Genomic DNA, 269,037 nt, shown 5'->3' with positions numbered 1-269,037 from the left:
AGAAGAAGCAGAGGACCACATCAGTGAGCTAGAAGACAAGGTAGGAAAAAATACCCAAGAAGAGCAGCTTCTAGAAAAAAAATTAAAAAGCAGGAGGAGAGCCTGAGAGAACTCTGGGACAACATGAAACAAAACAACATCCACATAATAGGGGTGCCAGAAGGATAGGAAACTGAGCAAGGAATAGAAAACTTATTTGAAAAAATAATGACAGAAAACTTCCCTGATATAGGGAAGAAAAAACTCACACAAATCCATGAAGCTCACAGAGTCCCAAACAAAATGAACCCCAAAAGACTGACACCAAAGCACATTATAATTAAATTGGCAAACACCAATGACAAAGCAAGAATCTTAAAAGCAGCCAGAGAGAGACAGAAAGTAACCTACAAAGGATCCCCCATCAGACCAGCGACTGATTTCTCAACAGAAACACATCAAACAAGAAGGGAATGAAATGAAATATATAAAGTCATGCAAAGGAAGGGTCTGAATCCAAGAATACTGTACCCAGCAAGGCTATCAATCAGAATTGAGGGTGAAATCAGGTGCTTCACAGACAAAAAAGGACTTCGGGAGTTTATTACCACCAAACCAGCAATGCAAGAAATGCTAAAGAGTCTGCTGTAAAAAGAAAAAATAGGAAAAAAAGAAGGAAGACAGTGGTAAAGAATAAAAATGGCGACTAACAAGTATCTATCAATAATAACTTTAAATGTAAATGGATTAAATGCCCCAATCAAAAGACATAGGGTAACTGAGTGGATAAGAAAACATAACCCATATATCTGCTGTCTACAGGAAACCCACCTCAGAAAAAAAGACGCACACAGACTGATGGTGAAGGGATGGAAAAAGGTTTTTCAGGCGAATGGAAATGAAAAAAAAAAAAAAAGCCCGGGTAGCAATACTTATATCTGGCAAATTAGATCTCAAATTGAAGGACATAAAATGAGATGAAGAAGGCCATTTCATAATACTAAAGGGAGCAATCCAACAAGAAGAAATAACTCTGGTAAACATATACACACCCAGATGAGTGGATTAGAAAACTGTGGTACATATACACAATGGAATACTATGCTGCAGAAAAAAAAAAAAAAAAAAAAAAAAAAAAAAAAAAAAAAAAAGGAACTCTTGCCTTTTGCAACAGCATGGATGGAACTGGAGAGCATTATGCTAAGTGAAATAAGCCAGTCAGAGAAAGATAAATACCACATGATCTCACTCATTTGTGGATTATAGAGAACAACATAGACTGATAAAAATAAACAGATCCAAAGACTGAGAAACAGCGATCAGGCTATCAATCCCCAGAAGGAAAGTAGGGGAGGGCGGGGGTAAGGGGAAGAGATCAACTGAAGGACTTGTATACATGTATATAAGCCAAACCAATGGACATGGACAACAGAGGGATGGGAGCATGAGTGTGAGGGGCGGGGCGGGGGGGGGGGGGAGATGAGGACACATCTGTAATACCTTAACTAATAAAAAAAAAAACATATACGCACCCAATATAGGAGCATCCAAATACATAAGAAATCTTCTGGAGGAGATCAAGGGAGAGATTGACAGCAATACAATCATAGTAGAAGACTTTAACACCCCATTATCACCATTGGACAAATCCTCTAAACAAAAAATAAGCAAAGAAACATCAATCCTAAATGTCTCACTAGATCAGATGGAATTAATTGACATCTTCAGAACATTTCACCCCAAAGCCACAGAATATACATTCTTCTCAAGAGCACATGGGTAATTTTCAAAGTTAGACCATATATTGGGTCACAGACAAGTCTCTTCAAATTCAAGAAAATTGAAATCATATCAAGCATCTTCTCAGATCATGATGGCATAAAACTGGGAATCAATTACAATAAAAACAATCCAAAAAAATCAAACACATGGGGACTAAATAGCACGCTATTAAACAATGATTGGGTTACCAAAGAGATCAAATAAGAAATAAAAAACATCATGGCACCAAATGACAATGAAAACACAACAATCCAAAACTTATGGTACACAGCAAAAGCAGTCCTGAGAGGGAAGTTCATAGCTCTACAAGCCTACTGCAAGAAACAAGAAACAATGAGAATAAATCGCCTAACCCTACAACTCGAAGAGTTAGAAAGAGAGCAATAAGAAAACCCCAGTGTAAGCAGAAGGAAGGAAATAATAAAGATCACAGCAGAGATAAACGACATACAGACCAAAAAAACAATACAAAAGATCAACAAAACCAAGAGCAGGTTCTTTGAAAGGATAAACAAGATTGATGAACCTCTAGCCAGGCTCACCAAGAAACAGAGAGAGAGGACCCAAATAAACAAAATCAGAAATGAAAGAGGAGAAATAACAACAACAGACCCCACGGAAATACACAGGATTGTTAGAAATTACTATGAACAACTCTACTCCAACAAACTAGACAACTTGGAGGAAATGGACATATTCCTAGAAAAATACAACATTCCAAAACTTAATCAGGAAGAATCTAAAAATCTCAATAGGCCAATAACTATGGTTGAAATTGAAGCAGTCATCAAAAAGCTTCCAGCAAACAAAAGCCCAGGGCCAGACGGCTTCACAGGGGAGTTTTACCAAACATTCAAGGAAGAACTAAAACTTATCCTCCTCAGACTATTCCAAAAAATTCAAGAGGAAGGAACACTTCCAAGCTCGTTCTATGAAGCCAGCATCACCCTAATACCAAAACCAGACAAAGACAACACAATGAAAGAGAATCACAGGCCAATATCCCTCATGAACATAGATGCCAAAATCCTCAATAAAATCCTAGCAAATTGGATCCAGCAGTACATCAGAAAGATCATACACCATGACCAAGTAGGATTTATCCCAGGGATGCAAGGATGGTACAATATCCGCAAATCAATAAACGTAATACATCACATAAACAAATTGAGAAATAAAAACCATAGTCATATCAATTGATGCAGAAAAAGCATTTGACAAAATCCAACACCCTTTCTTGATAAAAACTCTCAGCAAGATAGGAATATAAGGATCATACCTCAACATAATAAAAGCCCTATATGACAAACCCACAGCCAACATCATAATCAATGGACAAAAACTATCACCATTTCCCCTAAGAACAGGAGCAAGACAGGGATGCCCCCTCTCACCACTCCTGTTCAACATAGTACTGGAAGTACTAGCCTTTGTGATCATACAAGAAGAAGAAATAAAAGGCATCCCAATTGGAAAAGAAGAAGTAAAACTGTCCTTATTTGCAGATGACATGATACTGTACATAGAGAACCCTAAAGACTCCATCAAAAAATTATTAGACTTAATAAATGAATTTGGCAACTTAGCAGGATACAAAATTAATACCAAGAAATCTATGGCATTTCTTTACACCAATAGTTTACTTACATAAAGTGATACTAAAAAAGCAATCCCATTTACCACCGCATCAAAAAAATTAAGATACCTAGGAATCAACTTAACTAAGGAGGTAAAAGACTTATACGTGAAAAACTACAGGACATGGAAAAAAGAGATAGAGGAAAACTTAAACAGATGGAAGAACATACCATGTTCATGGATTGGTAGAATCAACATCATCAAAATGTCCATACTACACAAAGCAATCTATAGATTCAATGCAATCCCCATTAAACTACCAATGGCATATTTCACAGATCTAGAACGAACGTTCCAAAAATTCATCTGGAATAAAAAAGGACTTCAAATAGCTGCAGCAATCCTGAGAAAGAAGAACAAAGTAGGTGAGATCTCAATACCAGATATCAAACTGTATTACAAAGTCACTGTACTTAAAACAGCTTGGTACTGGCACAAGAACAGACATATAGATCAATGGAATAGAATAGAGAACCCAGAAATCGACCCAAACGACTATGCCCAATTAATATTCGACAAAGGAGGCAAGAGCATACAATGGAGTCAAGACAGTCCCTTCAATAAATGGTGTTGGGAAAATTGGGCAGACACATGCAAAAGGATGAAACTAGACCACCAACTCACATCATACACAAAAATAAACTCAAAATGGATAAAAGACTTAAACCTAAGAAGGGAAACCATAAAAATACTAGAGGAATCCACAGGCAGTGAAATCGCAAACATATGCCGAAAGGAATTTCTTCTCTGATAATGCTCCTAGAGCAATGGGAACTAAAGAGAAAATAAAGAAATGGGACTACATCAAAATAAAAAGCTTTTGCACAGCAAAGGAAACCATCAACAAAAGAACAAGAAGACCCACTGCATGGGAGAACATATTTGCCAATGATATCACCGATAAGGGTTTAATCTCCAACATTTACAGGGAACTCATGCAACTTAACAATAGAGAGATAAGCAATCCAATCAAAAAATGGGCAACGGACCTAGATAGACACTTTTTGAAAGAGGACATGCAGAAGGCCGAAAGACATATGAAAACCTGCTCAATCACTAATTATACGAGAGATGCAAATCAAAATGACAATGCGTTATCATCTCACACCTGACAAAATGGCTATCATCAACAAATCAACAAACAACAAGTGTTGGAGAGGATGTGGAGAAAACGGAACCCTTCTGCACTGCTGGTGGGAATGCAGACTGGTGCAGCCATTGTGGAGAACAGTATGGAGTTTCCTCAAAAAACTAAAAATGGAACTCCCATTTGACCCAGTGATCCCACTTCTAGGAATATATCCCAAGAAGCCAGAAACACCAATCAGAAAGGATATATGCACTCCTATGTTCATAGCAGCACAATTCACCATAGCTAAGATTTGGAAACAGCCTAAGTGCCCATCAACAGATGAGTGGATTTAAAAACTGTGGTACATCTACACAACGGAATTCTATGCTGCAGTAAAAAAGAAGGAACTCCTGCCTTTTGCAACAGCATGGATGGAACTGGAGAGCATTATGCTAAGTGAAAAAAGCCAGTCAGAGAAAGAAAAATACCTCATGATTTCACTCATTTGTGGAATATAGAGAACAACATAGATTGATGAACAGGGACAGGTCCAAAGACAGAGAAACAGTGATCAGACTATTAATCCCCAGAGGGAAAGTAGGGGAGGGAGGGGGAAAGGGGAAGAGATCAACCAAAGGACTTGTATGCATGCATATAAGCCAAACCAATGTACATGGACAACAGGGTGATGAGAGCATAAGTGTGTGTGTGTGTGGGGGGGGGGGGATTTAATGGCAGGGATGAGGACACATTTGTAATGCCTTAACTAATAAAGAGTTTTAAAAAATAATAAATAATAATAATAAAATGCCAACATCATATTTCACGGATCTAGAACAAATACTCCAAAAACGTATGTGGAACCAAAAAAGACCTGTATAGCTGTAGCAATCTTGAGAAAGAAGAACAAAGTTGGAGGGATTACAATACCCGATATCAAGTTATACTACAAAGCCACTGTAGTCAACACAGCCTGGTGCTTGCATAAGAACAGGCATATAAATTAATGGACCACAACAGAGACCCTAGAAATCAACCCAAGTCATTATGCTCAATTAATATTTGACAAAAGAGGCAAGAGCGTACCATGGAATAAAGACAGTCTCTTCAATAAATGGTGCTGGGAAAATTAGACAGGTACCTGCAAAAAATGAAAATAGACCACCAACTTATAACATATACAAGAATAGACTCTAAAAGGATAGAATACTTAAATGTAAATTGTAAAACCATAAAACTCCTAGAAGAAACCATAGGCAGGAAAGTCTCAGATAGCTTTTGTGGCAATATATTTGTGGATACATCTCCTAGGGCAAGGGAAACAATGGAGAAAATAAACAAATAGGACGACATCAAAATAAAAAGCTTTACACAGCAAAAGAAACCATCAACAAAATGAAAAGGGAGCCCACTGTATTGGCAAACATACTTGCCAATGATGCATCTGATAAGAGGTCAATTTCCAAAATATACATGGAACTCATACAACTTAACAAAAGAAAGACAAACAATCCAATTAAAAAATGGCCAAAGGACCAAAATAGACCCTTCTCTAAAGTGGACATATAGATGGGCAAGAGACATAGGAAAAAACGCTCAAAGTCACCAGTCATCAGAAATATGCAAATTAAAATGATGAGGCATCAGCTCACACCTGTCAGAATGGCTGTCATCAACAAATGACAAGTGCTGGCAAGCATGTGGAGAAAAGAAAACCCTATACAGTGCTGGTGGAAATGAAGACTGGTAAAGCCACTACATAAAACAGTATGGATTTTCCTACAAAACTTAAAAATGGAACTCCCATTTGACCCAGTAATCCCATTTCTAGGAATATATCCTAAGAAACCTGAAATACTAATCAGAAAGAATATATGCATCCCTGTATTCATAGAAGCATAATTTACAATAGCTAAGATCTGGAAACAACCAAGTGCCCATCAGCAGATGAGTGGATTAAAAAAGCTGTGGTACATTTACATCATGGAATATTACAGGTATGTAGCAATAAAAAGAAGGATCTCTTACTCTTTGAGATAGCATGGACAGGCCTAGAGAGTATCACGCTAAGAAAAAGAAGCCAGTTAGAAATAGACAATTATCATCTGATCTCACTCATATGTAGAATCTAATGAACACAATAAACTGATTAACAAAATAGATGCAGAGTCATAGAAGCATGGAACAGACTGATGAATTTCAGAGGGAAGGCATGGATGGGTGGGTGGGTAGCAAGAGATTAACCAAAAAACTTATTTGCATTTATACATAACCCATGGACACAGACAATAGTGTGTTTAAGGCCTTAGGGGAGTGGTTGCGGGGTGGAGGGTATCAACGGAGAGAAGAGGAGGACCTCTGTAATACTTTCAATAATAAAGATAAATTTCAAAAAATCACATTCTAGAGCAGTGATGGCGAACCTTTTGAGCTCGGCATGTCAGCATTTTGAAAAACCCTAACTTAACTCTGGTGCCATGTCACATATAGAAATTTTTTGATATTTGCAACTATAGTAAAACAAAGACTTATATTATTGATATTTAGTTTATATATTTAAATGCCATTTAACAAAGAAAAATCAACCAAAAAAGTGAGTTCGCGTGTCACCTCTGACACGCATGTCATAGGTTCGCCATCACTGTTCTAGAGCAACCAATGAGTCAAACAATATATATTAAAAGGGAATTAGAGAATACCTTACAAAATGAAAGAAAAACCCAACAGACCAAAACTTATGAGGTACAGAAAAATAAGTATTAGAGGGAAAGTTTAAGGTTGAGTGTTTAGGGTTTTCTTATATAATATAAATAGAGGCCCAGTGCACAAATTCATGCACCAGTGGGGTCCCTTGGCCAGGCCTGCAGGATTGGGCTGAAACTAGCTCTTCAACATCCCTTAAGGGGTCGCTTCCTCCCTTCCACTCTCTCTAAAAAATAAAATCAATGCAAAAATTTCCTCAGGTGAGGATTAACGACAACAACAAAATCAGAGTTGATTTTTTAGGTTTTTTTTGTACACTAACAATGATAAATCTAAAAATAAAACTTAGAAAACAAATAAACTAACCAAATACTTAGGAATAAATTTAACAAAATAAATGAATGATTTGCACACTAGAAAACATCATTAAAGGAAAAGAACCTCCAAATAAAAAAAATACACCCTATGTTCATGGATTGGAAGACTTAATAAAATGGCAGTAATTCCCAAATTGATCTACAGATTAAACATACTACCTATAAAAATCTCAGGTTCTTTTTTGAAGAAATTGGCAAGGTGGTCTTAAAAATCAAATGGAAACAAAAATCACCGATAATAGAAAAAACAATTTTGAAATAGAAAAACAAGGTAGGAGGACTCACACCAATGTCAAAAGTTACTATAAAGCTAGAGTGTTATTGCGGTGTTTTACTAACATAAAAATCCTATCTAATAAAAGAGAAACATGGTAATTAGCCGTACATCCGCTACACTTCCCATTGGCTAATCAGGGCGATATGCAAATTAACTGCCAGCCAAGATGACAGCCAGCAGCCAGGCAGCTTGAAGCTAACATGAGGCTGGCTTGCTTCAGTGATGGAGGAAACCAACGTTCCCCGCCTGCTGCTGCCGGCCTCTGAGCTTGCAGTTTGAAACATTGTTACAAATATAGAAGCTAAACAAAACCCCAGAAACCTGCTTTCAGCCAGCTGGGATCTCAGAGCTGGAGTTGATACAGTGTTTCGATTATGGAACCCAAACAAACCAGATACCTGCTTTCAGCAGCAGAGGCCTCAGAGCTGGATCCAGAGCTAAAGCTGGCCCAGAATAAAAAGAAAAAGAAAAAAAGGAGTGGTTGGGAGCTTCCGTCACCCTCCAGCCTGAAAACAGCCCTCAGCCCATCACCCAGACTGGCCAGGCACCCCAGTGGGGACCCCACCCTGAAGGGTGTGTGACCAGATGCAAACAGCCATCATCCTCTCACCCAGGCTGGCCAGGCACCCCAGTGGGGACCCCCACCCTGATCCAGGGCACCCTTCAGGGCAAACCAGCCAGCCCCCACCCATGCACCAGGCCTCTATGCTATATAGTAAAAGGGTAATATGCCTCCCAGCACCGGGATCAGCGGAGCAGCGAGGCCTCCCAGCACCAGGATCAGGAGCCAGTGCCCAAACCCCCTGATCGCCCTGAGGCTCTGTGTGCAGGGCCAAAACCTCCCTATCCGCCCTGCTCTGTTCGTGACAGGGGAAGGCGCCCCAACCCCCTGATCAGCCCTGCTCTGTGCCTGATAGGGGGTAGCTCCCCAACCCCCTGATCGCCCTGAAGCTCTGTGTGTGACATGGTGCAGTGCCCCAACCCCCTGATCGGCCCTGCTCTGTGGGTGATAGAGGGTGGCGCCCCAACCCCACCCCCCCCCACGGGCCCTGCTCTGTGTGTGATGGGGTAGAGCCATAACCTCCCCATCGGCCCTGCCCTGAGTGTGACAGTGGCAGCGCCCCAACCCCCTGATTGGCCCTGCTCTGTGGGTGATAGAGGGTGGCATCCCAACCTCCTGATCCACCGTGCTCTGTGTGTGACAGGGGGCGGTGCCCCAACTCCCCTATCGGCCCTACTCTGTGAGTGACAGGGGAGAGCTCCTCAACCACCTGATCGGCCCTGCTCTGTGCATGACAGCGGGGAGCTCCCCAACCCCCTGATGGGCCCTGCTCTGTGAGTTACAGGGGGAAGCACCCCAACCCCCTGATGGGCCCTGCTCTGTGCGTGACAGGGGGTGGTGCCGCAACCTCCCCATTGACCCTACCTTGAGTGTGACAGGGGACGGTGCCCCAACCTCCCAATTGGCCCTACCCTGAGCGTGACTGAGGGTGGCATCACAACCTCCTGATCTGCCCTGCTCTGTGCATGACAGGGGGCAGCACCCCAACTCTCCAATCGGCCCTGCTCTGAGCCCAACCAGGGGCTGCACCTAGGGATTAGGCCTGCCCTCTGCCACCCCGGAGCAGGCCTAAGCCAGCAGGTCGTTATCTCCCGAGGGGTCCCAGATTGCGAGCTGGGGGACTCCCCTAACCCCCGAGTGCACAAATTTTTGTGCACTGGGCCTCTAGTCCTATCTATTAAAAGAGAAACATGGTAATTAGCCATGCCTCCACTACCCTTCCCATTGGCTAATCAGGGTGATATGCAAATTAACTGCCAGCCAAGATGGCGGCTGGCAGCTAGGCTACTGACACAAACAGGAGGCTTGCTTGCTCCAGTGATGGAGGAAGCCAGGTTCCCCGCCTGCCACTGCTGGGCTCTGAGCTGCTAAGAAACATTGTTACAAATATAAAAGCTAAACAAAACCCCAGAATCCTGCTTTCAGCCGGCCAGGATCTCAGAGCTGGAGTTGCAACAAAGTTTCAAATACAGAAAGTAAACAAAGCCAGAAACCTGCTTTGAGCAGTGAGGTCTCACAGCTAAAGCCAGCTCTCAGCTCCAGTGACAGCCATAAATCCAAGAATTAAAAAAAAAAAAGGAAAAAAGGAGAGGTTGGTAGCTTCAGTCACCCACCAGCCTGAAAACAGCCCTCAGTCCCTCACCCAGACTGGCCAGGCACCCAAGCGGGAACCCCACCCTGATCCAGGACACCCTTCAGGGCAAACCAGCCGGCCCCGACCTGTGCACCAGGCCTCTATCCTATATAGTAAAAGGGTAATATGCCTCCCAGCACCGGGATCAGAGGAGCCAAGAGGCCTCCCAGCACGGGGAGCAGCATGACAGGGGCCAGCGCCCAAACCCCCTGATCGCCCTGCGGCTCTGTGTGTGACAGGGGGAAGGGCCACAACCTCCCTATCCGCCCTGCTCTGTTCATGACAGGGGAAGGCGCCCCAACCCCCTGATCGGCCCTGCTCTGTGTGTGACAGGGTGTGGTGCCCCTACCCCCCCATGGGCCCTGCCCTGAGTGTGACAGGGGGGAGTACCCCAATCCCCCAATTGGCCCTACCCTGAGTGTGACTGAGGGTGGCATCACAACCTCCTGATCAGCCCTGCTCTGTGCATGACAGGGGGGAGCTCCCCAACCCCCTGATCGGCCCTGCCCTGTGTGTGACAGGGTATGGAGCCCCAACCCCCCTGATGGGCCCTGCTCTGTGTGTGACTTGGGGCAGTGACCCAACCCCCTGATCGGCCGGCTCTGTATGTGACAGGGGTGGCACCACAACCCCGTGATCCGCCCTGCTCTGTGCGTGACAGGGGGTGGTGCCACAACCTCCCCATCGACCCTGCCTTCAGTGTGACAGGGGGAGGCACCCCAACCCCCAACCGGCCCTACCCTGAGCGTGACTGAGGGTGGCATCGCAACCTCCTGATCCGCCCTGCTCTGTGCATGACAGGGGGCGGCCCCCCAACTCCCCAATCAGCCCTGCTCTGAGCCCGACCAGGAGCTGCGGGGCAGGCATCTAGGGATTGGGCCTGCCCTCTGCCACCCGGGAGTGGGCCTAAGCAAGCAGGTCGTTATCTCCCAATGGGTCCCAGACTGTGAGAGGGCACAAGTGGGGCTGAGGGACACCCCGCCTGCCGCCAGTGCACAAATTTTTGTTCACCAGGCCTCTAGTCCTATCTAATAAAAGAGTAATATGCAAATTGACCATCACTCCAACATACAAGATGGCCGCTCCCATGTGGTCAAAGATGGCTACCCCCATGTGGACACAAGATGGCCAGCAGGGGAGGGAAGTTGCAGGGGGACCAGGACAGTAGGGAGAGGGCTGTTGGGGGGGAACAGGCCTGCAGGGGAAGGCAGTTGGGAGGGACCAGGCCAGCAGGTGGAGGAAAGTTGGGGGGAACCAGTCCAGCAGGGGGAGGGGAGTTGGGGGGGACCAGGCCAGCAGGGGAGGGCAGTTGGGGGTGACCAGGTCAGCAGGGGAGGGCAGCAAGAGAGGACCAGACCAGCACGGGAGGGCAGTTGGGGGCAATCAGGCCAGCAGGGGAGCAGTTAGGTGTTGATCAGGCTGGCAGGGGAGTGGTTAGGGGGTGATCAGGCTGGCATCCAGGTGAGCAGTTGGGAGCCAGCAGTCCTGAATTGTGAGAGGGTTGTCTGACTGCCCATTTAGGCCCGATCCCACACCGGGAAGTTGGACATCCCTCAAGGTGTTCAAGATTGGAGAGACTGCAGGCTGGGCTGAGGGACATACCCTCCCTGCCCCCCCCCGCCCCCACCCCCATATAAATTTTGTGCACTGGGCCTCTAATAGACATATAAGCGAATAGAATAGATTTGACACTCCAAGAATCAACTCATACATTATGGTCAACTAATTTTTGACAATGGTGACAATTCAATGAGGAAAACAATAGTATTTTTTAACCTTTAAAAAAAATTTATTTTTCAACTAGATACCCAGTGCATGAAAATTCATGCACTGGGGAGGGAGGGTTCCTCAGCCCAGCCTGCCCCCTCTCACAGTCCAGGAGCCCTCAGGAGTGGGGAAGGAAATGTCCCATCACACCTCTGCTGCTTCCATTGCCAGCAGAGCAAGCCTTGGCCGACCCTGGTTAGCTGAGCATTGGGTGGCCCTGTGTGGCTGTGCAGCCGCCATCTGAGGCTTGCCTGCACCTCTGGATGCCCTGGGCAGCTGGGGGGCTGAGGGGACTGGGGGTCTCTGGAGGCAGGCACATGGCAAGGCCAGGCCCACCTGCCACCCAGGTAGGGCTGAGGGGACTAGGCGCCACCACCTTGTGTCTGTGGGCACCGCCATCTTTGAGGGCATGGGAATCAATTAGCATATTCCCTCCTTATTGGCTGTGGGCGCCACCATCTTTGCAACAGCATGAGGGTCAATTAGCATATTCCTTCTTTATTAGATAGGATAACAGTTTACAGTCAAAATTTTATTTTTCTTATAAGTACCGCACACTAACCGATTGCGCCACTGGAGCTCCCAAAATTTTATTTTTCAATTACATTTTACACTCAATATTTTGTATTAGTTTTAGATGTACAGCATAGTGGTTAGACAATCACATACTTTACAAAGTGATCCCCCCAATATTTCAAGTACCCACCTGGCACCATAGACAGTAATTTATAATATCATTGAGTATATTCCTGATTCTGTAGTTTTTACATCCCCATGCAAGGGGGGGGGGGGGGGAGGGTTAGGGATGGGTGGAAAAAAGTGAAGCAATTAGGAAGTACAAATTGGAAGTAACAATATAGTCTTTTTGACAAAAAGTTTTGGAATATCTGGATACCCACAAGTTAAAGTTGAACCCCTGAAAAGCTAAAGGAGGATTATATGAAACCAGGATTATATGAAATGCTGAAAGGTATCCTTTAAGAAGAGGAAGAGGAAGAAAAAGGTAAAGATACAAATTATGAACAACAAATATGCATCTATCAACAAGTGAATCTAAGAATCAAGTGAATAAATAATCTGATGAACAGAATGAACTGGTGATTATAATAGAATCAGGGACATAGAAAGGGAATGGACTGACTATTCTTGGGGGGGAAAAGGGGTGTGGGAGATGCGGGAAGAGACTGGACAAAAATCGTGCACCTATGGATGAGGACAGTGGGTGGGGAGTGAGGGCGGAGGGTGGGGCGGGAACTGGGAGGAGGGGAGTTATGGGGGGGGGGGGAAAGAGGAACAAATGTAATAATCTGAACAATAAAGATTTAATTAAATAAAAAAAAATAAAGTTGAACCTTTATCTTACAGTATATATGATAATTAACTTAAAATAGATCAATAACTAAATGTAAGAAATCCTATCTAATAAAGAGGGAATATGCTAATTGACCCTCACGCTGCCACAAGATGATGGCGCCCACAGCCAATAAAGAGGAAATATGGTAGTTGACTGCCATGCCCTCAAAGATGGCAGCGCCCAAGCTACAAGATGGGGGTGCCCAGTTTCCTCAGACCCCAAGCCGCCCAGAGCTGGCCTGAGGTGCAGGTAAGCCTTGGATGGTGGCTATCCAGCCACTTAGGGCCGCCTGAGGATCAAGTAAGCAGTGCCAGCCAAGGCTAGCACTGCTGGCAGTGGCAGCAGCAGAGGTGTGATGGGGCGTCGACTTCCCCTGATCGCCGGGTCACCTCCCACCCCTGAGGGTTCCCGGACTGTGAGAGGTGGCAGGCCAGGCTGAGGGACCCCCCCTCCAGTGCATGAGTTTTCATGCACTGGGCTTTGAGTAAAACTATAAAATTCTTAGAAAATAACATAGCTGTAAATTGTGACCTTGGCTTAGGTATGATTAAAAACACAAGCAACTAAAGAAAAAATTATCCAAATAAATGGAACTTCATCAAAATGTAAAAGAAAATTTGTGTTTCAAAAGGTGCTATCAAAAAGTGAAAAGGTGGGTGGCAAAGGAAATGAAGGAGAAAATAAATAAATCATACTAATTCAAAACAAAAAGCTTCTGAATGGCAAAATATACCATCAACAAAATAAAAAGAGAGCCTACTGCATGGGAGAACATATTTGCCACTGATACATCTGATAAGGGGTTAATATCCAAAATATATAAAGTATTCATACAACTGAACAAAAGGAAGACAAACAATCCAATGAAAAAATAGGCAGAGGACCTAAACAGACACTTCTCCAAAGAAGACATACAAATGGCCAAGAGACATGAAAAAAAAAATGCTCAACATCACTAATCATCAAAGATACAAATTAAAACAATGAGGTACCACCTCACACCTGTCAGAATGGCTGTCACCAACAAATCAACAAACAACAAGTGTTGGAAAGCATATGGAGAAAAAGAAACCCTAGTACACTGCTGGTGGGAATGCAGACTGGTGCAGCCACTGTGGAAAACAGTATGGAGGTTCATCAAAAAATTAAAAGTGGAACTCCCATTTGAGCTAGTGATTCCACTTTTAGGAATATATCATAAGAAACACAAGACACCAATGAGAAAGAATATATACACTCAAAGTTCATAGCAGTGCAATTTACAATAACTAAGATTTGGAAACAGCCCAAGTGTAACCAGACATCCAAGGGGTCTGGGCTGCCTGTCACTACTTGAGCCAATTAAACAGAAACAGGGTTGCATCATATATGAACATTTATTCCAATAATGCCAGCAGTATGGGAGAACAGCAAGTCATCCACAAAACTTTGCTCTGTATCCCACCATAAGCCAGCTGCTTATATTGGGTAGAAGGACAAAGATTACATGGGATAGTAAGAATTATAGGTAGATTCATAAAGAAAAAGAAAGGAACCCAAGGTCCTAGAGGTGTTTGCGTATTTGTGACTTAGCAAAAGTGGCTGCGAAGAATCATGGATAAAAGACATCCATTGTGGATGGCCTGGAGTTTCTGATCAAAACATTCTAGGCCTTCCTTTTGCAAGTTATCTGGGGTCCTTGAATAGGGAAAAAAGGCCAAAGTTCTAATATATTCCCTCTGTTTCCCCCAGCCTTCTGCCCCAGATCTTTTCTTTTTTTTTTTTTTAATATATTTTATTGATTTTTTACAGAGAGGAAGGGAGAGGGATAGAGAATTAGAAACATCAATGAGAGAGAAACATCGATCAGCTGCCTCCTGCACACTCCCCACTGGGGATGTGTCCTCAACCAAGGTACATGCCCTTGACCAGAATCGAACCCGGGACCCTCGAGTCCGCGGTCGAAGCCCTATCCACTGAGCCAAACAGGTCAGGGCAACCCCAGATCTTTTATTGTCAGGTTTTCACCGTCTTCCAGGATCTAACTTCGGAACTGCAACTACTATTCTTGGGAAAATATTTAGAATTTATGGCCAGGTCGTTCGAGGTTTCGTTGTCATCATCATAATCAACATTTTATTCAACAAATGGTTATTAAGCATATACTATATGTTCCAGGCATTGCTCTAGTTTTGGGGATAGAGTGATGAATATGACAAACAAGGTTTCTGTGCTCATGAAACATAAAACTAGTTGGACCTAGTTGGGTCCCAGATGGTTTGGCTCAGTGGATAGAGCGTCGGCCTGTGACTGAAGGGTCCCAGGTTCCATCCCAGTCAGGGGCTCATGCCCCGGTTGGGCTCTGCCCCCAGATGGAGGCAGCGGGTCAATGATTCTCTCTCATCATTGATGTTTCTGTCTCTCCCTTTCCCTTCTTCTCTGAAATCAATAAAAATATATAAAAATAAAATAAAATGTTATATATTACAAAAATAATACCTAGTTGGTAAGAGACAAACATATAAACAAGGAAACATTAGGTAGTATTAAGTGCTGTAAAAGGTAGTGTAATAAGAAATGACCATTTTAGACCAGTGATACTTTTAAAAATATATTTTTATTGATTTCAGAGAGGAGGGGAGAAGGAGAGAGATGGAGGCATTAGTGATGAGAGAGAGTCATTGATCATCTGCCTCCTGCACACTCAACACTGGGGACTGGGCCCACTACTTGGGAGTGTGCCCTGATTCGGAGACTTGAACCATGACCTCCTGGTTCATAGGTCGATGCTCAACTACTGAGCCATGACATCCCGGCAGGCTAGTGATACTTCTGCTCAAAGGAAGCCTTGTTTAAACTCAGGTCTGAATGACAATAAGGAACTTGATAGCACAAGATTTCCATAGAAGAGTCCATCACTGTTCTGCCTGCCACTAAAATGGGGATAATTTTTTTCTTTTTTAAAAATAATCTTTTATTGGCCCTTTCTCCAGGGAGCATGACCATGCCTTTTCCTTCCCTCTCTATTTCCCTTTCTCCTCCCCTCCCCCTGATTCCCCTTCCCTAGGCACCATTAGCTTCCTCACTCCCAAGCTCCAAGGGCCCTTCCTTTACCTCTAGAACTTGTTCCCTCAGTCCATTTCTTCTAGGAATTACTTTTTCTATCTCTGTAATTTACAAAATAAATGTTCTCTTACAAAATAAATAAATAAATAAATAAATAAAGAAAGAAAGAAAGAAAGAAAGAAAGAAAGAAAGAAAGAAAGAAAGAAAGAAAGAAAGAAAGAAAGAATTACAGGTATGGGCCCTAACCGGTTTGGCTCAGTGGCTAGAGTGCCGGCCTGCGGACTGAAAGGTTCCAGGTTCGATTCCAGTCAAGGGCATGTACCTTTGTTGCAGGCACCTCCCCAGTTGGAGGTGTGCAGGAGGCAGCTGATTGATGTTTCTAACTCTCTATCCCTCTCCCTTCCTCTCTGTAAAAATTCAATAAAAATATATACTTTTTTAAAAAAATACAGGTATGGAAAGGTAGGCACGGGATCATCATTACAAGTTACAAGTCATGAGGACTGGGGGGTGGAGGGGTGGGGAGGGTTGCAAAGGACAGGCACCTCCAGATAATAGGGCTGGGGGTGTAAAGAGCAGGTGCCTCTAAAACTACATTATTTCATTCAGGAAGTTGTAAATCTTTACATGATAGGCAGTTCTCAGAACTGGAGGATGGACTGCATTCCAATGTTAGCTCCCATGTCCCAGAGTGTACAATTCCCAGCCAGGTGAAAATGTGCTTTCTTTAACCAGAAAAGGACAATCATGGTTAACAAAGCATGATTAGTATTTTTTATAATTGTAGCTGATCCCCAATGATCTATTTCTGCCCCTAACACAAGTGCCCATCAGCAGATGAGTGGAAAAAAAGCTGTGGTACATTTACACAATGGAATACCATGGGCTGTAAAAAAAAAAAAAAAAAAAAAAAAAAAAAAGGAACTCTTGTCATTTGCAACAGCATGGATGGATCTGTCAAGTACTATGTTAAGGGAAATAAGCCAGTCAGAGAAAGATAAGTATCACATGATCTCACTCATATGTGGAATCAAATGAACAAAACAAGCTGATGAACACAATAGATCCAGAGACATAGAAGCATGGAAAAGCCTGATGAATTTCAGAGGGAAGGCAAAGATGGATGGATGGGTGGGGAGAGATTAACCAAAGAATTTATTAGCACTTATGCATAATACATGGACAGACACTAGTCTGGTGGAGTCCTGGGAGAGGCAGGTGTGTGGTGAAGGAGATCAATGTGGGGAAAGGGGACACCAAGGGGGACATCTGTAAAAAAATAACCCTATATAATAAAAGGTTAATATGCAAATAGACCAAACAGCGGAACAACCAGAACAACTGAACAACCAGTGCTATGATGTGCACTGACCACCAGGGAGCGTGTGCAGAACTTGATGGGCATTGGCCGGGGTGGGATGGTGGAGCATATGAATGGGGGTGCCAAACCAAGGCAGGGTGCCATTCGCTGTTATCAGGGCAAGCCTCTGGTGGTTAATGAAAATTCTTAGATCCCATGTGCTGTGGTCCTGCCTGGCATTCACACCCACTGCTGGCACTGGAGCTGCTGCTCACACTTGCTGATGGTGCCAGAGCCACCACTTGCACCCACTGCCAGCGCTGGCCCCACTCATACCCACAGTCAGCGCCGGAGCTGCCACTCGCACCTGCTGTCTGTGCCCGGCACCAGTCCCGGTCACTCAGCGCCATCAGCTGGTGCGAGTGGAAGCTGCCGGCCCTGATTGACCCTGAGGGCTTCTCCACCTCCCCCTGCTCCTGAGGGGCGATCAGGGCAGCAGCTGCCACTCGCACTCACTGACAATGCTGACCCCACTTGCACCCGCTGCTGGTGCTGGCCCCAATCGCTCCATGCCATCAGGGCCAGTGCTGTCAGCATATGGGAGAGGAGCGGGGGTGCCTGGCAGACAGAGGACAGGGGTTGCAGTGGAAGGAGCCAGGTGGGGCGCAGAGGATGGGCTGAGACCCGCCCCTGTGCCTACCACAGCCTTGTGGCCCACAGTTCCTTTCAAGGTGCACGAATTCATGCACTGGGCCCCTAGTAATAATAATAATAATAATAATAATAAAGTTTTGTTTTGGGTCAAAAAATCCACTTTTACTTACTTTTTTAAACATTTTATTTAAAATAACAAGTGGTAAAAGAAAATTACTAATTATAGTGCAAAATAATCCATTACTGAAATTTGTTTTAAGAAAGAATGGCTTTGAGAAACCAAGATGGTGGCATAGGTAAACACCGGAAATTGCTGCCTCGCAAAAACCACTTCAAAAATACAACTAAATGACAAAATGGACATCATCTAGAGCCACAGGAAGCCTGGCTGAGTGGAAATTCTACAACTAGAAGGAAAGAGAAAAGCACACTGAGACTCAGAGGTATGGAAGTAAAGTGCAGAGGTACAGAGGCGCACGTGGAAAGGGCTGGCAACTGAGGACGTGGCTGTCTTGTTCAATTGGGAGGGAGTCTCAAGCTCCTGACTGCTCTGAACTCCAGTTCCGGGTGAGTGTCTGGGGACCCAGACTCATACGGGGAGAAACTGGACTCTCTGGCATCGGTCAGAACTTGAGGGCAGCTTTCTCAGAGGTGCTTGCAGCGATTACTGGGACAGTGAGATGTGGGGCCACTTAGGGTAGGACTGAGGAGCAGCCATAGCTGTTTGCTCTGCCCTGTTGATTCCCTGAGACCCTGCCCCACCCAAGTTGTGCACAGAGGCTTTTGCATATGAAAGGCCTGGCCCTCTGAAAATTACCTAACAAACTGCAGCTAGGTCAGAGAGACCCAGAACTTCCAAAAGAAGGTCCAAGGCCCCACAGCAGCTTGCATTGTTTCACAGTTGGGCCTCATCTGAGCACCTCCAAACCTCAAACAAAAAAGAAAAATCTGCAGATCTCTCCATAGCTCCTGCTGGGTAGCCTCAGACAGAGGCTAAATTAGCACCTCATTAGAGATCCAAGAGCCAGTGTACCCAGTGGTCAGAGTAGGACCATCTAGATTACAACTCCTCAGATCCATAAGGGACACAATCAGGGGGCAGACTCAGTGAGAACCAAAGTCCCACTGAAGTAAGTCTTGCTCCAGAAGGGTGTCTCCAGTACAGAAGTTCTCCCACTGTAGACACAGCTAATTCTCATAGCCAATTGGCCTGGAGGTCAATTCCTCCCAGCAATACCTACAACCAGGGGTCCTCAAACTACAGCCAGTGGGCCACATGCGGCCTGCCGAAAACATTTATCGGGCCTGCCGGGTGTTTTGGCCGCCACTGTGTGCATAGGAATTTGTTCATAATTTTTTTTAAACTATAGTCTAGCCCTCCAATGGTCTGAGGGACAGTGAACTGGCCCCCTGTTTAAAAAGTTTGAGGACCCCTGCCTACAACAATCAAAGCTTAACCACAACAAGACTGCACAAAGCCCACAAAGTGGTGCACCAAGAGTATCCACCACAGGTAATTGGGGAGGCTGAGCCACTGGGCCCTATAGGACACCTAGCACAGAAAGCCACTCTATCAACACAGGGAAGCATAAAAAATGCAGAGACAAAGAAACAGGTCACAAATGACAGAAATGGAGGAAAGAAAACTACTGGATATAGAGTTCAAACCATACTTCTAAGGTTTTTCAAGAATTTTCTAGAAACCGCCGATAAATTTAGTGAGACCCTCAAGAAATCTAATGAGACCCTCGATGTTGTGATAAAGGACCAACTAGAAATTAAGCATACACTGACTGAAATAAAGAACATTATACAGACTCCCAACAACAGACCAGAGGAGCGCAAGAATCAAGTCAAAGATTTGAAATACGAAGAAACAAAAAACACCCAAACAGAAAAACAAAAAGAAAAAAGCATCCGAAAATAGGAAGATAGTGTAAGGAGCCTCTGGGACAACTTCAAGCATACCAACATCCAAATTATGGGAGTGCCAGAAGAAGAGAGAGAGCAAGATATTGAAAACCTATTTGAAGAAATAATGACAGAAAACTTCCCCTACCTGGTGATAGAAATAGACTTACAAGTCCAGGAAGCACAGAGAACCCCAAACAAAAGGAATCCAAAGAGGACCACACCAAGACACATCATCATTAAAATGCCAAGAGCAAAAGACAAAGAGAGAATCTTAAAAGCAGCAAGAGAAAAACAGTCAGTTATGTACAAGGAAGTACCCATACGACTGTCAGCTGATTTCTCAACAGAAACTATGCAGGCCAGAAGGGAGTGGCAAGAAATATTCAAAGTGATGAATAGCAAGAACCTACAACCAAGATTACTTTACCCAGCAAAGCTATCATTCAGAAGTGAAGGTCAGATAAAGAGCTTCACTGATAAGAAAAAGCTAAAGGAGTTCATCACCACCAAACCAGTATTATATGAAATGCTGAAAGGTATCCTTTAAGAAGAGGAAGAAGAAGAAAAAGGTAAAGATACAAATTATGAACAACAAATACACATCTATCAACAAGTGAATATAAAAATCAAGTGAATAAATAATTTGATGAACAGAATAAACTGGTCAATATAATAGAATCAGGGGCATAGAAAGGGAGTGGACTGACTATTTTTAGGGAGGAAAGGGTTGTGGAGGGTGAGAGAAGAGACTGGACAAAAATTGTACACCTAAGGATGAGGACAGTTGTGGGGGGAGGGGATAAGAGTTGAGGGTGGGGTGAGAACCAGATGGAGGGAGCTATGGGGGAAAAAAGGGAACAACTGTAATAATCTGAACAATAAATATTTAATTAAAAAAAGAAATAATGGCTTTCTTTTATTAAAAATTTGAATTGTACATAGATTTTCAGGAATTCAACCATTGAATAAAGTTGAATTTCATTACACTGTTGAAGAAGTTACTCTGTCAGTGCTCTGATTCATATGGGTGATTTGAAAGAAATTATTGCAGCTATGATAGTAATCACAACAATGTGAAATGTATTGAGCCCAAGTGCCATAGCCTCTTCTAAAGTTTTTAAATCTATTGATTTATTGAGACCCAATGCTATTAGATATGTTTGTTGCTATTTCCATTTTACAGTTGAAGAAACAGTGCCAAAGATTACACAGGTTTTAGTGACTATAACCAAGAGGTCTCATGAGCTTTGTGCAATGGGATTAAGGATAGTGAATAACACCTCATTTATTTGACACCAATAATAGATTTTCCCTAAGTTAATTCTTAACATGAATGCAACTTAATTACTGAAAGTTTTGGGGTGTAATTATATTTTGATGAAAATGCATCTGAAATTTGTTGCACATGTCCCTAGCTTAATAAACAAAAAAATATTATACAGATAAAAAAAAAGTGAAAAAGCAACTTATTTAAATGAGAAAAAATATTTACAAATCATGTATGTATTATTGGTGTAGCATATAGAACATACAGATAACTATGGCAACTCAACAATAAACACAATCCTGAATAGATATCACTTCAAAGAAGATACACAAATGGCCAATAAGCATAGTGATTATCTCAATATTGTTCTTCACTGGTGCATTATATATCAAAACCACAATGAGATACCACTGCACATCCTCTAAGATAGTTATAATAAACAATAATATGTTGATGAGGATGTGGTAAAGTTAGAATCCTCATACATTGCTAATAAAATGATTCAGAATGTAAAATGGTTTGGCTGCTTCAGAAAGCAGTTCCTCAAAAATGCAAACATGGAATTACCGTATGACCCAGGAATCCATTTTTAGATATAGATCAGAAGAATTGAAATCAGGAACCTGAACAAACACTTGTATGTGAGTGTTCATAGCAGCATTATTCACAATAACCAAAAGGTGGAAACAACCCAAGTTTCCATCCACACAAATAGATAAACAAAAATGCTAGATCCATGCAATGGCATATTATCCTAACTAATAAAAGAGTAATGTGCAAATCAACCATCACTCTGTCACTTCATCACAAAGATGGCTGTGGCCACGGAGTTGGAGCAAGCAGGAGGTTTGGGTTGCCCCCTGGCGATGGAGGAAGCCAAGCTTCCTGCCTGCCCTGGCCGGCACTAGACTCTGCTCAAGACTACCAAGTTTCAATTATAGAAGATAAATAAATCCCAGATACCTGCTACCAGCCAGCTGTGGAAAAAGGAGAGGCTGGGAACTTGGGTCACGGTGGGGCATGGCCAGCCTGAAAATGGCCATCAGCACCTCACCCAGGCTGGCCAGGCACCACAGTAGGGACTCACACTCTGACGGGGCTGTGGCCATCCTGAAAACAGGCCTCAGCCCCTCACCCAAGCTGGCCACACCCTCATGGGGTGAGGGTCCCCACTGGGAGGCTTCACCAACCTGCAAACAGCCATCAGCCCCTCAACCAGGCTGGCCAGGTACCCCAGTGGGACCCTCCCCCCCACTCTGAAGGGGCTGTGGCCAGCCTGCAAACAGCCATCAGCCCCTCACCCAGGTTGGCCAGGGCCCCCAGCAGGGACCTCCACCCTGAAAGGGGTGGGGCCAGCCTGAAAACAGCCCTCAGCCCCTCACCCAGGCTGGCCACACCTCCATGGGATGAGGGTCCCCACGGGGGCTTGGCCAACCTGCAAACAACCATCAGCCCCTCACCCAGGCTGGCCATGCACCCCAGTGGGACCCCCACTCTGTTCTGGGACACCATTCAGGGCAGACCAGCTGGCCCCCACCTGTGCACCAGGCCTCTGTCCTATATAATAAAAGGGTAATATGCAAATTGACCCTAACAGCAGAATGACTGGGAATGACTGGTCACTATGACACACACTGCCCATCAGGGGCAGATGCTCAATGCAGGAGCTGCCCCCTGTTGGTCAGTGTGCTCCCACAGGGGGAACTCTGCTCAGCCACAAGCCTGGCTGATGGCTGCCAGCACAGCAGTGGTGGTGGGAGCCTCTCCTGCCTCCTCAGCAGCGTTAAGGATGTCCGACTGCAGCTTAGGCCTGTTCCCAGCTGGCAAGTGGAAATCCCCCGAAGGCTCCCGGCTGCCAGAGGGATGTTTGACTGCCAGCTTAGGCCCGATCCCCCAGGGAGCAGGCCTAAGCCAGCAGGTGGACATCCCCAAGGGGTCCCAGACTGTGAAAGGGCACAGGCCGTACTGAAGGACCCCCCCCTCCCCCCGCCGCCTGCCCAAGTGCAGAAAATTTTGTGCACTGAGCCTCTAGTTTATTCATAAAAAGAAATAAAGTACTGATTCATGCCACAGCATGGATAAACCTTGAAAACAAGCTAAGTGAAAGAAGCTAGAAATAAGAAAACCCACATATTGTATGATTCCATTTATATGAAATGTCCAGAAGAAGCAAATCCATAGACATAAAGTAGAATAATGGTTATCATTTGTTTTGAGGGCGAGAGTTATGAGGAGTGATTGCAAATGTATACAGGGTTTCTGTTGGGGGTAATAAAATAATCTAGAATTAGATAGTAATGATTGTTGCACAACTTTGTGAATATAGTAAAAACCAATGAATTGTATGCTCCAAAGGGTGAAATTTATGGTATGTGAATTATATATTAACTAGAGGCCTGATGCATGAAATTTGTGCAAAAGTAGGCCTTCACAGCCACAGTGCTGCCTGGATCCCTCCCTTGCAGCTGCCTGGATCCCTCTGTCACAGCTGCAGCCAGCTGCCTCTATCCCATGACTGCAGCCCCGGTTTCCTCTAGAATGTCATCCGGAAAGACATCAGGTTTAATTAGCATTTTATGCTTTTATTATTATAGATTTTTTTCAAGTATATGATAAATGTTGTGAGTTCTTCATGTATGTACTAGCACATATTGCAAGGGGGAATTATGGGAAAAGGAGCACACTGGTGAAATTTCTCTCATATATATATATTAAAGCCTACGTCACCGAACAACCGGAACAACCAGAACGGCCAGTTGACCAGTTGCTATGACACGCACTGACCACCAGGGGCAGATGCTCAATGCAGAAGCTGTCCTCTGGTGGTCAGTGCACTCCAACAGCCAACCTCCCACGGCTGACCAACCACCCATCATCCCTCCCCCGGGCCGGCCCCCATCAGCCCCTGGAGTTAAACTATTCATAGATGACCTGCTTCTGGGTCAGGGTTTCATATGTATCAGAGCAGCTCCCTCACTGCGATCTATTGAAAGTCAGCCCTTGATACAAGGGTTTGTCTCACTCCTACCCTCTCCTTTCCCTGGGGGCTGCCCACCTGCCACAGTGGTGGTGCAGTGGTGAGGGGAGGAGAAGATAGGGAGGCAGGGAACCACACGGTGGAGGGGTGTCGTCAGCAGCTTCAGTGTCTGGTGCCTTTTCCTTCCATGCCTGGCCCAGTGACTGTCACCTCCTCTCCCAACCCTGCCAGGGACTTTGAACCCTGGGCTGGGATGGGGAACTGGGGGTGGGTGGTGGCAGATGTAGCCCCTTTCCCAGGGGTGCCAAGGGCCAGATCCCTCCTCTAGGCCAGCGGCCAACCTCCCGTGGTTCCTCATTCCCACCAGCCAACATCCCACTGTCCCTCCCCTAGTCCTTCCCCCCAGCCACAGGGCCCGATAGGCCCTGATCACTGGCCAGGCTTCGGGACCCCACCCATGCATGACTTCATGCACTGGGCTTTTAGTTGTATTATTTTGACATCCAATATAATAAAAGCCTAATATGCTAAGTGTCTGGTTGTCTGGTTGTCCATTCAACCAATCAAAGCATAATATGCTAATGATATGCTAAGTTGCTCAACCGCTCACTATAACATGCACTGACCATCAGGAGGCAGAGAGTCGACCAGTCAACCAGTCACTATGACGGCCACTGACCACCAGGGGACAGACGCTCCAACCGGTAGGTTAGCTTGCTGCTGGGGTCTGGCTGATCATGACTGAGCAAGATGGGCTAGACATGCCTTGGAGCCCTCCCTCGGTCCCTTCCCAGCTGGCCAACCTCCCACATCCCTCCCTGGCCCCGTGCACCAGTGAGGTCCCTTGGCCTGGCCTGAGCCCTCTCACAATCTGGGCTGAGGGATGCCCGCCCTCCTGAGTGCACAAATTTCATGCACCAGGTTTCTAGTATAAGATAACATACTACAGTTTCTGAGCATCAATTTTGAATTTTTTTGCAATTTAGCACATGGACAATATTTATAAATATCCTCAAATATTTGAAAATCATACCTGATTTCAATTTGGGGGATAGAGGAGGGTAAAGTTCAAACTTTAATTACTCTTTTATAATATGTGTTCATGATCTAATTATTTGTGTGCTTGTACATATAGGTTTCTAAAATTTATCTGTTATACCTGTCAATTGTGCTGGTCATTGCCTTAATGACTGTTTTTATTTAGTGTATGTGTACATTCTTAACTATTTTATATACTTGCTGGATTATGTTCCTTTAACTTTTATTTTTTCTAATATCAGTACTGTCACTTGAACTTTGTTTTTTTATTCTTTCCCTGATACATCCTTTTCCTATTCTTTACTATTAACTCTTTTATGTAATTTTGATTATGGCATATCTCCTATATTATTAGTAAGTACTAGAAGCCTTGTGCACCAGTGGGGTCCCTCAGCCTTGCCTGCAGGATGGGGCCAAAACAAGCTCTCTGACATCCCCTGGGGAGTTCCAGATTGTGAGAGGGTACAGGCCAGTCTGAGGGACCCCACCAGTGCATGATTGCATGATCGGGGTTGGGGAGGTTGGCCAGCCAGGGAGTGACTGTGGGAGGGTTCCAGGGCATGTCCGGCCAGTCTCACTCAGTCCTGATCAGCCAGACCCCAGCAGTGAGCTAACCTACCAGTCGGAGTCCCTGATGGTCAGTGCACATCATAGCGACTGGTCGATTGGTTGACTGTCTTCCCCCTCGTGGTCAGTGCACATCATAGTGAGCAGTTGAGTGACCTTAGCATATCATTAGCATATTACACTTTGATTTGTTGAATGGACGACCGGACAACTGGACACTTGGCATATTAGGCGTTTATTATATAGGATAATTTTAATAGTTGTAATACTAACATTTAGTGAATGTTTATCATATAATAAGCACAGATATAATAGCTTTACATGCGTTCTTGGACATTAACTGTTGTTAACCCAAATTAATTGTATAGCATTTCAGGTACAAGTAGACAAAACTCATAAGGTGGCTCTCCTCCTTTTAGTTGTATTGCAGTCCTGGCTCCTTATTGTGGCTAATTCATGTGTGGCTTCATCTTCATGGTCTTGATTGCTTGACCATGTACCTGCAATACCAACAAGAAAGGATGAAAGAATAAGAAGTTTAGGACTCAGTTCTTTTCCATATGTGTATAACCTAAAATGTACACACATCATTTCTGCACACCTCTTATGAGTCAGATGTGAAGCGCACAGTTTCACCTAACTATAAAGGGAGCCTGGAACTAGTCTTTCTCTTGGAAGGCTATGAGTCTAGTTAAAAATGTATTCTATTATTACAGGAAAAAGGGAGAACAGATATTGACGAACTCATAGATATTTCTATTAATCTTTTTTTTCCTTTCACTTTTATTAAGATAAATTGATATACAGCATTGTATAAGTCTAAGCGCACAACAAAGTGACTTGACTATGTCTCTATTAATCTTAACAATAATCACATATTTATTATCCTCTTTAATCCATTAGGAAACTGAGATACAAAGATGTTTAGAAACTTGCCCAAGATGCTGTTAATATGGTAGTAAGTGATGCTTTTCAGATGTGAAATAATACAGTTGGCTGACAAAACTTCCACTTTTTAAAATATATATTTTTATGTTTTTAATGATTTTAGAGAGAGGAAGGGAGAGGGATAGAGAGATAAAAACATCAATGACTAGAGAGGATCATTGATTTGCCGTCTTCTGTACGCTCCCTAGTGGGAATTTAACCCACAACCCGGGCATGTGCCCTTACTGAGAATCAAATCCTGACCTTCAGGTTCATGGGTCAACATTCAACTATTGAACCACACAGGCCGGGCAAAGCTTCCACTCAACCAATATGTCACTTCTATTTGTTTAATGATTATTCTCTTATGTTTCTACAATACTTAAATTTACATTTAAATTAATCCTAAATTCAGTTTAAACACATAAAATTAGTAATATTTTTTCCTCCCTAATATCTGGAATTCTGCTTTTATTTTTATTGGAATTTATACAACTATTATTATTATTATTATTATTATTATTATTAGTCATATAAAATTAACATGAGTAGTAGCAGCTATTTCTCCTCTGAAATCTTTGCTAACCAATTTTCTTGTATCAAAATACTTACCTTTGGATTCATTCTTCCTTTTATTATTATTTTTTTTTTCTGTAATGGTCCTTGAGCAATAAAATGTCTATATCCTTAAAAGTCTGAAACGTTACTTTATTTCATTTTTCTCAGAAACAACATATTATATGGATACTAGAAAACTCATTTAAGGCATCTCATGTCAATTTAATTTTGATCAATTGTAGGAAATGTTTCTTCTCTATCTGGTAACTTAAGAGAATTGCCTTTGTTTCATTTCCCTTGATGTGGTGATATTGATGATGGGTGTATGTATACAAATTATTCTTTATCATTCAGGGGTGGGCAAACTTTTTGACTCAAGGGCCACAATGGGTTCTTAAACTGGACCGGAGGGCCGGAACAAAAGCATGGATGGAGTGTTTGTGAGAACTAATATAAATTCAAAGTAAACATCATTACATAAAAGGTTACGGTCTTTTTTTTTTTTTAGTTTTATTCATTTCAAACGGGCCGGATCTGGCCCGCGGGCCGTAGTTTGCCCACGGCTGCTAGATGATATATTTTTAATTTATACACTCTGCCTCATACTGTTTATCAAATTCCTATTCACTCTTAATATAAAAAAACAAGTTATTTTGCATTCAATCTCCTAAAATTTCATTTTTATTTATTTTTTAAAATATATTTTTTATTGATTTCAGAGAAGAAGGGAGAGGGAGAGAGAGATAAAAACATCGATGATGAGAGAGAATCATTGATCTGCTACCTCCTGCACGCCCCCCACTGGGGATCGAGCCCTCAGCCAGGTCATTTGTCCCGGACAGGAATTGAACTGGGGACCCTTCAGTCTGCAGGCCGATGCATTATTCACTGAGCCAAACCAGCTAGGGCTAAAATTTCATTTTTATATAGTAGAACTTTTGAATTTTTCCCCATTTTTCTTAAATTTTAATTATATGTTTTAATTCTTTATCTTTTGTGTTACATATCCTCAGTTTGATTCTATGACTCACTAATCCTATTAAAATTTTTTTTATTGATTTTAGAGAGAGAGAGGATGAGAAACAGAGAGAGAGATCGATTTGTTATTCTATTTATTTATGCATCATTGGTTGATTCTTATTTATATGTGCCCTGACTGGGGACTGGACTTGCAATCTGGGCTTATCAGGATGATTCTCTAACCAATTAGGCTACCTAGTCAGGTTCTATGGTTCACTAATTCTTATTTCAGTTATGTGTAGTGTGGTGGACAGAATTCTAAGTGGCTACCAAAATTCCCACTCCTGATATATACACTTTCTCCCAGGTATTTAATCCAAAGTAATGGGCTTTAGGTGCTGCTGTGAGAGGATTTTGCAGATTAAAGGTTATGATCAGTTGACTTTACATTAGGAAGATTAGCCTGACTGGTGTGGCTCTGTGGATTGAGTGCTGTCCCATGCACAAGAGGCCACCTGTTCAATTCCCAGTTAGGGCACATGCCCAGATTTCGGGCTGGATCCCCAGTAGGGGGCATGCAGAAGGCAGCTGATTGATGTTTCTGTCATCAATGTTTCTCTATTTCCCACTCCCTTTTCTCTCTAAAAAATCAATAAAAATATATTAGAAAGATATAAAAATAGAATACATTGTTACTTTTTAAAATATATATTTTTATTGATTTCAGAGAGGAAGAGAGAGAGAGAGATAGAAACATCAATGATGAGAGCAAATCATTGATGGGCTGCCTCCTGCACCCCTTCCCCCCCCCCCCCCCCACACACACACACTGGGAACTAAGTCTGCAACCCAGGCATGTGCCTTTGACTGAAATGAAACCTGTGACCTTTCAGTCCTCAGGCCAACACTCTATCCATTGAACCAAACTGGTTAGGGCCATTGTTATTTAAAAAAAAAAAAAAAAAAAATTAGGAAGATTATCTTGGATAGGATTGATCTAATCAGGCAAGCCCTTAAAATAAGTTGGAATGATTAAAAACCAGATGTTTTCTCTTTATAGTCTCAGAGGGAATGAACAAATAGCTATGTTGAAAACTGTGTTTGAACAGGGATGGCCTCTAGTTGCAGAAGGCTTCAGCCCTACAAATCACAATGAAATAAATTATTTCATTAACCTTGAAAATCCAAGAAGAAGATGACTCTGATCTCCCGATGAGATGGCAATGCCAGCCAGCGATACAGCTTGTTGTGACGCAGAGCACAGGCTCTAGCTTTGCCATGCCTGAAATCCTCATCAATGCAAACTATGAGATAATAAAACATGTTATTTTAAACTGCTAAGTTCATAATAATTTGTTATTCAGCAATAGAAAACTAATGTATGTAGTATACCACTTATCAAATATAACAAGTTATTTTTTATCACTTAAAGCATTTTAATTTAAAGGTTTCCTTGTTTTTACAACTATTTATTCCTTTTAAAAAATATATACTTGATTTATAAAGTGCCAATGATTCATAAAATTATTTTCTTGATATTACATTTTTGGTACTTTTGAGAATAGTAGCATAATTTCTGATTTTTTAAATATTTCTTTCTTTTGAGTTCCAGTTAATCTATTTTAAATTTGGGGGTTTTAAAAAATGTTTTACTTAATTTGGGCTTTGATTTCATTTTTTCCTGGTGATTTCCTCTATGCATGCCTTAGCCTCTTGGTGAATAGTCTCAAGGTGAACTACAAATGGAACTTCTATGGACTCAGTTCATTCCAGAATTTATGAGTAACATGGTCATAGATTTCAGTCAATATAGTCTTGATAAATTTGGGTATTAGCCCAATGGGTACAATATAATTCTGTGTCCTATCCTCACACAGGTAACATCTTCCCAGCCAAGTTCAAATTTTGACAGCGTAACTCCTATATTTGGCTTTTATGGCACACAAAATCCTGGATTTTCACCCTAAATTAATTAATATTTTCTTGGATAGGATTGATCTAATCAGGAAAGCCCTTAAAATAAGTTGGAATGATTAAAAACCAGATGTTTTCTGATTGTCATGATGTTTTCTGATCCCCTGATTGTTATGGGTAAGATGGCACTCCCCTATCTTCCTTCCTCCCAGATACTCATTTTTAAAAAATATTTTACTAGAAGCCCATTGCACAAAAATTCATGCAATAGGCCTTCCTTCCCCTGGCTGCTGGCACCGGTTTTCCTCTGGCACCCGGGACCCAGGCCTTTGGTCCGGCCGCAACGGAGTAGCCAAGCCTCTTCAGTCTTCAGTCTTTAGTCTTCACTCTGGCTGGAGTCTTCAGTCTTCACTCTGAGCCTGCTTATGCAAATTAACTGCCATCTTTGTTGTGTTAATTTGTATAGTCACTCTGATTGGCTGGTGGGCATAGTGACACCAATTTGCATGTTTCTCTTTTATTAGTGCAGATAGATGTGTTGTGCCTAAAAATGCTGAATATTAACTAAAATTTGGGGCAGATGTCATAATATTATAATTTTGTTTAGCCAGGACAATGTACATTTTCCTGACTTTCTTTTATTAATTTTCCTTCCGCTGGGCTCCTCAAAGTACAATAGGCAGCCCCTCATGGATAGACCCTTAATCCTGGTTACCTAGATCCCTTTTCTAACATGAGACAGGGTTTGATAATAAAGCCCAGGGTACTTATCAGTTTTCTAAGTAAGAGATGGATTACAAGGAAAAAACAAAAAATTCATGTTTTGAAAGAATGAGAGTGAAAAAAATATAGGTCAATGCTGTAAATATGTTCCTGGTTTTGTATTTGGAAAAGTAGAAACACTTTTTTTTTCTTAAATCAAAAGAAGACTTAAATTCCAAATAGGATGTAATATGAAAAGTTCTAAATATTACTGCTAGGTCTGTAGGACAATACAATCCTTAATGGACATTTGTAAGCTTCCTGCCACCGGAGAACAAAAGACCAGGAAAAACTTGCTGGACACATATGTAATACTCTTTGTAATACTTTAAGTAAGAAAACAAAATTTAAAAAAATAAAATAAAATGTAAAAATAAATAAATAAATAAATAATAAAAAAACTTGCTGGACACTAGGAATTAGATCATACAAGGAATGGAAACTGTCCTGAAGGCACATGATTGCACACCTGCGTTTAATCTGCATTCCAAGCCTACCAGGCCCACTGATGACAAAAGTTTCCCACCAGTGACTGCATATAAGGATGAAACTCCAGCTCCTGGGAGCTGCCATCATCAACCCAATGTCCCCTTGGCTCAGTGATGTGCAGCCCTTCCCTTTGGATAGTCCATTCTCCATGACCTTCCCTTAAATAAATTCAATTAAACTACCATGTGAGGTGGCTATTTAGCCTACCCTTGCACACCACCATGCTAACCATCTACCATGTTCACCTTCCAGTTACCTTCCAGCCTTGCACAAGTTCCAGCACACAGAAGACATCTGCATATGTTATTGAGAAAGTTTGAGGTTGAGTCATTTAAATTTAGCTGAACGTGAAGATTCTATGTCCTTTATAGGACACAAGCAATGGCTCTGATTCATATTAGAAATACTGATATCGGTAGTCCCAATAACATGAGTCACTGAGACCCATTATTTAATGGGCATTTTCAAAATTTCTTATATATTGTAAGTTTTTTATTTTTCCTATAGGCTGTTATGGCTTCAGGATATAAAGCTCACAAAGTTGTGACCAAATATTATGTAGAATGAGGAATTAGATAGATAATAAACATTCTAAAATCTCCCATCTTTTTAGAAGCATTTACCTTTTTGAAAGGTGTACAATAAAGAGCTAATCATGGAGACAAATACTATTATCACAGAATGGATTACGAATTTTTCTTTATTCGTAATTATATTGTCTGTGTTGACAGGCTCTGCAAAAGAGACAGGGAGACATGACAATTAGCAAATATTCCTTGATAGAAGCATGTTGACTAAAAACTTATAAATCCTAGTTACATTTATCAACAATGAAAGTATTTCTAACTTTGGAAGGAGAGTTCTGTAGACTGAAGAAAGTGGCAGCTAGATTCCTTTCATGTGGAGAGGGAGTGGAAAGTGAGAAAGAGGAGTCTGTATAAACAATTCTTGTAAAATGTTTGGCTTTGAAGGAGGTGGTAATTACTGGAAGGGTACGTGTGGCTGAAGTTCATCTTAAAGTTTTGATAATAGGAGAGTAAGTTGAGCATATTAAAATACTTTAAGGAAAAATAAATAGTAGAAAAATAGAAAATAAAAGTGCAAGATAAGTATGAAATAATTGAATGTGTGAAGGTTCTAACAATGAAGTGGATTTACATCTAACCATGAGTGGGGGTATTTAGCTTTAGATAAGTGGAGTGACTTATGGATTATTGTAATAAAAGGTGTAGTTAGTCATGGTGATGCAGTTATATTTATAAAGTTAGTAGCTTATTCGTTATCAGGGGTCCAGTTATCTGTTGATAATTTTGAGAAATATGATATATCTGGAAGCTTTAAAAGCTTATGGAAGAATAAAACAATATAGAGTTAACTGCTGGGAAAACTGGACATAAAATTGAACAGGAAAGAATGAATGGGTTGTCATATAGTTAAGAAGTCTTCTGTCACTGGACTTCCTGTATTAAAATTGATACCAAATTTCATTCTGTTATGCTTTTTCCATTCCAAATGTAGTACAGAGAAGGTAAATAATAGTACTAATCCCGAATTATTTTTAAGTTGGGTATAACCAAAGAAAATCAGGACAACGAAGTTGACTATATTGGTAAGAAAGCAGCCATGTGATTACAATGTAGTCAAGGTTGATTAGAGAAAAACTGAAAAGAGAAGAGGGTACAGACAGTATAGAGATAAAAACCTGGATTTCTCTATGAATTAAGCAAATAGGCACAGCAATATTAACTGAAAAATGGAACTGTGGAGAGAAAGGGTAGTGGTAAGAAGTGAGATGATTCAAAAGGTGTATTCATAATTATAGTAGTTTGTAGTGATAAGAAATTCTAGGATGTGGCCACAGGAAAGAGACATGAAGGTGAATAGAAAAAAAATGTTCCTAGACTTTAAAAAAAAATCAAGGCACCAAATCTAGATTGTTGCATGGAAAATCATGTGGATATATTAAAGTCACCCAGGATGACATGACTCAACACAACTGCTTTTAAATGCATTCAAGCTATATCAATATGTAAAGAAAGACAATCATACACGAGACATAGATATTTTTAATGAAGGAAACAACATGATGATTCAAGAGAAAAGACTTTAAAAATTCTTAATATCTCCAGAGAAATAAATTTTAACATAATGAAGCAAAAACAGGAAGCTATTTTTAAATAAGCATGAAAAGAGAGAGCTAGTAGAAATTAAAACTACAGAAGCAGAAATGAAAAGCTTAAATGACTGAATTAAAAGATAAAGTTGTGGAATTCCCTTAGAAAAAAAATACAAAGAAAAAGTAAACAGAATAGGAAAGAGAGGAAAATTAGATGATCACTAGGAAGTATAGTATCCAAATAATAGGAATTCCAAAAAGAGAAAACATAGTAAAAGTAGGAGAATCCAAGAATTAAAGGAAGAAAATCTCCCACTATAAGTGGATGTTAAAAAAAAATTTACAGCCTAGAAAGACTCACTGGAGAAACCTAGATGGTGGCATAGGTAAACACCGGAGTTTGCTGCCCCAAACAACCACTTCAAAAATACAACTATGCCAAAACCGGTTTGGCTCAGTGGATAGAGCGTTGGCCTGTGGACTGAAAGGTCCCGGGTTTGATTCCGGTCAAGGGCATGTACCTGGGTTGGGGGCACATCCCCAGGAGGGGGTGTGTAGGAGGCAGCTGATCGATGTTTCTCTATCATCGATGTTTCTAGCTCTCTATCTCTCTCTCTTCCTCTCTGTAAAAAATCAATAAAATATATTAAAAAAAATACAACTAAAAGACGGAATGGACATCATCCAGAACCACAGGAAGGCTGGCTGAGTGGAAGTTCTACAACTAGGAGGAAAGAGTAAAACATACCGAGACTCAGAGGAGGCGCAGTGCTGAAGTAAAATACTAAGGTGCGGAGTGCATGCAGAGCGGGCTGGCGGCTGAGGGCGTGGTTGTTGTTTTCAATTGGGAGGGAGTCTCAGACTCTGAGCTCCAGCTCTGGGCGAGTCTCTAGGGACCCAGACTCATACGGGAGAAGCGGGACTGTCTATCATCGCTCAGAACCCTAGGGCAGCTTTCTCTCCATGGGGCTTGCAGCAATTACTGGGACACTGAGAAGCAGAGCCTCTGAGGGCAAGGCTGAGAGCAGCCATAATTGCTAACCCAGCCCTGTTGATCCTGTGGGACCCGCCCCACCGAAGCCCTGCAGGGAGACTTTTGCTGGATAGACTCAGGCAAAGGCTAGATTAGCACCTCCCTAGAGATACAGGAGCCATGAAGCCCAGAGGTCAGGGTGGGACCATCCAGTTTGCAGCTCTGTGGAACCATAAAAGACACACTCAGGGGGCAGACTCAGTGAGCACCAAAGCCCCATTGAAGAAAGTCTAGCCCCAGAGGGGTGTCTCCAGCACAGAAGTTCTCCCACTGCAGACACAGCTGATTCTCACAGCCAATTGGCCTGGAGGTCAATTCCTCACAGTGATAACTACAACAATCAAGGCTTAATTACAACAAGACTGTGCACAAAGCCCACAAGGGGATGCACCAAGAGTGTCTACCTCAGGTAATTGGGACACTTAGCACAGAAAGGAACTCTATCGACACAGCGAAACATAAAAAATGCAGAGACAAAGAAACAGGACACAAACGACAGAATTGGAGGAAAGCACACTGCTGGATATAGAGTTCAAAACCACACTGTTAAGGTCTTTAAAGAACTGTATAGAAGCCGCCGATAATCTTAATAAGGCCCTCAAAAAGACTGGTGAGACCGCCGATAAATGTAGTGAGATCCTCAAGAAGACTGGTGAGACCGCTGATAAATGTAGTGAGATCCTCAAGAAATCTAATGAGACCCTCAATGTTGTGATAAAGGACCAACTACAAATTAAGCATACACTAACTGAAATAAAGAACATTATACAGACTCCCAACAACAGACCAGAAGAGCGCAAGAATCAAGTCAAAGATTTGAAATACGAAGAAACAAAAAACACCCAAACGGAAAAGCAAAATGAAAAAAGAATCCAAAAATACGAAGATAGTGTAAGGAGCCTCTGGAACAGCTTCAAGTGTACCAACATCCGAATTATAGGGGTGCCAGAAGATGAGAGAGAGAGCAAGATATTGAAAACCTATTTGAAGAAATAATGACAGAAAACTTACCCTACCTGGTCAAAGAAATAGACTTACAAGTCCAGGAAGCGCAGAGAACCCCAAACAAAAGGAATCCAAAGAGGACCACACCAAGACACATCATAATTAAAATGCCAAGAGCAAAAGACAAAGAGAGAATCCTAAAAGCAGCAAGAGAAAGAAAATCAGTTACCTACAAGGGAGTACCCATAGGACTGTCAACTGATTTCTCAACAGAAACTTTGCAGGCCAAAGGGAGTGGCAAGAAATATTCAAAGTGATGAATACCAAGAACCTACAACCAAGACTACTTTATACAGCAAAACTATCATTCAGAAGTGAAGGCCAGATAAAGAGCTTCACAGATAAGAAAAAGCTAAAGGAGTTCATCACCACCAAACCAGTATTATATGAAATGCTGAAAGGTATCCTTTAAGAAGAGGAAGAAGAAGAAAAAGGTAAAGATACAAATTATGAACAACAAATACACATCTATTAACAAGTGAATCTAAAAATCAAGGGAATAAATAATCTGATGAACAGTATGAACTGGCGATTTTAATAGAATCAGGGACATAGAAAGGGAATGGACTATTCTTGGGGGGGGGGAAGGGGTGTGGGGTGAGGGAAGAGATTGGACAATAATCGTGCACCTATGGATGAGGACAGTGGGTGGGGAGTGAGGGCGGAGGGTGGGGTGGGAACTGGGTGGAGGGGAGTTATGGTGGGAAAAAAGAGTAACTAATGTAATAATCTGAACAACAAAGATTTAATTTTAAAAAAAAAAGAAAGAAAGAAAGACTCACTGAGCAGTCTCATATGGATAGGAAAAAAATCCACATTGATATTATTGTATAATTAAAGAACTTTAAATGCTAATCAATAAATATTAAATAACAAGGCTTTTAAGGAGGAAAAAGTCACATTTAAAATCAGTCAGAAATTAGAATAATATTGAACTTATCAGAAACTGTATAACTGTTAAAAAAAGTTTTCAAATTTTAAAGGAATATTTCTATTACCCATCTAAAATTCTTTACCATTAAAATATTAATCATTCATGTAAGATCTCAAAAAAAATGGGCCATTTATTGACCAATTCAAAGGAATATACTGGAGGGTGTGCTCTACTAAATCAAAGGAATAAACAAGAAAATAAAAAGACAATTCAGAAAACTGGTCTTTCTACATGAGAGAAATGTTGAGAACCCTCAGGTTGGTGGTGGAGATTTCAAAATGACACTTGCTTGTCCTGCATAATGATCAATTAACTTATAGTGGAGCAAGAAGACAAAAGACTGGAAATGATAAGCCCAAGGTGATACAATTAATATTGGATATGTATACATATTGAAATGTATCCATGAGATGCATAGGTTAGGGCAAATCAGTAAAAATCTATTTTAAAAAAACAAATTAAAAGGTATTAATTCTGGTGAGAAAAATATACATAAGAAACAAAATATAATTATAATAATGCCTAATTACAAATACCATTTTCATAATTATAATAAGCACTGTCTATTTATCTAATAAATGTGATAAATTTATGAATCAAAGGTAGAGGGAAGATGATGGTGGGGAAGGTATGCATGTGTGGAGGAAGAAAAAAAGCTAAATTCTTACCAGACTTATATAATACTTTAGATGCAGATGTTGTTAGCTGAAACAAAAGAAAGACAGAAAGGAGAAGAGAGAGAGAATGGAAAGGAAAGAAAGAAAAAGAAAAAGAAAAAATCTGGAAGGTAAGACAGAAGGAAGTGATGACAGAACCAAAAGAAAGAAATATCAGGCAGGGAAGGAATAAATGACTAGAGAAACTTACACTTTGGATGTTCACCAAAAACAAGTAGGAGAGGCTGGTGAGCTTAGCTGACCAGAAGCTTTTTTAAAAGAATTATTTAATGTGGTTCACTGTTAGAAGGGGAATCCAAAGTTTATCCTAATCCAGTCCTAGTCTAGTGATGGGCATTCTCAGATTCAGACAACCATCATGAGACAGGCAGACAATGCCAACTACATTCTGGCATTGAAATGTGGAAAAGACAATGTTATGTGCTTACCAAACTGTGAAATTTTCTAAATACACAAGGAGACTTCTAAAACCCCTTGCATTTAGGTGGGTACATACAACTCATAATGGTCTATGAACATAGAAAGAAATGCTATAGGGCAGGTGGGAGCTAAAAGGAGTCAATGGGGGGCAAATGGGACAACTGTAATACTTTCAACAATAAAGATAAAAAATAAAAATAAATAAAATATATAACTAGAAAAAAAAAGAAATGATAGATGACTTTGAGATGTAGTCCCTAAATTTCCCTGTCTACTCACTCTTTCTTCATTCATTTACCACCTAGATATACAGGTTCCATTAGGTAATTCTATGGAGAAGGTGCTAGATGAAATTTTTGGATCTCACAAAAATGAGATGGGGAAATCCAACATCACTGAGAGATAGCCCAAGCTTCCTTTTCTCCCTCTGGAAGAACAAGTGTCACACATCTTGATTGGTATCTTCATGTGAGATAGGCAGAAGAGAGAGACCTCGAAATCTCTACCATCCTGTCCCAATTACCTTTCGTTGCAGGATACTGGATCACAAGTAGAAAAGTTGCCAAACCTCCATAAACCAGGAGCATTGAAATAAATACTTTTAAAAGAAAACCTGAAAAAAAAATAGACATCATATTTTGGAAATTAGGATTTTGAGTGCCACATGTACTTGGGATAAAGCTTTTTTAAAACTTTTATTTTTGGTGTACAATGCCCTGCCCCCACTCAGCCAAAATTAGAGTGAATGCTAGTGAGGCTAGATTATGGTTATGGAGTGTGACTGAGTGTAGGGCTGCATGTAACTGGGGCAAGGCCCTAATGGGGCTGGAGATGCCTTTTCCTCCTCCTCCTTCTTCTACTCATATGAGTCTAAACTGGGGTTCTGGTTATCAATCTCATCCTTTGGAAATTAGGGAGTAGAGCATGTGGCTTTAGTAGCAGAATATCAGTCACCATTGGAGCCTGATGTTTGACTCACAGGAAAAGATTAAGTGATTCTTAATATTCAAAAGATTATCCACATGTTCATAAAAGTAACATTTAAAGTAACTAGGGGTATTCAGCTTGGAGAAAAGGTAAAAAGAGGACCATAATTACTGACCTCAAATCTCTGAAAAACTATCTTTAAAACATGAAGGCAAACTTGTTTTATTTGGTTTGAAAATGACTTGGATGGAGACAGATTTGGACTCTATAGAAAATTAATTACCTTCACACAAAGAGAGCTACCCTAAATGGAATACTTAACCTTATGAAAAGGAGAGTTTACACTTCAAAACATTCATCAACAGAAGTATTCAAGCAAACACCTGGAAACGTTGGATTAAGGCAGTGGTTATAAAACATTAACTTGTGAAAGCACAGATTGCAGGGCCAACTGCTACAGTTTCTAATTCAGAAGGTCTAGGATGGGGCATGAGAAACTAAAGTTTTTGATAATTACCAGATGATGCTGATGCTTGGGGTACAGAGACCATATTTTGGTATCCACTGGATTGAAGCATTTGGTATGTCTAATGATTAAGAATAAGGACTTTGCAACACTGTTACAGAGTAGAAAAATTGTTTAGGCCTAGCCACCTCAGCAGCTTGACAACCTGACAAAGTTTCTAGGACAGTGATGGCAAACTTATGACACGCATGTCAGAGGTGACACGTGAACTCATTTTGGGTGACTGGCATCGACAGAGACAAAAAATTGCATAATTCAAATATTTGTCTCTTGCAACAGCCAGAGTTGGGCATCACTAGAGTAATATTATTACTCACGTTACTCATGATCAATAATGCAATTCTAAAACCGGATGTAAACATGTACATCGGTGTTGCTTAGCAAAGATACATAGTGAAAACATCCAAGATACATTGTTCTAATATTGACATTAATATAAAAAGGTTAAGAATTGCACTATAAAGAGTTTAATCTTTACTCATGACATTTTATTTTTACTCGAGTGACAAAATGCCCAATTCTAGAAACGGCCTCGTTATTGTCAACATGTGCCTTGGGTAAGCTTCCCGGGCGTTTGGGTGCATTCGGCAAAGGGACGCACTTGATTGCCAAGTTCGTTAGGAGACAGGAGTAGGAGGGTTAGAAGAAAAAGATATACAGTGCAACAGTACACCAAATGCAACATTCTGCGTGTCGGATAATTGATTACAGCACCATATATTTGTTGGTTATACATACTATCTTTGAATTGTTTTGCACCAGGAGTCAGTGCAACAACACTGCAAAAAGTTAATAGATAAGAAACCTATCAACCTTTTATTAAAAACGCCGTGATTTATATTTATTTATTTTTGCAGCCTTGTGATGGAGAATCAAAAAAATATAAAAGTAAGATTGAATGATAAAGGAAGTGGAAGTAGCAGTAGCCAACCCTTTCAAGACATATGGACCGAGATGTACGGGCTTGTCGACAGAAACAACAGATCACTGTGCATACTGTGTAATGAAACAGTAGTAAGCAGAACGTGGAATGTAAAGAGACATTTTGAAACTAATCATTGTCAGCTCTTGAAAAAAAGTATCGATGAAAGGAAGGAATACATTTCTAGGCAGCTACACCTCTATAAAAGTCAATCAAATTCCATCATTAAATTTGTAAGATGCTCTACAAATTTAACATCAGCAAGTTACTGTATTGCTCACTCCATAGCTCAGCATGGAAAAGCCCTCAGTGATGGAGAATTTATTAAGGAAACATTTCTAAGATGTGCACCAATTCTATTTCACGATATGAAAAATAAAGATGATATTATTAAAAGAATTTCTGAGTACCACTCAGTAGAAATACTACCAAAGACAGAATAATAGATCTTAATAAAAACATATAACATCAATTAAAAAACACTTAAATAGTTGTAAATATTTTTTTATTTCTCCTGATGAAATTATTGATGTCACATCAAATGCTCAGTTGGCCATTATTACTAGATATTCTGATGGTCTCACAATGAGAGAAGAGTTGATAAAGTTAGAATCAGTGCCAATAAGTACATCAGGAAATGAAATATGTAAGGTTGTTATAAAAACATTCAGTGACCTAAACATTGATATCTCTAAAAAATTGTGTCAGTCATGACAGATGGGACACCAAATATGGTGGGAAAAAATGTGGGATTCCTGAAATTGTTTATGGAAGCTATTAGATATCCACTTGTACCTTTTCATTGCATTATCCATCAGGAGGTGTTGTGTGCCAAATCGGGATTCTGAGAATTGAATGATTTAATGTCAGTTGTAACAAAAATTGTGAATTTTATAGCTTCTCAACCCCTTCACAAGCGAGAATTTTCTGCACTTTTACAGGAAGTTGATTCAACCTACAGTGGGCTACTGATGTTCAATAATGTGAGATGGCTGAGTCGAGGTAAAGTACTTGAGTGATTTGCGGAGTGCTTTGAAGAAATTACGGTATTCATTGAGAATAAGGATCTGGCAAACTTTCCTCAGATCAATGATCATAAGTGGGTCAGCAATTGGATGGTTTTTACAGATCTTTCTGTTCATATGAATGAACTGAACTTAAAATTACAAGGTTTTGGCAAAAGTATTGACATTATGTTTGATACATCAAATCTTTTGAAAGTAAACTTAAAATTTTCAAGCGAGATATTGAAACTAAAACTTATAAATATTTTCCTCAGATAAAAAAGTATTTTGAGAAGGCCACTACAATGAGTGTAATGGAGTCCATGCTTATGTACCAGAATATAGTAAACTCATTATTTGAACAGTTCAGCGAAAGATTCAACCAATTTAGAAGCCTAGAACAGACCATTAAAATAATTAAGTATCTGGATGTAGTTGTTTACAGTACTTTGGAATTAAAGGATTTCCAATGGATGCTAATTGACGATTTAGAGATGCAACTTGCAGATTTTCAAGGTAGCATTTGGACTCATGTGTTTGTCGACTTAAGATCAAAACTTGAAAATCTGGAACGAAATCGTTTGAATAATGAAGAGGAGTGCAACTACGAACAAGAAATTTTGAGTGCTTGGAACAGAGTACCTGACACTTTTAGTGACATAAAAAAATCTAGCGATGGCTTTGCTAACAATTTTTTCATCAACATATTTTTGTGAGACTTTGTTCTCAGCATTAAATAATATTAAAACGAACAAAAGAAACCAGCTAACAGATGAAGTTAGTGGGCTTGCTTGGCCTTGAAATGCACCAAGTATGAACCTGCAATCGAAGAATTAGCAGAAAAACTTCAGCACCAAAAAAGTGACTAATTTCTAGTTTTCATACCATTTGATTATCATCGTTTTTATTATTATTATTTCCTAAATGTACATTGTTTTTCTGTTTTTGTTCATTTTATACATATTTTTGGTTGATTTTTCTTTGTTAAATGGCATTTAAATATATAAAATAAATACCAAAAATGTAAACCTTTTTTTTTTTACTATGGTTGCAAATATAAAAAAAATATATGAATATTTCTATATGTGACACGGCACCAGATTTAAGTTAGGGTTTTTCAAAATTTTGACACGCCGAGCTCAAAAGGTTTGCCATCACTGTTCTAGGAACTGAGCTCACACACCTGAGCAACGGCCTACAAAGCACAGACAGATCACAATTAAGAACAGTTCTGACCTTTAAGTTACTCAAAAATAAGTAACAGGAGGAGGATGAATAGCTTGGCTAAACTACGCAATTAGCTTTTGTAACTTGGCTTTGCTTGCTATGGGTACCTGAACACGGATGTAATTGTCCCCTTTAAATATTGGACTCTGCAGATGGTCATGGCCTCTTCTCTCTTGGGCTTCCTGAGTGGAGGAGCGGACACTGGCCAGTCAATAAAGGCTCTCTAAATTTTAATCAGTCTGGAGTACTGGGCATTCTGTCACTCGCACTCTACACAACATGAATTCAAATATCATCTTTGTCATGTACACCTGTGGAAACTCTGAGGTATTTTACCTTTCTAAATTTTTATTTTCCTCACCTGTAAATGAGGGATAATAATATATGTTCATCTCATCAGATTAAGAATGAGACATAGCCCTGGGTTTGATTCTGGTCAAGGGTTGCAGGCTCAGTTACAGGCTCCTCCCCAGGCCCTGGTCCAGGCTCATACAGGAGGCAATTAATCCATGTGTTTCACTCATATCAATATTTCTTTCCGTCTTTCCCTCTCTCTTCCACCCTCTCTAAAAAGTAATGGAAAAATATCCTCAGGTGAAGATTAAAAAAGAAAAAAAAATAGAAACAGCAATGATGAGAGAGAATCATTGATCATCATTCATCGGCTGCCTCCTACACAACTCCTACTGGGGATTAAGTCTGCAACCTGGGAATGTGCCCTGACCAGGAATTGAACCATGACCTCCTGGTTCATAGGTCAACACTCAACCACTGAACCACACTGGCCAGGCAGAGTTTCATTTTATATGCTTATTTGTCATCTGTATATTTCCTTAGGTGAGGTATCTGTTTAGGTATTTGCTAATTTTTTAAGGTTGTTTTCTTATTGTTGAGTTTTAAGAGTTCTTAGTACATTTTGGATAACAAACCTTTATCAGATATGTCTTTTGTAAATATTTTCTCCAAGCCTTTGACTTGCTTTATGGTTCATTTGACATGTTTTTTTGCAGTACAGAAATGTTTAATATTTTGAAGTCTAGCTTTTCAATTATTTCTTATAAGGATTGTGCCTTCGGTGTTGTATCTAAAATGCATCACCTTACCCAAGGTCATGTAGGTTTTCTCTTATGTTACCTTATAGTAGTTTTATAGCTTTGTGTTTTATATTTGGGTCTATAATCCATTTTAAGTTAATTTATGTGAAGGATGTCAGGTCTGTGTCTAGATTCATTTATTTATTTATTTTTTTTGCATGTGGTTATTCAGTTGTTCCAGCATCATTTGTTGAAGAAAGTATCATTGCTTCATTGTATTGCCTTTGCCTCTATGTCAAATATTAATTTACTATTCATGTGAGTCTATTTCTGGGTTCTCTGTTCTGTTCCATTGATCTATTTGTCTCTTTTTGACAATGTCACCTGACTTGATTACTGAGCTTGTGTTGAATTCAGGTAGTGTCAGTCCTCAAACTTGGTTCTCCTCCTTTAATATTACATCTCCATTTAAACTTAAAATTAGTCTGTTAATATTCACAAAAAATAACTTGCTAAGATTGTTATTGCATTGATCTGGTTGGAAAGAACAGACATCTTGACAATATTGAATCATCTTACCCATAAACATGGAATATCTCTCCATTTACATAGGTCTTTGATTTTGTTCATCAGAGTTTGTAGTTTTTCTCATATAGATGTTTTACATATTTCATTAGATTTATATCTAGGTATTTCATTTTGCAGGGTCCTCATGTAAATGACATTATGTTTTTAATTTAAATAGTTTATTTATTGTTTATAAGACAGTAATTGACTTTTTAAACTGAGATATAATTGACATTTAATGCTATATTAGTTTCAGATATTGTACGTGTATACACTGTGAAATGCTCACCAGAATATGATTAGTTACCATCTGTCACCATACAAAGCTACCTACTTTTATTTCTTGTGATGCAACCTCTTAAGAATTACTCTCTTGGCAATTTTCAAATATGCAATACAGCAAATGAGTGGGTTAAAAAACTGTGATACAGAGAGGAGCCACCACAGCAGTGAACAGCACCCACCACAGGAGCTGCTCCCAACTGAGGAGCAGCTGCTACCACAACCGCCCGAGGAATAACCACAGCCTGAGGAGCCACTACCACCCAGGAAGCAACCACTGAACGACTCAACATCTAGATATGTTGGTGAGATCAAACATGGGTAGACAAAGAAATCCTCAAAGGAAAGAAAAGGAGGACTTGCTAGAAGAGCAGCTAAGTGAAACCAAGGCATGCAGCATGACAGAAAAGAATTCAGATTAAGGGTCCTAGAATGCATAAACCGGATGGAGGAAAAAAATCAACAACCTATGTAAGAACCAAGAAGAAACAGATGAAAAAAATCAATAAATTATGTAAGAACCAAGAAGAAATGAAGAGTGATATAGCTGCAATAAAAAACACCATTGAAAGTTTCAATAGTAGACTAGGAGAAGCAGAGGACTGAATTAGCGAATTAAAAGACAGGGAAACAAAACATACCCAAACTGAACAGCAATTGGAGAAAAAAATTAAAAGACAGGAGGAGAGCCTAAGGGAGCTATGGGACAACATGAGACAAAACAACATACGAATAATAGGGTGCCAGAACAACAGAAAGAGGAACAAGGGTTAGAAAACCTATTTGAAGAAATAATACCAGAAAACTTCCCTGGGGTGGGGAAGAAAAAAGTCACACAAGCACAGAGAGTCCCAAAAAAGGTGAACCCCAAAAGACCCACACCAAGACACAGCATAATTACCATGGCAAATGTTCAGGACAAAGAAAGAATCTTAAAGGCTGCAAGAGAGAGATGGAAAGTTACATACAAGGGATCTCCCATTAGATTATCAAATTATTTCTCAACAGAAACACATCAAGCCAGAAAAGAATGGATGGAAATTTACAAAATGATGCAAAGCAAAGGACTGAATCCAAGAATACTCTATCCAGCAAAGCTATCATTCAAAATTGAAGGGGAAATAAGAAGCTTCACAGACAAAAAATGGCTAAGGGAGTTTATCACCACCATGCCAGCAATGTAAGAAATGCTAAAGGGGCTAGTGTAAAAAGAAGAAATAAAAAGCTCAGAAAGAAAACAGCCACAAAAAATAGAAATGGCTATAAACAAGTACCTTTCAATAATAACTTTAAACGTAAATGGACTAAATGGTCCAATCAAAAGACATCGAGTGGCTGAATGGATAAAAAAAAACATGACCCATATATTTGCTGTCTACAAGAGACCCACCTCAGAAGAAGGGACTCACACAGACTGAAAGTGAAGAGATGGAAAAATATCTTTCAGGCAAATGGAGATGAAAAAAAAGCTGGGGTAGCAATGCTTATATCGGACAAAATAGACCTCAAAGTAAAGGCCATAACAAGAGATAAGGGAGGCCACTTCATAATACTAAAGGGATAGATACAACAAGAGGATACAACCCTGATAAACATATATGCACCCAATGCAGGAGCACCCAAATACATAAGAAAACTCCTGGAAGATATCAAGGGAGAGATCGACAACAATACAATCATAGTAGGGGACTTTAATACACAACTGACATCACTGGATAAATCCTCTAGACAAAAAATTAGCAAAGAAAGAGCAATCCTAAATGACTCACTAGAGCAGATGGATTTAATTCACATTTTCAGAACACTTCACCCCAAAGCCACAAAATATACGTTCTTCTCAAGTGCTCATGGGACATCTTCAAAAATAGACCACATATTGGGCCACAAACAAAGTGTTCCCAAATTCAAGAAGATTGAAATCATACCAAGCATCTTCTCAGACCACAAGGGCATAATATTAGAAATAAACTATGCAGAACCAAGATGGCAGTGTAGGGAGTAGGTGTGTGTGTGCTGCCTCCCACAACATCATTGAAACTACCAACTATATGACAAACAACCACCATTCAGAACCATGGGGAAGTTGGCCCAGTGGGAGTTCTACAACTGGAAGGAAAGAAAGAAGTGCAGTGAGACTGAGTAGGAGCTACAGAGGTGCCAAAAACAGAGGTACACAGTCGTGTGCCAGGCGGGCTGCAACTGGATGCGCGGTTTTTTTCAATCGGAAGCGGTTACGAACTCTCGAATCCTCTGGGCTTGCTCGAGGCGGGTCTCTGAGGCCCCAGACCCCACAGGGAGAGGCAGCACAGCCTTTCAGCGGTCGGAAAGCGAGGGAGGCTCTGGCACGTGGCTGCTCGCCGGCACTGGGGGACGCAAAGTCCCAGGGTCCCGGAGAGGCGAGGAGCAGCAGAGACGTTGCCATTGCTATTTGCTCTGCCCTGACAACTCCCTGAGACCCCACCCTACTCAATTTACATCCCCATCCAAGCTGTGCCAGGTGCACAAAAAGACCCACCTGCACTTTTGCAGCCTAACCCAACAAATTGCAGACTTCAACTCCTCACACCCATGGGAGACACACTCAAGAAGCAGACCCAGGAGAACCAAGATGGTGGCATAAGGAAGAGACCTGTGCGTGCTGCCTCCCACAACAACATCGAAACTACCAACTATAGGACAAACAGCTATCATACGGAACCATGGGAAAGCTGGCCCAGTGGAAGCTCTACAACTGGAAGGAAAGAAAGAGGAGCATTGAGACTGAGTAGGATGTGCAGAGGCACCAAGTACAGAGCCCAACCCACAGGCTGCAGATTTTGGCTCCTCGCATCTGGGAGCGACACACTCGGGGGGCGGAGTTGGGTTTGGGGCAGGCCGAGGCCGGGCCTGGCTGGGCCGACGATGTGGAACCACTGTACCAACAGGCACACAAGCACACCCACTGGTTCAGTCTCACATGAGATGCGGGGGGATGGCAGACAAGCAGTCTGTGCACTTGGTGGAGGGCAACGTCCGAGCAGGCGTGCTGGATGTTCAGCCACCAGGAACGCCTGGAGATTTTGTCGGGTGGGGAACCACCCGGCAGGGGACAGAGTGCCAAACTTCGTGTTTCCCCGGTGAGGCTGGGACAGCCCCGATGAGGCCGAAACGGCCCCAGTGAGGCCAGGACGGCCCGGGCGAGGTCGGGATGCTCCCGGAAAGGTCAAGACGGCCCTGGTGAGGTCGGGATGGCCCCTGTGAGGCCGGTGAGGTCAGGACGGCCCCCGTGAGGTCGGGACAGCCCCGGTGAGGATGGGAAGGCCCTAGTGAGGTCAAGACGGTCCTGGTGAGGATGTAACGGTCCCAGTGACGTTGGGACGGCTCCAGTGAGGTTGGGACAGATAATGGGGACCAGTATAGACTGATGAACAGGGGTAGAAGCAGAGGCAGAGGAGCATTGAGCAGACTGTAAAACTACAGTGGGAAGCCTGGGGAGGGTTTGAAGGGGGGTTTAAGAGATCAACCGAAGGAGTTATATGCATGCATATAAGAATAACCAATGGACACAAGACACTAGGAGGTAGGGGCTAGGGGAATGTCAGGGTGGGGGGAAGGAGACATATGTAATACTCTTTGTAATACTTCAAGAAATAAAAATTATTTTAAAAAAACAACAACAAAAAATTCAATAAAAACATATTTAAAAAATAAATAAATAATAAAAACTTAAAAAAAAAAATCTCATCTCTGGTTAACATACTATACCAGCAGGTAGAAAGCTATCTCCCCAATGTAAGTCTTATTTATCAGTGGACTTACTGTGCTAATATGCCCAATTTTCTTAAAAAAACAAAAACGAAGAAAGATAAAGGAAACAAAAAATAAATGAAAATAAAATGTAGTTTAAATAAAAAAAAAAAGAAAGAAACTACAATAAAAACAACTCAAAATACTCAAACACTTGGAAGCTGAATAGCACGTTATTAAATATTCATTGGGTTACCAATGAGATCAAAGAAGAAATTAAAAACATCCTGAAAACTAATGACAAAGAAAACACAACAATTCAAAACCTTTGGGACACAATGAAAGCAGTCCTGAGAGGGAAGTTTATAGCTCTACAGGCCTACCTCAACAAACAAGAAAAAATGATAGTAAAACATCTAAATTTACATCTCAAATAATTAGAAAGAGAGCAATAAGAAAAGCCCAGAATGAGCAGAAGGAAGGATATAATAAAGATTAGAGCAGAAATAAATGACATAGAGGCTAAAAAAACAATATAGAAAATCAATGAAACCAAGAACTGGTTCTTTGAAAGGATACACAAGATTGATGAACTTCTAGCCAGGCTCACCAAGAAGCAAAGAGAGAGGACCCAAATAAACAAAATCAGAAACGATAGAGGCTAAATAACAACAGACCCCAGAGAAATACAAATGATTATTAAAAAATACTATGGACAACTCTACTCCAACAAACTAGACAACCTGGAAGAAATGCACATATTCCTAGAAAAATACAACCTTCCAAAACTTAATCAGGAAGAATCTAAAAATCTCAATAGTCCAATAACTATAGAAGAAATTGAAACAGTCATCAAAAAGCTTCCACCAAACAAAAGCCCAGGACCAGATGGCTTCACAGGGGAGTTTTACCAAACATTCAAGGAAGAACTAAAACCTACACTACTCAGACTACTACAAAAAATTCAAGAGGACGGAATACTTCCAAGCTCATTCTATGAAGCCAGCATCACCCTAATACCAAAACCAGGTAAAGACAACACAATGAAAGAGAATTACAGGCCAATATCCCTCATGAACAAAGATAGCAAAATTCTCAACAAAATCTTAGCAAATCGGATCCAGCAGTACATCAGAAAGATCATACACCAACGACCAAGTAGGATTTATCCCAGGGATGCAAGGATGGTACAATATCCGCAAATCAATAAACGTGATACATCACATAAACAAATTGAAAGAAAAAAACCACATAGTAATATCAATTGATGCAGAAACAGCATTTGACAAAATTCAACACCCATTTTTGATAAAAACTCTCAGCAAGGTGGGAATAAAAGGATCATACCTCAACATAATAAAAGCCATATATGACAGGCTCACAGCCAACATCATAATCAATGGGCAAAAACTATCACCATTTCCCCTAAGAACAGGAACAAGACAGGGATGCCCACTCTTACCACTCCTGTTCGACATAGTACTGGAAGTATTAGCCATTGCAATTAGACAAGAAGAAGAAATAAAAGGCATCCAAATTGGAAAAGAAGAAGTAAAACTGTCTTTATTTGCAAATGAGATGATATTATACATAAAAACCCTAAAGACTCCATCAAAAAACTATTAGACTTAATAAAAGAATTTGGCAATGTAGCAGGATATAAAATTAACGCCAAGAAATATATGGCATTTCTATACACCAATAGTGAACTTGCAGAAAGAGAGACTAAAAAAAAATCCCATTTACCATCGCACCATAAAAATTAAGCTACCAAGGAATAAACTTAACTAAAGAGGTAAAAGACCTCTACTCAGAAAACTACAGGACGTTGAAAAAAGAGATAGAGGAAGACATAAACAGATGGAAGAACATACCGTGTTCATGGATTGGTAGAATCAACATCATTAAAATGCCCATACTACCCAAAGCAATCTATAAATTCAATGCACTTCCCATTAGAATACCAATAGCATATTTCACAGACCTAGAATGAACTCTCAAATATTCATCTGGAATAAAAAAAGACCCCGAATTGCTGCAGTGATCCTGAGAAAGAAAAAAGTAGGTGGAATCTCAATACCAGATATCAAGTTTTATTACAAAGCCACTGTTCTCAAAACGGCCTGGTACTGGCACAAGAACAGACATATAGATCAATGGAATAGAATAGAGAGCCCAGAAATCGGCCCAAACCAATATGCTCAATTAATATTTGACAACGGAGGCAAGGACAAACAATGGAGTCAAGATAGTCTCTTCAATAAATGGTGAGGGAAAATTGGATGGATACATGCAAGAAAATGAAACTAGACCACCAACTTACATCATACACAAAAATAAACTCAAAATGGATACAGGACTTAAATGTAGGATGGGAAACCATAAAAATACTAGAAGAATCCAAATGCAACAAAATCTCAGACATATGCCGAAGCAATTTCTTCACCAATACAGCTCCTAGGGCATTGGAAACTAAAGAGAAAATAAACAAATGGGACTACATCAAAATAAAAAGCTTCTGCACAGCAAAAGAAACCATCAACAAAACAACAAGAAAGCCCACTGCGTGGGAAAACATATTTGCCAATGTCATATCTGATAAGGGCCTAATCTCCAAAATTTATAGGGAACTCATACAACTCAACAAAAGGAAGATAAAGAGTCCAATCAAAAAATGGGCAAAGGACCTAAATAGACACCTTCCAAGAGAGGACATTCAGAAAGCCAAGAGACATATGAAAACTTGCTCAAAGTCACTAATCATCTGAGAGATGCAAATCAAAACAACAATGAGGTACCATCTCACACCTGTCAGAATGGCTATCATCAACCAATCAACATACGACAAGTGTGGAGAGGATGTGGAGAAAAAGGAACACTCATGCACTGCTGGTGGGAATGCATACTGGTGCAGCCACTATGGAAGACAGTATGGAGTTTCCTCAAAACACTACAAATGGAACTCCCATTTGACCCTGTGATCCCACTTCTAGGAATATATCCCAAGAAACCAGAAACACCAATCAGAAAGGATATATGCACCCATATGTTCACAGCAGCACAATTCAAAATAGCTAAGATCTGTAAACAGCCTAAGTGCCCATCAGTAGGTGAATGGATTAGAAAACTGTGGTGCATCTACATGATGGAATACTATGCTGCTGTAAAAACGAAGGAACTCTTACCAATTGCAACAGCATGGATGGAACTGGAGAGCATTATGCTAAGTGAAATAAGCCAGTCAATGAAGGAAAAATACCACATGATCTCACTCATTTATGGATAATAAAGACCATTATAAACTTATGAACAAAAATAGATACAGAGGCAGAGCTGCCTCGAACAGACTGTCAAACTACAGCGGGAAGGCCGGGAGGGTTGGGGGGCAAGAGGAGGGGGGTAAGAGATCAACCAAAGGACTTGTATGCATGCATATAAGCATAACCAATGGACATCAGACACTGGGGGTTAGGGGAGGCCAGGGGATTGTCAAGAGCGGGGGGGGGGGGGGGGGCAGGGAAAGGAGTCATATGTAATACTCTTTGTAATACTTTAAGCAATAAAATAAATAAATAAATAAATAAATAAATAAATAAATAAATAAAAAAACTGTGGTACATCTACACAATGGAATACTACACTGCTGTAAAAAAAGAAGGAAGTCTTATCATTAGCAACAGCATGGATGGACCTGGAGAGCATTATGCTAAGCAAGATAAGCAGTTGGAGAAAGATAAATATCACATGAACTCACTCATTTGTGGAATATAATGAACAACATAAACTGATGAACAAAAATAGAGCCAAAGGAAAACAAAATTTAGAACATAATAGAAGTAATCCTGTTATTTGAAGATTTTTAATATTTCCTACAACTTTTGTGATATTATACTATTTTAGGACAGTTTTGGCAACATTATCGTATTTAAAATCCTTTTTTCTTGAAATATTAATGTTTATTGCTTGTAAATGACTAATTATTTTGTATCTACAATCTGGTAATAGCTTTATTTTGTATATTGAAAAAATAATAGTAATTAAAAAATATGCAATACAATGTCATTGACTATAGTCATGATGCTGTACATTATATTCCTATGACTTATTTATTTTATAATTGGAAATTTGTACTTTTGACCCCTTTTACCTATTTGCCCACCTGCCTCTGGCAACCACCAATCTGTTCCCTATATCTACTAGTTTTATTTTATTTGCTTATTTATTTTGGTTTTTAGATTCTACATGTAAGTGAAGCTACATGATATTTATTTTCCTTTGTTTGACTTCTTTCACTTAACATGATAGCCTCAAGTTTCTTGGCTCTTGTAAGTAATGTTTCAATGAACATAAGAGTGCACATATCTTTTCAAAGTGGTGGTTTTGTTTTCTTCAGATAAATACTGGCAAGTGGAATTGCTGGATCATGTAGTAATTCTATTTTTAATTATAACAAGGAACCTTTATACTATTTTCCAGTGTGGCTCTACCAATTTATATTCCCACCAACAGTGTATGAGGGTTTCCTTTTACCCATTTCTTCACCCACATTTGTCATTTTTTATCTTTTTGATCATAGCTATCTAAGAGGTGTGAAGTGGTAGCTTATTGTGCTTTTGATTTGTATTTCCCTGATGATTAGTGATGTTGAGCATTTTCTAATGTTTGTTGGCCATCTATATGTCTTATTTAGAAAACTGTTTATTCAGATCCTCTCCCCATTTTTAAATTGGATGTTTTTTTGTTAAGTTGTATAAGTTCTTTATATATTTTGGTTATTAAGCCCTTGCTAAATAAGTGTTTGCAAATATTTTCTCCCATTTAGTAGGTTGCCTTTTCATTTTGTTGATGGTTTTCTTCACTGTGTAGAAGATTTTTAGTTTCCTGGAGTCCCACTTGTTTACTTTTACTTTTGTTTCCATTGCCTTTGGAGTCAGGTACAAAAAATTATTGTTGAGACTGATGTCAAGGAGCTTATCGCCCATGTTTTCTTCTAAGAGTTTTATGGTGGCAGGTGTTACATTCAAGTCTGCAATTCATTTTGAAGTAAATTTTGTGCATGGTGTAAGATTGTTGCCTAATTTCATATTTCTTTTTTGGCATGTGGCTCTACAGTTTTCCCAACATCATTTATTGAAGATACTGTTCTTTCCCCACTGTATATTCTTACCCCTGCTGTCATAAATTAATGATATATGTGAGGCTTTATTTCTGGACTCTCTATTCTGTTCCATTGACCTATGTATCTGTTTTTATTCCAATACCATTCTATTGTGATTATTGGAGCTCTGTAATATAGTTTAAAATCAGGAATCATGATGTCTTCAGCTTTTTCTTTTTTCTGAAAATTATTTTGGCTACTTGGGATCTTTTGCAGTTCCATACAAATTTTAGGATTGTTTTTCCTATTTCTATGAAAATGCTATCGGAATTTCATTAGGGATTGCATTGAATCTATATATTTTATTGGGTAATATGGACATTTTAACAATATTATTCCAAGCTATGAGGACAAAATACTATTCCATTTATTTGTGTCTTCTTCAACTTCTTTCATCTCTGTCTTGGGGTTTTCAGTAAACAGATTTTTACCTCCTTGTTTAAGCTTATTTCTAGGTATTTAAAAAAATTTTTTGATGCAATTGTAAATAGGATTGTTTTCTTAATTTCCCTTTCTGACAGTTTGCTATTAGTATGTGAAAATGCAACAGATTTTTGTATATTTTTTTATTCTGCAGCTGTACTGAATTTGTTTACTGGTTCTCTTTTTAAATAGCATCCTTAGGATTTTTTATAAAAAACAATATCATCACAAGTAGCAACAGTTTGACTTATTCTTTTGTAAATTGGATGACTTTTATTTCTTTTTCTTACCAAATTACTCTGGCTGGGACTTTCAATACTATGTGCATAAAAGTCTTGTCTTGTTCCTAAGGAAAAGTTTTTAGCTTTTCATAGTAAGTATAAAGTAGGCTGTGAGCTTGCCATATATGGCTTTTATTATTTTGAGTTACATTCTCTCTATATATATTTTGTTGAGCATGGGGCACGGGTACAGTGTTTTGGCTAGGTTCAAGCCTCAGACTAATGAAAGGACAGGGTCCTCTCATTGCCACGTGCAAGTCCCAGCTGGAAGGACAGAGCCCTCCCAGCACAATCATAGCCAATGGCTGTGGTTATAAGCTTGAACCTGTGGTCCAAATATGTAGCCCCACGTGCCTGTGTGATAGAGTTCAGGTGCATATAGTTGAGTGAGGTTAGAATTCATGAGAATGCTGTAAACAACGTGATCACACCTTTGCTTTGCCTCGTGACATCTGCTATAAAATAAAGACATGGCTCACGGGCACTGGCGCTGTCTCCTCATTAGGGTGAAGTGTCCCACTGAGACCCAGCTTTCATTCTCTTGTCTGTCTTTTATTAATCCTTTCACCCCCCCACTCAGGATCATTGAACCAGGCTGACCTGGCATGGCACATAAGGCGCCCTGGGGCTGAGTATGTCATGGCTGTGCCGGCTCCCCACAGTTGAGAGTTTTTTATTATAAGTTGCTGTTAAATTTTATCAAATTCTTTTCTGCATGTACTATGATAATTATATGATTTTTATATTTCTTTTTGTTAATTTGGTGTATAACAATTGATTTGAGGATGTTGAACGATCGGCATGCCTGGAATAAATCCTAATTAACCATGGTGCATGATCCTTTTCATGTACTGTTGAATATAGTTCCCTAATATTTTGTTGACAGTTTTTGTATCTATGTTTATAAAGGAATGGTATACCATAATTTTGTGTGTGTGTGTGTGTGTGTGTGTGTGTGTGTGGTATCCTTCTCTGGTTTTGGTTATCAGGGTAGTAATGGCTTCATAGAGTTAGTCTGGAAGTGTTCACTACTCTTCAATTTTTGAAAAATTTTGAGAAGGATAGTTATTAAAACATTTTTAATGTTTAGTAGAATTCATCAGTAAAGTCTTTTAACTAAGGACTTTTGTATGTCACAGTAATATTTGCAGAATATGAAATCAATATATAGATATTGCATTTCTATACATTAATAACAAAACATCTGAAAAAATAAAGTAAGCCATCCAATTTACAAAATTATCAAAAACAATAAAATATCCAGGAATAAATTTAACCAAGGAGTGAATGATATGTACAATGAAAACTACAAGACCTTGTTGAAAGAAGTTAAAGAAGACAAAAACAAATAAAAAACTATCCCAAGTTCAGAAAAATGAACAGTGTGGAAATGTCCATTCTACACAAAGCCATTGATAGATTCAATGAAATCCTTATCAAAATTTCAATGGTATTTTTTACAGAAATAGAAAAAAATAATCTTCAAATTCATAGGGAACTTCAAAGGACTCTACACAGCCAATGAATTATGAGAGAAAAAAGCCAAGTCATTACAATATCTGATATAAAATAATACCATTAAGCAATAGTAATTAAAACAGTGTGAAACTGGCATGAAAAGAGACTCATAAATCAATGAAGAGAATAGAGAGACCAGAAATAAAACCCTGCTTACAGTTAACTAATATTTATAAGGGAGCCAAGGATAGTCAATGGGTAGTCTCTTTAACAAATGGTTGGGAAAACTGGATAACCACATGCAGAAAAATAAAACTGAACCTTTATCTTACAACACAAAAATTAACTCTAAGTGAATTAATAACTTAACCCCAAGATCGATACCTTAAGACTCCCAGAAGAAAATACAGGGATGAAGTTCTTTGACACTGGTCTGGAGAATGATATTTTGAATATAACAACAAAAGTACAAGCAATAAAAGCAAAAATTAGCAATTGGTACTACATCACATTTAAAAGTCTCTGCATAGCAAAAATGAAAAGACAACCTATGGAATCGAAGAAAAGAATGGGAAACCATATATCAGATAACAGGTTAATAAATTTTAAAACACTCACAATTCAATAAGAAAAACTCCATCAATCTGATTTGAAAATGGGCAGAGGATCTGAATAGGTGTTCTTTCAGATAGAGATCTAAATGGCCAATGGGTACATAAAAAGATACTCATCATCATTAATCATCAGGGAAATGCAAATCAAAACCATAATGAGATACCACCTTACACCTGTTAGAAGGGCTATTATCAAGACAAAAGATAACAGGGTTTGACAAGGATGTGGTGATAAGGGAAGACTGTTGGTGGGAATGTAAATTGGTTTAGAAACTATTAAAACATGGAGTTTTCTAAAAATAGAAGCCCCAGCTAGTTTTGCTTAGTGATTAGAAGTGTCTCTGATTTGATTCCCAGTCCAGGCACGTACCTTGGTTGAAGGTTCAATACCCAGCACTGGTCAGGACTCAAGTAAGAGGCAACCAATCAATGTGTCTTTAACACATTGATGTTTCTCTCTCTCTCTCTCTCTCTCTCTCTCTCTCTCTCTCTCTCTCTCCCGGACACTCTCTCTAAAAAACAATAGAAAAAATATCCTCACTCCTTGGGTGAGAATTAAAAATAAAGAACTATCATATTACCCATTAATTCCACTTCTGAGTATATATTCAAAGGAAATAAAAATAGGATAGTGAAGAAATATATGCACCTCATGTTACACTAACCATAACAACCAAGATATGGAAACAACCTGTGTCTGTCAATCGATGAATGGATAAAGAAGTTTATCCATTATTCTATCATGAGAAAGAAGTAAAATTATGTCATTGCAACATGGATGGATTTTGAAGGTATTATGCTAAGTGAGATAAGTCAGACAGAGAAAGACAAATACTATATAATATTATTAATATGTTTAATATAAAAAATCCAAACCCATACAACAGAAAATAGAATGCTGGTTATCAGAGGATGGGGCATGGGGGAATTGGAGAGATATTGTTTAAGGGACCAATCTTGCAACTACTAGATAAATAAGTCCTGGAGATCTAATACACATTATAATTATTAGAGTAAACAATATTTTATTATAATGATCAAAGTTTCTAAGATACTAGATCTTAATTGTTCCTACCACACACACACAAAGATAATTATGTAATGTGAGAGAGCTGTCAACTAATGCTAAAGTGGCAATTATATAGCAATATTTAAATGTATCAAATCAACATGTTGTACACCTTAAATTTATATAATGTTATATGTCAACTATATGTCAAAAAATTGTAGGAATATAGGAGTATTGAGAATTAATTAACTTTGTACAAGGCCCCAGATGCAGAAGTTATAAACCTGAAATATCAAAACTGTTAAAGTGGGAAGAAGAGCAGAGATTCTTCAGAAAAGAACAGACATCTACATAGACAAAAATCATCAGTAAATTTTCTAAGCTAAGTCAAAGCCTTTACCTTCCAAATTGATGGAGTGAGAGAGTACTGAAGGGGTATCAGTCATGGTGGGTTTCAAAGGATCAAGGTAAAAGAAGTGGTAACTGTCCCAGTACCTCCAACAGATCCCTTGAATTAAACTAACACATAGCCAGTTCCCTAAGTTTTACTAATAGGAATATGGCTTCTAGAATCAAACATATTAAGACTTGGACAGCTCCCCCCCCCCCCCCCCAGTGAACTAATAGTTAATGCACTAGAAATTAAAGGAGAAACCATTGGACTGCTATTTTTCACATGCCATTTACCTTTATTTCTTGGCTGGTAACACAAAAAGTAAACATATCTGACAAATAGCATCACAGCAATGATTATGCAAGGTGCTACCGGTACTTTCCAATAAATATTGTCTGGGAGCAAATCATCTGAAACAGAAATCACAAAGATTCAATTAGGAAAGCAAAAATCAGAGTGTTCAGTGAACTAGAAAGAGATACTATATAGTAAAAAACATGCTATTTCACACATTGGTCTTCCTGCATCGCTAGGGATAGGCCAGGCTTGGAATATGTGCAATGAGGCAAAGAGTAGGGCTGGTGTCATTTGACTTAATATGATATTAGAGCTGAAAAAGCTATCTCTTACAAAATTTCCTCCACCGTTCTATTACAAACTGCCACATTAGAGAGCAACAGAATATCATACCTCTGTATAGGATCTGAGTGGCTTAATGTCCTAAGTTAACTTTGTTCTCCCAAACGTAATGTTTAGTGAGAAAAAAAACAACAACAATATAAATTACTTTTCTGTGAAAACTATTAGTTCTGTAGAAAAACTAATGATGGTTCACATTTTTGTATCTACCTTCATGGGGGAAATTTGACATGCATTTTTAAATAATGTTCTTTCAGGATTTTTTAATCAGAGTTTTGCTAGCCCAATCCAGAGATTGCTGCTAATGTCTGGAGAAAAAAATTAGTAAAAGAGCAGTGTCTTGCAATTCCAGAATCACAGGAAAACTATATCTTCAGTTTTCTAACTTTGACCCTTTTAAGAAATACCCTCCAAAGAACCATTACAGTGCTTATTTGAACATTATGCCAAGTGAAATAAGCCAGTTAGAGAAAGACAAGTACATATGATTTCACTCATATGTGGAATTTATTGAACAAATTGAACTACCAAGCAAAATAGAGATAGACTCATAGATAGAGAGCAGGCAGACAGCTCTGGTTGAGAGGGTGGTGTTGGGGGGTGAGGGTGGAGGGATTAAGAAGAGAGAGAGAGAGAGAGAGAGAGAGAGAGAGAGAGAGAGAGAGAGAGAGAGAGAGAAAATTATGGACATGGACAATAGTGTGGTGAGTGTGGTGATTGCGGTTGTGGGTGTGGGTGGAGATGGAAGAGGGCATAGAGGGGATAAATGATGATGGAAAAAATAAAATAAGAAAGAGGGAGAGAAAAAAGAAATACCTCCATAGAACCATTAAAGTGCTAATTTGAACAACTCCACTAAAGATTATTCAGGGTTCTAAAAGAGGTATTCTCAAAAAAATTAAAGAAAGAAAGTTGAACTTGTAATATGACCACACATCTACACAGTAGCTAATTTGGCCTTATGCATCTTTACTGGGGGGAAAATACTTGAGCTAGAATAATCTAGCTTTACAACAAAGGAATATAAGAAAGGAATCTTAAGATATAAGGAACAAAAGAAATAATTTGAGTGAAATGAAAGTTTAAACTATGATTTAAATTTTGGTATCATTAGAGGGTCCTGAAACCAATCCCCTTCATACTGAGGAAAAACTATAATTGTGAGCAATCTTGTGATGTCTTAATTCCATATTTTTATGTCACTATTTGTGAGGTAAATTCTAAAGAAACGGGTGTTTAATTACATTACTTATGATTATAACATTACTTAATGTAAGAATAAAATAATAAAACAAAAATAGAATAACAAGGGATAAAGAGAGCTAGCAAAAGTAAGAAAAGTCTCATTTTTTAAAAAAAAGACAAAGGTATTACTTAAAAAGGGAAATTATGAAATTTATATAGACACATTTAATTAAATCTATGTAATTAACTAGAAAAACTAAAAACCAGAATGCTCAGAAGTTATTTTATTTAATTAGTGAGGTGTGTGGGATAAAAAGATTTATAATTTTCATTTGGTATCTTTCTATGTTCTTTGAGATTGTCTTTTCGCCATCATATATTATAAGAGCAACATGTTATTATTGCATTAATATGCACTTCATTAATACACTTTGAAAGTTAGTTTTTCTGTAAAATTATAAATTTTTATACTTTTCAAAGTCTTTAAAGCTAAATATAACATCCTCTGGCTTTGCATTTAATCCCATAAATTTAATAATCCTATTTTACACATTTACAGTAAATTAGCATTTGGCAAGCAGTTCTAACTATAATAATTTATTTTGTTCCAAATTATTTTATAGTCATTTTATTTATTTACTTTTTAAAATTTATCTTTGTTGTTGAAAATATTAAATATGTTCCCTTGTATCTTCCTGTTGACCCCCTCCACTCTACACCACCCCTTCCACGCCTTCACCACACTATTGCGTGTGTCCATGGGCTATGCATATATGCATATAAGTCCTCTCCCCCCACCTCCCTTCCTCTTTAATCTCTCTTCACCCACCACATCACTCCCACCTTTCCTCTGAGATTTGTACAGATTATTAATTATGACAATAACCATCAATGAATCTATTCCCAATACTCACCTTCTAGTTTAATATTTGTCCGCTTCTTTTGGCCAGTAATTGGATTCTGAAGGTTACATGTAACACCTCTTTTGGAGTTGTCATTGAGGATAAGAGTAGTGCTTATGTGGAATAACTTGGATTGATCTTGTGAGTAGGATTCTGATGAAGGTGGAATTATTTGTCCGCTGCTATCTATCCATTGTATCTGAGGTTTAGGAAACCATCCTCCTGAATTACACTCCACTATTATATCACTGCTTGTAACATTTACATTAAACTGCATCTCCAAGCCTACAGCTAGTGGATGATTAAAAAAAAAAAAAAAAAAAAAAAAAAAAGCAGGGAGTTATGCTGGAAGGATGGCAAGTAAAGAGAAAAAGACATAAGATGCCTTATCTATAATAATAAAAGTGTAATATGCTAATTAGACCAGGTGTCCTTCTGGACTTCCTTCAGGATGAAGCTGGGGCTACAAGGGAAGCCCAGGTCCTGGGTGCCAGAGGGAGGCCAGTACTGGCAGCTGGGGGAAGGAAGGCCTACTCTTGCACAAATTTCGTGCATTGGGCTTCTAGTATGTTTATAATTGCATAGCTAGACTGAAGTATCAATTACTGCAAGAAGATTAAAAAATTGGAGTCAAGATTGGCACCCAGCATTTGCAAATAGTGGTACCATTTACAGAAATGGGGAAGTGTTGCTGAGTTAATACTATAGGCTCAGAAAAGACCATCCCTCTCCTAAACATAATAAAGTTCACAATAAATTTGAGAAAGATCTATAAAGTTCATTCAAAAAACTTTAGCTTGCCTTTCTTACTATACAAACACCCTGGAAATCAACACAAAATAAAAACAACCAAACAAAATAAAACCATACAATAAACAAACAAACATAAAAAACAATAAAGTGTGGTGTTTATTTTCAAAAGTTCCTGGCACAAAGGTTTCAATAAATTCTGAAAAAAATAGTGGTTAGAGATTTTAAAGTGCTTTAGCTTCTAGTTGAAGTATCCTTTTTTCTCCTAAAGCACTTAACTATCCATGTATGTAACTTATACTGCTATTTTCCCAATAAATTGTTCTGAATGAATGTATAATTACTTCCCAAACTTAATTATGAGCAGTGCAAAGGGTAAAATTACAATAATTCTAAGGCCTGAAATTTGGGTACTTTTAACAGATCTGGCTCTATGATTTAAATTAATCTCTCTCTCTCTCTCTCTCTCTCTCTCTCTCTCTCTCTCTATATATATATATATATATATATATATATACATATGTATATATATATATGTATATATATATATATGTATATATATATATATATATTTATATATATATATATATATATATATATAAGCTTAAGGAACCCTTACGACCAAATAACCTGAATGACCGGAACAACTGGTTGAGGAGTTGCTAAGGCACACTGACAACCAGGGGGGCAGATGCTCAACGCAGGAGTTGCCCCCTGGTGGTCAGTTGCTCCCACAGCGGAAGTGCTGCTCAGCTGACCGACCCATCCTGTATATTGTATTGTGTTCACCACCCCAAGTCAATTCTCTTTTAATCACCATTTATACCCCCTTTACCTTCTTCTACTTCCCCTCAGCCCCCACTCTTCCCTCTGGCAATCACCATACTGTTGTCTGGGTACATGAATCATTCTTCTTTTTTTTTTTGCTTAAGCCCTTCACCCTTCTCCCCTGACAGCTGTCAGTCTGTTCTTAGTATCCATGAGTATTTGGAACTCATTAAATATTTGAACTAATTAGTTGTTGCTCAAATTTGTGAGGGCAAATATTAGCAGCTGAGACTAGAGGTTTAGCTATAATCACATCATAGAAGGAGGGCTTTCAGTTTTAGGATAAGATTATTATAATAATTTTTAGGAGATAGGAAACTATTGAAAGTTTCAGGAAAACAGAAATACCCTAATTTATATTTGGCTTTAGGAAAATCAAATTTTATAATATTTTACTAACAACTATATGAGCAAAATATTTTAATATTAAAAATGATTGATAACTAGAGAAATCTGGATAAAGGAATATAGAATACCCTATAATATGTTTGCAAATTTTCTGTAAATCTAAAGTCACTCCTAAATAAAAAGCTTTTAAAAAGTATTAGGGTGGATTTTATCAATGTTAATTTCCTTATTGTGATATAATAAAATAGTTATTTATTTGAGATTGATAGGAAAAGTGACAGGACCTGAAGAATTTATTATCTGTCTTTTTCTCTTGCTACTCTCCTTTATTTTCCCAGACTAATGGTGATTGTATCTTGGAACAATAATAATCAAAGCAGATAACTTGGAAAAATCAGGGGGTCAGGGGGGAATCATAGCATTGCCTAAAAGTCCAACCTCAGATTACCTCAGGGTCATGAATAACAAGTCATCAGAAGCAAACTTTTACCTGCTATTTTTATCTCCACAATGGCTTCTTCAGAGAAGTCACTATCTTTAAACAAACAATGATACTCCCCAGAATCAGAAGCGACAACATTTTCAATTCTGAGAGTCACATTGCCTTCCCCAATGGACTCTTTCAGCAATTTCGTCCGTTCCACATAATCTTTAATAATTTCTCCATAAAAATCTCTGCCATCTTGGTATAAATACACAGGCTGAGTGTAGCGGTTCCGGAACCAGCGCACCTCCATGTGTGCTGCACTTTGTGGTGGTGAAAGATGACAGTGGATCTCAACATGTCCACCCAACGGGGCCACCAAAGGCTCTACTGTGCCATGGACAATGAACTGTGCTGTGAGAGAGAGAGAGAGAGAGAGAGAGAGAGAGAGAGAGAGAGATCAAAGCATGAAATTAAAATAGAATTACTTGTTACTAATGTTATACAATGAAATATTATTTTATTAAATACAAAAAATACAGAAAATGTGTATGTGTATATATGAAATCTTATCTAATAAGAGAGAAACATGCAAATGGACCATACCTCTACTACACTCACAAGCCACACCCATCAGCCAATCAGGAGTGAGTATGCAAATAAACCTAACCAAGATGGCAGCAGCCACGGAGCTGGAACAAACAGGCTTGGGTTGCCCCTGGCGATGGAGGAAGCCAAGCTTCCCGCCTGCCCTGGCTGGCTGTGGGCTCCGCTCAAGGCTACAAAGTTTTAATTATAGAAGATAAATAAATCCCAGATACCTGCTTCCAGCTACTGTGGCCTCCACTCAAGGAGAGTCTGGGAGCCTGGGTTGCCCAGGGCCGTGGCCAGCCTGCAAACAGCCCTCAGCCCCTCACCCAGGCTGGCCAGGCACCCCAGCAGGGACCCCCCACCCAGATCCAGGACACCCTTCAGAGCAAACCAGCCGGCCCCCCCCCAAGCACTAGACCTCTATGTATACTAATAAAAGGGTAATATGCTAATTAGACTGGGAGACCTTCAAGGAGACCTTCTGGACGTTCTTCTGGACAAAGTCATGGTAGCAGGGCCTAGGTAGAGGTGGTTAGAGGCCAAGAGGGGAGGGCAGTTGTGGGTGATCAGGCTGGTGGGGGGCGGGGCCGTTGGGGGTAAGAAGACCAAAAGGGAGGCCAGTTGGGGGCAAGCAGGCCATCAGTGAGGGTCAGTTGGAGGTGATCAGGACAGTGAGAGGGGGCAGTTTGGAGTGAGCAGGTCAACAAGGGGGCAGTTAGGGGTGAGCAGGCCAGTGGGGAGGGAAGGTGGGAGCAAGCAGGCCAGCAGGGGGGCAGTTGGTGATCAGGCTGGCAGCGGGGGCAGTTGGGGGTGAGCAGGCTGGCAGGCAGAGTGGTTAGGGGCAATCAGGCAGGCAGGCAGGCAGGCAGGCAGACAGGTGAGGGGTTAGAAGCCAGCAGTCCTGGATTGCGAGAGGGATGTCTGACTGCCAGTTTCGGCCCAATCCCTGTAAACTGGCAGTAGGACATTCTTCAAGGGGTCCCAGAATGGAGAGGGTGCAGGCCAGGCTGAGGAACACATCCTCCCCCGTGCACGAATTTCATGCACCAGGCCACTAGTCTGTATATAAAATTATTTGTCAATTTTTTAAAAAAAGCTGAGTCAGAGATAGAATTCCCAGTAGAATCTGACTTTCTCACTTGACATTTTTCTGAGATTCCATTACTATCCAAGACCTATTCCAACCAAGTTAATTTTCTTTAAAGAAATTAATAACTTTAGACTCTATAATAAGCTATAGTAGCAAAATACATTTCTCTTTTTCCTTCTTGGGAGCAATTGCACCTTTGTTAGGGATGTTTTTTCTTACCCTATGTGGTTCCAGTTAGGTGAATGACTACAGTGCTACTCTCCCTCTCCCTAGAGTCAATATGTGGTCCAGGTCCGAATAGTCACAATGCTACATGTATCTGGAAACTTTAATTATGTGCCAAGTGGCAAGAATCTAAAACCCTAAGAATAAAAGCAGATACTTCCTTTTCTTTTGCTTGTTTAGCAATTTTGCAAGACAAAGCTTAGAATTTGGAACTCTCAGGAATGGAACTCTCCAGAATAATTATGGTCTCACTTGAAAGTTTTGAAGAACCAAGGATAAACCAGATTTAGAATGAGTCACCCTGAAGCTAAAACCCAGACCCCAAATAAACCCACCTCTGATTGGATAAGACAATTACTCAATAGTCTATCTGCCTAGCAGAGGAAAGGATAAACCATCTTTTTTGCTTCCTCTTAAGACTGAACATAATATTTTTATTAACAATTTCCAAGATTCAAATAAAAATTACCATAAGTGCTAAAAGATAAAAATTTCAAAAGTAAAAGTTAAAATACATAATACATACAACCCCGTAATTGATTAGTGTTGATAGTGTTTTTAATTTCTTTAAAGTTCTATTTTGTATTGATTGTTGCCAACATTATTGCAGATGTGTTCTTTTTTATATTTTCTTGAACATATTTATAATTAATTATAGATATTATCATTTATTTTTTTCCTGGTGTAGATGGTATTGTCAATTTTTGTCACTTACCTACAATATCTAAACAAATATGGAATGTTTAATATTGTATATGTTAATTTTTGGCAAGTAATTCCTGTCTTTTGGCATTTCTGGTAATAACAGCCCATGTGCCCTTCAGTAGATGAGTGGATAGAAAAGCTGTGGCACTTTTACACAAAGGAATACAATGTAGCCATTAAAAAAATGACTAACCAGTTTGGCTCAGTGGATAGAGTGTCGGCCTGTGGGCTCAAGGGTCCCAGGTTCGATTCTGGTCAAGGGCATGTACCTTGGTTGCAGGCACATCTCCAGTAGAAGGTGTGCAGGAGGCAGCTGATCATTGCTTCTCTCTCTCATCGATGTTTCTAACTTCTCTATCCCACTCCCTTCCTCTCTGGAAAAAATATCAATAAAATATATTTTTTTTTAAAAAAAGGAACGCTTACCTTTTGCGACAGCATGGATGGACCTGGAGATTTTTATGCTAAGTGAAATAAGCCAGTCATTGAAAAACAAATATTATATGGTCTCACCTATATGTGGAATCGAATGATCAAAATAGAATAGACTGCCAGCAATCAGAGCAGAGGTGGGAGGAGGAGACTGGAGGAAAGAAGGTGAAGGGATTAGCCAAAGAACATATGCATATGCATAATCCATACACACAGACAAAAGTGTGGTGTTGCCTAGAGGGAAGTGGTGGTCAGGTGCAGGGGGATGGAAAGGGCTGGGTGAAAGTGGGCAGGGGAGAATGGAAATGGGGACATCTGTAATAATATAATTAATAAAAATAAAGTTAAAAATTAGAACCAAATCTTAGTGGAGGTAAAAGAGAATAATTAAAAATATTCAATTAATCAAAAGGAAAACAGAAAGAATATAAATACCAAGAAGAAATGGAATAAATACAAAACAGGTAGAAAGATTGAATGTAGACTTTACAGCAACCATGACAATAATGCCATAAAATATAAAGGGATTAGACAAAAAGTTAAATGACAGAGATTATTGGATTAGAAAGAATGCAACACCGGCCTTTGTGGTATCAATCTGCTCCCCTCAAAAAAATACTTCAAATAAAAAGACACTGAAATATTAAAAGTAAAAGTATAGAGAAATATGCCATGAACACAAGAATTGTATGAAAGCTGGAGTGAGGTATTTAATATGAAAAAAGTAGAACTTAAAAGAAAGCACTATCAAGAATAAAGGGGATATATCATAATGACAAAATAGTGCCTTCATAACAAACCTAATGTATTTAATAGATAAAGAAAACTTTAAAATTTATGAAACAAAAACTGATAAAACTGAAAAGAAGAATAAATTCCACAATAATGTCTGAAAATTTTAGCACCCCTATCACAGAAACTGATAGGACATCTATACATAAAATTAATAGGAATACTGAGCACTCAAACAATACTAGCAACCAATTGGCTGAATTGGCATATATAGAATACAATACCCAACAACATCATGTCTAAGAATCATGGAGCATTCCCCAAGATCCGTGGTCGGCAAACTGCGGCTTGCGAGCCACATGCGGCTTTTTGGCCCTTTGAGTGTGGCTCTTCCTAAGCCTTAGGAGTACCCTAATTAAGTTAATAACAATGTACCTACCTATATAGTTTAAGTTTAAAAAATTTGGCTCTCAAAAGAAATTTCAATCATTGTACTGTTGATATTTGGCTCTGTTGACTAATGAGTTTGCCGACCACTGACCAAGATGAACCTTCTGCTAAGTCATAAAACAAGTTTCTTGAGTTTATATGTGATATATTCTGATAATATTATCTTCCTCTGTATAAGATTTACATCCTCCTCTGCTATCAAACAAAATGTTAGCTGATCTATTAAACAATGAATGGGTTAACAATGAGATCAAAAGTTACCTTGAAACAAATTAAAATGAGAACACAACAACCCAAATCTGAGGGACAGCAAAAACAGTCCTAATAGGGATATTTATAGCATTACAGGCCTACCTCAGGAAGCAAGAACTAGAAAAAGAAAACTAACAAACCCCAAGGTGAGTAAAAAAAAGGAAATAAGAAAGATCAGAAATAAATGAAATAGTAAAAAACAAACAAACAATGAAAGACAAATGAAACCAAGAGATAGTTCTTTAAAAAGATAGACAAGACTGACAAAATTTTAACTAGACTAATGAAGAAAAAAAGAGGACCCAAATAATTAAAATCCTAGCTAATAAAGAGGGAATATGCTAATTGACCCTCATGCTGTCCCAAAGATGGTGGCACCTACAGCCAATAAGGAGGGAATATGCTAATTGACTGAACCACCCTCAAAGATGGCAGCGACCAAAGCCAATAAATAGAGAATATACTAATTGACTGCCCCGCCCCCAAAAATGGTGGCACCCACAGCCAATAAGGAGGGAATATGCTAAAAGATGGCACCCACAACCACAAGATGGCTGTGTCCAGTTCCCTCAGCCTTGTAGGGGTGGCAGGCATGCTGCAAAGCTGGGCCCACCCCCAGGCAGGCCCAGCTGCTCCACACACTTGCCTCTGGAGCCCCCCAGTCCGCTCAGCCCCCCAGCCACTCAGGCCAGCCCGAGGCACAGGCAAGCCTTGGATGTCAGCTGCTCAGCCACCCAGGGCTGGCTCAAGGCACAGGCAAGCCTCAGATGGTGGCTGCCCAGCCACCCAGGGCCACCCGAGTCTCAGGTAACCAGGGTCTCCTGAAGCTCAGGTAACCAGGGCCAGCTGAGGCTTGCACTGCCGGCAGTGGCAGCAGCAGAGGTGTGATGGTGTGTTACCTTCCCCTGATTGCTGGGTTGCCTCCTTCCCCTGAGGGCTCCTGGACTGTGAGAGGGGGCAGGTTGGACTGAGGGACCCCCCCCATCCAGTGCATGAATTTTCATGCACTGGGCCTCTAGTTAGAAATAAAAGAAGAGAAGTAACAACTGACAGTAAAGAAATGTAAAAGATTGTAAGAAAGTACCATGAACAACAATATTCCAACAAATTGGACAACCTCAGAAGAAATGGATAAATCCCTAGAAATATTCAATCTTCCAAAATGTAATCAGAAAAAAATCAGAGAATCTGAATAGACAGAGTACAAATAATGATATTGAATTACTAATGAAAAAAAGTTCCAACAAATAAAAGTCCTGGACCAGATGGCTTCACAGGTTAATTTTACCAAACATTCAAAGAACTAACACCTATCTTTCTCAAACTATTCCAAAAAATTCAAGAGGAAGGAAGACTTACAAGCTAATTTGTCAAGGTCAGCATTATCCTAATTTCAAAACCAGATAAAGACAATTTAAAGAAAGAATATTATAGCCCAATATTTCTGAGAAACATAGATGCTAAAATGCTCAACAAAATATTAGCATGTCTGATCCAACAATACATTTAAAAGATCATATATCATGATCAAGTGGGATTTATTCTGGGGAAAGAAGGTTGTTTCAATATTCACAAATCAATAAACATGATTTACCACATAAAAAATGAGAGATAAAAGCAACATGATCATATTAACAGATGCAAACAATGCATTTGATTAAATCCAGCACCCACTTATGAAAAAAAAACAAAAAACTCTCAGCAAAATAGAAATAGAGGGAACATACCTCAATGTAATAAATGACAAAATCACAGTAAATATCATACTCAATGAGCAGAAATATTTCTCTTAAGATCAGGGACATGACAGGGATGTCTGCTTTTACCACTCTTATTCAACACAGTAGAAAGTCCTAGCCATAGCAATCAGACAAGAAGAAGAAATAAAAGGCATCCAGATTATTTGCAGACAACATGATATTGTACATACAATATCCTAAAGACTCAACCAAAAAGCTACTAGATATAATAAATGAATTCAGCAAAGTAGCAGGATGCAAATTCCAGCAGGTCATAATTAGGCAAGAAGTTCATCAGAAGGCTGATGGACCTTGGAGCTTCAGCAGGGCTGGAGATCTACATATTATTGTCTACCGCCAGACAGCTGAGGGCAGTTCCCCCAACCTGATAGTCCTTTATTGTTTACCAGACCTTACCTTTGACATGTATATCTGCTTTGGTAAAGGGCAAAATGTGTTTTCCAGCAAATAAAAAGCCATGGGTCCAGAGATTTAGAAAACCCACTTCACTAGGAAGTGAAGCCTCCCCTGACTCCCCCATGCCTCCCAAATTTATATTTTGTGCCTAGTCTCTGATTCATTGTTTTGCAGCCCCTTCTTTAGATTCCTGAACCCTTGCAGATGCAGAAAGACCCCAGCATTTATGGCGCCTTGCCGGGCTCCTGCCTCAGCAGGTCCAGGGGTCCCCAAAGGTGTGGATGGAGTCGGCGAAGAAGGAATGACACAGAGACAGCGTTCAGTTGATCAGCAGCCTAGCCAGGATCTCTAGCCAGGATCTCCAGCCAAGTTCGGGTCTGGATCTCCAGATAGGTTTTGCTGTTTATTGTCTTGTTACATCCGTATTTATACCAGTTGATTTTAATCCTGTCAATTTCTATTACAAAGGTTAGGGCGTTTCTTATCTCCATTCCAGGGAGTAAAGATTATGTAGCTTAAGTGTGATTGTTTGTAGTTAAAGTGATTAACTACCCTCCTGGCACTTAGTTAAGGAGTTTCATCCCCTCCCTAACTTCAGGGAAAAATCCCTACCTGGGGAAACAACCTTTCTCGGAGAGGTGACCTTGGTTAAAACACACAGCGCTAAGGGGAGCAACCATATTAAGAACAGTATGCTATATACGCCAGGTCCCTTGAAACGTATACTGTGCAGATGTTTCTATCCTGCAGCACTGTGTCAAGCAGCAAGGATGGACCGGCTTCTGGCAGCGCCTGAGACAGGGACATGTGGAGAAGAAGATTCACCAGAGTGAAGAAAAGAAGTTAATCACCAGTAAAGGTGGGGATGGATCACTGGTAAAGGTGGGTTCACTGGTAAATTCGGTGGGGAGATGAGATTCATTGCGTGTAAAGCCTTTACCAACCTCTGGAATTTTCGAACCAGAGTGGGCGGGAACGTCGTTTGTTTTAAGCCACGCCATAATGGGGAAGAATTTGATTGAAAGGCAAAATTATAGAGAAATTGAAATGTCAAAAGGTACTCTTTTAAATCAGGCTCAAGGAAAATGAGTGCCATTGTCATATTTAACTATGTGGGGTCTTGTTCAAATTGCAAAACCTCCACTTCTGGTGTCAGAGAGGTTCAAAGGCAGTTAGAGAGGGTAGAGCTGTTAATCCTCTTGCCAGGGAACTCTCTGATGCTTAGTTTAAAAATTACCATAGGATGCTTTTAGACAGGCAGATTTTAGCTAAAATAACTTTAAAGGCCAGTCAATACTATGGAGAGTGGAATAGGAAAAGATTCAGGAAAAGAACTGTGATTTATTAAGTATATATGTTATCTGTTGAATGTATTTTTTTCTGTAATTTTTGTTTGGTTTAATGTGTTTAATGTTAGTTTATTAAGCATGCCTTTAATTTAGTAAGAAAAGAAATGCAGCCAGAGCATTTGCTGAGTTTCCCCAAAACAAGCAGGATGTGGGGGTGGGGAGACACGTGGTAATCCTGTAAAATGGACGCCCACTCCTGAGAGTGCTAAGAAAAGTCTCACCTTCACCATGTTTTTTTCCTGGTCCATCATTTAAAAATTTGGCAGAATAAAGGGATGTGTCTGGGATTTCTGTACTCGCAGAGAGAAAAAGACTAGCTTAAGATAAATGGTGCACCCCATCCAATCTTGGATGGCTTCTTGAGCTAAGTTTAATCTCTTTGTGGATGCTATAGAATAAACCCCAAGACTGTTTTTTCTCAAAAGAAAAAAGATGGCGAAAATGACCCAAAGAAGAAAATATAGGCTGGTTCTAAGCAATAAGATTGGTATTTCCATAATAAAAGGTAGTTTTTGACTAATAACGAACCGCATTCCAAAGTTAACCTTAGGGCCTCTAAAAGTCAGTAAATTATCTCTGTTACAGAATTTGCCAAAGAAAATGCCTTGGATATTAATAATTGGCTTTCAAATCTCAAAATTGTTGAAACATGGATTTGTAGTAAAACTATACAAGTATATTGATAGTGGGGGTTTGCTCCTTGTTGAAGGAGGGGGCTAGTCTGACAGCAGCAACCTCTAAGGAAAGAATGTGGTGATTTTACATTTAAATAGCCACCTGGAGGTTTGCTTCCCTCCCACTTCCCCTCTAAACATAGTTTTCCAAAGTCTATGGCAACTTGGAACATTGGAGTTTGCTAAATTAAATAATAAAAATTTATTGAATGTCTAGGTATTTTAGGATAACAAAATGCTGAAATATTAATCTGAATTTGCCTCATGAAAAATCTAGAGGATAGATTTGAATCTATTAATTGAATATACATGTTATGCCCAGAATTCAAGATCCCCAAGAAACCATGCCAGGGAGTCAGTCCGATGCAAAAGCAGAAGGTCCTTTATTGAGTTAGCTAACCCGACCCGGGCCTCCAGTCGACGCAGCGACCGGAAACCGAGTGCCACCCATGAGAATAGTGAGGGGAGGGGAGCCGGCTGTGGGCCCTGCCGATTGGCCAGGCGCAAGTCGGGTCTTGTTAAATCCTGGGCGTGGCCAGCAGGGGTCTGGGCTTGAGAAGAAGGCACTTTTCTGAGCACATGGCCTCTGCCCCATCATTCCCCCCTTGTCTTGGAACTTCCGGCTCAATCATGAGACGGACTGCACTTTTATTTCACCGTCGCTAGGGGCCCGTAGTGAGCACACAGAACTATCAACTGAACTATTTTATACACGTAACAAATGGTCCGGTGGAAGGGAAAGAAACCATTTTAGCTTTAACAACTTCTATTGAAATAGGATTTTTCTTCTTAAAATTCCTCCATGGCTATTAAAAAGCCAAATCAAGATTAATTTATCTACTGTCCTGATGTTTGCATAAACACAACAAGAATGGTAACTGACTACCTTTGCTGGAATTTCATGGTTGAACCTTAATGTGCCCCGTAGGGCCAGGAAGCCAAGCCATCCAGCTGCCATCAGGCCTGCCTGCAGTATCTGCTGAGTTAGGTGAATCCCTCACCTGTAGCAACTCCACCTGAGCCCATGCTCCAGGCTTTAAGGCCCATCTCAGTAGCCCTCCTACTCGTTGCGGCCCAGAGTGTGAGGGGGTTCTGCAGGGATGCAGAGGCATCTTTACTGCTCCCCTTCTACTCTTACCAACCGCCAGTGATGGTAGGGCATGGGCCTGACACTCCAGCGCCAGCCGTCTTCAGGGCTCCCAGGCAGGATACCAGGCTTTCTTCGTGGCATTCTTAGTGGCTTCAAGTCTTTAGAGCTCAGATAGGGCTCTTTAAAACATGATACTCCAGTCAAAGTTTTCCGTTAATAAAACCACTACTAGGCACCAGTCTTACTGAATCTATGCAAAGAAACGTACTTACTTAGCATTGCCAGATTTTGGAGGAATTACATAAGGAGAAAAACATACTGATTTACTCTAAGATTTTCTGACTTTCCTTGCTAATTTCTTTTCATGGATTTAAAACAAAACAGTAATTGTTGGTCCATGCCTCAGACTTTCTAATCTAAACAGACTTTTTCCAGCTTTACTACCCCTGACATGGGCATGGTGACTCAGGCCTGCAAGACAGTATTACAGGCTGTCAACTGTTAGCTGTCTCTCAACAGAGACCAAAACCTGATGGGCACCCTTCCCTGCCCAGTTGGGCACTTGTCCTCTTGGCAGCTAGACACCCTTTACTTTTGGGGGTCACCCCACACAGCTCCCTTCCAGGACAGCCAACATACATTCAAACCTGCAAAAGAATCAAAGGTTAATATAACATATCAATACAATGAAACACAATATTGGCATCATGGCCGCTTCAGGTAGCCAAATCTACCACTAAACATGTGATCCTATAAATGGTCCTTGTCTCTTTGGAGCCATGTCCATGAAGATGCAGGCATTATCTAAGTGTATTACACAGTTTCGTGGGGGCTCCTGGTGACAGGAGCGATCGCGAGTCATGTTACCGGCATCAGGCAGGTCAAGCACTCCGTAGAAGTCTTTCCGGATGGACCCAGGTCGTGACGCCGTCTACCTTGAGAGCGGTGGGGGTCTTAATTCAGCACAGGCAGGGGGAAGGGCCCATGGAATCTCTGCCCTGAGGAACTGTGAGCCCTACCCTTAAATGTCCCAATCAGACTAGAAAAGTCACAAATATCTTTTAAATCTACCCCAGAATTCCAAAATCCCAACCTAGCACAGAATATATTTCCACACTTACATAAACAAATACAGTCTTGGGATCTTGAGCAGGTAACAGGAACACTGCCCAAGTTCCCTGATGGGGGCCTGACAGGAACAGATGTGGGGGCCTCCCTTTCCCACGTCCCAGGATGGGATTCTTGACCTATGTCTCATCCAGATAGAAACGGTACTCATATTGAACAAGGAAATCAAGACTAAATAGACATGATAACTAGATACATTCCCCATTAAGAACTTTGAGGTGCATGCCACATTTACATCACAAAATACCAATAAATCAGTTTCAGTTGTGTCAAGATACAGAACAAGTCCCTGAACAGAGGTGGTAGAAAACTGTCTAGGAATGCTTCTTTTCTATCTTTCTAAAACCCTTAGAGATTCTTGATATAATCCCCTAAAAGTTAAAGAGGAAGGAAAGAACCATTCAATGTCCTTCAAGAGGATTAAACACATTGGATCCTCTGATGTTTCAGGGGTACCAAGGAAGGAGAAATTAGGCCATGTTCAGCCCTTCTCACAATCCATCATTAGTGACCAGTCCCAGCTCACTGGTATATTATGCACTTAACATTTCTTTTTTTTTTTCTCCTATAACACCAAGGCCATGCTTTCCAGGTAGCTAGAACTCTTAGCCTTAATTCTTAGGTGATTAGCAATACATTTTAAGAGACACAGAAAAAAGAAAAATCTTTCTTGGGTAACCTAGGTAAAACTTAGGAAAACATTTTCAACACTTAAAAACAGTTCTCAACATAATAGGATTTAATCAATTACTCTTAATTTGTGTATGATATATGTATAACTGTGGTTCTACTGCTATCATACCACTGAAATTATATTAAGACCGTGATTGCTAATTTATTAAGTATTAAATAAATCCGCGAGGCTAGCACACTTTTTGCCCCATCCGCATTTCCGCAGTAAAACTACGCCTTAAAACTCCACCTCTGAAATTCTATCCTCCCTTAGTGAGCAGACACTCCTTTTGTGATTGGCTAAGTCAGAGGGAGGGGCTGTTCCAAGATGGCGGCCCCCAGGGGCGCGGCAGGCCATGTGGCCAACATGGCGGCTGCCAAGTCAGGCAGCTCAAAGTGGCGGCTGTCTACACTGTTCTCTGACAGAGCAAACCAAAACCCCTAAAAGGTAGATGGCCAACATTATATTGTAGACAAACAGAAATCTCATTAGCTGTTTATACCCTTTATAACTATCTTGATATTAATTACATTTAAACTGGTTTTTGTATTAAAAATTTCAGTTGAGATCTTAAAAATTAATCCTCTTTTTAAAATCAGACCAAGAAGTAACATATTTTGAATTCCTAATCATTTAAGAGAAAACACATTCTATTTTTTCAAAAACAAGTTATACATTAGATATTTAATTAATTTCTCCCGATTCAATTTGCACTTTAAACTTTCAGAGCTTTAAATCTTAGACATTTCAAATAAAATAAGGCATTTTCAATTAATAGATTAACTTCTATCTTCTAGACTTCATAATAGGCATACTCAGATCAACATTTCAGTATTATAGATCTCAATACTTTTAGATGATTTGAACCTAAAAGCTTTAAGTTTCCAGCCAATAAGCCTGACATAGCTGCTAAAATGGTCACAATTTTCCTGTTGGGGAAGTCAAGCAACAAAACCATAGCTATTCACATGTAAACTTGATTATCAACTTCCTGGTGGTACTTTGCCTCAGGGCAGGAAATTTCAAAAGAGCTACTTTAAATGGCCTTGAGAAACCAGTCTGTATTTCTTTCTTAGGCCCAACTTTGCCATTTTTAAGGCCAAAACAGTCTCGGGTTTTTATTCTGTACACAGCAAAAGATCAAGTTCAGCTCAAAACTATGCGCACTCGTTTTTAAACTGGCCTTTTCCCTTTACATGTGCACAGAAATCCCGGATGCATTTATAAATTTGTAAACGCTTTTCAATTACAAGAAGGATTTTAATTTTAGAATACTTGGGGAGGGGGTGACCTGTTTCCACAGACCCTCACTCAGGCGGCTGCCCGACCGCCACACAAAGGAGGGGTGAGAGCAGTCCCCCTCCCTCCACATTCATACACTTTCACCAGACATCCATTCAGAGTTTAAACAATCCATTCAATTCCTAACAACTTCCCCATTCCTGAGGGAGCTCTAAAGCCTCCCCCAATCTCCTTGAAATTATTAATCCAGCAAGTCCACAAAATAAAACGGAAACACAAACAACTAAAGGGCCCAAAAAAGTACAGCCTTCCAACTCCATGGAAGCAAAAACCGAAAGCTAGACGATGGCTGCGCGCCAACCAGCAGGAGCGACCCGCCTTTTCTCAGATTGAGGGGTTCCTACAGACCTTCCGACTCCGTGGAAGCAAATTTTCCCCTCTTCAGATGGAGGATCAGGGCACCCCCCTACTCCTCCTGCCTGTCTCAGATTAAGGGGTTTCCTACAGACCTTCCGACTCCGCGGAAGCAAAGCTATACCCCTTCAGATGGAGGATCGGAGCGTCCCCCGGCTCCTCCCGCCTATTGATCCTGTGCATCCACTCAGATCATTATTACAGGCATTTACAGGCATTTACAGATTTCAGAAGTGAGCTCACACTGGATAGATACAAAACAAAACAATCAAAACAAGACCTACCGCGGTCAGTCAGGCCCTCCGGACTGGGGGTCCCTCATGGTGTTGGGGATCCCGGCGAGCCCCCAAAATGTTATGCCCAGAATTCAAGATCCCCAAGAAACCATGCCAGGGAGTCAGTCCGATGCAAAAGCAGAAGGTCCTTTATTGAGTTAGCTAACCCGACCCAGGCCTCCAGTCGACGCAGCGACCGGAAACCGAGTGCCACCCGTGAGAATAGTGAGGGGAGGGGAGCCGGCTGTGGGCCCTGCCGATTGGCCAGGCGCAAGTCGGGTCTTGTTAAATCCTGGGCGTGGCCAGCAGGGGCCTGGGCTCGGGAAGAAGGCACTTTTCTGAGCACATGGCCTCTGCCCCATCAATACAAATGTGAAGTTATTGCTGATCTAAAAAATGCTAAGTATTTAACTTGACAGCTAAAATTTAAGGCTTCTAAGAGTTTAAAGTTCAAATTAAGTTGGGAGAAATTATATAGTTACGGTAACAAAATACATAAACTATAGAAATTTATTTTTGAGAAAATAATTCTTGTATTTTTTCTGAAAAAATTAGTAGTCTCTATGTGCAGTAAAATTTCAACCTAAGATATAATATTTTATATCATCTAATTAATAAAGAGGATTAATTCTGTGGTCTGAACCAAATTTTTAATATACAAACCAGTTTAAATTTAATTGATATCTTTTAGAATAATTATAAAAAGTATATAACATAATCTTTGGGATATATATATATATTTTTTGATGCTCTTTCCAAGTTAAATTTCAAGACTTTAACCAAGAGATGGCATTTGAAGCATTCCAAGGGCCCTGGAGTGATTAAAAAAATTTATTCTCTTTTCTTAAAAGAAATATTTTTAAACTAAATTAGGCTGATGTAATATACTTGAAATCATGGAAAGCTTTATCAAATAAAAATTAATAAATATGTTTTATTTATATACATATATTTTAATGTTGTGAAGGTTTTAACCTCTTAAGGGAGGGCAAGGCAAAGTTGCTAAATATTTCTTAGGATTCAGCAATGGAATTTTAAAAACAAAAGCCCTGGGAGCCTGCTTTTTGGCTTGGGGCGGGGGGGGGGGGGGGGGGGCACATAGGGAAGTATCTATACTTCATAGGTCAAATGTATAAGTTTGTTTGCTTTGCTTTTTCAATAAAGATGCCTACTTTAATTACTTAATAAATTAGCTTTTTAAAATATAATCAAAATCTCATATAATTTTAGTTATCTGAGAAGCCACTCCTATTTAATAAAAGACAAAAAGGGTAATTGACCATACCTTCGCTATGCTTCCCATTGGCTAATTAGGGTGATATGCAAATTAACTTCCAACAAATATGGTGGTTAATTTGCATACATAGTCGCAATGATGGGAGGCAAAAGGGGAAGGATGGAAGTACTGTGATTGGAAACCCAGGTGGCAGGCAAGAGCCGGTGGCCGCCTTTGCCCTGGGGGCCGCCTTTGCCCTACCCCCCAGCCCTGGATCAGAGAACTGAGGCCACCTTTGCCTGTCCCTCAGCCGGTGATCGCCATCGGAAAGCCAGGCTGCAGGCGAGGCGGCACCCCGAGGACTCAGGAGCCGCCTTGCCTGCAGCCCCATGATCGCGGTGGTGATCGGAGGGAGAGAGAGCCGGGGCACAGGTGAGCAGGCACCCTGGCACCCCAGCACCTGACATGCAAAAGTTGGGGATGAAATGACTTTTCCCAATCACATCTGCAAATATGTGGTTTTGGGGGATCAAGCCCACAACCTGGGGAAGGCATCTCTGAAGAGTTCACAACAACTCTCTTACTTGGCAAGGAAGAAAAAAGTTGGCAATGGAAACAATCCCTTACATCAAAGTTAAGGTCCCTCTGAGTAAAAAAGAATATTTCCAGTGTAAAGGAGGGAGCAGGCAAAAAAATAGGTTCTCATGACTTCCACTGAAGTTTGAGCATATGACAGAGTCAAAACAAACATACAAATTAAAACAGACAGTGGACATTCAAATGACCCGAATCAACTGTCACTGTTTGTCCCAATAGCAGCAATGCTTACTTGATAATATAGTTTAACAAACAGACAAAACAAGTCACATGATAAGAGAGGTTCAGCTTCTAACATAAATTGAATATGTTCTTTAAAAATTCTCATGTCCTCCCCTCTGACTATAATTTTTAATTTTCCAATCAGAAAATTACCCCAGGTGATCCAGTAACATGTAGAACTCCAGTAACCTAACTTATTTAAAAAAATAAACATCTAAACCATTTTTAAAATATTTAAATTGATATTTTAGGGTTAAAATTATAGAAGATATTTAGATCCAAATATATTTTCTGAATAGAAAATATTTCAGTTTTTGATTTAAAAAAAATAAACATAAAAAATATATGTGACACATTTTCCCAAGGAACTCTGAATTAGTACCTTTCCCTCTAACTTTCTTCAAATTAAGAGAACCTATGGAGTTCCCTATACTGCACAAGTTTTAATGAAAGAAAATAAAACTTTCTAAGAGCATCAAATACATGTTTTCTTATTTACAAACATATATACTCTTCTCTCTCTCTCTCTCTCTCTCTCTCTCTCTCTCTTTAAAATATATTCTTACTGATTCAGAGAGGAAGGGAGAGGGAGAGAGATAGAAACATCAATGATGAGAAAGAATCATTGATTGGCTGCCTCCTACACGCCCCATACTGGGGATCAAGCCCACAACCTGGGCATGTGGCCTGACCTGGAATCAAACTGTGACTTCCTGGTTCATAGGTTGATGCCAAACCACTGAGCCACACCGGCCGGGCTCAATTCTTATTTATAAATTCATTCCAAGGACATATACAGCTTGAAAAGCTTTGGAAGTAGTTTCAAAAAAAAACTAGCTTTTAAGTAACAAGAAAACAGTTATAGAAGAAAGTTTAAATTAAAAGAAAAAATTTGTTTTAATTTATTCAAGAGTGGGAACATCCTCCATGAAAATGTGTACCTTGACTGTGGATAGCTGGGTGGCCTTATCACACCTTAGAAATTCAAATGCTTTTTACAATGAAAAGAAAGAGAGTTTCATCTCATTTCTCTCCCAGGGTAGATGTCTGTCAATAGAAGGTGGACATCAATAAAAGGAGGGGCTTGCACAATCAATCCAGAAAGTCAGCAATCTATGAATAATTCAGAACTGAGTATTTATCTCCTCTGCCACACACCCTCCCTCCCAGCCAGTGAGCAAGATAATTACTCTCAAGTCAAGCTAAGTGCCACCCAGTCACAGTGGCCCAGTGCTGACATACAAAGCATACAAATAATTCTCACTCTGGCATAAAAGTGACAACTTTCTTAGAAGAAAAGCAGATACTGTAAATTTCTCAAAGTCTTCCTGAAACATTTTTTAAAGTAATTTTTACTTCTTTAGAAAAAATGCATACATGGCAAACCATCTGTGATAAAAGGCCCATTCTATAAAATTTTACCTGGTCCTACTCATATCTGCAATCATAATCGTATTTACAGACAAATATATCTATACTAATAAAAGAGTAATATGCTAATTAGACTGGGAGACATTCCAGGAGACCTTCCAGATGTTCTTCTGGACAAAGCCATGGTGGCGGGGACGAGGTAGAAGCGGTTAGAGGCCAAGAGGGGAGGGCAGTTGTGGGTGATCAGGCTGGTGGGGGGCAGGGCCATTGGGCGTAAGAATACCAGCAGGGGGGCCAGTTGGGGGCAAGCAGGCCATCAGTAAGGGTCAGTTGGAGGTGATCAGGACAGTGGGGGGCAGTTTGGAGTGATCAGGCCAGCAAGGGGACAGTTGGGGATGAGCAGGCCAGTGGGGAGGGATGGTAGGGGTGAGCAGGCCAGCAGGAGGGGCAGTTTGGGGTGATCAGGCTGGCAGGGGGGCATTTGGGGGCAAGCAGGCTGGTAGCAGGTGGGGGAACAGTAGGGGGCGAGCAGGCCAGTAGGCAGGCAGGTGAGCAGTTAGGAGCCAACTGTCCTGGATCGCAAGAGGGATATCCGACTGCTGGTTTAGGCCTGATCCCTGTAAACTGGCAGTAGGACATCCTTCGAGGGGTCCCAAATTGGAGAGGGTGCAGGCCAGGCTGAGGAACACACCCTCCCTTGTGCACAAACTTCGTGCACCGGGTCACTAGTGTCTTTATAAGCAATTGGCTTCAACAAAGGCCAATGTAAATAATTGCATTCCTGAGACCTCCCATAATCCCACTGTGTATGCAAATAAGCACAAGCAAAAAGAATGCTGTTTAAAAGTAAATTTTAAGCTTGATAAAAAGGAGAAATTTTAAAATCTCTTCTGCTGATATTTACAGGGTAAACTGAAGGATATTATTTCAAGCATTAAATGTGATCATTAGTAGTCACCATAAATAAAAAGAGAGTCACTTGAATTATAGGAATGGTAAGATTAGTCAGCACCTCAAAAGCAACCCCATTTGTTGCTTCATGTAAAAGAGAGAAAAAGGCTTTTAAAGGAAACCCTCTAAAGGCAGCCTAGAAATTACCTTGGCAGGAAATAAAGGGAAGTACCCTTCATATATTTAGAAACTGTGGATGAAAGTCAATGTATTAGGCCTTGAAAAGAGAATTAAATAATTTGCATTTTTGCCTCCCTGGCAACACTTATGTGAATATACTTGGGGACTGATAGCAGAAATTCAATTAGTGTCATTTACTGTCAACATCCAAGAACAGATGGAGTTGGAAAATAAGCCTTGTTTTAGACTGATTTAAATTGGCAAGTTGAAATAAGTGAATATTCAGGGGAACTTAGTTGTACGAGGCAGGAAACTATTCCTAAAGCATTAACTAATTTTTTACTGATGGTTCATCTCATAGTAAAGATGCTTAACATGCAATGAATCCAAACCAGTCATATTTCTGTACAAAGAATTGAATTAAAAAACTATCAAGGCTGCATTTCAAGATTTCCAAAAGCCTCTCAATATTATTTAAACATAAAAAGGGGGGATAGTGGAGTAATCTCCTGTAAGTAAATTACATTAAGCCTTAATTATTTACATTTTTTTACTTTAAAAATTTTTCACTTGTAATGCTAATGAAAGGATACACATGATGTCAGAATAAGCCAAAGGAAAATAGTTTGGGCAAAATGAGAAGATCCCAAGTCTAGTTTATAGAAAGATTCCTTCATTAACCTTTGGTTGAGAATATGCTTATATATTTCCAGAAAACTGCTCCAGCCCATGTGGATTCCTGCAATAATGTATCTGAGAGAGAAATTAATGAGACTACTCCAGCCACAGATGGCAGTGGCCCTAAGCAATACACTGAGGAGACAGAGGAAAAATAGTCCAGAGATGGAGGATGGTGAAGATGCCTTGCCATACTAGCAGTCAGCAGCTGTGCATCACTGCAGGTTGCCCGGGACAAAGCCAAAGAATGTCGGACCTGAATTGCCATTGCTCACTGTCTGTCCACCATCTAGAACTGGAATATCATTGCTGTCATGTCACAGAGAACAGTGATTGGAAAGGGAACCCATAAAAAACTGTTGTACAGTGATTGGAAAGGGACTCAAAGAACTGTTGGCCCAGAAAGGAGCTTACTGCAGACTGATTCCTTTGATGCCTGGCAGCAATTTAAAGGGACATGAAAGAACTCAATCCTTTCCATTGAACTTAAAAATCTTAAAAGAACCCAAGCTCTGCAAATGACATACATTCTTGTTAAATTTATTAAATCAAAAAGGGGGATATGCTGGAGCAAATTCCAGCAGGTCTTAATTATGCAAGAAGTTCATCAGAAGGCTGATGGACCTTGGGGCTTCAGCAGGGCTGAAGATCTACATATCATTGTCTCCTACCAGACAGCTGAGGGCAGTTCCTCCAACCTGATAGTCCTTTATTGTTTACCAGACCTTACCTTTGATATGTATATCTGCTTTGGTAAAGGGTGAAATGTGTTTTCCTGCAATTAAAAACCATGGGTCCAGAGATTTGAGAGCCCACTTCACTAGAAAGTGGAGCCTCCCCTGGCTCCTCCATGCCTTCCAATTTTATATTTTGTGTCTAGTCTCTGATTCATTTACGTGCAGCCCCTTCTTTAGATTCCTGGACCCTTGCAGCTGTGGAAAGACCCCGGCAGGCAAAGGAGTGAAGAATGGAGATATTTGTAATAATGTAAACAGTAAAACTAAAGTAAGAAAAAAAACAACCCTAGCTGGGGTGTGGCTCAGTTGTTAGAGCATCAGCCCATGCACCAACAAGTTGTAGGTTCGATTCCTGGTCAAGGGCACATACCTGGGTTGCAGGTTCCATCCCTGCCTGGTTGGTGCATGTGCGGGAGGCAACCAATCAATGTGTCTCTCTCACATCTCTCTCTCTCTCTCTCTCTCTCTTCTCCCCCTCCATCTCTCTTCCCCTTTCTTCCTCTCTCTTAAAAAAATCAATGAAAAAGATAGCCTCTGGTGAGGATTAAAAACAAAAATGGAAAAAAGGAAGAGAAGGGGAAAAAATAATGTTAAAAAAAAAAGATGACACAGGGGAGGGGAGTGTGGAGAACTGGATTATAGAAGGGGAAGAGATTAGCCAAAGAACATATTTACATAGCCTATGACACAGACAACAGTGTGGTAAAGACTAGAGGGGAGGAGTGCTGGGTGGAGGTGGGCAAAGTGGGGGGACAAAGGGGGACATCTATTATAGTGTCAACAATATAAATACATAAATACATAAATAATAGTTACTTGATCACCAAAATTCAATCAGGGACTGAACTGATTTAAGATTGCTATGGAGACTTATGACAACTCAGTATCTTCCAGTTCTCTCCAATTCCTCATGATTAACCATGCCAACAGTTTCAAATAATAGTCTGGAATGTTAAAATGAGCCTATTTCATTTGCTGATGTTCAGCATCACTAATGCAGAGCTTTGGAATTGAGAAAAAGGCTTCATGGGAAAATTGATCATGTTTTGAGGGCCCTCAAATCTCCAATCTTGTGCCTCCCATTCCACAAATCTTCTAGAACTTCTGCCAAAGATAAGCCACTGTTTTCAACCCTTTATCCTTTCCCAGAATTGTCTCATATCTCCAGGGAAAGAACATGTATGGAAAATATACCTACAGCTCCATAATTTTTCCTAGGTATAATATTAAGCCTTTGTCTTCATTGCTTTAGCAACTCTCTGATGCTTTTTAACCAATAATAAAACATTATCGGTTTACTTTATCCAGGTTTCTATGTGTTATTAGCAAGAGCTTTGATGAAAACCAAACACTCCATTACATTCAGAAAGAAAAATATTTCCAGTACAACATTTTAAGAAAGTATTTTGAATTTGATCCCTTTTATGTTGATTATATGTTTCTTCCACACAATTGCATTCACTTTTTATTTTCTTATATCTGGCAAATACTTAACAAATTTGTTTTCACAATCCTAGAAATATAAGTAAGAAATCTTAGGAAAGTAAGTAAATAAAAGGAGAAAAGCCTAAAGACAGACATTTGGTAAATATTTATGTTTCAGAGAGCAGAGAGGAATGTTGATTTATTAGATCAGTTCAGAAGGAGAAACTAAAACTTCATAGAGTACTGGTAAGAGGGAGAAGTTGGTTTCTTTGTTTGATAGGTGTTTTTTTTTTTTCAAAAATGCCTTGTAATTTTCTTAATTTATTGCATAAAACTCAGAAACACTGAGAGATACTCTGGACAGTTAACTCTTCCCATATTATTGGCCTTGCTTCAAAAAAATCTAATAAAATATATATTTTAAATTATGTAAAGATAACCATTAACTACCAAACCACAGGCAACTCAGTATATTTAATTTCACAATTAATTCGCAATTAATTAATTGTGAAAACAGTTAGGAAAAGGACACATGACTGAGGCTGCCTGCAGCAATGTAGCATAAAAAGACTTTTTAAAGTTAATATTAAGCGAAGAAATATAGTGACATTTAATTTAATATTTGTTTAGTTCAGTGAAAAAAAATCAACTAATACTTATATGTTATTTCTTTATACTGGTATCAACTTAATATAGTAGAATAGTTATCTAGAGAAATTAACTAATATCATATAAAAATATATTTTTAAAGTTTTTTAAGGAAAAACTATTTTAGGTCTGATAAAATTCTAATTATTATTCTTAGACAAAAATATAGTAATTTTATCTTTCAAAATTTATTCATGTATATGTATAATTTCAATTTGGAATTAACTAACCTCTACCTACCTTATTTTGCATGCACAATTTTAATGTCAATATATATTAATATATCCATAATACAAGAGCTCTTACTTATACATTTGTCAAATGTTCATGCCACCCCAATCTTGTACAGAGATCTCAGTAATCTGCTGAATTGTGTTTCAATACTGATGATAATAAGGACAATAATAAATATTTTTAAATAATTATGTTCAAGGCACTATTCTAAGTTTTATCTATATTCCCTTTAAAATATACATTATATTTTAGACATATATTTATTAGTCAATATTGCATGGCAAATATTTATACAAAATTTAATTTTAGTAAACTATATCATTAAATATATATAATCTCTTTAGACACTCATCTTTTTTAAAAATATTTTTTATTGTTGATAGTATTACAGATATCTCTCATTTTCTCCCCTCCCCCCTTTCATTTTTTAAACACATTATCAGTTTTTAAACTTTCGTATTTGAATTGATTTCACAGAGGTAGGGATAGAGAAGGTAGAATCATCAATAATGAGAGAGAATCATTGATTGTCTACCTCCTGCATGCCCTCTGCTGGGGATCAAGCCCACAACCTGGGTATGTGTCCTGACCAGAAATTGAACTTTGATCTCCTGATTCATGGGTTTATTCTCAACAACTGAGCCACACTGGTTGAGCTAAACACATTATCTTTTAAGAAAGATATTTTGTCATTAGACCTCAATAAAAATACATGAACTAATTACTAAAATGGTTCATATCTTATAGATAAAAAAACTAAACTAATTTTATTTTAATGAACCACAGGTAGACTTTCAAATTAAAAGTACTATCAATAGAGAGATCCAAGATGGCGACCAATGGGATGGCAGGCTGCAAGATAGTGTATGAGTGAGAGAGTGAAAGGAGAGTGCGTGGACATGTGGGGAGTGTCTGTATTTATGAGTGAGGGACAGCTATATTCCACAGACTTGTTGGGGACTGGTGGACCAGGCTACTCTGGCTGGGCACCCTCTACTACTGCTGAAATCTCTCCTGGAATGGCTGGATATGCCACAGAAACTGTGCCATCTTGAAGGGGAGAGCAGCTGTGATCAGAAGCCCAGCCTTACCTTCAACTGGGGAGACCTCAGATACCTCTTGAGACCCTACAACCACAACACCCAAGAACCAGCCTCCTCAGCTGTGAACCCACAAACACCGAGACTCCAGCCTTCCCAGCTGTGGGCACCTATAAGTTTGTCCAGGGGGAGACAAAGTGGCGCTGAAAACACAGACATGGATGGGTCCTATACCTTCTCAAAGAGCAGATAGAATGAAAAGCTGAATGGAATAACATCCACTGGAATTGGTGAATTAAACACAGCTGGTGAGGCAATCCGTGGATGGAAAGGTCAGAGATTGCCTAGAGAGAGCTCTGCCTCCTCAGATGCATCTGGGTGTTTGTTGTTTGGGTGTTTGTTGTTTGCATTTTTTGGATTAGTTGTTGGTTTTTGGAGTTTTCTCCATATATATATATATATATATATATATATATATATATATATATATATATATATTTTTTTTCCCCTTCTTTTTTCTTCTCTTTCTTTTCTCTCTTACATTTTTTACTTTGCTCAAAATCATTTTTGCACTCTATTCTCTCCCCTAATTCTCTTTTTTCTGGTGGTCACCTTTATTTGGGTTATTGATATCATGAATACATTTGTGTTTGATGCTCTGTGCATGGTATCTTGTTGAGTTGTATTATATGCGTTTAAGTCAATGCAGGAGAGAGAAAGCTACATAACAGACATCCTGAGAGGAGCGATCATGGGGAGACAAAGAAACAGCCCCCATATGAAAGAGGAGGAATCAGTAGAAAATGAAGTAAATGAAATGGAGGCAAGCAATATTTCAGAGAAAGAATTCAGATCAATGGTCATAAGGACACTGAAAAGGATGGAAGACAAATTCAATAATATGTGTAAGAACCAAGAGGAAATGAAGAAGAACCAAGAAGAAATGAAAAAAATAACATCACTGCAACAAAAAACACAATAGAAAGCATCAACAGTAGACTAGAAGAAGTGGAAGACTGCATCAGTGAGCTAGAAGACAAGGTAGGAAAAAATACCCAAACAGAACAGCAATTGGAAAAAGAAAACACCTTAAAAAAACAGGAGGAAAGCCTACGGGAACCTTGGGACAACACAAAATGAAACAACATCTGCATAATAGGGGTGCCATAGGAGAGGAAACTGAGCAAGGACTAGAAAACCTGTTTGAAGAAATAATGAAAGAAAACTTCCCTAATGTTGGGAAGAAGAAAAAACTCACAGAAGCCCAAGAAGCTCACAGAGTTCCAAAAAAGATGAACCCAAAAAGACCAACACTAAGACACATTATAATTAATTTGGCAAACACTAACAACAAAGTAAAAGTCTTAAAGGCTGCTAGAGAGGGACAGAAAGTTACCTACAAGGGATCTCCCATCAGACTATTGACTGATTTCTCAACAGAAACACATCAGGCCAGAAGGGAATGGAATGAAATATACACAGTCACGCAAAGCAAGGGTCTGAATCCAAGAATACTGTATCCAGCAAGGCTATCAATCAAAGTTGAGGGTGAAATCAGGAGCTTCACAGATAAAAAAGGACTAAGGGCGTTTATTACTACCAAACCAGCAATGCAAGAAATGCTAAAGGGTCTGCTGTAAAATGAAGAAATAGGAAGGGAAGAAGGAACATAGACATAAAGTATAAAAATTGTGACAAACAAGCACCTATCAATAATAACTTTAAATGTAAGTGTATTAAATGTACCAATCGAAAGACATTGAGTAGCTGAGTGGATAAGAAAATATGACCCATATATCTGCTGTCTACAGGAGACCCACCTCAGAACAAAGGACTCACACAGACTGATGGTGAAGGGATAGAAACAGTTTTATCAGGCAAATGGAAATAAAAGAAAAGATGGGGTAGCAATACTTATATCTGACAAATTAGACCTCAAAGTAGGCCATAACAAGAGATAAGGAAGGCCACTTCATAATACTAAAGGGACCAATTCAACACAAAGATATAACTCTGGTAAACATATATGCACCCAATACAGGAGCATCCAAATACATAAAAAAAACCACTTCTGGAGGATATCAAGGGAGAGATTGACAGCAATACAGTCATAGTAGGGAACTTTAATACCCCACTAACCCCACTGGATAAATCCTCTAAACAAAAAATCAGCAAAGAAACATCAATCCTAAATGTCTCACTAGATCAGATGGAATTAATTGACATCTTCAGAACATTTTACCCCAAAGCTACAGAATATACATTCTTCTCAAGTGCACATGGGTCATTTTCAAAGATAAACCACATATTGGGACACAGGCAAAGTCTCCCCAAATTCAAGAAGATAGAAATCATATCAAGCATCTTCTCAGATCACAATGGAATAAAATTAGAAATCAACTACAATAACAACAATGAAAACAATCAAACAAATGGAGGCTAAATAGTATGCTATTAAACAATGATTGGGTTACCAAAGAGATCAAATAAGAAATAAAAAGCATCATGGCAACAAACGACAATGAAAACACAATAATCCAAAATCTATGGGACACAGTGAAAGCCGTCTTGAGAGGGAAGTTCATAGCTCTACAGGCCGACCTCAAAAAACCAAGAAAACATGGTAATAAATTATCTAACCCAACAACTGAAAGAGTTAGAAAGAGAGCAACAAGAAACGCCCAGCATAAACAGAAGGTAGGAAATAATAAAGATCAGAGCACAAACGACATAGAGACAAGAAAAAAAAAATACAAAAGATCAACAAAACCAAGAGTTGGTTCATTGAAAGGATAAACAAGATTGATGAACCTCTAGCCAGGCTCACCAAGAAGCAAAGAGACAGGACCCAAATAAACAAAATCAGAAATGAAAGAGGTGAAGTAACAACTGATCCCACAGAAATACAAGGGTTTATGAAAAATTACTATGAACAACTCTATTCCAACAAAATGGACAACCTAGGCAAAATGGACATATTCTTAGAAAAATACAAACTCCCAAGACTCAATCAGGAAGAATAGAAAAACCTGAATAGGCTGATAACTACCAAAGAAATTGAAGCAGTGATAAAAAATCTTTCAGCAAACAAAAGCTCTAATCTGGATGGCTTTACAGGGGAGTTCTACCAAGCATTCAAAGAAGAACTAAAACCTATTCTCCTCAGACTAATCCAAAAAATTCAAGAGGAAGGCACACTTCCAAGCTGATTCTATAAAGCCAGCATTACCCTCATTTGTTGACTATAATGAGCAACATAAATTGATGAACAAAAACAGATTTAGAGACAGAAAAGCATCGATCAGATGCTTAAACCTCAGGTAGGGGAGGGTGGGGGTAAGGGGGAGAGATCAACCAAAAGACTTGTATGCATGCATATAAGCATAAGCGATGGACGCAGACAACAGGGGGTGAGGGTGAGGGCAAGACTCGGGGGATGAGGGGACAATGGGGGGATAAAGACACATTTGTGATACCTTAATCAATTAAAAGTTAAAAAGAATGGGCAAAGGACCTAAATAGACACTTTTCGAAAGAGGACATACAGAAGGCCAAGAGACATATGAAAATATGATCAAAGTCACTAATCATCTGAGAGATGCAAATCAAAACAACAATGAGATACCATCTCACACCTGTCAGAATGGCTATCACCAACAAATCAACAAACGACAAGTGCTGGAGAGGATGTGGAGAAAAAGAAAACCTCATGCACTGCTGGTGGGAATGCAGACTGGTGCTGCCACTGTGGAGAACAGTATGGAGTTTCCTCAAAAAGTTAAAAATGGAACTCCCATTTGACCCAGTGATTCCACTTCTAGGAATATATCCCAAGAAACCAGAAACACTGATCAGAAAGGATATATGCAACCTTATGTTCATAGCAGCACAATTTACATAGCTAAGATTTGGAAACAACCTAAGTGCCCATCACCAAATGAGTGGATTAAAAACTGTGGTACATCTACACAGTGGAATACTATGCTGTTATAAAAAAAGAAGCAACTTTTACCATCTTCAACAGCATGGATGGAACTGGAGAGCATTATGCTAAGCCAAATAAACCAGTCGGAGAATGATAAATATCACATAATCTCACTCATATGTGGAATATAATGATCAACATAACTTGATGAACAAGATTAGATCCAGAGACAAATGGCAGGGGAGGGGGGTTAGAGAGCAACCAAAGGACTTGTGTGCATGCATATTAGCATAACCAATGGACACAGACACTGGGACAGTGGGGGCTTGACTGGGGTTTTAATATCTGGGGGGAGGGGTTGTCCATCAGAGAAAGGAGACATATGTAAAACTTTAGAGAATAAATAAAAACAAAATTAAAATAAAAGTAAATAAAATTATCATCAATAAATAAAAATCAAGTGCTAGTGAGGATGTAGAGAAAAGAGAACTCTATTGCACTGCTGGTGGAAATGCAGACTGGTGCAGCCACTGTGAAAAATGGCATGGAGTTTCATCAAAAAATTAAAATGGAATTTCCTTTGGACCCAGGGATACCACTTTTGGGAATATATCCTAAGAATTCCAAAATGCCAATTCAAAAGAATATATGCACCCTTTTGTTCATAGCAGCATTATTTGCAATAGTCAAGATCTGGAAACAATCCAAGTACCCATCTGTAGATCAATGGATAAAAAATCTGTGATATATTTATACAATCGAATACTATGCAGCCATAAAAAAGAAAGAATTCTTACCTTTTGCAACAGCATGGATGGACCTGGAGAGCACTATGCTAAGTGAAATAAGCCAGTGGGTAAAAAAATAAATACCATACGATCTCACTTATATGTGGAATCTAATGTACAAAATAAACTGATCAGAAAATGATCATGGAATAGATTAACAGCTGTCATAGGGGAGAGAGAGGGGAGACTGGATGAAAGAAGGTAAAGGAATTAACCAAGGAACATATATGCATAGCTGACAGACACAGACAACAGTGTGGTGATGACCAGAGGGAAGGGTGGGTGTGGGCATGGGGGAGATGGGTAAAGGGAGGGGGGAGGAAATGGGGACATCTGTAATAGTGTAAACAATAAAAATGAAGTAAAAAAATAGTCTGGATAAAACTTGTGATCTTAAATTACACATTATTTATCTCTCTGTCTGTAAGAGAACCATGTTTTGTGACTTTAGGCTGTTCCAAAGCTCATCTTTCCCACAGAAATTTCCCAAACCACACAGAAAATTGAGGGTATAAGGCATTTCCCTTTATAACCAGTCTTTTTTAGAAACACTATTTTCTAACACTCTTATTCTTCAGGATAATCTTCCATAATTATCTACATTTGCTGTTTTCATTACTGACTCTTAAAAACACCTTCTCCTCAATTTATAAAACAATAAATTCCACCTTTTGAGGTCATACTCAAGTTTTACCTCCTCCCGTATGTCTTCCCACACAATTTTAGCCCCAATAATGCTTTCTTCCTCTGAATACCTACTGTCATAGATGGTTATGTTTTGCTCCTGATTGAACTAAGCTATAGAAAGTGATTCAGGTTTGCCTTTCTGGCTCCAAGTAACCTCTATTTTAGGAAAATATTTCTTCTATTTCTTAGTAATATCTCCTCTGTAGATTGTAGGGTAAAGGTCTCACTCTTCTCTGCTTTGTTTATAGACCTTGCAGCCCCCTTGACAGAGATATTAAAAATTATTTATACCTGAAATTGGTACTGGCATCTGCATCAGAAGGATGGCAACAAAATACATGAACTCCATTATAAGTCAGATAAGAAGATGAGGAAATTCAATGACTCTAAAAAAAAAAATATGTTGATGTACATTAGTGAACAGTAACTGAACAAAGGGACTATTTCTAACTCTTAACCTTTAGAAATTTGTTCTTTGTCAATGATTTAAAAAATAGTAATAATATTCCTATATGCCTCAATATCACTGAGTTTCTCACTGTTGCTCAGATGGTCTTGTTCTCTTCAACTGCTACTAAACAAACTTAGTGGAAGAAGCAATAAATTTGAGGCGCATTCCCTGATATACAAGAGTTTGGCTCCATGAATGTTCAATCTAAGTTTATTTCCTATCAAATCACAGGCAGCTGCTTCCTTGCATGGAGATCAACTAGGGATAGATCATAATTCTAATGGAGCTACATAGGAGGTTGGAGAGATAGAAATCAGAATTGTGGCATCATAGAATCAACAAAATAGTCTAAAGAGATTGAGCTCCAAATAGAGGTCATCCACTGAGAGAAAGTTCTGTCTGGCACAGAAGTGGTATAATTAAAGAAATCAACTTGTTAAGACAAATTGCCATGGAATATGCCAAAAGGAACTGGCATGTTCCATATAAAATCTGAGAAATTTTCTTCTACCCTATAAATATTAACTCTATGACTAAGAAAATAAATTATAAATTACTGGTTTCATATTTCCTTTTTATATTGGATAAGTTTTGAATATGCACTAATTGCAGATATGAGAAGGTGAGAGATGAGGAAATGCTGAATCATGAACATTAAAATATCAAGTTAAATAGATAGAATTTTACCTTAAGGAAAAATTAGGAATATTGAAGAAGGACATAGGCCATATCTGCACTTTATTTTATTTCTATTATGTTTTATTCCCCACTCAAAGACATACTTAGAGAGAAGAAGAGAGAGAGAGAAACATTAATGTGAAAGAGAAACATTAATTGGTTGCCTTCCATACATGCCCCAAGTGGGGATCTAACCCATAACCCAGGTATATGCCCTAATCAGGAATCAAACCAGCAACCTTTCAGTGCACAGTGCACAGGACAACATCCAACAAACTGAACCACTCTGGACAGATAACACTTTGGTAGTAGTGGAGACACTTATTTGAAAAGGAGTAAATTGAGAATAAGGAGGTCAATTAAGCAATAAAAAACAGTGGTGATGGAAAAGATGAAAAATCACATATATGAAATATTTATAACTTCAATATGATTAATTAATCATTAAATAAAACAAAAATAATATCCACACAACAAAATATAACAACAGACTCACCAAAATAGCTAAAATCCTATATAATAAAAGGCTAATATGCAAATCGACCAAACAGACGAACAACCGGTCACTATGACATGCACTGACCACCAGGGGGCATACACTCAATGTAGGACCTGCCCCCTAGTGATCAGTGCACTCCCACAGGGTAAACTCTGTTCAGCCAGAACCCCGGCTCATGGCTGGTGAGCGCAACAGTGGTGGTGGGAGCCTCTTCTGCCTCTGCCACAGCACTAAGGATGTCTGACTGATGGCTTATGCTTGCTCCCCAGGGGGAGTGGACCTAAGTCGTCAGTTGAACATCCTCCGAGGGCTCCAGAATACAAGAGGGCACAGGCCAGGTTAAGGGACCCCCCCAAGTGCATGAATTTTGTGCCCTGGGCCTTTAGTTAAAAAAATATATATGGAGAACACAGAATGTTGGCAAGGATATGAAATAACCCAACTAGCACACTCAAACAGTATAAGGGACAATATAAAATAATAAAATCATATTGAAAACTTTAGGCAGTATCTACAAATGCATATATCATTCTTAGAAATATAGCCATCAGAAATGTAAACATATATTTACTAAAAAACATGTACTAGAAAATTCCTAACACTATTCATAATAACCTCAATGGGTAATGTTCAAAGTGCCCATAACAGTAGAATAGATAAATAAATAAATTATATTCCATTCATGCAACAGAATTATCTAAAACAGAAATGAGCAATCTACAATACAACAATATGGTCAGATCTTACAAACATGATATTAGGCAAAGGAGGCCATTCTAAAAGGGTACATGCTACATAAATTCTGATCCCACTTATATAAGGAAGGTATAAAAAAGAGATATACACAAAAATATCCATGCTGTTAGAAGTTAAAATTATGTTACTGTGACAGAGGGAGTGGACAAGTGTCTATAAGAGAGCACAAGGATGATTCAGGCTATATGGACGTGCTTAGATTACAGAAATTGGTGAAATAATATAATCCAATAAATTTATGTCTTTTTAGGTATTATATAGTTTAATTCAAATTAAAAAATACATAAATTGCTATGTTTACTAACTTATAAACTAAATATTATGAAAAGGACAATGCATTCCAAATTGATCTTTAAATAAAGACATAATCATAATGTAAAACATCCAGTAGAATTTTGATGGGGATTGCTTTGGAAATATAGCCATTTTAATGATGTTCTTTATTCCTATCCATGAACATGGAATATATTTCCATTTCTTTGTGTCTTCCTCAATCTCTTTTAATAATATCTTGTATTTTTCAGTGTATAGGTTTCTCACATACATCACAGAAATACAAAGTATCATACAAAAATACTGTGAAAGACTATATGCTACCAAATCCAATACCTCAAAGGAATAGATATATTCCTAGAAATACATAACCTTCCTAGACTGAATCATGGAAAACTGGTAAATAGGAGAAATTAAAAATGGTGGTGGAGTAAGTGGATGCTGCATGGACATGCTCCCAGGAATGAACTGGAATTACAACTAAAACACAGAAAAAATTCCTGAATATTCAATGAAAGACTTGCTGGAGAGAACCCTGATACTCGAGGACCCAAAGTGGAGATCACATTGAGACTAGTTAGAGGGGTAGAGGCACAAAAGGTCTGGCTGGGCACCCACAGACAGCAACTGAAGTTCTGGAGGACTATCTCAGCTGTGGGGGATTCCCACTGAGAATGCTGAGGTGAAATCCCCAAGCCAGGCCCCCCAGTAGAGAGCACCATAACTGAGAAGGATACTCACATAATATCTGGCTGTGAAAAGCAGCAGAGCTGCTGCCTGCCAGGGAGAGATAGCTGAAAATTCAGGCACCCTCTTAAAGTCCCAATGCACAAAATTCCCTGTAGTGCCATCTATCTTATGCTCCAGCAGAGGGAGGGCAGAGTGGGCTGGAGCTGGGTGAGCAGAAGCCAGGTTCAAGGATGCTGGGGTTAGAGCTCAGAAGCAGACACCCCGCTTCCCTGTGCAGAGTCATTCCCTCATGCTGAGGAGGACATCTTTCTCATGCAGGCATTAGTTATACCCCCAGCTGACCCACCCTATTGGAAAACAACTGGCCCCACAGTGAGAAGTTCCTGAGGCCACTTAAGAGACAAAAATAGCAATTAGCCTCCAGACAGAAACAACTTGAAAAAAAACAATAACAACAACAACTCTAGCCACACCTGAGGACTACTGCCTTAGGGGAATTCAAATCAGAAGCCTATCAATATGCAGGCAGAGACAGTCTCTGGAGGCCTTGAGTCTTTGCCTGATCTAATTAGCCAGAAACAGCGTTTGATACTCTCCTACACTAGAGATTGAGAGGCATAGTAGACCTACCTGATACATAGTCACAAACCCAAATAGGCAGGCAAAATGAGGAGACAAAGAAACAATCCAAAATAAAAGAACAAGAGAATTCTCCAGAAGAAGAAATAAATGAAGTGGAGATAAAAAATTTGTTTGAAACAGAGTTCAGAGAAATGATGGTAAAGATGCTCAACAGCATGAGAAAAGATATAGTAACTATGAAAAAAGAAGAGTCTGAGATAAAGAATGACATAACACAAATAAAAAACACACTGGAAGAAATACACAGCAGATTAAGAGAAGCTGAGGATTGAATCAGTGATTTAGAAGACAAGGTTAAAAAATCACTCAACCAGAGAAGCAAAAAGAAAAAAAAAACAATTAAAAAACAGGACAGCTTAAGGGAGCTGTGGGACAACATGAATTGTAACGATATTAGAATAGCAGGTGTATCAGAAGGGGCAGAAGGGAGAAAAGGATAGGGAATGTGTTTGAATAAATAATGGCAGAAAACTTCCCTAACCTGGTAAAGGAAAAAGTTCTACAAGTTCAGGAGGCACAGAAAACCCCAAGCAAGAAAAACCCATACAGGCTCATGCTCAGACACATCATAATTAAAATGCCAAAAATGAAAGACAAAGAGAGAAACTTAAAGGCAGCAAGAGAAACACAATTTTTTACCTACAAAGGAACTCCCATAAAGCTTACAACTGATTTCTCATCAGAAACTTTATAGGCCAGAAGGGAATGGCATGAGGTACTCAAGGTAATGGAAAGCAAAGATCTGAAACCAACATTACTATATCCAGCAAGACTATCATTTAAAATAGACAGTCAGAGAGAAACCAAGATGGCGGTATAGGTTAACGCCGGAGTTTGCTGCCTCGAACAACCACTTCAAAAATACAACTAAAAGATGGAACGGACATCATCCAGAACCACAGGAAGGCTGGCTGAGTGGAAGTTCTACAACTAGGAGGAAAGAGAATAGCATACCGAGACTCAGAGGAGGCGCAGTGCTGAAGTCAAATACAAAGGTGCGGAGTGCATGCTGAGCAGGCTGGAGGCTGAGGGTGAGGTTGTTGTTTTCAATCTGGAGGGAGTCCCAGGCTCTGAGCTCCAGTTACGGGGGAGTCTCTAGGGACCCAGACTCATACAGGAGAAGCGGGACCGTCTGGCTTCGGTCGGAACTCAAAGGCAGCTTTCTCTCTGAGGTTTGCAGCAGTTGCTGGTACTCTGAGAGGCAGAGCCCCTGGGGACGGGACTGAGAGCAGCCATAACTGCTCACTCCACCCGCCCTGTTGATCCCCTGGGACCCGTCCCGCCCGAGCCCTGCACAGAGGCATTTGGCGGATGGCGTCGGCCTGCGGACTGAAAGGTCCCAGGTTCGATTCCAGTCAAGGGCATGTACCTGGGTTGCGGGCATATCCCCAATCAAGGCTTAAAGGCAACAAGACTGCGGACAAAGACCACTAGGGGGTGCACCAAGAAAGCATAAAAAATGCGGAGACAAAGAAACAGGACAAAACTGTCAATGGAGGATATTGAGTTCAGAACCACACTTTTAAGGTCTCTTAAGAACTGTCTAGAAGCTGCCGATAAACTTAGTAAGGCCCTCGAAAAGACTGGTGAGACCGCCGATAAATGTAGTGAGATCCTCAAGAAATCTAATGAGACCCTCGATGTTGTGATAAAGAACCAACTAGAAATTAAGCATACACTGACTGAAATAAACAATATTATACAGACACCCAACAGCAGACCAGAGGAGCACAAGAATCAAGTCAAAGATTCGAAATGCGAAGAAGCAAAAAACACCCAACTGGAAAAGCAAAATGAAAAAAGAATCCGAAAATATGAAGATAGTGTAAGGAGCCTCTGGGACAGCTTCAAGCACACCAACATCAGAATTATAGGGGTGCCAGAGGATGAGAGAGAGCAAGATATTGAAAACCTATTTAAAGAAATAATGACAGAAAACTTCCCCCACCTGGTGAAAGAAATAGACCTACAGGTCCAGGAAGCGCAGAGAACCCCAAACAAAAGGAATCCAAAGAGGACCACACCAAGACACATCATAATTAAAATGCCAAGAGCAAAAGACAAAGAGAGAATCTTAAAAGCAGCAAGAGAAAGAAACCCAGTTACCTACAAGGGAATACCCATACGACTGTCAGCTGATTTCTCAACAGAAACTTTGCAGGCCAGAAGGGAATGGCAAGAAATATTCAAAGTGATGAATACCAAGAACCTACAACCAAGATTACTTTATCCAGCAAAGCTATCATTCAGAATGGAAGGTCAGATAAAGAGCTTCACAGATAAGGAAAAGCTAAAGGAGTTCATCACCACCAAACCAGTATTATATGAAATGCTGAAAGGTATCCTTTAAGAAGAGGAAGAAGAAAAAAAAGGTAAAGATACAAATTATGAACAACAAATATGCATCTATCAACAAGTGAATCTAAGAATCAAGTGAATAAATAATCTGGTGATCATAATAGAATCAGGGACATAGAAAGGGAATGGACTGACTATTCCTGGGAGGGAAAGGGGTGTGGGAGATGCGGGAAGAGACTGGACAAAAATCGTGCACCTATGGAAGAGGACAGTGGGTGGGGAGTGAGGGCGGAGGGTGGGGCGGGAGCTGGGAGGAGGGGAGTTATGGGGGGAAAAAAAAGAGGAACAAATGTAATAATCTGAACAATAAAGATTTAATTAAAAAAAAAAAAGAGGCAACGGCTGATCAACAGCTGTGCCAGAGGCTGCTTATTAGACCCTGCCTCTCTCTCTGCAGCCCCCTCAGCAGTCAGTGCTGGGTCGCTGTGCCAGCAGGGGCTGCAGTTGGTACTGGGTCGCCACGGCAACCCAGCACTGACTTCCAGTGTTTGATCAAGCCTGAGGTCTTTATGGACCCTGGCTCTTTATATATATAGATATGTGTTACCCATGAACATGGACAATAGGGTGGTGAAGGCCTGGGGTGGGGTGGGAACCAGGTGGTGGGGGCAAGGGGGAAAAAAGAGGGAGACATTTGTAATATTCTCAACAATAAAGATAAAATAATGAAGACTATCAAGGCAAAAAAAAAAAAAAAAAAAGAAAGAAAAGCCAAGTGTAAGTAGAAGGAAATAAGATTAGAGCAGAAATAAACAACGTAGAGACTAAAAAAAAAAAAATCCATCAAACCAATAGCTGGTTCATTGAAAGGATAAACAAAATTAATAAACTGTTAACCAGACTCATCAAGAAACAAAGAGAGATGACCCAAATAAATAAAATCAGAAATGAAAGTGGAGAAGTAACCACTGACACTACAGAAATACAAAAGATTGTAAGAAAATACTATGAGCAACTATATGCCAACAAGCTGGACAATGTGGATGAAATGGAAAAATTCCTAGAAATATACAATATCCCAAAACTGAATCAGGAAGAATCAGAAAACCTAAATAGACCAATAACTACTGATGAAATCGAAGCAGTAATAAAAAAAAACTCACAGCAAAAAAAACCTCCCAGGTCCAGATGGCTTCACAGGGAAGTTTAACTAAACATTGAAAAAAAGAACTAACACCTATATCTCCTCAATATATTCCAAAAATTCCAAGAGGAAGGAACACTTCTGAACTCCTTTTATGAGACCAGCATTATCCTAATTCCAACACCAGATAAAGACACTACAAAGAGAGAAAATTAGAGGCCATTATCCCTGATGAACATAGATGCTAAAATCCTCAAGAAAATATTAACAAATCACATCCAGCCATATATTAAAAAGATCATATATCATGACCAAGTGGGATTTATTCCAGATATGTAAGGCTGGTACAATATTCACAAATCAATATATGTGAAACATCACATAAACAAATTGAAATACAAAAATCACATGATCATATCAATAGACATAGAAAAAACATTTGACAAAATCCAACACCCATTTTTTATAAAAAACTCTGCAAAGTGGGAATAGAGGGAGCATATGTCAACTGATAAAGGCCATATATTACAAACCTACAGCGAACATCATACTCAATGGGCAAAAACTAAAACCATTTCCCCTAAGAACAGGAACAAGACAGGGATGCCCAGTTTTTGTGTTTTTTTTTAATTAAATCTTTATTGTTCAGATTATTACATTTGTTCCTCTTTTTCCCCCCCCCCATAACTCCCCTCCTCCCAGTTGCCGCCCCACCCTCTGCCCTCACTCCCCACCCACTGTCCTCATCCATAGGTGCACAATTTTTGTCCAGTCTCTTCCTGCATCTCCCATACCCCTTCCCCCCCAAGAATAGTCAGTCCATTCCCTTTCTATGTCCCTGATTCTATTATAATCACCAGTTCATTCTGTTCATCAGATTATTTATTCACTTGATTCTTAGATTCACTTGTTGATAGATGCATATTTGTTGTTCATAATTTGTATCTTTACCTTTTTCCTCCTCTTCCTCTTCTTAAAGGATACCTTTCAGCATTTCATATAATGCTGGTTTGGTGGTGATGAACTCCTTTAGCTTTTCCTTATCTGTGAAGCTCTTTATCTGACCTTCAATTCTGAATGATAGCTTTGCTGGATAAAGTAATCTTGGTTGTAGGTTCTTGGTATTCATCACTTTGAATATTTCTTGCCACTCCCTTCTGGCCTGCAAAGTTTCTGTTGAGAAATCAGCTGACAGTCGTATGGGTGTTCCCTTGTAGGTAACTGAGTTTCTTTCTCTTGCTGTTTTTAAGATGCTCTCTTTATCTTTTGCTCTTGGCATTTTAATTATGATGTGTCTTGGTGTGGTCCTCTTTGGATTCCTTTTGTTTGGGGTTCTCTGCGCTTCCTGGACCTGTAAGTCTATTTCTTTGACCAGGAAGGGGAAGTTTTCTGTCATTATTTCTTCAAATAGGTTTTCAATATCTTGCTCTCTCTCATCCTCTGGCACCCCTATAATTCTGATGTTGGTACGCTTGAAGCTGTCCCAGAGGCTCCTTACACTATCCTCGCATTTTTGGATTCTTTTTTCATTTTGCTTTTCCGGTTGGGTGTTTTTTGCTTCCTCGCATTTCAAATCATTGACTTGATTCTTGCGCTCCTCTGGTCTGCTGTCGGGAGTCTGTATAATATTCGTTATTTCAGTCCATGTATGCTTAATTTCTAGTTGGTTCCCCAATATAACATCGAGTTTTCTTGTAGATCTCATTAAGTTTATCGGCGGCTTCTAAACAGTTCTTGAGAGGCCTTAAAAGTGTGGTTCTGAACTCTATATCTTCCATTGACAATTTTGTCCTGTGTCTTTGTCTCCGCATTTTGTTATGCTTCCTTCGTGCGCCCCCTAGTGGTCTTTGTGTGCAGTCTTATAGTTAAACCTTGATTGTTGTAGCTAATACCAGGGAGGGTTTGACCTCCAGGCCAAGTGGCTATGAGAATCAGCTGTGTCTGCAGTGAGAGAACTTCTGTCCTCTAGGGAGGTGCTAATCTGGCGTTTGCCTGAGGCTATCCGGCAAATGCCTCTGTGCAGGGCTTGGGCGGGGCAGGTCGCACAGGATCAACAGGGTGGGCCGGAGAGAGCAGTTATGGCGGCTGTCAGTCCTGTCCCCAGGGGCTCTGCCTCTCTGAGTCCCAGCACTCGCTGCAAACCTCGGAGAGAAAGCTGCACTCGCTCTGACTGAAGCCAGACAGTCCCCCTTCTCCCGTTTGAGTCTGGGTCCCTAAAGACTCGCCCGTATCTGGAGCTCAGAGTCTGCGACTCCCTCCCGATTGAAAACGCCCTCTGCCGCCAGCCCGCTCTGCGCACTCCGCACCTAAGAATTTGACTTCAGCACTGCACCTCCTCTGAGTGTCCGTATGCGTTTCTCTTTCCTCCTAGTTGTAGGACTTCCACTCAGCCAGCGTTCCTGTGGTTCTGGGTGATGTCCGTTCCATTTTTTAGTTTCACTTTTGAAGTAGTTGTTCAAGGCAGCAAACTCCAGCGTTAACCTATGCCGCCATCTTGGTTCTCCGAGGGATGCCCAGTTTTATTCAACATAGCCACAGTGATCAGAAAGGAAGAAGAAATAAAAGGCACCCAAATTGGAAAGGAGGAAGTAAAATTGTCATTATTCACAGATGATATGATATTGTACATAGAAAAACCTAAAGACTCCACCAAAAAACTGCTAGATTTAATTAATGAATTTGGCAATGTAGCAGGATACAAAAGAAACACCCAAAAATAGATGGCTTATTTTTATAGAGCAATAATGAATTCTCAGGCAGATAAATTAAACAAACAATGCCATTCCATTTATCATTGTAACAAAAAAATTAAGATACTTAGGAATAAACTTAAACAAGGAGGCAAAAAACCTGTTCTCAGATATTGAAAACTACAGGACCCTGGAAAAAGAGATAGAAGAAGATATAAACAAATGGAAGAATATACTGTGTTCATGGATTGGTAGAATCAACATCATTAAAATGTCCAGAGGAACCAAGATGGCGGCATAGGTTAACACCGGAGTTTGCTGCTTTGAACAACTACTTCAAAAGTAAACCAAAAAACGGAAGGGACATCACCCAGAACCACAGGAACGCTGGCTGAGTGGAAGTCCTACAACTAGGAGGAAAGAGAAACGCATACGGACACTCAGAGGAGGCGCAGTGCTGAAGTCAAATTCTGAGGTGCGGAGTGCGCGGATCGGGCTGGCGGCGGAGGGCGCGGTTGGCGTTTTCAATCGGGAGGGAGTCGCAGACTCTGAGCTCCAGATCCGGGCGAGTCTTTAGGGACCCAGACTCAAACGGGAGAAGCGGGACTGTCTGGCTTCGGTCAGAGCGAGTGCAGCTTTCTCTCTGAGCTTTGCAGCGGGTGCTGGGACTCAGAGAGGCAGAGCACCTGGGGACAGGACTGAGAGTCGCCATAACTGCTCTCTCCGGCCCACCCTGTTGATCCTGTGCGACCCGCCCCGCCCAAGCCCTGCACACAGGCATTTGCCGGATAGCCTCAGGCAAAGGCTAGATTAGCACCTCCCTAGAGGACAGAAGTTCTCTCACTGCTGACACAGCTGATTCTCATAGCCACTTGGCCTGGAGGTCAAACCCTCCCTGGAATTAGCTACAACAATCAAGATTTAACTATAAGACTGCGAACAAAGACACTAGGGGGTGCACCAAGGAAGCATAACAAAATGCGGAGACAAAGAAACAGGACAAAATTGTCAATGGAAGATATAGAGTTCAGAACCACACTTTTAAGGTCTCTCAAGAGCTGTTTAGAAGCCGCCGATAAACTTAATGAGATCTACAAGAAAACTAATGAGACCCTCGATCTTATATTGGGGAACCAACTAGAAATTAAGCATACACGGACTGAAATAACGAATATTATACAGACTCCCGACAGCAGACCAGAGGAGTGCAAGAATCAAGTCAATGATTTGAAATGCGAGGAAGCAAAAAACACCCAACCGGAAAAGCAAAATGAAAAAAGAATCCAAAAATGCGAGGATAGTGTAAGGAGCCTCTGGGACAGCTTCAAGCGTACCAACATCAGAATTATAGGGGTGCCAGAAGATGAGAGAGAGCAAGATATTGAAAACCTATTTGAAGAAATAATGACAGAAAACTTCCCCCACCTGGTGAAAGAAATGGACTTACAGGTCCAAGAAGTGCGGAGAACCCCAAACAAAAGGAATCCAAAGAGGACCACACCAAGACACATCATCATTAAAATGCCAAGAGCAAAAGATAAAGAGAGAATCTTAAAAACAGCAAGAGAAAGAAACTCAGTTACCTACAAGGGAACACCCATACGACTGTCAGCTGATTTCTCAACAGAAACTTTGCAGGCCAGAAGGGAGTGGCAAGAAATATTCAAAGTGATGAATACCAAGAACCTACAACCAAGATTACTTTATCCAGCAAAGCTATCATTCAGAATTGAAGGTCAGATAAAGAGCTTCACAGATAAGGAAAAGCTAAAGGAGTTCATCACCACCAAACCAGGATTATATGAAATGCTGAAAGGTATCCTTTAAGAAGAGGAAGAGGAAGAAAAAGGTAAAGATACAAATTATGAACAACAAATATGCATCTATCAACAAGTGAATCTAAGAATCAAGTGAATAAATAATCTGATGAGCAGAATGAACTGTTGATTATAATAGAATCAGGGACATAGAAAGGGAATGGACTGACTATTCTTGGGGGGGAAGGGGTGTGGGAGATGCAGGAAGAGACTGGACAAAAATCGTGCACCTATGGATGAGGACAGTGGGTGGGGAGTGAGGGCAGAGGGTGGGGCGGGAACTGGGAGGAGGGGAGTTATGGGGGGAAAAAAAAGAGGAACAAATGTAATAATCTGAACAATAAAGATTTAATTTAAAAAAAAAAATAAATAAAAAATAAAATGTCCATACTACCCAAGGTAATCTACAGATTCAATGCAATCCCTATTAAAATACCAACAGCATATTTCACAGATCTAGAACAAATACTCCAAAAATGTATATGTAATTTTAAAAAATCCTGAATAGCTGCATCAATCTTGAGGAAGAAAAACAAAGTTGAAGGAATCACAATATCAGATTTCAAGTTATACTACAAAGCCACTGTAATCAAAATAGCCTTATATTGGTACAAGAACAGACATATAGATCGATGGAACAGAACAGAGACCCTAGAAATCAACCCAAGCCATTATGCTCAATTAATATTTGACAAAGGAGGCAAGAGCATACAATAGAGTCAAGATAGTCTCTTCAATAAACGGTGTTTATTGGACAGATACATGAAAGAAAGAAAGAAAGAAAGAAAGAAAGAAAGAAAGAAAGAAAGAAAGAAAGAAAGAAAGAAGAAAGAAAGAAAGGAAGGAAGGAAGGAAGGAAGGAAGGAAGGAAGGAAGGAAGGAAGGAAGAAAGAAAGGAAGAAAGAAAGAAAGAAAGAAAGAAAGAAAGAAAGAAAGAAAGAAAGAAAAGAAAGAAAGAAAGAAAAAAGAAGGAAGGAAGGAAGAAAGAAAGAAAGAAAGAAAGAAAGAAAGAAAGAAAGAAAGAAAGAAAGAAAGAAACAAGAATAAACTCAAAGTGGATAAAAGACTTAAATGTAAGTCATAAAACCATAAAAATCCTAGGAGAAACCATGGGCAGAAAAATCTCAGACAGCTCTCATAGCAATATGTTTACAGATACATCTCCTAGGGCAGTGGTTGGCAAACTGCGGCTCGCGAGACACATGCAGCTCTTTGGCCCCTTGAGTGTGGCCATGAAGTTTCAATTGCACTGTACGTGCACGCCTGCACATGGTATTTTGTGGAAGAGCCACACTCAAGGGGCCGCAGTTTGCCGACCACTGTCCTAGGGCAAAGGAAACTAAGGAGAAAATAAAGAAATGGGACTACATCAAAATAAAAAGCTTCTGCACAGCAAAAGAAACCATCAACCAAACAAAAAGGGAGCCCACTGTATGGGAGAACATATTTGGCACTGATACATCTGATAAAGGATTAATATCCAAAATATATAAGGAACTCATACAACTTAACGAAAGGAAGACAAACAATCCAATTAAAAAATGGCCAAAGGACCTAAATAAACAATTCTCCAATGAGGACATACAGATGGCCAAGACATATGAAAAAAATGCTCAAAGTCACTGACCATCAGAGAGATGCAAATTAAAATGACCATGAGGTATCACCTCATACCTGTGAGCATGGCTACTATTGACAAATCAACAAATGACACGTGCTGATGAGAATATGGAGAAAAGGGAACCCTAGTACACTGCTCGTGGGAATGCAGATTTATGTGCACTGATCACCAGGGAGCAGACGCTCACACAGGAGCTGCCCCTTGATGGTCAGTGTGCTCCCACAGGGGGAGCACCACTCAGCCAGATATGAGGCTCACGGCTGAGGCTCACGGCTGGCAAGCACAGTGGCAGTGGCAGGAGCCTCTCCCGCCTCTACTGCAGGCAGGCAGTAAGGGGTGAGGCATCCCAGACTGCGAGAGCCCTGGACTGCAGGGGGGATGTCTGCCTGCCGGCTTAGGCCCGATTCCAGAATTGGGCCTAAGCCGGCAGGCAGACATCCCCCAAGGGGTCCCAGATTGCGAGAGGGTGCAGGCCAGGCTGAGGGTACCCCCTTGCCCCATGCATGAATTTTGTGCATTGGGCCTCTAGTAATTACATAAAAGAGAACATGGCTACTAAATGTATATATCTTGGTCTTAGAGAGGATTTAAGAATTTGACCCCAAAGGTAAGGGAAGTAAAAGAAAAAATAAATGGGATTAGCCCAGCCAGTGTGACTCAGTGGTTGCGTATTAACCTATGAACCAGGAGGTCATAGTTCAATTCCTAGTCACACACATGTCCAGGTTGCAGTTGTGGGCTTGATCCCCAGTAGGGGGCATGCAGGAGGCAGCCAATCAACGATTCTCTCTCATCATTGATGTTTCTATCTCTCTCTCCCTCTCTCTTCCTCTCTGAAATCAATTAAAATATATTAAAAAATAAATAAATAAACAAATAGGACTATGTCAAGCTAAAAAGCTTCTGCACAGAAAAAAAAAATCATCAACAACAACATCAACAAAAAGCAATCATCCAAATGGGAGAAAATACTTGATATTTGCAAACAACAGCTCTGGCAAGGGGTTAATATACAAAATATATAAAGAACTCATACATCTTAACAACAAGAAAAACAAGCAACTAATTAGAAAATGGGCAAAGGACCTGAACAAACACTTCTTCCAAGAAGACTTACAAATGGCCAACATATATATGAAAGATGCTTAACTTCACTTGGTATTAGGGAAATGCAAATCAAAACTACAATGAGATACTGACTCAGATCTGTTGGAATGGTTATTATCAACCAGACAAGCGATAACAAGTCTTGGAGAGGTTGTGAGGGAAAAGAAACCCTCATTTACTGCTGGTGGGATATAAACTGGTACAGCCGTTATGGAAAATAGTATGGTAGCTCTTCAAAAATTAAGAATAGAGTGACTATATGACCCAGAAATCCCACTTGTGGGCATCTAGTTGAAAATTTTAAAAGCCTTTATGCACAAAGATATGTGCACCCCAATGCTCTTTGCAGAATTATTCACAGTGGCCAAGACATGGAAATAACCAAAGTGTCCTTCAAAAGATGATTGGATAAAGATATATAATGGAATACTACTCAGCCATAAATAATGATGAAATACTGCCATTGCGACTACATGGATGGCTCTTAAGAATATAATGATAAGCAAAGTAAGTCAGACAAAAAGTCAAGAACCATATGATTTTACTCATATGTAGGATATAAAACTGAAGGTAACAAATTAACTAACAAACAAGCAAAGACTCATTGACACAGACAATATTATGGTGGCTACCAGAAAGAAAGGGGGATAGAGGATATTGATGGGTAAAAGGGATTGAGTGTATGGCAATGGAAGGAGATGTGGTGGGCATGCAATGCAATATACAGGTGATGTAGCATAGAATTGTACACCTGAAACCTATATGATTTTATTAACCAATGTCATCCCAATACATTTAATTTTAAAAAATCACAATATTCAAGAGTGTCATACAATTAATAACTAAAAGGAAAGCTTGTTTCTGAACACATGAAATTAATTAGTGTAAATCACAACCATTTTTTCAGATTAAAAGCTAGGATATTCCTAGCATTGAGTTTGAGGGAGGATGGAAAAGGCATTGATTACATTGCATTTGAGATTGACAGAAATCACAACATCCAATCCTCTGTAATTTCTTTTATTTAAATGAGTTTCATTTTTATCTTATTCTAAAACACCTCCTGAGTATTAAAATAAAATACAATTTTTGAAAATAAATACTTCACTATGTTAGTGATTCAAAAGGAGGCATATCAGAATCCTTGTGTTGGGAAGAGATGCCACAGAAATGTGCATGCCTTGGTTAGGCAGAAAATGATTTTTTTTTAATTCTAAAAAACTAGTGTCTTGCAAAAATACAATCATAAACTCAGTCAGACACCTCAAACCCAAATTTTAATAGAGAAACTTAGTTATAAACTACCTCCAAAGAGCCCATGAGGTCTAAGAGAATGCAAACACTGGCTGAGAATTCAGGATTTATCAAGCAGGCATCAGAGGTTATATTTGTCAAAAAGGTAAAAATAATGTATTTCATGAAACTACTGGAGAAAGGTGAAAGGAGAAATCTCTTCCTTGAAGAAATCACTGTAATCTTATATTATTCTTTTGAAACAGCAAATGTCATTCATCTAAATAAAAATTTAACAACATAGAGCAGAATTGTTACAGAATGAGAGCTCAGATCTCTTTTAGGGAAAGATAACTAACAAAGGTAGGTAGCCTTTTATGAGGAGCCCTTAGCAGAACCCATGGATAAAGAGAAAGCTATGCCCCAGAATACCTCAAAGTCCTGAATCCAGAGTCAGCCTCTTTTGTGACTATTAAGGATGAGACTCAGTTGAATTAATTAAAACCTGAAGGTTGCTCTTCAGTTTTCCAGCAGTCAAGGAATCCAGAATGAGTTGTCCTTTTATTAAATGGCTCCCCTGAATATCTTCTAAGCATTCATATGTTTTGCCAGCCCACCAGAGACTGGACTTCTTACTCTCCCTTGTGAGCTTTATATTTTCTCACTTGAGACACTTCAGACTGCCTGCTACTAAAACAGAGAACTGATTGTTCAGGTTTATCTGCCCTGGGGCCCTGAAACTCATCACCAACTTCTCTGGAAATACCAGTCTTAGCACAATTTGCATTTCCCACCATTCGCAATAGAGTCTGACTGGGAACATTTGCGTTTCATTTTTAATGCTATTGTAATTAAATGTAAGAATGCAATGATGGCACTTTCTGCCATGAGAACAGCATATCACAGATAGTAATTTCTCCTTCAGCCTGGATTTAGGAAGGTAGACACATGGAGCAGTTCTAAATCTTTCCCAAATATTGTAATTCATCCTATTTCTGCTGGGCCACAATAATCACAGACAGGATAAAGTAACCTAGAGCTGCCTGCAGATTCTTATATAAGAAGTATGAACATGTTATTGTAAGTCCCTAAAATTTGTAGTAATTTGTTTTGCAGCATTATTGTAACAATAGTTAACAAATGTATCTTTTTTAAAAAATATGGCCCTAACCGGTTTGGCTCAGTAGATAGAGCATTGGCCTGCGGACTGAAAGGTCCCAGGTTTGATTCCGGTCAAGGACATGTACCTTGGTTGCAGGCACATCCCCAGTAGGAGGTGTGCAGGAGGCAGTTGATCAATGTTTCTCTCTCATCGGTGTTTCTAACTCTCTATCCTTCTCCCTTCCTCTCTGTAAAAATATCAATAAAAATATAAAAAAATATATACGAAACCAGTATGGAATCTTAATGTCTATTGCTTGGATTTTTGAGGCAAGACATTTTACAGATCTTAAGAAAAACTTTATCAAACTCAGTAAATAGGAGTGTTTATCTCCTATTTTCAGTTCTTTTTATCTATCCTTTTGTTCTATAAGTGGCATTTATATGTGGTTATGGTCCATCTTACAAATTAAGTTTCCAATCTACTGTGCAGACTGCACCACAAATAAGTATGTACTCTAACATCTTAAATGATGCTGATAACAAATGTTGGAACAATGTGTAATGAATTCAACAATTAAGAAAAAGATGCTTCTTTGAAATATTAATGAACTCTTCCCAGAGTATAAGAAACCTAAAATAATCTTTGAAAGGCAAGAAAAAGTTTCCATGATGATGGAAGACCTAATAGACATAACCAGAGAAAATATATTAGGACAAGTTAGCTGAAACAGTGCAAGAACTATGTAGTTAGACATTGAATTTGAAATGTAAAGCTAAGGACTTTTTAAAGAAAACATTATAGCTATATTCCCTGTACCTTACATTTACCCATCTATTTATTTTCTCATTGACTTAAAAAACATACATCTCCTTATTTTACTCATTTATTTAACAAATATTTATTTAATGAAAACTATGCTAGGTTCTGTTTTAGTAAATAAAACACAAACATAACAGTTTCTTTTCTTGTAGATTTGTAATTATTGAAAGAAAAATAGATATTGAAAAGATAATTACACAATTTTAATTTAAAATGAATTGACCAACAAAATAAGACCTGAAGCACGGAGGCATGGAACAGACTCATATACCTCATTGTGGGGATGAGGGAAAGAGAAGAGATAAACCAAAGAACTCATATACTTATATGCATAGCCTATGGACACTGGCAATAAGTGAAGACCTGGGGGAGGGGCAGGAGCAGGGAGGAGGGGGATATCCAATGAGAGATATCTGTAATACTATCAACAATAAAAAATTTTATTTATAAAATTAAAAATATATATTTTATATACTTGAATAGTTGGCTAACTACATAATGTTCATAAAATATTAATATTTTAAAGATAAATTACATTTATATTAATTTATAGACTCAATATAGCTCAAATTAATGCTAAGAGAATATTAGAAACAATAGGATAGTTTAATCTCAAAATTATTTGAAAGAATTAATGTTTACTAATAGCTAAGATGATTATAAAACAATGGGGAGAAGTTTTACTTTTAATTCACTCTACTGGATTTTAATAAAGCCATAGTAAAAGAAAACACACACACACACACACACACACACACACACACACACACACACACAATGGTCTTGGTTCTAGAAGAAATGGAATAGCGAGTCAAAAAACTAGCTATGGATATATATATACTGAGTGGCCAGATTATTATGACCACCCCATCAGTACAATGGAGTGAATTAGTTATGCAAATAATAATAATAATAATAAAACCTTGAGAGTATTTGCTTAGGAAGTTTTCAATATTCAGTATTTTTGGAAGTGTCAATGAAGTATTGATGGGGTGGTCATAATAATCTGGCCAGTCATAATAATCTGGCCACTCAGTGTATATATGGTATAAGCTGGTCTTTCTTCATTTGTTCACTCAGATCCATTCTCACCCTTTTTTTCCTGACCTCTACCAACTCAATCATCTGGGGTCCCTTTCTTTCTTGCCTAGGGGGGGGTCATGGGCAGGAAACTGAAGACTGGGAAGAGAAAGAGGCCAAACTATCAACTGCCCCCTGGTGGTCAGTGCACGTCATAGCAAGTGGTTGACCAGTCAGCAGGGCAGATGCTCCAAACAGTAGGTTAGCTTGCTGGGGTCCAGTTGATCAGGACTGAGCGAGATTCATCGGACACACCCTGGAGCCCTCCTGTGGTCCGTCCCAGCCTGATCATACACTAGTGGGGTCCCTTGGCCTGGCCTGCACCCTCTCACTATCGGGACCTCTCGGGGGATGTCGGAGAGCCTGTTTCAGCCCTATCCCACAGGCCATTTCCCTTAGGAGGGTGCCAGATACAGGGCTCATGGCTGGCGAGTGCTGCTGTGACAGTGTGAGCCTCTCCTGATCAGAACTGATTGGGTGTGAGCCCATGGCAGGCACAGTGGGGCTGGAATGAGCAGTAGCGGTAGATAGGAGCTGCAGGTGGCGTTGGACTGTGGGTTTCAGCCCGATCCTCAAAGGCCACCAGGGGGCCCCACCTGTGCACGAATTCTTGCACAGGGCTTCTAGTATATAAAGAAAAACTCAGGCTAGTGTCTTGTGACATTGGAATGAAAAGTATTTCTTACTAAATTCCCAAAGTGATGTATTTTAAAAATTTTTTTTAATTTTAATATATTTTTTATTGATTAAGATATTACATATGTGTCCTTGTCCCCACGTTACCCTCTACCCCCCACCCCCTTACTCCCGCTCATGCCCTCACCCCCCCCCCCCCGTTGTCCATGTCCATTGATTAGGCCTATATGCTTGCATATAAGTCCTTTGGTTGATCTTTCCCCCTTACCCCCACCCTCCCCTACCTTCCCTCCAAGTCCCGACAGTCCAATCAATGCCTCTCCGTCTCTGGATCAGTCCTTGTTCATCAGCTTATGTTGTTCATTATATTCCACAAATGAGTGAGATCATGTGGTATTTATCCACTCTCCAGTTCCATCCATGCTGTGGCAAATGGTAAGAGTTCCTTTTTCTTCTTCCTCTTCTTAAAGAATACCTTTCAGCATTTCATATAATGCTGGTTTGGTGGTGATGAACTCCTTTAGCTTTTTCTTATCCCTGAAGCTCTTTATCTGACCTTCTATTCTGAATGATAGCTTTGCTGGATAAAGTAATCTTGGTTGCAGGTTCTTGCTATTCATCACTTTGAATATTTCTTGCCAGTCTCTTCTGGCCTGCATGGTTTCTGTTGAGAAATCAGCTGACAGTCGTATGGGTACTCCCTTGTAGGTAACTGACTGTCTTTCTCTTGCTGCTTTTAAGATTCTCTCTTTATCTTTTGCTCTTGGCATTTTAATTATAATGTGTCTTGGTGTGGTACTCCTTGGATTCCTTTTGTTTGGGGTTCTCTGCGCTTCCTGGACTTGTAAGTCCATTTCTTTCACCAGGTAGGGGAAGTTTTCTGTCATTATTTCTTCAAAAAGGTTTTCAATATCTTGCCATCTCTCTCCTTCTGGTACCCCTATAATTCTGATGTTGGTACGCTTGAAGTTGTCCCAGAGGTTCCTTACACTATCTTCATATTTTTGGAATCTCTTTTCTTTTTTCTTTTTCGGTTGGGTATTTTTTGTTTCTTTGTATTTCAAATCTTTGACTTGATTCTTGGGATCCTCTTGTCTGCTGCTGGATCTCTGTAAATTATTCTTTATTTCAGTCAGTGTATGCTTAATTTCTAGTTGGTCCTTTTTCATGTCCTCCATGGTCTCCCTATACTTATTGAGGGATTCATTAAATTTATCGGCGGTTTCCATAAAATTCTTGAAAAACCTTATAAACGTGGCCTTGAACTCTATATCCAATCGTTTGCTTTCCTCCATTTCTGCCATTTGTGACCTGTTTCTTTGTCTCCGCATTTTGGCAGCTTCCCTGTGTTGATAGAGTGGCCCTGTGCGCCAGGTGTCCTGTAGGGCCCAGTAGCTCAGCCTCCCCAGTTACCTGGGGTGGACACTCTTGGTGCCTTGGTTGTTGTAGAATCACTGGGAGGAATTGACCTCCAGGCCAATTGGCTGTGAGAATCAGCTGTGTCTAAAGTGGGAGAACTTCTGTGCTGAAGACACCCTTCTGGGGCAAGACTTGCTTCAGTGGGGCTTTGGTGCTCACTGAGTCTGCTCCCTGAGTGTGTCCCTTATGGATCTGAGGAGTTGCAGTCTGGATGGACCCCCTCTGACCACTGGGTACAGTGGCTCCTGGATCTAAGGAGGTGCTAATTCAGCCTCTGCCTGAGGCCACACAGCAGGAGCCATGAAGAGGCTCAGCTGTGAAGCAATGCAAGCCGCTGCGGGGCCTTGGGCCTTCTCTTGGAAGTTCCGGGTCTGCCTGGTTCGGCTGCAGTTAGGTACATTCACATGCAAAAGCCTCTGCCGCAGCCTGGGTGGGGCGGGGTCTCAGGGAGTCAAAGGGCGGAGAAAGCAGCTATGGCCGATTCTCCGCCCGGAGTCGCGCGTCTCAGTGTCCCGGTAACGGCTGCAAGCACCTCTGAGGGAAAGCCGCCCTCAAGTTCGCCCGCTGCCGGACAGACCAGCCTCTCCCCGTATGAGCCCTGGGTCCCCAGAGACTTCCCGGAACCGGAGTTCAGAGCAGTCAGGAGCTTGTGATTCAAAAAGACAGCCGCGTCCTCAGGTGCTACCCCCTTTCCTCGCGCGTGCGCGCGTGAGCCGCCGTACCTCTGCACTTCACCTCCGCAGCGCCTCTGGCTCTCAGCGTGCTTTTCTTTCCTTCTAGTTGTAGAATTTACACTCAGCCAGCCTTCCTGTTGTTCTGGATGATGTTTGCTCAGTCCTTTGCGGTAATTTTCAATTGTTGTGTGAGGCGACAATTTCCCGGTGTTTACCTATGCCGCCATCTTAGTTGCTTCTCTATTTTAAAATTTTAATTTTACAAATTTAAATTAAATATTTGTGCTAAGTTAAGGGCATTATAGACAAAATTGGCAGATATCTAATATGCTGGGAAGATATTTTCAAAGCCTAATGATAATAATGGATTAATACCTACAGGCATAGAAATAAGGAATAAGACAGAAAACCTAACAAATAAATTGTTAAATTGTGGAACTAAAAAAAATATACCAAGGGATAGAGCTGAATAGTTATACCTGTATGAAGAAATTCATAATCTCTCTAGTATTCTACAAATAAAAAAAGGAGAAGCAATTTCTCACCCATTGAATGAGCAAAATAAAGAAGTTGAGTAATTCTGATTATTGATAAGTACTGATACAAGGGGAGCTAATATTTACTGCAGGTAGGAATGAAAATATACCCATCTATTCAGGAATGTAATTGCTTAATTTAGCATTAAATTAAGTATTTGTGTATTTGCGACATACTAAGGAGATAGTTTGGTATATACCTCGAGAAACTTTTCACAGATGCCCTTGTAAACACGTAAGAGAATGTTTCTCACAGTTCATTTCTTCAAACTAGTTTTTTTTTTTTTTTAAAAAAAAAAAGCTTTGAAAATTATTTTCCAAGTGCTTGTTCTGTGCTCATATCAAATTGAATGTAGTATGGTTTTCAGGAAGAAAGCATAACTGGTGGAGAAGTAGGAAAAAACTGTATTCAGTAGGTGTGGAGGAGTAAGAGGAAATTCTAATTTGTGTTTGCAAAGTTAACTTAGAGGGCATATAACTGCTAATAAGAACAAGAATTTCCCTTAACTTTGTTTCATGATGGTAAGTTTGTTTCATCCAGGGGAAAATATATAAATAAAGACTCCTGAGCTCAGATATTATCTCAGGCTAAGGCATGTCATGTTGGGACCTGTCTCTTGCAAATATAACACAGAGTTCTCTTGCATGACTCATGGTGCTGCTGCAAAAGAATTTGAGGTTTTATGGCAGGAAAACAGATACCTTACTGTTTTCCTTATGAAGGAAGGGAATATATATTTCAGATTGGCCAGAACAAAAGTTCTGCCAGCAGGCAATAGGTGGAAGCTCTGGTAAACAGAGTGCCCTCTTGACTGTATTGTAGCTGTTACTGACTGTTGGTGGAAGATTACTACCAAATCACCTTGAGACACTGAGCCAACTTTCAGAAGGACCTGGAAAGAAATATCCTCTGGAACCTGGAGCTCAAGTAAGTGATCAGATTGAGAACGGTGGTTAGGGACAAGGCTACCTATACCTTACCTCCTTTATTATAGCATTAGGAGTTTCTTTAGCTCTAATTCCTTAATTTTTTGCCAATCTTTTCATCACAGAATAGCAATATCTGGGGATTTAGAAAGCTAACAGGCAGTGTGGTATTTCAAAACGAAGGGTCTCCTTTTAAATTTCACTATTGTATTGATTATTAAAAACTGGACCTATCGTCCAGTCAGTGTTGCTTAGTGATTGAGTGTGTCCCATGCACCAAGAGGTCACTGGTTCAATTACCTGTTGGTGCACATGCCTGGGTTGCCATCGTGATCCCCAGTAGGGGGCATGAAGGAGGCAGCTGATGTATGTTTCTCTCTCATTGATGTTGCTATCTTTCCCTCTCCCTTCCTTTTTCTCTAAAAATCAATAAAAACATCTTTCAAATAAGTAAATAAATAAATAAATACAAACTGGTCCTATCTACCCTGAGTCCCCAAAGTGGTGTTGCTTCCCAGTCTCTTTTTAAAAGCACTCAATAAAACTTATAGTAATGCCAGTGTTTTAGACCTGATAGACACCACAGTAGATGCCCCCAGTTACCAAGATTCCTCTCCTGTAATATGGATGGTATAATTATTAAACTCAAAAATTTAATATTTTTAAAAATTACTCAAAAATTATTACTAATATTTTAATTGTATTTTTTAAAGTAGGCTTAAAATGTATTGAAGTATAAGGGATATACAAAAAACTGCATGCATTTAATTTAAATCATTTGTTAAATTTTACATGTGTTTACAGCTGCAAAACTATCACTGTAATTAATATACCAAACATGTCTAACACTCCCAAAAGTGTTCTCATGCACTTTTACAATTCTTCCCTCTCCTCCTATCCTCAATTTCTACTTTCATAGAGATTATTGCATTTTATAAAATTTTACATACATGAAATCACACTGTATAAGTCATTTTTTCTGCCTAAATTCTTTTTAATTCAGCAAAATTCTTTTGAGATTCATACATGTTTGTAAAAATGGTTCATTCATTTTCATTACTGAGTATATTATATTATATGCATATATCAGAACTTGTTCATGCTTTCATCTATAAATGAAATTTTGAGTAATTTTCAGTTATTAACTATTACAATTAAAGCAACCATGAACACATGTATAAGTCGTTATATGGACATTTTAAATAAGCTTGTTTTTTAAAATGAGTATCTTTCATAGATTCAAAGTCTAAGTTAATAATTTTTTAAAACATATTTTTGTTGATTTCAGAGAGGAAGGGAAAGGGAGAGAGAGATAGAAACAGCAATGAGAATCATTGATTGGCTTCCTCCTGCATACCCGCTACTGGGGATTGAGCCCACAACCCCAGGCATGTGCCCTTGACCGGAATGGAATCTGGGACCCGACGCTCTATCCACAGAGCCAAACCAGGTACAGCAAGTTAATAATTTTGAATAGCAATGGACAGTAATGGAGGGAAATAATGTAATACAGGGGTCCTCAAACTACAGCCCGCGGGCCACATGCAAATACAAATATTGTATTTGTTCCCATTTTGTTTTTTTACTTCAAAATAAGATATGTGCAGTGTGCATAGGAATTTGTTCATAGTTATTTTTTAAACTGTAGTCCGGCCCTCCAACGGTCTGAGGGACAGTGAACTGGCCCCCTGTTTAAAAAGTTTGAGAATCCCTGATGTAATAACTATGAGTCATTTAAAGATTATAACCCTTTGGAAATTATAATCTGCTCTTTGGGTGTTATGCCAACATTTGCCTACCTCACAATGGAAAGTGAATCATCTGATGGGCCAGTGTTCCTGATAATCATTTGTCATATCTGTCAGATATCCCATATAATTAAAGCCTAATATGCTAAGTGTCTAGTTGTCCAGTCGGCTGTTCAATCAATCAAAGCTAATATGCTAATGATATGCTAAGGCTGCTCAACCGCTTCCTATTATGTGCACTGACCACCAGGGGGCAGACAGTTCTACAAGTAGGTTAACTTGCTGGGGTCCGGCTGATTGGGACTGAGCTAGACAGGCTGGATACACTCTGGATCCCTCCCATGGTCCCTCCCCTGCTGGCCAACCTCCCACATCCCTCCCCGGCCCTGATCATGCACTGGTACTGTCCTTGGCCTGACCTGTGCTCTCTCGCAATCTGGGACCCCTCAGGGGATGTCGGAGAGCAGGTTTCGGCCCGATCCCACAGGCCAGGCCAATGGACCCCACTGGTGCATGAATTCGTGAACCAGACATCTAGTGTAAAATAATAAAATATTAAGCACCACTGTTTTCAATATTTTCACATTGGCTTTATATAGATCAAATTGGCCCCTCTCACTTGTTTGAAGAGTGACAAGTATCAGAATTTGTTTCTTCAGATCTTAACTAATTACTTTAGCACTGGACTATGATTTGAATAAAGTCCTACATTTTCCTTTAAAACATACATTTTTTGAACCACTTTTTGGTTGATGTTGTTATTTCATGTGTTTGAATCAATTCATAAGTTTCTAAATATGAATGAGTATGGTTGTCAGATAAAATGCAGGATGCTGGTTAATATTTCAGCAGCTTTTCCTTTATATATATATATATATAACTAGAGGCCTGGTGCACAAAATCGTGCACTGGTACAGGGTGTCCCTCAGCCCAGTCTGAACCCTCCCCAATCTGGGACACCTCGGGGGTTGTCCGACCTCCAGTTTAGGCCTAATCAGTCCTAAACCGGCAGTCGGACATCCCTCTCACAATCCGGGACTGCTGGCTCCCAACTGCTTGTCTGCCTACCTGCCTAATTTCCCCTAACTGCTTCTGTCTGCCAGCCTGATCACTCCTTAATCACTTACCTACCAGCCTAATCGATGCCTAACTGCTCCCCTGCCGGCCCGATCGCCCCCTACTGCCTTCCCATGCTGGCCCAGTCCTCCCCAACTGCCCTCCCCTACTGGCCTGGTTGCCCCCAACTGCCCTCCCATGCAGTCCTGGTCTCTCCTAACTGCCCTACCCTGCTGGGCATCTTGTTATGATATGAGGTGGCCATCTTGTGATAATATGAGGTGGCCATCTTGTGATGACATGGGGGCAGCCATCTTGTGACCACATGGGGGTGGCCATCTTGTGTGAGGGTGTGATGGTCAATTTGCATATTACCTCTTTATTATATAGGATGTATAAAATTATTAACAAGGTGTTTTAGTGCCATTTTGATTTGTTTTCATCTTAATTGTTCAAGGAAATGAATTAGAAAAATATTTTTCTTACTTTACTATGCACACTTAGGCATTCATGCTTTTGTGCCTGCCATTTTTTTTTTCTCCCCCATTCATTCACTTAGAATATTTTTCCACTCCATTTGTTACTCCTGTCAAAAAATGTTTTAGTAGGTTGAGTCAAAATGTGAAAGAGAGATAAATAGATAAATAGTAAAGTGTGAATTAATGAGAAGGAGAAATTGAGAAGTCTCTCTTTATCAGAACCATGTGAGGGGACATGGTCATTTTGTTGAGCACTGAGAGGAGATTCTCAAAGTTTTCCCTCTTTATAATATTGACTTAATTTTGTGTATCTTGTCAATTTCTACCCACTAACAGTCTATGACTTTCTTTTTGTCTCCTTTCTAGGCATGATGAAGTCTACATCCTCTTCTTTTTCTGGGTACTTTGTGAGTATTCTTCTCCTACAAGTGATGACATCAGCATCAGGTAAGAACATCTACATTTTTCTTACTGAGTCCCAACTATGGAAAGAATCTTTGGCAGACTTCCAGAGTCCAGTTGAGCATGTAAGATGCTTGAAAAACATCATTACATCCTCACATCAAGTAAAAAGCTGAAAATCAACAACACTTCTTATGTCCAATAGAAAAGTGAGGTCACAGGATAAGCTATTGGCCCCTGAATGGGAGGATCAGACAAGTGGATTCAGAGATTCACAACCTTCCAGACCAGAAAATTCTGAGAGAACCAGTACTAAGATAGGAAAATCTAAAGTGTAGTTACTAAATTGCTAGAGGCTCAGTGTAGACAAGTCTCATAGAATTGTACATATACTCTTGAAACCTATGTAATCTTTTTAACCAACATCATCCCAATAAATCTGATTTAAATAAATTGCTAGAGGCTCAATGTACACAAGTCTGAGAGTTAAAGATTCCAAGAGGGACCAGTTATGGGAGAACTCAATTTTTTGAGTTTTACCTCCAGGATTTTTACTAGAGTCTCACAATGAATATTGAAGAAAAATCCTCTTGTGTTTTAGGTGAGGGGGCTTGGGGGTTGGGGGATAGTAGCCATTTTGAAATGGCCTGCCTTCAAGAGTAACTATTTTATTACAGCCTAACCTATTATTATTTTATCAGAGCCTGACTGACTGGGGGCAGGAAAATATCCAACTCTAGTACAGTCTAGCCATTGTGTCACACCTTGAAAGAGAAGACAAGCACTTAGGAACTTCATAGCCAAGGACATAGGCTCACTAAAAGACTGAAATCTACTCACAGGGCTATAAAATACCTTCCCTCCCCTGACACTTACTATAACATCAATAAAAGCTCTTAACCTGAGTTTCTTCCTTTTACCCAGTCCATCATGTTTGACTTTCAGCAAAAAATTGTAAGACATACTAAAAGGCAAAAAATACAGTTTGAAGGGACAGAGCAAGCCTCAAAACTAGACTTTGATATAGCAAAATTGTTGGAATTATCAAACTCAGAATTTAAAATAACTATGATTAATATGCTAAGGATTCTAATGGAAAAGTAGCAATATGCATGAGCAGATGGACAATGTAATCAGAGAAATAGAAATTTTAAGAAAAAGTTTGAAAATTATAGAGTTCAAAAACATTGTAACAGATTCAATTGCCTTTCCATGTGCCCATTAGTAGACCAGACATGAATGAGGAAAGAATCTCTGAGTTTGAGAAGATATCAACAGAAACTACCAAAACTAAAAAACAAATAGAAAAGGAATTTAAGAGAGAGAGAGAGAGAGAAAGAGAGAGAAAATCTAAGAATTCTGGGACAACTACAAAAAGTGTGATATACATATAATGGGAATAACAGAAGAAAAAGATAAAGGAATAAAAGAACTATTTGAAACAATAATGGCTGAGAATTTCCCTAAATTAATGTCAGACACAAAACCATATATCCAGGAAACTTAGAGAACAAAAAACAGGATAAATACTAAAAAATTAGACCAGAACCTCTCTGCAGATCCAGACCAGAACTTGGCTAGAGATCCTGGCTGGAGATCCTGGCTAGGCTGCTGATCAACTGAACACTGTCTCCGTGTCCTTCCTTCTTCGCCGACTCCGTCTACGCCTTTGGGAACCCCTGGACCTGCTGGGGTTGGACCCCGGCATTTTATTAGAAAGATAAATTTTTTTACATTTTCTTTTTAAATTAACTTTATTAGGGGGGAATGGTTAATAAGATTATATAGGTTTCAAATGTACAGTTTTATGATACATCATCTGTATATTTGGGGTTTTTTTGTTTTTTTTTAATATATTTTATTGATTTTTTACAGAGAGGAAGGGAGAGGGATAGAGAGTCAGAAACATCGATGAGAGAGAAACATCGATCAGCTGCCTCCTGCACACCCCCCACTGGGATGTGCCCGCAACCAAGGTACATGCCCTTGACTGAAATCGAACCTGGGACTCTTGAGTCCGCAGGCCGACGCTCCATCCACTGAGCCAAACCGGTCAGGGCCATCATCTGTATATTGCCTTAAGTGTTCACTACCCAAAGTCAATCATCTTCTGTTACCATACATTTGATACCCTTTACTACCCACATCCTCCTCCTCTCTGATAACCATCATACTGCTGTGTTTGTGAGTTTTTGTTTGTTTTTCTTGTTTGTACATTTGTTGCTTTCAGTTTATATCTCACATATGAGTGAAATCATATATCTCTTAACTCTTTCTGTCTGACTTATTTCACTTAGCCTGGTGTTTATTCTCAAGAACCATCCATGTTTTCGCAAATGGCAGTTTTGCATCTTTTCTTATGGCAGAATAGTATTCCATTGCAAATATGTACCACATCTTCTTTATCTAATCACTTATTGAAGGACACTTCAGTTGTTTTCATGTCTTAGCCACCATGAATAATGCTGCAATAAACATAGGGGCCGCTGGTTCAAATGGAGACTGTATTCTTATTTTTTTGAGGAGCCTCCATACTGTTTTCCGTAGTGGTGGTACCAGTTGACATTACTACCAACAGTGAAAGGGTTCCTTGTTCTCCACAACCTCTCCAACACTTGTTATTACTTGTCTTGCTGATAATAGCCATTCTAACATGTTTGAGGTGATATCTCATTATAGTTTTGGTTTGCATTTCTCTAATAGCTAGTGAGTTGAGTATATATATATATATAGTCTGTTACTATTATATAGCTTACTATTTTTTCTTGGTTTATCAATATATCATATCTGTCCAAGCCTATATAAAAGGTGAACTTCCCTTTATAAATCTATTCTCTCATTTGTGATAGACTGATCAGTTATACACTGGATCAGTTAGTATAGTTTAAGTTATGTAGGTATGACAACTCTCAGGTCTTGGTTCTTCTTTCTGTTTCATGCAGTTGGGCCAGAGGTCTTTGGCCTGAATTACCAGGATACCAGGATAATGAACATTGTAAAAGTTTTTGATGATTGCATCTCAACACTAAGCATACAGAACTGCTATAGCAGGAGAAAAAAATTGAAGCATTGAGCACAAGTAATTAAAGTCTTTATTCAGGAGATATTTTCTCTCACATTTTATTGGCCAGAACTAATCGCATAGCCATATCTAAATTCAAGTAGATAGGAAAGAACATACACTAAGAAATGGAAAGAAAAAAAAATTATTGGTCAACATTAATAGTCTTTATTATTTAGTATATTGTGATAACATAATTTCCCCAATAGTTGTAATGCAATAATTACTTTTAAAATTATATTCAAAAATTCTTGCACAACAAAAAGTATGTTCAATTTTAAAGCAGAGATTTTTTCTCTAAATAATCTCTATATTCCATCTTTGTCCTTTTGATGATTAATATTTTAGCGCTTTCACTTTAATTAGTCATTATAGGGCAAAAGCTTTTTTAAATAGTTACCTTTTGTAAGTAATAATATTAATATTCTTACTTTACAGTTATGAATGTTTACATTTTGAAAGACTAATAAATTTGATCAGGGGCTTATGCCAGAAGAAGCAGACTTAGGATCTGAATCTAAGCTCATTAAGTGTTTAATTAGCAGATAATATAGGTTCTCTAGTTTAAATTTTAACTCACCTTCTAAAGTTCAGATCAAGTTTCATCTCTTTTGTAAGATTTCACAAATCTTAACCATTTAATAATCAAACTTTTTCCTTCAGTTTTTCTAATGCTTGTCTAGCCACACATTTTAATTTTATATATGCCACCATATTTGCACTAAATTTTATTAAACTGAATTCAATCCAATAGTGGGGCAAACACTTTAATTGATTTAATTATAGCCTGGCTGGCATGGCTAATTGCTTGAGTGTCGACCTATGAACCAGGAGGTCACAATTTGAGTCCAGGTCGGAGCATGTGCCTGGGTTGCAGGCTTGATCCCCAGTGTGGGGCATGCAGAAGGCAGATAGATGATCAAGGATTCGCTCTCATCACTGATGTTTCTATCTCTCTCGCCCTCTCTGAAATCAATTAAAAAATTAATTATAAATTAAGTACATGTATGCAGTTTCAAGTTTACATCCCTGCTGATTTATTGTAGAGGGGCTGCCATTCTTCGCTTCAGTAAGGATACCATTCTCTCCATAAATAAATGCAGCAAGATCATCAGACATAGACTTTTAAATATGATCTAGATATTAATAAAACATATTCTTTGTTACCCTCAAAAAAAAATTATATTGGTGCAAGCCATATGAAAACTGCAGAAAAAGGAAAAATCTTGGAAAAAAATCCCAGTTCACTTATAGAGCTTATAATAAATGTTAAAAGAAGTTCTTCACAGAGAAGGAAAATGATACAGGTCAGAATATCAGATCTTCATAAAGAAATGAAGAGCTATATGGAAGGAATAAATTAAGGCAACATTAACATTTTTATTTTTTATGTTAATTGATCTAAAGATAACAGTTGGTTCAAAATAACAATAGCGATTATGTAATCAATTATTATAGTTTATGTATAACTGAACTGAATGACAGTGATGATGCAAAGGATTGGAGACAGATACTAAGAATTCTTGGTTATTAGAAGACTAGAGGCCCAGTGCACAAAAATTTGTGCACTGGTTGGGGGGGCGGTATCCCTCAGCCCCACTTACTTGTGCTCTTTCACAGTCTGGGACCTCTCAGGAGATAATGACCTGCTGGCTTAGGCCCGCTCCTGGGTGGCAGAGGGCAGGCCCAATCCCTATATGCCTGCCCCGCAGCCCCTGGTCGGGCTCAGAGCAGGGCTGATTGGGGAGTTGGGGCACCGCCCCCTGTCATGCACAGACCAGGGCGGATCAGGGGGTTGGGGCACTGTCCCCTGTCACACACAGAGCAGGGCCCATCAGGGGATTGGAGAGCTATCCCCTATCAGGCACAGAGCAGGGCCAATCAGGGGGTTGGGGCACCTTCCCCTGTCACGAACAGAACAGGGCGGATAGGGAGGTTCTGGCTCCACCCCCAGTCACACACAGAGCCGCAGGGCGATCAGGGGGTTTGGGCGCTGCCCACTGTCACACTGATCCAGGGGCCAGGAGGCCTCACGGCTCCGCTGATCCCGGTGCTGGGAGGCCTCACAGCTCTGCTTGACACCAGGGCAGTGAGGCCTTGCTGCTCAGCTGATCCCGGTGCTAGGAGGCCTCGCTGCTCTGCTGATCCCGGTGCTGGGAGGCCTCGCAGCTCCACTTGACACAGGGGCAGTGAGGCCTCGCTGCTCTGCTGATCCCAGTGCTAGGAGGCCTCGCTGCTCTGCTGATCCTGGTGCTGGGAGGCATATTACCCTTTTACTATATATGATAAAGGCCTGGTGCATGGGTGGGGGCCGGCTGGTTTGCCCTGAAGGGTGTCCTGGATCAGGGTGGGGGGGTCTCGCTTAGGTGCCTGGCCAGCCTGGATGAGGGGATGATGGCTGTTTGCAGCTGGTCACACCCCCTTCAGGGTGGGGGGTCCCACTTGGGTGCCTTCCCAGTCTAGATGAGGGGATGATGGCCTTTTTCATCTGGTCACACCCCCTTCAGGGGGGGTCCCCACTGGGGTGCCTGGCCAGCCTGGGTGAGGGGCTGAGGGCTGTTTTCAGGCTGGCAGGTGACTGAAGCTCCCAACCTCTCCTTTTTTTCTTTTTTTTTTATTCTGGGATTTATTTACCTTCTATGGCTGTCACTGGAGCTGAGAGCCGCTTTAGCTCTGAGGCTCGACTCCAGCTCTGAAATCCTGGCCAGCTGAAAGCAGGTTTCTGGGTTTTGTTTAGCTTCTATATTTGTAACAATGTTTCTTAGAGAGCAGCTCAGAGGCCAGCAGTGGCAGGCATGGAACCTTGGCTTTCTCCATCACTGGAGCAAGCAAGCCTCCGACTCGCTTCAGTTGCCTGGCTGCTGGCAGCCATCTTGGTTGGCAGTTAATTTGCATATCACCCTGATTAGCCAATGGGAAGCATGTTGGAGCTACGGTTAATTATCATGTTTGTCCATTATTAGGTAAGATATTTACATTATCCATGAAGTAATATAGTGTTATTTTTCAAAATACCTATTGAAACAGAACTCCCATTTTCTTCTTCCAGCCACAGAAAACTATCATTCTACTCTCTGCTTCTATGAATTTGACTATTGTAGATACCTCATATAAGTGGAATTATGCAGGATTTGTCTTTCTGTGACTGGCTTATTTAATTTAATATATTCTCTTCCAGGTTCATTCATGTTGTAAAATATGGCATGATTTCATTTTTAAGGCTGAACAACATTCCCTGTTTTGTATATGTCACACTTTTCCTCTTGTAAAACTGAAATTCATTATATTAAAATGAGTTTCTTGTAGATAACATATCACTAAGTCTTGGTTTATCAATCATTCTGACAATCTCTGTCTTTTAATTGCTATATTTAGGCCATTGACATTTAAAGTGAATATTGACATAACTGGATGAACATCTAACATATTTATTACTGTTTTCTATTTGTTGCCTTTGTGTTTTTTTTTCTATATGTGGTTTTATTTTCTATCAAGTATAAATTTTCTTTGTGGTAAAATAGCATTAACTATATTAACTATTTTTAAGTGTACAATAATATTTAATATACTCATAATGTTGTACAGTCATTACTGTATTCTTCTCTTGCTTGCATTCTCTTTTTAAAAGATAATTTCTTCACTTTCAATTTATTTGAGTCTTTGTATCTAAAGTGACTCTTTTATAGATAGCATATGGTTGGATGATGTGTTTTTTATCCATTCAACCAACTCTGTTGATTGGAAAGTTTAATCCACTCACATTTAAAGTAATGACTCACTTTGGCTCCCAGTGAGAAGGCACCTAAGGCTTCACAACATATTTCTTGCCGGGGATTAGAAAACATTTAATCTCTAAACCTAGAGCCAGCACTCAACTTATTTTTCTAAAGTCTAAGGAATAGGGAGTCAGGAAGATGGCGGCGGTATAGGCAGACGCGTCCCAGGTCCTGTCCCTGAGCAAATGGAGTGAGCAGCTGAAACTAGTAACATCCACCCCGAATTGGCGAAATTCCTCAGCTGGCGAGATGGTTTGCAGCTGGGAAGAGCAGAACTCCCCTGGAAAGGTAAAAAAAACCCAGGGATTTGGGCAGGAAAGTTTGCCAGACCTCTGAGCCCAGAGAGTCGGAGGGAGACCGCGTGGCAGACAGCCGCGTCCCTTGGGACAGGCATAGCCCCTAACAGGGGAAAGGAGAACCGCGGGATTCCTGGTGCTGCCGGGGGAATTGAGAGCTCGGTCTGTGATCACAGAGGACTGAGCCTAAAGGGGGCAGCCTGAAGAGCTGACCAGACCATGCAGTCCCGGTAAGAGAAGAAGCTTACAGAAACCAAGCCTTCCCCGTTTCCGCGGCCGACGTTTGTTTGTTTGTTTTCACTGAACCCTGTTCATGGGACATTTCGGATACAGACACTCACCTGTGCTGAAGAGAGGGAGAGTGTGCGGAGGAGTGGAATCTGGGGAGAGACTGAGGAGAGAAGGGGGGCCGGGAGAGGTGGCAGCGAATTGAATGCTGAGTCACCCCTGAGCCCAGGACTGAGGCAGCCATTCTCTCCAGAGAGTGAGACTCCTCCCCCCAGCCCCCAGGCAAGGAGCACAGCCACACCCAGATTCCACCCTGTAGGAGATCAAGGATTAAAATAACCTGATCAGTCCTTGGGAGTTAACAGGGTCTGGCCTATAGAGGGATTTTCAATCCCAGCAACAACACAGCACTGGTAATTCTTATGCAGCCAGCTCTGGGCAGTGAACTTCCACTGGACAGAGAGGCCCTATAGCCTCAGAGGCCAACCCCAGAACACTGCCACCCAGAGGCTGACCCACAAACTTACTCTTTGCTAAACACAAAATAAGGCAGTCTGGGAAACAAATGCGGCTTGCTTTAAAATAAGGACTGTGGTTTACAACACAGAGGAACAGTGTATCGCAGGGAAACTCAACACTCTCCTGAATACCTGGCAGGTCTAAGGCGAGCCACACTGAAGAATAGAAGAACCGAAGGACCTTCACTACTGCAATATTTTTATTTTTTTCTTTTTTCACCTTTTAACTAAGAAACCAATTTTTTTTCTTTTTTTTCTTTTTTTTTCTTTTCCTCTTCTTTTTTTTTTTCTTCTTTTTTCCATCACCTGACTTTACCCTTTTAATTACTACCTTCTTATTTTTAACCAGTATTATTACTGCTACCATTTTACCATTTTTTTTTAAAGTGCCATTTTATTTTCTCTTTATTTTATTTTGGGATTAGTGTTCTCCATTCTATTTTCATCGTTATATTATTGGTTGTTTCTAGTTTGCATTCATCTCCAGGGAGCTGTTGCTGGAATTTGTTGGGATTAATGGCTGTTCTATAGGAGTATTCTCCTCATATAAAAAAGTCTCTTCCCCTCTTCCACTTCATTCTCTCTTTTCGCTCTTTTTTTTTCTTTTCCTTTCTTTTCTCGCTTTTACTTTCCCCCCTCCTTTTTCCCAATTTCATTTTTGCACTCCTTTTTTTGGTCCCTAATTTTCTTTTCTTTTTTTCTCTTTTCTCTTTTTCTCTTCCTTCTTCCTTATCCCCTAATTCTCTTAATTCAGGTGGTCACCTTTATTTGGGGTTATTAATATCGTGAATATATTTGTGTATAGTGCCTGGTACGTGGTGCCTTGTTGTGTTGTATTTTGTGCCTTTAAATCAACACAGCAGATCCAAGCAACAGCAACCTCCTGAGCACCACACCCTCTGCTGAGGAACAGCAGCTGTACATGAAACCTCGCCCCACCAGCCAGAAGAGCCACCACAGCTGTGAACAGCACCCACCAGAGGAGCTGCTGCCAACTGAAGAGCAGCTGCTACCGCAACCGCCCGAAGAGCAACCGCAGACCAAGGAGTCACTGCCACCAAGGGAGCAGCCACTGAACGACTCAACGTCTAGATATGTCAGTGAGATCAAACATGGGTAGACAAAGAAACCCCCAAAGGAAAGAGAAGGAGGACTCTCCAGAAAAGCAGCTAAGTAATACAGAGGCATGCAACATGACAGAAAAAGAAATCAGAATAAGGGTCCTAGAGTGCATAAACCGGATGGAGGAAAAAATCGACAACCTCAGCAAGAAGCAAGAAGAAACAGATGAAAAAATCGATAACATATGGAAGAAGCTAGAAGAAACAGATGAAAAAATCAACAACTTAAGTAAGACCCAAGAAGAAATGAAGAGTGATATAGCTGCAATGAAAAACTCCATTGAAAGTATCAACAGTAGACTAGGAGAAGCGGAGGACCGAATTAGTGATTTAGAAGACAAGGAAGCAAAACACACCCAAAACGTACTGCAATTGGAGAAAAAAATGAAAAGACAGGAGGAGAGCCTAAGGGAGCTTTGGGACAACATGAAACGAAACAACATACGAATAATAGGGGTACCAGAACAACAGAAGGATGAACAAGGAATAGAAAACCTATTAGAAGAAATAATATCAGAAAACTTCCCCGAGGTGGGGAAGAAAAAAGTCACACAATCCCAGAGAGTCCCAAACAAGGTGAACCCGAAAAGACCCACACCAAGACACATCATAATTACCATGGCAAATGTTCAGGACAAAGAGAGAATCTTACAGGCTGCAAGAGAGAGACGGAAAGTTACATACAAGGGATCTCCCATTAGATTGTCAAATGATTTCTCAACAGAAACACATCAGGCCAGAAAAGAATGGACGGAAATTTACAAAGTGATGCAAAGCAAAGGACTGAATCCAAGAATACTCTATCCAGCAAGGCTATCATTCAAACTTGAAGGGGAAATAAGAAGCTTCACAGACAAAAAAAGGCTAAGGGAGTTTATCACCACCAAGCCAGCAATGCAAGGAATGCTAAAGGGACTGGTATAAAAATAAGAAATAAAAAGCTCAGAAAGAAAACAGCCACACAAAAACAGAAATGCCTACAAACAAGTACCTTTCAATAATAACTTTAAACGTAAACGGACTAAATGCTCCAAACAAAAGACATCGAGTGGCTGAATGGATAAAAAAACATGACCCATACATCTGCTGTCTACAAGAAACCCACCTCATTAGAAGGGACTCACACAGACTGAAAGTGAAAGGATGGAAAAATATCTTTCAGGCAAATGGAAAGGAAAAGAAAGCTGGGGTAGCAATACTTATATCGGACAAAATAGACCTCAAAGTGAAGGCCATAACAAGAGATAAGGAAGGCCACTTCATAATACTAAAGGGATCAATACAACAAGAAGATATAATCCTGGTAAACATATATGCACCCAATGCAGGAGCACCCAAATTCATAAAAAAACTCCTGGAAGATATCAAAGGAGACATCGACAACAATACAATCATAGTAGGGGACTTTAATACACCACTGACAGCACTGGATAAGTCCTCTAGACAAATAATCAGCAAAGATACAGCAATCCTAAATGACTCACTAGATCAGATGGACTTAATAGACATCTTCAGAACACTTCACCCGAAAGCCAGGGAATATACATTCTACTCAAATGCTCATAGGACATATTCAAAAATAGGCCATATATTGGGTCACAAGCAAAGTATCCCCAAATTCAAGAAAATTGAAATCATAAAAAGCGTCTTCGCAGACCACGATGGCATAATATTAGAAATAAACTACAATAAAAACAACCCAAAATACTCAAACACCTGGAAGCTGAATAGCATGCTATTAAATATTGATTGGGTTACCAATGAAATCAAAGAAGAAATTCGAAACATCCTGGAAACTAATGACAATGAAAACACAACAATCCAAAACCTATGGGACACAATGAAAGCAGTCCTGAGAGGGAAGTTTATAGCTCTACAGGCCTATCTCAACAAACAAGAAAAAATGGTAGTAAATCATCTAACTCTACAACTCAAAGAATTAGAAAGACAGCAACAAGAAAACCCCAGAGTGAGCAGAAGGAAGGAGATAATAAAGATTAGAGCAGAAATAAATGACATAGAGACCAAAAAAACAATACAGAAAATCAATGAAACCAAGAGCTGGTTCTTTGAAAGGATAAACAAGATTGACAAACCTCTAGCCAGACTCACCAAGAAGCAAAGAGAGAGGACCCAAATAAACAAAATCAGAAACGATAGAGGCGAAATAACAACAGACCCCACAGAAATACAAATGATTGTTAAAAAATACTATGGACAGCTCTACTCCAACAAACTAGACAACCTGGAGGAAATGGACAAATTCCTAGAAAAATACAACATTCCAAAACTCAATCAGGAAGAATCTAAAAATCTCAACAGGCCAATAACTATGGAAGAAATTGAAGCAGTCATCAAAAAACTTCCAGCAAACAAAAGCCCAGGACCAGACGGCTTCACAGGGGAGTTTTACCAAACATTCAAGGAAGAACTAAAACCTATCCTCCTCAGACTACTACAAAAAATTCAAGAGGAAGGAACACTTCCAAGCTCATTTTATGAAGCCAGCATCACCCTAATACCAAAACCAGGTAAAGACAACACAATGAAAGAGAATTACAGGCCAATATCCCTCATGAACATAGATGCCAAAATCCTCAACAAAATCTTAGCAAATCGGATCCAGCAGTACATCAGAAAGATCATACACCATGACCAAGTAGGATTTATCCCAGGGATGCAAGGATGGTACAATATCCGCAAATCAATAAACGTGATACATCACATAAACAAATTGAAAGAAAAAAACCACATGGTCATATCAATTGATGCAGAAAAAGCATTTGACAAAATTCAACACCCATTTTTGATAAAAGCTCTCAGCAAGGTGGGAGTAGAAGGATCATACCTCAACATAATAAAAGCCATATATGACAGGCCCACAGCCAACATCATACTCAATGGACAAAAACTAACACCATTTCCCCTAAGAACAGGAACAAGACAGGGATGCCCCCTCTCACCACTCCTGTTCAACATAGTACTGGAAGTGTTAGCCATTGCAATTCGGCAAGAAGAAGAAATAAAAGGCATCCAAATTGGAAAAGAGGAAGTAAAACTGTCCTTATTTGCAGACGACATGATATTATACATACAAAACCCTAGAGACTCCATCAAAAAGCTACTGGACTTAATATATGAATTTGGCAATGTAGCTGGATACAAAATTAACCCCAAGAAATCCGAGGCATTTCTATACACCAATAGTGAACTTTCAGAAAGAGAGATTATAAAAACAATCCCGTTTACCATCGCACCAAAAAAATTAAGCTACCTAGGAATAAACTTAACTAAAGAGGTAAAAGACCTCTACTCAGAAAACTACAGGACGTTGAAAAAAGAGATAGAGGAAGACATAAACAGATGGAAGAACATACCGTGTTCATGGATTGGTAGAATCAACATCATTAAAATGTCCATACTACCCAAAGCAATCTATAAATTCAACGCACTTCCCATTAAAATACCAACGGCATACTTCAGAGATCTAGAACGAACTCTCCAAAAATTCATCTGGAATAAAAAAAGACCTCGAATAGCTGCAGCAATCCTGAAAAAGACCAAAGTAGGTGGGATCTCAATACCAGATATCAAGATGTATTACAAAGCCACTGTTCTCAAAACTGCCTGGTACTGGCACAAGAATAGGCATATAGATCAATGGAATAGAATAGAGAGCCCAGAAATCGGCCCGAACCAATATGCTCAATTAATATTTGACAAAGGAGGCAAGAACATACAATGGAGCCAAGATAGTCTCTTCAATAAATGGTGCTGGGAACATTGGACAGATATATGCAAGAAAATGAAACTAGACCACCAACTTACACCATACACAAAAATAAACTCAAAATGGATAAAGGACTTAAATGTACGACAGGAAACCATAAAAATTCTAGAAGAATCCAAAGGCAACAAAATCTCAGACATATGCCGAAGCAATTTCTTCACTGATACAGCTCCTAGGGCACTTGAAACGAAAGAGAAAATGAACAAATGGGACTACATCAAAATAAAAAGCTTCTGCACAGCAAAAGAAACCATGAACAAAACAACGAGAAAACCCACTGTGTGGGAAAACATATTTGCCAATGTCATATCTGATAAGGGCCTAATCTCCAAAATTTATAGGGAACTCATACAACTTAACAAAAGGAAGATAAACAATCCAATCAAAAAATGGGCAAAGGACCTAAATAGACACCTTTCAAAGGAGGACATTCAGAAAGCCAAGAGACATATGAAAACATGCTCAAAGTCACTAATCCGAGAGATGCAAATCAAAACAACAATGAGGTACCATCTCACACCTGTCAGACTGGCTATCATCAACAAATCAACAAACGACAAGTGCTGGAGAGGATGTGGAGAAAAAGGAACACTTGTGCACTGCTGGTGGGAATGCAGACTGGTGCAGCCACTATGGAAGACAGTATGGAGTTTCCTTAAAAAACTGAAAATGGAACTCCCATTTGACCCTGTGATCCCACTTCTAGGAATATATCCCAAGAAACCAGAAACACCAATCAGAAAGGATATATGCACCCCTATGTTCATAGCAGCACAATTCACCATAGCTAAGATCTGGAAACAGCCTAAGTGCCCATCAGTAGATGAATGGATTAGAAAACAGTGGTACATCTACAGGATGGAATACTATGCTGCTCTAAAAAGGAAGGAACTCTTACCATTTGCAACGTCATGGATGGAACTGGAGAGCATTATGCTAAGTGAAATAAGCCAGTCAATGAAGGAAAAATACCACATGATCTCACTCATTCATGGATAATAGAGACCATTATAAACTTTTGAACAATAATAGATACAGAGGCAGAGCCGCCTCAAACAGATTGTCAAACTGCAGCAGGAAGGCCGGGGAGGGTTGCGGGGCAGGAGGTAGGGGGGTAAGAGATCAACTAAAGGACTTGTATGCATGCATAGAAGCATAACCAGTGGACATAAGACATTGGGGGATGGGGGGGGGGGGCTAGGGGACTGTCTAGGGCGGGGGGAAAAAAGAAAAAAAAAAGAAAGAAAAAAAAATAAAGTAATGACTCACTTTGGTAATTTTGTTATTCATTTTTTGTATGCCATATAACTTTATTGTCCCGTATTTCTTTCATTACTTTCTTTTTTGGTGTCTAGTTGATTTTTTGTATGAAAATGTTTAATTTTTTCCTTTTTAAAAATATATTCTGGCCTGGCAGCATGTCTCAGTGGTTGACATTGACCTATTAACCAGGAGGTCACAGTTTGATTCCCTGTCCAGGCATATGCCTGGGTTGTGGCCTCTATGCCCAGTAGGGGGTATGCAAGAGGCAGCCAGTCAATGAATCTCTCTCATCATTGATGTTTCTATCTTTCTCTTCCTCTCCCCTCTTCTCTGAAATTAATAAAAATGTATTTTTAAAATGTTCTATAGCTATTTTTTTGGTGGTTATCATGGGGATTGCATATAACATCCTAAAATAATAACACTCTTAACTTTAAATATATAAACACTCTGTTACTTCTTTCTATTCCTCAGATTTAATAATTTCCATTTCCCTGTCTTTAAGTTCACTGATTCTTTTCCTTTCTTTTCAAATCTGACTTTGAATCCCTCTAGTGAATTTTTAAATTTTTTTTTTGAATTTTTAAATTTCAGGTGTGTTTTTCAGGTCCAGAATTCCTTTTTGTTTTCTTTATATGTTTTGGAGTCTATATTTCACATTTTGTTCATAAACTGTTTGCTTTCTCACCTCTTCCTATAGTTCTTTAGGAAGTTGAGCATCTTTAAAATAGTTGTGTGTGACCTGTTCTGAGATCTTTTCAGGAGAGTTTCTGTTTATTAACTTTGTTCCTAGGAATGGACCATATTTTCTTGTTTCTTTGTATGTTTTATATATTTTTAAATTTTTAACTGCAAACTGGATATTTAAATTTATTGTGTTAACTCAAAATCTGATTCCCCTTCTTTTCCAGGATTTGTTAGCTTTTTTAAAATTGTTTTTGTCATGTTTTATTTTTTTCTTGTAGCTGTCTGTATGCCAAGGGCTCCTTAGTTCTTTTCTAAGTCTGTTCCATGTGTGGTCACTTTTTAATTTCCCTCATATATGTACTAGCTTTTAAATGTTCTAATCTTTAATGTCTGGCTCTCAAAAGAGGAAAAGAGAAAACGAAGGGGTATGTGAAAGAATTCTGACCCTTTAAATTCCCTTTGTCACTTCATAGAGGAGGGACTTGAGAAAATAGGAAAAAATAAGACAATGGCCACTTGCCATTTTGTCTTCTAATGTCTATGATTGGAAGCAGCTATCAGTGATCACTAAGCAGATCCCCAGTATTTGAGGGACAGAGCCTTTTTTGCTTACTTGAGCTCCCAAAAGCTACGTGAAAATTGCTCCAAGGAGAGTTGCACAGTTGTCTGTCATGGGGCTGAGGGTGAGCGATGGGTTTATGCTACTGTGATATGAGCTGAAATTGACCAAAATTAATGCAATTTACCATCCAAGCTTTCCCTTGGAAGTTGAAGGCCTTCAGTTGACTCCAGAATTCTAAAATATTTACTTCAGGCAGATTCTGCCAGTGTAATTATTGTCTAAGTAGTGAGTCAGATTTCTGGTACTTTCTGCTCTGTCATCTTTCTAGAACCCAAGTGAGTGAGTATATTTTAAAGAGAATAATGTAGTAACATTGGTCTTTTCAAAAAAATCAAATATTGATTTAAACAGAAGGGGATATGTTCAGAGCTTAACATTTAGAATGGCAAGATATGATGGGAAAAATACAGTGTATCATTCAATATATAACAACAAAGGTGTCGTTGGCTTCAAATTTACCCTAGTTTTCTATCTTTCTCTACAGAGAAGTGGACAGTGACCGTTTCCACGGTTCACTTGGTGGCTATAGTAGGAGGACAGACTGAGCTTAGCTGCCAGTTGTTCCCATCACAAAGTGCAAAACACATGGAGGTATCCTGGTTCAAGGGTGACCATTCCAAGCTTGTTCACCTATACAGAGATGGCCATGAAGTGAAAGGGGAAACTGCCCCAGAATATGTGGATCGCACAGAGTTTGTGAAAGAGGCCATTGGGGAGGGCAAAGTGACTCTCCGACTTCATAATATCCGCGTTTCTGACAATGGAACATACCAGTGTTCATTTAAGGATGGCAACTTCAGCAATGTGGCAAGCATGGACCTGAATGTAACAGGTATGTTTATGGTGGAACATTGCATATCAATGGCCTTGTGACTGACCCCAGAAGCTGAAATACGGGAAAATATATACTTTTTAATTTCTTCTTTTTTATATTTTACAAAGAATTTCAAGTGTTATAAATAGAAGATAACCCTTATATCTAATGCAAAAATATACAATGCAGCAAATAAATAGTGCTGAGTGACCAAAGATAGTCTAACTTGTAGCTTTGATGTAGATTTGAGTGTTACTTCTTCTTATATTGCAGAATACAAGATTAATGAGACACTTTTCCTTTCAAATTTCAACTCAACCTTAACTGTTTTGATTTCTGTCTCATTTACCCAGCATTAGGCTTGGATACACAGGTCCATATTCAGGCTCCTAGAACTGATGGACTTATGGTGGAGTGTAACTCAGGAGGCTGGTTCCCACAGCCCCAGATGGCGTGCAGAGACAGCAAGGGAGAGGTGATTCCACATTCATCACAATCCTATTCACAGGATGGAGCTGGATTATTCCACGTCAAGATGACTCTTCTCCTTAGACACAGAGCACAGGGTGATATGATTTGCTACATTCAAAACCCTCTGTCAGATGAAAGGAAACAAATAAATATCGTCTTAGCTGGTGAGTGTTTGGCAGGGTTTGGTTGTCAATAAAGCAATATATAGAGAAAATAAATGAGATAATTAATGTTAAAAAGCTTTGTACATTATCAAGCACTCTTTCAATGTGACTCTTTATGATTGTTAAAGGTACACAGATATTGTCAGGTACTGAGAGAAAGGCTTTAGAGGAAAAAAATTAGAAAGATAATTACAACCCATGAAACAAAATACACTTTACAGTTTTAAAGGAAAGTGCATTATCTCATTAGACCCTCACAATGTTGCAACAATGTCCAAACCTGTGGAGATTTTTTTTTTTTAAATATGGAACACGTCACGAATTTGCGTGTCATCCTTGCGTAGGGGCCATGCTAATCTTCTCTGTATCGTTCCAATTTTAGTATATGTGCTGCCGAAGAGAGCACTGTGGAGAATTTTTGTAAGATTTTATTTGAGCCAAACTGATGACATTCCTGGAAGCAAGATCTAAAATGCTCACAAGAAGTACAGTTGTGCAGTTCTTTTTATATATTTGGAAGGCAGCTATGCTCACCACTATACCACCAACGCCTTTTTATATATTTGAATTAAAGAGGGAGATAAGAAACATATGGAGGTGGGAGAGAGCAAGGCAGGGAAATATCTGTGATTAGATTACACGATAATTAACAAGATTGTATGATCCATTGAGGGTGCTTATGCCTCCCAGGAGTCTGCAAAAGAGGATCACTCTAGCATTTCATAGATCTGTTAACTGTGGTGCACAAGAGCAATGGATAAGTCTTGCTTAAGATGAAAGTAAACCTTTCACTAAAGAAGTTATAGGCCTAGGGTATGACTATCCACCAAGACCTGCCAGTTAGGACTTTATGATCAAACTAGATGCCCAGTGTACAAAATTCATGCACTGGGGAGGGGGGGTGTTCCTCAGCCCAGCTGACACCCCTCACAGTCCAGCAGCCCTCATGGGATGTCCTATTGACAGCTTAGGCATGCTCCCCAAAGGGAGTGGTCCTAAGCTGCAGTCTGCCCTCCCTCTGTGGGAGGGGACCGGCCAATCAGGTATATAGGTACTTTCAGGAGGCAGCATGGACTCCTTCCTTATTTCTTTCCTCTGTGGTTGAAGAACAGGGGACTAAAAGGTGGAGACAGAACTGTAGCTGGGCCTGGGGCTTTTGTAAGCAACAGAAAGAGGGAGAGGGCTGGGGAAAGTCTAGACAAGTTTTCTTCAATTGTCCTCTCTTTCTCAGGGTCCCTCCCTCCATTTTTTCCTTCTTGTGGTGGATGCCTGGGCCTCAGACCAACCAGAGCCCAGTGATGGTGGTGTTCAGCCCCCTCATTTCTCAGCTGAACTTACAGCACATTCCAAGCGGGGCTGTTTTCAAGTGACTAAAGCGCTGGGAATCCAGAGCTCCTGGCCTCCCTCTAGGTTTCCTCCTTGGGTTGGTTGCAAAGTTCACTGAGACATGGAAGCAGCTCTGCCCTGGTAGTTCTGAATTGTACCCCCCCCCTGCCCCCCGCCCTCCCTAGGCACTGCCAGGCACTCTTCCTGGAGTCTCTGGGCCCACAGTCTGAGCTCAGGGAGGTCGCCTGGAGCCCATTCCCCCAGGCATGTGGGGCAGGGGGCTAGCTTGGAGAGCTGGAGGAAGATGGCAGAGTAACATTTGGTATGACTGTGCCTGCTCAGCCAGACTTCCTAAGCTCCCCACCAGGCCCAGGCAGGGCCCCTTCCTGGCAACAGGAGGACCCCAGCTGAGGTCTCCTCCCTGCACCCAGTGCCCTCCTCCCCATTCCACCACTGGGGGTGGGAGCAGCTCACTTCAGGGGATCTCTTTCTGGCCTAATTAAAGGCACAGCCTGTTTTCTTAAAAATCCTCTCTAATCCTTTTAGATAATTAGAAAATGAATGGTGGGGGAAAAAAGAATGTTACCCTGACAAATAAGAGTCTATAATAATGATGTTGGAAATAGGTATAGCAGAAAAAAGTAGTAAGAGTTGATAAAATTCTATAAATATTTTAAATGAAGTGCTGATGGAACTCACTGATGGATTGAATATGTGATGAAAGAGAGAGGAATAAAGAATAATTATAAAGTTAGGGGTCTGAGTCATGAAGGATAAGTTTGCATCTACTCATATGGGGAAGTGTGTAAAGATGAGCATATCTTAGAGATAAGACCATGCTTATATGGCATGCAAATAAAATTGTTGACTAGGAGTTAAAATTCTATGGAAGGCACCAAGCTTAAGACATAATGTGAATATCTTCAACCTAAGAATATTTACAACTGTGACACTGAATAAGATCAAAAAAAGAATGGGAGCGGAAAATATTAAAATAAAAATTCTAGAATTGCATTTTGGAGCATACCTTTTAGATGTCCTTTAGATGAATAAGAGAAACCTGCAGATTATCTGAGAAGAAATAAGGAAAAAGGTAGGAAATAAGCAGACACAGCAGGCAAAGAGCAATATTCAGAAATATTTGTTTTGATCTCATCCTTTTATCAATGATAACAAATAATTTCCACTAGAACTTCTTTTTACTCTTTCTGATATTTCCTGCCATTTTACTAAAGATAGTTGTTTCTTAAATAAATTTAAAGGAATTATATAGATACATTCAAATATTAGTTTCATATAGGAATCAAATTGGAATAGGCTTTAAAATAAGCATATTTGAAGAATGGAACCATATCTGATGCAATTTAAATAATACCTGAAGTCAAGTTATATAATAAACTTGGAAGGAAAAGGTTTTCATGGACTAGATAAGCAATATTGTTATCATTTTTTCACATTTTATGTAAGAAATAAAGCACTATACCTTTATTTAATTCACAAATATTAAAACATGTTAAACATTTAACATAAACATGAAATCTGCAAAAGCACTGCATGGTAAACTGCTTTTCCTGAAACGCTATCCAAAAAAATGTTGCTATCATTAAAAATTACCAAATATAAGGTACAGGCAAATATGAAACCAAAAGACAAATATGTAAGATATTTTCTTAATTATAAACTAAAGTGAAGATATAATAAAAAGAGGTTAAAACCCCCAAGCAAAATCTGGGGGGAAATAGCATGCATTTAACATTAGCCACAAAATACATAGAGTCACAAGACAGATGCAGAACCCACTTGAAAAACAACACATACTCTGTCTAAAAGACCTCAAAAGGACAACAATGTTTGTGAAAGAATGCTTTGAATGGGAATATTTATATCCATGAAGACAAAATTAATCCATAATAAATACAATCACTTCATTGTAATCAGTTTTTAATAATGTTTTATTTTTTAACTAGTGGCCCGGTACACTGCCGCAGAGGTGGGAGAGGCTCCCACTACCCCCACTGTGCTCACCAGCCATGAGCTGGCTTCTGGCTGAGCTGAGCTCCCCCTGTGGGAGCGCACTGACCACCACGGGGCAGCTCCTGCCTTGAGCAGGATCGGGTCAAAACCAGCTCAGACATCCCCCAAGGGTCCTGGATTGTGAGAGGGCACAGGCCCGGCTGAAGGACCCCACTGGTGCACAACGAGCAGGGGAGGAGTGCAGGAGGTTGGCCAGCTGAGGAGGGACCATGGAGGGCTCCAGGGCATGTCTGGCCCATCTCTCTCAGCCCTGATAAGCCGGACCCCAGCAGTAAGTTAAACTACTGGTTGGAGCATCTGCCCACTGGTGGTCAGTGCATGTCATAGCGAGCTGTTGAGCAGCCTTAGCATATCATTTAGCATATTTTGCTTTGATTGGTTGAATGGACGACTGGACGACCGGACACTTAGCATATTATGCTTTTATTATACAGGATTATAATTGGCATGCAATATATTTGTTTCAGGTATAAAACATAGTTATATAAAACACATATAATTTACAAAGTGATCATCTTGATAAATGCAGAACCCACAGGCACTATAAATAGTTAATATAATATTATATTCCCTATGCTATACTTTACATCTCCATGTATTATAGGCAGTTTTTTTTATCTGATAAAATAAATTCTATCTCTTTATTTAAACTTTTTTCTACTATTTACAGATATTCATTCTTTCATACTAACTTCAAAACTACTTTATCCAACGTTTTTTTATAAGAAAGGCGCATGCATGGAACCATATACAAAAATAAATTTCATATAGGTTAGACATTAAGTGCTACAACTGAAACAAACCCTTTTGAAGGAAAATACTTTATGAGATACCTAGTCAAAAATGAAAATCTTAAAAGAAAGACCTTTTTCTCCATTATCTCTACACCCTAAGAGCTCTCTAGACCATTCTGAGGATCTCTTACAGCCATTGAGCTTCTCAATCCCCAGCATGACTTATGGTGTCCAGGGTTCTGCTCAATTGTTTCCTTTATAATCAGGAAGCATGTGTACTGGATATTATTAGTAAGAGACAAGAGGAAGACTTCTCTCATTCCACTTGACCTCAGTTTCGATTCTGTTCCCCAAACAAGCTCAATCCCAGGCTCTGTACCTGTCACTAAAACAGTTTCACTGCTCTTTAGCCATCACCCAAAATATGAATAAATAAATAAACAAATAAACAAATAAATAAATAAATAAATAAATAAATAAATACAATGCAGGACCTGATGGGGAATCCTGCTTATTAGCAATAAAATTTCTAATGCAATAGTGGTGCCTGACATGGGTTTATTGAACTTCATATTGTTCTGCTCTTTCTTTCAGATGACCTGTTTATTCCAGTCCATATTTGGCTGATGGCTTTAATTCCACTTTTACTTTTGATATTGAGTTTTATTTTTGTGCTCCTTGTCTATCGGTGTTTCAAAAGAACAGGTAACTGCTGCAACAAAGGTGGATTCATTTAGGCATCTCTCTTAATGTGATACCAAAGTCACATTGGGGTGCTTAAATAGAGCAGAATGTCATTTGTCAACAAATGCCAAGCCTTACATAGAATGAGTTAGGGCTTGTTTCTCACTTTAGAAGTGCTAAACTCCACACCTTTCAATTAAGAGCTTCCCAGGACAAGGATTTTTGGAGGAATAAGGTCAGTATAAATGACTCCTTAGCTGCGTAGGCCCAGTTACTTCTATGCCCCTCAGGAGTGCTTTCTGTCTTAGGTATAAGTCTATTCATAAAAATTAAATGTATCTAAGATACACTTCATTTGATCACAATCTCCTTGCCTGCACAGATTACCATCAATGTTTAAGACACTATCTCCATTAGAGGACTAGAACAAAACTAACATGAAAAAGAAATAGGTCTCTAAACCAACAAGTCCTTTGTAACCAGACAGTTCCCTAGGGTTTTATCACTAAACTAAATGACTATATCCTCTTTCTTTATGAATAGATCACTGAATTATACAGTGACCCATCAGGTACAAGTACATCAGACTTTATTAAAAACAACTCTTCTTCCAAAATTATGACCAAGCAAAATAGCTCATATATAGCTGAGTGAACTGCTAAATGGGGGATGTGAATTTGGAGATGGAGTAGACAATTTAATGGAGATGAGGAAATGAGTCAACAGAGAGGATACAATTCATTGTGCTCTTTTTTTAAAAAAACACACACAACAGATCCTTAAAACCTGATACCATACTTATTCAGTGCCTACCTTATGCTAGGTATTGTGATAATCATTTCACAGAATTTATCTAAATTAAGCCTGAAAGGCAGTGCTATTATTGTCACCATTTGAGGGATGAGGATGGCATGGCTCACATAGCTCATAAGTAGCAGAGCCAAGATTGGAATGCAGATGTGTTTGGCTCCAATTCTCATGCTCTACTCATTATGCTTCTTTCCAGTATTTAGTGTCAGGTTTCCACCTGCACACTTTAATGGTCATGAAGCTTATCAACTCATATGGCAGCCTGTTGCATAGTATCCTAGGGATTTTCTTCATTGTGAAAATCTAATCTACTGATACATATCTACCTATTATATAACAATGATTAGAATTTCCTTGCTTCCCCATGAAAGTCTTTGAGTGGAGATCATAATTTTACTACAATTGAGTGTCTTTAGAAAGTACCTAATTGTTTGGTTATTTTCCTCTGGAAGGTGATATAAATAAAAAAATAAATGAATACATATTTTAGTAATACATGGAAAAACATTTTAATCATCTCTATTTAGCTTGTAAAAATAAGCTCCTTGACAGTGGAATTCAAGCTGAAAGGTGTAAGTATATTCAGAGTCTGTGGATACAGATAGATTTTTCTTTCAGCTAGCTCAGTGTCACCGCAGCTACTTCTGGTTAGTCCCACAATCCTCAGAATCCCCAGAAATGATGAAGATTCCTAGGGCCTCTCTTCAGCCCGCCCCCCCACGCCCCCCCAGACACATTAATTTTGTGGTAGGTTAGGTGGTGAGAACTAGGAATGGAAACTTCTTAGCCCAATTAATCTACATGTCCAATCTACTAGGCCCTGCCACTACCCACAAACTAAACTCACATCCTGAGTCTTATCTAGGTTGAGTGGGCATGGGATATGTCTATGCTTTTACTGATAATAACCCTTTGGGGGCAGTGATGCCCCAATTGCTGCATTCCTCATTAATTAATTTTAACTCTCTCTGTTCCAGTGTTCGGATATGATTTCATTCACATGATGAACTCAATTTTTGCTCAAGGAGTGTGTTTTACATGCTTTTGTGCAATGCTCAGTATATATCTGCAATTCCGGATACAAGGTAAATGGGGTCAGGAACCCTCTCTTTTCCTGGAAATCTGTTTCCTGGGGGGTTGCTTAGTTAAGCTGTGTGATTCTCTAATTATCACCAGGAATATCAGTGGTTTGGGTGACATCTCAGAGGACAAAATTCGAACACTGAGATTGTTGTGGGGGTCAAGGACTGAAGGTCCTGTAACTACTGACAATGTTCTCAACGTAATGAAGGACATAGCCCTTTCACTACAAGGAAGAAAACACATTCTGGCTCCAGAAAATATGGTTGGGTCCAACCACTCATTTACTTTACTGAGCCACTGATGGTGTGCCTTCATGACTCTAAGTTAGTGTTTATCTATTTGCAGCTTGGTGTCTATATTGAATATACAATGTTTACAATGTTCCATCTGAGAGTAATATTTATATATACCTCCTCAGTTTGCATGGAATTTCAGAAGGCTTATGAAACATTGAAATCCTTCCTTGCACTTAATATCTATAAAACATGGCTATCACTTAGAGATAAAGTTGATAAACTAATACAATAATATTCTTTTTTTTTTTTTTTCAGAGAAGGGAGAGGAAGAGAGAGATAGAAACATCAATGATGAGAGATAATCATTGATCAGCTGCCCCCTGCATGCCCCCCACTGGGGATTGAGCCTGAAACCCAGGTATATGCCCTTGACTGGAATCGAACCCAGGACCCTTCAGCCCACAGGCTGACACTCTATCCACTGAGCCAAACTGGGCAGGGAAATATAATATTCAAAAATATGATTTTGACACTTGACAATTCTTAATTATTTAAAGAATTCTGAGGAAATGTATATACAACATAATTACCACCAGACAGGCAGAAACCCCTGCAACTTTATTTTATTGAAGCATTGCTTTTAAACCACAAAGAAGAATGTTAGAGAATTAGGGTGGTCGCCAGCAGAGCTCTCTATCTTCCCTCAATTCACATCCTTGTGCTTAATATGCCTTGACCAACAACATATATAGGACTTTTGTTCAACTCTTATCATTGAAAGTTATAGAGCCCTGCCTTCTAATTTATTAAACCAATGTATAAAGAGATCATATTTTTCAGTACTAAAATAAAATTAATGTTTGTATAAACAACTCAAGCACTTGAAAAAATGTGTGTGGGTGGGGGAGAGAGGACAGTAAACACAAGTCAAATTTCCCTTTGTTGTAGGTTTTTCTCTTTTATCACATTGAATATATTGTGCAACTTCCTTCTGTCCTGCAAAGTATATAATGAAAAATCAGCTGATTGTCTTATAGGCAATCCTAATGCCAGACGTTGGGTGACATTTAACGCTGGTGGGTCTTGATTCGGCATCTAGAAGGGTTCTGAAATCTAGAGAAGGCTGTGTGTAGATTAAATAGGAGTCCAGAGACTAAATATAATTTTGAAAGGCATTTCAGTGTCAGAGGAGGTACCTTAAAGGAAACTAGGATCTCCTCATCTCAGGACCCCATGCTTTTTATTAACACAATTTGTCCTGAGGCGAGGCAGAGATATACACTTCAAAGGGTCAGGGTTTCCTATAGAGTCCATTGCCAGAATGAGGAGAATTAGCCTATGACTGTTAAGATTTTTGGCCAGTAGGAGGCAATAACATGTAGATTAAGATGCCCTGAGCTGTCTGGCAGCAAACAATAAATTTAATGTATCCTATTCAGGTTTGGGGAAATGCCATCCGCCATTCCCAGATTCAGCCCTGCTGTCATGCTGTAATTGGCTTCCAGCACAGTCCCTTGCATGTAACTAGTTGTTTTTCTCTTAATGTTTTTAAGATTCTTTATTTTTAACTTTTAACATTTTAATTATGATGTGCACCTCTTTGGGTTCATCTTCTTTGGAACTCTCTATGCTTCTTAGACTTGGATGGCTGTTTCCTTTGCCAAGTTAGGGAAGTCTTCAATCATTATTTCTTCAAATAGGTTTTCTGTACTTTTCTCTCTCTTCTTCTGGGGCCCCTATGATGCAAATGTAAGTTCATTTGATGCTGTGCCAGAGGTTCCTTATTTTATCCTCATTCTTTTTAATTAATTTCCTTTTTGATCTTCCAGTTGGGTGATTTCTACTATCCTGTCTTTTTTATTGCTGATCCATTCTTCTGTGTCATCTCATCAGTTATTGATTTCCTCTAGTGTATTTTTCATTTCAGCTATTATATTTTTCAGTTCTGATGGGTTCCTTTTTACAGTTTGCATCTCCTTTCTGAAGTTTTCCATTTGTCTGCAGAGTTTGATGAGCATCTTTATGACTCTTACTTTGAACTCTTTATCTAGTAAACAGCTTACCTCCATTTAAAAAAAAACACCTATTAAATAGATTTTATTGGTTTCAGAGAGAAAGAGAGGATAAGAAAGAGATAGAAACATCAATGATGAATGAGAATCATTGATCAACTGCCTCCTGCATGCCCCCTACTGGGGACTGAGCCTGCAACCAGACATGTGCCCTGACTGGGAATTGTATCATGACCTCCTGGTTCATTGATTGATGCTAAACCACTGAGCAACACCAGCTGGGTGTCTCCATTTTGTTTAGTTCTCTTTTTTAGGATTTTGTATTGATATTTTTCCTGCTTGGGAACATATTCTTTTGTCTCCTGGTTTTGCCTGTTTGTTTCTACATATTAGATAGTTAAGTTATGTCTCCTGGTCTTGAAAAAGTGGCCTTATTTAAAAGGTGTCCTGTAGGTTCAGTGGCGGATTCTCACCTTTGTCAGCAGAGCCAGGCGCACCAGAGATGTTTCCTGCTATTGTGGTTGAGCCACAGCTGCTCAGGACACACTAGGAACTGAGGCTGGTCCCTGGCCCAACTGGTTCTAAGGCTTAGCTGCAGCTGTTGTGGGCATGCTGTGTACAGGGCAAGACTTTGGGGTGGCTAGCTGTGAGGCCCAGCCTTGACTGTTGCAGACACAATGCTGTGTGCTGGTGCCAACTGAGAATACCAATAGGATGTGGCAGGGCAGGAGCTGTTTTGAAGGGCTGCCAGCAGGGTGGGTCCTCAAGGAAAAGGCACGGTGGGGTGACAGTGTTAGAGGTTAATGGAGATTATCATAAATGGTGCCTACTAGTGTCTGACCAAGTAGGTAGAAGAGAGTAAAGAAAGGGAAAAATGGCTTCTGTCCCTCGAGAAAAGTTCTAAGAGATCCATGTCCCTCCAGCACACACCCTAAATTAGTTAATGAATCACCTTCCCATATGACCTGGGTGCTTTTCAGACTACTGCCTTTCTGCTGGGACTCAGAAAGAGCACAGCCTTATTTCCCTACAGCCTTTTGGTTCTCCCAGCTATAAGCACCACATAGTTTCAAAGCCATATCTTATAGGGCTTCTTTTCCGGTGCTGGTTCCCAGGTTGAGGCTCAGACACCGTGTTCTTTGATATGGACCTCCTTATTGTGATATGCCTACCTATTGTAGGTCACTGCACAGAGAGTGGGCTAGGGGGGGTCCTGACTCTACTTAGTCTCTACCTCCCATACCCATTTCAATGTGGCTTTTTCTTTATATCGTTAGGTAAGTTCCGCTAGTCTTCAGGTCATTTTTCAGAAATAACTGTTCTACATTTAGTTGTAGTTTTTAAATCAATAAAAGGAAGTAAGCTCAAGATCTTTCTACTCCACCATCTTTTTCTTTTATTTTTTCTGGTGCACTGTTCCTGGAAGTACTGTAAAACTGGGTCAAAACATGAGTGGATAAAGCAGCTCTTATTCCATCTCCCTGTCCCAAAATACATTTAATATATTGTCCTTAGATAGTGGAAATATCAGATAGTAAACTGATAAGAACAGACACTATACTTGATCTTAGCCAAAAGGCTGAGAAGCAATCTTACTCCACCATCTTGAATCGAAAGCCAGGAGCCTTTCTCTTGAATGCCAATGTAGCTTGTCTGTGAAATATTGTTCCTTGTGGTTTGTGCCCTTTCCCCCAACAAATGTGTCTCTGGATTGCCAAGTCACTGTCCCTGCTCCTGTGTGTTGAATTCTATCCTTTTTAATGCTATTGTAAGCAAAGTTGCTTTTTAAATTTTACATTGATTTTGACCATTGCTAATTATAGAAGTGCACTGATTTTTTTGAATTAAATCTTTATTGTTCAGATTATTACAGTTGTTCCTCTTTTTTCCCCCCATAGTTCCCCTCCACCCATTTCCCACCCCACCCTCTGCCCTTACCCCCCTCCCCCCCCACACTGTCCTCATCCATAGGTGTACAATTTTTGTCCAGTCTCTTCCCGCACCCCCCACACCCCTTTCCCCCCCTGAGAATTGTCAGTCCACTCCCTTTCTATGCCCCTAATTCTATTATATTCACCAGTTTATTCTGTTCATTAGATTATTTATTCACTTGATTTTTAGATTCACTTGTTGATAGATGTGTATTTGTTGTTCATAATTTGTATCTTTACCTTTTTCTTCTTCCTCTTCTTAAAGGATACCTTTCAGCATTTCATACAATACTGGTTTGGTGGTGATGAACTCCTTTAGCTTTTTCTTATCTGTGAAGCTCTTTATCTGACCTTCCGTTCTGAATGATAGCTTTGCTGGGTAAAGTAATCTCGGTTGTAGGTTCTTGGTATTCATCACTTTTAATATTTCTTGCCACTTCCTTCTGGCCTGCATAGTTTCTGTTGAGAAATCAGCTGAAAGTCATATGGGTACTCCCTTGTAGGTAACTGACTGGTTTTCTCTTGCTGCTTTTAAGATTCTCTCTTTGTATTTTGCTCTTCGCATTTTAATTATGATGTGTCTTGGTGTGGTCCTCTTTGGATTCCTTTTGTTTGGGGTTCTCTGCACTTCTTGGACTTGTAAGTCTATTTCTTTCACCAGGTAGGGGAAGTTTTCTGTCATTGTTTCTTCAAATAGGTTTTTCAATATCTTGCTCTCTCTCTTCTTCTGGCACCCCCATAATTCGGATGTTGGTACGCTTGAAGTTGTCCCAGAGGCTCCTTACACTATCTTCATATTTTTGGATTCTTTTTTCTTTTTGTTATTCTGGTTGGGTGATTTTTGCTTCTTCATATTTCAAATCTTTGACTTGATTCTAGCGATCTCTAGTCTGCTGTTGGAACTCTGTATAATATTCTTTATTTCAGTCAGTGTATGCTTAATTTCTAGTTGGTCCTTGTTCATATCCTCAAGGATCTTACTAGATTTCTTGAGGGTCTCACTGAATTTATCGGCAGTTTCTAGAAAATTCTTGAAAAACCTTATAAGTTTGGTTTTGAACTCTATATCCAGTAGTTTGCTTTCCTCCATTTCTGTCATTTGTGACCTGTTTCTTTGTCTCTGCATATTTTATGCTTCCCTGTGTTGATAGAGTGGCTTTCTGTGCTAGGTGTCCTGTGCTAGGTGTCCTGTGCTAGGGCTCAGTGGCTCAGCCTCCCCAATTACCTGAGGAGGACACTCTTGGTGCACCCCTTTGTGGGCTTTGTGCACAGTCTTGTTGTAGTTAAGCCTTGATTGTTGTAGGTATCACTGGGAAGAATTGACCTCCAGGCCAATTGGCGTGAGAATCAGCTGTGTCTACAGTGGGAGAACTTCTGTGCTGGAGACACCCTTATGGGACAAGACTTGCTTCAGTGGGGCTTTGGTGCTCACTGAGTCTGCCCCCTGTTTGTGTGTCCCTTATGGATCTGAGGAGTTGTAATCTGGATGGTCCCACTCTGACCACTGGGTACACTGGCTCTTGGATCTCTAAGGAGGTGCTAATTTAGCCTCTGCCTGAGGCTACCCAGCAGGAGCTATGGAGAGATCTGCAGATTCCTCTTCTTTGTTTGGGATTTGGAGGTGCCCAGATGAGGCCCAGCTATGAAGCAATTCAAGCTGCTGTGGGGCCTTGGGCCTTCTTTTGGAATTTCTGGGTCTCTCTGACCCAGCTGCAGTTTGTTAGGTAATTTTCAGATTGCAAAGGGCCAGGCCTTTCATATGCAAAAGCCTCTGTGCACAGCTTGGGTGGGGCAGGATCTCAGGGATTCAACAGGGCAAAGCAAACAGCTATGGCAGATCCTCAGCCCTATCCTAAGAGGTCCCGCCTCTCAGTGTCCCGGTAATCACTGCAAGCACCTCTGAGAGAAAGCTGCCCTCGAGATCCGACCAATGCCAGACAGTCCAGTTTCTCCCTGTATGAGTCTGGGTCCCCAGAGACTTGCCTGGAACTGGAGTTCAGAGCAGTCGGGAGCTTAAGACTCCCTCTCAATTGAAAAAGACAACTGTGTCCTCAGTTGCCAGCCCTTTTCCACGTGCACCTCCGTACCTCTGCACTTTACTTCCTCACCTCCTCTGAGTCTCAGTGTGATTTTCTATTTCCTTCTAGTTGTAGAATTTCCACTCAGCCAGCCTTCCTGTGGTTCTGGATGATGTCCATTTTGTCCTTTAGTTGTATTTTTGAAGTGGTTATGCAAGACAGCAATTTCCGGTGTTTACCTATGCCGCCATCTTGGTTTCTCCTGGAAGTGCACTGATTTTTGTATTTGGATCTTATATCCTGAAACCTTGCTAAATTCATTTATTCATTATTTATTTTTTTCTAATACTTTGTGTGTGTATGTCTCTCTGTGTGTGAATTCCTTAGGATTTTCTATAATATAAGATTATGTTATCTGTGAATGAGATTTACATTTTCCTTTGATATATGAACACCTTTTCTTTCTTATTCTTGCCAAATTGCCCTGACTAGGGAATCCAGTGCATCATTGAATATATGTGGTAAGAGCAAGCATCCTTGTATTGTCACTGATCATAAAGGGACATCATTAACTCTTTCACTACATAGTTTCATGTTAGCGTTGGGTGTTTTCATAGATGGCTTTTTATCAAAGTGAAAATTCTTTTCACCCGGCCTCAGTGGCTCAGTGATTGAGCATCAACCTATGAACCAGGAGGTCTCAGTTTGATTCCAGGTCAGGGCACATGCCAGGGTTGTAGGCTCAATCCCCAGTAGGGGGCATGGAGATGGCAGCAGAGCAATGATTCTCTCTCATCATTGATGTTTCTATCTCTCTTTCCCGCTCCTTTCCTCTCTGAAATCAATAAAAAAATTTTTTTTAAAAGAAAGTTCTTTCTGTCCCTGACTTTTTTATTGCTTTTATCATGAAAAGTCCTTGTGTTTCATCACATGTTTTTTCTGAATCTATTGAGATGAATATGTTGTTTAGTCTTTTATTCATTGTATTATATTAATTTGCAGAAATTAAATTAACCTTTCATTGCTAGGACAAGTCCCACATGGTCATGGTGAATAACATCAATAATAATGAAAGTATAATATGCTAATTAGATCAGACATCCCTCTGGACAACCTTCCAGAGAAAGCCAGGGCTGGGAGGGAAGCCCGGGTCCTGTGTGCCACAGGGAAGCCAGTACCAGCAGCCAGGGGAAGGAAGGCCTACTCTTGCAGGAATTTTGTACATCAGGCCTCTAGTTTTTATATAAGGCATGGTTTGGTTTGCTAGTATTACCTTTTTAATTGAGGAATAATTTCTTCTGGTTCAGGACTTTGTGTCTATATCCATAAGATATATTTGTTGTAGTTTTCTTTTCCTGTTATATCTTTGTCTAGCTTTAATATAAGTAATACTGGTTTGATCTAATCATGTTGGAAGTGGTTCTGTCTTTTCTGTTTTGGAAGAGTTTGTGAAGGAGTAGTATAAATTCTATGAATGTTTGGTAGAATTTACATGTGAAGCCATTGGAGCCTGAGCTTTCCTTTATGGAGAATTTTTTAACATATGAATTCAGTTTTTTACATATTATAGGCCTATACATGTTTTCTTTTTCTTCTTGAGTCAATTTCACTGTTTGTATCTTTCTAGAAATTTGTCCAATTTATGTTATCTAAATTTTTGGTATTCATTTCTTCATAATATTTTCTTACAATCCTTTTATTTCTGTGATCTTGGAAATGATGTCTCTCAGTTTAACTCCTGATTTTAGTAATTAAAATATTTTTCTTTTCTTTCTTATCTTAATAAAGTTTGTTAATCTTCTTAAGTAATCCATTCTCGGTTTTACTGATTTCCTCCATTATTTTTCTATTATCCATTTTATTTATTTCTGCTTTAATTTTTATCATTTCCTTCCTTCTGTCTGCTTTGAATATAGTGTGCTTGTCTTGCTTTAGTGTCTTATGGTATAAAGTTAGGTTATTGATTTGAGATTTTTCTTTCTCTTTAATATAATCATTTATAATTATAATTTTTTCTCTAAGAGCTGCTTTATATGCTTCCCATACATTTTGTTATGTTCTATTTTTTATTTTTATTCTTCTGAAAGTATTTGTAATATCTCATGTGAAGATGTCAGGTTTCTTTTTGCTGCTTATAGTAAAACTCATGGCCCAGTGTATGAATTTCATGTATCGGGGGTGGGAGTGTCCCTCAGCCCGGCCTGCACTCTCTCCAATCTGGGACCCCTTGGGAGATGTCCGACTGCCGGTTTAGGCCCGATTCCACAGAGCCTAAACCGGCAGTTGGACATCCCTCTCACAATCTGGGACTGCTGGCTCCTAACTGCTCACCTGCCTGCCTGTCTGATTGCCCCTAACCACTCTGCCTGCTGGCCTGCTTGCCTCCAACTTACCCTTTCTGGCCTGATTTCCCTCAACTACCCTTTTGCCAGCCTACTCACCCCCAACTGCCCCCCCCCCCCATTAGCTTGATCACCCCCAACTGCCCTCCCCTCCTGGCCTGATTGCCCCTAACTGCCTCTTGGATTTGTCCGGAAGGATGTCCAGAAGGTCTCCTGGTCTAATTAGCATATTACCCTTTTATTATTAGTATAGATGTGAGAAGGGGAAAATGATTGATGTAACAACTGTTAAACAAAAGGAACCAGAACTTGATGATGTGGCAAGTTCTCAGCAATTCAAATGATAAAAAAAATAAAATGCTAAAATTAGGACAGTCACCATTAGTAAAGTGTGTTCTAGAGAGAAAGCCTAGGGTGTGTTTGGGAAATCTTTTGCTGAAGTCTTGGAGAGATAAAAAAAAAAATAAAAAATCGGAGTATTCAATCATGCAGAGGGCTGCATACTCAGATTAGATTAGATTAGATTAGATTAGATTAGATTAGATTAGATTAGATTAGATGTGTGATTCATGGATATCTTCAGCAACATCAGCAGAAACTAGCAATAAATATTATATTTTTCTGGAAACATCTGTTGAGGAATCTCTTATATAATAGAGTTTGAACCTGTGACATAAACAGGAAAACCTCAAGGCACTTGAGAATGTTACACCAGCAGAAAAACTGCCAACTTGTACTAACTGGGTCAGAAAGATAAAATGAAAGACTTGAATTTCCAAAATTTACTGACAGAAAAGAAGACAATAAAACTCTAAGCTGCAAACAGATATTACTGTCCTATGGCCACTGTACCAATTTACCACAAACTTAGTGCCTTAGAGCAACACAGGTATCACTCAGCTGAATCCAAGGTGTCACAAAGGTTGTGCATCCTTCAGAGGGTCTAGGAAAATTCCATTCCCTTGTCTTTTACAGCCTCTAGAGTAGGGGTGGGCAAACTTTTTGACTCGAGGGCCACAATGGGTTCTTAAACTGGACCGGAGGGCTGGAACAAAAGCATGGATGGAGTGTTTGTGTGAACTAATATAAATTCAAAGTAAACATCATTACACAAAAGGGTATGGTCTTTTTTATTTTTAGTTTTATTCATTTCAAGCGGGCCGGATCCGGCCCGCGGGCCATAGTTTGCCCACGGCTGCTCTCGAGCTTCATCCTTGCATTCCTTGGTTCATGGCCCATTCCTCCATCTTCAAAGCCAGAAGCATAGCATCTTTAAATCTCTCTCTGTTCTATCTTCACATCCTCTTCTCTGTATGCAAAACAAACTGCCTCTCTCTTATAAGGGTACTAGTGATTGCACTGGGCCCACCCAGATAATTTAGAATAATGTTCCCACCTTAAGATCCTTAAGTTAATCACATCTGCAAATACTCTTTTACCACATAAGGTACCATGGATTAGATATTTAATATCTTTGGAGTCCATTATTCAGCCTACTGCCATATACTAACCATTATGAAATTGGAATAAGGACTCCAGACCCAGAGGCCAGAGCCATGAGTCCTAGAGAATTATCCCCAGGACTTGAAACCTAATGGAGTTTGTCCCATAGAAATTTGAAATTGTTTGGTAGTAATAACTACATTTTTTCTTCTCATTTTCTCTTAATTTCAATGGAATGGTTTTCCTATACCTATTGCACCATTATACTTTAGAACAAATCATTTATTCTAATTTCACAATTCATGATGAAAAGGAATTTTACCCCAGGGTAGATTATACTCAGAGCCTCACTCATCTACCTCCAAAGTTATTTAGTTTGTTGGACAATTTCAGTTCTTTGTAGTTGTAGCACATAGGTTCTATGTCCACTCTGATTATCAGCAGAAGGACTAGAGGCTGTCTGGATTTCACTTGCTTTTTATGATGCTCTGCCAATAATGGTGGGTCAAGTCCCTCTCAGCATTTGTAATCTCTGACTTCTCCTTCTGCCACATATTTCTGAGCGCAACCAGAGAAAGTCTCTGCTTTCTTGGGCTCATATGATTAGATTTGCTCCACCTAAATATTCCTGAAAAATCTTCCTATTTTAAGGTTCATAACCTTAATTATATCTGCAAAATCTCTTTTTTCATGCAGTGCAAGATATTCACAGGTTCCAAGGATTGGGGTACAGAAATCTCTGGGGGGGCATTCTGCCTATGATAATCTGTTTCATCCCCAAAGATCCACATCTCTCCCAAACAAAATCTATTCTACTCATCCAAGTTTCATCTTATTAGAACATCAACTCAAAATTAATAATAAGAAGATAAAAGAATATTAAAGTCTATTTTATATAGTTGTTATGAGGATTAATTGGATTAGTCAATTTTAAGTAGTAAAATGATGGTTTATTAAATATTAAATTATCAGTACAAGTAAAGTTACCAAATGTTGGTTCTTAAATATTCTCTTCCCCCTTGTTCTCAGTTTAATTAATTTTCTAATTTTTACACCTTTCACAGTTTCTATTTCAGATCCTTTCTTTGCTTTGTATAACGACTGGATATCGTATATGGCAAAGATGGTAATAAGTCTGATGGTATTTTACATTGTGCTTATCGCTGCTTTATACTTCACAGTAAAAAGTAAGTGGTCGGGGTTAGTCATAACTCTATCATTTTTCCAGCACACATTTATATTCCAGTCCCTGTAAGGTCCCACTTTCTGCTTGGTTATTAACCCCAAATTCATCCTCTTTTCAAAGAGAAAACAAAATAAATCTCAAATTATGTTTGGTCAAGTTATACATTTATATACTAAGGTTAAGTTATAGTATCACAATCACAGAGTGACTGCTTCTGCTCTGACCTTCAACTAGTAATACACAAAATCATAGCTGTACTTCTCAGATTTTTCACTGTCCTGCAACATGTAGGTCAATTTTTATATTGGCATCTATATCTCTAGCACCCAAAAATAGAGCACTCCAAGCTCATGTTGTGATATTGCTGTTCACATAGATTGATTTATCCAGCTCTTATGTTATTCTGTTCACTAAAAATTACTAAGACTTGATTCAACTTTGACATTATTTAATTGTTCACTCTGCCTCCTTGAATTAATTTTACCATTTCTCCACCTTTTTTCAGCCAGGAATACCAATAGGTAGAAAACTAAAAATTCTTATGATTTTTTTAGCCAAGATTTTTATATGAATGAGAGCCAATAAGTGTTCAGATGTATAATTTTCCCTTAACAACTTCCTATAAGTGAATTGAAGTTCATAAAACCATAAGCAATTCCAATAGCTTTCTTGACATAATTGTCTTAAATGAACATAGTATTAAGTGGAGAGTGAACATCTTATTTGTATCATTAGATGTTAGAAGAAACAATAACAGTATATGGGATTCTAATGAGTAATTGTGTTTTTAGCCCACAATTTTACCTATTCTAAATAATTTCTTATAAGAGCAAAAAATAGTCAAGGATGTAAAGAATTTACTACTACCATAGATTATATAAAAAGTATTTAAGAAAAAATTTCAAATGGCAATGAGAATATGTAAAAAATTACATGAAAAACTAATATATAAGAAATAACTAAAACAATTTGATCAATAAAATATTAATTTAAAAATACTTAGTGTTATAATAGTTGTTAATATAATGATTAAGTAAATAATGTAATAATATATTAATAGCCTAGTCATTGAAAACCAATGCCTGCTAATATGACAGAAAGTGAAACAACCGGAGATTATTCTGGAAGTAATAACAAAATATTAATGACATGTTCCTGGTAAAAAGGAAAAGAAACAAAGAAAAACCTTGAGTCTGATTAAATTTCTATTTTAACTTCTAATTTGTAGGGCATTTAGAAAAATGAAGAATATATGGAAAAAATCAACAGAGATGCAATCAGCAAAATGTAGACATGGAAAGCACTACAAGAAATGAACCAAGTTCTTCAATAAATGTTGCAAGAAAATAAAATGAGAAAAACAGAAGATTAGCTCTATTGTTTTATAACTAAAAATATATCAATGAATTACAACTTGTACATATATTTTTTTATGAATATGTTTTTATTGACTTTAGAGAGAAAGAAAGGGAGAGAGAGAGAAATAGAAACATCAATGATGAGTGAGAATCATCAATCTTCCTCCTGCACACACATACACACACACGTCCCGCCCCTCCACTGAGGATCAAACCCACAACCTGGCATGTTTATCCTGACCAGGAATTGAATTGGTGACCTTTTGGTGCATGGACGACACTCAACCAACAAAGCCACACCGGCCAGGGCAGTACATACATTTGGATGTCTATTTCAACTAATACACTATTAAGCAAAAATGATGAAACTATAGCCAAACTGATCAAGAAAAAATATCTCCCAAATAAATAAAATGAAAAATTAAAGGGGAAAAATTATAACCAACAGCACAGAAAGACAAAGAATCATTAAAGAACATTATGAACTATATTATGTGCCAACAAGTGGACAACCTATAAGAAGTGGATTAATTTCTAGAAGCGTACAACTTTCCAAGACTAGACAAGGAAGAAATAGAAAATCTAAGAAGACTGATTACTATCAATGAAATTGAAGCAGTAATAAAAAATACTCCCACAAACAAAATTCCAGGACCAGACAGCTTCCTTTTCAATCTATTCCCCAAAATTGAAGAGGTTGGAATGCTTCTAATTCATTCTACAAAGCCAGCATTACCATAAAACCAAAACCAGATAAAGACATTATCAAAACAGAAAATTAAAGTCCAATATCCATGATGAGCATAGATGCAAAAATCCCCATTAAGGGGCTTGCAGGAGGCAGCCAATCGATGTTGCTCATGATGTTTCTGTCTCTTTATCTTTCTCCCATCCTCTTTTTGAAGTTAATAAAAACATATTTCTAAAAATTCTCAACAAAATATTAGCAATATGGATCTAACAATACATTAAAAGGATTATAGGGAGGGGACAGGAAGAGACTAAAGAACTTATATGCATACATGCATAATCCATGGACACAGACAATAGTGTGATAGGCAGGAGAAGGGGGCTTAGGCAATGGAGGGGGCAATGGGTGTGAAAAGGGGACATCTGTAATACTTTCAACAATAAAGATAAATTAAAAATATTTTTTAAAAGAAGTGAGAAGCCGAAACCGGTTTGGCTCAGTGGATAGAGCGTCGGCCTGCGGACTGAGGGGTCCCGGGTTAGATTCCAGTCAAGGGCATGTACCTGGGTTGCGGGCATATCCCCAGTAGGAGATGTGCAGGAGGCAGCTGATCGATGTTTCTCATCGATGTTTCTAACTCTCTATCTCTCTCCCTTCCTCTCTGTAAAAAATCAATAAAATATATTTTAAAAAAAGAGTTTAAAAAAAAAAAAAAGAATTGAGAAAACAAATAAGAGGATTATACACTATGCCCAGAGGGATTTATCCAAGGAATACAGGATTCTTTAACATTCATAAATCAGTCAACATGACACATCACATCAACAAAATAAAAAATCATATGATCATCTCAATATTTGCAGGAAAAGCATTTGACAAAATTCAGCATTCTTTTATAATAAAAATTCAACAAAGTGAATATACAGAGAACATACTTTAACATAATAAAGGTGACATATGACAAACCCACAGCTAATATCATTACTCAATGGTAAAAAGCTGAAAGCTTTTCCTCTAAGATCAGTAACAAGACAATGATGCCCATTATCACCACTTCTATTCACCATAGTATTGGAAATCATGACACAACATTAAGACAAGAAGAAGAAATAAATGGCATCCAAATTGGTAAGGAAGAAGTAAAATTGTCACTATTTGCAGATGACATTATACTATACTAGAGGCCCAATGCACTAAATTCATGCATGGAGGCAGGGGGTCCCTCAGCCTGGTCTGCACCCTCTTGCAATCGGGACCCCTCAGGGGATGTCTGACTGCTGGTTTAGACCCCATCCTTGTGGGCCTAAACCAGCAGTCATGGGATCAGGCCTGAACTGGCAGTCTGACATCCCTCTCGCAATCTGGGACCGCTGGCTCCTAACTGCTCACCTGCCTGCCTGCCTGATTACCCCTAACCACTCTGTCTGTCTGCCTGACTGCCCCTAAGCCCTCTGCCTGCCTGCCTGCCTGATCGCCCCTAACTGCCTCTCCCTCACCACTGCTCCCTTCCCCCCCTGCCCTAGCCCCCCGCCACGGCTTTATCAGGATGGACATCCAGAATGACATCTGGAAGGTTGTTTGGCTGTCTGATCTAATTAGCATATCACACTTTCATTATTATAGATATAGAAAACCATAAAGACTCTACCAAAAAACTATTAGAACTAAAAATTGAATTCAGTTAATTTGCAGAATACAGAATTAATGAATAGAAATCTGTTGCATTTCTATATACAAATAATAAATGATCAAAAAAAATAAATTAAGAAAACAATTCCATTTACAATTGCATCAAAAAATATAAAATACCTAGGAATAAATTTAACCAAAGAGTTAAAGACCTGTACTCTGAAAACTATGAACACTGAGGAAATTAATTGAAGAAGATATAAATAAATGAGAGGGCATCCCATGCCCATGTATTTGAAACATTAATATTTTTAAATGTCTTTACTATTTAAATAAATATACAGAATTAACACAATCTCTATTAAAATACCAATGGCATTCTTCTGCTAACTAGAACAACTAATCATAAAATTTATGTGAAACTACAAAACACTCTGAATAGCTAAAGAACCATAGACGTCCTAGAAGAAAATATGTGCATTACACTCTTTGACATGGATCTTAGCAATGTCTTTTTGGAAATGTCTCCTCAGATTAGGGCAACAAAAGAAGAAATAAACAAATAGGACTACATCAAACTAAAAAGGTTTTGTGTAGTAAAGGAAATCATCAACAAAATGAAAAGAAAACCTACTGAATGGGAGGATATATTCACAAATAATATATCCTATAATGAATTAATATCCAAAATATATAAGGAACTCACAACTTAATATAAAAAATACCAAACAATTTGATTTAGAGATGGGCAAATGACTTGAATAGACATTTCTCCAAAGAGGACATACAGATGGTCAATAGACATAAAAAGATTCTTAACATAATTAATCATCAAGAAAATGCAAATCAAAACCACAATAAAATACCACCTCATACTTATCAGAATGACAATTATCAAAATATCAACAAATGCTAACAAGGATGTGGAGAAAAGGGAAAGTTTATACACTGTTGGTGGGGTTTTAAATTGTTGTATACATTATGTAAAACAATATGAAGATTCTGCAAAAATCTAGAAAATAGAGCTGCCATATGAGCCAGCAATACCAATTTTGGTATTTATTTAAAAATCAAAGAAGCAAACAGACTAATTAAAAAATGATAAATGCATCCCTTTGTTCAATGCAGCATTATTTACAACTAGAGGCCCGGTGCATGGAATTCTTGCACTCAGGGGGGTCCCTCAGCCCAGCCTGTGCCCTCTCACAGTTCGGAAGCCCTCAGGGGATGTCCAACTGCTGGCTTAGGCCTGCTCACAAACCTGTCAGGCAATATTTATTAAAGCTAGTGATAGGAACATAAATTATACTAATACTAGAGGCCCAGAGCACGAAATTCATGCATGGGGGAAGTGGGGGTGTCCCTCAGCCCACCCTTCACCCTCTCCAATCTGGGAATCCTCGAGGGATGTAAACGGGCAGCCGGACATCCCTCTCACAATCTAGGACTGCTGGCTCCCAATCACTCACTTGCTTGCCTGCCTACCCCTAACTGCTTCTGCCTGCCACCCTGATCACCCTCTAACCCACGGGTGGGCAAACTTTTTGACTCGAGGGCCACAACGGGTTCTTAAACTGGACCGGAGGGCTGGAACAAAAGCATGGATGGAGTGTTTGTGTGAACTAATATAAATTCAAAGTAAACATCATTACATAAAAGGGTACGGTCTTTTTTTTCAATAGTTTTATTCATTTCAAACGGGCCGGATCCGGCCCATGGGCCGTAGTTTGCCCACGGCTACTCTAACCACTCCCCTGGAAGCCTGATCAACACCTAACTGCTCCCCTGCCAGCCCAATCACCCCACTGCCCTCCCCTGCTGGCCTGGTCACCCCTAACTGCTCTCCCTTGCCAGCCTGGTTTCCCTTAACTGCCCTCCCCTGCTGGCCTGGTCACCCCCACCTGCCCTCCCCTGCTGGCCTGGTTACCCCCAACTGCCCCCCCCCCCGCCAGCCATCTTGTGGTGGCCATCTTGTGTCCACATGGGGGTGGCCATCTTTGACCACATGGGGGCAGCCATCTTGTGTGATGGTCAATTTGCAAATTACCTCTTTATCATATAGGATTTTTGTATATGATGGTGTCCTCTTTTATTCCTATGTTCTACCCAGGTAAGTCAGTGCTTGTGACTCTTCTATTCTTGGAAGTTTCAAGCTACCTTTTTCTCTAAAAACTCAGCAGGGTTCAAGAAAAGTTATGATTTTGTTGATTATCTGGCTTTTCTTTGGTGTTAGGCTTGGAGCAACACTCCAAATTTATTGATCCCAAGCAGAAGCCAAAAATCTAATTCAACACTGAATTTGGATGGGAGGAAATTATAAATTTTGATGAGGTTTTTATTCATCATTATATATAGACATATAGTATATAGATATAGATATAGATATAGATATAGATATAGATATAGATATAGATATAGATAGATATAGATTATTGATTTCAGAGAGGAAGGGAGAGGTAAAGAGATAGAAACACCAATGATGAAAAAGAATCATTGATCAGCTGCTTCCTGGGGATTGAGCCTGCAACCTGGGCATGTGCCCTGACTGGGAATAGAAACCGTGAACTCCTGGTTCCTAGGTCAATGCTTAACCACTGAGCAACACCAGCCTGGCCATCATTCTTCTCCTTTGAGGTTATGCCTCTGTGACCAACCTAAGAAATAACTGAAGATCATATAAACCCTCCTACATTGTTTAGAGCAGAGTTTTCCCATCAACCATGATGAAACTCTGGCTCTGTAAACAGAGAGTGAAAGCAAGTGTTCTCATTACCTTATGCTGCAGATGGAGATAACAGCACATGAAGCCACTTCTTTGCAAGATGAAGCTTGTTCTTCCTAACAGTGCAGTCCCACACTCAGAACTAGAGAATAACAATAGCAGAGCTGATAAGATTTAGAATACTCCCAATACCCTTCCCAAAAGCCCCAATTGAGAAAACTTCATTACTCTGCCTCTCAAATGCTTCCTGTCAAAGCCTTCAAAATTTGTAAGTGTGTGTGTCAGAAATATCTATTAACTATGGAGACATAGTTTTTAACAATTCAATCATATCAGGGAGCTTTAGAACTTACCAATGGCATCTAAAAAAACAAAACAAAACAAAAAAACAACAACAACAAAAAAAAAAAAACAGAACGTAAAGAAATTGAATAGAATGATGGTTACCAGGGGGTGAGGATTTGGGGAATCAGGGAGATGTTGTTTAAGGGTGAAAACTTGTAATAGTAGATAAATAAGTTCTGGAGATCTAAATGTACAGCACAGCTATTATAGTCAAAACTGTGCTATAAACTTCAAAGTTCCTATGAGACTGTATCTTAGTCACTCTCACCACAAAAAGGAAATGACAATTGTGAGATGGGGTAAACGTGTTAGCTAATGCTATGGTGGTAGTCATATTGCAATATATAAATGCATCAAATCAACATATGTCTTAAATTTATATCAATATGTTAATCATAGTTCAAATTTTGTAAAAGAACATCACTATAATGAGGGATGCAAAGTTAAAATGAAAACAATGAAGTCTGTAAATGAGTTAACAGTTTTAAAAGATGTATATTCATAAGTGGAATATTATTCACCCATAAAAAGGAGTGAAGTACTGATACCTGCTACAACATGGGTGAACCTTGAAAGCGTCTTTACTAAGTGAAAGAAGCAGGTCACAAAAACCACATACTGTATGATTCCCCTGATATGAAATGTCCAGAATTGGAAGATTAACAGAAAAGGTCAGTGATTGCAGGGATGGAGGGAGGGGGAAATTGGGAGACACAGGTTTCTTTTTAGGGTGAGGAAAATATTCTGGAATCAGATAGTGATGATGGTTGTACAACACTGTGAATATACTAAAAACCACTGACTTATACACTTTTAAATAGTAAATGTTATGTTATATGAATTTATTCTCAATTAAAAATTGATACAAAAAAATAAGTAAATAAATAAATAATGTCAATGGCATTCCCCACTCCAAAGCTGCTCTAAAATATTCCCTGGTTGATTCAAATGTGTGGTCTCGAGAGCCATATACAGAGACATATCGGAATTGCAAGGTGGATGTTCTGTTGAGGCAGAGGAGTCCCTGCCCTCTGGAGGGGGGATCGAAGATGAACCCATGAGCTCTAGACCCAAACCTACTGAGGATTTAATGTACATTCAAATCAATCTGTTCCAAACCAAACTTATTCACAACCACCACATGTTACTCTCATGTTTAAAATTGCTCTCTTCCCTTAAGCCATACCTCAAGAAATATTCTCTCCATTCATTTGGTCAATTAAATGCTGAACTCTGGGAGACACCCTGAAAGTCTTTATTCCCCTCAACTCCCTCATTCCATACATTCTACTTATCAATTCCACATCCTAAATAGATCTCAAAATCTTTCTAATTAAGCATTGACTGCTCTACCACGACTTTAAGTTTTCATTGTACTTGTCCCTGATTATTGATTTACATATGTATATGTGTATATGTTTTGATCTCACATATGACCATATGTACTGTTTAGTCCACATGTCTGCGTATACATAAACATAGTCAAATGTGTACTACAGACATATATATACATACTATATATACATACTATATATACATACTATAGGCCCAGTGCATGAAAATTCATGCACTTGGGAGGCCCCTAGACCAACCTGCATCCTCTCACAGTCTGGGACCCCTAGGGGGATGTCCACCTGCAGGCTTAGGCCCACTCCCCAGGGTGCTGAGGATTCGAGAGAGGCTCCCGCCACTGCCACTGCACTTGCAGCCATCAGCCTGGCTTATGGCTGAGTGGAGCTCCCCCTATGGGAGTGCACTGACCACCAGGAGGCAGCTCCTGCATTGAGTGTCTGCCCCCTGTGCATCATAGCAACCAGTCATTCCTGGTTGTTCCACCTTTAGGGTCAATTTGCATATTACCCTTTTACTATATAGGATATCATCATTTACACATATACAGTGGTGGGCAAAAGTAGGTTTATGGTTGTGATACAAATAAATAATACAACAATTAGTAAATAATAATACAAGAATAAGCTGTTTTGTGTACTCACAACTGTAAACCTACTTTGCCTGCCCCTGTATATTGTACATATATACACCATTAGGATATGTATGCATATGCAAAAATATATATGACATATATTTATATTTATGCAAGCATATATGCAAAAAGTATAATTCTTTATAAATATATACATATATGTACACATATGTTTATGCTCACATATGTAGCTATATATTTAATACTCAAATATATATTACCTATATTATATGAGAATTAGGAATGAATATGTGTGTGTGTATATGTATATATATACTTAAGTATATACTACACATATTTACACATATTTTACATATATTACACATATTTCTTAACATTCAAATCACAATTTTGCCTTTGTTTCTCTGTACAGCTCATTCACCTCATTCTCTGATCACATCTCCCATTGCAGCCACAGTAAACTACTTGAAGTTTTCTGAATTGAACATTTTCTCTCAAATGCCTTGCAAGCTATCTCTCCCTCAGCCTAGAAAACCTATTCTGCTCCTCTGCTCCTCTTTTTAAATGGCTAACTGTTCATGTTATGTCAAGACTCCTCTTAATCATCATCACCTTCCTTTGAATGCCTGATCAGAGTTTAGTGTCTTTTATTAGTTCTTTCCCTTTCTTTTCTAATTACAGTACAGCATTCAAAATAAATTCTTTTTTTTAATACGTTTTATTGACTTTCTACAGAGAGGAAGGGAGAGGGATAGAGAGTTAGAAACATCGATGAGAGAGAAACACTGATCAGCCGCCTCCTACATGCCCCGCACTGGGGATGTGCCCGCAACCAAGGTACATGCCCTTGACTGGAATCAAACCTGGGACCCTTGAGTCCGCAGGCCGACACTCTATCCACTGTGCCAAACCAGTTCTGGCATCAAAATAAATTCTTGATCACACCCACTTTATTCATCACAAATTATATAGAACACAAAAATCAGATTGGGTGTTGCTTCCTTTCAGAACAAGGCAAGTCTTGTTAGTACTTGTGATGTTGGTACAGCGATGCCAGCGGCAATCACTAAAGCTGAACAAAGACTCCTACCCGCAGACTGGAACAGCCAGTCTCCCTGGAATTTCCCTTGGAAAGGAACAAAGAATAGCACTGCAGCATCAGGTGCCCAGAGGTGGAGGGCAGCAGTGAGAAGGAGCTTTGTTAAGTATTCTGCCTGGTTCTGGCACTGTCGTTCTCTAGGGACAATGGAGAGCTGCGTCAGGATCTTCGGTAAGTGTAAGATTTAGGATCGAGTTCTCTGTTCATAGATGGTCAGCACCTTCTTCCATCCCTTCCTCTTCCTTGTGACTCTGGGAGACCACCTGTCCCTACATTTCAAGGGACTTGACAGATATATATACAGACTAGCGAGATAATATGAACAGAGATTCCAGTCCCCTCTAGAGAAAGTCTTTTCTCATTGTTTCTTTGTGGGTCATTTGAACCTCACTCTGCATGTCACAGCAAATGTTGGGCTGGATTTCTGGAGTCTGCTTTGTTCAGGCATAAAGAAAATGTTATTCTTATGCATGTTATTCCCCAGTCACCTAGTCATACAACCAGTCACCATCCATGTTTCTCTCTCTCTAACCTCTTCCTTCTTTCCTCCCTCTAAAAATCAATAAAATTTTAAAAAGAGTTGGAGTTTCCAGATCTAGCAAATAAGTATTGCAGGATGCCAAATATTGGGTGGGAAATATGTATACCAGAAAGTTATTCAGTGTATGGACAAAAAAAAGGAGGTTCTACTGAAAGTAACCTCACACAGGTGTCTGATCATAAACTCCTAATTAGGCAAGTATTGGTGGGTCATCATGCCCCAGGCGTATAACTTTCTAGTACAAGGTTTATCTTTGCCCTAAGGAAGCTCTGTATATTGTTCTGTGAATCTAGATTAACACGCCTTTGAAATAAGCTTTGAACATCAAGAGAGCCCATAATCTAGTTAGCCATCCTATAAACCAATCCCCACCTTGATTTTGCCCACCTTCATGTAATCTTCCTTATGTCCCCTCTTTAATTCCAAATGCGTACAAAAAGCTGCAAAACTGTTATTCTCCAGATCATTTGAGCATATGACCCAGACATATGTCTTAGTTTGGCTCATAAACTCATAAAAATTCTCTACAGGTTTGGGCATTCTTATATCCATAACTTTATTTGATATTCAAATAACTGGAACTCATAGAGCACTCTTACAACATCTTCTGGCACAAACACTACTTGAAAGTTTATTAATGCATAAAAAACATGCTAAAATATGTGATTTCTGGAAATTCTCACTCCTATTATCACTGTTTCTGAACCCTCCTCACTTGTTATCACAGGTGTAATGGGAACTATAGGACCATCTCTCACCAGATACTTTGTTCCCATGCTCCTCCTTCAGATGGCAGCACCAAGTTCAGGTATGACCCTCTCTTCTACCTGTATGTGTCATGGCAGTATCAAGTATGCCAGAAAAATCAAGGACCAAAGGAAAGGGTTAAACTCTTTTGACCATTGCTCCTCAGGTTTAATACATAATTATGTAATGAAGACGTGTACTATAGGATCCAGCTTATGGCTGGGGAAAATTATTTCTAATCAGCAAGTCTTCTTTATCATGTACCTGGATTTGTGTTAAATTCCTGGGAGAAGAAGCAAATGAAGAAGACCTAATACTTGCCCTTGAGAACCCAATATTGATATTGAGGAGACTCAGTGTATGTGTCACTCACACAGTGAGGAAGTGGCCTAGGATATGGGTCCATGTTAGAATCCATGTGAGTTATTAGTGCAGTGGGTCAGCCAGCGAGGAAGGAAGGAATAGGTTTGTTGGAGCCAACACATGATAAAATTTGCCTTTGTAAGAGGATCTATGCAAAGCAGAAATAAATATAGCTTATTTAGAGACAAATATAAGCAAAGCCTGAGACAACAAATGGCATAAAAGATAAAGTTTTTAGTAAAAATTACTTGTTAAATAGTAGAAATCTTACTGGTGCACTTTTTTTTTCTTATACTGTCTTTGACTAATAAAAGTAACGTTATAATGCTTCCATGAACATTTTACACATGCGTTTGACAAAACCTATGAGTACATAGGTAGGAAATATTCCTATGCATAGAACTGCTGGTCAAGGTTATGTGCTATTTTATTATGTTGCAAATATTTTTCTGAAATAGTTACCAACATACTTTTCCACCACCAGTATATGTGAGTTTGTCAGGTGGGTAATAATGTTGCATATCCACCAATCATATAGAATTATTTTACCATTTAAAAAATGCTTTATTCCCATCTACTCATCTCTTTCTCCCTCTGAAGCCCTGGCAAACACTTTTGTCTACTGTCTGCATATTTTCACATTTTTCAGAATGTCACGTAGTTGGAATCAAAACGTAAGTCTTTTCAGAGGGGCCTCTTTTACTTAGCAATGTACCTTTAAGGTGCTCCCATTTCTTTTCTTTTTTAATTTTTAAAACATTCATTTATTTTCCAATTACAGTTGACATACAATATTATAGTAGCTTCTGGTGTGATTAGACATTTATATACCTTTTGAAATGACCATCCCAATAAGTCTAGTATTCATCTTGCACATAGTTATTATAATATTCTTGACTATATTTCCTATGCTGTACTTGACATTCCTGTGATTATTTTTATAACTGGCAATTTATAAATATTCGCTTTCTGCCTTTTCACCCATTCCCACAACCCACCTCTCATCTGGTGATCATCAATTTGTTCTCTGTATCTATTAGTTTGTTTCTGTTTGTTTGTTTGCTTGTTCGTTTATTTGATTCCACAGAGGGTGAAATCATTTCTGTCTTTGGCTTATTTCACTTATCATAATACCCTCTAGGTTCATCCATTTTGTCACAAAGTATAAGAGTTTGTTCTTTCTTATGGCTATATATGCATGTATTACCTCTTTTTATCCCTTTGTCTATCAATGGACACTTAGGTGACTGCCATATCTTAGCTACTGTAAATAATGCTGCAATATACATATGGATGCATATATAGGGTGGAGCAAAGTAGGTTTATAGTTGTTCATATGAAAATTAATATAATAATAAATAATAATACAAGAATAAACTCTGTGCTTCATGTACTCACAACTGTCAACCTACTTTTGCCCCACCCTGAATTTTTTAAAATTAGTGTTTTGTATTTCTTCAGATAAAGACCTAGAAGTGGAATTTTCTGGGTTATATGGTAGCTCCATTTGTAACTTTTTGAGTAAACTGCACATTGTTTTCCATAGTGCCTACACCAAATTACAATCCCACCAAGAGTGCACAAGGGTTCACTTTTCTCTACATCCTCAATAACATTTATTTGTTATTTATTAATGATAGATATTCTGAAAGGTGTGAAGTTTGATATATCATTGGATTTTGATTTCCCTGACGATTAGTGTTTTTGAGCATTTTTTTTAATATGTCTATTGGCCAGCTGTATGTCCTCTTTAGAGAAATGTCTGCTCAGGTCTTCTGCCCATTTGTAGGGGATGTTTAGAATCCATTGATATTTAGAATGGCAGAAATTCAGATTATCCTTATGAGTCAAGTTAGAAATTAATGTGGAATTATTAAGAACAGAAATATATAATGTATATATTTTCATATTTTTACAATATGTAAATGTGACAAAATGGCCTTTAACACCTCACTGAAACATGTGGAATATCGTGTGTGTGTGTGTGTGTGTGTGTGTGGCTCATACTCTCACTATTTGCTTACCATCTCCCTTCCCAGAACAGTTTACAGTGACTGGCTTACGGGGGCCAATCTTGGCTCGTTTGGGTGGAATAGTTGAACTCAGTTGCCAGCTGTCCCCTCCCCAAAATGCAGAACACATGGAGATACGCTGGTTCCGGGATCGCTATACACAACCCGTTCACCTATACAACAATGGCAAAGACCTGCATGTAGAAACTATCTCCAGGTATGTGGAGAGGACAGAGCTCCTGAAAGAAGCTATCAGAGAGGGTAAAGTGACCCTCAGGATCCTCAATGTCAGTGTTGATGACGATGGGCAGTACCACTGCTTCTTCAAAGATGGTGCTTTCGATGAAGAAGCCATCACAGAAGTGAAGGTCACAGGTAGGGATGGATCTCTTTGAGGTTTCTACACATCTGATTCTTAACCCATCTGAGGCTGAATAGTCGGAAAATTCTCAGTGTTTGTGACTATTGCATGGTTTGGTTAGCAAGTTCAAATTCATGCATTTAGTCTTGGAACTGAGAATAGTATAGGATTAAGAATGCAAATTCTGCCTGCACACATTACCATTTTCAGAACTGTTTTCCCATGTCCATATACACTGTTAGATCTGTAAAGTATCAACAGATTCCTTTCCGAATTTATTACTATGCTTTTAATTATTTCTAACAACACTTAAGTGAAATCTGACTTTATAAACTACCGAAATCTTTACAATAGTCTCCTTAATGACAATTTTTATTCCCATTTCTCCCTGACTCGGTTCACTGACTACTTAGTTTCAGACTAATTTTCTTAAATCTATTTCAAAAAGCCTTCATCTAGAATCTTTAATATATATATATATATATATATATATATATATATATATATATATATATATATATATATAGCCCGTTGCACATATTCGCACACTGATGAGCTCCCTCAGCCTGGCTGTGCACTCTCGCAATCCGGGACACCTCAGTAAATGTCAGACTGCCAGTTTCAGCCCGATCCCCGCAGTCTGACATCCCCGGAGGGATGTAATAGTGAGTGAAGTGGCAGGCGGCCTGGAAGGAGCCTGAGCTTGGGCAGGCACTACGCCGCTCCTGCTCATCCCGGCCCCACTGTGCCTGCTGCCACCTCATAGCCACCACTTGGTAGCACAACCACAGAGGTGGAAGAGGCTCACACCACTGCACCTGTGCTTGCCAGCCATGACCCTGACTTCTGGCGCCCATCAGCCAGCTGAGCAGCGCTCCCACCATGGGAGTGCACTGACCACCAGGGAGCAGCTCTTGTCTTGAGCATTTCCCCCTGGTGGTCAGTGGGCATCATTCAGTCATTGGGTCACTTAGGCTTTTATATATATAGATATATATGTATTATATGCAAAAATATAGTACTTAAATCATTCACTTTACCCTTGAAGTATTTTGAATGACAAAGAAATTGTAGGCAGATGGAGGACTAAGAAACTAAAAGGTTTCACAAATGTGAGGGCACTAGTGTAGGGTGCTAGGCCCACTCACACTTAACATTTTTATTGGACACTAGGGTACTGGTACACAAATTCATGCACCTTAAAAGGAATTGTGGGCCATGAGGCTGCAGTGGGCACAGGGGTGGGTCTCGGCCCATCCTCTGTGCCCCTGCCCAGCCCCTACCACTGTGCCCCCCGGCCCCCTGTCTGCCAGCAGCCCCGCTCCCACCACTGCTGCTCCCATGTGCTGATGATGCCAGCCCTGCTTGTACCCGCTGATGTGGAACAATTGGGGTTAGTCCCAGCAGTGGGTGTGAGCAGGGCCAGCGCCATCAGCGGGTGCAAGTGGTAGCTGCTTCCCTGATTGCCCTCAGGAGCAGGGGGAGGTGGAGAAGCCCTCAGGGGTGATGGGGGCTGGCAGCCGCTGCTCGCACCTGCTGATGGTGCCGAACAGTGGAACCGGTGCCGGGTGCTGGCAGCGGCTGTGAGCGGCAGCTCTGGCACCAGCTGTGGGTACAAGCGGGGCTGGCACTGGCAGTGGGTCCAAGTGGCAGTTCCAGTGCCAGCAGTGGTGGAAAGCGGGGCAGGCGCCAGCAGCAGGTGTGAGCGCTGGGCAGGACTGCAGCGTGTGGGAGCAAAGAATTTTCAGTAACCACCAGAGGCTTGCCCTGATGACAGCAACTGGAGCCCCGCCTTGGTCTAGCGCCCCCACTCACCTGCTCCACAATCCGCTGTGGCCAATGCCCGCCATGTTCCGTGCTCTGCCACCTGCTGCCAATGCCTGCCATGTTTCGTACACACCCCCTGGTGGTCAGCGCATGTGATAGCAACCAGTTGTTCAGTTTGGTTTTTCAGCTCTTTGGTCTATTTGTATAGTAGGGTTTTATATAGAGAGATTATGACACTCAGTACTATTACTTAGAGTTGAGCTATCCAAATGACAACCATTAGCTGCATGTAACTATTTAAATTTATATTTAAGTTAAGTAAAATTAAAAATCAATTCTCATTCTCACTGTCCAAATCTCAAGTGCTTAATAGTCTCATGTAGCAAATAGCTACTGTATCAGGAAGCACTGATATCCAATATTCCCATCATTGCAGAAGCTTATTGAACTGAGCTGCTCTAGAGTAATGCTTTAATTCTCTATTATTCTTTCTTTGCCTGCACATTTAGGCAAATCTGATGTCCCAGGCAATAAACTGAATTTTTAAAAAAAAAAAAAAAAACTAGTTATTTTCTCTAAACTGATATGAAATATTTTATTTCTATAATAGTAATTGATTACCCATTTTATTCAAATACTCATTACATGCAAAGACATACCAGTACATGTAAAATGTCATTAAAGTTTTAAATACATTTATATTATTTTTTTACTTGTAACTGATGGCAGCTCAAACAAGACTAATGATGAAGATACAAGAAAAAAACATTAAGCTATAAATTCAAGAGGACTGAGATCTTGACTGCTTAGTTCATTATTATATCCATATTTATTGCTAAGTCTCCTAGATTTAGTAAATAACAAAAATAATATTTTTGAATTAATAAATGGAACAAACATGCGCTTTCTCCTCTGAGTTGTTAATTTGTAAACCATAACCCTTCGGCCTGGTTTATCCTGTTTGTAGTGGAGGATCAGGGCCCCACAGTGCTTGACCGTCAGTATAACTAATGGAACAGGGATTTGAGTGGGAGAGGCAGGCTTTTCTTTCTGTTTTTCTCCTTTTCTTCACCTAAAAATCCTGTTTTGTCCCTTTCTTTCCAACCAGCTACAAGCTTAGGAATACAGATTCTTGTGCATCCTCCTAATTCCAAAGGTCTTTTGGTGGAGTGCAATACAGGAGGCTGGTTCCCACAGCCTGTAATGGAATGGAGAGACAGCAGAGGAGAGATCATTCCGCCTACATCCATATCCCATTCACAGGACACAGACAAATTGTTCAGCATGAAGATGACCCTTCTCCTGAAACAGAGCTTCCACAGGAATGTCACTTGCTGCCTTCGAAACCCCGTCACTGGTCAAGAGGAAAGGACAAGCATTGTCCTCTCAGGTGAGATCAGTGGCTGGTTCTTCAAAGGATGACCATGGTCATAAAATTTACAAACTAAAGAGGAAAATCAGTATACTTTCTTCCCTTGGTTTCTAGGACATTACATTCTCTTGGCTTTATTCATGATTTCATTCATTTTCTTATTTCTTTCTGCTACTTTATCTTTTATCTCTATCCTTTATAGGAGTTCCCAAGGCTTAGTCTTTGAGAATTTTCTCTTGTGTCTTAATTCCATCTCATGGCTTTCCATACCATCAATATGACAATGGCCCCCCAAGTGGTATCTCCTACCCAGATCTCTCTCCCCAAATTTAGTCTTATTTCTAAACTCAGCATCTCAATGTGGGAGTCTAATAAATATCCCAAATCCCACACATCAAACACTGAACTCCCAATCACCTCCTGACTTGTGTAGGCTATTGCCTTCCCAATCCACACTTCATATTCTCAGTTTCAAAGAACAAAATCCTTGAAGTCATTATTGATCCCTATCATTCTCTCATATTCTATATCACATTTGTTAAAAGATAATAGTAGGTCTACCTTTAAAATAAATCTGGAGTCTCACCACTTTATTTCTGCCATACAAGTCTGAGACACTATCACCCATGGTCTGAATATTGGCAATAACATCTGAAAAAATCTCCTTATTTCTAGCCTTGTCCACTATGATGTATTCTCAACATATAGATAGAAGAATCCATTTAAAACATAAGATACACAACATTACCTTTTATTCAAAACCCTGCAATGGCTCTCCATTTTATTCAGAGTAAAATGCCCCATAATGTCCTTCATTATCTGTGCCCATTACCCATCTGATCTCATCCCCTAATATTCTTCTTTATCTGCTCTAGGCTATGTCCCCCAAACATGTCAGACTTGCTCCTGTGTGGGGGTCTTTGCTCTAGTTGCTCCTCTTCCCAGAACACTGTAATTCCACTAAATGTCCTTCTCTCCTTCAAGTTTATGCTCAACTCTCACCTTTTTCATAAGGACTACTTAATTTTTTCCTTTTGCACATTTATGTTATCTACTTTGTTTTTTAAATCTTTATTGTTGAAAGTATTACATATGTCCTCTTTCCTCCCCATTGACCTCTCCTAGTCTACTCCTGCCCCCGACCCCAGGCCTTCACCACCCTATTGTCTGTGTCAATGGGTTATGCAATATATGCATTCAAGTCCATTGGTTGATTTCTTCCCACCCAACATACATAAACTGATGAACAAAAATAGATCCATAACGACTATTTTAACAAGTTATTTAAAAAACGCAACCTGCCCCCACTACCCAGGATTCCTTATCTTCTTACCTCCCTTTAATGTTTTAACATAGTATGCATTGTTTTAACTTACTCTGTAACTTATTCATTATTTTTATTGTCCCTTACCTGTCTCCCTCTCTAAAACATGAAGATAGAAATCTTTGTTGGTTTTATGTATTTAATATACCCCAACTGATTCAAATATTAGGTAAGCAATAAGTATTTGATACTTGAATGATTGGAATAAAACAAAATGAGTGCCTTGTCAACTGCCAAGAAAATATATATGTATTAATATTTGTGTATGTCCATGAAATTAATCTTGGAGTCAGATACTTTCAGGAATATTCTGATTCAGGAATATTATAATAGGAATAAGGTCTCTAACAAGCTTAACAATTTGCTACTTTTAGATTATTTTTGTGTTTATTTGCTCACTTGGCCTTCTAGAAAACAATCAAAGCTTCATATTATGGTTGTGTCACAAACAGCAAGACACTTCTATAAGACAAGCAGTTACAGGGGATAAAGAAAGACTAGACTACCCTCCCTCTGCCCTGAGAGTTCTAAGCATTATATGATATATATATATTTAGAGAGAGAGAGAGAGAGAGAGAGAGAGAGAGAGAGAGAGAGAGAGAGGAAAACGAATAAAATCTTCAGTAAATAACAAGATGCATATTTTCTGAGTTAATACATTCCTAAAGTAGATATGCACTTAAAAAACATATATTAAAAGAAATGTAATTAACACAAATTTAAGGGATTGAGTTAAAGTTCTGGGAAATAAAGATATCTGAGGGAGATCTTATTCTTCATTCACTGACATTAGAAAACATGGATAAGATTCCAAAGTTATGATAAAGAAAAGATCATAATCAAAATTCAGTGTCCCTGTCTGGCTTGTGAGCTGAAAAAGCTCTTTTCAGCTCCCTTGGCTGCAGTGGGGGGAGGAACTCATCTGGATATAGGATTGGCACTGAAGTCATGGGATTCTCAACCCATGAATTGCACCAGATCAGTCCAGGTTCCTGCCCAGCAAACATAGCCAAAATTGTGAGTAGCAGAATTTGTGACAGGCTCTCCAGCCTCCTCTTGGGTTTACTTCCTTGTACATACTGGTGTTTTCTAGATGGAATAGATATTTTTCTCTAGGAAGAAAGACATCAGATTACCAAACAAAATGACAGGTGTCCATGCCCAGCATGTGCAGCCAGCAGGCCAAAAAAGATGCTTCTGCATAGAATAGAAAAGGAGGAAAGTTTACATAAACATATTTCTCTTAATGTATTCTGAAGCTTAATACCAGACCAGTGAATATATTAGAGAATTCAGGGCTGCACATGTATTGATTGCTTAAACAAAAGGTCTGAGACTTGGTGGGGAGAACATGAGATAGAATGGATGGAAAGAAATGAGGTTGGGGGCGGGTGTTCCTTCACTCACCTTTATTCACACCTGGCTCAGTCCCACTCCAGGCCTTTTCTCACTTTTCAACTACCCAAGTATAACTGCCTCCTCAAACCGGCTTAGGGCTAATATCCCAGGTTCAGGGGGTCTTGAGTGGAAATAGGCTTTGGATGAATCATCATCCCTGGTTTGATGGGTCTAAATGCTCCAAGTTTCCTAAGTGGTAAGCTTTGTGGCTCTCTATTTCAGATCAATTGTTTCCGTGGAACCTTATTTGGAAACTGATTCTAGGCATAATTCTGGCTCTGCTGGTGATATTTATCATGGTGCCCAGTATTGATCTGTATTGCAGATTACAAGGTAAGTACTTTTGAAAGGCGGGAGATGAAAAAGGGGGTGGGGAAGCTTTAGCAGCAATAAGTTTAGTTAACATTCATTGCTACAGTTTCAGAATTTTTTTCTTGTGATGAGAATTTTTAACTTCTACTCTCTTAACAACTTTCAAATATGCAATACAATATTAGCAACTATTGTTGTCATACTATATATATATATTCCCATGAATTATTTAATTTCTAACTGGAAGTTGATGTATATATATATATTGATATTAATATATATATTGATATATATCGATATATATAGACATATATATACATATATATATACGTATATATATTATTGATTTCAGAGATGAAGAGGGAGAGAGAGAAACATTAATAACGAGAGAATCACTGATTGGCTGCCTCCTGCCTCCTACAGGGCCCCTACTGGGGAAACAGCCCACAACCTGGGCATGTGCCCTTGACGGGAATCAAACCTGAGATCCTTCAGTCCACAGACCGATGCTCTATCTACTGAGCCAAACCAGCTAAGGCAATGTTGGTATCTTTTGACTCCCTTCACCTATTTTTGCATTCTCCCATGCTCTTCCTCTGGCAACCACCAATCTGTTCTCTGTATCTGTAAGTTTGTTTTTGTTTTTTTAATCCACCCAAGGACATTCTTTTTATTGATTTTAGAGAGAGAGGAAGGGAGAAGGAGAGAGAAACATCCATGTGAGAGTGAAACATGGATCAGTTGCCTCCCAAACATGCCCCAATGAGGCATCAAACGCGCAAACTAGGTCTATGTCCTGATCAGGAATCAAACCAGTGACTTTTAGGTGTACAGGACACCACTCCAACCAATTGAGTCACTCTGGCCAGGGCCAAACTTGTTTATTTTATTTTTTTTTAGATTCCACATGTAAGTGAAATATTACTGTATTTGTCTTTCTCTTTCTGATTTATTTCACTTAGCTTAATGCCCTCAAGTTCCATCCATGTTGACCCAAATGGCAAGATTTTATTCCTTTTTATGGCTGAATAATATCACATTGTTTGTGTGTGTGTGTGTGTGTGTGTGTGTGTGTGTGTGTGTGTGTGTGTGACATTTTCATTCATTCATTCATTGATGGACATTTAGGTTGTTTCTATATCTTGGCTATTGTAAAAAAATTTTCAGTGAACATGGTAATGCATATATTTTTAAGTTAGTGTTTTTATTTTCTTCAAATAAATATAGTCATATCCCACTTAATGATGAGGATACATTCTGTGAAATACATCATTAGAAAATTTCATCATTGTATGAACATTATAGAGTGCACTTACACAAATCTAGATGGTATAGCTTACTATATACCTAGGCTATATATGGTATAGTTGATTGCTCTGTAGGGAAGAAAAACATCATTTTCCCTCAATCTTTTTTGGTTTTTGGTTGAGACATCACAGTAATAAACACACACACACACACACACACACACACACACACACACACACACTCTTAAGAGGAGAAAAACAAACCAAAAGTTTAATAACATGTATACTTATTATATACATGAGAGAGACCCAGGAAAACTGAGTAATTCACCAAAACAGCTGAAGCCAGCACCTCAAATATCATCTTCAGCTGAAGACTAAAGATGATTTGGGGGTGGGTTGGGCTTACCAGAAAATCACAGTAAGCAAGGATAAAATTGTGATGCATATTTAAGTCGTTTTCTTCTGCACTGATAAGCATTTCTAGAGATAAGGCCATCCCCCTTTTCCTGGTACAACTAGGAAGACACCCTTACAAATGGAGATTTTTTTCTTGCAAATGTAAATGCATTTTATAAAGGGTATCTTCTACTTGGTTTTCAGAGCTCCTCCCAGGTCTGCTGTCTCTCAAAATTAACCAGCCTAAAATAATTCTTATGCCAAATAGACATATTTGGGGGGTGACACATTCTGTTCCCCTACAGTTGCTAGGCTATAAATCTGTATAGCATGTTACTCTATTGAATACTGATGGCAACTGTACAACACACTGGTAAGTGTTTATGTAATGCATTGTGCTGCCACATTATGATGGCTAAGACATAACTACAAGATAGAAAACTTTCAGTTCCATTATAATCTTACTAGAGGCCGGGTGCACAAATTTGTTCACTGGCGGGGTCCCTCGACCTGGTCTGCAGGGATCTGGCCAAAACCTATCTCTGAGTCCAGGGTGCGAGTGAAGCAGATGTAGGGTAACAGTGCCCCAGCAGCAACCTAACCCACAACTGATTCAGTGAGGAATTGGGTTTCCCTCTCTACTAGTCAAAGCATCTGCCCCCTGGTGGTCATAGCGCATCATAGCTACCAGGCAAATGGTTGAATGGTCAGACGGTTGCTTAGGCTTTTATATATATAGATGGGACTATGGTCATATAGATGGCTTGTTGTTGACTTAAGTGTTTTTATATATGGCACATGACCGTACCCAGAAGTTGAATTGCTGGATCATATGGTATTCCTAGTTTTAATATTTGAGGACCCTCCATACTGTTTCTAATAGTGGCCATATCAATTTAGATTCCCACCAACACTGTAAAAGGCTCCCCTTTTCTCTACATCCTGGTCAACTCTTGTGTTAAAGTAAGAAACATTCAAACCTGTGAAGAATTTTTTGTGAGTTTATTTGAGCCAAGTGTCAACAGTTGCCAGGAAGCAGAAACTCAATCGATTGAGATAATGCTCCAGAGAACAGCAGTTTTGCACACTGTTTTATACATTACAATAAAAAGAGGAGAAGCAATTGGGTACATGAAATCCATTGATGATAGATTAGGGAAACCTCTGGGATTGGATAAAAAGTAAATGAGAGACACATACTTCTTTTACATAGGTGATTACAGGATAGTTAACAATCAATAGTTAACTCAATAACACTGAGGGGGTTTGTGGTGTCCACAGAGCAATGCCTGTGCTTTGAGGAGTCCAAAAAAGGGAGAATTACTTTGACATTCCAAAGGTATGTTATCATAGATGCAAAAAGACAATATACAGGCCCACTTAAGGTTAAGATTGACCTTTGTCAGGGAAGATACTGGCCAAGGACATGACTACCCACCATAAATTGCTTTTTAGTTTAAATAGTTTTAATTTCAGACCATCCTTTGTGGTTATGTTAGTTCTCTGAGTTTGCAAGGCCGCCATGCAGGCCTTCCGTGAGTTCATCAGGTTAGCATGTGGCCCTTTTTCGTCCGCATTTGTTATTGCTTGTCATTTAATAATAGCCATTCTAACAGGTATGAGGCAATAACTCCTTGTGATTTTGATTTTCATTTCCCTGTTGATCAGTGATGTTGAGCATCTTTTCATGTATGTGTTGATTATCTGTAAGTCTTCTTTGAAAAAAATTTTTATTCAGATCCTTTGCCCATTTTTAAAATGGATTCTTTTCTATTGAGTTGTTTGACTTCCTTGTATAGTTTGGATATTAACCCCTTATCAGGTGCATGACTGCAACTGCTGTAGATTCTGAGGCTCTCTCAGACCTTGTATGGATACACCTGCACCACACTTGCACCCTTTTATGGCAGGATTCTTCAACTTGTATATCTTCTCTTGATTTTACAGCACACAATGCTGGCTACTCTGTCTCTCTTGTTTTCCTGAAGGTGGCTATACAGTGCTCACTATCTCACACATCCTGGCCCACTTTCTGCTCATGCTCCTTATTTACTAGTACTTGCTCTCACTGCTGCCCTGCAGGAACAGGGAGCCAGCCACAAAGTGGAGGGAGGTGTGGATTTGGCATGTGGTGTGCTGGGCATGCCGGCAGGCCAATTTGGGAGATCCTTGGGTTAGGCCTTCCTCATAGCTCATAGGCAGGCTTCTTGATGGGAATCCAGAATGCATTCAGCAAGAACCATATCCCATTAATACCCTTCTTAAATCATATATGCAGTCTTCTGATCTGCTCCTTCCTCCATCCCCCCACTCATGGAGCTTCCCGTTGAATATAGTAGATACTCTGAGAGATAAATGAGTCTCTTTGGAAGCTTCCTGTACAACTGGGAAAGCCAGGCATTTACTCATTGGCTTTCCCATCACCCAAGGGAAAAAATCACAGCCATCTCTTTTAGCCCTAAGCTGGTCTTACTTGGAGAGGCGTTGAGCTGGTCCTCTCATGTACTCCAATGCATCCACATTTTTTTTGCTCCAATAGAGTGCTGGAACTTCTTCTCTGGAAACCTGGACTTCCACAAGGCTCTCTTTTAGGTAGCTAACCGCTTAAGTCCATGCTTTACATGTGTTTCAGAACTACAGCAGAATGGATCTTCTGTGTGTCCCAGAGTCTGTACCAAAGCCTGTCTGCCTAATGGATGCACAGGTAGGCAAGATTCCTTCTAGGTGCCTTGGTGTATGGCCCTGTGTCCCACAACTCCCACTTCCTGTTGTAGATGGGTGCCAAATGTTGTTGATGGGGGAGTCAAAAACAAAGGACTTGTTATGCCACCATAATGCTCATGAATGTTTGTATGTGATAATTTAACCACTAAATAAAACTGTGCTTATAACTCTCCAGCAAAAGAATGGGCACCACCCGTGGTAGTGAGCTCCCACACCATAGAAGATTTCATGGGAAGATTAGATAGCCCATGACACTATAATGATATAGTTATATATATATAGATATAAAATCAAATTTTAAACAATATGTTGTCTGACACCCTTTGCTGCATGAGATTCTTACACAGAGGTCTCCAGAGCTCTCCTTCTGACCTCATTCAAATCTGGGTAAAATGATAATGACCAGTGCACAACTCTTGTCTCATGCACATTGATTGATGGGCCAGATGGAGAAAAAGAGAAATGAGTTGCTTTTCTCCAGGTCTATGTAGCCTCAGCCAAAAACCTGTTCCATCCTGGAAACAGCTATGCTTCTTGTCCTGGTCATCAACCGCTTTAGACCTAAGACTTTAGAACCTTTAGGTCCTTTAGATCCTTTAGACTGCATCTTAGTCCTATTCTTTTGTTTTCCCCTAGTCCTATTCTAAATTAATACAGAGAGATGGCATTAAAATATAGCTCTTGCTTTCTTGGTGCATTTTCCCCCAATCCAAAGTACCTCCACAGCAATAACCAATGATTATTATATCTGTTTTTCTTTAGATTGCCTTCACAAAATGAGAAACCCTATAGTAGTGGGCATCATAATAATCCTGCTTTCAATAGGTGTAATTGCCTCACTCATTTATTATTTGCATCACAAAAGCAGAGGTATGTAGGATCAAAAAGGTGGGAACTTCCAGAAAATATTTCCTTTTCCAATTGCCCAGTCTCTGGTAAAATATTTAACCAAGCAAGAGTGGTATTTATTTGAATTACAGGAACAATAAACACTTGGACCTCATGTCACACGATTTGGATGCCAGCCTTCTGAATTTCATGGGTTTAATGTATAAGGTGGGGGATAGCTGAAGCTAACACATTTGAAATGTGCCCTCAGCTCTTATCTTTGAGGTCCCCCTGGAAATTATCTATGTAAGACAATGAGCAGCAAGGTAAGGTAATTCTTTATTATAAACTGAAGATATAGCTATAGCCATAACATCATGAGGTGGAAGTCATAAAGTAGGGCTTGATTACTTGGAGGATTTTATTTACTAATTTTCTCCTGTGAAATGAAGACACAAATGACCTTACATCAAACCAGACTGGAAGTGCTTTTTATACTTTAAGAAAGTCCATACCTGAATCTGGCATATTAACCATATTAGCAAACTAAATGTCGCATCCATTCGTGTCAGAGGAAATAAGCAAAATGTTATAATAGTAGGTAATATACTAGTATATTACATACTTATTGTGTGCTCTACAGATTTTACATAGATTAATATATAGTTGACCCTGAACAACATGGGTTTAAACTGTATGGATCCACTTACATGTAGATTTTTTTCAATAAATGTGTATTGGAAAACTTTTTGGAGATTTGTGGCAATTTAAAGAACATTATAGCCTAGAAATATTTTTTTAAATATATTTTATTGATTTTTTACAGAGAGGAAGGGAGAGGGATAGAGAGTTAGAAACATCGATGAGAGAGGAACATCGATCAGCCGCCTCCTGCACACCCTCCACCAGGGATGTGCCCGCAACCAAGGTACATGCCCTTGACCGGAATCGAACCTGGGACCTTTCAGTCCGCAGGCCAATGCTCTATCCACTGAGCCAAACAGGTCAGGGCTAGAAATATTTTTTAAAATAAGAAAGAATGAGCTATGTCATGAATACATAAAATATGTGTATATGATTTCTCTTCCTATGATTTTCTTAATAGCATTATCTTTTCTCTAACTTTATTGTAAGAATATAGTATATGATACATATAACATACAAAATATGTGTTAATTGATTGCGTGATCAACATGGCTCTGGTCAACAGGCTCTGGTTTTTAAAAAAATGCTATTTTTTAACTGCTAGGCTATTAGTAGTTAGATTTTGAAGGAGTCAAAAGTTAAAAGCAGATTTTCGATTGTGCAGAGGATCTATGTTCCTAACCCTCGAGTTGTTCAAGAGTCAACTGTACTCACTCTTCACTGAATTAGATTTTATTGGTGATGAAATCTGGTACACAAATAAGTTAAATAGGTCACTTACACAGTTAAGTGATAGTGGAGCCGGGATCCCAAATCAGGAAATTAGATCCTTCAGCCTTCTGTTTCAACAATTTTACTGCTCCTCTATGAAAAGAAATCAAATGGAAATAAAAAGAGAGAGCTTTAGGCCTAGTCATTTTGTAAAAATAGATCACTGCAGGGAAATATAGCCTGGGCACTTAGTGATTTATGAGGCTTCCAGGAGATGGTCCATAGCCCCAAGAATAGGCTGCAGGTCTCTGTCATTGTCAAAGCTGACTTGAAATCCTTAAGAATGAGTCAGGAGATTAAACTTTATTTTTGCTTGTTCTTAGCTGAGAACCTAAAATTGAGTCATCGCAGAGGTTTCTGCCCACATGGCTGATAACTCCTGATAATTAGGCTATAAACCTTGTCCATCTGCGAACCTCTTCTCCAATTGCTACTGACCCTTCTCTTTACCTAAAATGGACTTTCTGCTGAAGATATTGCTTCCTCTGTAAACGTCTCATTTAGCAGCCTCCCACTCTATCCTGCCTTTTCTGGACTAATTTTCCTTCTTGGTGCTTATCAATTCAGAAATCACTTATCAATTCATTTAACAAATATGCATTGCCAGAAAGTTCCACAAGCATTGTATACCTTAATTCTGTAACATCCTATGCAATGTCTGTCATCTTTTCCATCTTGGAAATGCAGATACAGAACATCAAATGTGATTCACTGTTTTCAGTTGCTCTAGCACGTAATAAGATTATTCCTGGGATTCGAACCACGTGTCTCTTATTCTGAATACTTTATAACAAATCAGATTGCTTTCCAAAATGTAGGTAATTGTTTCTTCTAGAAAGAGGTAGCCAGCATTTGCATCTCCAACAGAGACATTCTGCTGGGCCTGTTCTCTGTGGAACTCATGCACAGTGAAACCTTCGAGATATGCACCATTTCTTTCCAAGAATCAGTGCCAGACTAGAGCCAGACTTCCTTGGTTATACTATTAGCTATGTGAACTTGGCAATGTTATTTATAAAGTCTCTGAACTATAGCTTTCTTACCTATTAAATATTGATGATACTGTATACATACTTTATAAGGTTATTTTTTTATTAAATTTGTCAATACATCAAAATCATTTAGCCTGGCTTTGCACATAGTACAAGCAATTTTACTGTTTGCTATTATTATCATTATTATTAGCAATTGTTAGAAATTCTACCCTGGATCCCTTTCTGGTGACCTCATCTGGTAGGAAAACTGGGCTGCCTGTGTTTGCCATTCTCCTTCTTCCCTTCCCTCCTTAGCTCATACCATTATTTCTTCACTTGCACCCAACCATGATCTTAACTTGCCTTCTAAACAACAGACAACTCTAGTCATATAGAAAGAAAATAAAATAAAAACTCAGCTTAGATTTAAACACACACACACACACACACACACACACACACACACACTCCTCTAAGTAAATATTCTTAGCATCTTTGGACTATTTTATTTCCAAGTTTTTCTTCAAATTTGTTTCAAATTATTTCATATGCTTTATGAGAAGAGGTTTGAAGTTCTCCTAAATGTTATAGTTAGAAAAATAGATGTATATGACCAAGAGAGAGTTTGCTGACACTTCACTCTTTTGCACACTTACCCAGATAAATTTGGCTATTTTTAAAAAAATGTATGCTATTACTTTTATAAAAGGTATCTCTGACCTTAGCAAGGACAAATAATTTCTCTCGAGTTATAGGGCTGGGGGGAATAGATACTAATTACTAGTAGGTGAATTCTTTCCCCTCCATTTGTGTAGTCTAAGATCATATGGAATATTTTGACTTATTTATCCTCATGATATGAAAATTGAGACCAGCAATCATAATGCTGCTAAGTCTTCTCTAAAGACAATATTATCAGTTATTTCGATGACATGAATATAAGACTTCCTGACCCTCGCTTCCTCATCCTCACCATCTTGGTTGTCTTTCTCTACAAGATAGAAAAGTTGTGGGAGGAAGAAATTATCCCCTACTTTTCTAAGTTCTTTCAGCTGGTCTAATAATTAAATAGACATGAGACATATTAAAGGGACAAATAACAAAATTTAACTGCATCTGTATATACAAGAACCCTACTCATATAAGAGAGTCAGAGAGCCCACATACATGAGGTTTCAAGACAGAAAGCTAAAATGAGGTGTATATGACATTCTGAGCTAAGGAATAAGGCAAGAAGGGCAATTCACAGAACAATAATAAGAGCAGCTGTTCATTAATTAGAAGTTTGCCCTGCCCTATAGATCTGTCACATAAGGTTATCTCTGATAATAATTCATATAATGGACAAGGACCTGATTTAAATTTTTTAAGGGAGAGATAAAATTATTTGTTCCTTCAGCTCAAAATAACCCCCAAGCCAAAGTAATATATACTGAGGAGTCCTGTTCTGAACCACTTCACTTGGAATCCATGAACAACCCCTATCAGGGAGGCAAATTACAGTTTATATAGGAAAGTAGGCATAGCTGTCCAGTATTGAAACAGATACCCTCACTGTTGGCAATGGTGCTCCCATCCTAAGATATATTAACCAATATTATGAGATGGGGATGTTTTCTACTTTAGAATCACCAAAAAGTATACTTAAAAGGAGACTTCTGCTCCAGATAAGAGGATGACTTTTGAGAATTGTAAGATCTCTTCCATCTCAAAGATTCTGCTCATTGTAAACTATTTTGTTTCACAATACCTCTCAAAATGTCTGGAGTTCTTTTTTAAAAAAAAATTATTGACTTCAGAGAGGAAAGGAAAAGGAGACAGAGAAATAGAAACATCAATGATGAGAGAGAATCATTGACCTGCTACCTTTTACTCGCCTCCTACTGGGGATTGAGCCTTCAATCTGGGCATGTTCCCTGACTGGGAGTCAAACCAGAACCTCCTGGTTCATAAGTCGACTCTCAACCACTGAGCCACACTGGCTGGACTGGCCTGGAATTCTTGAGGGCCTACAGCAACAGATTAAAAAGATAAAGGCATTAAAAAAGATGAAGACATAAAGTTCCTATTTATGCTTCAAACTGTGGCCAACTAGAAACAAGTGTCATGCTTCTTGAATAGAAGAATGTGTATCTGTGCCTACACCCCCTCTTCCAGACTGAGCCCAAGTATACTCATCTCCAGGATCATCCACAGGGCCCACCCTACTTCTCCCCACCCTCATATAAGCCCAGAAGTATGGAGGAATAGGAACTTGAAAAGTAAATCTATTATAAATCTGTAACCCTCCTAATTATTGCATCTCTCCTCAGTTCCTGCTTCAGATCCACATTTCCAATTGGATACTATGTGGCTGGAAGATATCACGGTGATCCTGTGTGTTCTGACTGTCTTCATCACCATGATCATTTCCTTTATTTACTTTAGATTCAGAGGTAAATGGGATGGGAAGGGAGGTAACTCAGAAGGTACCATTCACCTGAATGACCTGAAGATGTCCCAAGAGGTGACCTTTCCAGTCCTTTTGCCTTCATAGCCGGAGGAAGAAAAACAAAAATCCATGCCCTGTGTGAGGGTTTCCTGATTGTAGACTTCTGGAGGCTCCTGGAGTTTCTGCTGGTGCTAGTGCCTCAGATTCCAATGCCAGGCTCAGTCTGACGTCATGATGTGACAACTCTCTTAGCAAACTTTGAAGGCCCCACTATTTTATCCAAAAACACTCACTAAAGCTTTCTGTATCCTGAGCTCTTCATAAACCAGAGGTGCTTTCTTCCATTTAGATCTCAAAGGCAGAATTGAAAACGTAATATTATAGTTTCTCTTTCAGAAACTTTTAAGTGTCCACAGAAGCTGGACCAGAAACATTTCTGAACCTATGTTCCCAGGAGGGCACATAACTTTGAAACATGCCTAACTAATGCCTAAAGATGAAAGTCCTGGCTTCATTGTGCTAATATAGGCTTCTTATGAAAATGAAGGAAATGTAGAATTAGTTACCAGGAAAGAAAAATGTAATACTTGATACTTGTGTTCCACCAGTGAAATCTACAATCATAAGAAGCTCCATTTAAAAAGGTAGGCAAGGCTATGCAAATATATATTTTTGATTACCAGCAGATCCCCCCTCCAATATATAGAATGCAGATCCATGGTGGTTATTATGAATAATACAGAATGTTGATGGTTTTAAAACTTGAGGTTTATTTTTTTAATATGTTTTTTATTGATTTTAGAGAGGAAGGGAGAGGGAGAGAGAGATAAAAACATCAATGATGAGAGAGAATCATTGATTGGCTGCCTCCTGCACACCCCCCACTGGGGATCGAGCCCACAACCCAGGCATGTGCTCTGACCAGGAATTGAACCATGACCTCTTTGTTCATAGATCTACGCTCAACCACTGAGCACTGCTGGCTGGGCAAACCTTGAGGTTTTTAAACGACAACATCACCTACCTATACACTGCTGTTAAAGCACCTCATCCAATTGCACCACCAGAGAGTGACCCACACAGGCCCTCCTAATTCCCGTCTAAGTTAAGATCTCTGTTATAAATTTTGACCTTATAATTTTTACTTAACCAAAAAAGGCTCATACCCTAGAACCACGAAGAATGGGTACTTCTCTCTTCATCTTTGCATCCATTGACTCTTGCCTTTTCCTGTGGAGAGCTGCTGGATGTTGAGGTGGTCAATTAGACTAACAAGCCAAACTGAAAGTAATAGCCAAACCTTTATCCACCTGTTATGCTATAAGAAGCCAAAAAGGAAAGTAGTGCTGGCTCCTCACTCTTCCATTTGCCCCATGGAACAGCACTGGACCAGGATCAGGTGACATGCAGTGCTGGTGGGAAAACTGTGCCTCATTACAAAGGAGCACTGAACAAAAGGCTTTGCAGTTTTATGGAGCTGGAGTGGGGTGGCGTAGGAAGAGAAAGAGAGGCAGAGATGACTGGGAATGGAAAATACCGAGTCAAAGTGAAGAATGTTGTAGTCAAGACAAGCCCTCCCCCCCACCCCACCCCCCACCACCAATAAAAAGGTTTCAGTAAAGGTGACTGGAAAGGATCTCAGCTGAGGCCCCCAATAAGGTCTCCATAAAGCCTCCTGGGCAAGGAATACAGATATTCCCCCTCGGGATGGGGGACTGAGTCCTTGACTGCAAGGCATTGACTGTGCACCAAGCCCTATGTGGAGAGGACAGCCTTTCCACACAAGGCCTGCTAGGCAAGGCCTTTGTAATTTCCTGTGGTCAGACACAAGGGACCACACAGTCCGTCTCCTCATTACTTCTATAATGTTGAGAAGCAGTCTGTTAGTTGAGATTAAACCAATGCAAGGGACAAGTGTGTGCTTCCAGCAATACAGATTTATGCTTCTCATTCCTAGTTTCTGCCACCAAGAGCAACTGCCCAATTATTATCCCTGCATCCATAGGCATGGATTAATGATGGGGAAGGTAGTAAGGAGCCTGTAGCCAATTTCTTCCACTGAGTCTGGTTTACTTATTAACCCAGTGGGATTAAAGCAGGGTTAGAGTCAAGGAGAAGTTTTACTGTCTCTCACAGTGGAGGAGACCAGTCTTGCTAAGAAACAATCCTGTTTTCAGGTTCATGGGGCTGTAAGTGCATTTCTTCTTCTTCTTCTTTTTTTCTTTTTTCCTTTTTCAAGAACCCTTGACACATAGGTATTTTTCAACAGAACCTAGAGATATGGATTTTATCACATTTAGTATGAAGGCCTCATAATCCATTTTTTTGTTTATTTGTGGAGTTGGTTTTTTTTTTTGGGGGGGGGGGGGTTGGTTAATCCTCACCTGAGGATATGTTTACATTGACTTTTAGAGAAAGTGGGAGAGGGAGAAACAAAGAGAAACATTGATGTGAGAAAGACACATCAATTGGTTGCCTCTCACACGTGCCCCCAACCAGGGCTGGGATTCAGCCTGCAACTGAGGTACATGCCCTTGACTGGAGTCGAACCTGGGACCCTTTGGTATGAGGGCCAGTGCTCTTTCCACTGAGCCAAACCAGCTGGCCTGTAAGTGCATTTCTTGATGCTGTTCCTCAGTATCCTATTGAAACCAATTAAAGAGTTGCTTTACCAACTCAAAGATTTTTATCAAGTACCCAGAATTCCATTTTTTAAAAAAAGATCAAGACAATACATTAATTGATTTGGACTAGAGATTATACAGTGCAGTGAACTGAAAAGACTCAATTTATTCTATTTATCGTCATTTATACCCTACTAATTAATATGTCTCCTATTGCTAATATTATAGAGTTTGATAGCAGCAACCTCATGATAGCCTACCTGTTGTCGGCAAACTGTGGCTCGCGAGCCACATGCGGCTCTTTGGCCCCTTGAGTATGGCTCTTCCACAAAATACCACGTGCGGGCGCACACATACAGTGCGATTGAGACTTTGTGGCCCATGCGCAGAAGTCGGTATTTTGTGGAAGAGCCAGTATTTTGTGGAAGAGCCACACTCAGGGGGCCAAAGAGCCACATGTGGCTCGCGAGCCGCAGTTTGCCGAGCCGCAGTTTGCCGAGCCACAGTTTGCCGAGCCACAGTTTGCCGAGCCACAGTTTGCCGAGCCACAGTTTGCCGAGCCACAGTTTGCCGAGCCGCAGTTTGCAGACCACCGGCCTAGCCAAATTGAAAATGGTCAAACTTGAAATTGAAGTGCTCTAAACTAGTGGCTAGATTTTTAAATTAAAGTAAAAATCAATCATTTCTCATAATTAAGTCAATTTTATTTTACAGACAAAATGTCTATGAAATATATTTTCTATAATTTTTTAAATATTTCCTTTAATTCTACCAAGTTTGTGTTAGGGTATTATGATTATTCCTATTCCTTTTTTAGTAGCTATTTTTTTTGCCCATTTATTGAATGGTCTGAGCTTTTTTCCTATATTGAAAGTTGATTATTCCAATTTCGTGTCTCTTATGTTTTACAAATTCCCAGGTTCCAGCAGGTTAAGAGGATGCATAAGAATATTTAGAAAGATTTAAAAAGCAAATCCACAGACTCACTGCAACTTCTCGTGTGTCTTATGACATACACATCAGATTTACTGTGCAACAGCCTTTTCAAAGCAAATATTGGTTTACTAGTATCTGAGTTTGAGGGTGTAGAGAGAGAGAGGGAGAGAAGAGGTGAGGAGAGGAAAGGGAGAATTCTTAATTAAATTTCACTAAGTTATCCATTTACTTCAGTTGCAAAGAGAGAATATGTAAAGTAAATCAGACTCCTTTTTAGATGCCTTTATTCCTGTAGACTTCCACCCCCCAGAAATTTCCCTCTCATTGATTTAAGCTAGAGAATTCAAGTTCATGACTTCGAAATAAATTGTTTCTCATGGGTTTTCCAAAGATATCTTTGACATCTCAAAGGAGGTACACATGTTCCCAAACATGTTTTCATTGAACTACTTGTCTTTAGTAAGATATGAATTTATAATTCCTTGACAGGTGTCCTAGAAAGATAGGAATTAAACAAGCATCAACCATCTCATCTGGAACTCTGGATAAAGGTATACAGAGGAAGAGGAGGCCTTCGTTGCAGCTTTACAAACTCAGAGACCTAAAATAACTACAAAGGATGATCTGAAATTAAAACTTTTAGACTAAAAGCAGTTTATGGTGGGTAGTCATATCCTAGCTAGAAATCTTCTCTGACAAAGATCAATTTTCACCTTAATTAAGCCTGTCTATTGTCTTTTTGCATCTACGATAACATACCTTTGGATGTGAAAATAACTTCCTTTTTCTGTACCCCTCATGTTCAGGCACCACTCTGTAGAAAGCACAAATCCCCTCACTGTTATTTAGTTAATTGTTGACTGTTAACTATCCTGTACCCACCGATGTAAAAGAAGTTGTATCTTTCATTTTACTGTCTATCCAGTCCCAGAGGTTTCCCACTTTTCTTTCTCCTGCTTTTCAAATCTATCACCAGTGGATTTTATGTAACCCACTTACATCTTTTCTTTTTATCATAATGCGTTAAGAAAGGTGAAAAACTGCCATTCTCTTGAGCATTTTCTCACTCCTTTGAGATTTTGCTTCCTGGAAATTGTTGAAAGTTTGGCTCACAAAAATTCTCTATAGGCTTGAATGTTTCTTACGTTGACAGTGGCCCTACAATTTTATATATAACCAAGTAATTGCCAGGTGGTGGGCAAATAAAATATATTCAAATCTGCATTTCATTTGTAGCTTTTGTACAAACTATGAATTAATGCAAAAAAGATGAAAATGTAATCACAGGATAACAAATTAAGGGAATAACTGGAATAAAACCAATAATCTACATGGTAAAATGGAAGTAACCCTGAAATTAAAGATAAATCTACACCAATAATTAAATGCTATGTCAAGCAGTAAACAATTAAAAGAAAACTACTCTCAAATTTATGATATTTACAAGAGACTTAACTAAAGCATAATGGCAGAGAAAAGTGGAAAATACAAAGATACAAAGACCAAAAAACATACAATGTCTACTAAAAATATATGTGGAAAGACATATTAATATTGGGGGAACTATAATTATAAAGAAATTAGCAGGGATAAAAAAGTCACCGACAAAAATGAAGATAAGGACCATATATTGAAATTTTCTAAATATTAGTGTACAGTACATATACACTAATAATATATTCTTAAATTTATAGAGAAAACACTTAAAGGAATTCAAGTATAATTCTATAAACATTGAATAAGATTTTAACATGCTTCTGGCACCAGGAATTGGCAGATCAAACAATAGTACCTGCTTCATAGGTTCCTAATGATGATTGCCTAATTTAATATTTGTGTAGCTCTTTTCTCAGGATATGATGCTACAGAAACTTTATTTATAAAATAAAATAGTATGTGAAAAGAGTCTTAAAAGTCATCATTCAGGGTAATGAAATCCAATGTAATGACACTTCATCTTACCACTGACAGACTAGTAAACATTTAAAAGAATCAAATTTTGATGGTTATTTGTGGAAATGAGAAATCATACATTCCTGCTTTGAAAATATATTAGTAAAAAACACTGAGAGCAATAATAGTCAACTATTTAAAAATTATTATAACATAAAAAATGAATTAAATTTTTATATTTCCATTTATTATGGTTCTGAATGAAATTAGAAAGAGCAAGAGCAAGACAGAAAATGATATCCTTGTAATTAGCTAGTCCGTACAGTAGGTCCTCGGGTTACGTCGGAGATCTGTTCCTGCGGCACAACCTAACACAATTTTTGCTGTAAGTTGGAACCCACCTACATAAGCACCTACGTCACTCACATGGGGCATATACACAGCAGTAATGAAGTGAAAAAGTAAAAAAAAATTAAAAGAAATATAGCAATTTCTGACCTTTACTTGTGGTAAATAATAAAAAACGTAAAACAAATATGTACATATGTCGAAATGACAGAACTTTTTTTATATATAAATAAATGGGAGATGGCGAAGTAACCATGAAAAGATGTATGTCGAGTCCGACGTAACCCGAGGACTGCCTGTATATATAAAAGTCTAAACGACTGAATGACCGAACAACTGGTTTACCAGTTGCTATGATGCACACTGACCACCAGGGAGCAGATGCTCAATGCAGGAGCTGCCCCCTGGTGGTCAATGTGCTCCCAGAGACCGAAGAAGAGCAGCAGTGAGCCTACTGAACAGTGGTGGCAGCAAGTGCAGTGGGGCAGGGGTGAGCAGGACTGGCAGGCAGGAGCAGCAGGAGGCGTTGGACTGCTGGTTTTGGCTGGATTACCACAGGCTATGCTGAGGGACCCCACTGGTGCACAAATTCATGCACGAGGCCTCTACCCAGCATGCGAAATCTCACAAGACTTAGACCCGCCGTGCTGTGAGACCCCAACACACTGCGTCGCGAGACCCATCAATGCACCTCCTGATGACCAGTGGTTTGGTAGTTATGGCATTATGGCATTATGGCCACTGGCTTTTTATAATATAGACTACGGGCCTGGTGCACAAAATTCGTGCATGGGGGGCTGTCCCTCAGCCCAGCCTGCACCATCTCCAATCTGGGACCCCTCGGGGGATGTCCAACTGCCGGTTTAAACTGGCAGTTGGACATTCCTCTCACAATCTGGGACTGTTGGCTCCTAACCACTTCTGCCTGCCAGCCTGATCACCCCTTAACAGCTCCCCTGCCAGCCTTATTGATGCCAGCCTGATGGGCCCCAACTGCCCTCCCCTGCCAGCCTGATCTCATTCCCAACTGCCATCCCCTGCCGGCCTAGTCACCCCCAACTGCCCTTCCCTGACAGCCATCTTGTAGTGGCCATCTTGTGGTGGCCATCTCGTGGTGGCCCTTCTTTGTGGCAGCCATCTTTGTGGCAGCCATCTCTGTGGTGGCCATCTTGTGATGACGTGAGGGCATCGCACGCGAGGGTGCGAGGACTGACTAGGCTTTTATTAGTATAGATAGGAAAAGATCAAAAGGGGGACAGACTTTTTAGGCATGTCATCTGGGCAGCTTCACCAAGAAGCTGTAATTTCACACTCCCCAGGGTACCACCAGCCATTCCCTGCAGGTCACTGATGGAAGGGGTCCAACGAAGGGGAGATAGACACATACACAGTGAAGTTGGTATTTTCTGTCAATCAAACCTGGGAACAAAGATCTTTGGCCAGAGTGGGTGGAGCTAATGCAAGCCCATGAAAATTTGGGGATGCATAATCTTCCAAACAAAAAAAAGCACTATTGGCTCTTGGCTCTCTCTTGGCTTATGGGGCTCTTGGCTTCTGACTTGTGGGGCTCTCTTATTCCTACTTTGTTGCATTTGCCTGTGTTTCCTTCATAGCCATGTGGCCCTGTGGACCCCATATGCCAGTGGTTCTCAACCTTGGCTGCACATTAGAATCACCTGGGAATCTTTTTAAAATCCTTATTTCTGGGCCTCAATCAGGATTTTAAAAAGATTCCCAGGTGATTCTAATGTGCAGCCAAGGTTGAGAACCACTGCCATATGCAATGGACTAATGGATTGCAACTGGGAACATAAACTAAGCTAGCTTAATGCTGGATTGGATTGCTCCAACATGGAACAGGAGCTCTGGACACTGGCTCTGATTTTAGACCTGCTAAAGACTAAATGGGACTTCTTCCTTGAGGGGCCTGAGGGAAATGGGACCTTGGAAACTCAGGGGTTTGATTCCACAGAAGTAAAGCTTTCTACAGTATCTCACCTTCCCATGTGAGTCTCAGGAAATTTGTTTTCTTGGGATACTAAATGAAGCCCACTTCCACGAGCAACAGGTGGAGATGAGGAGGACCTCTCCCCACCAATAACAAAAAAAAATATTTTTCAAGGTGGAAATAAAATTTAGTAAATAAATAAATTTCCTTTGAATACCATGAATATATCTTAAGCAGATGCCATAGTCCAACCAGACTGCTATAACAAAATGCTGTAGACCAGGTGCTTATAAACAACAGAAATTTGTTTCTCCCAGTTCTGGAGGCTGGGAAATTCAAGATCAAGGATCCAATAAATTGAGTGTCTGCTGAAGGCCCACTTTCTGGTTTATGGACACTTGTCTTTTTGCTGTGTCCTCACATGATGGAATGGCTGAGGGAGCTCTCTGGAGCTGCTTTGATAAGGCATGATACTATTCATGAAGGTTTCACTATCATGACCTATTCATACCCTAAAATCCCACCTCCAAATACCATTACATTGGAATCTGGTTTCAACAGTTGAATTTTGATGGCAGGGGGAAACAAACATTCAGTCTGTAGCAATAGATAATTTTAAAACATGAGTACACCTTAGAAAGAATAATTTAAGATTAGAAATAGTGATATAAATTTGAAGTAAAATAAAGTAATGATATATAAAATATATACTTATAAATACATGCACACACATAATATATACAAAAACACAAACTGCACACCAAATTCCAGATAGATGTGTCTGGATAAATAAATAGGGACAAATATTTATTATATATTTGGCTGAATTGGCAAATAATTTAATACTTTAAGCAAAGAGTTACACAGAAAATTATAACCAGTGAATAATTTAGCTTATTGTTAGTTTTATATTACAAATTGAAGAGAATTTGTTCAAGAAAATTTTCTGAATCTTATTAAATACAGTGAGAATCTGCAGCATTTTAGCCAAGGGATGCTCTCAGCTTCCACATTAGATTATCAGGGAGATAGACTTTCTGAAAAATTAGAAAACTTGAAGCACAAATACTGGCTTACAAAAATTCAGGCATTGCACTTTTCACATGAGAGTAAAGATATAACCTTGTTTTTAATTTGATTCAAGAGCCAGGAGATCATGGTGTTTATAAATATCTTCTTAAATTAAAGTAAAATCTCTTTTCTCAGATTGTGATATAATTATCTTTATTTAACCTACATTTTTAAGGTATTATCACCTGCACAAAACCCTAATTGGAACTTATTTCCTTCCAAAGTATCAAATAGGTTATATCATTGTTTCATGCTCTTTGCATTATATGTTGAAAAGTCAGAGATCTGTCTTATTATTGCATCTGTGAAGACAGTGTATCTTTATTAGATTGCTTTAAACATTTTGCTTCAATTTTGTTTTCATAGTCTGTTTATGATGTGATTGATATGGTTTAATTTATATTTATCCTGCGTGAGTTTCACATTTCTCATTTAATACATGAATTTAAAAATAAAATTCCAAAGATTATTTCTTCAAATATTTCTTCTGCATTATGCTCTTTTGCTTTTGGGTGTCTAGTTATATGTGTGTTAGATCTTTTTATTGTTTCTCTTATCTCCCAATGCTTTTATTCTATTCTTTCTTCTTTTTGTTCTTCAGTTTGGACATATTCAGTTATAGAGTTTCTCAGTTCACAAATCCCTGCCTAATATACTGCTAAACTCTTCAAACTAGCTTTATTTTTTTTTTAAGTTCAGAAGTTATATTTTATTCTTCTAGAAATGCCAAGTATTTTTCTTCTATTCCACTTCTATGGTAATGTTATGTAACTCTTCCTCACATGCTAGAACAAATCAATTATAGTTCATTAAAACTTATCAGCTAATTTTACTATATTAATTGACTATGTTAGGTCTGTTTCTATTGTCTGTTTTTTCTCTTATTTTATGTTCAGATGATTTTGTCCTTTCTCAGATATGAAAATTTTGATTTAAGGACATTGCAATAGCTTTATAATTATTCAACTTGTCTAGGCTGAAATGCACTTTCCAGAATTCCCTTTCTTTTATGTTTCCAGGTTAAATGGGTAACAAGGGAAATGTGCAGTTAGAGCTGCAATTGCTCCACTTTCCTATGAATTCTCCTAAATCTTCTCTGACTCCTAAGCCAAATGTATGTGTTAACAGTGTGATGAAGAGCCCTAGATTCTGCAATATAGTCTCTTCAACAAGGTCAGAAGCAATAATCCTGAAGTAGTCAGAAGCAATAAGAATAGATATTGGTTTCACTCTATCTTTGTGAGAGTATCTCATCCATGTGGGTTCCTCTTTATATGTATCTTTGCTAATGAGAGTCATTCTGCTCCCTCTTCCAGTACTAGTAAGGGAATGCAGACTAATATTTTCAAGGTAACCACTGAGCTGAGATGCAGAATATAAAAGGGTAATTTAAAAGGCTGCAAAAATCGCTGTTCTTATCTAAATTCAGGTTTTTTTCCCCTGATTTTTTCCATGGTTATTGCAAGCTTTTGGTTAGTTTCCAGAGTTCTGATAAAAGTTGATTTCTGACATATTTTTTCCCAGTTTACTTATTGTTTTATAGAGAAAAATGCATTAGTCAGCTTTGGGTGCCATAACTAGGTGATTTAAATAACCAACATTTATTTTCTGAAAGTTCTGGAAGTCAAAAGTCCAAGATCAATTTGTAGTAAGGCCCCTCTTCCCAGCTTGTAGGCAACCATAGTCTCACTGTGTGCTTTCATGACCTCTTCTTTGTGCAAACCGAGAGAGAGAGAGAGAGAGAGAGAGAGAGAGAGAGAGAGAGAGAGAGAAGAGCAAGCTCCCTTGTCACTTCTTATATTAAGAATAATTCTATCAAAATATGCTGAATCAGCACCTCAAACTCCACAACTTATTTAACTCTGTCATTCAATGAACTACCTATTAGGGTGTTCCTAGTTCTGCTCCAAGCATACAGACCTCACAGTGGACCTTTTCAAATTACCAAGAACTTAGAAGAAAAGCAAGACTGCTTTTTAAAAAAGCCAATGTTACAAAAACTCTATTTCTTAGCTTTACTCAGTGTCCCCCTAGTGTGCTTTCTCTTTTTTTCCAAGCCCCAAAAGCTAACTATCTTAAATGGGCAATTTAAACTCCACATTCTCAAAAAATCTTTCTTTGAGGTATTAGTTCCACATCACCCTTTTCATTCTCTGATATTTTGAATTAAGGTAGAATGGTTCACTCTCTTAAAGTTTTATGTAGACACAATTGCTTTGGATTATTTTGCATTGAGATAGACAATTGTATCATGTCCAAATGTTTTGCTTTTCCATATACTTTATACTGGGTTATATATGTAGTCATCACAGAAATACAAATTACCACAATAAGATATCAGTACATGCCAACCAGAATGACTAAAATTTCAATCACTGACACCTATTATTATTATGTACTAGCAATTATGTTTTCTGTATAATTACTAGTAGTAATGTAGTTATACAGCTATTATTTTCTAGGTATTTATTTCTCCATCCTTTTACATTGAAACTGCTTTACTCATTAAGTTTTAAGCATATATATTAGTCAGAGTTCTCCAGAAAAATATACCAAACAGAAAATTTATTGCAGAAATTGGTGCATGTGGTTTTGAAGAACAAAACAATCCCATGATCTGCCATTGTATAGCTAGAAAACCAGGAAAGCTGGTAGTATAATTCAGCAAATTCTGAAGGCCTGAGGACAGGGGAAGCCAATGGCATAACCCCCAGTTCAAGGTTAATGTCCTGAGAACTAGGAGCTCTGATATCCAAGGGAAGGAGAATATGGACATCCCAACCCAAAAAGGGAACATAAATTTGCTCTTTCTCCACTTTTTTGTTTTATTTGGGCCCTCATTGGATTAGATATTACCTGCCCATATTGGTAAGAGCAATCTGTTTTACTCAGCCTAGTGATTCAAATGCTAATCTCTTCCAATAACATCCTCACAGATACAAGTTGATGCATAAAATGTTATTTATTTACAGTTCTTTTTAAAAAATTGAATTTATTGGAGTTATATCCTCCTATATAATAAAAGACTAATATGCAAACTGTCCCCTCTACCAGGAGTTCAACTGGGAGTTCAAGCTAGGGTGGGGCTAGCTGGCCAACTGCCCATGGCCCCTATCCACGGCCCTGCCCGATGGGCCCTGATTGGGGTGGGCTGGCCGGACCCCACCTGTGCGCAAATTTGTGCACCAGGCCTTTACTTGGTTAATAAAATTATATAGATTTTAGGTGTACATTTTTATAATAGATTATCTATATATTGCACTGTGTGTTCACCACCATAAGTCAGGTCTCCTTCCATCACCATTTACTCCCCCTATACCCTTTTCTTTCTTCCCCCACCCCCCTTTTCCTCTGGTAATCACCATAATCCTATAGGTTTCAGGTGTACATGTCTACAATACACCATCTATATATTGTATTGTGTGTTCACCGCCCCAAGTCGAGTCTCCTTCCATCACCATTTACCCCCCTATATCCTTTTCTTTCTTTTCCCATCCCCCTTTCCCTCTGGTAATCACTGTGCTGTTGTCTGTGTATGTGTTGGTTTCTTTTGTTGTTGTTTAATCCCTTCACCTCTTCACTCAGCTCTGCAACACCCCTACCCTTTGACAGCTGTTCTCTCTCTATGAGTAAGTTGACACATAAAATTAAGTAATCATCACAGCTTATGTCATGAATCAAAAATCTTTTATTTTGTAATTTTATCAAATTTTAGTCTCAGTTTAAAAATCAGAGATTTAAGTCCATTCATATAGCTAATTGTGGTACATTGGAATTATTGCAGGATTTTATGTACATTTATTTGTTTCTTAGCTTATCAGTTTTTCTACAAATAGGTATTCTGTTGCTTGAGATGTTAATTATGGTGTGATTACATTTGGCCTAGGTAATTTCTCATGTAAATTTGCAAGGAAAATACATATGCAATAAATATACTGAAAGACTGCAAAATATCTATGAATTTTTTTTATTTTGCTTTCATTCATTGTAATTATTTGGCTCTGTACAAAAGTACGGGTCCTTGGTTTAAAATGCCTTCTCCTCAAAGTTTACATTGCTGGTTCTACTGTCCTCAAGTGTCCTGTGTTTCAGATGAGTAGTCAGATGTCCATTCTTGTGAAATATCTGTTAAGGAAGCAGTGACTCTTGTTATTGAAGATACATGGATTCAAGTCTAGTTAAACTTAAGATATGGGGAGGAGTGCACATCAGAGGCCATGAGGGTACTCACTGACATTCACAGGACAATGAAAATCAAGATCAAAATCTACATTTTACAGACAGAATAAAATTGGAGAAAGAAATGAATGTCTTTGATTTTAATGCTTTTTAGGGTTAAATTCTATAGCAGAAACCAATATCAACAATCATTTTAATGTAAATTACATGTATCATTCAAGAACTTTGAGTGGATGAAGAGATATATACAGAGAAGCAAAGATTTTGGCTTAAATATCACACAAGTCACAAAATTTGAGCACTGCCTACTATAAACCTGAAGTCTATCATTTAGCTAAGGGAGTGGAGTCTCTCCTAAGACAGATGTAGTTCAAATCCACATTGGGATAGTTAGAATACATTTGTTAAGGGAGTTAAATGGTTTGGAAGTGAAATGTTAACGCAAATATCACAGGTATGACTCATTCCTTTGGCATTGCAATTCTAGAAAAGTAAGCCTGGCACCTTTGCAATTGCTTGACTTAGATCAGTGGTTCTCAACCTTCCTAATGCCATGACCCTTTAATACAGTTGCTCATGTTGTGGTGACCCCCAACCATAAAATTATTGTTGTTGCTACTTCATAACTGTAATTTTGCTACTCTTATGAATCGTAATGTAAATATCTGATATGCAGGATGTATTTTCATTGTTACAAGTTGAACATAATTAAAGCATAGTGGTTAATCACGAAAACAATATGTAATTATATATGTGTTTTCCGATGGTCTTAGGCAACCCCTGTGAAAGGGTCATTCCACCCCCAAAGGGGTCGTGACCCACAGGTTGAGAATCGCTGACTTAGATAGAAACAAGCCAGGACAAGACACATACTTTGGCCCCTTTCATAAAAGAAACCCCCCAATTCAAGGGCTTAGAGCAGTAGTGGGTATTTGGACACCACCAAATTATGACCAATTGGAATTTATCTAATTCTTTCTTAGACAGAAGGGAAAGCTCTGAGCAGTGGCAAGAAGGAGATGAAATGAGCCTGTTAGAATGAGTACAGCCCTTCTCTGGCTTTTATGCTGTTACTTCTGCTCTTTTCTGTTGGCAGGGTCTCCTACACGGAAATTGCTCATTGGATGGTATGCTACCTCTCCCTGTTCTCGTGCCTTCATTGTCATCTCTGGCAGGAAGCAGAGCCTAAATATAAACCTCTCTTGGGGCAAACACACATTTGTCCGACGTTTCATGCCCTTGTCCTAATTTCCTTTCTGATAGCTTGCCCTATTTGTGTGAGCCATCCTTCACAGTGGAATGGTCAAGTTAAAGGGGAAGTCTTTGCTGAACTTACAGATCTAAGTTATTTGGTGCCATTTTAGTTTAGGGTCTGAGGCTTAACTTAAATTTAAATAGCAGTAGGGCCAATATACACTTATTGAAGTTAACTCTTTTTTAGAGAAAGTTTTTAATACTAAGGAGTGGCAATTTCCTTAGCCATGTTTATGTTCATCATTTCCCTTGGGATATTATTGGTGTAATACGTGGATAGTAAATAATAAGATGCAGGCATTCAGATCCTGTAACTACCCAAATGTCTTCACCTTTTTCTATTCCCAATACTAGAATGGGGGTAAATGCTTACAAAAAAGACTAAAATTTAGGGATCTAAGACCCACGTCATAGAAAAAACCTCTAGAACTAAATACCAAACTTAAGCAAAATGAGAAAAGTTGCAATCAGTGGGATTTTTTCAAAGTTTTATTCACAGGCCTGGAAGGGCAGCTTAGATATAGTCTCTATTCTTTCTCACTATATGACACCCAGGTCCCTAAATGGACTACATCGATTTAAAGGATGTCCAAAAATTCACGCAAGATTTAAATTTTATGCCATTAGCTATCGCAACATGATAATACAGTTTTTTGTGCCTAAATTGCAAGATATGAATGTGGACGACATGTGGTTTCAACAAGACGGTGCCACATGCCATACAGCCCGAGAAACAATTCAATTACTGCATGAGTCATTTCCTGGTCATGTAATTTCCCATTTTGGTGATCAGAATTGGCTGCCCAGATTGTGCGATTAAACACCGTTGGACTTTTTTCTTTGGTTTTTTTTGAAGTCTAAGGTTTATGCCAACAAGCCCACGACTACCCACACCTTGAAGGAGGAAATTGAGTGCTGTATCAATGAAATTCAGCCACATTTATGCAAAACAGTCAGGGAAAATTTCAACAAAAGAGTGCGTATGTGCCAGCAAAGCCGTGGAGGCCATTTACCCAATATGCTATTCCATACATAACCTTATACTGTATACTTTATGAATCAATAAAAAATTTGCAATTTTTAATTATAAACCTGTGTCTTCTATCAAAATTACTTCTTGCATGAATTTTGGGACACCCTTTATTAGTCTGAGACAAGAAAAATGATTAAATAATTAATTAGGATTTGGAGCCACAGCACTCAAAAAAGTATAAAATATGTTTTCATTGGTTGCTCTGGCTCTTAGCCTATTACATCTGTCTTTTTTTTTTTTACTTATATTGACCATTACATGGGAATTGTTTATGATATGGATGGTATGATACCCTTGCCTATACATGTGCCTTCATTACCATAGCATAAGTTTTAGTTGAAGGAAGAGTTCCACCAAAATGTCAAAGGGAACCTTCCTTGTGAATCTGCAGCAAACTTTCTACAATTAATTGGTCACCAGCTAGGCATGGTTGGGCTGAGGTCTTTCTCTGGTGCTGCCCAGTCTGTGATGTAAATGGTAAAGCCTCCATCCCCACACAAATGTGTTCTATCAGTGAAGGAGGACTTGGTAATGTAATGGGATGAGCATTTAGCAAGGCATGAGGTAATTGCTAATGTTCCCATTCTGCTTGCTGATGTAGAAGAAAAATGTGGATAAGCTTATTTGACCTTATAACAGAATTTTCAGAGTGCAAGTTAACCACATAAGGGATTCAGGTGGAGGTATCCTATCTAATAAAAGAGTAATATGCAAATTGACCATCACTCCAACACACAAGATGGCCGTCCCCATGTGGACACAAGATGGCTGCCACAAGATGGCCAAGAGGGGAGGGCAGTTGGGGGGGATGAGGCCTGCAGGGGAGGGCAGTTAGGGGCAATTGGGCCAGCAGGGAGGGCAGTTTGGGGGGACCAGGCTGGCAAGTGAGGGCAGTTACTTTGTTTTTGCTGGCAGGGAAGTGGTTAGGGGTGATCAGACTGGCAGGAAGAAGAGATTAGGGGCAATCAGGCATGCAGGCAGGAGAGCAGCTGGGAGCCAGCAGTCCTGGATTGTGAGAGGGATGTCCGACTGGCCGTTTAGGCCCAATCTCGGTTGGCAGTCGGACATCCCTCTAGGGGTCCCAGATTGGAGAGGGTGCAGGTTGGGCTGAGGGACACACCCCCCACTCCATGCACGAATGTCATGCACCAGGCCTCTAGTAGGTGATAATATCATCAGAGCTCCCACCCTCGCCATCTCGCTTACCTTTCAGGGTATAAAGGAGACCAAAAATGAGTAGGGTGAAAAATGCCATCAGTGAACCCAGGATCAAACACATATCACACATCCAAGTACTATAAAATGGGGCTAGGCCATCCAAAACAGAGCCTGGAAAAGAGAAAAATTTAAAATATATGTGTATATATTTTAAACAAAACCAAATAGAGACTGAAAAATATGCACAAATAAAGAAAACATATCCCACTTAACAAGGGGAAGGAGGAGCACTGACAAAGGAAAATCTGCCTTCTAGCCCTCATTTACTTGTGTGTGTTTTTCCTGGGCCTGATTTGGGATAGCAACTCCAGGCATTATGATGGGATAAGACTTGGTAGTTTAGATGAGCCAGAGGGTGCATGGAATTTGGGCTGAGCTATGAGTGCACACCACGAGGTGTCTACTCATGTATCCATAGGTAACTGAGAACACACTCTCATTTGTTTTCATATACTTGGTTAGGAGCTGCAGAGGCAAAATGTTCTAGAAGCATCATAGAGATAATAAATTGGACATCTGAGCATTTGGATAAAACAAAATTGTCTGTAATTGCAGCTCAGTGGTGGAAGACTAAATTTGAATATGCAATGTGTACTGGATATGACCATGATATTGAAAGAGCTCAAATTCAATCCACTGAAGTAACAAATGGACAAACGAAGATAAAGGAGCCATGATACTAAATTCAAGACTGTAAAATTCTTTTATTGCAATGAGGCCCTAGAAGGACTAGACCAGGGGTGGGCAAACTTTTTGACTCGAGGGCCACAATGGGTTCTTAAACTGGAGCGGAGGGCCGGAACAAAAGCATGGATGGAGTGTTTGTGTGAACTAATATAAATTCAAAGTAAACATCATTACATAAAAGGGTACGGTCTTTTTTTTTTAGTTTTATTCATTTCAAACGGGCCGGATCCAGCCCGTGGGCCGTAGTTTGCCCACGGCTGGACTAGGCAGAAGTTAGACATGGTAGTTTTCATTTCATTAATGTAAAACATGGTCACTAAAATGTAAGCTCCAGAAGATCAGGGCCTTTTAATATTTTGTTCATTGTTGAATCCCCAGTATTTAGAAATGTGCCTGGCACATAGTAAGCCCTTATTAAATATATGTTAAATGAATTAGAACTATAAAGACAACATTCATCAGAAATCAGAAACAAGTTTAGATATTCCAATTAAGAGATAAAATCTTATAAAATACCCATATATATTTCAAAAATTGAAAGAGACAATCCAGAAAATATCTGCAGGCCAGAAGAAAAAAAATTTTTAAGTAACATGAGAAATAGCACATATGAAAAAGTCTGGCTTGCAAGAAAGAATAAAGATAAAAAAATTGTAAATATATGGATAAATATAAATAAACTATAGGCCTGGTGCACAAATTTGTGCACAGGTGGGGTCTGGCTGGACTGGACTGCCCCAATGGGGGCCAATGGGGCGGGGGGGGGGAGCGCTTAGTGATTGGCCAGGGGGCCTCACCCCCAACCAGGGTGGGGATGCCCATAGGGGCTGGGCTGGCTGGGGGGAGGGGCTGTGGGAGGTTGGGGGCACTGATCAAGGCCCTGATGGAGCAGGTTGGCCACCAGAGTGCACATCATAGTGACGGGTTGTTCCAGTCGTTTTGTTCATTCTGTTGTTCCAGTCGCTTGGCTTTTTTATATCTAGGTAATGCTATATAAAACAATCTTAATATATAAAGAGGTAATATGCAAATTAGGCCCAGACACCATAACAGGTTGACCATTCACAGGGACGGCACTCCAGGTCTAAGCGCCATTTCGACCCGTCCAGGCAGACTCCCCCCGTGGCCCACAGCCAAATCCCAATGCAGACCTGGGGTTTACTACTTTACTGGAGCTGCTCCCCACTCCCCTACCCCCTGCCCCAGGACCCTGCTGCCCACTGCAGGGCGCCCGGGCAGCATTCTGACAGGTGGGCAGCCCAGGAGAGCCGAGTGGAGCGGAGGCTGCCGGGAACCACGGAGGGGCAGGGCCACAGGAGCCAAGCTCCCGGGGGTCTGAGGAGAGCGCCTGAAGGAAAAGGAAGCTTCCGCAGCGAAGCGGCTGGGGCTGGCCGGAGCCCCGCAGCCAGGGGTTCCGCAGGTGCACAGACAGGCCCCTGCCTGAGGGGCGGCTCCCAGCAGCTGGCCAGGAGGTGGGCAGCCCAAGGGGCACAGAGCGGCGCCAAGGCGGGGTGCACTGGAGGGGGCTCGGCCGGAGCAGGGGTCCGGGGGGCGGGGATCTGCCTCGCGGGAGGAAAGCGAGGTTCTGCAGTGGCCCCACGATGCGGGAAACAAGAGGCTATGACTGTCTGCATGGAAGGACGCCCAGGTGGAGTGGCGCAGACCTGCAACCCGAGGCAGGGGTTGAGGGGCAGTGCCACCTCACTGCAGGGGTGCCACACTGCTGGTTACCCCACTGTGGCAGTTCCGTGAATCTGCCGGTGCTAACTGGGCCTGGCCACTTGAGAGACCGCCACTCCTGCTCCAGCCTTGGCCCCAAAGCAAGCCCATGCCCGCCCCGCCCCCAGGTCCCGCCATGCCCCACTGTGGCATGTGCCTGCATGGTGAGTGGGAAGCCTACCACCTGCTCCCCAGAAGGGAGGGCAGTAAAGAATGCGGGCGGGCGGGGAGGGAGCGGGGTAGAGGAAAGAATGTGGAGCATCCACGATGAAGAGGTGCTTGAGAACGAGGCTGGAAGCCTCATGGGGAGGTTTATTCTATTTGCTCCATGGCTGTCCCTTAGGAAGGGTGGAGAGCGCAGTTGTGAGGGCTCCCTGCACGCTGAGTCCAGTTCCATAGCCAACTGGAATTGGACTCAGTTTCCTGATCTGTAAAATGGATTAAGCGTGTCCCAGTGCCTTCACTGAGCTTTGAGGGTCAATTGAAATACTATATAAAGAAAATGAGTGAAGACGTGAGAAAGAAAAGGAAGGGCAGGCAACACAAAAGAAAGATGGAAGGAACTTGTAAACCTATTGTCACTTAAATAGGGAATATAGTCAACAGTGTTGTAATGATGGTAGGATGCCAAGTGGGTACTGGAAATGTCGGGGAACACTTTGTAAAGTATATGATTGTCTAACCACTATTCTGTCACTAATATAAAACCTGAAACTAATACAAAATAATATTGAAAGTAATGAAAATAGGAGTGAAATGTTTATAAATTTCAAAGTTTAGACAAAGGCTGTAAAGGAAGGAAAGGGGAGAATAAAAATACCGTTTTTCATTTTACCACTTTATTGTCTTTTCAGTACATGAAAAAGACAGTTGTCTTTATATGGTGCTTTTATACTTTTCTAAGTCATTATCTCATTTGATGTTCAGGGCAACTTAGACAAGATAATTATTTCCTCCACTATTCAAAGAAAGGAAATCTTGGTGTCTGGACCCAATGATTCAATCATCAAGCCCTTATTGTAAAGCAGGGTTAGTGAAATTTTCTGTGAAGGGTCATCTCTATACTAATAAAAGCCTTGGGGGTGATCAGGCCAGCAGGGGAGCAGTTAGCAGCCAGTGGTCCCGGATTGTGAGAGGGATGTCCAAGTGCTGGCAGTCAGACATCCTCTGAAGGGTCTGATATTGGAGAGGGTGCAGGCTGGGTTGAGGAACTCCTCCCACCCCCATGCATGAATTTCATGCAACGGGACACTAGTAATTATAATAATCTTGTATGAGGCTTAAATAACATAGAATTAAAATTTCCAATAACCATAGTTTATAACTCCATGGAGTTAAATATTAATAAGGTGTTCCAGGTACTTTTTTTCTTACTCTAAATATTATTTATTGTGCATGTATCTTGTGAACTGATTTGAGTATTTCTGTTTCATAAAAATAAACTTTGCACATATACCAATGTAACAATCCCAGAATATTCTACATTCTAGAGATTAGCAATTACACAAAAGCAACTGTGAGAAGGTGATGATTTAGCTTGATTATATCCTGATCTTAATATTTTACAAGGGTATTTTTTTCACTAAGGAATAGAAATCTGGATTACAATGTTTGCTAACCAAACAGTTTTTCTTTGTCTTTTTTTTCTTCACACCTTGCTGTATTATATCAACAGAGTGCTTTAAGATTTTGACCTTCAATTCAGTTATGCAACATTTTACCATCTCCCTTTGTTCTCTAAAAACAGTGTCATAAAATACATTCCCTTGGAGGTGATATCTATATAGCATAACTTTTGCTCTTTGTATTGCTACTCTGAAGGAACAGGGAAGGAAATGTGTCATCACACATTTGTTACTTTCAATTGCAACTTCATATGTGGTATTTTACAAGAATTTTTTACCCTTTTCCCCATCAAAGTTTCAAATCTCCCTAGTAGTGAGCTTGACATATACATGAATCTCATTCCACTTTCCACTTCTCACTGTTACATAGGTAGCTGGGATATTCTAATAAAATCTCCCAACATCTACAGCATATCAAAGAATGATAAACTAATAAAATGTCATAGTTACATCATTTGGGTGATAAATATATAAGAAAGTTATTTAAAAATACATCATATCACACAAAATGGTTTGCTTGAAATATTTTTGAAGAAATTGTTTATAATGCTAAAAATAAATCAGTTTTAATGTCAATACTCTTTATTTATAATTGACATTTACAATAATAAAATTTTACTTCATCAGTTTAATCATTACAATTAAAAAATCAAATGTTTTGGCCTGGCCAGTATGACTCAGTGGCTGAGCATCCACCCATGAATCAGGAGGTCACAGTTTGACTCCCGGTCATGAGCAGAGATCAACGATTCTCTGGCATCATTGATGTCTCCTCTTCTCTCTCCCTCTCCCTTCCTCCCTCAAATCAACAAAAAAACTATTTTTAAAAAATCAAATTTTTGAAAACAAATAAAAATCGGAGAATTCTGTGTTTTGGGTAAAGCACAAGATGTAATTTCTTCATCTGTAAAATGGGACTACTATGTACTTCACATTTTGTGAAGGCTGAATAGTCAGTGTATGTAAAGCACACAGCAACTGTGCACATGCAGTTCTCTCTTCTCTCACTTGCTCAGCACACATGGATTGTTTCATTTGGAAAGAGGTCATGAAGCTCTGTGACCTATGGAGTCATCAAATGCCCTTTGGAGTTCACAGTCTTTGAGAGAATAGACTTGTTGGAAGACAAAACAATCCAACTTATATTATTTATGGAAGGATGTTGAAATAAATGGAAGCAGAATGTAGCTTCTCAGAAGTGATGGCATGAAATCTGTATCTTTAAAGGTAAATAGAGATTTTCAGGTTGAGAATATTATTTGTTAAATATTCCAAATAATGGTTGGTAGATAAATATAGATTTTTAATAGGTGATAGATAGATACATAGATAGATAGATAGATAGATAGATAGATAGATAGATAGATAGATAGATAGATAGATGATAGATGTTGCAGCACATATACTGTTATCAGAGAGTTGTTTATGGTAGTCAGATTTCCCCATACTAACAATCCCATTTACCATCGCATCAAAAAAAATTAAGCTACCTAGGAATAAACTTAACTAAAGAGGTAAAAGACCTCTACTCAGAAAACTACAGGACGTTGGAAAAAGAGATAGAGGAAGACATAAACAGATGGAAGAACATACCGTGTTCATGGATTGGTAGAATCAACATCATTAAAATGTCCATACTACCCAAAGCAATCTATAAATTCAACGCACTTCCCATTAAAATACCAACGGCATACTTCACAGATCTAGAACGTACGCCCCAAAAATTCATCTGGAATTAAAAAAGACCCCGAATAGCTGCAACGATCCTGAAAAAGAAAAAAGTAGGTGGGATCTCAATACCAGATATCAAGCTGTATTACAAAGCCACTGTTCTCAAAACTGCCTGGTACTGGCACAAGAACAGACATATAGATCAATGGAATAGAATAGAGAGCCCAGAAATCGGCCCGAACCAATATGCTCAATTAATATTTGACAAAGGAGGCAAGAACATACAATGGAGCCAAGATAGCTTCTTCAATAAATGGTGTTGGGAAAATTGGACAGATACATGTAAGAAAATGAAACTAGACCACCAACTTACACCATACACAAAAATAAACTCAAAATGGATAAAGGACTTAAATGTATGACGGGAAACCATAAAAATTCTAGAAGAATCCAAAGGCAGCAAAATCTCAGACATATGCCGAAGCAATTTCTTCACTGATACAGCTCCTAGGGCACTTGAAACTAAGGAGAAAATGAACAAATGGGACTACATCAAAATAAAAAGCTTCTGCACAGCAAAAGAAACCATCAACAAAACAACAAGAAAGCCCACTGCAGGGGAAAACATATTTGCCAATGTCATTTCTGATAAGGGCCTCATCTCTAAAATTTATAGGGAACTCATACAAGTCAACAAAAGGAAGATAAACAATCCAATCAAAAAATGGGCAAAGGATCTAAATAAACAGCTTTCAAAAGAGGACATTCAAAAAGCCAAGAGACATATGAAAACATGCACAAAGTCACTAATCATCCGAGAGAGGCAAATCAAAACAACAATGAGGTACCATCTCACACCTGTCAGGCTGGCTATCATCAACAAATCAACAAACGACAAGTGCTAGAGAGGATGTGGAGAAAAAGAAACACTCGTGCAGTGCTGGTGGGAATGCAGACTGGTGCAGCCACTATGGAAGACAGTATGGAGTTTCCTCAAAAAACTAAAATTGGAACTCCCATTTGACCCTGTGATCCCACTTCTAGGAATTTATCCCAAGATACCAGAAACACCAATCAGAAAGGATATATGCACCCATATGTTCATAGAAGCACAATTCACCATAGCTAAGATCTGGAAACAGCCGAAGTGCCCATCAGTAGATGAATGGATTAGAAAACTGTGATACATCTACACGATGGAATACTATGCTGCTGTAAAAAAAAAAAAAAAAAAAAAAAAAAAAAAAGACCTCTTACCATTTGCAACGGCATGGATGGAACTGGAGATCATTATGCTAAGTGAAATAAGCCAGTCAATGAAGGAAAAATACCACATGACCTCACTCATTCATGGATAATAGAGACCATTATAAACTTTTGAACAATAATAGATACAGAGGCAGAGCTGCCTCAAACAGATTGTCAAACTGCAGCGGGAAGGCCGGGGAGGGTTGGGGACAGGAGGGAGGGGGGTAAAAGATCAACTGAAGGACTTATATGCATGCATATAAGCATAACCAATGGACATAAGACACTGGGGGGTAGGGGAGGCCAGGGGATTGTCAAGGGAGGGGGAAAAAAAGGAGACATATGTAATACTCTTTGTAATACTTTAAGCAATAAAACAATAAAGAAAAAAGATTTCCCCATACTGTTGGAAAAAGAATGCCACCTTATACATTCTTACATATTGCTACTTTCTAGTTAACTCTGATTGGGTTGTCTTCTTGGCTCATTTGTTTGTTAAGATTTGAGGGTTGGGTTTGTAACTGGAGATGCAAATATATGTAATGGGCTTTGTTTGGCGCCAGTTCAGTAATAGATCTGAAAAATCCCTCCCAAATAATAAAGTGATCCTTTTGTTTACCTTGTCATTGTCTTATGTAAATAATTCCTAGCAACTGCAAGTGAATGAAAGATATTGCGAATTCTCAGATACTATCATAATAAGGTACATGATATACTATAATTACAGTTCTAAATAGCATCTAAGTATATAGGCAAAATGATAGCTTTCAATAGTTTTGAGACAATAGGAAATAAAATAAGTAAAATTATGAATTTAGATTTTTTTCATTAATTTTTCAAAGATCCATAACTCAAAAATGTTTTGAATCATGGGTTTAAAGCCAACCTATAGGTGACATCAGCAATTGTGTTTTGTAAATGAGTGTCTGGACTTCATAATTTTGAATGAAATGTCCATAAGATCTGAAGGAATGTATCTTTTCCCTTGGTGCACAAGCAACTATCACCATGAGTAGTGGCAGACATACACCATCAGTACAGTCTAAAACTCTGGGCCTCTAACAGTTCAGGGAACAGAATCTGAAGACTTAGATGTCACCTGAACTCAGACTCCTCTTCCTGCTGTTGCTTTAAAGGTCACTCAGCTTTATGAAAATACCTCCTAGTAAAGAGGGTACCAGCCAAAGAAGAGATGACCTAAAAAAATCTCACTTTTCTAGTTTCACTTACCTTTATCCCGCAGATGCCAGTAGACAGGAAAGATGCTAGCATGCATCAGGAATGGTAAACACTCAAACACAATTTTAAAAAAAATGTGCCAGTTTTTTTGTATATCTGAAAAAGAGTCAAAGAGAGTATTAAGAAGGAGGAATTTAGGGATACAGTGGAATAACAACAATGTATCCCTGGATGCAGGAAAAATTTTTAAAGGTCTCAATGCTATGTCTACTTAGAGTTATTCAACCTCTGTCAGAGCTCAGGCATTTAGGCTAGGGACAGAGCAGGGTTAGGAAGAATGACCTCTTCTTACTTCTCCCCATTTTGTGCAGCATGTAATCAGACTGGAAATAAGATCTAGAAAGAGTAGGGCCCTGGTCACTATAATCTGTAAATACTTAAGGGCCTAAAGTTTATGGGACCAACAAAATACTAGTGTTGGGAAACTGTGTTAGTTCAGGAAACAAAAGTGTCCTGGAAGCCAAGAATTTTATAAATGTAAAGGCCTTAAGTTATAATGCAAGGCTCTTCTCCACAGCATCCCTGCTATTCAGACAATCTTTACTTCAATATTATTTTCAAGGGAGCTTACTGAAATGTGAGAAATATCATTTCAAGGCTGGAAAACACCTCTTATTAAACTACTAGAGGTCCAGTGCATGAATTTGTGCACCAGTGGGGTCCTTTGGCCTGGCCTGTAGGATCGGGCCAAAACTGGCTCTCTGACATACCCTGAGGGGTCCCGGGTTGTGAGAAGGAACAGGCCAGGCTGAAGAACCCCACCAGTGCACAATTGGGGCCAGGGAGGGACGCAGGAGGTTGGCCAGCCAGGGAGGGACCGTGGGAGGCCTCCAGGATGTGTCTGGCCCATCTTGCTCAGTCCCGATTGGCCCAGACCCCAGAAGCAAGCTAACCTACTGGTGATTAGTGCATGTCATAGTGAGTGGTTGAGCAGCCTTAGCATATCATTAGCATATTACACTTTGATTGGTTGAACAGATGACTGGATGACCGGAAACTTAGCATATTTGGCTTTTATTATATAGAATAATTTCCTATATCAAGCTATATAAAGAAAAGTTTCATTTGCTGATTCATAACATTCCTAGAAGAAAATGACAAGATTGTTGAGTAATTCTAAGACATATATTGCAAAAAAAATAACTATAAATACTTGACTTAGAACAGAGAAAATCCAGAAAGGAATGTGGCTTTTGTTTCTATTTTGTACAGAATCCCAAACAAGATGAACCTAAAGAGGCCCACACCAAGACACATTTCAATTAAAATGCAAAAGGATAAAGACAAAGAGAGTATCTTAAAAGCAGCAAAAGAAAAGTAGTAAGTTACCTACAAGGGAGCTTCCATAAGACATTCAGATGATTTCTCAAAAGAAACTTTGCAGGCCAGGAGGGATTGGCAAGAAATATTCAAAGCAAGACTCAAAAAAGATGGCGGCTGGCAGGACAGAAACGAGGGAGAGGAAGTGCGTGAGTGAGGGGATGAAAGGAGAGTGTGTGCGGGTGCGTGTGGTGTGTGTGTGAGTGAGGGAAGGACAGTTAAATCCAGCAGGAGAAGCAGGGACTGGCAGACCAAGCCCTTTTGGACAGAGAGAGACTACCACCACTGCAGGCACTCCCCGGACTGTGGGACTCGGGCACAGAGCCCACACCATCTTGAAGGGGAGAACAGCCACTTCTAGGAACTCATCAGCACCACCACCCAGACAGGCCTTGGACACTGCCCACGACCCGGCAGGCACTCCAGCCAAAATCCTGCTGCCCCACCTGCAGACCCACGGACCCTAGGACCTCCACCTCCAAGGGTGCACCACTCCTGCAGCAGTAAGTGCAACTTCCCCCTTCCCCAGCCACAGACCTCTGGATACCACAGACACGTGTCTCCTGTGCACAGGCCTCCTGGGCACACCACTCCATAGGCAGCTCTTGGGAGCCACTGTGAGCCCCTGCTGGGTGTGATTTTGTACAGACAAGGGTGAGCTGCCCCACAGTAGAAATTCTGAATTCCCTCCTCTTGAATAACTGCCCACAGACACCCCAGCTGCACAACTTCAGCACCAGGGCCCCTCAGAGTGCATCAGAGCTCTGCGCTGGCAAACGCACTGCCACAGTTGCACATTTCCAGTGAGCAGGCCCCCTGAGCCATCGACCCACAGGGCACTCTTGGGAGCAGCTGTGAGCCCCCGCTGGGTGTGATCTTAGACAAACAGGAATGCACTCACCTGGCAGTTGAAATTCTGAATTCACTCATCCTGGATACCTGCCCACAGACACCTCAATTGCACGGTTTCAGTGCCAGGGATCATCAGAGTGCTTCAGTGCGCCATGCTGGCAAACACACCATAGGTGCCCCTGTGAGCCACCACCACAGGCGCAGCAGCAAAAACTGAGTTTTCCCACCCCACAGATGCAGAACTCTGGACACTACAGTCACACGCTTTTTCAGCGCGTAGGCCTCCCAAGCACACCACTCCACAGGCAGCCATTGGGCACCGCTGTGAGCCCCCGATGGGCACACACTTATACAAACAGGGTCACACTGCTGGGCTATAGAAACTCTGAATTCCCTCATCTGGGATACCTGCCCACAGACACTGCAATCGCATGGCTTCAGTGCCAGGGCCCTTCAGAGTGCGTCAGTACACCCTGCTGGCAAATGCACCACAGGTGTCCCTGGGAGCCGCCACTGGGGGCATGCATATCCAACCATGGAGGCAGCAGCAAAAGCTGAGTCTGCTCACAACTACAGAACTCTGGATACCACAGTTACGCCTTTCCAGAGTGCCGGCCTTCTGAGCCCCACCACCCAAACAGATGGCTCCTGGGTGCCACTCTGAGTCCCCACTGGGCACATGCGCTTTCAATCAAGGGCACAAGACAGCAAAAATTGGGGTACCCCCCTCCATGGCTGCTGACTTCTAGACACAGCAGTAGTGCCTTTCCAGCTTTCAGGCCTACATCAAGAGAACCCAAATAGCTCAAGTAAGGAGCTACACTAGATTACCAAGCCCAGGTGCCCTTAGAAATCACACTAGTAGCACCATCCCCAAAAGAACCAGAGTAGCAAAGCAATTGGACCTACAATTAAAAAGTTACAGCAAAACATGGGAAGACAAAAAAGCAATCCCCAAAGGAAAGAAAAAGACAAATCACCAGAAAGGGAGTTAAATGAACTGGAGGCTAGTAACATGTCAGAGAAAGAATTCAGATTAATGGTTATAAGGATGCTCAAATGGCTGGATGACAAATACACACAACTCAATGACAAATACACACAACTCAACGAGAATTATAAGGAGCTGACTGAGAATGTCACCAACATGAAAAGGAACCAAGAGGAAATGAAGAATGACATAGCTGCAATAAAGAACACAATGGAAGGCTTAAACAGTAGACTAGAAGAGGCTGAGGACCACATCAGCGAATTAGAAGACAAGGTAGAAAAAACACACAAACACAGCAGCAACTGAAAAGAAAATTTAAAAAGCAAAAGGAGAGCCTAAGGGAGCTTTGGGACAACACAAAACGAAACAACATTCACATAATAGGGGTACCAGAAGAGGAAAAGAAGCAAGGAACAGAAAACCTGCTTAAAGAAATAATGACAGAAAACTTCCTTGATATTGGCAAGAAAAAACTACAGAAGTCCAAGAAGCACACAGAGTCCCAAACAAGATGAACCCTAAAAGACTGAAACCAAGACACATCATAATTAAATTGGCAAACACCAATGACAAAGTAAGAATCTTAAAGGCTGCCAGAGAGAGACAGAAAGTTACCTACAAGGGATCTCCTATTAGAATATCAACTGATTCATCAACAGAAACACACCAGGCCAGAAGGGAATGGAATGACATATACAAAGTCATGCAAAGCAAGAGACTGAATCCAAGAATACTATACCCAGCAAAGCTATCATTCAAAATTGAAGGTGGAATCAGGAGCTTTACAGACAAAACAGGGCTAAGAGAGCTTATTACCACCAAGACAGCAATGCAAGAAATGCTAAAGGGACTTCTGTAAAAAGAAGAAACAGAAAGGCAAGAAGAAACACAAACATTAAGAATAAAAATGCTGACAAACAAGTACTTATCAATAATAACATTAAATGTAAATGGATTAAATGCTCCAATCAAAAGACATAGGGTAGCTGAATGGATAAGAAAACATGACCCATATATTTGTTGTCTGCAAGAGACCCCCTCAAAACAAAGGATTCACACAGACTGAAGGTGAAGGGATAGAAAAAAGTTTTTCAGGAAAATTGAAATGAGAAAAAAGCTGGGGTTGCGATACTAATATCTGACAAAATAGACCTCAAAGTAAAAGCCATAACATGAGATAAGGAAGGCCACTACATAATACTAAAGGGAGCAATTCAACAAGAAGATATAACTCTGGTAAAGATATATGCACCCAATACAGGAGCACCAAAATACATAAAACAACTTCTGGAAGATATCAAGGGAGAGATCAATAGCAATACAGTCATAGTAGGGGACTTTAATACCCCACTGACACCACTGGATAAATCCTCTAAACAAAAAATAAGTAAAGAAACAGCAATCCTAAATGACTCACTAGATCAGATGGACTTAATTGACATCTTCAGAATATTTCACCCCAAAGCTACAGAATATACATTCTTTTCCAGTGCACATGGGACATTTTCAAAGATAGACCACATATTAGGACACAGGTAAAGTTTCTTCAAATTTAAGAGGATAAAAATATATCAAGCATCTTCTCAGATCACAATGGCATAAAACTAGAAATCAACTACAATAAAAAAATATCAAACACTTGGAGGATAACTGGCATGCTATTAAACAATGATTCGGTTACCAAAGAGATCAAAGAAGAAATAAAAAGCATCCTGGAAACAAATGACATTGAAAACACAACAATCCAAAATCTATGGGACACAATGAAAGCAGTCCTGAGAGGGAAGTTCATAGCTCTACAGTCCTACCTCAAAAACAAACAAACAAAAAAAAACACACAAGAAAAACTGGTAATAAACTATCTAACCTTGCAACTTAAAGAATTAGAAAGTGAGCAACAAGAAAAGACCACAGGATCCAGAAGGAAGGAAATAATAAAGATCAGAGCAGAAATAAACAAAATAGAGACCAAAAAAACAATACAAAAGATCAATGAAACCAAGAGCTGGTTCTTTGAAAGGATAAAAAAGATTGATGAACCTGTAGCCAGGCTCACTAAGAAACAAAGAGAGAGGACCCAAATAAAGAATGAAAGAGGTGAAGTAAAAACTGATCCCACTGATATACAAAGGATTTTTCTCTACTCCAACAAACTGGGCAACCTCAACGAAATGGACACATTCCAAGAAAAATACAAGCGTCCAAAACTCAATCATGAAGAATCAAAAAGCATGTATAGGCCAATAACTACTGATGAAATTGAAACAGTAATCAAAATGCATCTAGCAAACAAAAACCCTGGACCAGATGGCTTCACAGGGGAGTTTTACCGAACATTCAAAGAAAAACTAAAACCAACCCTTCTCAGACTATTCCAAAAAATTCAAGAGGAAGGCACACTTCCAAGCTCTTTCTATGAAGCTAGCATTACCCTACTCCCAAAACCAGATAAAGACATCACAAAGAGAGAGAATTACAGGCCAATATCCCTGATGAACATAGATGCTAAAATCCTCAATAAAATTCTAGCAAACCTGATACATCATTACATTAGAAAGATCATGCACCATGACCAAGTGGGATTTATTCCAGGGATGCAAGGCTGGTATAATATCCACAAATCAATAAATGTTATACATCACATAAGCAAAGTGAAAGACAAAAATCATATAATCATATCAATTGATGCAGAAAAGGCATTTGACAAAGTCCAACACCCTTTTCTGATAAAAATGCTCAGCAAAGTGGGAATAGAAGGATCATACCTCAACATAATCAAAGCTTTATATGACAAACACTCAACAGCATACTCAATGGGCAAAAACTAAAACCATTTACCTTAAGAACAGGAACAAGACAGGGATGCCTGCTTTCACCACTCCTGTTCAACATAGTACTGGAAGTGCTAGCCAAAGTGATCAGACAAGAAGAAGAAATAAAAGGCAACCAAATTGGAAAAGAAAAAGTAAAATTGTCTTTATTTGCAGATGACTTGATACTATACATAGAAAACCCTAAAGACTCCATCAAAAAATTATTAGACTTAATAAATGAATTTCACAATGTATCAGGGTACAAAATTAATGCCAATAAATCTATGGCATTTTTATACACCAATAGTGAACTTACAGAAAGAGAGATTAAAAAACAATCCCACTTACCATTGTACAAAAAAATTAAGATACCTAGTAATAAACTTAACTAAGGAGTAAAAGAACTCTACTCAGAAAACTACAGGATGTTGAAAAAAGAGCTAGAGGAAGACATAAACATATGGAAGAACATATCGTGTCCATGGATTTGCAGAATAAACATCATTAAAATGTCCATACTAGCCAAAGCAATCTATAGATTCAGTGCACTCCCCATTAAAATACCAACAACATATTTCACAGATCTAGAGAGAACTCTCTAAAATTCATCGGGAATAAACACACACACACACACACACACACACAACACACACACACACACACACACACACACACACACAAACAAACACAAAAAAACGAACAGGTGCAGCAATCCTGAGAAAGAAAAAAGTAGGAAGAATCTCAATATCAGATATCAGGAGGTATTACAAAGCCACTGTTCTCAAAACTTCCTGGTACTGGCACAAGAACAGACATATAGATCAATGGAATAGAATAGAGAGCCCAGAAATCAGCCCGAACCACTATGCTCAATTAATATTTGACAAAGGAGGCAAGAACACAAGACATTCTCTTCAATAAATGGTGCTGGGAAATTTGGTCAGACACATGCAAAAAAACTGAAACTAGACCACCAACTTGCACCATACACAAAAATTAATTCAAAATGGTTAAAGGACTTAAACGTAAGATGGGAAACCATAAAGCTATTAGAGAAATCCACAGGCAGCAAAATCTCAGATATAAGCTGAAGCAATATCTTCACCGACACAGCTCCTAGGGCAATGGAAACTAAAGAGAAAATAAACAAATGGGACTACATCAAAATAAAAAGCTTCTGCACAGCAAAAAAAAATCATCAACAAAACAACAAGAAAACCCACTACATAGGAGAACATATTTGCCAATAACATCTCCGATAAGGGTTTAATCTACAACAATTACAGGGAATTCATACAACTTACCAAAAGGAAGATTAACAACCCAATCAAAAAATGGGCGATGAACCTAAATAGATGCTTTTTGAAAGAAGACATAAGGAGGGCCAAGTGGCATATGAAAATATGCTCAAAATCACTAATCATCCAAGAGAGGCAAATCGAAACAATAATGAGGTACCATCTCACACCTGTCAGAATGGATATCATCAACCAATCAACAAATGACAAATGCTGGCAAGGATGCGGAGAAAAAGGAACCCTCATGCGCTGCTGGTGGGAATGCAGGCTGGTGCAGCCACTGTGGAGAACAGTACGGAGTTTCCTCAAAAAACTAAAAATGGAACTTCCATTTGACACAGTAATCTCACTTCTAGGAATATATCCCAAGAAACCAGAAACACCAGTCAGAAAGGATATATGCACCCCTATGTTCATAGCAGCACAATTTACAATAGCTAAATTTAGAACCAGCTTAAGTGTCCATCATCAGATGAGTGGATTAAAAAAGTTTGGCACATCTACACAATGGAATACTATGTTGCTGCAAAAGGAAGTAACTCCTATCATTTGCAACAGCATGGATGGAGCTGGAGAGCATTATGCTAAGTGAAATAAGTCAGTTAGAATAAGATAAATATCATATGATTTCACTCATTTATGGATTATAATGAACAACATAAACCAATGAACAAAAACAGATCTAGAGACAGAGAAGCATCAATCAGATGCTTAAACTTCAGAGGGAAGGTAAAGGAGGATGGGGGTAAGGGGGAGAGATCAACCAAAGGACTTGTATGCATGCATATAAGCATAAGCGATGGACACCGACAACAGGGGGTGAGGATGAGGGCAGGACTGGGGGAATGGGGGGACAAGGGGAAAAAGGACACATTTGTAATACCTTAATCAATAAAGAAAAAAATATATATTCAAAGCGATGAAAAGCAACATTCTACAACCAAGATTACTCTATCCAGAAAAACTATCATTAAGACTGTAAGGACAGATAAAGAGCTTTCCAGATAAGAAAAAGCTAAAGCAGTTCATCACCATCAAACCAGTATTACTAGAAACATTAGCAGGCGTCCTCAAACTATGGCCCGTGGGCCACATGCAAATACAAATATTGTATTTGTTACCGTTTTTTTTTTTTTGTTTTTTGTTTTTTTTTACTTCAAAATAAGATATGTGTAGTATGCATAGGAATTTGTTCATAGTTTTTTTTAAACTATAGTCCAGCCCTCCAATGGTCTGAGGGACAGTGAACTGGCCCCCTGTTTATAAAGTTTGAGGACCCCTGCATTAAAGGGTCTTCTTTAAGAAGAAGAAAAAAAATTTTAAATATGAATAGTAAAGTGGCAATAAATACATATCTATCGACAGCTACTTTAAATACAAATGGATTAAATACTCCAATCAAAAGACATATGGAGGCTGGAATGAATAACAAAACAAGACCCTTTCATATGATGTCTACAAGAGACTCACTTCAGAACAAAAGACACACACAGACTAAAAGTAAAGGGATGGAAAAAGGTATTTTATGAAAATGGAAACACACAAACAAAAGCTGGGGTAGCAATTCTTACACCAAGCAAAATAGATCTAAAATAAATAAATAAATAAATAAATAAATAAATAAATAAATAAATAAATAAATAAACAAGCAAGCAGAACAGAAGTAAACTCATAGATACAGAGAAAATTTTGATGGCTGCCAGAAGGGAATGGGGTTGGAGGATAGTGAAGGGATTAAGAAGTACAGATTGGTAGTTACAGAATATTTATGGGGCTATAAAGCACAGTATATGAAATATAGTCAATAGTACTATAATAACTATGGTGTCAGATGGGTACTAGATTTATCATGGTGATCACTTATTGAGTTATATAATGTCTAATCATTGGATTGTACATGTGAAGATACTATAATATTGCATGTCAACTGTAATTGAAAAATAAAAAAATATATTTAAAGTAAAAAAATATACAAGTCAGGCAGAAAAAATACTGTGTTTGTTAAGTCAACAAATATCAGCAATTACTAACAAGAAAGTTCAAAAACGAAGAATTTTCTCACATTACACTAAAAATTAGGTCTATGAAGGCAAAGACTTTTGGCTCCCACCTCCTTACTGTATTGTCAATATCTGGAATAGTGGCTAGTATCTAGGAGGTGCTCAATATAAATTTGTTGGATAAATGAATAAATAAGTCAAACTGTCTAATGAGTTAGTGACCTCCCCATCACTCCAAGAATGCAAAGGTGTCTTGATACCCATATACAACATGAAGAAGAGCACAGTGGTTGGAGCAAACTGTTTGGCATTTAAAATATCTAGGTCCCAATCCTGACTCTATATTTATAGGTTGTTTGAGCTTGAACAATTCACCTAAAAATTCGGATTCTTAATTTCTTCATCTAAAAGTGTTGAAAATAAATAGAACCTACCACATAGGATTGTTTGGAGAAGTTAATAAGATATTTACTACGAAGTGTTTTTCACATCTGCTGGCACATGATAACTACTAATTCAAAGTTATGCAGGTTTTTATAAATTGAGCAAGTCAAATTGTCTTTTCTTTTTTAGCCTTATGCTTCCTGAATCATAGATAAATCTAATTTTTATGAGAGCTCTCCAAAAGCACTTTGTCTTGTGAATTGTATATGTCACTATAGATTAAGTAATCTCCCTAAATCTCCCAGTTCCTCTCTTCCTCCATCCAAAAGAGTCTAGAAATATGACAACTCTTTTCCTTTAGGAAATATTTTGTATGTCAAGTATTTGATGTCATAATTTATCACTTCAGTTATTCACCTTGTATGGTGTGAAGTTCCTAAGGTCAAATTCTTAAGAGGTTATTCTCAAATATACTTGATACCTACTCTGCCCTATGCCTTCAGTTCCCGGAAATTAAGATTCTATTTCCTACTTCTAATGAGGAAGAAAGAGAATATATTTAAGTTAGTTTCATAGGAAGCGCAAAAGAAGGAGTAAGAGGAGACTAAGTTGGACCAAATAATCTGGATATTGGTTCATCTGTTTTTCTTCCTCTTATTATCAAACTAAAATATTCTGAACAGTTTGAATGATAAGTCTATCTATGGTTGCCTATGGAAGTGAACAGAATTACTATTGTTGAAATTCCAAGTGTTGGGAAATAAGTAATGATGGCTATGAAAGGATGAGAACCAACTACTGTTTGGTGGTAACAGGCACTATAGCAGCAGCCTGAGAGCCATATAAGGAGGGAGAATTGCAGCTTAACCTGAAGCATAACTGAAGACATTGAGACCTTCTTTGGCAAATATAGCAGTGAGATACATTCAGATGTGCAAGTTTACACATTTTTTTGTATGAACCTTCTCTAAGCATTTAATATCTGAACGAAATACCTTTTAATCTCAAACACAGAAGAAAATGCACAAAGAGTACTGCATATATCAGGAGCCACGACTCTATACGCCTCATTGTCGACATATACTCCGATGTTAACAGGATATCTGAGAGAGAGAGCAAAATGAAAGTCTTGATAAGTAGGGCAGCAGGATCACAAGACTCCAAGGGGCATGCAATATTGATCTAAGGAAGCAGGATACCCAGTTATGGCCCTTATTACACTCTGTACTATGTATGCACTCTGGGCTCAGACGAGGGCTACTGGCCTGTGTAGCTGGACTAGGGGAAAGACCAAGATTTGGGAGTTATTGTGCAAGGACGGAACAGGACTGAATGGAGAAATAACTTTCTACTTCTGTTCTTATATTCCAGGGGACAAATCTATGGGTCGAGGGGAATTACAGGACGGGGTCCTGGGCACCACAATATATGGGGGATAAGGGGAAGCCAATGGCTATGGAACTAGATCAGAAGTGCCCCTCGTAAAATTTTAGGAAGTTTAAAATATTTATATACATATAAAAGCTCTGAAACTTCAGAAATAAAACTGCAAAAGTATTTTGACATTCAATGTTTAAATTCCCTGCAGGCTAGGACCAATGTGACAGAAAAATTTTCCAAGTAATAAACTCAATATCCCAATAAAAAACAATATATATATATTTTAAGGTTAAAAATTTCTGAGTGGTGATAGAGCATGAAAGCCCTCAAAGTGCAGAAAATAAGGAAAGTGCAATATCAGTATTTGCTCTGTTTGGTGGTAGTAGGCATTATAGCAGCAGTTTGTACCGTTAAGTACCAATCACTGGTGACCTGGGTTCAAAAAGCTTTGTGTATGAGATATTGTAAAAATAGACAAGCATTGTTTCCCAGAGAATGAAGAAGGTGAACTTGGAAACAGATAAAAACAAAGTATAGAAGCATACAGGCAATACCTCCATATAATGTAATTTTCAGATGCAGAACACAAAATAAATATCTTACTGTAGTAAATTAAAAACCAGTTTGAAGTAAAGCAGGGTTTGGCACCAAACAATTGGAATTTGAGGGACACATGAATTTTAGCAACAACAAATACATAACATATAAAAATAACAGCTCCATTGTCAAGGTATATCATTCACCCCTTACTTGGCCATCACTGGGACAGAATTTGCTCTTTCATTTTATGAAAGATTTTTATTCAAATGGAAAAAAATCCACAAGAAAATGACATGGGATCCAAGGTTCTACATTTATACTTCAGTTTCAACAACACTAAATAGGTCGGCTAGTCCAAGATTCCTGAATGACTCAGAATATAAATGTAGGCTTGAAAGGGAAACCAAAAGTAAGTCTCTCATGAAGTAAAAGAGAAAATTGAAATTGTGAGTTAACTAAGGGAGTTAATTTTGGTTTACAAAGAGATGCAAACACATAAAGTGAGGTTCTGATGAACAGGAGAAAAGGGCTTCCAAGATTTATTTATCAACTTCCTAATTATACTTCCATGACTATGAGGAAAAAGAACATTTTGTAATTCCCTAATACTAAGCCTTTGTGAATTGGACCTAGTTAAACAGTTACCTACTCTTCAGGAGTACTCTAACAATAGGCTAAAATTGACCTGAGATCACATCCAAAGTCCCTCTGGTAGACACTGATGATGTCCCTCAGGGAATGCCCTCTCTTTCTCCTTTTCAACAAAGTCCCCCTTGAGAAATGAAACCAAAATAATTCCCTGTCCCACAACAAATCAATTTCCTGTTCTTGTGGTAAACTATGTTGGTGCTAGGCATCTTTCCTGTCCCTATACTATGCAACTGAAAACAAACAACAATAAGTTGGCTACTGCCTCCAGGAAATGCATGCTCCTGGGAGATAATAAGTAAAATAGCTTATTTAACAAAACTAATGATGAACTCATCAAGACTCACTTCAAGACCTTCATATTGCAATGCTCACTAATCCAAAGTTAACTATCTTATATAATAAAAGGCTAATATGCAAATTGTCCCCTTGACCAGGAGTTCAACCAGGGGGTGGGGTCAGCCAGGCAACCGCCCGCTGTCCTTCCCCTTTGCCTGCCCTGCCCAATTGGCCCTGATGAGGTGGGCCAGCCAGACCCACCTGTGCACAAATTCGTGCACCAGGTCTCTAGTATATATATAAAAGCCTAAGTTACCATTATGATCAGACAGCCAGACGACAGGCCAGTAGCTATGACATGCACTGACCACCAGGAGGAATATGCTCAACACAGGAGCTCCCCCCTGGTGGTCAGTGTGCTCCCACAGCCAACCTCCCACAGCTGGCCAACCTCCCGTGGTCCTCCTTCCCCCAGCCGGCCCTGATGGCCAGCCAGGCTGAGGGACCCCTCCCATGCACGAATTCGTGCACAGGGCTTCTAGTTATATTATAGACTGCAAATTCTAACTAGTTTCTCAGCTTGCAAGACTTACTTTAAAATTATCCAGTATGCCGGGCCAGAATAGCTCAGTGGTTGAGCATCAACCTATGAACCAGGGGCTCACGGTTCAATTCCTGGTCAGGGCATATGCCCAGGTTTTGGGCTCAATTCTTAGTAGGGGGCATGCAGGAGGCAGTCAATCAATGATTCTCTCATTCATCATTGATGTTTCCATCTCTCTCTCCCTCTCCCTTCCTCTCTGAAATCAATATAAAAATATTTTAAAAAAATTTTAAAGGCTTTCAAATTATAAATATCCTCCCCTAATTACCCATTCTAGAATGCTATTAATGTAAAGATTATGTTTTCTCTTATGGCCTTAGGTCTCATAAACTTAGTTTTGCTTGATCACCATGTTTTCAAGATCTTTAAGGGGATTGATGGTCAACAATCCACATGAACCTGAGTGTTTGAGTTACCATGAAGGAGTTCTGCCACATGAATTATCTGATGATTTCCGTTGTGTTTGAACCGCTGATGGGGGCAGGGTTTTTGTGTAACAGGTAAGCTGTTTTCTTACTTAAAATGAATCCTTTCACTCTGCCTACCTGTCCTTTCCATCCATCTTAATTTGTCTGGGGACTAGACCTAGTCACAGGCTGAAGCACAAAGAACACAGTTCTACAGTGTTGGCCTCTAACCTCTCTGATCACAACCACCCTGTACCAGAGAAAAATAGCCCTGGATACTGGGTGAGGAGTTGGGATCTAATCTTGGATATATCACTTATCAGCTGCTGAATCTTTAGTAATGGACTTTTCTACATGTCTATTTCTTCACAAGGTAGTAATACAGTCCATTTATGACATCCATAATTTTTAAATCAACCTTAAGTCTACATATTGCTTTATGTCTTATAAAGCCTACTTGAGTTATTTTATTTCAAATTCAAAAAATATATGTTACCATCTCTAAATGAGAAAAATCAATGGTCTTGAAGGTTACATGACATCCAAGTTCATAAAGCTAGAAATAGTGAATCTAGCAGTCAAATGACATATAACTTTTGAAGCCTTGAGATGCTAAACAGAATAAGTTTTTTTTTCTTTAATTATTACAGTTCCTTCCATTTTTAAGAACAGGCTCCCTAAGCATCTGGTATTTTTCTTGTGTCTAGATATTTAATACGATTTAAATGTTGCATGTCTACAGCAGTTCACTGTTTATAAAGCAATTTCTCATTTGTTATTTCACCTAATTTTATCTTTATTTTGTCACACTGATGAAAACCATTCTTCCTTGGTAGAACCAAGCCACAGGTACTCACCTGGTAGGACAATACTTGCCCTTTTCTCTTGACTAGTAACTGGGTTATGAAAGCAGCAAGTGATAGGACCATGGGTACTGTTTTTTAGAAGAACGCTTGTCTTCAGGTGCAATAATCCAGCTCCATCTTCAGAGAAGGTTTTTGATGAGGCTGGAACTATATTCCCTCTGCTGTCTCTCCACTTCATCTGGGGTTGTGGGTACCACCCTCCCGAGTTACACTCCACCACGAGCCCTTTTGTGTCAGGAACATGAACATTAATCTGTATATCCAAGCCTAGAGCTGGAGGAAGAGGGAGAATTGACATGAATTATTGGTGTGGACTCAAGAATAAAGAAGTAAATGTTCCTTTTCATTCTCTGTGACTGGTAGAGTATACCATAAATTTAATAGTGATGACCACAAATAGGGCAGAGACAACCACCCAAGCTAGCAGGGCATCAAAGTATTAACCATGGAAGAGATGACTGACTTTATGAAAGTTAATTTTTGTTCAACAAAAGACAACATGTAGAAGGTAAAAAAAAATGAAGCTACAGACTAGACAACATTTATAATATATCTGAGAAAGGAGTGAGTCCAGAATATTTTTAAAAATGCTATAAATAAATTAAGACAGACAAATGTGGTTTTTAAAATGGGCAAAAGATTTGAAGAGGTGTGAAATTACATAGGTAGTAATTTGCTTAAATTATTAGAGCATTTCTTGCACACCAAAAGCTTGAAAGCACTTTGAATATTCTTTAATAAGGTATAGGTAAAACAATTTCTAAAGCATTCACACAATGGGAAACATTGCAACCACAGAATGAATAGAAAAAAATCATATAATAATATGAATTTCTTTCAGTTCGTTTTATTAAGAAAAAAAGCAAGTTGTAAAACAATGTATGTAGTATATTAGCACTTATTTAAAAAGAAGTTATGGATATATAAAAATTATAGACAGATATACATATATGTCTGTAGGTTTGTATATACATGTACGTATGTATTTTTATGCATATTATGCATGTAAATGTAAAATATCTCAAGAAGTAGTAAGAATTAATCACATTAGTTTCCTGTGAGAGGTGAAATTCATAGCTATAAGATTGGAGTATATGGAAGACTTCACTATGCATTCTTTAAATTATTAAATTTTGAATCTTGATGTTTTTATTCAAAAGTAAATAACATTGAAAGAAAAAAAAGAAAAAATAAATCAACATTTCTACATCACAACCATAATCATTAATTTTTGTAACAATACCATCTCATTAATAATCAAAAAAAATTAACTAACAAATTTTGACAAAAGTTATACAAGATCTTTATCGGTAAACATATCAAATTTAACTGAAATATAAATTGAACTAAAATTAAAAAGGCTGAGTAAATGTTGACTGATATAATAAAGAAACATGACAAATCTCTCTAAACTAGTCTATATGTTCAATTCAATTTTAATCATAATTCCTAAGAGGATTTAACTTTGTAATTACAATTCAGACTATATGGGGCTAAAACAATTTTGGAGAAAGATAGCAAGATTGGAAGATATACCCTATCATAAACTAAGACACATCACTGTAGTAATTTAAGAAAAGCAGTATTGCATTAGGTATAGATAATTAGATAATGATGACATAAAAAGTAATCATAATAAAAACTCATAAAAAGACCCATGTGGAGGTATGGACTTGGTAAATGACAGAATTACCTTATAATTTTTGGGAATAGTCAATAAATATATATTTTATTAGCTCATTAAAAGACACAAAGGTAAAATCCATATAGATTAAGAATTAAATGTGAAAAGATAGCTTCAAAAATTCAAAACAAATATCTTCAAAAATGAGGATAAGAAGGAATTTCTCAAATGTGACACAAATGATAAATTATAATTTGTAAACTATAAATTTGATATCAAAATTAAGTCTGCATAAAATAAGTTACCATACTTTTTTTTAAAGGCAGTAGACTAAAAAATTTTGCAACATAAATAAAAACTATATTGTAATATCCAGAATAAAGAATAATTCCCACAAATTAAAACAAAATCAGAGAACTCAATAATAAAATGGTCAAAAATAATAAACAGGCAAGAATCAGAAAGAAAAAAATAAGTCTCTAGTATATAACAAAGAAAACTTTATTATTATTATTAAGGAAAAATTAAACTAAAATGAAAGTTTGCCCTGCCAGGTGTGGCTCAGTAGATGAGCGCCGATCTAGGAACCAGGAAGTCATAGTTCAATTCCCAGTCAGGGCACATGCCCAGGTTTCAGGCTCAATCCTCAGTAGGGGGCATGCAGAAAGCAGCTGATTAATGATTATCTCTCATCATTGATGTTTCTATCTCTCTCTCTCTCTCCTTTCCTCTCTAAAATCAATAAAAATATTTTTTAAACTTGCCAAAGTTTAAAAACATAATAATTTCAAGTATTGGTGTGGATGTACTTGAGTCAAATATAAATTGACCCAATTATGTTGGTGGGTAACTGCTAATAATTTGAAGATATTTGTACACAATGGCCTAGTAACTTAATTGCAACCTATATATCCTAAAAGAACTCTTGGACATAAATACTATAGTCTAACATAAGAACAGAAATTTGTCTACTACTTTAATGTCCATTGATATGGGAATACATAAATCAATAGTTATATATTTATGGGGTGGAATACTATACTGTAGTTAAAGAATGAACTGTACCCACTTGAATAAACACGATTGATATAAAAATAAAAAACTAATAGTATCATCAGGTCAATAGAATATGCATAATGATACTGTTGTACAAATTTAAAACACACAAAATAATAATATTTTTATGAATGCCTTTGTGTAAACCAACGGAGACAATGAGTTTAATGGTTACTTCTTGGAAAGGCATCATTGATGAGTACAAAGATGATGATAACTTGGTCAGAAGTAAATATAATAAATCATTAACCAAGTATCTAGTTTATTACATTATTCTATGCATTTTTCTAGACATTATAAAAGTTATAGATTTATTAAATGCTCTGAGACCTTTTCCTCATGGCCCAGAATCATGAATTCTGGATCATGGGTCCAGAGCAGCACTACCTAGGAAACCCAGAGATGATTCCTCTGCCCTTACCTGCTACCTTCAGATCCACAACGGCCTCTTCAGAGATGTCACCATCTTTAAAGAAACAGTGGTACTTCCCCTCATCAGTAATACTGACATTATGGATCCTGAGGGTCATTTTGCCCTCTCCCAGGGCATCCTTCAGGAGCACTGTGTGATTTGTATAGTTCTGAGTGCTTTTTCCAGAGAGTTTTTTCTCCTTCTTATAAATGGAAATCGGCTGGTAGTGATCCCGATACCAGCCCACCTGCATGTGTTCCGCACTCTCTGGTGGGGAAAGCTGGCAGCTGAGCTCAGTGTGCCCGCCTGCCAGGACCACCTGGAGGCTCCTGGAGCTACGTACAGTGAACTGCTCTGTGAAGGAAGTTGGAGAACAAGATTTTAGAGTGAAAGCCACAGAAATATGCTTCACCTAGACCCCCCTCCTCCAGACACATTGGCCTCTTTCTGGTTCTTGACGCCAAGTTCTTACTGTGAATTTGACTGTCAGGAGTATCTTCACTCTGACATCCACACTCCGCCTCATTATCTCTCAGGGCCCAGCTTAAATGGCAACTCCTAAGAGATTTTGTTTGATTACCCATTTACCATCTCCCCTAATCACACCTACACGGTCTTCATAGCACATACAACTACCTGATATTGTTAACTTCTGTCTTTATTTTCTCTCATGGCCCACTAATATGTAAGTCATGCGACAGCAGTGTTTTGTCTTATTCCTTTTTAAATTCTCTTCATTATCCCCAGTGCATAAAACACTGTCTGTGCCTACTAGGCACTCTGTAAATCCTTAGCAAAGGAATGGAAGATTCTCCCATTGTCTAGAGGTGGGATGTGAACCACTATTGCCCGACAACATCCTTTACTTATCAAACACACAGCTGCTTTTTTCAGTATCCTTTTTGGTGGATTAAAGATGGCCACAAATTTTTTGATGTGACTTCCATGAAGATAAAGGGTCTATGTCCCCTCCTCTTGAAACTGTATGTTTTGAGATTGCTTTGCTCAGTAGAATATGGCAGAAGATGACCTGCAATAATTTCTGAGCCTGTCTTAAGAAACTAGCAGCTCTCATTCTTTTAATTTATTTCCTTTATTATTTTTTAACACTCTTTCTGGAAGCCATGAGCTGCCAAAATGAAGTCAACTCCCCTGAGTCCAGCATGGCAGAAAGGCCACGTGTTGACATGCCATCTGACAATCCCAGCCTTCCAGCCTACTCCACTAAACTTCCAGACATGAATGAAACCACCTTGGGTTCTTCAGACCACCCTGCCCACCAGCGGAATACACCTATTGACCTCAGTCTGTGTCACGTGGAACAGAAGAATGCGCTAGCCAGAATTCCTGTGAAATGTAATAAAATGTTGGTTGTTTTAAATCATTCATTTGGGGGGTAACCTGTTCTAAAGCTGTAGGTGACTATCACACAGCTCCTCCCATACTCTGAGGTTTTGCTCCTTTCAACTATGGCAAATTCATTCCTGTCTCTGCTGACTATGTTTTTCCTTCTCACCATAAGGAATCTGAATTATCAGACCTAAGGTCTACTGAATTAGAAAAATTTGTGCACAGTTCCAGCTCACACCATCTTCTTTACCTGAGGTTCTACTAAACTTATAATTCTAAACTAAACTTATAGTCACATAAATTGACCGTGTTTTGTTCTTAAACATAAGGGGTATATTCATTATGATTTGCCAGTGAGAATTTGAGCATCCCAGGGGGAGATGGTAGACTTATCTGTCTCATCTCCTAGGCACATCATTGCAGCACTGTGGATGGAGTCAGGCTGAGAAAGATTCAGTCACTGAAATAACAGTTCTTAATCACAAGTTGTTTGAAGCCTCATTTCTATCCTCAAAACTATAACAGAAAGGGTGGAACCAGAAAAACATCAGCGAGAAACCGTCCTCATTTCGTTCAGTGTCAGTTACCTCCATGATCTTTCTTTGTTACTGTGACACACCATGAAAAAGAGTAGATATCCTTACCCGAGGTGAGCACCATCTCTAAGAGGAGAAACGTCACAAAGTATCCAGACACACAGGAAAGTGAAGGCTCCATCACACCTGGAAAATGCAACAGCAATTGTGGGATCGGGCAGCAAGAATCATAGTAACACACACACACACACACGCACACACACACAGATAATTTTGAAATACTGTCTTTCTAGAGAATTCCCATTGATGTGCAACCAATGGACTTAGTCAAACCACAAATTCAGACCAATTGAGATGCTCTCTTTTTCTCTTTCTTTCCTGTGCTCTTACTGTGGCTCATTGCCTTCCTCGGATTACTATTCTGAAGGGCAGCTGTGGTAGATGAGAACATAAAGGTATACAGAACCCAGCTATGTACATCTCCACACTCACTCGGCCTCATCTGCCCCTTGGCCTGAGCCACTTTTTCAATGGAGAGCCCTGGATGCTGCTTCTGATGTGGCCTCATTTCCTAATGGGGGTATTGTGTGCCTTCTGCTGTGGGGGATAGACCAGCTTTAGAAAAACATTGACAAGATCACTGTAATGGGCAGGCTCTGACAAGCCTGAATCTATGGGATTTCTGGCCGCACCCACTACTTCTACATTCAAAGGAAATGCCACATCAGGGAGGAGGGATCTAGACTTCTCAGTAGCTGCCCAGCAGGGCTAAGTCAAAACATTCAGATGTAAAAAGGGTATTGAAGCATAGTAACCTCTATCTTGTATAAAAACTGCCGTTTGAAATTCTCTGCTATTGTTAGATAGTCCCTTGTTCTGTAAACTCTGTCATTTTTAGACAGTCTCTTATTCTATAAAATACCTGTTTTAGTTTGAATAGTAGAAAAAGATAAAAACTTAACTGTCTGGCCTTGCAAGCTAGCCATCTAATGTAATGGACTAACGCTGATAATAATTCCCATATTCTTATGCCAATTGTTTGTTCTTTATGTTTCTAAGATTACAAACTGTCTGTAACAATAACTCACACAGAGCTCTTTGTAAAATCTGTAGACAAAGAGGCTCAAAAGGTTTAAATACAGAAAACTTTCTGTGTGACTTCACTCAGAGATTTGGAAGAAACACCTCCTTGTGGGCCCGCATGCAATAAACGATTCCTAATTAATTGGCTCATTAAGGCATCTTGTATCTCACTTGCTGATTTACGATACAACAGTATTAACAGGTAACAAGAATAAGCAAACAGATAAATGCTGCTCCTTCCTTGCTTTATTTCCTAATTTTTCCCCTCACTTTTTAAAAAATATGTTTTTGTTGATGTCAGAGAGAGGAAGGGAGAGAAAGGAAGAGGGAGAGAGAGAGAAAAAAAAGCCATCAATGATGAGAGAGAATCAATGATCGGCCACCTCCTGCATGCCCCCTATTGAGGATTGAGCCCACAACCCAGGCATTGTGCCCTGACCATGATCTTCTGCCGGGGTCCAACCCCAGCAGGTCCAGGGGTCCCCAAAGGTGTGGACGGAGTCGGCGAAGGAGGAACGACACGGAGACAGCGTTCAGCTGATCAGCAGCCCATCCAGGATCTCCAGCCAAGTTCTGGTCTGGATCTCCAGAGAGGTTCTGCTTAGGATCTCCTGCCAGGGTCTGTGTCCATGTTCTCTTGCTAGGTTCTCCGGGTTCTCCAGCCAGGTTCTGTAGCCATGTTCCCTCGCTAGGTTCTCCAGCCAGGTTCTGTCCAGGTTCTCCAGCCAGGTTCAGTCACCAGGTTCTAGTCAGGTTCTCTTGCCCATTTCTGTAGTCAGGTTCAGTCCAGGATCTTTTGCCATGTTCTCTCGCTAGGTTCTGTCTCTAGGTTCTGAGACCAGTTTCTGTCCAGGAACTTTTGCCATGTTCTCTCCAGCGAAGTTCTTCTGTCTCTAGAGAACGTTCTGTGTAGGTTCTGTGCCTAGGTTCCGTCTCTCCTCGTTCTGTCTTCTTACATCTGTATTTATACCAGTTGATTCCAATCCTATCAATCTCTATTTCAAAGGTTAGGGCGTTTCTTATCTCCATTCCAGGGAGTAAAGATTATGTAGCTTAAGCATGATTGTTCGTAGTTGAAGTGATTAATTACCCACCTGGCACTTAGTTAAGAGGTTTTATTCCCTCCCTAACTTCAGGGGAAAATCCCTACCTGGGGAAACAACCTTTCTCAGAGACCTTGGTTAAAACACATAGTGCCAAGAAGGTGAGCAAACATATTAAGAACAGTATGCCATATATGCCAGGTCCTTTGAAACAGCAAGGATGGACCGGCTCCCGGCAATCTTCTGGTTCATGAGTGGACACTCAACCACTGAGCCACACTAGCCAGGCTCCCCCATCCATTTTCTTCCTAAACTGCAATCCCCTTCTAATAAACTCTTAGTAATAAATTTGGGTTCTTTTTCTAGGAACCCTAGATAGAAAAAGAGGAGACACTGCTATGATATGGAGATAGGCATTGGCAAGCTGGATTGAGGGACATATCTGTTCATGTATTCAACAGTTAAGCAAAGTCGGGTTGATGAAGGATCTCAAATATGTCAATAAATAAAATATTAGCTTTTACCTGCTAGAATATGGAGTGCTTACATGCAAATATAAATGATGTGATTCCATTTTGAGATTTGTGTTTTGTAATACAAGAATATAAAATGATGTATTAAAGGAGAGAAAGTTACAGGTTAAGTGTCTCTTACAATGGTTTAATCTATCCATTAAAAAGGAAATTGAATTGGAAAGAATAATATAGCTGAAAGCAATGACACAGATTGGGGGTAGATATTTGAAAAACTTCAAATGATAAAAGAGCTCATATCCTGAACATATATGTTAAAATGTGAATTACACAAATGATTTTTAGGGAAGATAGGCCAAAAGAAAAATAGGCAAAGGACCCGAACAGTCTCAACATAGAAAATACCCCAATAGCAGTAAAGATAAGCAAAGATGTAGAACCTCATTAAGAGTCAGGAAAATGCATATTAAAAGCACAATGTAATTGCCACACACATCAGAATGGCTACAGTGGAAAAGGCTGACAATGCCAATTTGATGAGGATGAGGTATAATGTGTCCTGGGCATTCCTTGTGTTCATGTCTGGTTTGAGTGCATTGGTACAATGATATGGCAGTACCCCCTTATCTGCAGGGGATACGTTCTAAGACCCCCTGTTAATGCCTGAAACCATAGATAGTATTGACCCCTATATATACTATGTTTTTTCCTTTATGTGCATACACTTACAGCTTCTCTTTGACATATATGTATTGCCAGCATCGCTACTCTTACACTTTGGAGTTGTTGTTAGGTAAAGTAAGGGCTACTGGAACCAAGTACTATGTTACCACAATAGTTGATCTGATAACCATGAGAGCTGCTAAATGACTAATGTGTGGGTAGCATAAGCAGTGTGGGTCTGCTGGACAAAGCGATGATTCATGTCCTAGGTGGGATGGAGCAGGTCAGTGCAAGAATTCATCATGTTACTCAGAATGGCATACAATTAAAAACTTATGAGTTGTTTATTTCTGGAATTTCCCATTGAATATTTTTGGGCCATGGTTGACCATGGGTAACTGAAACTTCCTAAAGTGAAACCACAGGTAAGAAGGACTACTATATTTGAAAGCACTTTAACATCTTCCACTCAAGTTGAAAATAAACAGCCTGTGATCCAGCAATTCTACATCTGGGTGCATGTTCAAAGAAATGCATGCATATATGACCAGGAGACATGCACAATAAACTCCATGATGACATTATTAGTAATAACTACATTAGGAATATAAATATCCTAACAGTAAGCCTAAATATAACCCAAAATAATATCAACATCCAACAAACAAACTTATAAACAAAATGTTAATAACTGAGTGTTAATCAATTTGTGATTTTACATAGAAATTAATATTTTTAGATACTTTGTTTCTTTATTATAAAATTACTTGCATTTCTGCCAACAACAGTTAACATATATAGCTTTTTGCAATTATCAATGGTTAAAAAATAGCAACAAAAATATAAAGTCCTCAGAAATAAATGTACCAAAAATGCAAAAATGTTCATTAGTGAAATTATGACATTCTAATTTAATACTATCTATTGAAAGATATTACATCAGTATTCTAAAATCCCAGAGACATGACACAGTGTTTATGGATTAGAAAATTCAATATCATAGACTTCTACATAACATATTCTATAGATTCAATGCACTTTCAGTCAAAATTTTGAATTTTTTGGTTGTTATTTTGTTTTGTATTATAAATCTTAAAATTTTGACCCCAAAACATAGAAAGAACAGTGATGGGTCAAAAAAGAGCCAAGATATGGCATCAAATGAACAAAATAAACTGAAAAACAAAATAGAACCAGAGGTATGAATACACGGTACAGACTGGCAATGTCAGAGGAAAGGGGGGAGTGGGGGACTGGATGAAAGAAGGTAAAGGGATTAACCAAAGAACACATGTGCACAGCCCATAGACACAGACAATAGTGTGGTGATGGCCAGATGGAACGGGGGCAGGGGCTGGATGAAGGTGAGCAAAGGAAGGAGAAAGGGGGCCATCTGTAACAGTGTCAATACTAAAAATAGTTTAAAATAAAGAAAAATAATGTGATAAAATGAGTTAAATGGTATCATGAGTTATTATAAAATTATTGTAATTTAAAAGAGAGTTGTGGTATTAATGTAGAAATAGATGAATAGGTAAATCAACAAATAGGCCCAAACACACATGGAAACCTGATCGATGATAGAAGTAGCCCTGCAAATCAATTAAGAAAATAATTATTTTCTATGAATGGCGCTGAGACAGCTGCATAGGTGAAGTGGAGATTCTAAGTCTATAAGCTATATATAAGCTAAGCCAAAGCTATAAAAATGTTGAACAATTTTATAGTAATACACATTTTTCTTTTTTATTGTTGATTCTATTACAGATGTCCCCCATTCCCCTCTGGGAATGTCCACTCCATCCAGCCCTCACTCCAACCTCCCCTGGATCTTCACCACATTGTTGCATATATGTGCTTTGGCTAATCTCTCCTCTTCTTTTTATCCAGCCCTCCCCATCTCCCTGCCCTCTGACATTATCAGTCTGTTCCATGTATCCATGCTACTGGTTCTATTTTGTTCATCAGATTATTTTGTTCATTAGATTCCATGTATCAGTGAGATCATATGGTATTCGTCTTTCTCTGACTGGCTTATTTTGCTTAGAAGGAACTCTTACCATTTGGAACAGCATGAATGGACCTGGAGATGATAGTAATACAATTTTTATGAAATTGGAATATGGACAACTTTCTCAAAATATGAATAAAATTGGAATGGAAAATGTTAAACTCAACTCCATTAAATTTAACAGCATGTTTATCTAAAGACATTATAAAGAAAGTAAAATGGCAAGTTCTGATATAGAAGAAGACATTTGAAACACCTACTACTAACATAGGATCAATATCTAACATATACTAATTAATCCTTATCATACAAATCACTAGTTGTCTCTTAAACAGAATCATTTTCTCTTCCTTCCTTAGTAAAGAACATCCAGTGTATGTGAAGGAACTTGAACAACTCAAACAAAGCTACATTTTTTCAGATTCCTTGCAGCAAGGTGAGGCTGTATGACTGATTTCTGGCCAAAGCAATGCAAACAGAACTGTAAACAATGTTCTTTAATCCCTAAAGGCAGGAGGCACACCTTCCTCTCTTCCTCCTTGGAGTCAGACTGAATGTCATCTGACAGCTAGACTTCATATATACCTTGAATCTTGAAGTGGAGGTCAGAGGCAGAAGCTGGCAGAGCACCAAGTAAGACAGAAGGAGCCTGGCTCCTTGGGTTTACAAAGCTGTCCCACTTGCCTTGGAAACCCGCCTTTGGTCTTCTTTCATCTTGTTTAATGATGAAACTGTCATGTCTTTTTTTTTTTTTTCTTAAATGGGTTTGGGTTGCAGTTACATGGTTGTTCAGCTTGTTATTCTTTAATACAAATATATTATAAATACTGTTTATAGCTATTCAGTATTTACCTCTATGATTTTCTTAAACATGATCAAAGAAAGCCAAAGGCACACATTTCAAGACTGGTAGGTCAGTTTCTTGAGATTGTTAAAGACCTGATTCCTCCAGATATTTTGGATATCCTCCTCACACACCCTTAAACACATATACAACATACACCCCAATGAACGCCTGTGTACAACAGCTTATTTTTCTAGTCTAAGATGAAAGCACATCCCCTCACAGAAAAATCTGAAGGTGGCAACCCCACCCAGTGAGTAGGACTTTGTTCAAACTCACTTTTGCCATCAGGATTCAACAACAATTCTCAAGGACAAGCTTTAACTTGACTTGCCTCTCCTTGAAAATAGAGCATAAAACAATGTTTTTATTATGTATCATAAGATTGAATCACTTAAATTTTCTATGATGAAAAACTCACAATAAAGTATCTTAGGAATATTGTATCTGGGAAGATTTAAATAATGGGTATAATCTTTGAAAATGGAAATATAAAGGATCACCTTTATGTTGATAAAGGCTACCTATAGAGATCTCCATAAAAAGTATATTTAATAAGGAAAATTATTTGGCATTTTTCTCTTTAAGTAAAATTTTTATCTAACACAATTAGAAAATAAAGATGTCAGTGTAGCAGTATTATAAATGAAGAAAAATTAATAAATGTGAATGATATAATTTACATAGAAAGTGATAAGATGATAAACACAAATAATTTTTTAAATAGTACCCCTTTCCTCCAGCTTAATTAAATTAATTTAAATAATGTGCGAGCTCTCTTTGGAGTTTTAAAAATGTTTTATATACCTAAATAATTGAATAACTACATAATATTCAGGGAGGAAAAATATTAAAATTTTAAATTGTCTCATATTAATATATAGATTCACTATAGTTATAATACAGTGCTAACAGAATATTAGAAATAATAAAATAGTTTAATCTCAAAATCATGGGAAAGAATTAATGTTTACTAATAGCTAAGATAATGATAGAACAACAAAGTTTTTAAATTCATTCTACTGCATATTAATTAACTATAGTAGAAGAAAATACACACACACACACACACACACACACACACACACACACAGAGTAGTCCTGGTATTAGAAAACTCAAATCCAAATGAAACAGAATAGAGAGTCAAAAACACTACCTGCAGCTTTTGATAGATGTGGTATAAGCTGGTCTTTCTCCATTTGTCCCTTAAGATCCATTCTTACCCTTCTTTTCCTTCCTCTGTAGCTTGCATAGCTGACCTCTACCAACTCAATAATTTGGGATCCTTTCCTTTATTGCCTATGGAGGGCATGGATAGGGGACTAAAGGTTGGAAAAAGGCCCAGCTGGGTGTGGCTTAATGGTTGAGTATTGACCCTGGAACCAAGAGATCGCTGGTTTGATTCATGGTCAGAGCACATGCCCAGGTTGTGGGCTTGATCCCCAGTAGGGGACATGCAGGAGACAGCTGATCAATGATGTAACTCTCTCATGATGAAGGTCCTCTCTCATCTATGTTTTATCTCTCTATCCCTCTCCTTTTTTCTCTCTCTAAAAATCAATTTAAAAAGACATATTTATAAAAAAAAAAACATTGAGAAGAGGCCAGACTATCTCTTTCCTGCTCCCTTTTGTTTTGGCCCACACTTCAGTCAATGGGCTCATTTTCTACAACTACAGATCCAGCTCATGGCCCATCACCCAAGGCCTGGATCTCTCAGGCTTTGGCAACACTATTTTGTCTTTCGTTGTTAATGATGAGGGGAGATAACTCATCATTAGCCAGACCTTGAGGATCTTCTTAGCTCACTTAATTCCAGTTACTCTTGAATAAACATTTTCTTCATTTGATTATATTCAGAATTTAATCTGAATCTGCTTTTTGTTTCCTGCCACAACTGTGACTAAAACAGGTAGAACCATATATCAGTTGAACAAGGATGGATTCCTGAAGAAAATAGCTCACTCTATGAAAAAAAAAGTAATTAAAAACTCAGGATAATGTGTCTTGTGACATTGGAGTGAAAAGGATTTCTTAATAAGTCCACACAGTACAAACCATATAGGAAAATTAATTTTACAACTTTAAATTAAATATCTATGCTAATAACAAATAAATTGTTAAGTTGTGTGAATAAGGCCCTAGCAGGTTTGGCTCAGTGTACAGAGCGTGAGACTACGGACTCAAGGGTCCCAGGATCAATTCTGCTCAAGGGCACATGCTGGGGTTGTGGGCTCGGTCCCCAGTAGGGGGCGTGCAGGAGGCAGCCAATCAATGATTCCCTCTCATTATTGATGTTTCTATCTCTCTCTTCCTCTCCCTTCCTCTCTGAAATCAATAAAAATATATCTTAAAAAATGATAATAATAAATAAATTGTGTGAATAAGAAATTCACCAAAGGGTAGAACCAAATAGATAAATCTGTATAAAGAAATTCATAATCTCACTACTAATCAAGTAAATGCAATTTTTCACCCATCAAATGAGCAAAATAAAGAAGTTGAATAATATTGAATATTGATGAAGCTTGGGACAATAGGAGCAAACATTTACAATAGGTAGGAGTGAACATAAATTCATCTATTTTGGAATATAATCTCTTAATTTAGCATTACATTAAGGATTTGTGTATTTGTTATATACTAAGGAGATATTTGGAAGAAACTCTTTCACAGATGCCCAGGTAGACATGTAAGAGAATGTTTCTCAGAGTTCATTTTGTCAATGGATAAAGATGGGACACATTAAATATAAAGACACAAAGATTAAAAGTAAAATCTTGAAAATGATATATCATCTCAACAGCAAACATCAATTAATACCTTACTATATTACTGTCAGACAACAGTCTTCAGAATAAAGTATTAGCAGACATAAAGAGGAACACTTCATAAGATGAAAATATAACTCATCAAGAAAACATAGCAATCATAATAATGTATGCTCCTAATTAGATTCAAAAGACATGAAGAAAAACTGACCAAACTAAAAAAAGGAATAGACAAATCCTCAACTATAGTTGCAGATTTTAATGCTCCTCTTTCAGTAATTTATAGGACAAGTAAACTGAAATCAATAAGGATAAAGAAGACTTAAAATCCTATTAAAAATTAACATTATATTTATAGAAGATTATACCCAGAAACTGAACATACACCAAGACAGATAAAACACATAAAACAAGTCACAATCAACTACAAGCAATTAAAATCCTAGAGAATAAGTCCTCTTACTTCAGTAAAGTAAAATAGAAACCATCTATTTTAATCTAGAAAATAGTCAAATGACTGAAATTTAAACAATGCATTACCAAATAGCCCATGTATCAAAAAAGAATTCAGAAGAGAAATTAGAAAATATTATGAACTAAATGAGAATTAAAACACAGCACTTCGACATATGTAGGGTGCAGCTAAAGCAGAGTTTAGATAGAGAACTGTAGTTTTAAATGCCTATGTGAAAAAAAAATTAAAGGATTAAATTCATGTCTAAGCTTCTACCTTAAGGAGCTGGAAAACAGAAGCATAACAAACTTTTAGAAGGTAGAAGAATTTAAATAAAAACAAGAACAGAAATCAATGAAATAGAAAATTAACATGGAGAAAAATCAATTAAATGATGGTTTTTTGAAAAGATTAACAAAATTGATATAGCTTTTGTAAAACAGCAAAAGAGAATGTGGGAAAGCAAATTGCCAATATCATTTGTGTAAAGGAGGTATTTGGGTAGAAATTAAATAAAGATTTTTAACATTTTATGACAATAAATTCACAATGTACGTTAAGTGGACAACTATTTAGAAATAAAACTGACACAAAAAATAAGAAATATAAATAGTGCATTTTTATTAAAAAAATAGCATTTATAATTAAAATATTTTTACACAGAAAACTAACAGTCCATATAACTTTACTAGTGAATTTAAACAAATCAAACATTTAAGGAACAAACTAATACTAAAAATATATACAGTGGGGCCTTGACTTACGAGTTTAATTCGTTCTGAGACTGAGCTTGTTAAGGAGCTCGTTAACTCAAATTACTCTATCAACTCAATGCAAAAAATCGGCTGAGAGACAGCTGGTATCTCAAAAAACTCGTTAGTCGGGACACTCGTAAGTCAAGGCCCCACTGTATATATACATAACCTTCCAGAACAACTTGCTTATCATTACCTCATAGTAAAATCAGTCAAAACTTTAAAAAAACAACAAATAATGGAATAACAGGAGCCAGGATTTTTACAGAATAAGAAAGAAGCTACAAATATGGAAAGAAAACTAGAATAGATTCTATGACTTTGTTAGAGTTAGAATAATTGGTTTTAAGGCATGGATTTTAATATGTATAGGTAGATAGAGGGCCTAGGAGTACCAGCATTTCAGTAGCATTGAGTATATATAACGCCCAGTTCTTGGTCTCTAAATACCACTCCATTCTCAATGGAACCACAGTTCTTTAGACAACTAACTAATTCCAGAGTCATAGTGTAAAAACAAACACACAAACAAGATGAGCCTTAAATTAATATATGATGGAGACACAGAATTCAGGACTCCCACTGGCTAACTTGGGGCAATTTGAGCTTCAAAGTAGATAATATAGTAATGGATTATATCTGTTGACTAAAATAGAAACCCATGAGTTCAAACTGATATAAACATATAAATAAATAAATAAATAAATAAATAAATAAATAATAAATAAATAATATTTTTTCTTACAGTTAAATACCAACTAATAAGTAAGTAGGAATGAGGAAATTAGAAAATCACCCATTTCAACTATCATCCTCATAATTAATTTGATAAGTCACAGTAATGAATACTAAACCTTAGTAGGTAAAAGTAGAAAGAGAAATGAGGTTTTACATAATTCCAAACAATCTCCCCAACAAAATAGTTATCAATAAAAATGAGGGAAATATGTAAAATTTATTTTTGCAATGGAGAAATATGGAAGACAACATTTTAATCAAGTGATCATAGTTCCTACCAGAAATAGGATAAAACAACATCATATTCTACCAGTCATAATGCAATGAGAATAACATAGGATTAATTATGTTGTATTTCAGCCTAAAGTAATAACTTGAGTCTAATCAAGGAGAAAAATCACACCAATCTAAACTGAAGAGTGTTCTACAAAATGAATGTCCTATAATTATAAAAAATGCCCAGGTCACTAAAGTGAAAGCAAATTTAAAGAAATTTTCCAGATTTAGGAAGACTAAAGAGATCTGAAAAGTAGATACTATGTATAATCTTGGATTGGGTTCTTCTGCTAAAAAGAACTTTATTAGGACAAATAATAAAACTTTATGGAGTCTCTGGGCATATTTATTCTTTGTACTATTTTTGAGACATTGATAAAAGTTGAAAATTGTTTCAATTTTTAGGTAATAAAAGACTGTTATTCCCACCCTAAAAATGAGAATGTTGATAAACTATGAAATTATAGCTTTTTAAAGCCCAAGAGAGAGCTAAGAATTCAAAGAAACCAAATGAACTAAATTCCAGGGGAAAAAATCTAGTTGAATAAAGACCTGTTTCTAGCTTCTTCATCTCTGGTGGAATTTTCAGAGGAGGGAAATTTACCATGGGCAAAATAAATTAAACTTTTAACAGTCGTATATGGGCTGAGCTGATTAGCTCTTGCCACAGAGCAAGTCTGAATATAACACCAACTCTTTCCCATGGGAATTCAATCAGCGCATGAGAGTAGCATACGAAAGACTGGGGACAAGGCATAAGAGGTGAGAGAGATCACCTGAGGCATGCAGGATGTTCCTCAAGTACAAGACAGTGGTTGCTGAAGAGTGAGGGAAAGGTAGAAAATATGAGAGAAATTCTTCCAAGAGACTCATTCATCAATAGCATTGTACTGGCCTTCTAACAGCTTGGGGCAGAGAAATAGGGCATTGAAAGATCTTCTAAGAAATGGGAACCACTAAATTATGACTAGAGAGCAAAAAGAATTCCTCAGTGAACCAAAAAGCTGGTAGTTTAAATATAAATCAGAGAAAGATGTCTCAGAGATCAGGAAGATGACAACTGGGTTGTAGAGCATAAAGATATCTCATACAACTTGCTCCCAGATTCCTTTTAAAGGAAATTCTGATCCCATGCCCAAAACACTTCAAGTAAGTAGTGAAACTAAATGAAACAAAAGCTGAGATTGCCATCATGCAGGTCAACTACAAATTAGGTTACTTTAGTCCCCCATATTAGAAGCCTGACAAAAGGAGAAACATATCTTTTTATGATTAGAGTTAGCATTCAGTACTTAGAATTAGCACATCATTGTCTGATATGCAATAAAATTTACCAGATATGAACAAGCAATAACATGTGACACATCACGAGAGGAAAGAGTCAGTAGAAGCAGACATAGAGATGGCTTATATATTTGATTTACCACTCAAGAACTTTAAGAAAATATAATAAAATACAATAAAATATCTAGTTAGAAAAGTGACAATATGAGTGAACAGATGGAAAATTTCTTCAGTATTACAGACACTGTTTAAAACATTAAAAAATAGAGGGAAAACTAAGATGGCGGCATAGGTAAACACCAGGAAATTGTCGCCTCACACAACAATTGAAAATTACCGCAAAGGACTGAGCAAATATCATCCAGTACAACAGGAAGGCTGGCTGAGTGTAAATTCTACAACTAGAAGGAAAGAAAAGCACGCTGAGAGCCAGAGGCGCTGTGGAGGTGAAGTGCAGAGGTACGGCGGCTCGCGCCCGAGGAAAGGGGGTGGCGCCTGAGGACGTGGCTGTCTTTTTGAATCACAAGCTCCCGAGGGCTCTGAACTCCGGTTCCGGGAAGTCTCTGGGGACCCAGGACTCATACGGGGAGAGGCTGGTCTGTCCGGCAGCGGGCGAACTTGAGGGCGGCTTTCCCTCAGAGGTGCTTGCAGCCGTTACCGGGACACTGAGACGCGCGACTCCGGGCGGAGAATCGGCCATAGCTGCTTTCTCCGCCCTTTGACTCCCTGAGACCCCGCCCCACCCAGGCTGCGGCAGAGGCTTTTGCATGTGAATGTACCTAACTGCAGCCGAACCAGGCAGACCCGGAACTTCCAAGAGAAGGCCCAAGGCCCCGCAGCGGCTTGCATTGCTTCACAGCTGAGCCTCTTCGTGGCTCCTGCTGTGTGGCCTCAGGCAGAGGCTGAATTAGCACCTCCTTGGATCCAGGAGCCACTGTACCCAGTGGTCAGAGGGGGACCACCCAGATTGCAACTCCTCAGATCCATAAGGGACACACTCAGGGAGCAGACTCAGTGAGCACCAAAGCCCCACTGAAGCAAGTCTTGCCCCAGAAGGGTGTCTTCAGCACAGAAGTTCTCCCACTTTAGACACAGCTGATTCTCACAGCCAATTGGCCTGGAGGTCAATTCCTCCCAGTGATTCTACAACAACCAAGGCACCAAGAGTGCACCAAGAGTGTCCACCCCAGGTAACTGGGGAGGCTGAGCTACTGGGCCCTACAGGACACCTGGCGCACAGGGCCACTCTATCAACACAGGGAAGCTGCCAAAATGCGGAGACAAAGAAACAGGTCACAAATGGCAGAAATGGAGGAAAGCAAACGATTGGATATAGAGTTCAAGGCCACGGTTATAAGGTTTTTCAAGAATTTTATGGAAACCGCCGATAAATTTAATGAATCCCTCAATAAGTATAGTGAGACCATGGAGGACATGAAAAAGGACCAACTAGAAATTAAGCATACACTGACTGAAATAAAGAATAATTTACAGAGATCCAGCAGCAGACAAGAGGATCCCAAGAATCAAGTCAAAGATTTGAAATACAAAGAAACAAAAAATACCCAACCGAAAAAGAAAAAAGAAAAGAGATTCCAAAAATATGAAGATAGTGTAAGGAACCTCTGGGACAACTTCAAGCGTACCAACATCAGAATTATAGGGGTACCAGAAGGAGAGAGAGGGCAAGATATTGAAAACCTTTTTGAAGAAATAATGACAGAAAACTTCCCCTACCTGGTGAAAGAAATGGACTTACAAGTCCAGGAAGCGCAGAGAACCCCAAACAAAAGGAATCCAAGGAGGACCACACCAAGACACATCATAATTAAAATGCCAAGAGCAAAAGATAAAGAGAGAATCTTAAAAGCAGCAAGAGAAAGACAGTCAGTTACCTACAAGGGAGTACCCATACGACTGTCAGCTGATTTCTCAACAGAAACCATGCAGGCCAGAAGAGACTGGCAAGAAATATTCAAAGTGATGAATAGCAAGAACCTGCAACCAAGATTACTTTATCCAGCAAAGCTATCATTCAGAATAGAAGGTCAGATAAAGAGCTTCACGGATAAGAAAAAGCTAAAGGAGTTCATCACCACCAAACCAGCATTATATGAAATGCTGAAAGGTATTCTTTAAGAAGAGGAAGAAGAAAAAGGAACTCTTACCATTTGCCACAGCATGGTTGGAACTGGAGAGCGGATAAATACCACATGATCTCACTCATTTGTGGAATATAATGAACAACATAAGCTGATGAACAAGGACTGATCCAGAGATGGAGAGGCATTGATTGGACTGTCGGGACTTGGAGGGAAGGTAGGGGAGGGTGGGGGTAAGGGGGAAAGATCAACCAAAGGACTTATATGCAAGCATATAGGCCTAATCAATGGACATGGACAACGGGGGGTGAGGGCATGAGCGGGGGGGGGGGGGTAGAGGGTAACGTGGGGACAAGGACACATATGTAATATCTTAATCAATAAAAAATATATTAAAAAAAAAACAAAAACAAAACAAACAACAACAAAAAACAAACAAACAAACAAAAAAAACATTAAAAAATAAATACAGGCCGAAACCGGTTTGGCTCAGTGGATAGAGCGTCGGCCTGCGGACTGAAAGGTCCCAGGTTCGATTCCAGTCAAGGGCATGTACCTGGGTTGCGGGCACATCCCCAGTGGGAGATGTGCAGGAGGCAGCTGATCGATGTTTCTCTCTCATCGATGATGTGCAGGAGGCAGCTGATCGATGTTTCTCTCTCATCGATGTTTCTAACTTTCTATCTCTCTCCCTTCCTCTCTGTGAAAAATCAATAAAGTATATAAAAAAAAGAAAAAAAATAAATACAGGATATTATATAGAAAGAGTTAATTTAGAGGGAAAAGGGGGATATATGTAATACTTTCAATAATAGAGATTTAAAAAAAAAAATAGTTAGTTTAAATGCTTTGACCACAGATAGGACACCACAAAAAAAGGGGTCAGAAAATTTGAAGAGTGAAAACTAGAATCCAAACTGAACTTAGAAGAAAAGGTGAAAAAAAAAAGTGGAACAGAACATTTACATCATTAACAAAATAGATGACAAATATTATATGATCATCTCAACAAACGAAGAAAAAATTATTTCACAAAACTCAACACATAATAAAATTTCTCAAAATATAAATAGAATAAAACTCTCTTAGTGTGATAAAAGGTATCTACAGAAAACCTACAGCTAATGTCATACTTAATGATGAAATGTTAAACACTTTCTGTTAAGCTAGAGCAGGGGTCCTCAAACTTTTTAAACAGGGGGCCAGTTCACTGTCCCTCAGACCGTTGGAGGGCTAGACTATAGTTTAAAAAAAAAACTATGAACAAATTCCTATGCACACTGCACATATCGTTTTGAAGTAAAAAAACAAAACGGGAACAAATACAATATTTGTATTTGCATGTGGCCCGCAGGCCGTAGTTTGAGGACCTCTTAGCTAGAGCCTAAAGCAAGTATGTCTGTTGTTACTACTTCTATTTAACATTGTACTTATCCAATTCAGTGCAAGAAGACAAGAGTAAAGGCATAAAGATCAGAAAAAAAATGTAACACTTATTTTATTAACTGATGACATGAATATATGTATAGAAAAAACCACAGAATCTACATAAAAACAAAACCCTAAAACTAATAAATAAATATAATAAGACTATAGGAAATAACACCAATAAATAAAATAAATTTTATTTCAGATACTATAAATTATAATTATAAAATTGAATTTAAAAAATGCAGTTTATAATAACATAAAAACTAAACATATCCAAATAAATTTAATAAAATAAGTATAGAATTGTTACAATGAAAATTCCAAAACATCTTAGAAATTAAAGAAGACCCACCTGAGTAGAGAGATATATTAAGACTCAGTATTGCTTATAAGTCCATACTTTGAAATTTATTTATAAACTAAGCTTAACCCCAAAATCCATGCATGTTGTTTTGAGGAAATTATATAATACATCAAAATTATATAGGAAAAGTCCAATAATTTTTTTAAAATAACAAAGTTGAAGACCCAACCCTATTTAATCTCCAGTTGTATTAGAAAGCTATACTAATCAGAACAGTGTTGTATCGACAGAGGGATAGATTTATATATTGATAACCAATTTTTGATAAAGGTTCAAAGTGCAGAAAATCTGCGTCTATTTATGGACTCTGTTATCTTTTATTAATCTACTAGAGGCCCAGTGCATGAAATTCGTGCATGGTGGGGTCCCCTCATCCCAGCCTACACCCTCTCCCATCCGGGACCCCTCAGGAAATGTCCAGCTGCCGGTTTAGGCCCGATCCCATATCGGGTCTAAACCGGCAGTCGGACATCCTTCTCACAGTCTGGGACCACTGGCTCCTAACTGCTCACCTGCCTGCCTGCATGATCACCCCTAACTGCCCCCCAATGGCCTGGTCACCCCCAACTATCCCACCTGCTGGTCTGGTCTCCCCTAACTCCCCCCGCCCCCCCCCCCCCCCCCCCGCAGCCTGGTCACCCCACGCAGCTTGTTCATTCATCCATTCAGTTGTTTCGGGTGTGACGGTCGCTTAGGTATATATATATTTGTGTATCTTTACATCAATAGCCATATTGTCCTGATTAGTGTATATTGAGCTTTGAAATCAGATTGAGTCTCTCATTTTCAAGAATAACCACGTAAATTTCTACAGATTTGAAAAAAAAAAAGGCAGACCATCTTCAGCAATTAACTTTTTTCCTTGAGAGAATCAGCGTCTGGCTTATCCCTGGGCTCTGATCGAGACTAGATGCCTCATAATGAGACACTAGGTGACCATAAAGATCTGCACTGGCTCATAACAACAACTGTTAGACTGGCCAACTGGTCAGAACCTTGAAATAGATGAAGTAGGAAGATTAATGACAGGCAGTCTAGTAAAGTTTTTGTGTGACTGTACCACTCACAATGAGCACAATCTATAGAAATATTCATAAATTCTTTGCATAGTTATTCAAGGTTGCCTATTGCAAAGAAAGCCTTCAGTAGTCAAGTGGACCAGGTGCCCCATTCTGTGGATGTAAATCAACTTTTTCTTGTGAGCAACACTAGTGTTTGTTTAATGGGCTTATATTCAAAGCAGCTGTGGTTCTGTGATGAGGTCTATGCATGAGCTCAACAAGATGGATTTTCCCTCCCCACAGTTTCTGCCTACTGACATCACTGGTTGCCCAATTGCCAATGGCAGGGGTTAAACATTAAGCCCCATGTTTTCAAGTATTCCTCTGGATGAGAAACCATTCTCCACTAATTGATTATATTGGACCTCTGCCACCATAGTGAAAAGGACAATTTGTCCTTACTGGGTTGGATAATTATCCCGTATATGCATTTGCCTTCCTTGGCTGCAGTGCTTCTGCCAGATTCACTAAGAACAAATTTATAACAATGCTTTATTGTTGTCATGGTGTTCCACACAAAATGGTTTCTGGTTCAGGAACTAATTTTACCATAAAAAAGTATAGTAATGCCCTAACCGGTTTGGCTTGGTGGATAGAGCTTTGGCCTACTCAAGGGTCCCAGGTTCGATTCCGGTCAAGGGCATGTACCTTGGTTGCGGGCACATCCCCAGTGGGGTGTGTGCAGGAGGCAGCTGATTGATGCTTCTCTCTCATTGATGTTTCTGACTTTCTATCCCTCTCCCTTCCTCTTTGTAAAAAATCAATAAAATATATTTTTTTAAAAGTACAGTAATGAGCTCCTACTTATGAAATTGATGGATCACACCATATATTCCTTTACACAGAAGCAGCTGGCCTTCTGGGTCATTGCCATGTCCTATTGAAGACTCAGGTATGGTGCTTGCTGGAAAGCACCATCTGCAAGGCTGTAACACTACCCCATAAGAATCAGTCTATCTTTGAATCAATGATTTATATGTGGTGCTTTTTAATTCAATTGCCAAAATGCATGGGTTCAAGACTAGAGAGACAAAAGTGGGAGAGGTTCTCTTACTATCATACCCAATAATCCATTCACTGAATCCTTGCTCCCCATTTCCATAATTTTGAGTTCTGTCACTTTAAAGGTCTTCTCAAGGGAGGAATAACTTCACAAATGTAAGCAATATTTCCCTGGTAACATGGAAGTTGAGACTGCCACTTGGCAAATTTGGGCTTCTTATATTACTGAATCAATAGACAAAAATGTATTGAAATCCAGTTATTAAAGGGTAATAGACACTCTCAAGGCAGAGAAGACTATGCCTGGAATCCAGGGGATTCTTTTGAACACATCTAATTACTTCAAATTCAGTAGTAGATGTTAATTAAAGACCACAGTTATGAATAAAGGCAAGACCACTAAAGACTCAAATGCTTTAGGAATGAAGATTAGAGTCCCCTAACAGGTAAAGAACTCTGATTCTCTAAAGCAGTGGTTCTCAACCTGTGGCTCGCGACCCCTTTGGTGGTCGAACGACTCTTTCATGGGGGTTGCCTAAGACCATCCTGCATATCAGATATTTACATTACGATTCATAACAGTAGCAACATTACAGTTATGAAGTAGCAACGAAAATAATTTTATGGTTGGGTCACAACATGAGGAACTGTATTTAAAGGGCCAGAAGGTTGAGAACCACTGCTCTAAAGTGAGATAAAGGGGAATCTGTATTAGTTAATGAAAAAAGTTATAAATATTATTTACAGCTTCATAACTAGTTACTGACATGAAGACTATAATAGTTATGCCCAATTATTCCCTTGCTGGAGAGGTGTTCAAGCAAACTCCACATAATTTTGGCAGTGGGGGTGGGGAAGAGACTAGGTAATAATGTAGTTGAAATAATGGAAGTCAAATATGATCAAAAGATTTGCTATTCTAAAAAACATGCCCTTACAGAGAACCTGAATAGACACCTCTGCTGAATAGACACATGTCCAGATGGTCAATAGACACTAACTGTCAGAGAATGCAAATTAAAACCATAACGAGATATCACCTCACACGTATCAGAATGGCCATCATCAATAAATCCACAAACAAGTGTTGACAAGAATGTAAAGAAAAAGGAACCCCAGTACTCTAGTGGTGGGAATGCAGATTGGTGCAGTCACTACAGAAAACAGTATGGAGGGTCCTCAAAAATTAAGAGTGGGACTGCCTTATGAACCAGTTATTCCACTTCTGGGTATATATCTGAAGAACCCAAAACACTAATTTGAAGGAATACATGAACCCCTTTGTTCAGTGCAGCATCTACACTAATAAAAGAGAAACATGGTAATTGGCGTATGACCGCTACCCTTTTCATTGGCTAATCAGTGAGATATGCAAATTAACTGTCAGCCAAGATGGCGGCCAGCAGCCAGGCAGCTTGAAACTAACATGAGGCTTGCTTGCCTCAGTGATGGAGGATCGTTGGAAGAAACCAACGTTCCCCGCCTGCGGCTGCAGGCCTCTGAGTGGGCAGTTTAAGAAACATTGTAACAAATACCGCTGGACTTCAGCCAGCAGATTCGCAACATTGTAAGCAAAGGCCAGAAACCTACTTTCAGCCGCGGAGGCCTAAGAGCTGGAGCCAAGCCTCAAGGTAAAGCTGGCCCAGAATAAAAAAAATAAAGAAAAGAAAAAAAGGAGCGGTTGGGAACTTCAGTCACTCCCAGCCTGAAAACAGCCCTCAGCCCCTCACCCAGACTGGCCAGGCACCCCAGTGGGGACCCCCACCCTGATCCAGGACACCCTTCAGGGCAAACCAGCCGGCCCCACCCATGCACCAGGCCTCTATCCTATATAGTAAAAGGGTAATATGCCTCCTGGCACCGGGATCAGCGTGACAGGGGGCAGCGCCCAAACCCCCTGATCACCCTGCGGCTCTGTGTGTGACAGGGGGCGGGGCCCCAACCCCCTGAGCAGCCCTGCTCTGTGCCTGATAGGGGGGAGCTCCCCAAACCCCTGCCCCATGGGCCCTGCTCTGTTTGTGATGGGGTAGAGCCATAACCTCCCCATCGGCCCTGCCCTGAGTGTGAGAGTGGCGGCGTCCCAACCCCCTGATCGGCCCTGCTCTGTGGGTGATAGAGGGCGGTGCCCCAACCCCCTGATGGGCCCTGCTCTGTGTGTGATGGGGGCAGCGCCCCAACCCCCTGATTGGCCCTGCTCTGTGCGTGACAGGGGATGGCACCGCAACCTCCCAATCTGCCCTGCTCTGTGCATGATGGGGCAGCGCCCCAACTCCCCAATTGGCCCTGCTCTGAGCCCAACCAGGGGCTGCACCTAGGGATTGGGCCTGCCCTCTGCCACCCAGGAGCAGGTCTAAGCCAGCAGGGCATTATCTCCCGAGGGGTCCCAGACTGTGAGAGGGCATAGGCCGGGCTGAGGGACCCCCCTCTCCCCCGAGTGCACAAATTTTTGTGCACTGGGCCTCTAGTTATTTATAATAGTCAAAATATGGAAGCAACCCAAGTGCCCATCAATAGACAAGTTATAAAAAACCTGTGGGATATATATATATATATATATATATATATATATATATATACTCGTCCATAAAAAAGAATGAAATCTTACCATTTGCATGGATGGACCTAGAGGGTATTATGCTAAATGAAATAAGTCAGTCAAAGAAAGACAAATTCCATATGATTTCATTTATATGTGAAATCTAAAAAACAAAATAAGTAAACAAAATTGAAACAGACTCATAACTCAGAGAAGAGACTGATAGCTGCCAGAGGGGAGGGGGTTTGTGGGACAAGTGAAAACATGAGGGGATTAAGAAGTACAGATTGGTAGTCACAAAACAGTCATGGGGATGTAAAGTACATCATAGAGAATACAGTCAATAACATTGTAATAACTGTACATGGTGCTAGATGGGTACTGGAAATATCAAGGGGATCACTATAAAGTATATGATTATCTATCCCCTATGCTGTACATTTGAAACTAACACAAAATAATATTGAATGTAAATAAAATTGAAAAATAAACTTTTAAAAGAAGCTAAATAAATAAATAGATAACAGACCCCTATTTTACATGTTTTATATATTATATATTTTTTACATATTTTATATATTATATATTTCTTTATTATCTGTTCATACATCTCCACTAGGTGATCATGAATGTGTCCTGTCTCTAAATCATCACACTGTGGCATCTTTAGGGCGCTGCTATATTCAGTGTCTCAATATGGCAGCGCCCTAAATCCGAGGGAGACCCTTTTAAATGACACTGACCAAAAGGAAATATCAGAATGAATTATTGTCTTAAAAAGGAGTATCCCTTGTTCTTATTCTGAACCTGGACACATTTCCTTGCATGTCCTATTTCTATTAGTGTCTGTAACCTATCAGACAAAAGAGAAGGCAAACTTATTTTCTCCATCTGCTTTTCCCAGAAACTGTGTGCCTCTGAACTCATCATGGAATCAATTTACCCCAGTGAGCTTTCCCTAAATAGGCCAGTAGCAAATTTCCCTTTGAGAGCAGAACAGGAGCCGACATAATAAGAAAAACTAGATTTTTTTAAAAAACAAATTACAGAATGTACCCTGAGAATGGCCACTGCTAGATTGGAAGAAGAGGATTAGACTACTCACATGTATATGATTTAATCCATTCAAAATTTGAACAAGTCCTTGCTCCCTGGATGTTCCTAAAAGCACCACCTTGATAATGTTGCTGCTACATAAAGAGAACGAAGCAAGGCAGAACTGCACTGGCAACCACTCACTCACAGTGGTGATTCAACTGAGCAGACTCGAGTCAAGCCAAGGCAAGTCACCACCAGCAACAGAAACAGCAGCATAAGTACATCTAACTAGCAGCCAAACTCCTAAATGAAGAAAATCCCCCATCAAATATCACCTTACAAATTCAATTTTGTATTTTACTTTTTTGTCTGTGATAATTCTCTTACTTCTGTAATTGGAAGTAACATCAATTGTCATTGTCTTCTGAAATACTTAGGAAATTAAAATAATTCTCACATTTGTGGTAAAAAGAAGGACTTGTCCAAAGAAGACACTTGAATCTGACCCATTGGTAATTATGGTCAAGAGGTTAGCAGAGATGAGGTATTTTGTGAGTTAGAGTCCAGAGTGAGGTTGTGACTTCTCATCAGCCACTGAGGTGGGCACTGTGCTTGCCCAGCAGGGACTCTCATGGTTCACACTGTAGGGCATCTCAGTGTATAACATGGTCACACTCAAACACACATTTCCCCCATTTGAAGCTTGAACCAGTATCTTGCATGTGTCCATCCGGGACCTTCCAGTCTCTCAACAGTGACTTATTAGAGATTTTTACTGCATAAAGACCATTAGACTCCACACAACAGCCACCAATAGTTCCTGTTCCACATGTCCAGAGCCCTGTTGGGAATGAGATCAATTCAGCATTGGTTAATGTCATGACAAAGCATAGAGGGAGTTTAGGGTTATGTCTTCATGTGATAAAAGACTAGCTATAGTAGGAAAATGTGTGAGGAAGCCTGATGGTCTAAAGATATGGTCATAAATCAGTATTATGTACTTTAAGATTTCAGACAGGTAAAGCAGGTTTTGATGATGACAAGTGGGTCTAAGAAGGCTAATAAATGACAACTCTTTATCACTGATAAAATTGCTGGCTCAGTTTAAAATTCAAATGGGCTTCCTAATTACCCATCCTTACCACTCCTATCCTCCTGGGACCACCTGAAAAGAAATAGGTGCTTGGACAATAAATATACTGTCTAGGATTTTACACTGGTCTGAGTTTAGAAAAGAAATTGAATCCCTGTGGATACTGACTTTTGACAAATTATTTCCAAGCAAATTGAGAAAAAATTTGGCTAATGCTGTCACCAACCAACCATAACACCTTCTCTTCTTTTGATGGGAAACATACAGTGGTGGAGCAAGAGACCAGTAGTGTTGGGAAAAGTTTCTTTTTATGGAAATCACAGAAATGGTTTTCTTAAGTAAGTCTTTCTTCTGGCTGAAATATGTAAAACTAGTTTGTGGTAAGTGGCTGGGGAGTTTTAAGGAACATGCTTCCCTCTTAAACTAACAAGATACAGTACTTCGCTTTGATATGAGTGGCCAAAGAGCAGTTTGGGTGGAAGGTTTTGGAATGAAGGTCAAAGAACTTTGAGACAAGGGCTGTTGGATGGCTTGTCCTTATGGTCATCAGAGCCTCATCTGGTTACACAAGGACCTGTATAGAAACTGAATAGAAACATAATAAATGCTAATAACTCCTATGTATCAAGTGCCTACCAGTGGTCACACAGAGTTAGGTATTTTCTACATATTGGCTCTAGTTCCAACAACTACCCTTCAAGATAGATATCACTGTCCCAAATACATAGGCTAGAGTCAGACATTGTTATCGTGAATGAATTTGAGTGGAAGTGATGTGGAGGTTGGTAGATGACAAAAGTAAGAAACATAAAAGTAGTACTCTCTTGGTTGGATAGCATCAATAACAAAGAAAGATCAGAAAAGAATTTACCTGATCAGAAAAGAATTTGACTTCTGAGGTAGTAAATGGGAGGCTGATAAAATACTGACTCTGCTTCCTGGCTCTGTGGTCTATTGTGGGAGAGAAAAAGCAGTTAGTGACACCCACACTGTGGGAGGTGGTTTCCATGGGGCTGAGTCAAGTTTTCTTTAAGGGAGTGTATTTGTTAAGATTCTCATGACAAACACAACCAATAGGATGTATATATACACAGCGGTTTATTTTACCTCATGCAATTGTGGGGGTTGTCAAGTCTGAGATGTGTAGATCTGGCCAGGAGTATGGAAACCTAGGGAAATGTTAATGTTGCTGTCTCGGGTCCAAAGGTAGAATCCCTTCTTCCTCAGGGGACCTCAATCTTTTCTCTTAATACTTTTAACTGATTGCATGAGATCTATCCACAAGCCTACTAATTTAAAGATTAATAAAATCTTAAAATGCCTGTAGAACAACATCTAGACCAGTGATGGTGAACCTATGACATGCGTGTCAGAGGTGACACACGAACTCATTTTTTTGGTTGATTTTTCTTTGGTAAATGGCATTTAAATATATAAAATAAATATCAAAAATATAAATCTTTGTTTTACTATGGTTGCAAATATCAAAAAAATTCTATATGTGGCACGGCACCAAAGTTAGGGTTTTTCAAAATGCTGACACGCCGAGCTCAAAAGGTTTGCCATCACTGATCTAGACTGATGTTTGACCAAAAACTGGGAACCATCAAATACCCAAGTTGACACATAAAATTAACCAAGAGAGGGAGGACGAAAGAATTATAAAAAATAAGGTGAAGATATGGCTAGAGTGAATTTACATAGAATGAGTATCCTGGGCCAATAGGTAGAATGGGTAGAGAAAAAAAGAAATGAAAGAGTAAAGGTATAAAAGAATCCAAGAGAAGAAGAGATTGCAGGAATTTGAATTTTGAAATGGCCTACAATGACAATGACAGGAAGCATTGTTTTCAAAAGGAAGACCAGAGAGGGGAGGTGTCAGTGCTGTTGGAGGCCTGAACAGGTTAGTAGACTGAGTCTTTATTACTGTTGAAATGAAGTGTTGCTGGGGCACCATTCTGATTTCTTGGTGAAAATCTTCTCTTACTCAGGAGCAGAAAGGGATGAATCACCTAAGCTGGAACTCAATGTCAGTACCCGCTATGGTCAGGAAACCCTATGCTCTGTAAATGGACTTGAGAAAGATACAAATCGTCTTTGTATGCTACTTGAGTTGAAATACTAGCTACTCCAGCCTTTTCTCTGAGGTAGCTAGCCCACACTTTTAATATTTGTATTGTCAGATTTGAGAAGCCTTTGAGATCTGAGTGGGCATGTCAAACATAGCAGACATCCTCTACTTCCCTACTTTACATGTCTGAGGCTCCTCCAGTCCACTTCTCCCAGGTCAGAATTCAAGTGGCTTCTCAAGCCTTGCCCAGATGTGGCTTACAGGAGCTGTCCATCACTGGGATTTGGTCTGCCTTTGTCTGTGTACCTGCCTGGTATCCCATGTGTGGCCATTGCCTTTGCCATGATCCCTTCTGAATTATTGAGAATGACTCTCTAGCACTGCCCCTTGCCTTGACCCAACCAATTTTGTTGCAGAGGGCACCGCCATGCAGCACTAAAACAAAGCATATGCTAAGCCCTTTCTCAGACTATTGTAAACAATAGGGTTAGCTGTGGATGCTCAGACACAGCAAAACACAATAAAGCAAAACCCAGCAATTACAAGACCTCCCGACCCAAGCTGCTCTTGGGGGCTATTTTAGCTTATCCTTGAGCTCCTGGATCCTAACCCTGCCAGTCTGCTGAATAACTGCATGCTCAACCCGCCTCATCTGAAGTAGGTCCTAGACTCTTCTTTTATGGACTTCCTGCATCCCCTCTTAAGGGAACTCCAAATTCTGATGCTCCATAGTCTGTGGGATAACCCCACATACATACCTTATAAAGTAAATGAGTAACAGACAGTCACACTGGCCTGTGTTATAATCCTGCATGATCTGGAGCAAAGTTTCATAAAAGAAAAATATTAATTCTGTTCTCAAAGTATTACTGTATATGTTAAATGGAGCTAAGTCTCATGTTTGTGAAACAAACTACCACACCACTGAACAAAGGTCGGTGCTGAGTCAATTAAATATGAATATGATGAATATGAAAATGACTTTGACATCCCACTTGCATTTATCTGGGACAAGAGGAACTTAAGGACCATTGTCCTGTTCACCAATCATCCAGAGAAACTTGATCATAGCTCAATAGCAAACATGGTAATTCTGCAAAACATGGAGACATAGACCATTCACTAGGCAAAATATTTCTGAAAATGGCAAGTTCTTCCTCTTGCAATTATCTATACTAATACAAGGGTAATATGCTAATTAGACTGGATAGACCAGGCGTCTTCCGGACGTCATTTTGGACATCCTTCCTGACAAAGCTGGGGGTGTAGCCAGCCTGCAAACCACCCACAGCCCCTTGCCCAGGCCAGCCCCAGCCCCTAGCAGGGACCTCCACCCCAATTGGGGGTGTGGCCAGCCTGCAAACCCTTTGTAGCCCCAAGCCCAGGCCTCTAGTATTTTATAAGATACTAAATATATGTCAAAACCAGTTGAATCTGGGGCATGTTAAAGAAATGGACTTTTTACTCCTTCACCTACTCCATTATCCCAGCTGAGTTCTTATTTCTGAATATTTGAGGAGAAAAAGAGAGAGAAGAGCGAGAAACATCATTCTCTCCCTTTGCCTCCAACACATTTCCTTCCTTAGTAGGTTCCATCGATATGGCAGAAAATTTATAAACTGTAAGAGCAGGAGTTATAGTTTCCACAGGCTCTCTGCAGACACAGTATATGTGGAATTATGTGTGTTACCTGAAGTAAGGCTTTTTCTATCTGAAATACATAGAAGATGAGATTGTAGATGGAGAGTTTTAAGAATCATGGTAAATACCCACTACCTGAAATATCAGGGGGAACACTTTGTAAATTAGGTGATTGTCTAACAGCCATGCTGTACATCTGAGATGAATACAAAATAATGTTGAATGAAAACTGTAATTAAATATAGAATTAAAAGGATAATAATAAATGGAATTGACTCACACACTAAAAGAAGCAGGCAGAAACTTTTTTGCCAGGTAGAAGCTTGGACTGAAAGAAGGTAAATAGAGAGCCTAGGAGAGAATTCAGGTTATTCCTGGATTATACTCTACTGACGATAGCATCTACCTTTCCTTACACTGCCATTCCATTCTTTAGATGTGCTGTTTGATTGCTTCAGTTCAGATCTCTGTCCTGGCCCTGCCTAGAATCCTGTTTTCTCTTATCTGAGCTACTGCCTGGTTTCAATAGATCCTGATAGGAAATGGGGAGAAAGAAGGGGAGGGGAGTGGCCAGAATGAAAAGAAGCCTGTGTCTTCCTAGGGCTTTTCATTAAAATTAAACAACTCTGTTTTTCTCAAGCATATATACTAGTAGTTTTGCATTATTTTTAAGCAAGTGTCTTACACCTTTAAAATCCTCATTTTTATTTCTAATATGGTAAAATATAAAGTAGCTCCCCAACTACCTTACAGTGGTGATGGTCCTTGAAACAGTCTATGTGAGAGAGAGCTTTGAAAAGAACACAGTGATGGACACAGTTACTAAACAGATGACAATATTTCTGCCTTTATACAACACAATATTCCAGAGAGCCTCCATCCCAGAGATGTATCTTTCCTTCCTGGATTCAATCAAATGTGTCTGGGGTCTAATCAGCAGCAGCCAATCAGATTGTCACCGTTTTTATAAAGTGAAGGGCATCTGTGAAGCCTGAATTCATAGGAAAAGAAAGGAGGAATCCCAATGGAGGCAGAAGAAGCTGTTATTTGATATAAAGTTACAGTCCCTGAATACACCAGGCACAGACCAAAGGAAGGACTTTTAGACAGAGAGTTCAAACAGGCCGCTTGGATCTGCTTGGTCCCCAGAAGACTTGGTAGCAGATCGTGGTCACTATTGCTGGTGGCAAGAGGGCAGAATCCAGGAGCAATTCTCTTAAAGGTTTCCAGGTCCCAGATTACAAAGATTGAAAGTCTGGTAGCTAATGATATTCAGCATAATTGTGCAGAGGCCAACTTCTAGGAGAAATGACAGAGGCAATAGTTTAGGATCAGAAGTACTGTCTCTCAGGTCAAATTCGAACCAGACAGAGACCCTATTCCAAAGAAAATAGGGTCCCAGGCAGAGCCAGAATAAAAATTAGGACTAAAGAAATCAAGCAGGGAATTTAAAAAATAGAATAGAGGTACAGGAAGAAGTAGATGGCATTGTTAGTCTTTCCTTCTAATGACCTGATCGTATTCCTAGCATCACAGAACCAGTCAAAAAAAATGTCTCTGTTCATCTTAAGTTTAGGGAAACTAATGCCCAGAGAGGAACAATGATATGTGAGGAGACACAGAAAGGATTCAAAAGTCACATATGAATATTGTGGAACTTGAAAGATTGTATGTCACACCAGGGCTAAACAGTGGGATGAACAGACTGCCAATTCCCTAAAGTACTAGTAAGTCTCTACCATTCACCCTCTCAGTTCCTGGCCCATTTCCCACAGCAACCAGGCCCTTGACAGAAGCACTGTATCAAGAAACAGCAGACATGGAGAAAGAGCTTGGCCTTTAAAAGTAAAATCCCAAATATGAACCAGAGGTTGAGGGGCAGTAGTCACGGGGGCTTTGGTTAATTGGTGAAAATAAAAGGAGTCTACAAGTGGGAGTCTCCCGCTTTAACCCCAAATTGGAGACTTCTACCAGTTTGGGGACTCCTGAGAGGTCACAGGCCAGTATCTGGGGGCATAAAGCAGATGAAAAACTCTTCCAGCAGCTTCAGAAAGAGGAGCTGGATCTGACAGAGTGGGACATGAAATTTACTGAATGTACCTGTGATCCAGATCTTATTTGGGTATCTCCTCTTCCTCAGTGTCCTAGATGAAGTCATTGAACCCTAACTAGTTCCATATTTGGGGGAAGTCCAGAAATTTCTGAAACTTCTATAGAATCAAAATATGCATGCCACTTATATCTCTAGCCACTAAAATTAAGCATTCTGTCCCTGTTTAGCTTCCACATAATCCCAAAAGCAGACTTCAGTGACTTTAATAATGTCCACAAGGAATCCAATATCCCAAGCACTTGTAATGTCCATTGCTTTACCAATGACTTGAGGTTCATAGAAGTGTTACATGGCTGACAACACATATGATACTATTATAATGATTTCTTTCTATTTTCTCCTTTTCCTTTTTGACTCTATGTCCCACACAGAGAAAATAATACATAATTTCTCAGGAGCTTTGGCACTCACTGAAGCCTAGGCTTGTCTGTATTTGCCTACCTCAAGATGATTTAACAAGCTATAGTTTCCAATAAAAGCAGTCTGCGCTCTGAGATAAAGTGATAAAATATCTCACCATCAGCAAAAGAGAAACATATTTTCTACTTAACTTTTTCCTGAAAATGATATTTATAACTTATGAAAATTTTTTTTATCTGAGTTTGGCTAGTTCACATGCAAGAAAGCCAGAAATTGATAAGACCAATCCCCTGGGTGAGGCAGCAATTTTGGCACAGATAAGGTGATTCATGCAAGCTCAGCTAGGCAGATCTTAATCTCCAAAATATAATGTTGTGGGATATTAGTTCTAGTAGGAGAGAAGTGTATATCAGACCACTATTCTGTTCAAAAAGTCTATGAGGTATGTGTGCATGCCATTTCTTAGGTGATAGTGTCAGATAAGGCTAAATGCCTGGTTACAGCAGAGATAGAAGCAGAAAGAAAGGCAGGCCCCAGAGGGATGCAGACACCAAACCATGGACCCAGATAGAGCTTGTGAAAGCTTGACAAGGGCCTAGTGCAAGAACAAGGTAATAGAGAGAAGAAAGGTAGGCACTCTCTTAGTCAATTCAGGCTGCTATAACAAAGTACTATGGACAAGGTAGCTTATAAACACCAGAAATTTATTTCTCACAGCCCTGGAGACTGAAGGTCTGAGATCAGGTGCCAGTGTGGTCAGGTTCTGGTGAGGGTTCTCTTCCAGGTTACAAACTGCCATTTTCTTGTTGTATCCTCACATGGTGGAAGGAAGGTGAGTGAGCTCTCTGGTGTCTCTTTCCTAAGGGCATTTAATCCCATTTGTGATGACTCCACTCTCATGACCCAGTTACCTCCAAAAGGCCACACCGATGAATACCATCACCTTTAGAGGTTGGATTTCAACATATAAATTTAGGACACAAAAACTTAATCCATTGCAGGCCCTCAGATAGAAAACATATAATTGGACTTTGTTAATATCCTTGATACACAGAAGGATGGTGACATGGGAGTGGTGGGTACAAGATTAGTGTGTATACCTACATGTGTTATAAATTTGATATCTTTGTACTAAACACCTTTATCATTATGTATCATTGTTTTTTTGTTTTTTTTAGAGATTCCATGAGTGGGTCCGATCAGGGTATATGTATCATTATTAAATCATTATCTCTACTAGTGCTTTTGTCTTATGATCTATTTTGTCTGATATTAGAATAGCTATATTACCTTATCTTTGGTTACTTTTTGCACAGGCTATCCTTATCCATTTTTTTACTCTTAACCCATTTTATACTCTTACTAGAGGCCTGATGCATGAATTTGTGCATGGGTAGGGTCCCTCAGCCTGGTCGGCAATCAGGGTCAATTGGGACCATGGGAGGTTAGCCGGTGGGGGGAGGGGCCATGGGAGGTTGGCCAGTGGCCCCGATCGGGGTCATCAGAGCTGGCTGGCCAGGGGGAGGGACTGCAGGTGGTTGGCTGGCCGGAGGAGGTTGGCTGTGGTAGTGCACTGACCACCAGAGAGCAGCTCCTGCATTGAGTGTCTGCCCCCTGGTGGTCAATGTGCATCATAGCTACTGGTCATTCAGTCGCTTAGGCTTTTATATATATAGGTAATGAAAGTGTGTCTTGCACCAACAACCACATCAAAATTACAATAATCTACAGGAAAACCATCATTCTGAGCTGTCTGAAATATGGTTGAATGGAAGTCCTACAACTAGGGCATTAAAGAAGCCACCTTGAGACTGGTAGGAGGGGTGGAGATGCTGAACAGGCTGGTCCCACAGCCCACATAGGGGGCACACCTCAAGTTCCCAGCTTGGGTTCTATAGGGCCCAGGGAGGCTGTGCCACTGGACCCTATAGGACACCTACTACACTAGACCACTCTACCAAGCCCGGGAGATGTAGCAGTTCTAACGAATACATAGAAACAGACACAGGTATGCTGCCAAAATGACAATATAAAGAATATGTCCCAAATGAAGGCGCAGAACAAAATATCAGAAAAAGAACTTAAAAGGAATGGAGATAAGCAATCTACTAGATGCAGAGTTCAAAACACTGGTTATAAGGATTCTCAATGAACTTAGTGATAACCTCAATAGCATAAAAGAGGACACATCAGAAATGAAGGATACATTAACTGGAAAGAAGAATAATTTACAGAGAATCAGCAGTAGAGTAGATGAAGCTGAGAATCAAAATCAGTGATTTGGAATATGTGGAAGCAAACAAAAAGAAAAAGAAAAGAAAAGAAAAAACCCAATCACAACGGCAAAAAGAAAAAAAGAATTAAAAAAATGAGTATAGTGTAAGGAGCCTCTGGGATAACTTCAAGCATACCACATTTTCATCATCAGTTGTGGGAAGGAGAAGAGAAAGAGCAAGCAATTGAAAAACCTATTTGAAAAAGTAATGACAGAAAAATTCTTAACCTGGTGAAGGAAATAAACATACAAGTCCAGGAAGCACAGAGAGTCCCCAATAAGATGAACCCAAAGAGGCCCACACCAAGATATGTAGTAATTAAAATGCGAAAGTTTAAAGACAAAGAGAGAATTTTAAAAGTAGCAAAAGAAAAGCAGTTAGATACCTACAAGAGAGCTCCCATTAGACTGTTAGCTGATTTCTCAACAGAAACTTTGCAGGCCAGAAAGGATTAGCAAGAAATATTCAAAGTGATGAAAAGCGAAGACCTATAATCAATATTACCCAGCAAAGCTATCATTTAAAATCAAAGGACAGAAAAAGACCTTTCAAGATGAGAAAAAGCTAAAGGAGTTCATGACCACCAAACCAGTGTTAAAAAAAAAATGTTAAAGGGCCCTGGCCCAGTAGCTCAGCTAGTTGGAGCATTGTCCTGCATACCAAAAAGGCTACAGGTTCCTTCCCCGGTCATGGCACATACCTGGGTTGTGGTTTTGATTCCTGGTTGGGGCACATATAGGAGGAAACTGATCAATATTTCTTGCTTACACCTCTCTCTCTCTCTCTCTCTCTCTCTCTCTCTCTCTCTCTCTCTCTCTCCCTCTCTCCCTCTCTCTCTCTTTCTTTTTCTCTCTCCCTCTCAAATCAATAAAAATATATCTTTAGGCAAAGATATAAAAAAATAAGAAGAAATATTAAAGGTTCTTCTTTAATAAGAAAGAAAAAAGATAAAACATATGAACAATAAAATGGCAATTAATGCATATTTATCAACAATTGGATCTAAAATAAATAAATAAATGAACAAGCAGAACAGAAACAGACTCACAGATACAGAGAACATTTTGATGGTTGCCAGATGGGAGAAGGGTAGGAGAGATGGGTGAAAAAGATGAAAGGGGTTAAGAAGCATAAATTGCCAGTTATAAAAATAGTTATGGGGATGTAAATAAAATACAGCATAAAGGATATAGTCAATATTGTCATAACTATGTACGGTGTCAGGTGGGCATGAGATTTATCAGAATGATCACTTAGTAAGTTACATAATGTCTAATCACAGAAACTAATATAATAATGTATGTCAACTGTAATTGAAAAATAAAAAATGATTTAAAAATGAAAAAAAACAACAACAAGGAGAAATGTAATAGAATATACCCTTTCCTTCTGTGGGTCCCCAGGGCCATAAGTCATGACTGATAATGGGGAAAGGAAAAGTTTTGAATTACATAAGCTTTGAACTTTAGGACTTTTCTATTCATGAACATATGACTTAATAACCTTAATACGGATATTTTTACAACTGAATGTGAAAAATTCAAGATGACATCATGGGACTTGGATAGGAGATTCAGTTCCTTATAGTTGAAGGCAATGATAGAAAAATGGAAACAAAACACCATCTACCAACAACCTAAAGAACAAAATCCAGAAATTTAAAAGATGAGTCACATTTTGATAGAGTAACCATCTGTCTGATTTGCTCGGAACGGTCCATAAATATGCTTGTTATTTCCAGAGTAATTATTAACACTATCTTTTATTTTCAGAAGTGCTCCAGCTTGGATGATGACAGAGCTCATTTGTTGAAGGACAAGCAGCTAAAAAGTGGCAGCATTGGAATTCAAACCAGGCCTATCTGGCTCCAAACTCTGTATTCTCTCCACTGCTCTTAAATATTACTAATCTGGACTAGCAGCCTGAATCAGTGAAGTTTCCCAAATAAAGTTTAAGAAAAATGAATTACAACTATTTCTTTCAAAACTATACCATACTTCATACTTAAACCAATAATTGTTGGCACATAAAACCCCTTGGGTACTGATATTAATGAATAAATAAGATGTGCATACAATGTAAGCATATGGTTTTAAAGAGATTGAAATATGTATTTTCTTAAGTATATCAAACACTAAGGTTTACTTCCATTTGCCTACATGTTTTCCCCATTAGCCAAACAAAGGTAAAAGTCTAAGTTTTAATGGCATGAATTTCAAGTAAAAAGAGGTCAGATTAAATTGTTTTATGTGTATTAACAACTATTTAAATAGGATCACTGTTCATAAAAGCTTAAAATATCAAGAAATCATTTTAATGCCATGTAAAACAGTATAAACTGTAAAAATTATATATCATTTCTTTTTAAATATCAAATAACAAAAAAATTATGGCCCTTTTAAAAGGGAGAGAAATATGATTATGTATTTGCAAAGAATTATTCATTAGGGACATATTTTGAAATATTAAAAATGTCTCTGAAAACCACAAACAAAAATGTCTCATGGAAGAACCATTTTGAATTTATTTTTAACCATTATAACAATATATCCTTCTATTTGGAGTATTTACTCCATTTATTTTTAGTGTAATTACTAATATAGTTGATCTGCTATACATCATCTTACTATTTTTTTCATTTCATTTCCATTTTTTCCCATCACCATTTTTTGCCCCAATACCATCTTCTACCTCCACCCCTTCTCCTCAAGGCAAACACCACAGTCTGTCCCTGTCCATGAGTTCTTTTATTTTCTTTTATGCTCATTCCCTCCACACCACCCCCAACCCAATGACAGCTGTCTGTCTGCTCTCTATCTATGAACTGCCTCTATTTCAGTTTGTTCATTAAATTTCACATACGAGTGAAATCATATGGCACTTGTCTTTCTCTGACTGGCTTATTTCACTTAGCATAATGTTCTCCAGGTCCACCTATGCTGTCACAAAGGGTAAAATTTTCTTCCTTTTTATGGCCAAGTAATATTCCATTGTGTAAATGTACCATAGCAGTTTTATCCACTCATCTACTGATGGCACTTCAGCTGCTTTCAAATCTTGGCTATCCTATATAATAAAAGGCTAATATGCAAATCAACTGAATGCCAGAGTGACCAGTCACTATGACCAGTCAGCTCAGTGCAGGAGCTGCCCCTGGTGGTCACTGCACTCCCACAAGGGGAGCACCACTCAGCCCGAAGCTGGACGCATTGCTAGTGAGCACAGCGGCAGTTGCGGGAGCCTCTCCTGCCTCTGTGGCAGTGCTAAGGAGCAGCGAGCCAAGCGGTAAGGAGCAGTGAGCGGGAGGGCAGTAAGTAACGAGGCATCCCAGACTATGAGAGGGATGCCCAACTGCCAGCTTAGGCCCACTTCCCACAGGGATAGGGCCTAAGCCAGCAGGCGGACATCCCCTGAGGGGTTCCAGACTACGAGAGGGTGCAGGCCAGGCTTAGGGGTTCCCCTCCAGTGCAGGAATCTCATGCACCAGGCCTCTAGTTGTAAATACTGCTGCAATGAACATAGAGGTGCATATATTCTTTCAAATTTGTGATTTTGGTTTCTTCAGATATATTATTAGAAGTGAGATTGCTGAGTCATAAGGCAGTTTCACTTTTAATTTACTGAAGTAACTCCATACTGCTTTCCACAGGGGCTGCAGCAATCTGCATTCCCACCAACAGTGCACAAGGGTTTTCTTTCTCCACATTCTCACCAGCTATCAGTATGCCCAAAACACCACTAATGAAGTAAAAATTCTGTCACAGTGAGAAAAATAATTGCAGTGAATATGATTTTTTTAAAAGGTACTTTTCTTCTGTGTGGTGAGATGAATTCTAAATTGGCCCCCAAAGATCTCCACCACTTGGCATTCACTCTCTTGTGTAATCCCCTCCCTTAGAGTATGGGCTGGCTTATCAACCGATAGATTACCTCAGTGTTGAGGGCATTTTACTTCTGTGGTTAGTTATAAAAGATTCTGACTTCCATTTTGCTAAAGCACTCTCTTCCTTGCTGGCTTTGAGGAAGCAAGTTGCCATGTTGGGAAACTCAAGAGGCAAGGAACTGAGGTTGGCCTCCAAATACTAGCCAGCTAGGAGCTGAGGTGCCCAGTCCAACAGCCCAAAAGGAGCTAAATTCTGCCAACAAACATGTAAGTAATTTTGGAAGCAGATCTTTCCCCATTGAACCTTCAACTGAGAACCTACCATGGCTGTTACCTTAATTAGAGCCTCATGAGAGACCCTAAAATAGAGGACCCACAATAAACTATGCCCAGATTCCCAGCCTAAAGACGGTAAAATGACAAAGGTATGTTGTTTTAAGCTGCCAAGATTGTGGTACTTTATTATGCAGCAGAAATTTAGAAACAACCTAAAACTCTCCTATAGTATATTCTCACAATCCAAGTATTTCTCCGATATAGGGTTTGTCTGTTTTGTGTGTTTTTTTTCAAGTTCAGAGATATATAGTTCAGGTGTAGTATAGTGACTCCATTAAACCATCAAGAATGAAGACATTTTTATTCTTTCTGCTTTGTCATCCTGAATTAATTGACTTTCATCTTCAAGGTAACCTCATGATCATGATGATTTCTAGAGCTCAAGTCATTAAGTTCCTTTTCCAAGCACAAAGAATGTGGAATAGGGGAAAAGTTAAATGGCATGTGACAGCCAGGTCAGGATCTTTAAATTCTTCCCTCTAGGGCCTAGAGTCTCTAGGCCCACCCAACATCTCATTTGTCACCCATTTCTGCAAGGAATGCCGTAGATTGTAGCATTTAAGCTGAGTATATTATCACCCCCTTGTGAGTATATCAGTCAGGGCCAAGTCAGGGGACTAAAACCAGCCGAGATGCTCAAATATGGAAATTTTAACAAATTATTGTTGTCTACAACAGTAGTATGTGGCCAATTGCTCAGTAAATTCTTGGGGTTCAGTAGTAGCAAGTATGAAAAAGCAGCCCTAGGCTAAGGATGAATATAAAATAAAGAAACTAAAGAGGAAGAAAGTGTTCTGCACCAAGGAGAATATTTACATCTATTTGAAGAGAGCATGGTTACTATGGATACATGTATTCTGCATTGGCACACAAACTGACAGAGGAGTTTGGCCAATTCTAGTCTGTAAAGTGGCCCAGTTTCAGATGAAAATATAAGAAGGCTGGAGATGCTCTGTAGAAGTTTCCCAATGTTGCAGAAGGGATAGGCCAGAACTGTTCTGTAGAAGCGGCCTGTCATTGGCAGAGGGCGTATACAGTCTGGGTGTTCTCAGGAGTGGCTGCTAGTGAAAAGATTGTGATCTGTAGACATAGTTGAAGCGCATCCACATGGCTTCTCCTGTTGTTGAATGCAGTTTTCCCATAAAAGTGAATCAGGTCAGGTTGATTTATAGTGTTGCTAAAGTCTTCTACTGATTTTCTGATTACATATCCATCGATTATTAAAGGAGGGAGTTGTGAAATCTCCAAATAAATATTTGAATTTGCCTATTTCTCCTCATAATTCTATCAGTATTTGCTTCATATGTTTTAAAAGTCTGTCATTAAGTACATAATGATTTAAAATGCTTATGTCTCCTAGTGGAATGTTCCATTTATAGTTATGAAATGATTCTGTTTATCCCAGGTAATATTCTTTGTCCTGAAATCTACTTTTTTGAATATAGCCACTCTAGCTTTCCTTTGATTAGTAATAACATAATTTCTTTCCCCACCCTACTACTTTGACCTAATTATGCCTTTTATTTAAAGTGGGTTTCCTGTAGGCAGTGTATAATTGCTTTTGGTATGTGACAATCTCTGCCTTTTAACTGAGATGCATAGACCATGTATATTTAATATGATTAGTGATATGACTGGATTTAAATCTACCATCTTACTATTTTTTATTCAATCTACTTATTCTTTTTCTTTTTAATATAATTCTTTTATTATTGAAACTTACAAATATACACAGAAGTAAAAAGATTAATAAAATAAACTCCTAGCCTTCAGAGAAATTATGGTCCCACTGTTGCCTTTATTTTGGATTTCTAGATTCTAGGAGTATGAGAGAATAAATTTCTGTTGTTCTAAACCACATGGTTTGTGGTATTTTGTTATGGAAGCCCTGGAAAACTAATACAGTGGGGAAGTTCTTCAACTTGTAAAAGAGTATCTACAAAAACTTACAGATAATATCATACTTAATAGTGTATAACTAGATGCTTTCCCCTAATATCAGAAATAAGACATATGTTCCTCTCACCATTTTATTCAACATGATATCAGAGCAATAGCTAATTCAATAATTCAATAATTCAATAATAAGGTATATATATTTGGAAAAAAATAAAACTTTGTTTGCAGAAGACATCAATGTCTTTGTATAAATTCCCAATAATCAATGCAAACTCCTAGAACTAAAAAATTATCATTGAAAAGTCATAGAATACAAGGTTTAATAATAAACAAATGGAATTTGAAATTAAAAACACAAAACCATTTAAAATATTTCCAAAAAATTAATATTTAGATATAAATCTAACAAAATATTTGTAAGATCCATATACAAAAGAAATTACAAAACTCTGTTGAAAACTATCACAGATTGAAATAAATTGAAAGTATTTCATGTTTATAGATAGAAAGATTCAATAATGTCAAGATTTCAATCCTTCCCCCTCTTAATCTACAGGGTAATCATAATCCCAGTCAAAATTTCAGCCAGTTGTTTTGTAGGTCATGATAAACTGTCTATAAAGTTCATATAGCCAGACAAAAGACTGAGAATTGCCAATACAATGTTGAAGAACAGAGTCAGAGGACTGATACTACCTGACTTCAAGACTTACTACAAAGCTACAGTAATTAAGACAACATAGTATTAGTGAAAGAATAGATTCACAGAGATTAACATATCAACTGAAGAGAAACCCAGAAATAGGTTCATACAAATATAGCCAACCAATTATTGACAAGAAAGTAAAAGTAATTTAATGGCAAAAGGATAACCTTTCTTTGACAAATGGTGCTGGAACAAGTAGATGTCTATGTATCTTTAAGAATGAAACAGTAAAAACCTATACACAGATCTTTCACTGTTCACAAATTAACTCAAAATGGGTCATAGACCTAAATATAAGAATATAAGACCAAACTTGATAAGATGCAGACTCTTTAACAATTCACACAATACTGATTTGGTGGTGATGTCTATGTTTACAATTTTCCATACCTCTTAATAATTTTCAGTTATCCCTTTGACATTCACTTCCAGCTGAATTCCGCTCTGGTCAGAGACTATACCTCATATGCTTTCAATCTTTTGTAATTTGTTGAGACCTGTTTCATGGCCCCCTAGTAAATTTTTTGTGAATACTTTAAAAAGAATATATATATACTGTTTCTGATGAGAAATTTGGTGCTCATCTGTTTACCTAATATTTTTCTTTTGTGAGAGTCTGTCTGTGTCTCTGAAACTTTTAGAACATTTTTATCCCTGCTGTCATTTTTGTAATGGTATTTAACTCTATGATAATTATTTGTTCTACTATCTTGTTCTTATTTTTATCTTATTTGATTGCCTCAATGCCAATACAGAGCCATTTCCTTGTCATTGTTCAGGTTTCAGCTCTAACATCACCCCAGAAAAATCTACTATAACCTCTTTATCTAAATAAACCCCACCTCTCTATCATGGCTCCCCATTTTGTCATCCACATTGCATTTATCATCATCTGATCTTGTTATTTGCTGTCTCCACTACCAAAATGTAAGCTCAGGGGCAGGAATTTTGTCTTCTTCATAGCTATACCCTCAGTGTCTCTATCAGTTCTTATAACATGAGAGGTGTGCAGATATTAATTGAATAAAGGCATAGTGGACATGGTGGAATGAAGGAGAGAATGCTTCAGCTTCAGCTCAAAGTTCAACTAGCCTAGGCGCAGCCTCACTGCCAGGACTTCTCATCCAAAATACATCTTCACTCCACAGACAGAGAATCCAGGATGACAGGGTCTCTCTTTCACCAGCTCTCACCTCACCTGCAGTTCCTATACCCCTAGTTTGTTGTTTATTGCATCTCTTCGGTACATTGCAGTTCATTGTTTCTCATGATGCTTCCAAACACAATGCTTATGATTTGATCTTGACCGTGCATACCTTCATCCTGTCACCTACCTGTGTTTCAGAAGGGTAGCATAGGTAAGAGCAAACAAAGGGTAATAACTATGGAATTAAAGGGGACAAAATTCCTCTGCTTCTCATTGCAGACAAAACAGGTGCTTTACCCCAGAGCAGGGCTCTGCCAGGATCTTGTCTCTTCATAGACTCAGAGCCTAAGACCTGACCCTCTGCAAGGATCCAGAAAGGATGGGAAACGCTCTGCCATCAGAAAGACTGTTTCAAGGGCATCTGCAACATCTATCTCAAATATTATAATACAAGATGCCAGACTGTTAAGTCTAAAAGTCCTTTTTAGGCTGAGAAGAGTTGTACATGACTGAATTAATAGTAAATAAGATAAAATAATGTTTGTCCTCTGTATTTTATTGACCATAAGTGGACATTCTGGCCTTCAAAAGCACAATGAAGTTGAATGGCATTAGACAGAACCAGCTGAGTTCCTTTGAAAAGTGACGAGGTAAAAGTTATAAAAATACATGAGTGCCACCTAGAGGTAAAGCTAGTACTGCAGCCTTCTTAAAGGCTGCTCTTGCAAGAGGTCACAGAAATTTGTTCTCAGAGACCGCTAATCATCACAGCCTGATGGATGTCCTTACTGTCCGCGAGGGGAGTAAAAAGGTTTTTTTCACATCTGGATCAAAATCTGCCTCCACCTCCCTGACATCTGCAGACCACAGTAACTTCTTCCCTCACAGTTCCCAGTGAGTTTTATCATTCAATCAGTCCCAAGTCAGAGTGCTGTCTGTCTTCACCATTTTTTTTATTCCATAAATGCACTTTATTGAGCTTGTATATATGAGAGAAAATGAGAGGCACTAACTTGCACAATTTATAGGAATGATGTATCTTCCAATCTCAGGGGAGGAGGTCAGTATTTGGCCGACAAATATTTTTTAACATATTCTTTCTGTTCAGCAATGGGACCATTTGCTGATGCGTGACAAATCAGTCCTTGGGCTGAAGGGGACATTGTGCAGTCTCTCCCCTCAGTGGGAATCGCCTGTACAGCATTCCTGAAATGCTCTCTCTGCCCTTGTAGGACAGGGTCCTTTGGAAGAGCACCATCTGCAGGACAAGTGAACATTTGCAGGCAGGTCCCTATGCAAGTCATGGGAGTCAGGGAGAAGCAGTGTTGAATCCCAGCTGTCACTTATGGAATGCACAACTACTGAGCCTCCGGCTAATTATTTCTCCAAGACGATTTCCTAGTTTGCTAAATGGAATGATAATACCTATCTGTGGCCTGATAGTAAGGAACAGAAGAGTGTTTACGATATACATATGACCTAGCCCAATTCCCGAAACCAAGAAGGTCTCAGAAAATATCAGCTTTTACTATCATTCTGATAATAATAAGAATCCTAACTTATAAGATTAACTCACCTGCCTTGCAGAATTGTTGCGAGGATTAGATTAGGCACACGTATGTGACAGACTGCCGAGTGAGGCAGCACTGAAGGCGTGCTCATCAGGAGGAGCTGCCACTGGCTTCTGTCTGGCAAACACTGTAAGCTTTACCACCTTGGAGTGGATCTTTGATGTCTCTCTAAGCACTTTAGTTGCACCTCTTAGTGGGCACAAACGAAAGACCACAAAGTCCACACTGAATGTGGAATAGGTGTGGTAATAGGATCCTTGGAGGCTTATAAAGATTGTCCTTTGCAAACCCTCCCAAGATCTGGTTACTTAGGAGAAGAGGCTAGATTTGCAAGGGGCTGAGGAATCTCTAAGAAAAGAGATTAAAGCCAGTCTCTTCCCTTGTGAGAATCAACAAGGTGAAGATTTCTTTCATAGACTGAGGGAACTTGGAAGCATCACCAAACCCTTCAACTCAGCGGTTCTCAACCTGTGGGTCGCACCCCTTTGGCGGTCGAGTGACCCTTTCACAGGGGTCACCTAAGACCATCCTGCATATCAGATATTTACATTATGATTCATAACAGTAGCAACATTACAGTTATGAAGTAGCAATGAAAATAATTTTATGGTTGGGTCACAACATGAGGAACTGTATTTAAAGGGCCAGAAGGTTGAGAACCACTGCTTTAACTGCAAGATGTTCTTGAAGAAGTCAAAGAAAGTAGCTTGACCAGTTCAATGAGAAATAAAAGCCTTGTAACCATTTCTTTCTGCCTCAGACTGGTGAAGGGGGCCATTCAAGCATTGCATCTGGAATATGGTAGCACCCAATCAATAGTGGTTCTTATTACTGATATTGTTCCACATGGTTTCTTGCTAATCCAAGCCAGAGCCTTGTCATCTGGCAGCAGCCTCATCTGGGCCCTGTTAGCAACCTCTCTGTGAATGCTGCCTCAGTGGCTAGGCCAGAGTCCCCTTAGGATGGGGGAGAGACTGCAAGGCAGGGGGCCCGGGCCAGGCTGCCAGACACAGACAGGGCTCAGAATTCCAAAATATTCTTCACACACTTCCCCCTTTTGGTGCATAATTTTCCCTAGCAGGGAGACATTCGAGAAATGCCTCAAAATAATGCTGGCTCTTTGAACATTTCTAATAAGAACAACTTGCTGTAAGTGGTGTATGGAAAGGTGACTGCCGAAGCCGCAGATGTTTTTTTCTTTTTCCTTTCCCCACTAGTGTTATGTTTCTTGTACAGTTCAGTGCAGGATAGAAAGATAACAAACAGGGAAGGGAATGAAGTAATAGTTCTTGTGGATGTGACGAAGTCCAGAGGCCTCGAATGATCTCTTGAGCGGGTTGCATTTTTTCTCCCAGTGGACTTGTGTTTGCTACATGAAGAATGCACTTGTGTTTGCTACATGAAGAATGCACTTGTGTTTGCTACATGAAGAATGCACTTGTGTTTGCTACATGAAGAATGCACTTTTAAGGACTTGAAACCACACAGTGGTAACCTCCACCAAATGGCAATTGGAAGGTAAGCTGCCATTACTAGTTTGCATCTTGATCCGGCAGCAATCTCTATGATGCAAACTTAATTACATTAGAGGCATGGGAAATAAATCATATTCCTGTGGCCTATTGTTGGGATTGCCTCATAAATACAAACAGCCAGATGTCTCTTTCAGTTTATTGGTGACAAATATCAGCCTATTGTCCTAATGATGCTATAACATCATCTCCTACCATGGGATACAAATTACATTTAGTGAAATTCCTCAAAAACAATCTGGGGATCGCGGGCAATGGGAACTTGTGGGGTCCAGGAAATAACCCAGGCTGCCTTCAGTCTTGGCAGCATCTGTAATCACCTGGGGAGATTAAAAATACAGTAATGCCCAGGCCCCACCCCAGACCTATTAAGTCAGAATCTCTTGGGATAGGCCCAGTTATCAGGATGTTTTAAAGATTCCCTGGTGATTAATAAGTACAACCTAGAATGAATGACATGGATATAAATCAGCCTCCGGGTTATGCAGGCGAGGCTGAGGCCCCGCGGTGGAGGTGACTGGGAGAGCTCTGACCAGAGCCTCCAG

The 269,037-nt window shown here is 39.3% G+C and overlaps 4 protein-coding genes and 2 non-coding genes across 14 annotated transcripts; 2 read left to right on the top strand and 4 right to left on the bottom strand.

Annotated features, from left to right (window-relative positions):
* Positions 1–26,122: 26,122 nt before the first annotated feature.
* LOC118676429 (putative selection and upkeep of intraepithelial T-cells protein 1 homolog) lies at positions 26,123–107,026 on the bottom strand. 4 transcript variants are annotated; one of them, XM_036350322.1, is made up of 10 exons: positions 106,778–107,026; positions 90,738–90,832; positions 62,396–62,743; positions 59,992–60,270; positions 57,547–57,663; positions 55,855–55,932; positions 38,225–38,314; positions 32,140–32,250; positions 29,527–29,655; positions 26,123–26,406 (listed from the first exon to the last, which is right to left on the bottom strand). In XM_036350322.1, exons 2-10 carry the CDS (start codon positions 90,793–90,795, stop codon positions 26,300–26,302), a joined length of 1,317 nt encoding a protein of 438 aa, XP_036206215.1. In that variant the 5' UTR covers positions 90,796–90,832; positions 106,778–107,026; the 3' UTR covers positions 26,123–26,299. The 4 variants fall into 4 exon arrangements, with proteins under 4 accessions (XP_036206215.1, XP_036206217.1, XP_036206216.1 ...); XM_036350324.1 differs by lacking the exon at positions 29,527–29,655; XM_036350323.1 differs by lacking the exon at positions 55,855–55,932.
* A 6,315-nt stretch (positions 107,027–113,341) lies between these two features.
* Positions 113,342–153,241, top strand: LOC118676430 (selection and upkeep of intraepithelial T-cells protein 8-like). Of its 2 annotated transcripts, none has more exons than XM_036350328.1 (8): positions 113,342–113,542; positions 117,191–117,271; positions 133,073–133,420; positions 133,756–134,037; positions 138,726–138,836; positions 140,603–140,710; positions 151,755–151,877; positions 153,105–153,241. In XM_036350328.1, the coding sequence occupies exons 2-8, from the start codon at positions 117,193–117,195 to the stop codon at positions 153,119–153,121; spliced, it is 1,068 nt and encodes a 355-aa protein (XP_036206221.1). In that variant the 5' UTR covers positions 113,342–113,542; positions 117,191–117,192; the 3' UTR covers positions 153,122–153,241. The 2 variants fall into 2 exon arrangements, with proteins under 2 accessions (XP_036206221.1, XP_036206220.1); XM_036350327.1 differs by lacking the exon at positions 113,342–113,542 and adding an exon at positions 114,945–114,991.
* Positions 134,337–134,443, bottom strand: LOC118677796. The gene has a single exon (XR_004974522.1). It is a non-coding gene; the product is annotated as a U6 spliceosomal RNA (small nuclear RNA).
* LOC118678072 lies at positions 144,360–144,547 on the bottom strand. The gene has a single exon (XR_004974740.1). It is a non-coding gene; the product is annotated as a U2 spliceosomal RNA (small nuclear RNA).
* Positions 153,242–161,646: 8,405 nt separating the features above from the next.
* On the top strand, positions 161,647–186,665 carry LOC118676428 (putative selection and upkeep of intraepithelial T-cells protein 1 homolog). 4 transcript variants are annotated; one of them, XM_036350318.1, is made up of 9 exons: positions 161,648–161,836; positions 162,934–163,014; positions 165,356–165,703; positions 168,565–168,846; positions 171,773–171,883; positions 176,141–176,212; positions 176,995–177,102; positions 181,763–181,885; positions 185,931–186,665. In XM_036350318.1, exons 1-9 carry the CDS (start codon positions 161,812–161,814, stop codon positions 185,945–185,947), a joined length of 1,167 nt encoding a protein of 388 aa, XP_036206211.1. In that variant the 5' UTR covers positions 161,648–161,811; the 3' UTR covers positions 185,948–186,665. The 4 variants fall into 4 exon arrangements, with proteins under 4 accessions (XP_036206213.1, XP_036206211.1, XP_036206214.1 ...); XM_036350320.1 differs by lacking the exon at positions 171,773–171,883 and having other exon boundaries at positions 161,647–161,836; XM_036350319.1 differs by lacking the exon at positions 176,995–177,102 and having other exon boundaries at positions 161,649–161,836.
* Positions 186,666–194,369: 7,704 nt separating this feature from the next.
* Positions 194,370–248,079, bottom strand: LOC118676431 (putative selection and upkeep of intraepithelial T-cells protein 1 homolog). Of its 2 annotated transcripts, XM_036350329.1 has the most exons (8): positions 247,932–248,079; positions 226,043–226,120; positions 224,058–224,402; positions 220,948–221,229; positions 217,228–217,335; positions 206,566–206,670; positions 198,374–198,496; positions 194,370–194,826 (listed from the first exon to the last, which is right to left on the bottom strand). In XM_036350329.1, the coding sequence occupies exons 2-8, from the start codon at positions 226,113–226,115 to the stop codon at positions 194,774–194,776; spliced, it is 1,089 nt and encodes a 362-aa protein (XP_036206222.1). In that variant the 5' UTR covers positions 226,116–226,120; positions 247,932–248,079; the 3' UTR covers positions 194,370–194,773. The 2 variants fall into 2 exon arrangements, with proteins under 2 accessions (XP_036206222.1, XP_036206223.1); XM_036350330.1 differs by lacking the exon at positions 206,566–206,670.
* Positions 248,080–269,037: the final 20,958 nt, after the last annotated feature.

Source organism: Myotis myotis, unplaced genomic scaffold (assembly GCF_014108235.1).
Source record: "Myotis myotis isolate mMyoMyo1 unplaced genomic scaffold, mMyoMyo1.p scaffold_m19_p_2, whole genome shotgun sequence".
In the NCBI taxonomy this organism is placed as follows: Eukaryota; Metazoa; Chordata; class Mammalia; order Chiroptera; family Vespertilionidae; genus Myotis; species Myotis myotis.
This window is presented reverse-complemented; position numbering and strand designations above follow the sequence as displayed.

Coding starts and splice junctions, on each gene's coding strand:
- LOC118676429 (XM_036350322.1), bottom strand. CDS start 90,795: ATGGAGTTCATGTATTTTGTTGCCATCCTTCTGATGCAGATGCCAGTA. Junction 62,744..90,737: donor GATGCCAGTACCAATTTCAG/GTATAAATAATT, acceptor TCTCTCTCACAG/CACAGTTCATTGTCCATGGC. Junction 32,251..38,224: donor CCAGTATCCTGCAACGAAAG/GTAATTGGGACA, acceptor TCTCTTTTGCAG/AGCCTGTCAACACAGACAAT.
- LOC118676430 (XM_036350327.1), top strand. CDS start 114,949: ATGGAATCTGGGACCCGACGCTCTATCCACAGAGCCAAACCAG. Junction 114,992..117,190: donor TATCCACAGAGCCAAACCAG/GTACAGCAAGTT, acceptor TCTCCTTTCTAG/GCATGATGAAGTCTACATCC. Junction 140,711..151,754: donor TCTGCAATTCCGGATACAAG/GTAAATGGGGTC, acceptor CACCTTTCACAG/TTTCTATTTCAGATCCTTTC.
- LOC118676428 (XM_036350318.1), top strand. CDS start 161,812: ATGGAGAGCTGCGTCAGGATCTTCG. Junction 165,704..168,564: donor CACAGAAGTGAAGGTCACAG/GTAGGGATGGAT, acceptor CTTTCCAACCAG/CTACAAGCTTAGGAATACAG. Junction 177,103..181,762: donor TTTGCATCACAAAAGCAGAG/GTATGTAGGATC, acceptor ATCTCTCCTCAG/TTCCTGCTTCAGATCCACAT.
- LOC118676431 (XM_036350329.1), bottom strand. CDS start 226,115: ATGGAGCCTTCACTTTCCTGTGTGTCTGGATACTTTGTGACGTTTCTC. Junction 221,230..224,057: donor TGTGGATCTGAAGGTAGCAG/GTAAGGGCAGAG, acceptor CTCTTCCTCCAG/CTCTAGGCTTGGATATACAG. Junction 194,827..198,373: donor TCTCCTTTATACCCTGAAAG/GTAAGCGAGATG, acceptor CTTCCTTAACAG/ATATTTCACAAGAATGGACA.